This window comes from Rhinopithecus roxellana, chromosome 1 (assembly GCF_007565055.1).
Source record: "Rhinopithecus roxellana isolate Shanxi Qingling chromosome 1, ASM756505v1, whole genome shotgun sequence".
Classification (NCBI taxonomy): domain Eukaryota; kingdom Metazoa; phylum Chordata; class Mammalia; order Primates; family Cercopithecidae; genus Rhinopithecus; species Rhinopithecus roxellana.
Genome location: NC_044549.1, coordinates 92,653,271 through 92,941,628, shown reverse-complemented (window position 1 = coordinate 92,941,628; position 288,358 = coordinate 92,653,271). Strand labels below are relative to the sequence as shown.

The window sequence follows — 288,358 nt, the reverse complement described above, 5'->3', positions numbered from 1 at the left end:
AGTGGCACACCCCTGTAATCTCAGTTACTCGGGAGGCTGAGGCAGTAGAATCGCTTGAACCTGGGAGGCAGAGGTTACAAGCCAAGATTGTGCCACTGCACTTCAGCCTGGGCACCAGAGCAAGACTCCATCTCAAAAATAAATAAATAAATAAAACGTACAATTCAATGACGTTTTAGCTTATTGACAGAGTTGTGCCATCATCACCAAATCTACCCTTAGAACATTTTTATCACTCCAAAAAGGAACCTCCTCTCCATTAACAGTCATTCCACCAACTCTAGGTAGAGATATTCTTTCTCTATAGATTCACCTATTCTGGACAATTCATATAAATAGAATCATATCATATGAAGTCCCTTGTGACTTTTTTCTTTCACTTAGCATAGTATTTGTGAGGCTCATCCATGTTATAGCTCATATTAATATTTCATTCATTTTTATGGTCAATATTCCATTATACAGATATACCACATTTTGTTTATTCATCCCATGAATTGATGAATATAGCTTGTTTCTATTTTTATGGGCTATTATGAATAATGCTGTTGTGAGCATTCATGTACAAGGTTACTTGTAGACATATATTTTTATTTCTCGTGCGTATATACCTAGGGACAGAACTGCAGGATCATAAGGTAACTCAATGTTTTTGAGGAACTGCCAGTCTGTTTTGCAAAGTGGCCACACCATTTTACAGTCCCACCAGCAATGTGTCAGGGTTCTAGTTTTTCCACATCCTTGTCAACACTTGCTATAGTCTTTTTTTATTTTAGCCAACCTAAAGGGTATGAAGTGATAGCTCATGGGGTTTTGTTTGTTTGTTTTGAGAGAAGGTATTGGTTTGTCACCCAGGCTGGAGTGCAGTGGTGCAATCACAGTTCACTGCAGCCTCGAATTCCTGGGCTAAAGCAATCCTCCCACCTCAGCCTCCCAAGTGGCTGGGACTACAGGTGCATGCCACCACACCTAATTTTTGTATTCTTTTGTAGAGACAGAGTCTCACTCTGTTGCCCGAGCTGGTATCTCATAGTTTTGATTTGCATTGCCCTAGTGACTATCCTGTTGAGCGTCTTTTCATGTGTTCATTGGCCATTTATCTTCTTTGAAGAAAAGTCTACTTAAATCCTTTCCCTGTTTTTAAATTAGATTATTTTTCTTTCTATTGTTGAGTTGTAAGGGTTATTTATTTATATATTCTATATACAAGTCTCTCAGATACATGATTTGCCAATATATTCTTGCAGGCTGTAAGTTGTGTTCAGATACATGATTTGCCAATATATTCTTGCAGGCTGTAAGTTGTCTTTTTACATTTTTTAAAAATTATTTATTTATTTATTTAAAGCTGAGGTCTCGCTATGTTGCCTAGGTTAGTCTCAAACTTTAGGGCTCAAGTGATCTTCCTGCCTCAGCCTCCTGAATAGATGGAATTACAGGCAGATGCCACCATGTTTGGTTCTTTTTACTTTCTTGATGTTGTCATTTGAGTTTTTAATTTTGATGAAGTCTGGTTTACCTGTTTTTTCTTTTGGTATCGTATCAGTGACTAACCCAAAGTCATGAAATTTGCTCCTAATATTTATTTTAAGAGTTTTAAAGGTTTAGTTCTTACCTTTAGGTTTTAAATTCATGTTGAGTTAAATTTTGCATATGATGTGAGATGGGGGCCAATCTGTTTTTTGGTGGGAAAATTCCCATAATTCAGTAGCGGTGACTAAGGGGAACCCCACAACAGTGAACTCATAAGTGGTGCAAAACTTTAGAGTTGAGCTGAATATTTTCTAAATTCCCTCTGGATCAAAAATCTCGTGATTTTTTTTTTTTTTTAAGGAGACCTATGGGTAGTGAAGTGTATAAATGTAAGAAGTTAAGTAATGTAAATTGAAATAATATGTCTGTTTTTCAAATTGCAAATCTTGGTCCATTAGTAGGTTATAAAATCTATTTATTCAATCATAACCAGCATTTTTTAGTCAAGCAAAAAGGACAGAAATAATCAGAACACATTTAAAGAAAGTGCTGTTTCATAACTTGTGTTATGCATGTGTGTGTATCTGAGTGTACCAGGAGTTGGTATAAAATGTGATTTTTACTGTGGGCCATATCTTTTAAAGTTGGAAAAACACTGTATAAACTATAGCTGTAGAATTCTTTCTTTCCACAAGCATTTTATTGAGTGCTTATTTTGTGCCAGGCCCTCTGCTAAGTGCCGGGAATAAAATGATAAACAGCACATGGTCCCCACCCTGCAACTTTGCACACAGGCAGTGCAATCCATATGGGGTTCCTAGAGACAAAAGACTGTGCCTGTTTCAATTTTCCCAGACCACAAAGACTCCTTCCAAATATTGGTGTTTGGTCCCCTGGGCCTTTTTTTTTTTTTTTTTTTTTTTTTTGCAATTAATGCTTAGTTGTTTATCTCATTTGAGATTTGCAGACATATTTACTTTTCTTTCAATAAAGAGGACTTTGTTCCCAGGTTTATAATTGCATACTATGTTTATTATATTAAGAAGAGAGTGCAAGTCTAGAAATAGCATTTTATCATAACTGAATTGATTTCCATTTTACTACAACTATATTTAAACTAGTTTCACTGGACAGACCTCAAATATCTTATAGTAGTGTTATGCCACTTCTTAAGGGAAAGATTTAAAATCATAGCAAAAATTTTTCTTTATTATCCAAGTGTTCGGCAAAACTGGGCACTGGGAATAATGACACGTAACCATTTTGCAGATTGAGTTTAGGAAAATTAGTGTGCTGTATTTGCAGTCAAGCAATCAAGCCACTCATTTACAGCAGCTGTATATAATCATAGCGCTGACATTTGCTCCTTCTCTTTATCTGAGACACCATTTATCAATCTTTAAGCATTATAAATTCCCAGGAGATTTAGAAGATCTTAATTTAAAAACTTTCAAAAATCATAACCAGTTCAACATGCCAGGCAGGTTAAACATACACATAGGCATACACACACACTTCCACAAATGTATCTACTTTTTGAATGACTCTGACATGTTCCCACTTGTGATTTTTACATCTAGTTATGAAATTTTACCCACAACCTCCCAATTTTACTTTGAATTTTATTAAGGTCCTTTTCTCCTCCTCTGTTTGTTCTGCCTCCTCCAATGTTGCCCTTCACAAAATAACTTGCTCATCTCTTACAAGGTCTTAAGGACCAAAGCCAGGTTTACAGCCTTTTCTTCTAACTTAAAATTGCTTGATCTTCTCATATACTGTACCCCTCTGCTTCACTCAGCATTCTATTTCTATTTTGAATGGTTACCTATAAGTAAATAAAAATTTCTGGGACATTTTAGTGAAAGTATTGATCTTGATTATATTTAAATCAAAAATATAATATAGCTATATATTGGTTCAAAAACCCCACAGAGAGGCCAGGCACAGTGGCTCATGCCTGTAATCCCAGCACTTTGGTAGGCCAAGGTGGGCGGATCACTTGAGGTCAGGAGTTCATGAACAGCCTGGCCAACATGGTGAAACCCCATCTCTCTACTGAAAATACAAAAACTAGCTGGGTGTGGTGGCATGCACCTGTAATCCCAGCTATTTGTGAGGCTGAGGCAGGAGAATCGCTTGAACCTGGGAGGCAGAGAGTGCAGTGAGCCAAGATCATACCACTGCACTCCAGCCTGGGCAACAGAGGTGAGATAACACCAAAAAAAAAAAAAAAAAAAGAAAGAAAGAAAGAAAAAAAAAACCACGGAGAATATAGCCAAATTAGTCATTTTTCTCTTAGTACACCAACTTAGAGCTTTCCTCTAGGTAATTTTTTAAAATGGAAAGAAATATAACAACACTGTCGTAAAAGCACTGAATGAAATAACTCCTTATTTTTTTTTTACTCATCTATTTTTGAAAATGTTTTATTTTATTTTTCATAATTTGGAAATGCCTATGAAATTAATAATGACATTTAATTTCAGAGAGATTTCACTTGGTAATTTCAACAGTTTTGAGTTAGACTATTTACATTTTAAGATTTTAATGGCTTAAGACACATTTGAAACGTTCAAAAGTGATTTTGGTTTTCAGGGAATAAAAAAAGAGCCATTTGTCCTGCTTTCTCAATTTTTCTCCACTTTTCCCCCTAAAAATGGACCTACCTTGGGTATCAGGTTATCCTCTAAGTATCAAGAGGCAGGAAGCCAATTGAGTAGAAGTTAGGACGACGGGAACTCATGATTTTCTTGGAGGGGCAAGTCCTACTTTCTAGTTGTCTTCTCCTTTCTGAAGAAAGAATTCTGTTTTAATCAAGTACTGGTGTAAAGGAAAGAGCCCCGACCTTTATTTCTGCTCATTGTGACTTTGAACAGGAGATTCAACCTCTCTGAGGCTTAGTTTCCTCATCTGTAAAATGGCAATATAATATATTCTCAGGCCAGGACTCTGAGGCTACAGTGAGCTGTGATGGTGCCACTGTACTCCAGGCTGGGCAACAGATCAAGACCCTGTCTCTAAAATATACATACACATATATACACACACACACATATTTTTATATATGTATTTATATATATTCACAGATGTGTGTGTATGTATATATATTTTTTAGAGACAGGGTCTCTAAAATAGGAATATATATATATACACAATTAGAATACAAAGAATATACACATATATATTCTCTTAATCTCATCAGTGAGATAACAGGAGGAATTACCAAATCAGGCTCCCAGTAGGAACTCAATAAATGTTATTTACCATCTGGATGAAAGCATTGAGAATACTTTTACTACTAGTCACTCACTAATCTGAAATAGTCACTCATTAATATTAAAACACAGTTTGGATGTTAAAATCTTTAAAAATCTATGTTTCCTCTTTAGTTATCAGTCTGCATGGACATTCTACTCTCTTTCTGGCATATGAAAAAAATCATGACTCTAGTGGGTAGACTTTGAAACAGCTGTGAACCTGAGATTTCTGCATGAACATGGTTTTCTCAGGACACTTGTGTGAATTTATAGATTCTGCTTTGTCTTATAAAACTAAACACAAAACCAAAAACTTTTTATTATGGAAAACACTAGACTATATAAAAGTAGGTGGAATAGTCTAGTGAACCCCCGATGTACCCTAACCCGACGTCGTACCCTGGGCAATCTTATTTCATCTGTACCCTCACCCACATCCCTCCCTGCTCTACAGTTCTGGAGGAAATCCCAGACAATGCATTTCATCATAAAACCTTCAAACTCTGTTAAATGTTGTTTTTATAAGTCTTCTGTTTAAACGTTGGTCAGAATAATTTGCTCTGCGAGAGTTTGGATTTATCAGAAAAGTTTCTCTACTGAAATATTTTCAAACCTTAACGTCTATCATGGTTGAGTTGTAAAGTGTGTTAATTGCTAAGAGGACTCTTGTGTGCACGCTACAGCTTCCAGAGGACCTCAGGACATAAGCATGCTCAGGCTAAGAAATGCTCAAGGAATCTAGACCTGGGGAAAGATAGGGTAGTCTCAGTTACTGAAAAAAAACAAACAACAAAAAGGGTGTCTGTGCCAAGAACAGATTACAGCAGATCTGGGTCCCGTAAGCTTTGGGATAACTGGGTGGGGCCTGGGTTGGCAGATCCCTGGGGGGCAGTCATTTTCTTGCACCTTTCTTGACCCCTTGTTTGTTTATACTTTGGGAAGCAACACGTGGCCCTCATCTTCCACCTCTGCTGCATTTCTCTCTTCAGAATACCTTCCGGAAGATTTTACTGGGAAGTCACTTTATTCCTCTGTGCTTCTGCACTGGTCTATATAGATTGCTGTGGAAATGTCTATCTTCCCTTACTAAGATGTAAATGCCCTGACAGCAGAAGCCATGGTTGATTAATCTTTTTATGCCCAGGACTCACTGTACTACAGTGCCTGAAACCATATAAGCGAACAATCAATGTTTGTTGAATGGTTGATTGCTGAGTGACTAGCTTGTAAACCCAAGCCTACTCTCAAGGAAATAATTCAAATGTTGCCCCCTAAGAGTCTTCCATCACTGTCATTCTTCATACTCTTAATAGCTTTATATTTTGTCATATGAGTTATCATTGCCTGAAATTATATATTTGTTTAATTTTTACGTGTACATTGTCTGCCTTCCCACACTAGAAGGTAATTCCAAGAAGGCAGGGATTTTTAAATTCACTATTGTCACCTTAGCACCTAGCGCATGGCAAGTGACTAGCACCTAGCAAACAGCTCTCAATAAATTTGCATTATTGAAATAATGGTGATGTCATCAAGTCAATCACCATTAGAAGTTGTATTTTCGGCTGAACGTGGTGGCTCACATCTGTAAATTCCAGCACTTTGGGAGGCGGAGGCAGGCATATCACTTGAGGTCAGGAGTTCAAGACCAGACTGGCCAACATGGTGAAACCTCATCTTTACTAAAAAGACAAAAATTAGCTGTGCGTGGTGGTGCGCACTTTTAGTCCCAGCTACTCAGGAGGCTGGGGTACAGTAGTCCCAGCTACTCGGGAGGCTGAGGCTGAGGCTGAGGCTGTAGTCCCAGCTACTCTGGAGGGTGAGGCTGAGGCACAGGAATCGCTTGAACCTGAAAGGCGGGGGTTGCAGTGAGCTGAGATTGTGCCACTGCACTCCAGCCTAGGGGACAGAGACAGACTCCATCTGAAAAAATAAAAATTTAAAAAAAAAAAAAAAAAAACAGAGGCCAGGTGCGGTGGCTCACGCCTGTAATCCCAGCACTTTGGGAGGCCAAGGCGGGCAGATCACCTGAGGTCAGGATCTGAGACCAGCCTGACCAACATGGAGAAACCCCGTCTCTACTAAAAATACAAAAAATTTAGCCGGGTGAGGTGGCGCATGCCTGTAATTCCAGCTACTCAGGAGGCTGAGGCAGGAGAATCGCTTGAACCCAGGAGGCAGAGGTTATGGTGAGCCGAGATCGTGCCACTGCACTTCAGCCTGGGCAACAAGAGTGAGACTTCGTCTCAAAAAAAAAAAAAAAGTTGTATTTACAATTTTATATGCCTACAACATTGATTAATATTCCCTTAATTAAGTCCCTAGCTGCTAATTTTTGCATTACTTAGGTAGCCACATACTTTTCTGTTTTTATAAACAAAAAACTGTTTTGAACATTTGGACCCATGTGCCAGTTTTGAACATTCTGTTTTGAACATTTGAACCCATGTGCCAGTTTGGCTCTTGATACATTGAATACCTACTGTTGATACATAATTTATATTTTGAGCAGAGTCTGAGGACTGGGAATGCTCAAGACCAAGGCTTCCTAACACAGTGATTTCAGATAGGCTGTTCCCACTGTGATTGTTCAGTAATATAACTTCCCTTTCCCTGTGCCTATTTCTTAAATGCCCAAGGGTAAGGATGTGAGCCAAGCTGCCTGCAGACTTCTTGTTGCCAGGGCCTTCAGGAGAGCTCTCTTTCCAGTCTTTGGTTGGAGCCCCTCTCTGGGGGTGACGCTTTGGCATTGGCAGAGCTCTGTTTTGCATTTCTACTGGATTTTTTAATGTTTGGGTATCTGGTAGATAGGTCATGAATTGCATTTACAAGTTTAGACACTTTTGTACAATAGTAAGAGGAGGTAGAAGAGGGAGTTAAGGAGGTGTGAGGGCTTCACTGAAGAGTGATAGTTGGTTTACTGACATTGGGTTTTGGTAGCATCGCTTCCTACTATCACAATATGGACACATTTTTCCTTCTCAAAGTATTTTTCTGATTTTAATCTATAACATTCATTTATTCTCTTAGTAAAAATGCAGTAGGTAAATTTCTTTCCGATCAATTTCTACGCATCTTCTTAGTATGCAGAATTTTTATTAAAAAAATTATTTCTATAGTAGTAAGAAGTTAACTCTTCCTAGTTTTAAAAAGATAAATTTGATCGACCTCTTTAACTGTTCTTCCACCAAATGGACCTGCAGTGGTCTAGATGATTTGTATAATTTATTAATGATTGAAAGTAAATTGTTAGCCTTTAAGGCATTGTTTACTATGGCTCTATAAAACACAGTTATCACTGTGATTCTTCAGTAATGTAATCCAAGTATCTCCAGACGTTTCCAAAAACTTATTAAAAATCTGTCACATAGCATGCTTAAAGGAGGCAATGTTGCATAAAACGTATTTATAAACCACAAGATTATTAACGGTTTAATATATGGGCAACTCAACTCAGTACAACTAAATAATGAAAGGATATTTGAATCTCAGGGGAAAAACAAAACTAAAAAAAAGAAAAAGAAATTGCAATAGGGGAAAAACAAAACTAAAAAAAAAGAAAAAGAAATTACACCTTTAGCCTTTTATGAAAATAACAACTTTTTTCTTTTCTTTAAAACTATTTTAAAAATTACCGAACATAAGTTTCTTGTAAAAGGTCAAGCCACTTGTATGCAAATGTTTGTAGCAGCATTATTCATAATAGCCCCAAAGTGGAAACAACCCAAATGTCCATCAACATTGTGTGTATCCAATGTACATTCCACACTGGATACACAAAATGTGGTCGACATAGCCAATGGAATATTACTCAGACAAAAAAAGGAGTGAAGTACTGATACATCTACCACACGGATGAGCCTCAAAAACATTACACTAAGTGGGCTGGGTGTGGTGGCTCACACCTGTAATCCCAACACTTTCGGAGGCCGAGGCGGGTGGATCATGATATCAGGAGTTCAAGACCAGCCTGGCCCATGTTGTGAAACCCCGTCTCTACTAAAAGTACAAAAAATTAGCTAGGTGTGGTGGCGGGTGCCTGTAATCCCAGCTACTCAGGAGGCTGAGGCAGGAGAATTGCTTGAACCCAGGAGGCAGAGGTTTCAGTGAGCTGAGACCGTGCCACTGTATTCCAGCCTGGGCAACAAAGCAAGACTCTGTCTCAAAACAAAGAAAAAAAGTCAATTCTGTATGGTTCCTTTTATATGAAATGTCTGGTATAGGCAAATGCATAGAGGCAGAAAATAGATTAGTGGTTGCCAGGAGTGGGGGAGAGGAGAACATAGGGAATGACTGATAATGGGTGCAGTTTCTTTTTGGGGTGAAGTGTTTTGGAATTAGATAGTGGTGATGATTATACAATTTTTTTTTTTTTTTTTGAGACAGAGTTTTGCTCCTGTTGCCCAGGCTGGAGTGCAATGGCGCAATCTCAGCTCACCGCAACCTCTGCTTACTGGGTTCAAGCAATTCTCCTGCCTCAGCATCCCGAATAACTGGGATTACAGGCTCCCACCACCATGCCTGGCTAATTCTGTATTTTTTAGTAGAGATGGGGTTTCTCCATGTTGGCCAGGCTGGTCTCAAACTCCCGACCTGAAGTGATCCACTCGCCTGGGCCTCCCAAAGTGCTGGGATTACATGAGTGAGCCACCGTGCCAGCCACAACTTTATTAAATATACCAAAGCCCATTGAATTATACATTTTAAAGGATAATTTTATAGGATGTTAATTATATCTCAATTTTTAAAATGTTTTTAATTATACTGAGAAAAATGATTATTTCTATCCTCCCTTTACTAAATGAGAACTAGCATGTTTTTAGTTTCCCCTTTCCACCCACCTACCGTGTTTTGTCATTCTGTTATTCCAGGGCTGCAGCATATTGATGTGCAGTTTAACTCTGCTCGAAGGTAGCAAGCCAAGTGGATAAAGTGGTGCTGAAATCCTAGCAATGTGCTCATCCTACCTGAAAGAAGGGATATCTTTGCCTAATTCATTAAAAATCACCCATAACTTAGCAGTGGCCTTGATCTTTTTAAAAACACTTTCCTTCCTTCCTTCCTTCCTTCCTTCCTTCCTTCCTTCCTTCCTTCCTTCCTTCCTTCCTTCCTTCCTTCCTTCCTTCCTTCCTTCCTTCCTTCCTTCTTCCCTCCCTCCCTTCCTCCCTCCCTCTCCCTCTCTCTCTCTCTTTCTCTCTTTCTCAGCATTTCTCTTTGTTGCCCAGACTGGAGTACACAGCTCACTGCAACCTCAAACTTCCAGGCTCAAGTGATCCTCCTGCCTCAGCCTCCTGAGTAACTGGGACTACAGATGCGTGTCACCACGCCCAGTTGATTAAAAAAAAAAAAAAAGTTGTAGATACTGTGTCTTGCTATGCTGCCCAGGCTGGTCTTAAACTCCTGGCCTCAAGTGATCCTCTCACCTGGGACTCCCAAAGTGCTGGGATTACAGGTATGGGCCACCTCACCAGGCCAAGTGATCATTTAAGATGATCATTTTAATGGGGTTTTGGGACTATTTTTGGAGGGTAGGTAAATACATATACTTCTTCAGGTCTCCGCTCTTGAATTAGAAGTCAAGCACTTCATTTTATTGTCATACTATAATGAATACACTCTAACAGATTACTTTCCAGAATGGAACACCCTTTGGCACTTTCTTAGCAAATTGGGTTGGAAATTATCCGGTTAACGTTAAAAAGCACATTTTTAGTTTAAGTGTGTGTTCTATAGTCCCTTTAATTTTGCCTTTTGGGTTTTAAGAGGATTCGGTGTATTGTTCAACTTTATCTTATGATCCCTGAATATGTTTTTATGCTTGATATCACTAAAGTGCCACCACTACAAAGGGGATTTCCTGATACTTACTTGTTCTAACAATGCAACTTTTTCTGACAGCATTCTTGTATAGATTTCAAAAGAGCTCAAATAATAGTATTTTCTACACTAAATTTAATCAGTGACTCAACACACATTTATTGAATTACTATTATGTTCAAAATAACACTCTATTCCAAACAGGAAGAACTCCTCAGATCCCAGCACTTTACATACAAAGTGCTTGTGTACCTGATACATGGTAGGTACTCAGTGAATATTTGTAAATGGATCAATGCCTAAAGAACAATCTTCTTAATTTGTGATGCCTAAAGATTAGACACTGTCTAGTAACCACAGAATTTAATAGGCCCTTTATTCAATTGGCATTCTAGAAGGGAAATTATCTGATGTAAAAAATGTGATATAGGCCGGGAGCAGTGGCTCACGCCTGTAATCCCAGCACTTTGGGAGGCTGAGGCAGGCAAAAGGAAGTCAAGAGATCAAGATCATCTTGGCCAACATGGTGAAACCCCATCTCTACTAAAAATACAGAAATTAGCTGGGCGTGGTGACACGTGCCTATAGTCCCTGCTACGCAGGAGGCTGAGGCAGGAGAATTGCTTGAACCCGGGAGGCGGAGGTTGCAGTGAGCCAAGATCGAGCCAATGCACTCCAGCCTGGTGACAGAGTAAAGAAACAAACAAACAAACAAACAAAAAACTGATACAATTTGGACTATTTCTAAGATAAATCTAAGAATTCTGGCAAACTAAAAACTTTCAGTGTTAACTATTTGTAGTGTTTTAAACCGATAATTTTTTTCAGCAATTTTTTTTTTTTGCTACTCTGTCAGTTTGTTTAGAAGTATCTGTTCTTAAACTGAAAACTTTCAAGATCACTTAAAAGTGTTTCCACTTAAAAATCAATAATCAGCCAGAAAATGGCGTGAACCTGGAGGTGGAGCTTGCAGTGAGCAGAGATTGCACCACTGCACTCCAGCCTGGGCGACACAGCGAGACTCTGTCTCAAAAAAAAAAGAAAAGAAAAAAATCAATAATCAGCGGTTCTCATATCCATGTCAAACACTTAGTGTTTTGTAATTGTTATTGTTCTGTTTATTTGTTTGTTTGTTTCTAATCCCAGAAAGGTGGGATCTAGGGTTCCTGGACTAATTAGAATTACCATGAATCTGAAATTTAAGATGCATGTAGGGTGATATTTTACGTTTTCGGTGTTTTTTTTTTTTGAGATGGAGTCTTGCCCTTTTGCTCAGGCTGGAGTGCAGCGGCATGATCTCGGCTCACTGCAGCCTCTGCCTTCCAGGTTCAAGCGATTCTCCTGCCTCAGCCTCCCTAGTAGCTGGGATTACAGGTGCCTGTCACCACACCTGGCTAATTTTTATATTTTTAGTAGAGATGGGGTTTCCCCATATTGGCCAGGCTGATCTCGAACTCCTGACCTCAGGTGATCCTCCCACCTCGGCCTCCCAAAGTGCTGGGATTACAGGCGTGAGCCACCACACTTGGCCTAAGTTTTAACTACATAAATTTTCATAAACAATTTTTTCCTTGTAAACAACTGAAAGATTTCCAAAAAAGCCACCATATTTTCTTCCCCAATTCCATCTCTCCTTCTTTGACTCAAATGCTTCCCCAGTTCCATCTCTCCTTCTTTGACTCAAATGCTTCCCCAGTTCCATCTCTCCTTCTTTGACTCAAATGTATGTTAAAATTTGAGAACCATTGCCATAATGGGAAAGTCAGAATTAGCAAACTGAAAAATTTTGTTAGAGCTTAAAATACAAGGCTAGTTTTTTTTTTTTTTATGTTGTTCTTTATCACACAAATTAGAGTCTAAATCTCAGACTCTAAGACAGAGAAAAATTGCATTTTCAAGTATTTGAGAGCCATCATTTAAGATGATATCTTACCAAAAGAATCTCTTCCTTCTCACGAAAAAAAAAGTTTAATTCCAATTACCGTCAGTAAGAAATGCAAGCAATGGAAATAGTAAACATATTCAGCATGTGGGGAAACAGTTGGTATTCAGTAAACAGCAAGTAATTTATTGACTTGGCAAGGCTCCCTTGAACTCCAGTACACAGTTAACTCTTAATTATCTAGGAACAGATTTACTATTATGTAAATTCTTTAGAATGTTATTGAACTCTCTGTCCCTCATCTTGCTAAATTCTAGGCTGACATCAGTATGCCTGAGAAAGCAGTGGAGTTAATCAAGCTTGAAGGGTGAGCTAAGTACAGGTTCACTTTCAAATCCTTATTAAGCACATCCTCTTTGCCCTGCACTGTGTTAGGGTGAAAGACAAAAGATCCTGCTTTTAGGGAGCTCATAGTCCAGTAGAGGAGGCAGATAAGTTAAAAAAAAAAAAAAAAAAAAAAAAAAAAAGATTACAATGCAGAAAGTGCAATAAACATGGCAATAACATGGTGCCATGGAGGTACATAGGAAGGGGAGAAACCTAACCCAGGTCACCTAATGGGAAGGCTTCCCAGATAAGAAATACCTGAGTTTAATCTTGAAGGATGAGTGGGATGTAGCCATACAGAAATACTTGGGGTCCAAGGACGGTGGATCATGCCTGTAATCCCAACACTTTGGGAAGCAAGAGAATGGCTTGAGCCCAGGAGTTCAAGACCAGCCGTAACAACATAGTAAGACCTTGTCCCCACAAAAAATTTAAAAAGTTAGCTGGGTGTCATGGTGTGCACCTGTAGTCCCAGCTACTTGGGAGACTGAGGCAGGAGGATCACTTGAGCCCCAGTGGTCGAGGCTGCAGCAAGCTGTGATAGCGCTACTGCGCTCCAGCTTGGGCAACGGAGCGAGACTCTTTTTTTTTTTTTAAACAACTTAGAAGGTAGAGTCCAAGGCCTTTTAAAAAACAAACAAACAAACAAAATCATTTGCACTAGACAGCCTAAGTTGACCTCAGGTTTCCAACGTGAGCAATTAGGCTCAATTTGAGACACGTTAAGTTTTTGGTGTTGTGGGGAATAGCCAAGTGAAGATGTCCACAGACCATAGTTATCCATGCTTGCTGCTTCGGGAAGGGGTCTGGGATGGACACGCAATGTGGGGTCATCATTGTCTGCGTAGCAACGGAAGCCGTTGATGGGAAAGAGATCTCCAGGAAAGGCAAGCTGGGGTGGCCTCTGTGGGCAACGTGAGCTTTTAAGGGGTAGTGGAATCTGAGAAGGATCAGCTAGAAGGGCAGAAAAAAGAAAAATGAGAACAACCTGGGAGGATGAAGGTCAAAGGAAAAGAGCAGGTAACACTGTCATACGGCACAGAGAAGTCAAAGAAGATAGGCCTGGGAACTTTGAAGAGAACCAAGGCAGCAGCAGAAGTCACGCCAGTCAGAAACATTTATTAAGCACCTAATATGAACGTACCAGGCACTGTAAACTGTTGTGCTATTTAATCTTCACTATGGTCCTTTGAGGGAAGGCATTATTAATATTATCATTCTTAGATTACAGATGAGTAAATTGAGGCCCAGAAGATCTTGACCAGAGTGGTACAACTAGTTTGCAACAGTGCGAAGACTGTGACTCAGCTTAGCCTCACTTGTGAGTCCGGCTCTCTGTCATGTGCTGGTTACCGACAGTGGTGAAAAAGCACAGAGTGAGTGAGTGTTCCCTACTCTTTAGAAATCTTTGTCAGTGGAGCATAGTGGGTAGATTTCACAAAGAAGAGGCAGAGTCTAAGCAGGTGTTTTTTTGTTTTAATTTTTGTTTTTAAGATGACAGAGGCTTGCCCGCGATGATCAGGTGAAGAAAGAGAGCCACAGAAAAAAGAAAAAGGCTTCAGAATGAAGGGACTGATGCCTGTCTAGCCATACTTCCACTTCTGGGGTTGGATCACAAGAGATCTGAAAAAAAAAACCTGCTGGTGTGAACAACTGAAGCGTTTGGTACTGTGTGAGTGTGTTTTAGGAAAGAAATCACCTGCAAAAAATGTCCATCTCACCTTTTCTCATTTAGGAATTCATTAATACAATGAACATCATTCATAATGAAGTAGACTGAATTTCTTGTGTAACCACAATCCGGAACTATACTTGCCACATCAAACCAGGCCCTACCTATCTAGGTTCAGGGCAAATAGCAGCAGCTGGGGGAGGGGCTCCACGTACACTTTTCCTTCCTGTGTTCACACTGTAAAATCCAGTACCCTCTTTCTTTCCATCAGTTGCTGTTCTCAGTGGAGCATCCAGACCTCTTTTTTTTTTTCAATAAAAAAAAAAATGATGCCCATCGCAGAGCTCTTGGCTGGTCCTGCAGCAGAGCTAGAAGTTACCAGTTTCTGTTCTCCCAGATCTTATTTTTGAAAACTATGTGCCAAGTGTGGCTAAACTTTATTTAAACTGAACTTCTAACAACATACTAGAAAAGAAAATTAATCCCAGTTTTTGTTTGTAACTTTATTATAAGGACTTAATGAAATTCATACCCAGAGCTCTTTGTAGATTCCTCCACAAGATAATGGCTTTGCTGGTCTGTGGAGCAGTGGCTTCTAAATCACTCTCTAGGTAATTATTTTATAGGTTCAAGAAAGACATGGGCTACTGGGGACCTACTGAGCCAAGGCACTAATGCTAGGGCTGTGGGGAAAGTGCAAAGTGCAATGCAGACATCTTTTGTGGGAGTGCTCAACTTTCTTAGAGATGGGGACCAGAATTCAGAGTAGTGAAGCACCAATGTAAGTAGTAAAAGAATGTTTACTTTTTCCATTTAAAAGCAATGATGCCAGTAATGCATGAATATATTCTTGCAGAAAGGAATACAGAAATCTCTAGAATAAATTGTTTAAGTTCCCCCTCACGACCTCCCCACTTCCACTTCCCTTCCCAAATTGAGGTGTTTCTTGCTAGTCTCTTTTCTATGCATTTCCACACAAACAGAAGCAAATATGTATACTTCTACACGTATGTAATTTAACTTATGTACTTTTATTACTGTTCAGCATAAATTGTTCAAAATACATTTTTTCTGTGAACTTTTTCCTTAAGAAGGTCTATTCATGTCAGAACATATACATGTATTCTTTTAAAAGTCAGTGTAGTATTACTACAGAATAAATTAATAAATTTATTAAAACATTAGAATGTATCCCACACAAGAGAGTGAAACAAAAACTACTAAATTCTAAAACATTTGATTGGCAGACACTAGTGATTAATTCCATGTTTAATTCCATGTTTAATCACTTGTTTGAGTAGACTTAAGCTTCATGGAAATTTTCTCCACTTTAATCTTTTAAAAACATAGATTTAATATTAATACATTATTTTGACATATAAAAGCCCTTGTGTAAATGTTTTGCTTAAAACCAAGCATCTTAAAAGGAATGCTTAAGTGGAAAATACTGGAATGCTACCTAGTTAGCATATATGATTGAATGCTATGGATCCCACAAGGCAGGACTAGAATGAAATAAAAAAAAAGATTCTTAAATATCTCAGGAAAATGGGAATTCTTGTGGTACCTAAGGACAATGGTAGTTCTTTAAAAAATGTCAGTTCTGGCTGGGGGCAGTGGTTCATGTCTGTAATTCCAGCACTTTGGAAGGCCGAGGCAGGTGAATCACCTGAGGTCAGGAGTTCGAGACCAACCTGACCAACATGGCGAAACCCTGTCTGTACGAAAAATACAAAAATTAGCCAGACGTGGTGGCAGGCACCTGTAATCCGAGCTACTCAGGGGGCTGAGGCAGGAGAATCACTTGAACCCCGGAGGCAGATGTTGCAGTGAGCCGAGATGGTGCCACTGCACTCCAGCCTGGGCGACACAGCAAGACTCTGTTTCAAAAAAAGAAAAAAAAAGTCAGTTCTTTTCTGATCATTGTTAAACTGATAACGAAAATCTAAAAAAAAAAACCAAAATAACAAAAAACCACTACATCTTGTTTAAAGATATATTTGGCCAAGTGCAGTGGCTCACGCCTGTAATCTCAGCACTTTGGGAGGCTGAGGCGGGCAGATCACCTGAGGTCAGGAGTTTGAGACCAGCCTGACCAACATGGAGAAACCCTGTCTCTACTAAAAATACAAAAAAAATTAACAGGGCGTGGTGGCGCATGCCTGTAATCCCAGCTACTCGGGAAGCTGAGGCAGGAGAATTACTTGAACACGGGAGGCGAAGGTCACAGTGAGCCAAAGCCAAGGCAGGTGGGTCACGAGGTCAAGAGATCGAGACCACCCTGGCCAACATGGTGAAACCCCCATCTCTACTAAAAATACAAAAATTAGCTGGGTGTGGTGGCGCACACCAGCTACTCAAGAGGCTGAGGTAGAGAATCACTTGAACCCAGGAAGCAGAGGTTGCAGTGAGCTGAGATCATGCCACTGCACTCCAGCCTGGGCAACAGAGTGAGACTCCATCTAAAAAAAAAAGATATATTTGTACATGCACATGTATAGAGGAAAACCATAAGTTTATGTTTTCTTTATGTTTTAACAGTGGTTATCTCCGGGTGATGGTGCATATTCAAGTGATTCTCATTCTTTATCTTTTTCTGAACTTTCCAATTTAAAAAATAATACATAGTAGTTTTCTTAATTAGAGAAAAATGAAAAAAAATTAATAATAAATGAATGGAATGAGTATGTATCTTGGCTTGAGAACAGAAACTCTGCCTTCTCTATCTTTACATTTCCCCACATTACTTTTACTTAAGTGTAACATATACAATTATAACCTTGGGTCAAACAAACTTAAAAATAGGCTTGTAATGTATAAATAAACACAACATCTAAAGTAGTTTTTATTCTAGTACTACTAGGCCAGCACACAAAATACACCTTTTTTTTTTTTTTTTTACTAATGTGACATCTCCTCTGTTAAATAATTAATTTTTTAAATTTATAATTTCACAAAATTTAGTTTTTAAAAAAGCTTATTCTTGTCATTTCCAAAAAAAGAGAGGGGAAAGGAGAGATGAAGCTGTGCTTAGTGGGAAAGTTGCAACATTCGGTTCGTGAGTAGTTTTTGCTTTAGATATTTTTTTTCAAGGACTTCTCTTACATAAGAGTCCTGTGATATCTCCATAGGGAGAAATAACCCTCAGCTACATTATGTCTTTTTAATTTTTCCTCCAGATAGTGTTTACAAATCAACATGTAGGAATGACTCCATATTTAAAGTTATTAGCCAACTCTAGTGTCTATTTGCCATTAAGGACAATTAGTAATTTTAACAATCAATGAGAGTTTATTTTAGGAGAAAACTTACTGAAATTTTCAGGAAATAACCTTTTTGTTCCAAAACAGCTGTCATTGAACACCATTATATCTACAACAATTAAAATTATCTTTGGTGACTTTTAGCATCTGGCATTGCTCCATTATTGTTCAGTTAAATATTTTTCAAGTTTGCTAGGACTTTTGCCCACCATGTGCTTACGACTCTTTATTGTCAATATGTATCTTAGAATTCACCTTTGTGACATTACTTTTTTTGTATTGTGGGAGAGTGCATAATTTCTATAGTGAATTGCCTGAGAAATGAAGTAATATTTATTAGGAAATTGCAGTACGTATCTACAAGTTACCTACAAACATACAATTACAATTTATTCTGTTATATTTAACAACAAATATTCCCTTCTCTCTTTTACTAGATCCATGCAAAAAATAATTCCTAGTTTAAAGAATTAGCTAATGTGCAGTGGCCAAAAAACAAACAAAAAGCAAAGAGCAACATGTCATTTTGATCAATTTAACTGAAAAATATGAAGGACATTTCCACGTTGAATTCACCCAGACCATTAGTGCAGGGAATTGACTGTTAAAAACAAAACCAAAGAAAAACAAAAACATACTATTTTGCATCCCAATGGAAGTCATAAATATGTTAGTTCAAAACCCATCCAAAATGAGTCATGTGTCTTAGAAAAAAATAACAAACCTGAGATCCTGTAATACCTTACCCAATTTAAATCCTAATTAAGACTTCATGTTTGTTTCATTTTGCGACAAAGTGAATGCTTATCTTTAGAAATGACTAATTAAGCACTGAAATATAATAGCTTCAGGAGCCTAAATGCATCATATGATAAAAGAACAATACTTTTATAATATCTGAGGCCTTGATCACTATTATTGAGTTAGTATATTTTGAGGGAAAAGAATTTACATGCCATGATTTTATTCAAACCAAAAAGATATTTGGAAAATATTTAAGAATTATTACTGATTATTGAAATCTAAAACACTAATACCAGTGAGTATTTCTTATACTCTAATACTTCTCTGAACACTTACAAAGCCAATAATTAACCATTCAGACTGAAGGAAAAAAAAAAAACTGGAAAGGATTTATAAGGGTGAATAGGGTGAAATTTATTTAAGTAACTTCAAAAATCTGCAGAAACCCAAAGCAATTTGAGCTCTGTGTTATGGATTTGGGGGACTGTCATGTGCATCGATTGTCCTTAGACTGCCTCTCTTGGATCCTCTTCTCTCCTCTATACCACAACTAATATTTCTATTACTGGAATGTCCCCCATCCCCACAAGTTCACATAATCAAATCCTGGACTATTTTTGATGAGAAACCGTAGCTAACAAGATTGTTTTCCCACTCTAGGCAGTTGAAAATGGAGGACGTGCAAAATATTATTTAAAAAGCAGGTTGCAAAACTAACTTTCAGAAAAGTTAAAATGGACTAAAAACTTGAAGACAGATACTCCGAATCGTTAAAAAGTTCTTACCTCTGGGGGACAGAGTACTGGTGATTTTTCTTTTCTCACTTTTTTCTGCATTTTTCAGAGATTTATGTATTACATTAATAGTTAACAAAATAGTAAAAGTCAAATATGGGGAAAAGTATCTCATTGGTTATGAAAATGTAAATAAAATATGCAAAACACTGAATTGTTTCAAATAATTGTTTCAAAACTACTGTTGAAAAATGATCCAGGCCTCCAAGCTCTTCCTCTCATTTGCGGAACATAAAGTATATTTTGGATCAACACATGGAACATTCCAGACAATGTGAAACTAGAAAGGAACTGCACCTGTATCCCGACACGGCGCCAAAAAAACGTAGCTACTGAATAAATATTCATCTTAAATTGGGAAAAGGAATTAAAGTTCATTTTCCACTTACTCCTATGCAGAAAAGTGAAAGTTTTATTCTTGGCATGAATATGATAGAACTTGTGGGACAGTAACTATTATTAAGAAGGTACTTTTCAGAGTTTGATTCCACTGAGCAGTTTGAAGTGGAAGAGAAAGCATTGCAGAATATGAATGAACGCTATAACTGAAAACTTGATGGTTTTGAATTAAACTCTGGCTATTTACTTTGTGAATTTTGAGAACCACTTGATTAATTTTTTTTCAGATGATTACTTGTACCAAACAGAGAAAGAACATCGTGTATTTAAGGATTTGTTTACCTAAATGGATACGCTTGGTGGGGAGGAATTCAGCTTCAGCAGAATTTTCTGTAAGAAGAGTAACATTTACATAATGGCAATTCTAAAAAAGTCATCTTTTTCAGAGAAAAATGTGAAGCAATGTGTGTGGAAAGCTGCAAAATCTAGAGTTGCAGGCAGATTAGGCAAGAGGCACTTGGTGAAAAATAAAAAAAGAATTAAATCATGGCTAAAGATTTTTTCCAGCAAAAGTAGTTAATATGTGGAAGAAACTGTTAACACGGCTTTTAAAAAATAATCAGAAGCTGTGAAAGAATTCTGACAGGGGAGATGAGAGACATGAGATAAATGGGGAAGTAGAGAATAGAAGCATGAATATGTGATGGCACATGTGACTTTGCCATTAATTTTATTATCTTTGCAAAAGACCTTAGATCAATGAGGAAAGTGGATGGAAGACGGGGCAAGCTAAAATTTAGCTCTCTAGATGGAATCTTTTGCTTATGTTTTTTTCTTTTTATTTTCTTCCCCCACTGTGTTTGTTTCTGGGGATTATATTCTATAGCAGAAAGACTCCCCCCAAATATTCCACAGTTTACCAAAAAAAAAAAAAAAAAAAACGGAAAAGCATACTATGTGAAACTATTGTCAGACATAGATAGAAAAGAGACCAAAGAGAAATCTTCACCTTTGCATCTTCAATTTCAACAGGTGCGTTGTATGTTCCTTTAAAATCTGATGCTTTGGCTACACTCAGGCCTTTTTGCAGTAACCTTAGCAGATGCTTAAGGAACCTAAATTGCTGAAGCCAGTTCCAGTCTAATAAAATGGTCTATATTTCTTTCTTCAATGAACCTTTTTTTTTTTTTTTTTTTTTTTTTGAGACAGAGTCTCACTTGTTGCTCAGGCTAGAGTGCAGTGGCACAATCTCAGCTCAGTGCAACCTCTGCCTCCCGGGTTCAAGCAATTCTCCTGCCTCAGCCTCCTGAATAGCTGGGATTATGGGATTACAGGCACACACCACCAGGCCCGGCTAATTTTTGCATTTTTTTTTTTTTTTTTTTAGTAGAGATGGGGTTTCTCCATGTTGGCTAGGCTGGTCTCGAACCCCTGACCTCAGGTGATCCATCCGTCTCTGCCTCCCAAAGTGCTAGGATTACAGGCATGAGCCACTGCACCTAGCCTGAACCTTCTTTTTAATCTTACAGTTTCTCCATTTATCAGAATGTGCAACTGCTCTTAAATTCGCTCCCTTCTACTTAAATGTTGGATCCCACAATCCATATGCAAAAAATGAATTTCAGTAGAAATCCAACATTTCAGTAGAAAATCTCTATCTCAGGCATTGTGCTAGATACCAGAGACACAACACAGGATAATTCGGAACGTTTCCCATTCTGTGTACACCAAGTTCTTCCCCCGCACCCCGCCCCACAAAATTGTGTAAAGGTTCTAACAGTCTCTACAGTGGTATCAAAAATAATTTCTCCTTTCTAATTTGGAGAACATGAATATTAGCCATTATTTGCTTCTCAGTAATTTTCCACATGCCAGTCATCCTATCTTGGAACTCCTCCTTCATCTCAGACCAAACCTCTCTCCTGCTGCATGACTTTTCCCATGTGACCCTTTAAATAAATTCTAAGATTTTTCCCATAATTAATTAATCTCAGAAATCAAAATGAAACATGTCACCAAGGTCTTATTTAAAGCCAAGAAATCTGTTGGCTATTATCCATCCTTCTTTCTAAATTAAACAACCCCAAATACTATTCTCACCATCCTTGTTTGTTAATATTAGGCATTTTCTCCTCAGAGAACGAGGGCCTATACAGCAAAGACTTTTGATATGTGCACACCGTAACACGAAGCACACTTATATTTCATTTCAATGATATATAAGGACGTTTTCCTCTAAAATTTCCATATCCATGTGCTTTAAAAAGACTCACATAGTAGAAATGAATTTTCCTGAGTAAAATACTGCCATTTTTCATTTTCTGAATGATCCAAAGTATAACAGCTCAAAATCTTTTCTCAAAGTCTGACTCTTTGGGCCTGGTAACAATTTAACATACAACTAAATCTTTATGATTTACAGATGGATTGCTTGAATTATACTTTATCTTTGGTGACTCAGCTCTTCCCCACCTTTGCCACTTTGCCAGGTTCAAGTATGCTGGAAGGAAGCAGAACTGAGTCAGGGTCAAACATGCAGAGTCTAATCATGGGGGGTGTGTGTGTGTGTTTGAGAGAGAGAGAGAGAGAGAGATTTGTTTAATTCCCAAGCCAAACTCAAGATGGTCCATTGTATTGTTGGAGGAGATGGTTACCCCATTCTCCATGATGTTTTTATTTCACAGGGCCCATCCCTGTATCAAAATATCTCATGTGTGCCATAAATATATGCACCTACTGTGTACCCACAAAAATTAAAAATAAAAGAAAGAAAGCTGGAAGGCACATTAGAAAAAAGATTGTTATTTTTTAAAGTCCCTCCCGTTGAGTTAGATAAATTATTACATATAACTAAAGAGAAAGCTGGACACCTTTTCTTCCTGCCTTCCTTTTCCCCTTTTCCCTCCCTCACCCCTTCCTTTCTTCATTTCTAATATTCTCATTTCAGCTTAAAGCAAAAGGTTCTTTAGCAGCAGGGTGGGTAGGATACCTTACATCCAACCCTCAGCTTGATTTCTTCTAGTCCTTAGGGTGACATTGACCTGGCTCTGAGGACCAGTGCACTCCAGCTCCCCCGATGTGCGCTCCCAGCTGGTTGAGACCACAACCTCTGCACAGCCTCCTGTGTCTGGCTGCCTTTGTCCTTCTCTCTCCTCTGTTTGCTCCCCACTCATTCTCGTCTGCCTTTGTCTGTCTCTGTCTCATGCCTCCCTCCATCTCCACATCTGCTGCTCCTCTTCTCTGCTTCTCTTTCATTCACTAACATTTTCTCCTTTTTTTCTCTCTGAAATCTTGAAATTATAATATAAAATATTTTTATTCTTGAATTTAAATGGAAAAGGTGATTTGATAAATTAATTTATTTAAAGATATAATTGTTGCAACTTCTAACTTTTTTTCCAACAAGTTGGTGACCTTTGATGGAAACCCAGCAGCATCACTGCCGCTTACAGAATTACTGCTTAGCAAATGCATGAGACATTCAAAGGGACTTCTGATCAGTTTTCTAAGTTTCTCATGATTATCTTTTTTTGTTTTTTGAGGCAAGGTTTCACTCTGTCACCTGAGCTGGAGTGCAGTGGCTCACTGCAGCCTCTGCCTCCTGGGCTCAGATGATCTTCCCACCTCAGCCTCCCGAGTAGCTGGTACTTCAGGTACGTGCCACCACACACGGCTAATTTTTTTTTTTTTTTGTATTTTTTGTAGAGATGAGGTTTGACCATGTTGCCCAGGCTGGTCATGAACTCCTGGGCTTAAGCCATCTGCCCTCCTTGGCGTCTCAAAGTGCTGGGATTACAGGCGTGAGCCACCACACCCTGCCTCATGATTATCTGAGAAAGAAAACATAATAAACATTGAAATGCATAATGATCATTTGTATTTTTGTTTGTTTGAGACAGAGTCTCGTTCTATCCCAGGCTAGAATGCAGTGGCACAATCTTGGCTCACTGCAGCCTCTGCCTCCCGGGTTCAAGTGATTCTCGTACCTCAGGTTCCTCGATAGCTAGGATTACAGCCACCCACCACCACGTCCAGCTAATTTTTATATTTTTAGTAGAGATGGGGTTTTGCCATGTTGGCCAGGCTAGTCTCGAACTCCTGACCTCAAATGATCCGTCTGCCTCGGCCTCCCAAAGTGTTGGGATTATAGGCCTGAGCCACCGCAACACATCTGAAATGCATAATGCTCTTTCAGCAGGGTTGCCAACTTTAGCAAATGAAAATACAGGATGCCTAGTTACATTTGAATTTCAGATAAACAAATCATTGTTTAGTGTGTGACCCATGCGATATTCGAGACAAATTTATACTAAAAAAAGTACTTGCTGTTTATCTGAAATTCAAATTTAACCAGGCATTCTGTATTTTGTAATTGACTATATTCATAATATTTGTGTGTGTATATATATGTGTGTGTGATATTTGTGAGCTGGGTGTTTTTAATTTGGGGACTATTTACAGTTTCCTTGCTATTTCTCCTCCCTTATGCGGTATATAAAGTATTTCCTTTACATTTTACCCCTTGGGTATATATACTTTATTCCATTTCCTTCCAACTTTATCTTTTTTTTTTTTTTTTTTTTGAGATGGAGTCTCGCTCTGTCACCCGGGCTGGAGTGCAGTGGCCAGATCTCAGCTCACGGCAAGCTCCATCTCCCGGGTTTACGCCATTCTCCTGCCTCAGCTTCCCGTGTAGCTGGGACTATAGGCGCCCGCCACCTCGCCCGGCTAGTTTTTTGTATTTTTTTTTTAGTAGAGACGGGGTTTCACCGGATTAGCCAGGATGGTCTCGATCTCCTGAACTCGTCATCCACCCGTCTCGGCCTCCCAAACCAACTTTATCTTAAAAGTAGATGGGTTAAGAGAAAAAGGTACCAATGTATTCAATTCTCTATCACCTCCCTCTGAAAAAGGTGTTTACTTAATAAACATCAGGCAAGGGCAGCACTTTTGAACCTCTTTTAAAACAGTAGCTTTATAGTTGCACTAAGTAGATTTGTTCTTAACCTTTCTCTCTCATTTTAAAACAAAATGTCTGAAATTATGAATAACTATAGTAATAGTAGCTAACATGTATTAAGCACTTACTGTCAGGCACTGCTCAACACTATATAATGGCTTAAATCACTTACACCCCACAAACCATTGACGTAGGTACCATTAGTACCCCTACTTTGGAGATGAGGAAAGAGACACAAAGAAGTTAGGCAAATCCCAGTTTCCCATTATTAATATTTTACATTAGTACAATACATTAGTCACAATTAATGGATCCATGTTGGTGTAGGTTATTATTAGAGCCCATGTTTCATTCAGATGTCCCCAGTGTTTCCCTCGCGTCCTGTTTCTGTCCCAGGATCCCATCCAGGGTGCCACATTTCACTTAGCCGTCCTGTTGCCTTGGACTCCTCTCAGTTGTGAGTTTCTTAGGCTTTCTTGGTTCTTGATGACCTTGACAGTTTTGCACAGGACTGGTTGGGTATGTTGTAGAATGTCCTTCAGTTGGGGTTTGTCTTGTGTATCTCATGGTCAGACTGGGGTTGTGGGTTTGGGGGAGGGGGACCCACAGGAGTAAGTGCTGTCCTTGTCACATCACGTCAACCTTGACCACCTGGCTAAGGGGGTGTTTGTCAGCTTTCTTCATGATAAAGTTATTCTTTTTTTTCCTCTTTCCATACTGTACTCTTTGAAAGGAAGTCATATTCCTAACCCACACTTGAGTAAGGCATTATGATTGAGCTATTTTTTAAACATCAGCTTTATGGAGACACAATGCACATGTTATAAATGCACCTATTTAAAGTGTGCAATTCTGTGGCTTTCAGTATATTCAGAACTTGCAAGCATCACCTCAATCTATTTTAAAACATTTTCATCACCCCAAAAAGAAACCCCATACCCATTAACAGTCATTCCCCTTTTCCCTCCCCTCCTTGCCTCCCCCAGTCCATGGCTACCATGAATCTACTTTCTGTCTCTACAGATTTGCCTATTCTGGACATTTCACACAAAAGGAATCATGCAGTATGTGGTGTTTGGTGACTGGCTTCTCTCACTTAGCATAAAGTTTTTGAGGCTCATCCATGTTCTAATATGTTTTAGTATTTCATTCTTTTTTATTGCTGGATAATATTTTATTGTACGGATAGGCCGCATTTTGTTTACTGAGACATCCATTGCTGGACATTTGGGTTGCGTCCATTTTTTGGCTTCTATGAATAAGATTGGTATGCACATTCAGGTACAAGTTTTTACATGGACGTGTTTTCATTTATCTTGGCTAAACACCTAGAAGTGGAATTGTTGGATATACTTGAGTTATTATTAAAAATAATAAAAAATGGCCGGGCGTGGTGGCTCACGCCTGTAACCTCAGCACTTTGGGAGGCTGAGGTGGGTGGATCACTTGAGGCCAGGAGCTCAAGAACAGCCTGGCCAACATGGTGAAACCCTGTCTCTACTAAAAATACAAAAATAATTAGCCAGTTGTGGTGGCAGGCACCTGCAATCCCAGCCACTCAGGAGACTGAGGCAGGAAAATAGCTTGAACCCAGGAGGCGGAGGCTGCAGTAAGCTGAGTTCGCACCATTGCACCTCCAGCCTGGGCAAAGAGAGTGAAACTCTCTGTCAAAAAACCAAAAATCAAAAACGAAAACATAGCTGACTAGGCTGTGGGCTGTCCCTGCTTCAGTTCTCCATACTGGCTAGGAAAATTTAGCTGATTGTCCTATAAAATCAGAAAAGGCCCCTCTAATCTGTGGGCAAGTACCCAAATTGCAAGAATGTTGACTAAGATGAAAGAAAACAGCTTCTAAAAGCCTGTCTACATATCCCATCCTATAAACCTAAGGTGAATAACATAGCTTATCTGTACTGAAAAAAATACAGATCCCATATATTACTAGTTTCTGTTAAAAAGTTATGATAGGAAAGTTGTCTGTCCTAAGTCTAGATGTTCTTCAAGGCGCACAAAGAGTAAGTTGTTTGTGCCACATTTTCTTTATCCATTCCTCCATAGACAGATACTCAGGTCAGTCTTGGCTCCATATCTCAGTTATTATGAATAATGCTGCAATGAACATGAGAGTACAGACAGGACTTCAACCTACTAATTTCATTCCTGTTATATATGTACCCAGCAGTGGGAATGCTGGATCATAAGGCAGTTCCATTTTTAATTTTTAAAGGAATCTTAATACTATTTTCCATAATGGGTATACCAATTTACATTCCACCAACAGTGTACAACGGTTCCCTTTTCTCCACCCCTTTGCCAATACTTGTTATCTCTCGTCTTTGTGATAATAGCCAGCCTCACAGATGTGGTACATACATACAATGGAAAGTTATTCAGCCATAAAAAGCAAGGAAATCCTGCCATTTGGAACAACATGGATGAACCTGGAGGACATTATAATGAGTGAAATCAGCCAGGCACAGAAAGACACATATTGTATGATCTCATTTATACATTGATATGGTTTGGATTTGTGTCCCTGCCCAAATCTCATGTTGAATTGTAATCCCCAGTGTTGGGGGAGGGGCTGGCAGGAGATGATTGATCATGGGGGCGGATTTCCCCCTTGCTGTTCTCGTGATAGTGAGTGCGTTCTCATGAGATCTGGTTGCTTAAAAGTGCGTAGTACTGGTCTGCAGAATCTGCACCAACCAGCACCATGCCCATGACACTGGGGTACGGGGACATCCGCGGGCTGGCACACGTCATCCGCCTGCTCTTGGAATATACAGACTCAAGTTATGAGGAAAAGAAGTACACGATGGGGGACTCTCCTAACTACGACAGAAGCCAGTAGCTGAATGAAAAATTCCAGCTGGGCCTGGACTTTCCCAATCTGCCCTACTTGTTTGATGGGGCTCACAAGATCACCCAGAGCAATGCCATCCTGTGCCACATTGCCCGCAAGCACAACCTGTGAGGGGAGACAGAAGAGGAGAAGATTCGTGTGGACATTTCGGAGAACCAGACCATGGACAACCTGGTGCAGCTGGCCATGATTTGCTACGTCCCAGAATTTGAGAAATTGAAGCCAAAGTACTTGGAGGAACTCCCTGAAAAGCTAACGCTCTACTTGCAGTTTCTGGGGAAGCGGCCATAGTTTGCAGGAGACAAGATCACCTTTGTGGACTTCCTCGCCTATGACATCCTTGACCTGAACTGTATATTTCAGCCCAGCTGCCTGGATGTCTTCCCAAACCTGAAGGGCTTCATCTCCCGATTTGAGGGTTTGAAGAAGATCTCTGCCTACATGAAGTCCAGCCAATGCCTCCAAGGTCCTTTGTTTGGGAAGTCAGCTACGTGGAACAGCAAACGCCCCCCTACCCCGCCGCCATGGTGCCAGAAGATGGGAGGGAGGAGCCGACCCTGCTGCCTGAGAGCCTAGAGAACACTGGCGAACAGCCCGACTCCCTGGACCAGGCTTCTTCCTTTTTCCTTCTTTCCACTCTCTTCTTTTCCCCCAGGCCTCACTGGCTTCCTTTCTTCTAACATGACCCCTCCTGCATCGAGGCTCTTTAAAGCTTCAGCTCCCACTATCTTCCATCAAAGTCCCCCTCCTAACATCTCCCTTTTTCTGCACTAACACCAACCTGACTGCTTTTCCTATCAGTGCTTGTTTCTTCTTTGAAAAGCTGGACTGATCCCTGAGCTCCCCAGCACTGTTCTCAGAGACCATCTGCATGCCCTGCTCCCTTTGCTGGGTCCCTACCACAGCCCTGTGTGATACCCAGTAAAGCCTGAACCATGAAAAAAAAAAGTATGTAGTACCTCCCCCTTCACTCTCTTCCTCCTGCTCTGGCCATGTGAAGATGTGCTGTTTCCTCTTCACCTTCTGCCATGATTTTAAGGTTTTTAATGCCTCCCCAGCCGTGCTTCCTGTAGAGCAAGCTTGTCCAACCCATGGCCCACAGGCTGCATGTGACCCAGAATGGCTTTGAATGTGGCCCAACACAAATTCGTAAACTTTCTTAAAATACTATGAGATTTTGAACTCAAGATGGATCAAGGACTTAAATCTAAGACGTAAAACTATAAAAACTCTAAGAGATAACATCGGAAAAACTCTGTTAGACATTGGCTTAGGCAAAGACTTCATAACCAAGAACCCAAAAGCAAATGCAACAAAAACAAAGAAAAATAGATGGAACTTAATTATACTAAAAAGCTTCTGCACAGCAAAATAAACAATCAGCAGAGTAAACAGACAACCCACAGAGTGGGAGAAAATCTTTGCAATCTATACATCTGATAAAGAACTAATATCCAGAATCTACAAGGAGCTCAAACATATCAGCAAGAAAAGAAAAAAAATCTCATCAAAAAGTGGGCTAGGCTGGGCGCGGTGGCTCGTGCCTGTAATCCCAGCATTTGGAGGCGGGTGGATCTCAAGGTCAGGAGATAGAGACCATCCCGGCTAACACGGTGAAACCCCATCTCTACTAAAAATACAAAAAATTAGCCAGGCATGGTGGCACATGCCTGTAGTCCCAGCTACTCGGGAGGCTGAGGCAGGAGAATCGCTTGAACCCAGGAGGTGGAGGTTGCAGTGAGCTGAGATCACACCACTGCACTCCAGCCTGGGCAACAGAGCGAGACTCTGTCTCAAGAAAAAAAAAAAAAAGTGGGCTAAGGACACGAATAGACAATTCTCAAAAGAAGATATACAAATGGCCAACAAACATGAAAAATTGCTCAGTATCACTAATGATCAGGGAAATGCAAATAAAACCCACAATGTGATACCACCTTACTCCAGCAAGAACAAGTGGATAAAGAAATGGTACACACACACACATACACACACACACACACACACACCATGGACTACTACTCAGCCTTAAAAAGGAATGAAATAATGGCATTTGCAGTAACCTGGATGGAATTGGAAACCATTATTCTAAGTAAAGTAACTCAGGAATGGAAAAACAAACATCCTTTGTTCTCACTCACAAGTGAGAGCTAAGCTATGAGGATGCAAAAGCATAAGAATGATACAGTGGACTTTGGGGACTTGGGAGAAAGGGCGCACGGGATAAAAGACTACACATTGGGTACAGTGTACACTGCTCAGGTGATGGGTGCACCAAAATCTCAGAAATCACCACTGAAGAACGTATTCATGTAACCAAACACCATGCTATAAAGCCTTATATACTGAATTGAGGAGTTTGAACTTTATTCTCAGAGCTAGGAAACTACGCACATAATCTGAGTGTGCGATGGTGCTGAGAGGTGTTTCAGAATGTGACCTCTAGCATTTGGCACCTGGCTTCATGATGTAGTTACTGTGTGTGAATTTCGATCTCTGCATCTGCAAAATACACTAATACTTGTGTTTGCCTTTTAAGAATATTTTGAGAATTAAGATAATACACGCACACACACACACAAGTATTAGATTTTTTTGCAATTTTTTTTTTTTTTTTTTAGCTCATCAGCTATTGTTAGTTAGTGTTAATAGTGTATTTTATGTGTGGCCCAAGATAATAATTCTTCCGATGTGGCCCAGGGAAGCCAAAAGATTGGACACCCCCACTGTAGAGTCTGCGGAATCATGAGCCAATGAAACCTCTTTTCTTTACAAATGACCCAGTTTTAGGTATTTCTTTATAGCAGTGCAAGAATGGACTAATACATATGTGAAATCTGAAAAAGGCTGAACCCATAGAAGCAGAGAGGAGGACGGTGGTTGCCAGGGGCAGGGGTACGGGAACTGGAGAGATGTTGATCAAAATACAAACTTTCCGTGCTAAAATGAACAAGTTCTGGGGATCCACCGTGCAGGATGGGTAGTGATGGACGTATTCATTAATTTGATTGTGGTAATCATTATACAGTGTGTATGTGTATCAAATCATCATGTTGGACATGTTGAATATATTCAATCTTTATTTGACAAGTAAAACTTTTTTAAATGAAGAGTAGTTTCTGCCTAAGTCTTGTTGTTGAAACTCTTCTAAGGTTGCTGCTATCGCTATTAGAACTAAGTACTATTATTTATCAGGAAAATGGGAGCTAGAAAAAGGCACAGCAGCTACTACTTTCCAAAGCAAGGGATGCATGTGCCATTTTAAGGAAGCATTAGGTAGAAGGAAAATGTAAATGATTTCACAGTTTTATGCACCAACACTTCTACACTGGAGAAGTGGGAGGGACAGGAACAAAGAATGAATCTATATAGTCCAGAATACCACCTCTTCCCATTAGCTGCTCATGGTAGGAACTAGTTCAGCTAATCGGCAAGATTAACAAATCAAAAAATATTTGATTATTTTCCTATCTTTGGTGAAATGAAATTAAGCCTGAGCAATTTGCAATAGGTAGCATTTTAACTGTCACCTTAAAAAGGAACAGTTGATGGTACTTTTATAAAATTGCCTTTTTCCATATCTATTATTCCTTTGAAATACGATCACCAAAATTAAGCAGCACATTTTTAGGGATGGTATTTTAGCAGAGAATAAGAAAGGTGGAAATAAGTCTGTTTGTGGTGCATCATAAGACACCAGAAGACAGTGGTCAACAGAAACTCCTCACATCTTCTCTTTCTTTTGTTCCCTTTTCCTTCCTGAAGGATCTATTATAGGGCCCCTCACACAATCGGAATAAAAAAGCTGTTGGCTGATTGCTAACTGATTTACTTCTGTCTCCACTTACAGAATTTTGCTGACTCTTGATAGAAAAGATGCATATTAAGCAATCTATTGAAATGCAAGTCATGGTCTGGTCATCATATGTAAGGTACAGCATAACGTTAGGGTATTGTACAAAAGACAGTAACAGGAAATTGCTTCTTTAAAGAATGCAATCATGGGTGTACACTAAAATATTAAAAATGGTAGTGGTGCCTAGACAAGTGTGTGGTTTGAAAGGAGGATTCTCTGGTTGCTATTCAGATGGCAACATCTGAGGAAACAGCCAAAGGAGAAAAACTACCTAAGGAAGAGGGAGGAAATCTCTTTTCCTGGGGACATTTGCAAGCTGACTAGACTCAACTCAGCCTGGAATGATGTAGATCAGAGCTGGTGTGCAGGGAATGCGTCTCAGGTAGGTTGAGATAATGATCATTTTAGCCCTAAGGGGAGCTGGCCAGGACTGGGGCCCACAGAGAACCAAGGCTGATTATTTGTGTCCATGGGGGCCTCTTGTATTTACCCCTATGTGCCATAAAGATATCACTTCTATCAACTCTATGATGTGAAACAGGTTGAGAAGCTCGTATATAGAGGAAGCTTGACAGAAGCTGACCTAGATGATTATTCAGCAAGGGTTAAGGATAAAACAAATTCTCCCTCACTCCTTCTCATGAAGATGAACCATGGTACAATAATTGCAATTCATTTTTTATTTAGCTTTAGAATTTTATTTTGTTTTTAGATTAAAATATGGGTGTCGGTAATATCTTCAGGGAGTGGGAACCAAAGGGTTTTAGTCTAGCATTAGAGAACTTAGCATCAGGTTTTCTAGCACCTAATTTAATGTGTTTCTTGGTTACTCGATTCTCATAACTGGGGTTCCACCTTATTCCCCTCTGCCTGACATCCTGTCTTGATGTTTTGCCTTGTACCCCAGAACCCCTGGAACTGAGGCCCTTCTCTTGTTCTTACAAGTCTTTTCTCTAAAGGAATGAACTTCTCTGCTCCTGAAATCAAGCCCAGAGCATTCCAGGAAGAAAAAACAACAACATCTGTAGAGATGCTGAGACAAGAACAAACATGGCGTGTGCGGGGAGCTTGCAAGTCGTTCAGCATGACTTAAGTGAAATGGAAGGTTCTGAGAAGAGTAAGCAGTCGAACTACAAAGGTAGACAGCAAACATATCATGAAAGGCCTGACCTGTCTTCTTAAGGATGACATAAGGTCCTCATGCCCTCATCCTGCTGAGAGCATACTGTGGATACACAGATATTATGTATAGCATATGTAAACATAATACACATTTTAACATATTTTATTATAAAATAATGTACTTTATTATAAAATAACATACTTTATTATAAAATACTGCATGCTTATTATAAAAACACTTGGAAAATGTGGAGAGATTTTAAGAAAAATAAAAATATCACCTGTCATCCCATTAGCAAGATAGTATCATTGGTATTTTTGTGTATTTCTTTCCAGATTTATTTTGTGCACATGACACATCATTATTTAACTTATGTAGAGTGGTCTGCTTCTATCACTTAACAGTACAGCTTCTACTTTTCCCATGTTGCCAAAATTCTTCCAAAACACAATTTTAATGATTATATGACATTTCATCTTAAGTAGTACAATTTATTTAGATATTCCCTTAGTATTTGAAAATGGGTTGTTTTAAATTTTTTTCTTCTTATGAATAACAGTGCAATAAGTGCCCCTGTACATAATACTTATATTCTTCACTGATTATTACCTTGGATGGTTTCCTTGCAGTAGAATGTCTGGGTCAAAAAGCAAAAACCGGCTGGGCGCGGTGGCTCAAGCCTGTAATCTCAGCACTTTGGGAGGCCGAGACGGGCGGATCACGAGGTCAGGAGATCGAGACCATCCTGGCTAACACGGTGAAACCTCGTCTCTACTAAAAATACAAAAAACTAGCCGGGCGAGGTGGCGGGCGCCTGTAGTCCCAGCTACTTGGGAGGCTGAGGCAGGAGAATGGCGTAAACCCGGGAGGCGGAGCTTGCAGTGAGCTGAGATCCAGCCACTGCACTCCAGCCTAGGCGACAGAGCCAGACTCCCGTCTCAAAACAAACAAACAAACAAAAAACAAAAAGCAAAAACCTCAAAGCTTTCTAAGAATTTTCAAATTATATTTCATCAAGGTTATGTCAACGTTTATTTGTATCAGAGTATCTCGTTACACTCTTCTCAACATTTAAAATTAAATTTAAAAAAACTCTGCCAATTTGACAAGCAAATAATAATATCTAATTTTTTATTATTGACAAATAATTGTAGATATTTACGGGGTACAATGTGATGATATACATACATTGTAGAAAGATTAAATCAAGCTAATTAACATATCTATCACTTACCTTTTGTTTGTGGTGAGAACATTTAAAATATAATCTTTTAGCAATTTTGAAATATACAGTATGTTATTATTAACTATGGCTACCATGATGTAGAATAGATATCTAAAACTTACTCCCCCTGTTTGACTGAAACTTTGTACCATTTGACCAATGTCTAAACTTTCGCCGTTCACCCCTCACCGCCAGTCCTGGTAATCCATCTTTTTAAATGATAGTTTAATTAATTTATTTAATCTAATAACAAAATTGGACATAGGGTTAAGGCTTTGTGCAACATGTGAGAACAATGCGAAGAAGAATGGCTTTTATTCTATGATGAGACTCCTTAAAAAGGTCCAATTTCTAAATCCGTGACTCTATCATGGCAAAACAACTTACTAAAAATTAAATATTCACTCTAAAGAGCATCAAATAGTCAGTTAGATGAGATCTTTTTAAACGAGATTTCCTTTGTTATGTAAACACAACCTTACTTAATTTTACACATAGGTAAAATAAAATTTCTATTTATTTATTTTAAAGTATTTTCAACGTTTGTTTTAGATTCATTGGGTACATGTGCAGGTTTGTTACCTTGGTATATTGCGTGATGCTGAGGTTTGGGGTACAAATAATCCCCTCACCCAGGTACTAGGCATAGTACCCAATGGTTCACTTTTCCACTCCTAGTTTCCTCCCTCCCCCCAGCAGTCTCCAGTGTCTATTGTTGCCATCTTTATGTCCACAAGTACCCAATAGTTAGGTCCCACTTATAAGTGAGAACACGTGGTATTTGGTCTTTTGTTCCTGTGTTAATTTGCTTAGGATAATGGCCTCTTGCTGCATCCATGCTGCTGCAAAGGACACAATTTTTTTTTTTCCTGTGGCTGTGTAGTATTCCATGGTGTATGTGACTGCATTTTCTTTATCCAATCCATGGTTGAGGTAACCCACCATTCTACATTCTACTACTATGAGTTAGACTTTTTTAGATTCTACTTATAAGTGTAATCATGCAGTATTTATCTTTCTGTGTCTGGTTTATTTCACTTAGCAAAATGTCCTCCAGGTTCATCCGAGTTTTTATACAGAATTTCCTTCTTTATAAAGCCTAAATAGCATTCCATTGGGTATACATACCACATTTTACTTATTCATTCATTTGCTGATGGACACTTAGGTTGATTTCATATCTTGGCTATTGTGAATAATGCTGCAAAGAACATAGGGGTATAGATACTTCTTTGAAATAATTATTTCAATCCCCTATACCCAGAGTAGATTGATGTATCATATGGTAATTGTTTTTAATTTTCTGAGCAATCTCTATACTGTTTTTCACATGGCTATATGAATTTAGACTCCCACCAACAGTGTACCAGGGTTCCTATTTATTTATGTCCTCACCAACACTTACTTTTCATTTTTTTGATAACAGCCATTTTAGCAGGTTTGAAGTGATAGCTCATTGTGGTTTTAATCTGCATTTCCCCGACAATTAGTGATGTTGAGCATTTTTTAATGACCTGTTGGCCATTTGTATGTCTTCTTTTGAGAAATGTCTGTTCAGGTGTTTCTCCCATTTTCAAATTGGGTTATTTGTTTTCTAGCTATTGAGTTGTTTGAGTTACTTATATATTTTGGAGATTAGCCCCTTAAAGATGTATAGTTTGCAAATATTTTCTCCCATTCTGTGGACTGTATTTTCACTCTGTTATTTCTTTTGCTATGCACAAACTTGTTAGTTTGGTGCAATCCCATTTGTCTATTTTTGCTTTTGTTGCCTGTACTTTGGAGTCCTACCCAAGAAATTGTTGCTTAAACCAATATCATGGAGGCTTACCTCTATATTTTCTCCCAGTAGATTTACAGTTTCAGGTTTTACATTTAAGTTTTTAATCTATTTTGAATTGGTTTTTGTATATGGTGTGAGATAAGGGTCCATTTTCATCCTTTTGTATGTGGATATCCAGTTTTCCAAACCCCATTTACTGAAGAGACTGTCTTTTCCTTATTTTGTGTTTTTGGCACCCTTGTCAAAAACTGGTTGACCATATATGCATGCATTTATTTTTGGACTTTCTATCCTGTTCCATTGGTTCATGTATCTGTTTCTATGCCATTACCATGCTGTTTTGATTACTATAGTTTTGTAATATATTTTCAAATAAGGTAAAGTGATGCCTTCAGATTTGTTCTTTTTGTTCAAGGTGACTTTGGATATTAGGGGTCCTCTGCAGTTCCATACAAATTTTTGGATTGTTTTCCTATTTCTGTGAAAAATGACATTGGAATTTGACAGAAATTGCATTGAATCTGTAGATTGCTTTGGGTAGTGTGGATATTTTAAGAATATTAATTCTTCCAATTCACGAATACAGGATATCATCCCATTTATTTATCTCATCTTCAACTTCTTTCATCAATGTTTTATAATTTTTAGTGTACAGGTCTTTTGCCTCATTGTTAAATTTACTCTTAAGTATTTTATCCTATTTTTAAAAATGTTATTGTAAATAGAATTGTTTTCCTATTTTTTGAATAATTTGTTGTTTGTGTATAAAAATATTACTAATTTTTGTATGTTGGGTTTACATCTTGCAATTTGCAGAATTCATCAGTTGTAACAGTATTTTTTTGTAGAGTCTTTAGATTTTCTATATATCAGATTATGTCATCAACAAATAGATAATTTCCCTTTTTTTCTTCCTAATTTGGAGGTCCTTTATTTCTTTCTCTCGCCACATTGCTCTGGCTAGGACTTCCAGTACTATGTTGCATAGAGTGAGCATCCTTGTCTTGTTCTTAATCTTAGAACAGTTTTTGACTTTTCAGCATTGAGTATGATGTTAGCTATGGGCTTTTCATATATGGCCTTTACTATGTTGAGGTACATTCCTTCTATACATAACATCATGTAAGGATATTGAATTTTGTCAAATGCTTTTTTTTTTTTTTAAATTGAAACAGAGTCTCGCCCTGTCACCCAGGCTGGAGTGCAGTGGCATGATCTTGGCTCACTGCAACCTTTGTCTCCTGGGTTCAAGCAATTCTCCCACCTCAGCCTCCCAGGTAGCTGGGATTACAGATGCAAGACACCACACCTGGCTAATTTTTTTATTTTCAGAAGAGATGGGGTTTCACCATGTTGGTCTAAAACTCCTGACTTTGAGTGATCCACCCGCCTCAGCCTCCCAAATTGCTGGGATTACAGGAGTGAGCCACCACAGCCAGCCTGTCAAATGCTTTTCTGCATTTATTGAAATGATCTAATGAAAAGACTGTATTTATTCTGTTGATATCATATATCACATTTATTGATTTTCATATGTCAAACCACACTTGCATCCCAGGGATAAATCCCATTTTATCATGGTGAATAATCCTTTTAATGTGCTGTTGAATTGGGTTTTCTATTATTTTGTTGAAGATTTTTGCATCTATGTTCATCAGGGATATTGGTCTGTAATATTCTTGTCTTGAAGCATGCTTGTCTGGTTTTGCTATTAGGATAATGATGGTCTCATAACATGCATTTGGAAGTATTTCCTCCTCTTCAATTTTTTTGGAAGAGTTTGAGAACAATTAGAATCAGTTCTTCTTTAAATGTTTGGTAGAATTCAGTTGTGAAACCATCCAGTTCTGGACTTAATAGTTTTTTTCTTTTTAGATATAGGGTCTTGCTATATTGCTCAGGCTGGTGTTAAACTCCTGGGTTTACGCAATCCTCCTGCATCAGCCTCCGAGCACCTGGGATTACAAGTGTGCACCTCTACACCTGGCTTGGGCTTTTTTTTTTTTTTTAATGGAATGGTATTTTTTATTTAAATGTATTTGATAGCTAGTGAGGTAAACATTATTTTAAATGGCCATTTGTATTTTTTTCTTTAAATCATGTGTTAATGACCTTTTCTGATTTCCTTATTACAATTTTAGTGTTTGACTATTAATAAAAGTGCCCAATTTTTATTTATGGGCTTAAGGTGGGTATACCTAAGTAGATGATTAAAAAAGCACTCTGTTAAAACTTAAGAAGATCGGCTGGGCGCGGTGGCTCATGCCTGTAATCCCAGCACTTTGGGAGGCCAAGGTGGGTGGATCACGAGGTCAGGAGATTGAGACCATCCTGGCTAACATGGTGAAACCCCACCTCTACTAAAAATATAAAAAAATTAGCTGGGCGTGGTGGCAGACGCCTGTAGTCTCAGCTACTTGGGAGGCTGAGGCAGGAGAATGGCGTGAACCCGGGAGGCAGAGGTTGCAGTGAGCCGAGATTACGCCACTGCACTCCAGCCTGGGGGACAGAGCATGACTCCATCTCAAAAAAAAAAAAAACTTAATAAGATCATGGAAGTTATTACATTTCTTCACCTTTGTTCATACTCTACTTACCAAATCACACTTACACTAAAAATGGACAGATAGTCTGTGAGATAATGCTACTCATTAACCTGGGTAGAATTGTCTAAGTATGTTATTATTATATTTACTCTTTCCATAAGAGTTAAAACAACCAAGTGTATTTTGTTTAAAAGATCATATCTTCCATCTTCTTTGGGGCTGTGGGCTGCTGGTAGGGGTGAGTATATAGAAATAATGATGACCATGAAAGGTCTCTTTTAAGACCAGGTGAAAACATTCCAATAAAGATCTGAAGGCATGATTTGCCATAAAGAACTTCAATGCAAATAATCTCAACTAACCATATTCGCAACAGAGAAGATAAATACAATATGAATTTGGAAAGACCTTTAGACGGCAGCTAGAATGTAGGATCACAAAAGAATTTTCTTCCCCAAATGGAGCCAAATGTACCAAATGAAGTGAAAAGAACAACGAATATACAGTCAGTGTTGAAACCATGTGAAGGTCTCCATTTCATTCCATCAACTTCAGCAACTATTGTCAGATATGACACAAATTTTACCCAACTAAAAGAGCTACAAGGAATAGGCTCTTGACTTCCTCTCAAGAGAGAAATGCAGTGGAGCAATCAGTATTGAGGGAAAATTTCACTGAGGTTTTGGTATGAAGATTGGATATTTAGGTGACAAACAAAATGCAGAAAACTATCTTCAAGCCTCTCCCTCCTTAGATAAATAGATCATAAGCCTCATTTTGAACAACTCACAGAATTTACCTCTTTTTCCCTTGGGCCAGATGGAAAGTGAAAGAGAGTTTTTGTTTGTTTAAAGCAGCAAATGAAATCTCTGCATGGAGGGAGGGACACTAGACCACATCACACTAAAAGTTGAAACACCCAACGCTTTCACACTAAGTGCACCACACCAGCTCCATGGTTCACTCTGAAACAGGGGAACACTTTGAAACTCAAGAGGGCCTCATTGCCTCAACTGTTTGTCTACAGGGAGAGACCTTTTCCCCCTAACTCAATAGAATGCCCTTTTGATTCAGAGCTCATTACAAAGATAGGTGACAGGCTGGGCGCGGTGGCTCACGCCTGTAATCCCGGTACTTTGGGAGGCCAAGGCGGGTGGATCACCAGGTCAGAAAATCGAGACCGTCCTGGCTAACACGATGCAACTCCCTCTCTACTAAAAATACAAAAAAAAAAAATTAGCTGGGCGTGGTGGCGGGCGCCTGTAGTCCCAGCTACTCAGGAGGCTGAGGCAGGAGAATGGTGGGGACCCGGGAGGCGGAGCTTGCAGTAAGCCGAGATCGTGCCACTGCACTCCAGCCTGGGCGACAGAGTGAGACTCCGTCTCAAAAAAAAAAAAAAAAAAAAAAAAGATTGGTGACAAAGCTTCATTAACTCATCTGCAACAAGCCCCAATCCTCTCTTCTCATTCCTTCCTGCTCTCCACAGGCAGGTGAAGGATGGAGCAAAACCACGCCCCATTCACGTCCGCCCTTCAACACACGTTCTTAGGGGAGGATCCAATATTACCCAGGTAAGCTCCCTGGAGTCAAGGAGAATTTGCCTACACTATCTTGGGGGCAAATAGTCCAGGATAGGATTGCTTTGTCAAAGATGGGTAGGGAAAACAAGTTGAATGCAGGACCCGTGCAGAAATTTGTTACTCTCCCCTCCAAAGGCCCCCAAAAAGGAAAAAACAAAAACCAACTGTGCAGAACTCGTAAAGAATCCAAACTTACCCCGTAAAGAGAATAACTGCTTAGATTTCATATCCTTCACACTCTTGAGAGATTAAAGGGAAGACGAGATAACAAAACTAAAGAATAAGGCTCCCAAAGAACTGGAAACGCTGGGGAAAGAAACTGAGGAGAGAACAATACAGAACAAAAAAATGTGTGAGGAGTAAAAAAGCACAGAACATACATGGAAAACCAAGTCATAGACATATTCAGTGACAGGAGGAAGCATTACCGCAACGATTACTTCAATTTGCACATCAGAGAGTCTTGGGGAATACACAGAAAATAATCAGTATCAAGAAGAATACTAGGGAAGCTGCTGAAGATAGAGAAGATTCCTGCAAGTATCCCAAAAGAGAGGATCAAGCCACCTGCGCAGGGAAAAGGAATTCATTAGGTGGGCTGGAGATTTCTGCATGGGAACATTCGCCTAAAACAGCAAAGTGACGTCTAAACATTTTGAGTGAAAAGCACATGCCTGAAAAGTTCTATGCTCAATGTCATTCACTGGTACAGGCAACAACAGGCAGCCTCACAGAGGCAAGGATTCTGGACGCAGACCATTTCTGAGAAGTCTAACTGCTGCTCAAATGCTCCTTAGAGTGGTCATCTGGATTTCCACTGCATCGTTTCCACTTTCCCGCCTGCTTGTCAACACTTAGTATTCAAAGATTTTAAAATTGTTCCCAACCTGATGAACACACAATGGTATCTCCTCACTGTTTTAATTTGCATTATTCTGAGGTGAAGCTCCAAATGGCCCTCCAAAATGGTTGTACCAACTTTCACTGTCATGAGCAGTATTTCAGTTTTTGCTCCATATCATCGCCCTCTCTGATATTTGGTGGAATGAAGGTGGTTACCAAGTGGTCTAAGGTATTCTGCAAGTTTGCCATTACCTCTCTTAACCATTTGTGTAAGTACTACTGGACTCCCTCTACAAATACGTGACATTTCCCCCATTGCAAACACGGACTGGATCTTACCATACACACCACAATGTCCTTCATTTCTTCAATGATACATTGCGGAGGGCTCCGCAATCCGCTTTCCCTCTTACCTCCTACCATCAATGAACTCTGTGAAGGAGTTGTATTGAAAATATTCCTCTCTTCCTGTATCACAATACTGAACTGAAACTCCATCAAGATTTACTGGAGTACGGGGTGATATATGAATTATCTTCCCTTTAGTCTGGTGGATCCTCTAGTGGGTCTTCCTTTGGTACTACGTCACTGCTTGAGAAGAGAAATAAACTTTACCAGAACTCTGGCTGTGGGTGCACACACACAAAGTGAACAGTGATAAATAAACTGTTAATTTGGACAAATTGATTAATTTCCAGTTAGTTAAAGAATCATAAAATATAATTCTCTTACATATCTAAGTAATATTTTATCATGCAAACGTGGTAAAACTAGTAAATCCCCATGAGATAAGTCAATTACACCCTAGGTAGATTATACTTCACAGTCACCCTCCAGTTCTATTATTGTGGAAAGTCAACCACAGGTTCCCTACTTCATCATTGTAGCTTGGGTTTGTCTGCATTTCTGTCAAAAACACATTCTCCTGTTGAGGATGTCAATGATAACTTAGCAAGAAAAACCTAAGAAATAAGTGTTTAGAATGGTGCCTGGCACCTAATAGGTGTTGAACATGACTTGCTGAACACATGAAAACTAACTTCTGTTTTCTGACTGAATTTTCTGTTAAATCCATCCTTGTATCTTATGTTGTACTTGAATTATGATTTTCAGCGGTGAAATGGAGGTCATTTGTAGCCAATCCATATGGCAGTCTCTGCTACTGGGTCTACCTGAAGTTGTTCCATTTTTTTAGATCCATCTTGCAAAGGCATGTGGGGTGGTGCAGATGAGATATAATATTACATATTATATAAAGAAATAGGATGTGAATCGCTTCTCTTCACACCCTCCCCTGAGTAGCTACCTCACATTTTCCCATACACTGTTCCTTTAGGATCATGTCTTTCTCCCGATTACAAAACAAACTTAGGTGCACAGCACTCAGACCCAGGAGCTATTTACGTGTGGTTTGGAAAGGAATAAGGGCGGGCAGCTGGAATGCTAATTACAATCTTGACAATCTTGGACTTTGCTTCTCTCATCCAGATTCAAATTTTTGTTCACATTCCAGTTAAACAAAGTGGATCAATGCATATCTTTACTTCTGTTCCCCTTTGAAACATTATCAAAATAACAAAATAGGAATTTATCATGGCATGAACTCACCAGTACAAAGGGAATCAAAGAGCAGACAACAATGGATGGAAGATTCTCCACATTTTTAGAAGGTGGGAAGTAGAAGGACCGGTGGTAACTGACTTAGGTAGAGTGAAGAAAGCAAAAATCCAGGTCTACCGATGAAGACAGCAATGAGAAGAGGGTTGATTCATTCCACAGAACCCTAGAAAGTTTATTGGATGTATCAGGTGAACCTTGGATGAGGAAAATTGAAGACTGCCTGAAAAGCTGTATCAAGAACATTTCCATGTCTATTCCATTCCTTCATCCAGTGAAGTGACTATGCCTCCATTACCCTACAAAAGAATGGAGGTTTATTCCTTGGAGAAATTGAAAGAGGGAGAGAGGTTCTGGCACAAGAACTGTAGGCATAATGGAGAGTACAGGTGAGCATATGGAGGGTACAGGTGAGCACTGTGACAAGAGTCCCTCCTCTTTTCTCTGGCATCCAACCTTATAACCCTCACTTTCCCCAACCATCCCGCCAGCCCTCCTAATCCCCAGTACGCTTTCTCCCCACCAGAATATTGCATGATTCTCCCCTGGAGAAACTACTTTAGGAGAAAAAAATTTATAGTTAATGACATTTAGGGGCATCTCAATGAAATAAATGGGCCTTACTGAATCACATCACAGCAAAGTCCACCATTCAACAAACACTGATCATGCCTCACTCTTAAAAATAAACTGTCAAATACTGTCAAACTTTTGAGAAACACCTCCACAATGAAAGGGACACAAATAATTTAAAAATCAAAGCAAATAATCTGAAAAAAGAGAACTCAGTGAAAATAAACAACGCAAGAAGCAGAAAACAGGTGCAACAATATTCCAGGAGACAAAAGAGAATACATTGTACCCATCAAATAAGAACAATCACAAACAAGCAAGAGCTCTTGAAAACCAAAAAGATAAAAGTAGTCAATACATGTATTAGAAAATGAAGTTGAGAAACAGCCCCAGAAAGTAGAACTAAAAGACCAGCAGGTGAAAAACAGAGAGGAAAAATAAGACAACTGGAGGATTGTGCTAGCATTTTTAAAGTAGGAATTCTAGAAAGACAGAGTAGAGACAGGGAATGATAAACCATTGGAAAAAAAAAAAAAAAGAAATCTGAGCCCATACCAAGGAAAGGGAGATAATAGATGGATGGATGGATAGATAGATGGATATATGGATAAATAAATGGCTAGATGGATGGATAGGTGGATAAATAGATTGGATGAATAGATGAAGAGATGGATGGATGGACGGATGGATGGCTAGCTATTGAGTGGGAGGGTGGATGGATGCAGAGATGGATGGATGATTGGACAGATATTGGATGAGAGGGTGAATGAAAAGGTAGATGGATGGGTGGCTGGGAAGAGAAGGGAGGGCTCTTTCTTTCAGTAGAATGCTGAGGGCTTACTGGTGAATGTGAAGGGAGTGCGGGAATTAAATTGCCATTTGCAACCATCATAGCAAAGACTGGTTCAGGCAAGAATCATTAATGGATTCTGGTTCAGGGCAAGTTTTCAATAATTAAGAGGATAATAGCATGGTCTTAAAATGTCTTCCCACAGATTACTTATTGCAGGGGGAAAAACAACTATACATGGAGAAATTGAATATCACCTTGACCAGGTGACCAAAATGAACATCACCAGTGAGGGGCAAATGGGCAGTAGGTGTCTCTTACATGTGATGTCCTAAAAAGGGACACATCATTGAGGTGGTATTCTGACTAGAAAAATGCATAACCTGAATCATCAGGAAATAAAAATGAAGAGCATTCTATTTAAAATAAAATGGAGAGGGCTTTATTCTTTTAAAAAATGTGTAAAGAAAGAAAAAGACAGAAGTGGAAATTTCCAACTAAAGTAGGCTAAAGAGACATGATAACTAAAAACAATATCTGATACTAGACTGGATCCTGTTCTAGAGAGAAAAATATACACAAAAAACATTTTTGGATCAGTTGACAAAATTGGAATATGGATGGTAGATTAGATAAAACACTTGGCCCCAAAAAATATATACATAGACTCTCTCTCTCTCTCTCTCTCTCTCTCTCTCTCTCTCTCTCTCTCGTGTGTGTGTGTGTGTTTGTGTGTAAAGCAAACAGAATAGAAAAGAGAATCTGGGTGGAGATTATATGACTGTACTATGTGATGTTCTTGCAGTTCTTCTGTAATTTTGACATTATTCACAAACAAAAACGTTTTTTAAAAAATTGCCTCTCACTTACTTTTTCTTAGAAAGTTACTACAGAATGTGCTCCAACAAAACGGTGGAGTAAACTAATTACAAAGAAGTCAAGAATCCAGGAACCAGGGGAGCCAACACCAGAGAAAGGGAGGGTAATTCTCAGGATGACAGTAGAGGCAAGGTTGATGCCGGGTAGGAGGCCAAAAAGGGCAACTAGTCCTGCCTGGAGTGGGAGGATAGAAGGTTTCCCAGACAGATGTTGCCTCCAAAATTATATCTATAGGTTACCTATCTGATGTGTCTGTGTTAAACTGAGTTTTACCATTCTTTAGAGAATTTGGGAAGAATTGGTGGTAGTAAAAACAAATGAGCAAAGAGGGGGCAATTATTAACTTGAGAAAAATTAACTTGTACAGAAAAAGTAAGTGGGAGGCAATTATTAACTCGAGAAAAATTAACTTGTACAAATACACATATAATGTACTATGTGGCTTGCTCATCAGCAATATTTACATGGTAATAATAATGTAAAAACAGGGCCAGGCACAGTGAATCATGCCTGGAATCCCAGGGCTTTGGGAGGTTGAGGTGGGAGGATCGTTTGAGCCCAGGAGGTCAAGGTTGCAGCAAGCCATAGTTGTACTACTGCACTCCAGCCTGGGCAAGAGAGCAAGACCCTGTCTCTAAAATAATAATAATAATGTAAACACAGAACATTCATTTATCCAAAAAGTATGATAAAACTATACTGGGAGGCCCAGCATAATGGGTCATAACCTGTAATACCAGCACTTTAGGAGGCTGAGGCAGAAGGATTGCTTGAGTCCAGATATTCAAGATCAGCTTAGGCAACATAGTAGGACCCCATCTCTACACCACACACACACACACACACACACACACACACTAGCCAGGTATTGTGGGGTGTACCTGTAGTCCTAGCTACTCAGGAGGCTGAGGCGGGAGGATCATCTGAAACTAGGGGTTTGCAGTTGCAGTGAGCCGTAATTGTGCCACTACACTCCAGCCTGGGTGACAGTACAAGACCCTGTCTCAGACACACACACACACACACTATATTGAAAGAAAGAGAGGAATAAAGGAAAAGAAAGAAGATGGGGGGTGGAGAGTAAGTGTCCTAAATTAATAGCTTCCGTAGCTTCAAGTTGGGAGATTCCTGAGGCTATTAAAAAGGCAACACAGGCTGGGCGCGGTGGCTCACCGCCTGTAATTCCAGCACTTTGGGAGGCCGAGGTAGGCGGATCACCTGAAGTCAGGAGTTTGAGACCAGCCTGGCCAACATGGCGAAACCCCGTCTCTACTAAATATACACAAATTAGCCAGGATTGGCGGTGGGCACTTGTAATCCCAGCTACTTAGGAGGCTGAGGCTGGAGAATCGCTTGAACTAGGAGGTGGAGGTTGCAGTGAGCTGAGATCATGCTACTGTACTCCAGCCTGTGCGATAGAGGGAGACTTCAACTCAAAAAAAAAAAAAAAAAAAAAAAAAGGCAGCGTAAGCATTTAGAAATATGAAAGGAAATATCAGAAGAAACAGAAGATGTAGCAGAAGAAAGAGGTGAAAGTCATTAAGATGTGCCTGAGAAGCAGAACTCAGGGATGGTGGTTTGGGGGAAATTTAGTTTCTTATGCCAGTTTTTAAAAACTGTGAGTGTGGTATGTGGTGCATGTGTGTGTGTGTGTGTGCTGGTTTTGAGAGGGAGAGGGAAAGGCAGAGATTGGGGCTTGAATAACAGGAATTTGCAGAACTAAAGGAGGCTGTACTCATTACATGTGTTGCAATGTGCTTCTGCTTAAGAATATTTTTATGACCACAGTGGAGTGTGATGTCTAAAACTAAGAAGGAGAAGCACACGGAAAGGTGTTCTCCTTAAAGAGAGGTTGTTGTCTGTAGTTCTGGACACAGAACAGGATGGAAATGGGGAAGCATAGGAAAGATGTTTGATTGAAATAAATGAAGTGCTTAACCTCCTCGTGGGTTCAGCAGGGGAAGCGTTTCACCTGCAGGACAGCTGTAACACAGCAAGGCACAGAGGAGTGTGGACATGTCATTCGGGCTTCCAGCTGAGATTTCCCTGGGGACTTGGGAAAACCAAGGAGAAGGGTGTGGGTGGTACACAATCTCTCCGTCTGGTTGGTGGAAATTTCAAGGCTAAGCAGAAATAGGCTGAATTTTCTTTGGCAATTAAAAAACGTGTAAGAATACCAATGATTTCTTAATCCAGTTTTGCAAGTACAAACAATGACTGTGTATTATAAAAAGGGCTATTCAGATTCAGATTTCTTCATAGTTCCAATAAGGCAAAGATCAAATTTTAATGTTAAAAAAGAAAAGACAAGCAGACAATGAGTGACAATGTTCTAAATACTTTAGGGACAGTTTAATTGCTCTTTGGTTATGTTGTTTCAGACCGTAATTCTTGCAAATGTAAAGTCAATATACAAAATTGAGTTAAAATATAATAGTTATAAACATTTTTACTCTCCCATGTTAATCTAAAGTAAAATCAAGACTATGCTTTTTTGAAAGCTGATGATGTTCACATATTGGTTGGAAATGCTTCTTGATTATAATGTTAAATGGATCCCATCAAAACAAAAATTTTAAAGGCCATCATCTGGATATTTTCAAACATCTAGACACACAGTGCCATGCAGACAAAACATCCAAATGGCATAACCCAAAACACACGGACAGTTGGTAGAACCTGGCAGGTTGTGGCCAAATATTTGCAATGGTAAGGCTAGATGCGCACTGCACTTATCTCAGGCCTCAGGAAATGGGCTTTGTTTAAATATGCGTTAAGCTGGCTTGTCTTTTGCTGAGCTGGGTTATAATTTTGACTCTTTGCCTTCATAATTATATGCACAAGTTTGAAAGTTTCATTTACACATCATGAGGAAAAAAAAAAGTTTTGTACCCTTAGGTTTCCAAACTGGGATCAGGAATTTGTTAAATTTATTTTAATAGTCAACTTTGTCTCTAGTAGATACCTGTTAGCTACATTTTTAACATAATAGAAAGCAGCCAACCAGTGTGATCTAGCTGTCATTTTTTTAAAAACTGAGGACAATGCAAGAATGAGTATCCAGTACAAGAATGCATATACTTTATAACCACAGCATTCCCCTGGAGAGATCACAAGAGTGAGCCGAAAAGTGCAGCTTCCTCACCCACTCCATACCAGAGGAACATTCCCCTAAACTCACCTATTACCCCCATTTAAAAAATGTGTATAAATTTAAGGGGTACAAGTGCAGTTTTGTTACATGGATATATTGCCTAGTGGTGAAGTGCAACCATCACCCTAATAGTGTACATTGTACCTTTTAGGTAATTTCTCATCCCTCACCCTGAACATGCAGTATTTGACTTTCTGTTTCTGTTTCACTTAAGATAGTGGCCTCCAGTTCCATCCCTGTTGTTGCAAAAGATATGATTTCATTCTTTTTCATAGATGAATAGTATTCCATTGTGTGTGTGTGTCCCACATTTTCTTTATATCACCCCAAATTTGGAACTTAGGCAAGGAGGAAGAATTTAACCAAATGAGTGAAAAAAAAAGGAACACTCCCCTTATCAATAATGCCTAAAGTTATTAATATATATGTTTACATACATATATATGGACCTAGAAACCAACAACAAAAAACCTGGCTCTCATAGTTCTAATACGTAAGTGAATAAATACCAAACCCAAACCATCCTATACGGTAAAGAAGAAACTAAGACTGAAACAAACAAGAATACTTCCAAATTTTTTGTGTTGCTGTGGTCTTTAGTGAAAGAGATCATTTTTCCTGGCGCATGGCTACTAACTATATTTTCACACGTGGCCCTGTGGGAAGCTTACATGTTCTTCCATAACAACACAGGATTCTCTTTCCAGCCAGCACTACCCAATGTTTTGGTGCTCATCGAAGAATAGAATCATAACACGAGAAAGCAGGAAAAGATACCACAGAGTGAATTCAGTTCAACCCTTTATTTTATCCACGAAGGCATTAAGATACAGAGGTGTTAAGTAACTGATCCATTGTCCAGAGCCAATGAAAGGCGGAACCCAGGCATCCCGTTTCCTGGTGCGGTGTTCCCCACTGCTGTCCAGACATCTCACTACTCCTCCTTGGTAAGAGGGACTAAGTGTCGACTTGCAGCTCCTTCCTCTTCTCCACCTGCCTCTTCACCATGTCTTTCCTTCAGATGTGCTCTTCCCTTGCCTCTCATCTTTCCCTTTCCTCCTCTTAAATGAATCCTGCCATTTCTAACCTGAAAAAATTTAAGTATCTGCTGACACAGCATCTATACACAACTTACTAATGTGTTTTAGAAAACATCAAGGCAAAATTGTGCAATAGATATAATATTTAATTTGGATTTAGGAAACCTAGTTTGTAATCCTGAGTGGTTTGTTGCTGTTGTTGTTGTTTTGTTTTTTAGACAGAGTCTCACTCTGTTGCCAGGCTGGAGTACAGTGGTGCCATCTCTGCTCATTGCAAGCTCTGCCTCCCTGGTTCAAGCGATTTTCCTGCCTCAGCCTCCTGAGTAGCTGGGATTACAGGCATGTGCCACCATGCCCAGCTACTTTTTGTATTTTTAGTAGAGACAGGGTTTCACCACGTTGGCCAAGATGGTCTCGATCTCCTGACCTCGTGATCCACCTGCCTCGGCCTCCCGAAGTGCTGGGATTACAGGCGTGAGCCACCGCGGCCAGCCGAGTGTTTCTTTTAATTTTCTATAACTTTAGGCAACTCACTTTGCAGCTGTAGGATCAGTTTGCTAATCTATAAATTAGAGGCTTGGTCTGGGTGAGCCTTAAAGCCCTTCTATTTCTATAGTTGTAAGGTTATTTTGCTTTTTAACAAATTTAACTGTGAAAACAAACAAACCCCCCCATATGTTTCTTAATCTTCATAATTCCTCACCCACTGGAACAAATCTATAATCTTCATGGTGTGCCTCAGTCTTAGCTTCCCTTTTCCACCCATCAAAATGGGAATTATCTCTATGTAGTTCTCTTTATGCATTGCTTACCACAGCACCATGCAGACTTAATGGCTTAATAAGGACTTTTCAATCTGATGATGTCAACAATTACAAAATATAGTGCAAACGTAGACATTCTAATGCCTGGCATTTAAAAATCTTTACAGAAACCTCTTTATTTCATTTATTTATTTTGGTTTTGTTTTACTCTTCTTTCAAATACCAACAGTAAAGCATTGGTTCTGGCAGAAGAAAATAATTAAAGCTCTTTAGGGTCAATTCCTAACCAAAGAGTTAGTTAATTAATTTTAAGGGAAACCCAAGGAAGGCATCTTTCTTTCTTGGCCCCTAATATCCAGGTTTAACCTAGTCCATTCAAAAAAAAATTGAAATTCAAGTGGATAAAAGAAGAGTTGAAACAGAGGCTAAAATTTTAGCCCTTGGGAAGACTGTAGTATTTCTTCCTTTTAAAAGTGTATTTAAAAGAAAAAAATTTTAGGAGATAAAAGGAGATAACTTATTTGTAAATAAGACTTACTTAGGTTTGTGGTCTCTAGGATTTGCCATAACATGTTCAACTAGAAAAGGAATTCCATACTATTCAAAAGGGTGCAGCGTGCCTTATGTCTAAAACGAAAGTTGAGAGCCAAAGAACTGCCCAATAGCCAATATGAGTCATCATTCCAAACGATAAACAAAGGACAAAAATAAAATTACTGAGAGGAGAGAAAAAGCAGAATTACTGGACGCTTTCCTGGATTACCTAGGAGAGTTAGCTTAACTCCTCTTCTTATAGAATTGTGGATTTGCCTTTTGAAGAAATCCCAGCTATCAATCACCCTAACAGCTAGCCTGGCTAGGCAACTGCATCGGTTTGCTGGTTTGATAGCAGCCTGTGTGAGAGAGCTGATTTATTTGTACTGTTCTTCCTTGGAAAATACATTCTCATTTTGAACTTTCTCCTTCTTCATACTGGTGCTACAAAAATTGGGGGTGGCTTTAAATATGCCACAGCAGAGATTCTTGCTTTATTTGGCATGTCACTTCAAGGAGGGAGCAATAAAAGACATGATGAGGGCTGTAGAGATCCCGGATCAATTGCCAAGTGCAATTGAAAACAATTAACACTATCTGATCTTTCATTCTCACAATTCAAGGTGAGTGAGAACAGAAAGTCCATTCATTAGTACAGAGACTGACACTTAGATATTTGGGTGTCTTGCTTATGAACAAAAGATGAGCTATCACTAAAACGGCACATAGAGAGCGGCATATCTTTATATTATTGCATTCAGAATGACTAACAAATCTCCTTATCAACCATAAAGCCAGCTATGAACTGACCCCAGTGCTTGAACATTTTTGTTAACTTAGAAGGACATATGTGCCGTTCATTAAAATGTTTTTCAGTGAAGAATTTATTTTCAAGGGTTCGCCTCCATAATCCATATGTTCCTGGTCACATTAGAAACATATTTTTTTAAATCACTTCTGCCAAGTCAGCACTCAGTGAAATAAGGAGCTGATACTTTCATATGCTTCACACTCTCCGTTTCTCTCCCATCTTCCCTAGCAGTTTCTGACCATTTCATTGTTCATTAGCCTTTCCAACCAAGTAAAGAAGACATTTTAAAAGATGAAGCTCAGGCAAGAATTTGATGTTATCTAAAAGCAGCATGTTTGGGGAAAGCTTCCATCAGGAAGAGGATGAAACCTGATTTACCAGGAATTTAAGAAATATGCTTCAACTGGCCATTCTTTTGAAGTCTCCCAATGAGAATTTTTCAGAATCGGCCACCCAACTGAGGCAATAGATGTGGATTATTAACTACTCAAAAGTAGGGACTTTGGAATCTCTGCCTATGGAGCCAAGCACAATACTTCAAATTTTGTTTCCCTCTGTCCCAGAGACAGGGGCAGCCTTCTCAGGAGTTCAGGGTGATTAGGTGGACAAGCCATCAACACATACCAGGCTCGGGGAGCCAAAAAGAGAGAAAAGGAGGCAGAGCTACATGGCTTTTGGGTGAGTACCTCAAAGGTCTCACCACTCTAAGACGGTTCTCCCAAAGGCCTGCCTCTGATGGCTAACATTTTCCCATTCAGGAGATGGTCATGTGAGTTGTACCACCCACTACAAAGCAAATATTCCCTGAGAGATTAACACATGAAAAGAAATCATCATCTTTCCATACTGCTCCGGTATCACTTCTGTAGTCTCATTCTATTTTTAGCATGACCATCGTCTGAGAGCAAATTTGAATGTGTGTAGGAGAGGTGGTCATGTGATTGTGGGGTAGGGTGCGTGGAGATGGAGGGAGGGAAGGAGATGGTGCAGGAACCAAGTAGAGAAGACGGTGCAAACAAAGGGCAGCTGGCCTGAGAAGATGGAGAGCCTGTGGGCTGAGCACAGTGAGAGCTGCTTGCCTGCCCAGGAGCTGCACAAGGGATCCTGAAATAAATTTCTTCTTCACACTTGTGTTTAGTTCTGCTCCTTGGCTACCTAGAGAGTAGAAAGTATGGCAGGGCTGTTTGGCTTTGGTGATGGTCAGCCCTGGGGAGGAAGAGAATGAAGAACTAGAGGAAGGTTTTGGCCTCTCACCAGGTGTGTGAGTAGAAACTGGGATCAGGAATTTGACAGTAGAGGAGGGACTCCTGGTGTGAACAGCAGTGTGATTTGGTGAACAGATGGGTAGGTGCGGTGAGTGGAAGTGAGAATCAGAGCAGAAGTCTGGATGTGGGGAGGGGGCAGCAGTGGGAGCTCCATGGCTGCAAAAAGCTAGATGCATCTTTGCTCTTCCCTCTCTCTCTTTGGTATTCTGCCCCCTTTTTTCCTCTCATCATTTTGCGTTTTTTTGTTTGTTTGTTTTTGGTCCCCCATACTTTCTCTCTCTCTCTCTCTCTCTCTCTCTCTCTCTCTCTCTCTACCTACCTATCTCTTATTTATTTATTTATTTATTTGAGATGGAGTCTCGCTCTGTTGCCAAGGCTGGAGTGCAGTGGCCAGATCTCAGCTCACTGCAAGCTCTGCCTCCCGGGTTTATGCCATTCTCCTGCCTCAGCCTCCCGAGTAGCTGGGACTACAGGCGCCCGCCACCTCGCCTGGCTGGTTTTTTGTATTTTTTTTAGTAGAGACGGGGTTTCACCGTGTTAGCCAGGATGGTCTTGATCTCCTGACCTCGTGATCCGCCCGTCTCGGCCTCCCAAAGTGCTGGGATTACAGGCTTGAGCCACCGCGCCTGGCCTCTCTTATTTATTTTAGACATAGGGTCTCACTCTGTTGCCCATGCTAGAGTGCAATGGTGTGATCACAGCTCACTGTAGCCTCAAATTCCTGGGCTCAGGGGATCCTCCCACCTCAGTCTCCTGAGTAGCTGGGACTACAGGCACACATGACCACACCCGGCTAATTTTCTAATCTTTTGTAGAGACAGGGTCTATGTTGTCCAGGCTGGTCTCAAACTCCTGGGCTCAAGTGATCCTCCCACCTCGGTCTCTGGAGGATTATAGGTGTGAGCCACTGCACCCAGCCCTTATTTATTATTTCTTTGTTTGTTTAATTGTGGCAAAAAACTACCTAACATAAAATTTACCCTCTTAGCCATTTCTAAGTATACAGCTCAGTAATGTTAAGAATATTCCTACTGTTGTGTGACCATGCAAAACTCTTTTCATCTTGCAAAACTGAAACTTTGCTCCCATTAAACAACTCCCTATTTCTCACTCGTCCAGCCCCTGGCAGCCACCATTCTACTTTCTGTTTCTGTGAATGTGACTACATAAGGAACCTCATATAAGTGAATTCCTACAGTATTTGTTCCTTCGTGACAGGTTTATTTCATTTGACACAGTGTTCTCAAGGGCTACTGATGGTGTAGCATGTGTCAAACACTCACTACTTTTTAAGGCTGAATAACATCCCATTGTATGGAGAGACCACATCTTGCTTATCCATTCATCTGTCAATGAACAGGTGGGTTGCACCCACTTCTTAACTACTGTGTATGCTTTCTGAAATTGAAGCCTATTAAAAATTATTTATGTACTAAATAAATCACCAGGACAAAGGAGGAAGCATAGGATATGGGAATCAGGTTAGCAGCTTGGTATGCAGTATGATCTTGGACAAGTTAATTCATCTCTCTGAGTCTCTGTTGGGGGATTTGGTTTAAATGAACTAGGCAAATGTCCTTCTTCTATCATCTATGATTTTTTGTTTCTATTCTTATGTTTAAAGCAGGAGGGTTAAACTGTTATCTCTAAGTAGATTGTTCCTCTGTGTATGAGAATATTTTTGATATTTTTCCCGTTGAGTAAGTGGTCCTATACAAGAAAAGCCCTCTACTTTTGAGTCCCTTTTGAGTCATTTATATTTTCAAGCCCCCTTTGAGTCATTTACTTGGACTTTTACATATTAATGCATTTAATAAATTTTCTCCAGATAAGCCCTAAGACAGTCTCTTTTAAACTTTAGCCTCAATCAAATGCTTTTGATGCACAAATATTCATTGAGCACTTACATACGTTCAAAATTACATTAGTCACCATGGAGAATTAAAGAAACAAAAAATAAGAGTACTAGATAACAAAGAGTAAACTACTCTTATGAAGCTCAAAGCCTAATCCACTGTGTCTTCAGGTTTGGGGGGATTCTTGATTTTTTAAAAATTTCCTTTTCATTTTATTCTAACTTGCACTTGGATTTTATCTTCATTACTACTTCTAAAATTAACGACTCCTATGGTATTTCTTTGGGCTTCCTTCCCCATCAGAACAAGCCAGTTGCTCATAAGCTAACACTCTTGCACGTGTGGTGAGATACAGAGCATTCTGTTCCACCCATTAGGGCATGTCATGAAGAATTAGAAACAAAACTATCAAATTAGTTAAAAAACAGAACAGGTTGAGTCTGTGTGCAAGCAGTCTTAAAGAATCAAGATGCTTACTCTGGAAAGATGATTGATTGATGAGCAACATACTCAAAGTCTATCAAAGACAGATTTTAACAAAAGGACGCCGGGACTAGGGAGAATCCAATAGAGCTTGAAAATGAAAAACCTGACCAATTAAAGAAATGTGCTCCTAAAGTCCCCAGAAGAGGCCCAGCCTGTGAGTATAGTATAAAATAAGAGTTTGATGGATGAATAGACTAGGGCTGAAAGACGATTCATACTGATCAAAGAGCCTCCTTGTGTGTAGTTTGGTAGTTGCTATTACATGTCTACCTCAGCTCCACACAGTCCCCCTGGAGCCAGAGGAGCTCATGTTAAAAGTGTTGCTATGGGCTGAATTGCATTCCCCACCCCCCAAAATGCCTATGTTGAAGTCCTAACCCCTAGTACTTCAGAATGTAGCTGTATTTGGAGATAGGGCCTTTACAGGAGTGATTAAATGAAAATGAACTCATTCCAGCAGGGCCTAATGCAATGTTACTGGTGTCCTTCTACGAACACGAAATTTGGACACAGACGCTACAGAGGGAAGACCACGTGAGGACACAGGGAGAAGGTGGCCGTCTACAAGCCAAGGAGAAAGACCTCAGGAGAAACCAACCCCGCCAACACCTTGATCTCGAACTTCCAGCCTCCAGAACTGTGAGACAATCAATCAATTGTTGTTGTTTTAGCTGCCCAGCCTGTGGTACTTTCTTATAGCAGCCCTCACAAACTAATACAATTGCAACACACACCTTTATTTTATTTATTTAGCAAACACTTATATAGAGCTTATTATGTGTCAGGCACACTTTTAAGCACTTTACAAATATAATTTAATCCTCATAGCAACCCTGTGAGGTAGGGACTACTATTGTTCCCCTTTTAAGGATGAGGAAACCACAGTACAAAGAGGTTCAGTAATTTGTTGCTGTCTCCTACTTAGCATTAATAAGTGAAGGAGCTGGGATTGGAACCTGGGCGGTCTGACTCAAGTCCACTGAATCCCACCCTACACATTCTCTGTTGCTCTGTCTCCTGGGATTTAACTAGGGGTTCCAAGGTACAGGCTAAAACTTGTCTCCACGGTTGTATGGGTGTGTGTTTTTAAAAACCTAACACCACAGGGTCCCTTACTGCCAGGTGGATTGAAATCACATTTCATAATGTTTTTCTAGATGTTTAAGTCTCATATCAAGGGAAACAATCCAGGATTCCTGCTAAATATCTGCTGGTCCTTCATGAGAGGCCTCTCCAGGCCTGGATGAACAATTCTCATTTCTTCCCTAGCAACATTCCTCAGAGGTATGAGAGGGTGATATTGTCTCCTGTTAACAACACAGATAACTTCTTCTAGTTATGCAGACCTTGAGGAATGGCACTAGAGGCAGCGTTCTGCAGCCACACAACACGGCATGGAGTCCACGGACTTTTCTTTCTGCATCCTTGTCTGCAAACAGACTGCCAACCAACCCATGTGCAGATGCTTGATTTCAAAGTGTGGAAAAGAAAAATCTTTCTGCAAAATCAACCAGAGAAGCCAAACTTAATTAATAAACATTCGAGAACATGAGTAACTAGGGCCAGGTTCAGAGGGGTGGGACTCACTGCAGGGAAAGAGGGAACCCTTTATCCTTGGCCAGGCAATGCAAGGGCTTTGAAGCTTGGTGTAGTCTTAGTGGTATTTTCCACGAGGTGCACCAGAAGCTGGACCGCAGTGCAGTGGGTAGAGTTAATTCCTTTCTAATTATTAAATGGAAGGAAAGTACACATGTCCAACCTGCTGAACATGCCACTTCAATCTTGCCCGCGCCGGGCCGCAAACCTTCCCACACCCTGCCCTTTAGAGTTTCAGGTTTAAGGCTTTGTTTGCAGTTGTTCTCTGCTCAGAGTCATGTGTATGGGAGCCAGAAACACACCTCTTTCCTTTTTCCCATTGCAGCTGACTCACTTGTAGCTTTTTATGGAGGTGACAGAGAGAGACCAGGGAGGGCATGGAGGCCAAGATGGCGCCAGTGCAAGTTCGGACTTCAATGAATCAATATTCTTAGTGACTGAGAGATAAAGCGGAGGGAGGGGCTTGTTGTGGCGCATACACTCAGCAGCCTTTCCACTTCCCTCAAGAGCTGGTGCTGGACCCCACATGACCCAGGGACCATCTAGACAGAAGGTCAGCAACAAAACCTGCTGCAATCGCGGCCAAGGAAATAAAGCCCAAAGTACACTCAATAGGAGCGGGGCAGTGACGGGCCACCTTCCCTATGCCATTTCCCCTCATGTCCAGTCAAAAGCTCAGCTTCCTTAAAACGATCTACGTGGTTTTCTATCTTGTTCTAATAGGAAGCCTTGTACTTTTTTTTCTCCCCTGCATTATCTCGCGTATTTCTAAGCAGGCCCCAGTCCCAAGATTTCCACTGCAGAGAAATACTAAGCAAGCTTGTTGGCAGGGTTCTCTTGTTCTGGGAGCCAGCTCTGCCCCAGGTGTTCTAATGTTGACATGTGCTGCAGGGAGCCGACTTAGAACATCTGAGAACAAAAGGAGAAAAACATTATGAAACGTGATTTCTACCTGGATATGCCAGATAGGAAGGAAACATCTCTGTAAGAAAGCAGGTCTCAGCCTGAATCCCAGTGCCCTAGGGAAGAATGCCAGGAGGTTAGTGGTGGTGATGGTGGTGGTGGGGGCTAGTGCAGAATGAGGCTCAAGAATTTTTAAATGAGGCCACCTGGCTCTAGGCAGGAGCAGGACGCTAAAATGCCTGCAGTGCCTTAGGCATCAGCACCCACCAAACCCCTGGGAAGGATGTGGGTCATTTTGGCACAGTCCATTCACTTTTGGCAAATACAAGAAGCCAGGTAAGATTCACCCACACCAGACACAGGAGAACACTTCTTAAGGAGCCAGTTCAGAACATTCCATGAGAAGCCAGGGAAAGATTTTTATAACTCAGATCTTTGTAGATCTGTGATATCCTTGGAGATGTTGCTGCAGAATGAAGTTATGGTCAAGTCTGGGTCTGGCTTTTTCTCTGGGTAGTTTAACCCAAAGGGAAGGGTTTGGAGAATTCTGGTTCTTCTTGCTCCCTTCACTCCATCCCCAACTCCCTCCATTAAACTGAAGTTCTTTATCACTCCCTTTAGGAGATATGAAAACACAGCAGGTAGCTTTATGCTCCTTCAGGTCCTCCCAACTCGAATAGCAACATTGCTAGTTTATCATTTCCAGCTAAGTCAGGCGATACCTGCTATGCAGGATTTCCAGGCAAAATAATTTACTGCAAGAAACTGTCAATTGCTTGTCTGCCTTGGTGACTCCAAAGAGATTGACAAAGACCAGAGATATGAAAGGAAAATATTTGTGAAATAGAATCCCTCAGTGTGGCACCACTCTTATCTTTTTTGAGTAATTCTAAGACACTTATTCACGTTGAAAACTCACCCTGATGGCCCTCCCTGATGAATATTTGTATAATTGGATATTCATTTGTTACTCATGTAGTTAACCAATTTGTTTAGATGGAGCCCAGGTTTATGAGAAGTGAACCAATTTGCATGTACTTTTCGGTCAGAAAAAGGGGTTCATCCTACCACAAACAGAGTGAGGCTAAAATTCACACAAAGATATGTTATGTGAGATATTTTATAAAAGGAACGTGCACATGTCCTAACAATTATTTTAGAACATTGGGTTCACCTGGAGCCGATCAAATGGTCTCATCAAGTTTAAAACAAAATAAAAAACAAAAAAAAAAACTATTGATGAAAGTGCTTAAACATTTTCTCACCCAAGCTAAATTGTGTTGGCCAAATTTTGCTGATGGATTGCATAACTGAATTAGGAACTGGGAATGCCAGAAACCCACTTGAGGTTGACAAAGCAATGAAGTTAAAATAACTGTGGTCACCAAAGTACTGAGTCAAGAAAATTCTCTCGGTTCATGGAGTGATTTGGAGAGAAAGTAAAAGGAATTCAGTGGTTATGTGGCAGAGTATCAAGCTTTCTGAATCAAGAGACCTAACTTCAAGTTCCAGCTTTTGTCACTATTACCCAGCTCTGTGACACTGGGGAATTCACTTTTCCTCTCTGGGCTTCATTTGTGGTATGAGGGACTTAGATCAGGTGATCTCTAAGATCCCGTTGATGACAGATAGTCTGTGAAATGAGTTACATTAGTGTAGAGTATACTTGTTTTGATCAGTGATACTTTTTTTGTTCATAAGTGATTTAACTACATTAACATTTGCATTACACTGGAATACTAGAGTTTTTCCAATGCTTTTTGTAATCCCTGAATTCAACTTGGTTAACCAGGATACTTCAGTATTTTAGGACTAGAAACTTCCAGGTGGAACTCATGCAGTAGAGAGATTATCAGAGCAAACTGTCAAAATAGTAGGATGGAGACCTTACGTCAAAGCAAAGAATGAAGGTATACAACACTTGCCTAAATTTTTGCAGCAAGAATACCAGAGTGAAGGAATTTGAAGAAGGCCAAGACAGGAAAATTCGTGTTCATAAACATTCTTTTCTTTTGGAGCATAAACTTTGGTATAAAAGAATAAGAAAATAGAAGATGGTCAAAATAAACATTTCTAACATTTAAAAAATAAAATTATAAGAAAAATTCTTGACACTTCATACGCTAGAAGCAAAGATGTAAAACCTCTTCAATAAAGGTCATGCAGTACAGCCTGCATGGCAAAACCCCACCTCTGCAAAAAATGCAAAAATACATTAGCTGGGTGTGGTGGTGTGCACCTGTAGTCCTAGCTACTTGGGAGGCTGAGGTGGGAGGATCGCTTCAGCCAGGGGATCAAGTCTGCAGTGAGCTGAAATGGCACCACTGCACTCCAGCCTGGGCAACAGAGTGAGACCCTGTCTCAAAATAATAATAATGCTAATAATGCAGTAAATGCTAGTCTATAGTCTATAATCTATAATCTATGTTTGGAAACCTAATTTTTATGATCTCAACTAGTAAACTACAAAATCTCCACTCAAAGAAGGAATTCTCTTGAAAATACAGAAATCAAGAAGTGGAAGCAGAAGATCAAGACAGAAGTCCTCACTCAGTGTCTTCAATAGGTTCTTGGAATTCATTTTCTTTATTCATTCATCCATTGATTGGCACTTCGGTTGATTCCATATTTTGGCTATTGTGAATAGCACTGAAACAGACATGAGAGTGCAAGTATCTCTTCAATATATTTATTTTCTTTCTTTTGAATATATATCCAGTAGTGTAATTGCTGGATCATATGGAAGTTTTATTTTTAGTTTTTTGAGGAACCTCCAAACTTCTCCATAATGCTTATGCTAACTTACATTCCCACTAGCAGGGGATGAAGGTTCCCCTTCCTCCACATCCTCACCACCGCCTGTCAGTGCCTGTCTTTTTGATACAAGCCATTTTAACTGGGGTGAGATGACATTTCATTGTAGTTTTGATGTGCATTTCTCTGATGATTAGTGATGTTGAGCATTTTTTCATGTACCTGGTGGCCATTTGTATATCTTCTTTTGAGAAATGTCTGTTCAGATCTTTTGCCCATTTTCTTAATCGAATTATTTTATTTCTTGCTATTAAGCTGTTTGAGCTCCTTATATATTCTGGTTATTAATCCCTTGTCAGATGGATAGTTTGCAAATATTTTCTCCCATTCTGTGGGTTGTCTTTTCACTTTGTTGATTGTTTCCTTTGCTGGGCAGAAGCTTTTTAGCTTGATGTAATTCCGTTTGTCTATTTTTGCTTTGATTTGTCTGTGCTTTTGAGGTCTTACATAAAAAAATTTTCCCCAGACCGGGAGCATTTTCCCATGTTTTATTCTGGTACTTTCATGTTTCAGGCCTTAGAGTTAAGTCTTTAAGCCATTTTGATTTGATATTTGTGTATGATAAGGAATAGGGGTCTTGTTTAATTCTTCTGTTTATAGCTATCCAGTTTCCCAGCACCATTTATTAAAAAGACTGTCCTTTCCATAGCGTATATTCTTGGCATCTTTGTTGAAGATGGATTGGCTGTAATTGTGTGGAATTATATCTCAGTTCTCTGTTCTGTTCCATTGGTCTATGTGTCTGTTTTTATGCCAGTATCATGCTGTTTTGATCACTATAACTTTGTAGTAAATTTTGAAGTCAGGTAGTGTGACATCTCCAGCTTCGTCCTTTTTGCTTAGGATTGCTTTGGCTATTTGGTCTTTTGTGATTCCATATAAATTTTAGGATTTTTTTTTTCATTTTTGTGAAGAAAGTCATTGGTATTTTGATAGGGTTTTCATTGAAGAAACTAATTTTACCACAGACCTATGTAAACAAGAGTTAAGTTCCTATGGCACATTTCTGGTCACAAAAACCACCAAACTTCTAAATAAAGACCAAAATACTTCTAACAGTAAACACTGAAATAAATGTGAGCTACACATACATTTAAGAAAGATAAATAAAAACAAATAAGAAGGTTTACCCAATTATAACAATTCAGGGTTTCAGGTGGCCAAAGTCCAGCCAGGCAGCTTAGGGCACAAGCCAGCCCCAGCCAGGACGCACTCACACACACCCACACCAACCACACTCACTTCCCATGGCAGGGTGCACTCACACACACCCACACTTACTCACACTGGGATACGCCAAAGAACCTAATGTGCATATCTCTGGAATGTGGGAGGAAAGCGGAGTGCCCTGAGAGAACCCCTGCAGATATGGGAAGAACTCCACACAGACAGTGGCTCCGGCCAGGGACAGGTTTTTTTCTCATCGAACTTAGAATGAGCTGACAATGTGATTCAGGAACCTGCTGTATCACCATAAAGCAAAATGTTCCCATGATGGGAGTGTGAAGGACTGGCTGGCTAACATCAGCCTGGGAACTCCTTACTTACTGTGCTGCCGCGCTTAGGGCAAGTTCCTTGAGGAACAAACTCTGAGATGGAGATTTGCTGGTAGGAGGCTCGCTGGGACTGCTCTCAGTGAATAAAGGATTGTAAAGGAGTGAGGGAAGCAATACGGTTGCAACAGAGGCCTCCACTGGTCCCACAGAAAGTTCTGGAGCTGGAGGCAGCCTTTCAAAGTTATCTCCAATCGAGGCAGGGAGACTGGGCCTTTGAACACCCACACTGACTGGTCACTGGATATGAGCCGCACCCAGGGAGGGCACATAACCTTGGGGGAAGCAGCTCTCTGTGGCTGAGGGAGAATCCCATAGCGAAACTCAGCTGTGAGCTTTAAACAGTCAATACGTGCTGCTTGGGCAAAGAGGGCCTCAGTCCTGAAGGGGGAATTTGGGCCCCTGCACCACAGCATCTGCTATTCCACTTGGTAGTATGGGAATTAACTCTTCAGTGTATTTAAAACTATATAATATAGTAATGAAACCCAAGCAGCCCCATCTATTTGGAACACATCTTCCAAAAAAAAAAACAGTAAAACATGTCTTTGAGCAGATAGATATGTCACCAAGTCTATGCACCACAGTCAATGAAGTTTATGCATATGGGAGTCTCTGCACAAGAAACCAGGCAATAATAATTCCTGTGCCCATATCCAATTAAAAATAACAAATTAAAAGTGGTTCCAGATATGGTGGCTCACACCTATGATCCCAGCACTCTGGGAGGCTGAAGCGGGAGGACAGCTTGAACCCAGGAGTTCAAGACCAGCCTGGGCAACATCATGAGGCCCCATCTCTACACAAAATAGAAATAATTAGTCAGATGTGGCGGTGCACACCTGTAGTCCCAGCTACTAGGGAAGCTGAGGAGGGAGAATCATTTGAGCCCAGGAGATCAAGGCCGTAGTGAGCTATGATTGTACCACTGCACTCCAGCCTGGGTGACAGAGTGAGACCCCATATCTAAAAATAAATAAATAAACAAATAATAATGATTATGTCTTCAAGAAAATGGTACTCTATACATTTTGTTTATAAGGGAAAAACAAATTTCAGATGATTTCCTTCCAGAACAGTTGATTTTTTAAAAGCTTGACTGCTTATTTATAGTCATCCAGAAAACTTGGCTATCCAAACTGCACGCCATTCTCTGAAAGTTCTGTAGAGTCAAGTTTTGACAACTTGCATAGACACGGAAGTTAAAGGTTAATGGGCCTTCAACAAAGGGTTTATTAGGTACATGTTCACATTGCAGATTTGTGGCAGTGCCTTTATATCCTATTTCTATCCTTCCTTAATCAGGTCCCCTACGCACATGCCTGATAAGCAAGAGAAGAGGAGCAGGTTTCTCAGGTGAATTAGACAATTCAATTGCAAGCAGTTCAGAGCACGCTCTTAGCCCACCAGCCATCTTGCCCTTGCTAACCTGGTTTAGAAAAACTTTCTGCTTGCAGGTATGATAGAATCCTGCTCATTCATCCAGTCAAAAGTGAGTATTTGGGGAAAAGTGGAGATGAAGAAGGTGCAAAGAAAGCAAATCTCTGACCAGTTTTCAGAAACCATGACTGCTGCAGGCGCGAGCAGTTCTTATCTTTGGACTGACTCAACTAAATATGAGGAGAAAGTATTCCTGAAATTTTACTTAACTGGAGAGTCAACGGGAGTAAAATTTTTTTTGTGAAACACTGAATCATTCTAATGCATGCAGCCAGAAGGTTATGCAATTCCTCTTTTATCACCGGAAGATCTTTAGTAATTGTGGGCACTCCTCTTATTTCAATAACTTCAGAGAAGGATTGTTGACACCTTAGATTAAGCCAGTGGATACATGCTACCTTTTCCCATTCATAAAGCCAAAGAAGTAGGATGTGCTGAAAACCTGAAAGTCATTAAAGGACTGGACTTTTTCTTTCTTACCTTAAATTCTTTTTAACACTCCTGTAAGATTCTTATGCCATGAAAACAATTAGGAATCCTCTAATCTTAAATGCATACAAATCTGCCTCTCTCCTTCCCTCACCAAATATTTTTTGTCTCAGTCAAGCCTCCCGGCTTATGTGGCACTTTTGACATGCACACAGACTGCTGTATTTTCATAGTGTGGAAGGTGAAACCCACTCTATGGCTGGACAACCTCTCTGCTAACAAAATCCACCTGTTCTCCAGTTTTGCTTATATTGCATTTTCAGTGCAGCACCAGGAAGGCTGTGAGCACTTGAATAAACACTACATCATGAAAATAATTGTGTCTCCTTTACTTATCTTTTAGCATTTAGTTGCTTAATATCTTGTGTAGTGCACACCAGGCATAACACAAGTTAATATAAACCATAGATTTTTATACCTAAGAGATTTGACTTCATGTAATGATTGTCACTCATATAAATTATCTAATATGTTACAAACCTTGAAGAGTAGATTGTCTGTCAGAAAATATACATAAAAATATGTGAGAACCACTTTGATTCACCATGCCCCCCCACGATTAACAAAATCCAAACCCCAAACACAAATCGAGTGAGATTGGCCATCATCTCCATAGCAGAACTTATACTTTTATATTATATAAAGAGAACCTCATTTTCTCCATGAAAAGATAGACAAAAATTAGTGTGCCTGACCTTAAAAACATGGTTGGCTGACTTATTTCCAACATCACTGGAGCAAGCTGGAGATTACTATTTGTACCTAAGGGAAATAAGGCATATTTGGTGCTCCTACCCTTATGTTGCAGAGAATCACAGAAGATAGCTAATGTCATTAGAGGTGGCATTCCAGTGGGGTTAATGAGTAACTAAAGGCCCATTGTAAAGGGATAACATCTGGAATATGCATGGCCTAGGAGGAAGAATGGACCTTAAATTAAACTGGCAACATGGCAAAATAATCTTGTGTAAGGTGAGAAGTTAAAGTTTCTCCAAGCTATAGGAGATCTGATTACATAACCGGTAATTTATTTTACTATATTACATTCATATTCATTCATTCATCCCTATATTACCTAGAGTGGGAACACATAAACCATCATTGTTCCATGAAACCAGAGAGCAGATTCTAGCTCTTCTGCTTCCAGGCATGATGGAATAACTGGTACCAGAGTTTTTCTCCCCGCTGGAGACAACCAGAAAGCTGGACAAAATGTATGAAACAACAGTTTTCAGATATTAGGCAAAGCAGAGCACAGGACTGTGATCCTTAAGAGAAGAGAGAAACAAGGTTGCCCTCTGCTCACCCCAGCTTTCTGCTAGAGGCACTATCTGGACTACAGTCCAGGGAGGTGGAACTCAGGCAGTATATGGGGGTCTGGTGATTGAGGAGGCAGAGATTAGAGTTCTGGGAGGCTGAGGAGACAGTGTTTGGGATGGAGTAATGGTGAGAAAGGAGCAAAAGCTCCAGAAATTTGCATGAGTTCTCCTTCAGGCTGTGGCTGAGCACCCACAGAATGAGACTACACAAGGCAGGGCTAATAACCGGGGCAAACATAACTATCAGGATGCTATAAGCAATTCCTGGAGCTCACACAATGCTAGGAGGCATTCAAGGACAGGACTCTTTAAACACCTGGCACATTCAATAGAGGTCCCAGAAAGATCAAGCCTTAGAAGGAGAGCTGAACTAACTATAGTCTCAGGTTATTCTGTGTCTACATAGCAAACTTAAAAAGAAGCTTCAAAAGGACCAAACTGATCCCCAAGTATTTTAGCTGCCTGCCAAAAAGCCCACAATATCCTTTGAAAGAAGATAACAAAATACACCAACACAAAACATCACAATCTCTAGTATCCAATACAAAATTGTGAGACTTGTGAAGAAACAAACAAACAAAAAAGTGACCTATAGCTATTATAGGTGGCCCTAATATGACACAGATGGTGGAATTATCAGACAAGAACTTAAAAAGCTACCACAAATGTATTCAAGGATTTAAGTTAAAATGTGAATACAAATGGAAATGAAATTGAAGATATGTAAAATAGCTGAATGGACATTTGAGAGCTGAAAAATACAATATCTGAAATAAAAAAAATTCACCAGATGAGATTAATAGCACTTTAGACAATGCAAAAATGCAAAACAAGATCAGGGAACTTGAGGCCATAGCTATAGAAACTATGTAGTTTAAACAGAGAAGAAAAAAATTGGAAAAAAATAGAAAGAAACTTTGTAATTTGTGTGACCATTAAGCGGTCTAACATGAATATTAAGTGGTCTAATGCCCAAGAAGAAGAGACAGAAAAAAAAAATGTGAAGAAATCAAGTACAATTTCCCCCAGAATTTGAAAAAAAAAAAAAAAAACCTCCACCAACTTATAAACCTATAAATTCAAGAAGCTCAGTGAATCCCAGGCAAGATAAACACAAAGGAAACTATGTCAAAGTACATCATAATTGATTGGCTGAAAACAAATTATAAAGAGAGTCTCTTAAAAGCAGCTAGAGAAAAAAGATACATTATAATACTGTATAATTATACAGAAATACAGATAAGAATGATGTCTGCCCTCTTCAGAAACCATGCAAACCAGATGATTTTTAAATGATGAAAGAAAAAAATATCCAGTGAAAATATCTCTACAAAATTAAAAAAAAAAAAAAAACATTAACAGAAAACACTGGGAGAATTCATCAGCAGCCAACTAGCACTGCAAGAAATGCTACAGGAAGTTATTCAGGCTGAAGGACTAGGATATCAGATTGAAATTTGGATCTACTAAATTTTTCTTTTTAAAAGTAACTTTAAAAGATAATTTATAGGCGGGGTGCAGTGGCTTACGCCTGTAATCCCGACACTTTGGAAGGCCGAGGAGGGCGGATCACGAGGTCAGGCATGAGGTCAGGAGATTGAGATCATCCTGGACAACATGGTGAAACCCTGTCTCTACTAAAACACAAAAAATTAGCCGGGCGAAGTGGCGGGCGCCTGTAGTCCCAGCTACTCGGGAGGCTGAGGCAGGAGAATTGCTTGAACCCAGGAGGTGGAGGTTGCAGTGGGCCAGGATCACACCACTGCACTCTAGGCTGGCGACAGAGCGAGACTCCGTCTCAAAAAAAAAAGAAAAAAAAAAAAAGATGATTTATGGATAATCTTTAAAAGATAGTTTAAGGTTTGAAGCAAAAATAATAACAATGTATTGAGGGGTTTATAACATGCATACTTTTTTTTTTTTTTGAGACAGAGTCTTGCTTTGTCACCCGGGCTGGAGTGCAGTGGCGCCATCTCGGCTCACTGTAACCTCTCCCTCCCAGGTTCAAATGATTCCTGTGCCTCAGCCACCTGAGTGGCTGGGATTACAGGCGCGTGCCACCACGCCCAGCTAATTTTGGTATTTTTAGTAGAGACAGGGTTTTGCCATGTTGGCCAGCTGCTCTCGACCTCCTGGCCTCCCAAAGTGTTGGGATTACAGGCGTGAGCCACCGTGCCCTGCCAGACATGTATACAATTTAAAAGTATACAACAATAACAGAAACACGAGGGAGAAATAGGCTTTTTTTGCATTTTCATTTTACAATTAAAATGTGGCAAATATATAATAACACAAAATTTTCTAATTTAACCATTTTATGTGTGCAACTCAGTGGCATTAAGTAATCCACAGTGCTGTGCAACCATCAGTCATCTCTATTTCCTAATTTTGTTGTCATTCCAAACAGAAACTCTGCCCATTAACAATAACTCCCTGTCATTCATATCCATCCAGCCATGGTTACTTCTATTCTACTTTCTGTCTCTAAGAATTTGCCCATTCCAATTATTTCATATGAGTGGGATCACATAATATTTGTTCTTTTGTGTTAATTCACATAGTACACTGTTTTCAAGGTTCGTCCATGTTGTAGTGTATGTCAGAACTCCATTCCTTTTCGTGGCTGAATAATATTCCATTGTGTGGAAATACCACTTTGTGTTTATCCATTCATCTGTTGATGGATACTTGGATTATTTCCACCTTTTGGCTATTGTGAATAGCACTGCTATGAACAAGTATCTGTTGGAGTCTGTGTTTTTAATTCTTTTGGTTATATCTAGGAGTGGAATTACTGGGTCATATGCCAACATTATGCTTTGTTTTTGAAGAAACTGCCAAACCATTTTCCAAAGTGGCCACACCATTTTACATTTCTACCAACAGTGTACCCGGGTTCCAATGTCTCCACATCCTCACCAACACCTGTAATTTCTCTCTCTCTGTTTCTTGATAACAGCCATCAGTAAAGGAGGATCTCATCTGGTTTTGATTTGCATTTCCCTAATGACTAATGAAGTTGAACATCTTTTCATGTACTCTTTGCCACTTGTATATCTTCTTTGGAGAAATATCTATTCTAGTCCCTCACCCAGTTTTTCATTGGGTTGTCTTCTTGCTGTTGAGTTGTAGCGGTTCTTTATATATTCTGGATATTAAATGCTTATCATTTATGTGATTTACAATTTTTCGCCCCATTCTGTGGGTTCTTTAGATTTTCTAGATACAAGAGTCTTGTCAGATATACGTATTATGAATACTTTTTCCAGTCTGTGGCTTGCCTTTTCATTTCTCTAGTGGTATCCTTCTGAGAGCAGAAGATAATAATTTTGATGAAGTTAAATTTATCTTTATCTTTCGCTTGTGGTTAGTTCTTCTTTCATCTTAGCTAGGAAATGTTTGTTTGGCCATGTGTGGTGGCTCACAACTGTAATCCCAACAGTTTGGGAGGCTGAGGCGGGCAGATCATGAGGTCAGGGGATTGAGACCATCCTGGCTAACACAGTGAAACCCCATCTCTACGAAAAACACAAAAAATTAGCTGGGCGTCGTGGCATGCACCTGTAGTCCCAGCTACTCGGGAGGCTGAGGTAGGAGAATCACTTGAACCCAGGAGGCGGAGGTTGCAGTGAGCCGAGATTGCACCACTGCACTCCAGCCTAGGCAACAGAGCGAGACTCCATCTCAAAAAAAAGAAAGAAAAAAAAAGAAATGTTTGTTTAACCCAAGGTTGTAAAATTTTTCTGTTTTCTACTAGAAGCTTTACAATTTTTTATTTTATGTATGCGACTATGATCCATTTTGAGCTAGTTTTGTGAGGTGAAGATCAAGGCTCATGTTTTCCACATTTTTCCCATATGAACGTCCAGTTGTTCTAGCACCATTAGTTGAAAAGACTTTTCTATCCCCATTGAATTACCATGGAGGTTTTATTGAAAATAAATTCACAACATATGTATGTATGTATATGAGTTTATTTCTGGATTCACTTTTAGATTCCATTGATTTATAGGTATATCCATATGCCAATACCACACAGTATTGATTATTATAGTTTTATACTAAGTATTGAAGTCAGATAATATAACTTTTCCAATTCATTCTTCTTTTTCAGATTGGTTTTGGCTAGTCCAGATCCTTTTTGTTTCTATATAATTCTTAGATTTCACTGACAAGTTTCCTTTTTTAAAAGCCTGTTTTGATTTGTATTGTGTTGAAGCTATAGATCAATTTGAGAACAATGTCATCTTTTAATGCATAAACATGGCTTAGTTCTTCATCTGTTTTGGTCTTCTTTAGCTTCTTTTAGCCACGTTTGTAGTTCTTGCACATATTTTGTTAAATTTTTCCCTAGATAATTTATGTTTTGGAATGTTACTATAAATAAATTTTAACTTTCCAATTGCTCCTTGCTAATATGTAGAGATAAACTTGATTTTTGTACAGTAATTCCCTCTTATCCATGAGGATATCTTCCGAGATCCCCAGTGAATGCCTTGAAACCATATAGTACCAAACCCTATATATACTATTTTTTCTATACATACATACCTATGATAAAGTTTAATTTATCTTAATTTGACACAGTAAGAAACAAAAATAACTAATAATAAAGTAGAACAATATGACCATATACTGTAATACAAACTATGTTAATGTGCTGTCTCTCTAAATATCTTACTGTACTGCATTCACCTATTTGTGGACACTAGTTGACTGCGGGTAACTGAAAGTGCAGAAAGCAAAACTGTGAATAAGGGGACTACTGCACATTTACCTTCTAACTTGTGATCTTGCTAATTTCACTTAGCAGAATATGAGTTTCACTTTTTCCACATCTTTACCAACTGTTGTTATTATCTGTCTTTTTTGTTTATGACCACACTAGTGAGTATCAGGTAGTATCTCATTGTGATTTTGATTTGCATTTTCTGATGGCTAATGACTTTAAGCATCTTTTTATGTCCTTACTGACCATTTGTATATTTTATTTGGAGAAATGTCTATTCAGACACTTTGCCTATTTTTAAATTGGGTTGTCTTTTTATTACTTAGTTATTAGGATGCTTTACATATTTTAGGTGCGACACTTTTATTTTTAACTTATCTACATCTTTATATTTAAAATGTACTTTTTGGGCTGGGAGTGGTGGTTAACATCTGTAATCCTAGCACTTTGGGAGGCCAAGGCAGGCAGATCACTGGAGACCAAGAGTTCGAGACCAGACTGGCCGACACGGTGAAACGCCATCTCTACTAAAAATACAAAAATTAGCTGGCGTGGTGGCAAATGCCTGTAATCTCAGCTACTCAGGAGGAGGCTGAGGCAGGAGAATAGCTTGAACCCGTGAAACAGAGGCTGTAGCGAGCCAAGATCACGCCACTGCACTCCAACCTGGCTAACAGAGCATGACTTCATCTCAAAAAAATAATAAAATAAAATGTACTTTTTGGACTGGGTGCAGTGGCTCTCACACCTGTAATCCCAGCACTTTGGGAGGCCGAGGTGGGTGGAATACCTGAGGTAGGAAGATCGACACCAGCCTGACTAACATGGAGAAACCCCGTCTCTACTGAAAATACAAAAAAAGTAGCCAGGCCTGGTGGCGTATGCCTGTAATCCCAGCTACTTGGGAGCCTAGGGCAGGAGAATCACTTGAACCCAGGAGGCAGAGGTTATAGTGAGCTGAGATCACACCATTGCACTCCAGCCTGGGTGACAAGAGTGAAACTCCAACCCCCAAAAATTTTAATTTTAAAATTAAAATTAAAAATAAAAATACAAAATGTACTTTTTGTAAACAGCATATAGCTTAGATTAAAAAAAAATGGAACAAAATTGTTTTCACTTTAATTGGAGTGTTTAGACTATTTACATGTAATAATATTTACAGATATGGTCAAGTTCAGATCTATTGTCTTGCTACTTGTTTTTTATTTGTCCCTGCTGTTCTTTGTTGCTTTTTTGCTTTTTCCTGCATTCTGTGGATTAATTCAACATTTTTAGAATACATTTTGTATGCTTGATTGAAATACTGAGTATAAATCTTTGTGTTACTTTTTGTGACTGCTTTGAGTTTGCAGTATGTGTCTTTATATTGTTACAGCCATATAATATTACACCTTTAACATGTAATATTAGATCTTAAAATAACACACATGCTGGTCATAGAAAATGGTGGAGTAGAAAGCTCCAGGGGTTAGACCCTCACCAAAACAAACACAAAGCTGAAAAAACTATCAGAATCAACTATTTGAGAACTCTGAAAGCTGATCAAACATTTACAGCAGCCAAGGGAGCATTTAGTGAAGAGAGAGGCTACTCAACCTTGGTAAGACACTGGCATGTAGGAACCAGTTATTATCCCCCATTCCTCAGCCCCTCCTCTACTGTTGGGCCAATGCCTGCATTCCTAGAGTAGCTGGCTCAGGGTGGTAAGGATCTGTCTTCTAAATTTCTTGTCTTCTAAAATTTGAGGTGGTACATTTTGCTCAGTCTGGTGGTTCCCTGAGGAGCTTGCATAGACATTTGCATCTGTTTCAGCTACCACTGGCTATAGTGGCTTCCCTGGCATCTATTAGGTTTAAATCGCAATTACTTTTACACCAACCTAATAGATGCCAGGGAAGTCACTATAGCCAGTGGGAGCTGAAAGGTTTGGTGCAATTACTTTTGCACCAACCTAATATCATCTATCTGAAGGTTTTAAAAGGTAAAACACTTTAAAAAATTGAGACTTTATCAGGTCACAGGCTGACCTCAGAGACAACAGAACAGAAACTTTAGTGATCACACACAACAAGGAATATAGACGTTGCCAAAATAGTTTGGAAAAGTCGCCATACAGACAACTGCATTCCTCAATAGCAATTCCTGAGTAAGGAGACAATTTGATTTACAGAATTATCATATTACAATATTCAAAATGTTGGCCAGGCATGGTGGCTTATGCCTGTAATCCCAGCACTTTGGGAGGCCAAGGTGGGTGGATCACTTGAGGCCAGTTCACGACTAGCCTGGCCAGCATGGTGAAACACCATCTCTACTAAAAATACAAAAATTAGCCAGGTGTGGTGGCACGCATCTATAGCTCCAGCTACTCGGGAGGCTGAGGCACAAGAATTGCTTGAGCCTGCAAGGCAGAGGTTGCAGTCAGCCAAGATTGTGCCACTGTGCTCCAACCTGGGTGACAGAGCAAGACTCTGTCTCAAAAAAATATTCAAAGTGTTCATGTATCAACAAAAGGCAAAAAGCACACAAAGATATGGGGAAATATGGCTCCCTCACAAGAAAAAAAATGTGACAGAAACTATTCCCAGGTAAGTGCAGAAATTTGAATTAATACCCAGATACATTGATTCAACTGTCTTAAATATGCTTGATGAGCTAAAGGAAACCATGGACCAAGAAATAAAGGAAATTCGGAGAATGATGTATTAGTAAATAGGGAGTGTCAATAAAACAATAGAAATTATTAAAAGGAAACAAATAGTAATTCTGGAGTTGAAAAGTACAATAGTTAAAATTTTTTTAAAATTAAAATAGGTTGACTAACATATTTAAGCAAGCAAAAGACAGAATGAGCAAATATGAAGATAAAGCAATTGAAATAATCAGTTTGCAGAGCAGAAAGAAAGAGAATAAAGAAAACTGAGCAAAACTTGACAGAGCTGTGGAATTCACCAACATATGCATCTTAGGAGTCCCAGATGGAGAAGAGAGACAAAAAGGCAAAAAAAAATTTGAAGAAATTATAGCCAAAACTTTGCAAATTTGATGAGACATGAATCTAATTATCATACACAAAGCAGGATAAACCCAAAGAGATGTGTACCAAGACACACTGTAGTCAAATTTTTGAAAAATAAAGACAGAGAATCTTGAGAGCAGCAAGAGAGAAGCAGCTCATCCACATACAAGGGATTCTCAATAAGATCAATAATGGACCACCACTCAGCAGTAAAAAGGAAGTAACTACTGATACATGACACACGGATGATTCCCAAAATCATTAGGTTGAGCAAAAGAAGCCAGAGAAGGGTACATGCTGTGTGATTCCATTTAAATGAAATTCTAGAACAAGGAAAACTAATCTATAGTGACAGAAATCAGATTAGTAGTTGGCTAAAGTCTAGGACAGGTGGGTGAGTGGAGAAGTGCAGGAATTGATTGCAAATGGCATGAGGGAACTTATCCTGTTGAGAGAAATGTCCTTTATCTTGATAGGAGGGTGGTTACATGGGTATATACATTTGCCCCAACTCACCATGTTCCTCTTAAAAATGGGTACATTTTATTGCATTTAAATTATACTTCCAGAAGTTCATTTTGAAAAGTTTTTAAAAGTAGATTATAGTAACTAATTCAGTTAACAGTACATATTGATTTAATGCAATACCACTTTTTACTAGATGCCAGGTAGGAAATACAAAGCTATGTGTCCTTTGGCAAGTAATTTAAGGTCTTTGAGCTTTATATTTCTTGTAGATAAGGCCAGAATTATTTATGGAGCACTGTTATAAAGATTACATGAGAATATTTTAGTTAAATCACTTAGCATAGTATTTGGAAGCAATACAATAAATCTTAGCTTTTTAGATTTTGTTTATAACATGTATAAAATAGGACTTTGTGAGGATCATATGAGAGAATTAATAAAAGCCCTTTGCATACAATAAAACACTAAGTAGGTTCTTCTTTTTTTTTTTTTTTTAATAGAGACAGAGTCTTGCTATGTTACCCATATGTCAACCTATGTTGAACTCCTGGCCTCAAGCCATCCTCCCACCTTGGTGTCCCAAAGTGTGGGATTACAGGCTTGAGCCTCTGCACCTAGCCAATCAATTCTGATTATTATTATAAATATACAGAAACATAAGTAGAAACTTGCTGTAGCTTTTAAAAATTCAGCATGTAAAATTCAGACTCCTAGGACTGGCCTAAATCAGTAGTTCCCAAACTTTGCCTAGCAAAATCACTAGAGAAGTGTTTGCAAATACCAGATCCTAGGTCACATTGTATCTAGATAGAACTACTGAATCTAAAATCTCTGATATTGAGGCCCTAGAATCTAGATGATTCTAATGTACCACCAAGTTTGCAGATGTCTGCCCTACGAAAATATATTCCTGTTTATCAGTCATTTATATTTATCAATTCATTACATAATTAATGTATTTCAGTTATGTCAAAGCACTGTGCTGAGTCCTAAGATTAATGATTTGCAGTCAGTAATATCAATTATTTATAACTGGATACTTCTGAAGTGTATGATGGTATTCTCTATAGTATCTTATTCTCTTTATCAACCATTTCTTGATAAAACTGTTGTATATTAGTCAGTGTTCTCCAGAGAAACAGAATCAACAGAATTTGCACACACACACACACACACACACACACACACATTTTAAGGATTATATATATATATATGTTATATGTTCCTTATAATATGGATTTATTATAAGGAATTAGCTCATAGAATTACAGAGGCTAAGGAGTCCTATGATCTGCAGTTGATAAGCTGGTGACCTGGGAGAGCTGATAGTGTAGTCTTGTCTGAGTCTGAAGTTCTGAGAACAAGGAGAGTTAATGGTGCAGGGTCCAGTCTGAAATCCAGCAGGCTTGAGACCCAAGAAGAGTCTCAGTTTGAGTCCAAAGGCAGGAAAAGACTAATGTTCCAGCTCAAGCAGTCAGTCGGGAGAAGTACCCTATTATGAAAAAGTTTAGCCTTTTTGTTCTATTCAGGCCTTCAACTAGTGGGGTGAAGGTCACCCACACTGGGGAGGTGCAATCTGCTTTACTCAGTGGACCAATTCAAATGATAATCTCCTCCAAAAGCACCTTCACAGACACACCTAAAATAACGTTTGACCAAATATCTGGGCATCTCATGGTTCAGTCAAGTTCACACATAAAACTAGCCATCATACCATGTTATTATTGAAATGTGTGGATTAAATTAAGATAGTGAAATAAATATGAAATAAATCCTTAAATTTTTCCCATCCAAAATCATATGTGATTATAAAAAGACATAAGTGTATAAAGAATAAATAGCAATAAAGCAAGAAAAAAACATGACCAGACCAGAATTTTGTGGAATATTTAAAAAACAGATCTGACCAAATGCATAGAAAAAAAATCAGAGGAAACCATAATCAAAGCATGTACAAGAGAAAATTGCTGAAAAAGCATAAGCAGTTTGGAGTGGTTCTAAGCACAGAACCAGGAAATTCAAGTTGGGGATGGCGAGGAGGGGGTTGGAGCATTCATCAGGGTTACTAATTGGGGGGCTGCATTTGGAGCCATTAGGCCAGCTGGGTCTTCCCCATTCCCACTTGTTCTCAGCATGGTTAACAACAACTACATCCAGATTAAAGCACTGAACGTTGGAGTAAGAAAAATGGGCCAATACTTTAGTAAGAGCCAAACATAAGAAGGGTTGTCTCCACAGAGTCTTCACAGCCCAAAAATGAGATCACTGACAACCCCATTTAGCATAATATCTGTTCTCCCCTGATTTAGCACCTGAATTAGATAACGGCAAACAGAAAAAAGCACTCAAATAAGGAATCTCAAGCATAGATGAGCACACAAAAAAGAATAACAAATATTTGAGAAAAATCAACAGCATGATATGGAAGCATCAGACTCAGCAAAGAGATTAATTCCTGAGCTAACAGAAGAGTGTGAAGTAATACCTTTCCATTAAGATGTCAACACAAGTTCACACTTTCATGTACCCTCTCTGTAGAAATATAGAGAAATGACTGTAAAATGTAAAAAGCAAAACCCCAAAAGGTCCTTATATCTATACTCAGCTGAGTTTTGACAACTGTGCCAAAATAATTCAATGGAAAAAGAATAGTGCTTTCAATAAATCATGCTGGGACAACTGAATAACCACATGCGAAGAATGACATTCAATCCTTACCTCACACCATATACAACAATGAACCCAAAATAGATCAAAGACCTAATTTTAAGAACTAAAATTATAAAACTCTTTCTTATTCTCAAGAGGAATGAAACAGGCCTGGTGTGGTGGCTCATGCCTGTAATTCCAGTACTTTGGGAGGCTGAGGCTGGAGGACTGCTTGAGACCAGGAGTTTGAGACCAGCCTGGGTAACATAGTGAAACCCTGCCTGTATAAAACAAACTTTTTTTAATAAAATTAGCTGGGCGTGGTGGTGCACACCTGTAGTCCCAGCTGCTTAGGAGGCTGAGGTGGGAGGATCGCCTGGGCCTGGGAGGTAAAGGTTGCAGTGAGCTGTGATCACACCACTGCAGTCCAACCTGGGCAACAGAGTGAGATCGTGTCTCAAAAAAAACAAAAGAAGTAATGAAACAGTGGTTACCACAGGTAGAGGTGGGGGAGAGGAAATGAGGAGATAGGGGTCAAAAGGTACAAAATAGTGGACATGTAGAATGAACTAGCCTAGAGATCCAATGTACAACATGAGAACTAAAGTTAATAAAATTGTATTGCATTAGGAATTTCGTTAAATAAGTAGATTTTAGCTGCTCTTGTCACAAAAAACAGTAACAATATGAGATAATAGATAATGTTAATCTGCTTCACAACTATTTTATTTTCTCTATATACCTTGTAGCATCATGTTATAAACCTGAAATATATATACAATACAATTTATTTTTTTAAAAACAGGTGAATTTAGCAAGATTGCTAGATATCAGGACAATATACAAAAACATCAACTGGATTTCCACATGCCAGAAATAAACAAAACAATACACATTTTTAAATGATAGTATTTACAATAGAAAAAAATTAACTACCCAAGAAAAAAAATCTAGCAAAAGATGTAGGAGATCTCTGCACAGAAAACTACAAACATTGCTTAAATGAATTTAAAAAGACCCAAATAAATGGTATAGGCCATATTCATGGATTGATAAGCTCAATATTGCAAAGATGCCAATTCTTCCCAAACTGATCTTCAGATTAAATGCAATCCTAGTCAAGAATGATAAGCTGGTGAATAGCAAAGATAATCCTGATAAAGACAAATGTTGACAGGCAAAACTATTTGATAAAAAGGCTCATTTTAAAGCTACAATAATTCAGGCAACATGGTATGTAGATATAGAATATACAGAACACAATAGAGATAGAACTCAATAGAACATAATAGAGAGTTCAGAAACAGACTAACAGATTTTGATGACAAAGTTGTCACTGTAATTTCATAGGTAATAAATGGTCTTTTCAGTTAATGGTGCTGGATCAGTTTGATATCTATAATGAAGAATAAATAAATCCCAACTCTTAACCTCCCACCATACACACCAATCAATTCCAGATGATTTGTAGATCTCAATATGTAAGGAAAAGCAAAAATGCTTTTAGAAGATAACATAGGGAAATAAGTAAAAATTTCTTGAACAGTAAGAGAAAGCTGTAACAATGAAGGAAAAGATAGACAATTAGGACTTAGTTAAAATTAAGAACTTCTGTTCACCAGCAAAGAAGAAAACGAGAAGCTAAAGAATTGTAAAAGAAGATACAAAGCAATCCTTCTTTCAAAGCAAGCAATATGAATGTCTACATAGAAACTCCCCAAATTTCTAAACAGAGAGCTAATTCAGTGAGGTTCCTGAAGAGATCAACATTAAAAAAAAAAATCAAGAGCATTCCTACGCACCATTAATATATCAATTAGAAAATAAAAGGATCTCTATCACAATAACAAAAACTATAAGCTATGTAGGAATAAATCTAAAAAAAACCCAAGTAAGATAATTGTGTGAAGATAATTTTAAAAGCATCATTAAGCCAGGCACGGTGGTCCATGCCTGCAGTCTCAACTACTTGGGAGGCTGAGGTGGGAGGATCACTTGAGCCCAGGAGTTTGAGTCCAGCCTGGGCAACATAGTGAATCCCCATCTCTCACAAAAAAAGGGCAGGGAGTGGAGGAAGCATCACTGAATAACATAAAAGAAGTCCCAAATAAATTGAGAGATATATTACATTTATGGACCAAAAAGCTAAGTATTATGAAAATGGCAATTCTCCCCCAAATTAATATATACATTTAATACAGTTACAATAAAAACTCTAAAATTCTTTGGAGGGGCTGAGAGTCAAGAGTCACAGAGACAATTTTGAAGGAGAACTTGGTGAGGGACTTTCCCAGTCAGATATGAAGATGTATTATATAACAATTGTGAGAAAGTACAGTATTTGTGCGAGGAGAGACGACTAGATTAATGGAACAAATCTGAGAAGCCAGAAACAGACCCAAGCAATGATGTAGGACGAAAATACCCCTGCAGGTCACTGAGGCAAAAAGAAACTCTTCCAGAAGCTATGTGGAGATCACCGGTGGTCCACATAGGAAGAAATGAAACTGTATTCCTTTTTCACAATCACAATGATCAATTCCAGGTACATTAGAGTCCTAAATAGTAGTGGCAAATTTATAGAAGAAAGTTATCTTTATGACCTTGTGGTAAGAAAGTCTTCTTCAAACAAAACAAAAAATATATAAACCCTAGAGAAAAATATTAATAATTCGAGGACATTAACATTTAAAACTTTTGTGCTTCTTATTTTCTAAGGACAAAAGGAAATATCCTTAACCTGATAATAGGTATCTACTGTATTTAGTAATAGTTAATAATTCAGTATGACAAGCATTTCCCAAAAGTTAGAAGGAAAACAAGGATGCTTCTTCATGTAATTTTCAACATTTTGCTGGAGGTTCCAGCCAATGAAAATTCAAGATAAGGAAAGATTTTAGCTATAAATATTGAAAGAAAAAGACAATATTTACAAATTATGTAATTGTCTATCTAGAAAAATCCAAGAAAATTGGCTGGGCACAGTGGCTCACACCTGTAATCTCAGCACTTTGGGAGGTCGAGGCAGGCGGATCACGAGGTCAGAAGATCAAGACCATCCTGGCTAACATGGTGAGACCCCATCTCTACTAAAACACAAAAAAGTAGCTGGCATGGTGGCGGGCGCCTATAGTCCCAGCTACTTGGGAGGCTGAGGCAGGAGAATCGCTTGAACCCGGGAGGCGGAGACTGCAGTGAGTGGAGATCGCACCACTACACTCCAGCCTGGGCAACAGAGCGAGACATCTCGGTGGGAGCGGGGAGAAATTAGCAAAGCTTAGGCCTGGCGCAGTGGCTCACACCTGTAATCCCAGCACTCTGGGAGGCCTAGGTGAGTAGATCACCTGAGGTCAGAAGTTCAAGAACAACCTGGCTAACATGGTGAAACCCCGTCTCTACTAAAAATACAAAAAGTAGCTGGGCACGGTTGCAGGCGCCTGTAATCCTAATTACTCAGGACGCTGAGGTGGGAGAACCACTTGAACCTGGGAGGCGGAGGTTGCAGTGAGTCGAGATTGTGCCGTTGCACTCCAGTCTCCTCCACAGAGCGAGACTATCTCAAAATAAATAAATAAATAAATGATTAAGAAAAAGAAATTAGCCAATCTTATATTAAATAAATCATCAAATGTTATTTAAAGAATGAAAGAAGACCCAAATATATTAATAGCTCATCAGTAAATATTTGTTGAGCACCTATTAAGTCTCAGGCACTGTCCTAGGTTTTGGGGCTATTTATAGTGATAAACAAAACAGACAAAGGTCCTCATTGCTGATAAAGAGAGGCAGACAGTAAACAAAATAAATAAGTAATATACAAAGTGTGTTAGATGGAGACAAGTGCTGTGGAGAAAAATAAAGCCAGGAGGGGAAGAGGGAGTGCTGGAGAGGATGCAGTTTAAAATAGGTGGTTGGGGAAGGCCTTGACTAGGGGGACAATGTATGCTACACAATGGGCATTATTAAATTGCAGAGAGGTCAATTCTCCTGGCAGATAAATATGTAAATTAATGTCTTCTTAATCAAAATGTCAAAAGGTTTTTATTAAAGGAACTTGACAATTTAGTCATAAGCTTTATATGGAAGAGAAAATGTGCAAGAGAAAATAATCCACAACTTTGAAAAGGAAGAAAATTTTCCTAACACAATTAAAACATATTGTAAAGTTATAGTAATTAAAACCGTGATACTGTCTACAAATAGAAAAATGGACTGAGATAAAAAGCAAACAGAAATGTAGCAGGCTAAATAAGTGGCGAGAAAATACCTAATTTCCTGCTTCTTAAATTCTCTAATTATTTGTTTTCCCACCAATTCTATTCGATTTTCCCACCAATTCTATTTGATTTTCCCAAATAGAGATAGTTCTATCTCTGTTTCAATTCTTATGCATCTAGTGGCTTTCTCTTGTCTAATAGCGTTGACTAACTCCTCTGATATCACGTTAAATGATAATGGTAATTGTGGTCACCCTTGTCTTACATCTTATTTTAGTTTAGCACTTTAGTGTTCTCACTAAATAAGATGCTGGTCTAGGGGCTAAGATATATCTATACATGATATATAAAATGTATGTACATAAATTCATGTGAAGGAAATAACATGGTAATTTTTGTACGGTATTATTTTAAGAAAGTATCAATTGATTCCTATTTTATTTGGTGTTTCTATCAGGAATGGGTTTTTATTTTGTCAAATGCTTAGGTCTATTAATATGATGAAATACATTAATAGATTTCCTAATATTGAAGGATTCTTGCATTCTGGAATGAGTCTTCATCATGTTGTTTGCTTAATATGCTATTGGGCATTTTATTGAAAATTTTTGCATTCATATTCATAAGTAAAATTGGTCTGAAGTTTTTTGTTAACAAATTATATATTTTTTTTAAATTGTATTTTCCTAGAACATCAAGTCTAAGTGTGGTCCTAGGATCCCCTCTTCCTGAGATCTTCTTAAGGGGTTAAGATTAAATTTATTTTCATCATAATGTTGAGCTGTTACTTACTTCTTTCACTCAGATGCCTTCACAAATATACAGGGGCAGCTGGGTGCAGTAGCTCACACCTGTAATATCAACACTTTGGGAGACCGGGGCAGGCAGATCGCTTGGGCCCAGTAGTTCAAAACCAGCTCAGCCAACGTGGTGAAACCCCATCTCTACTAAAAATACAAAAATTAGCTGGACATGGTGGTACGTGCCTGTGGTCCCAGCTACTTGGGAGGCTGAGGCATGAGAATCACTTCAGCCTTGGAGGCGGAGGTTGCAGTGAGCCAAGATGGCACCACTGCATTCCAGCCTGGGCAACAGAGCAAGACTCTCAAAAAAGAAAAAAAAAAAACTACAGGGGAGTGATCCTGCAGTATGTGAGACATCACAACAAATTGAATGCAGAAGCAGGTGAGAATCCATCTGTCTCCTATTAAGCCAGAGACATTCAAGAGATCTTCCTAATAAGCCACTCCCCTCTGCATTTTTTTTTTTAGGAAAATATAAGTATTTTTCATAAAATTGTTATTTATGTCAACATGTAATGAATTTATTATCTAACATGGTAAATACTAGCAGATATAATCCACGCACATGAAAGCTCTTTTGAGTCTCCAGTAATGTTCAAGAGCCCCAAAAGCTTGAGAGACACTATCCTCCCAAATTATTTACTGTATGTAGGTTTTTACACGTATTTGTACAGAGTTGTGGTTTTTTAAATTGGTTCTCTTTTGATAATGACTTTCCCCTTGACATTTCTTATTTGATATGTTTGGGCTTTCTCCCTCCTAAAAAACTAAGTTGGTTATTGAATTGTTTATTTTTGTTAACTTTTTCAACAAACAAGTTTTTGATTTATTGTCAGTTTTAAAATCTCATTAATGTCTGCTTTTATCCTTATCATTTTTTTATTTCTCCCATTTATGTTATTTCCCTACTTTTTAGTTGCACATTTAATTCATTTATGTTAGTATTTCTTAACATAGATATTTAATACTCTTAATTTCCTTTTTAATACTCTTAATTTCCTTTGAGCACTGTTTACCCGAGAGTCTGACACGTCTGTTTTCAATATTGGAATTTTCTAGGAATTCTGCAATATCATTTTGCATTCCTCCTTTGATCCCAGAGCTCTTTGATAATATACTTTTAATATAATAAATAACATTGGCTTATTGTTCTTTTTGTCCTTCTGTGCCTCTTATGCAATATTATAAAATTTGAAAGAACAGGATTTGAAGGCATGAAGTTTTACTGTTTAATCTGAAGTTACCTTGCAAGCCTCATGCACAGCTCCATGCCAAGTTTGTGATAGGTGGGTTTGGGCTAGATGCCGTCTGAAATTCCTTCCAGTTCTATGATTTTATTATTCTAAATATACATGCAGATTAGAAAAAAAATTTAATAGTTGTTTCTCTCTTAGGAAAGATTTTACAGCTCTCAGAGGAAGCACACGTCTTCACTCCGTGCCTTGCACCTGGACTGACTGCAGGGCGGATTGGAGTGACTTTAGCCAATTGGGTAGAAAACTTCTTAAAGGACGTGAGTTTGGGATAAAGTGGAGGTGGCAAAAGTGAGGGAGACTGAATACAGTTCTGGCTGTCACCAACCAGAGCCCCCTGCTTTCAGGGCCATCACCTGGTGTCCCTTCATCTCCCTCGAGGCACATTACATTGTGTTCTGTTGGGGGCAGAAGTCATACACTGCTGATGTCCAGCGAGGGTAACTGTGCAGCAAGGAGCACAAATGACTCGGATTCATACACTGACAACATGAAACCACCTAGGCGAGCACCTTGCTGCTGTCCATTAAATAACAAACGATCTATATTCGGAATAGCGCTACACTTTCAGCATAATTCAGAGGAAGCAAAGTGGTCTTGTGTTGATGCGTTTGTTTCATGGTTCGGTTTGATCAGCAGGATTCTGTGTTGTGAGGGTCTGCAGGGGTTTTCTCAGGAGTACTCTTTTCTGTGCTTAGCTCTAACATGCCCGCTCCCATCAGGCACCTTTGGTGTTTCACCCACGGGCTGGTACATGCGTATAAAAAACAATTTTAGTTGTTTTGTTTTTTCCTAATTTGGCTACAGCAGCCACACCCTTACTCACAATAGACTGTAAAGTCTTATGCTTCCTTTCATATTGTATTTAAATACAAACTGTTTTTTAATGAATCCCTTTCTTTCATGTAGGATTGTGCCTTCCTCTCTACCCCTCTATCTCACAGCCCTGGGGTCTTGGTGGCTTGTCGGAAGGCAATAATACTTAATTCAATAATACCTATCCTAGGTTAAGGGGTTCCTTTAGCCCTACCTGTGCTTACACCAACAGGCTCTGGAAAACCACTAGCAGGAAATTACGTTTTCCTGCTAGGTTCATCCATGATTATCTGTCATACAGTACTTATCCTCAGTTCATTTGGATGTGGAACCTGGCATGAGGAATCTTTCATCCCACATTGCCATTCAAATGCTTATTCACTTCTAAGCTCTCTTTTCTTTCCTTTTAAAAATTTCAACTTTTATTTTAGATACAGGGGGTACATGTCCAGGTTTGTTATGTGGATATATTGTGTGATACCGAGGTTTGTATGAATCCTATCACTTAAGTAGTGGGCATAGTACCTGATGGGTACTTTTTCAACCCATGCCCCTCTTCCTCACTCCCCTGTCTAGTAGTCCACAGCGTTTATTGTTCCCATATTTATGTCCATGTGTGCTCCCACTTATAAGCGAGTACATGTAGTATTTGGTTTTCTGTTCCTATGTTCATTCACTGAGGATAATGGCCTCAAACTTTATCCAAGTTGCTGCAAAGGACATGATTTCATTCTTTTTTATGGCTGCATAGTATTCCATGGTGTATATGCACCGCATTTTCCTTATCCAGTCCACTAATGATGGGCACCTTGGTTGGTTCCATGTCTTTGCTATTGCAAATAGCACAGCAATGAACATGCAAGTGCATGTGTCTTTTTGATAGAATGATTGATAGTCCTTTGGGTATATATCCAATAATAGGATTGCTGGGTTGAATGGTAGTTCTGTTTTATGTTCTCTGAGAATTTTCCAAACTGCTTTCCACAGTGGCTGAACTAATTTACATCCCTACCAACAGTGCATAAGCATTTCCTTTGTTCTGTAGCCTCACCAGAATCTGTTATTTCTTGACTTTTTAATAATAGCCATTCTGACTGGTATGAGACGGTATTTTACTGTGATTTCTAAGCTCCTTTTTCCATGCAAGGAACAATACATGTATTTTGTGATCCTAGATGATCTCATGTATTGAAGTCTTGGACTTCATGGTAGAAGAGAGACCTAGAAGGCGTGCTGGTGACTATAAAATGGCAACATATGAAACACATTTCTTTTTATTTGAGGGAGTCTCTGTTACTCAGGCTGTAGTGCAATGGCACAATCTTGGCTCACTGCAACCTCCCCCTCCTGGGTTCAAGCGATTCTCCTGCCTCAGCCTCCCGAGTAGCTGGGACTACAGGCAGCAACCACCACGCCCAGCTAATTTTTGTATTTTTAGTAGAGACAGGGTTTCACCATGTTGGCCAGGCTGGTCTTGAACTTCTGACCTTAGGTGATCCACCCACCTCGACCTCCCAAAGTGCTGGGATTACAGGCATGAGCCACGGTGCCCAGCCATGAAACACATTCTTAATATTCTCTACTGTTAGTCTTTGTAACCTTCCATTAACTTGATCCTATCACTTAGGGTAAATGTTTTAATTAAAATGATAACTCAAGCAGCCAGCAGCCCTGAGGCTTGAAGCAATTGTAGGGAATAAAGATACTGCCAAGGAGCCCAATCCCACTTCCAAGGTGCTCTCTGTGGAACTCCTCCGGCCTGCCATCACTGGGCTGCAGGCAGTGGGCTCTGATCCAGAGGCTGACACGGAGCCTCTCCCCTCTTTGCTGGGAACTTAGGCATGCATGGCACATACTCCTATCTGTTCAGAGTTTCTACCCTGTGTATCCCAGGTGAGCCTGAGCAGTGTCTATTTCTCCATTTTGGTAATGGCTATAATGCAACCTTAGCTTAGATTCAACTAAGCAGGAAGTCTGAAAGGTTCCATTTAAAGACAGCCTGGGTAAACAATCATCAGAGATGTAGACTGAGTAGGAGCTTTGGAGTAGTCCAGCAATAAATTGTTTTTGAGAGACTCAGCTTCCCTTTCAAGGGATGCAAGGATCAGGTGTGGTAGAGGGACCATAGAGACTAACCTAGTGGTGTGCCTGACCTGTTGCCCCGATTTAACCAGAACAAATTGACTACAACCTGCATTTCATGTTAAGGTTCCATGTAAAAATATATATTTTTTAAAAAAAATAGTGTTTCATTACAAAAAACATGCCTGTAATCCCACCACTTTGGGAGGCTGAGGAGGACAGATCACGAGGTCAAGAGATCGAGACCATCCTGGCCAACATAGTAGGGTGAAACCCCAACTCTACTAAAAATGCAAAAATTAGCTGGGTGTGGTGGCGTGCACCTATAGACTCAGATACTCGGGAGGCTGAGACAGGAGAATCACTTGAACCCAGGAGGCCGAGACTGCAGTGAACCGAGATCGCCCTACTGCACTCCAGCCTGGCAACAGAGTGAGGGTCCATCTCAAAAAATAAAATAAAATAAAAAAATAAAGTTTTAAAACGATTGGGCTAAAACTAATATTTATGGTTTATAGATTTCCTAGAATGCACGGATTCCCCTGCCTTTCAAGATTTACTCTCCATATGTTTTGAGACCCCCAAAATCTTTAATGGGTCTCCAGGTTCTGAAAGAAATGCTTCAGCAATGGCCATTACTTTAGAAAGGCGATTTTGGTGTTTGTATTTGTCCCTAGATTCTAATGAATGACCGTTTAGCACTTTAGAAGCAGAATCTGGCTTCATAGAATACTTGAGTGTGGTGTTTTAGTTTCTGCCTTCTGCTCAATCTATTTAGCCCCTAAGAAGTTATAATAAATTATGGTTCTTTGACTTCTTTAAAATGCATTTTTTTGGTGGGGGAGAGACAGGGTCTTGCTATGTTGCCTAGGCTGGCCTCAAAATCCTGGCCTCAAGGGGTCCTCCTGCTTCAACCTACCAAAGGTGCTTGGACTACAGATGTGAGCCAGTATACCCAGCTAGTTCTTTGATTTCTTTAAGTCAGGCAGTATTGGGTTCCAAAAAGCCTGTGCCATCCCACATTCATTATGGTAGCAATGGGACCCTAATCCCTTGTACTTTTGTGGGCAGAGAAAGCTTCACAGGTGAAACTTGGGAGTGGGGGCTTAAAAGGTGGGAAATTTGGACAAGCTCTTAGAAGAGAAAGAAAGAACACATCTCTAACCTCATGAGCAGAGGCAAGTAGGCAGGAAAGTACAAGTTATATATGGGAAATAGTGAGTAGATCACTAGTCTGGAGAAGAGAATTGATGCGGTAGGCAGCTAAGACCATTGGTTTTTGTTTGCAGATGCCTTGACAATAAGCTATAGATTGGCTTTTAGGCTCTAGGCAGCAGGAGCTCTTCTGGGTATGCGAGTTAGAGATGTGCCATGATGAAAGTGTCTTTAGGCTTTATCTGGCCTAACTTTTGGGAAATAATTGGGGATGCAAATCTGGGAGCAGCAAGAACATTATGAGGATATAGTTAAGGGATGCAAACAAACGCAATATTTGCTTTTGAAAATAACAGCATTAAAGGGTCTGAAGTAGTGACTCAGTTTACAAGAAGTTAGAAATACAGGTTTTGGGATTTTGTTTGTTTTAAAATACTCTCATGTCCATTCCTATTACATTTTAGTTACCCCCCTAAAGGTTCAGTAGGTCTTGTAAAAAAACAAAACAAAACAAAACAAAAAAACACTGCTGGGCTATGCTATCATTCATAGGCAGATGTTCTTCTGTGGCCACTCTTTATGAAGTTTTATTGTATAAGAATCTATCTATAGCCACATTTTCAGATATAATCAGGAAAGCCTAGTGGTTTCCATGTCACTAGACTGTTTTTTGACAGAAAGGTTTATTTTCAAGTAAGGTGCTTGACAGAACTTTATCAATTATTAGAAGCAATCTCATCTTCCAATAATACTGGAAATCAGTTCATAGGTTGTGCCTTTTCTGGGAGAAATCAAACTCCAAGGTTTAAAAAGATAGTCTAGGAAGCCTGAGAAGAATGTAACAAACAAATACAAAAGATTTTAAAGTCAAAGAAACACCATTTCCTCTTCCCAGTACAGACTTTACACCTCTCTTCATACTACCCTCATTCATTTGAATGTCTCCTTTAATTTTCAACCATCTTCCTGCAGTGTTGCAATAGCCAGTTTAAAAATTAGTTTTTTGACTCACTCACTCTAGGCAAAACTCCAGGAAGGGCCTATTCTTAACACATTTTTTGTTGATATGTATCAGTCAGCTGCACTATGAAAACAACTCCAAAATGCCAATTTCTTACAACGTAAACATGTATTTATCGCTCACATTAAGATGCCGGCAGCTGCAACTGCCTGCAGTTCTGTTGTTCTTGTCTCCATTCTGAGACTCAGTTTAACCATTTTGAGGTCAATGGGAGAACCAAATGAGGTGGCATTCATGGAGTAAATTCTGTTGGTTTCCATGCCATTGGCCAAAGCAGGTTCTATAACTAAGCCCAGTATTTTGGAACAGAGAAGCAGGTCACTTTGCAATGGTTGGGGTGATATCATCCGCTTATGAGAATGGAGGAGAGTAAGGAATTAGGAACAATAATATAACTATTTGCAATCTTTCCTGTTGATGACATCCTTTCATTCAACAAGTTTTAAGGCTTATCTACTAATGGTCTATTGACTAAATGTAAAATAAATTTAAAAAAAGAAATAAGAAATCTAGTCTCTCTAGATATAGTTACGCCCTTTGAAATGGCAGACTTAGGGAAACAGATCCTGTTGGGTATATGCTCAGTAGATCCATTAACTTAGTTTAATGGCCAAACTCCAGTTTCAGAAGCCTAAAAATCAGGCCTAGAACCTTGATAAAGCTCTCAGTTACTTCCTCTTCTTGAGACTAGCTGTGGACCCATTTCCTCACCTTAGAATGGTAAAACGGATCCCAACAGAACAAACTTGGAAATGAAACTATGAAATCATTAAACCATTCAAAGGAGAGAAACTGAGGTTTAGAGTTTAGTCATTTGCCAAGGTCACACAGTTAGCAAGTGATAGAACCGGTACGGAAACTAGCCCAAAGCCTTTACGCTTAACCAGTCCATACGCTGCCTTCCTGGTAAATTGAGTCTTGACTCTAGAGGACCTTAAATACCAAGTTAAGGAGTTTAGGTTTGACTTGTTAAGCCTGGGGATCCCCTGGAAGATTGTGACCAGGAGAATGATGTGATCAGAGATTTTAAAAGCGTACCTGGCAGAAACAAGCAAGGGAATGAGGCCAGGGAGCCCAGTTAGGAGGCTATCACAATAAAAGGTGTGAATAAAGGCCCTAATCCAGAATAATAGCTATGGGGATAGAATAAAGGAATAGTTCTTGAGAAGAAATAATCTACTGGCCTTGTCTACTAATCTTAAATTGAAATGTATCACTGCTTTGATGTGAAATATGCAAACCAAAGTGTCTTTAGAGCCCAAGGGAAACTCCGAAGGTAAATGAGCATCCCAAATTCATTCTAGTCCATTCCCTACAGCACTCAGGTCCCAGGGCTGGTTTGAGGTCTTCAGGGTATATACAGGTCAGGATTTGCTGAGCCCCTCTGGGCCTAGTCTTACAGTTTTCTATCATTACCAGTGAGTTCCAGAGTGGATCCAAGAAGTCTAAACCTGTGTTGTCCCCTCACTAATCCAATAGAGCTAATGTCTCCCTTCCCTAGGACCGAGAATCTAAAACAAGTAGGGTTAGGCGGTTGCTGAACTTAACCTGATCCACCCAGGTGGCTCTAGCTTTCTGCTTTCTGCTGTGAACTGCCTGGAGGAGTTAGCTGAAGGGTGGAGATTCTTATCAGAAGAGATGTATGTGGATATGGAGGTGGCTGAAAATGACCAAGGGGTGGGGTTCCCTGGGGAGCATTCATTTACACATGAGGTGGGGCCAGGTAACAGCTCTCCTCCCTCTCAGGTTTTATCTCCGGTGTTCCCTCTTCCCCTTTCTGGAAGGTTATCTCCTCGATAAAGGTAGCAGGCTGGGGAGTAGGGCCCATGAAACAAGAGTCCTGAAAATATAGACCAGTGGGCAAGCACAAGTGTGTGTGTCTAACTGTATCAATATCCAAGCAAGATAGAAAGCAAGTTCTCAGAGTAATCGGGTGTTGAATAAGAGGTGGATAAATCAGAGAGAATGACTCGTTGCATTATTTTTCTACATGTTTACAATCAACAGGCTTAAAGTCCAAGGAAACTTGTACCACAGGAGGAAAAGTACCATTCAAGTGTGAGCCCACAGTTCAGACACTCAGAAGTCACCTACGATGAGGGATAGCTTCATGGGGCTATTGTGAGAATTTCACAAAATGACAGCTGAATCAGTGTTTATAAACTGTAAAGTGCCTTTAAACTGCAAGGTCCTACATAAACTGTAAAATACAAATGTAAGTAATAATGTTATGATTATTTGAGGAGAAAACATTATTCTGAATATAGCCTGTAACCTGCAAATCAGACAGTAATAAACTGTTTATTTTCCACAAACAACAGAATTTGCCTGTTGGAATGCATCTTCTCTTTCAAACCTGATAACCTTGATGGGTCTATACATTTATTTCAGAGAGAAACTATTCAAAATAGATCTGAGACCCCTTTCTGGGATTTACTTCAGAACTAGTTTGTAAGCCACAGAACATTGTCTCATTAACTTATAGTCACATTGCATTTTGGACCGTATATATTATCTAGCTTAATCAATGGATTTGACTCCAAAAGAATTAATTTTTTTTTAAATCAAAATTTACTCCCTAAAGCAACAATTCTTAAACTTTTGTGTGTGTGTTGGGGGCCTGCCAAATGCACAATACACAGTACAGTATGCATGGAAATACCTGGATTTCAGGTAAAGAATTTCTGATCTTCCAAGAGTTACAGGAATTCAAATAATGTACTACAGATCTGAAGGCAATTATGTTCTGAACATAAGCAGCAGCCTTGTAGGAATAAATAATCCCCCACAGGAATTGCTTTGAAAGAAACCATACCACTGTAGGAATGATGGTATGGTATCAGTGTTTCAAAAAGCATCCATTGTGGTCACCTGGGGTTTGCGTTGTCATTTCTGTAGCTACAGTTTTTATTGTGTGTGCATGTGTGTACGTGTGTATGTGTCTGTTGTGTGTTTATTGCTAGTGGAATGGCTTGGCACAGCACAGGCCTTCCCAGATGTCCACCCTCAACTCAGTTTAGCTAATACAACTAAAAGGAGCCATAACCCTAGGAAAAGGCATCGGATGGGCTGAAATTGCCCTAGAGGCTCCCCTGGTTGCAGGAGCAGGATTAAGGCATGTTTGGCATTTGTTTGGCTGCTCCTGGAGGAGTCCTGAGAAAAGGGGGTTTGGGACTTACACAGGTTTTCTATGTGACAGAGAGGGTTTCTTGTGATCTCACATGCCAACCACTGTTAGGAACAGACTCTATCAGCTTGTTTAATTCTTAAGACAACCTCCTTGGAAAGGAAGCATTGTTCTCATTTTACAGATGAGAAAATTGAGACACAGAAAAGTTAAACTACATAATCAATTAGCCAATAACTAGCAGAGCCTGGATTTAAACTCAGTTTGATTCCAAAACCCAGACTCTTTCCACTAAACAACACTGTCTCTTCCCTTTGTCTCCTGGCCTCTGTGAAATGATTCCTTAACTCTCTCCCTCCCTGGAGGACCCCCGAATATGAAACCCATTTCATTTATTTCAGGAAAGGCGATGTTCCCAATGGCCCACCTGACACTTAGGGTTGAGACTCATTTGCTTCTATTACTAACTCCCTTTTTGACCTTGGCAAACTCCTTACGTTGCCTGGGCCTTGATGCAGCTAGATGCAACTTCCAGCTGTAAAACTCAGTGACTGAATTCTGTGCACAAAGCCCAGTCCCAGCAGGTGGCGTGCCTCCTGTCCTGTGGGCTGTGCACAGCTCACCTCCAGGGTGCAGTCTTCTCTGAGCACCTGAGCTAGAAGCTTGCCCCACTGCAACAGCATATGCTGCTTGTGGTCCATTTTACATCTTATTCATTCTCCTTCCATATCTTACCTGAACTCATCTGCATTCCTCATATATTTTATTTAACTCCTACACAGTATTCCAATTTATGAGTAAACCACAACATGTTTTAATTCCCCACGAGAGGTGGTTATTTCCATTCTTTGTACAAACAGTGCTGCGACCAATATTCTTTTACTTGGTTTCTTATGTACATGTGCAAGAGGTTCTCTAGAGTAAATGTCCAGAAATGGAATTGCTGAGTCACAGGGTTTATGCATGATTGCCAAACTGTTCCCTGAAATGGCAGTACCAACACACCCCCATTAGCAACGTGTAAGACTTCCTTCTGCTTCTCATATCCTCACCAATACCTATCAAGCTTTTTTTTTTTTTTCCAAACTAACATTTTGACTGCATTTCACTTAATGCATTACACTTTCTTCTTTATATTTACACATCTTCCCTACTGGGCAATAAACTTGGTGAGGGCCAAATCCTTGCTTAATTCATTTTTATATTCCTCTCATAAAATTTATGGAGCTAAGTAAAATAAGGGGTTGTGAACAAATCAATAAAGGACAGAATTAATTTATCTTGGCCCGAGAAGATGACGAGTTCCATGTGGGCAGGGATGAGGCTTTCTACCTTTACTAATGTGGGGTGAAGACAGAGGTAGGCAGTCCCCATAAACTGCAGAGGTAGTTGCACAGTGGTCAAAGCTGGCCTACAGACAAGGCTTCAAGATTTGTAGAAGACTGCAACCAACCTTTCAGAGATCTTAGCTGCAGATAATTTTTATCACAGTATTCACTGAATATTTATTGATGGTTGTGAATAGCCAATTTCCCAGTCTCTGGGGCTTTTTTTAAGTAGCAAGAAGGCTGTTTCTGAATGGAACTTCCCCACCCCCAGCCCCACCCCATTACTAAGGGCTGGAGAGAATCCATATGTCCTTCAGACCAGGGTGCTGCCTGACCTATGGTAAATGCCTCTCCTTTTTGTCACTGCAGCATTTCCAGGCTGACTCATTTTCTAAATAAGCCACTTGTGGTTTTTGGTCTGACATCACATGAAGAAGAATGAGTAATTTTTTAAGAACCAGAATTATATTCTATCAGAATAAGAAACATTGTGTATGTTACTCATAGTTTTAGGACAAGGGGTCAACACTGGTCACAGATTTCCTAACTTTCTCCCACTCCTTCTTTCCCTGGGGCCAGGGGATGAAGAGAGAAGGTAAAGAAAAAAGGTGGATATGCAGTAAATTGTTGTGTGCACCTCTTATCACACTATGTAAAATTTAATACAATTGTCTTGTTGACTCTGCTAGATTAAATAAAAGTAATATGGCAAAGTAGCCCAGGCCATGAGTTCTGATGCTGCACTGCTTAGGTTCAAATCCCAGCTCTACCACCTGTCCAGCTGAGTGACCCTGAGTGAGTTATTGACCTTGATGTGCCTCCATTTCTCATTTATAAAATAATAACAGCACCTACCATATAGGCTTATTATAAGGAATACATAAGTTGATGTGCATTAAGTATTTAGAATAGTACCTGACTATGGAAGTGTCAGCAAATATTCCTATGAATCCATCACAATGTTTATGTTTATCATAAGTGCTCAAGAAATGTTTTGACTAAACAAATGACTTCTCTTAAAACATATTTGGAATCAGGGGATACAAGCAATGGCTAGTGGCAGACTCTTGGTTTGTGAAGGCGGTCAGAGTATGCCACCTCAAAATATGCCACTTTATTGTTTATTCAGCTCAACAGTTTACATTGAGCTGAAGGCAAGAGAACAACAGATGCAGGAAAGATTTTCTGACCTCCCCGTTCCTGTCTGAAGCAGGACTAAAACTTCTTGTCGGAAGGGTGCCTCTTCCCCAAAAGGAAGAAGGGAACAAACATTCTTATCACCAGAGACAGGGAATTGACACTGAGATGAATCTCCACAGACAAAACCTTACTAAAATTTGTAACCCTTCTCTCCCATTAGTTTCTCCCATATATTTCCTACTTTCCCACAATTTACTGGCTGACTAGCTCAGACCCCTTTGTTTTGTCATATCGTCACAATTTATCATTCTTTATTTAAAATGGTATACAAGTTGTGGGCTTAACAGCTTGGGCCTTCATTTTCCTTATAAAGATTACACGTGAAAATAGTAAATAAAATGTGTATACGTTTGTCCTGTTCATCTGTCTTATGCATGCTTAACTTTCAGGCCCAGCCACAGAAAGTAACAGGACATCTGCCTCCCCTACATCTGGAAATAGAAGGAACTCTAAAGGTCAATTGCCTTGCACCCAGGTACCCCATGCTTGTTTGGTTTGTTCTTTAGTTATGTGTGTTGTGGGAGGAGGGCTGTCACCTCCCAGGTGTCACTCAATGGGAAGTTCTACTTTGTTTTCTAAGTGTAAGAAGAGGGTACGGTTCTCAATCCTTGAACAGAGAATGAGTAAGAAAGGAGACCCTGGTATCGGAGAAATTCATTCTCTGACCTTGCAGCATCTACTGTCCATGAGGAGAAGTTAACAAGATAGTGGCATTTGGAGGAGTGTTATCTTGTTGAGTTAGTAGGATGGGTGTCACGTGTAGGAAATTATCTAGATACTTATTAACATTCAGATATTAACATTTTAACATGTTTTTTTTTTTATCAGTGCAGATGTAGTGTTTATCTTCACAGCATCCGTGGTCTTTGGGAAAATATACTTGAATATCAGGGAGTCATGAAGCAGCCAGAGTGAAATCCCTCAGAGCCCACCCTCAATTGCAGGCCTCTTTAGGATGGCTTCGTTGGGATCCATGGGAGCCTGGTTATCAGAGCAGGTTGGTCCGGCCTCATTGGGACCACCATGTAGGCCTCAGCTGAGGAGCTTGATGACAGACCAGGCAAGTGAGTCTAAATTGACTCCTCCGAGAGCAAGGGTTCTGTGCTTATTTGAAAGGTTACAAAGTGCATAATATAGGTAGAAATGCTGAGTTGCTGAAGGAAGGCTAGGTGTCTTGGAGGAGACAGATTCACTGGGGAGGTGTCAGGAGGCCCAGAAGTGGCATGTAAAGGACAGACACATTCTCAAACACTTGCAAACATATGTACACCTGCAATCACACACACAAACTGACACAAACAGCTTCACACACCTAGATTTTTCACTCCCTACACTCAAGCACACACACACCTCATGGACGCTCTCTCAGCCTAAAGGGTGGCCAACGGGTCAAGACCTCATGGCTGAATCAAATGTTGGTGAATGCTGCCGCTTTTATTACACCAAAGGTCTTAACATTTATTAGGAGATGAACACAAAGCTTGGCATACTGCTGTCATAGTGGCATGCATTCTCCTCTATAGTGCAGCTCTGGAGTTCAAGGTTACTGCAGATTGCACATAAGAACCACTCTTCAGAGGGAAGAAAAGGGAAAACTGCAGATCCTTGTTCTCCCGAATATCAGCAGACTCAAGGTGCTTCACCACCACAGCAGCCTAAGATCTTTTAAGTTGGGTGGGTGTGCTTTACATAGTAACACAGGTATGACAAGGGATCCAGGATGGGGAAAGTTCCCAAAACTTAGGGCCAAGAGTACTTTTGGGGAAGTATACACTTCCCAAACAGGTATCACTGAATGGGGGCAGGGCATGCTTAGCACTGCAACTGAGCTACGTTAAGCTGTCAGGAGTTCACGATTAATCCTAGTTTCACAGGGAAGAATAAGACATGATGGCACTGTCACAATAAGGCCACTAAACTTATAGCAAACGATGACTTCAGAAGGAAGCTCTCATGACTACAGGGAAGCAGCTCTTTCCTCTCTGATGCCAGGTACCCCTTGCTGGGTAGGCACCTGCCCTGAGACTGTCACATGGTCCTTTCTGGGCTGCACAACATCACTTAGCACACCAGAGCAGAGGAAGGGACCACACACATCAAGGTCATGGGACATCACCACCAAGCTGGCTGACTGTTGTTGGTGAATGTCTTAGATGCCTTTCCCGGTTGGGCCGGGGGTTCCCCGTGTGTCTGAAGAGCTAATCTGAAAAGAGGCTGGCAAAGGACTTCCTCAAGCTCCGGATGGTCTCCGCTTTGGCTTCATCCTCATTGGCTGAAGACCGGAAGAAGGAGGACTCAGAGAAGCTGAAGGCATTTGTCAGGGACTGCGACTTGCTTGAAGATAAAAACCAGAGAGAATGTGAGAGGGTGGTGTTCCCAGCAAGGCAGGGAAGGACGATGACGTGAGGATACACAACTAGAACCCCCACTCCCTCCCCGGGAAGACCAGGGTGATGGAGGATAAAGCCAGAAGTGGCCATGCTACCAAGACCCTGGGAGATCCCTAGGCTACTTCCTCATCTTCAGTGCTACTAGAATAGAAAGGGTGGGGACAGTATGGGAACAAGGGAGAAGGGAAAAAAAGAAATAAGGGAAAGAGGAGGAAGAGGTGACTCAAAGACTGCTTCTTTAATTTAATCCAAAATGCCCGAGGGCTAAATTTCAGAGATCCCAACTTGGTAAAAACTAACCTAGGAATCTCACATTACTTCTCTGATGAAAAGAAGTCACAATGGGCCTGTGACTCTGGCACTCTCTTCTCTATCAGCTGTCAACTGGTGGAGCCAGATCAGAAGACCTGGGCCAAAGTCTCATTCTGCCACTCAATCCCTCCTAACTGGAGGCAAGCCATGTGCCTCTCTGTGCCTTGGGTTCTCATCTGTGAAGTTTGGTAAAATGAAGATCTCTACACACTTTTGGCTCTTTCTATTCTGATCCCTTCTCTGATTCCAAAAGAATATACTGGCTTGGCCCAAAACACCAATGCTTCAATTTCCCTGTTCTTTGTTTGTTTGTTTGTTTGTTTGTTTTGAGACAGAATCTCTCTCTGTTGCAAAGGCTGGAGTGCAGTAGTGCGATCTTGGCTCACTGCAACCTCCGCCTCCTGGGTTCAAGCAATTCTACTGCCTCAGCCTCCTGAGTAGCTGGGATTACAGACGCTCGCCACTATGCCCAGCTAATTTTTGTATTTTTAGTAAAGACGGGGTTTCACTTGGCCAGGCTGGTCTTGAACTCCTGACCTCGTGATCCACCAGCCTCTGCCTCCCAAAGTGCTGGGATTACAGGCGTGAGCCACCACACCCGGCAATTTACCTGTTCTTCAAATGGATGTAGTAACCACCCTTGCAACCCTCCTCAGAGGAGCGCTAATATGAGGTCTGTGGGGTTCAGGGTGTTCAGTGGCAAAAAAGATATATATCAGGCCTTTACAAGTTTCTTAGGGAGATTTCTAATGAGAAAATCCAAACTACACACTTTTTAGGGGCCTGTTTTCCCCTTGAGAAACTAGAGGTTCACAGAGAAAAACCATGAAGCACAAGGCCATGGGGAGGCCCAGCCTGCACTCCAGGAGAGGACATGAGGTCTGGCTTCTCCACCGGCCCAGCTTTTCTCCTTCTTGACTCCCACTGGCTCTCGTTCCAGCTGCTTTCTGACTCCAGAACTCTTCTCCTGGTGTCTTGGGACTCTCTGCCCTCCCTTAAATGCTGGGTGCAGCTCAGGAGAAACTCCCTTCTACAGAACTATGAGCAGTCTCTCTTCACCTGCAGTGATGGTGAACAGACACCCTGCCTTTCATTAGGGCTGGGAACGAGACCCAACACGCTGGCCTCTGGGAGTGGGGGCACTCCTCAGCCCACACAGGCAGAGAGTACAGGGGAAGAGCCTCCAGCTTGTCATCAGAGGCTGGCTCTATTCAACAGCTTCAGCCCAGAGGCAGTGACAATCCAAGGATCTGCCTTCACGCAGAGGCTAGAGTTGGCTAGTGAGAAGGCAGGAGGGATTAAAAAAAAGTCGGCAGGCAGTAAATAGCTGGGCTGAAGGGACATTATGGGGCAGGCAAGAGGTGCCACTGGCCAGAGCTGGGGAGGAAGAGTGGGTGATGCCCCTTCCATCACGCCAGACTGAAGACCCAGAGAAAGTGACTATCTGGGCACCCGAGCCCCACAACCTTGGCTCTGCCACTAATTAGAGGAGTAGCTTGGCTTTGAGAACAACAACAAAAAAAAATCAAATTTCTTTGAGCAAAGTTTTCTAATCTGCAATGACTACATGATCTCCTAGTGGCTCATTTCAACTCCAGAATTCTCCAGCCTCCTTTTCTCCCTCCCTGAACAGTCATTTGTTGCCCATCACCTCACTCTGAGAAGCAGGGGTGTGTCACTACCATCCCCTTACCAAACCCTTAAGGCTACAGCTGTCTGTGCTGAAGGTGGTGACAGAAGTCTGCTGGGGACACTGCAAGCAATCAGAGACCTCTGTGGGAGAGAGGGCAGAACTGACCATCGTCTACATTCAGGTGCTGTTCCTTCCAAGGACAGCTCTGCTGCTTCCAGGGGTCCTGTGCAGCAGGGCAGTGTGGAGGGGCTTCTAGGGTGACTGCTGGGTGTGAGGGAACCCAAGAGGATGGAGGTCCTCAGCGTCTCTGCCTGGGAACTCCTCTGCTGCCCACACCAGAAACTGACCTCCTTTGGACAGAGCTGAAGGTAAAATGTTGAAATGGATTTAACTAATTCCCTCTTTTCATTCTGGGCAGGCTTACTGATTGCATACTCTGAACTGTGAGTCAGAGGCAGAAAGATTAAAAAAATTTTTTTTACAAGGAAAGAAACACACAAAGAAAAGGAATGGAAAAAAAGAGTGGGAGACAGGGTTTAAAATAAACCAACACCTTAAGCTAGTACAAGACTAGAGAAGGGACAGTGACTCTGCCATATTGCCACTTCCCAGGAAGAAAGGGAAGGGGGTTGAATTTCTAGTTAAACTTTAGACTTTCACTTCCCTCTTTTCTCCCTTCTCCAGTGAACGCTAACCATTCCTCTAACCAAACACACACACACACACACAAACCAAAAACAAACAAACAAAAAAAAAAAGCCAAAAAAATCCCACCACAAAATATCTGTAGGAGGAAACCTCGTTGAAAGTGATTTCTAGCAGCTCTGAGGCCCAAGGCCCACAAGGAGGGCGGGAGGGGGGGAGGGAGGAGCTGCTGAGTTGTCTCTTACTTGAGCTGTGGGTGAGGCTGGGGCTTCTGTGGTGTAGCAGCCAGGGGTGGCTGGGCCTCTGCCAGGGAGCTGCTGCTGGAGGGTGCATCTCCGTGGGTGGTGGGGCCGCCCGGCCGCTGAGGAGCCGAGGAGAAGGAAGAGGAGGAGGAAGAGGAGGAAGGTGGCAGTGATGGTCCAGGGGGGAGCCGGCGTGGAGGCAGCACCTTGCCTGGGGGCTGCATTCCTTGGGGTTGCCCAGGGCCCCCTAGGTTCAGTACAAGAAAAACTTCATAATTTAACCATATAAAAATGTTTCCTTATTAGAATCTACATCTCAAAGGGTGTGGTTAGTTAATTACCAAAAGGATAAGCTCTATGCCAAGAAGCCAGAGTCTCTGAAGGGCCCCAAAGGGGGTCCTTGGTTAGCTATCCTTGTACATAGCTACTAAGTGCTCCTCCTCAGAAACGCAGCGACTCAGCCACAGCAGAAGTCAGCAGGACAAGGAGGAACCAGGGGCGAGTGACCCTGTCAGAGGTACACGCTCTCACAGAAGGCCCTAGAATGCAGGGTCCTCACCCTTCCTCCCTAGAGGTGCCTCAGGCACACACCACCCTGCTCCAGGGTTTACTGGGAAGTCTCAAGTTCCACATGGCAGATACAGGAGAGGGCGGTGGAGAGAGCACTGGATCTCAGAAATAGTCTACCAGTGACTCCCTGAGCAAGTTACCAAACTTCCCTGGGCCTTGGTTTTCCCAACAATAAAACTTTAAAAAGTGTAAACCCCGGTCTTAGTTGTCTTTTGAGAGGTAGTGGTTCAAAGATAACAGGGTCGAGCAAGTTCTTCAAAAAGCATTCCATACCTTAAGATCACCTTGATGGTCCCTGACTTATGTTGTTTTATGGAGCTGCCCTTGGTCCTGCTCCAAGCCTGCGTGGGTCTGATTACCAGGCCCACCATGCCCCACCAGGGCTTAATTTTAGCATTAACTCATGCCCACAACCGGGAGAAATCCATTCTTCCAGGCACTGTTTTGCCTCTCAGTACTATCCTCAGGGGCTCTAGCAGGATGAACCTCTCAGGCATGTGTGGTAGAATTCTCCAGACATCCAAACCCCACTCTCCCCTGGGGATGTTGTGGGTGCTATTTGGCAAATAAAGCCCCTCTAAAAAGGAACAGCACACCCTCCTCCCAGCATGAAACACAAAACCATCTGGTGGCCTGGAGAGGAAAAAGGTCCTCCTTCCTCTGGGAGTTGATAGGCATTAAGGTGGTACCGGACTGCCTAGAGTTTGCTGAGGAGGGTCCCAACACTTAGAAATCAAAAGCCATCCCCATTAGCACCTACTGACTAGTGGAAATGATGCCCAACTGCCCTAGGAGGTCCAGTCTCTCAGCCTCAATCCCACAGTTCACATCCAGGGGCCTGCTGGAGGGAGTGGACTTACAGAAACTCAGCACCAGCTAGTTGTATTATCACTTAGTTTTTAAGAAATACCAGAATATCTGCGCCCTCTGGAGAGGCAGAACTGTATGTCTATGCCACTGTGCACCCATGCCTATCTGCTCAGTTCCCCACTACAGGGCACAGAATACCCTTTATCATCTAACCAAATAATACCAGAGTTAGTTACAGATAAATAAACACATACATAAGTAAATGGAGTTCTGCAGGTTTAAGAAGCTCCAAATTCAAATCAACTAACTAGTGAAGACGATAGATTAGCAGATTATTTCACATTAACCAGCTTTTGCCATTTCCAAAGTTTGGCATCACTTGTATTAGCATTTTCCTGTAAAGTAATACAGGTTAATAGCTCAGTCTCTTGCACCAGAAACCTGAGTGCTTTCCCATTTGTGCAGATACTTGGATAGCCAGAAACTTTACAACTTAACACTGAAGACAGATATAACTTTTCCTTTATTGCACATTAAGCTGTACAAGAGTCACAAAAGAGAGGTACTTCAATCACACTTCCAGCATTGGCTGAGGTTCTCCCAGTTGGATCAGTACAAAAAAAGGGGACAACGTCAGGAAAGAAATAGGTACAAAACACCTGAACGGCAATCCTATACTGTGACACAGATGTCCCCCAGGCCACAGAGTTGTCCCTAAGCATGCTGCCTGAGGGCACATAACAGTCAGGTTATGCTATCTGCTTGCATTTGGCAGTGGGAGCCCTAACCAATTTATCCCCCACCTGAAAGACCTTGGCTGACACCACCCTGTAGCCTGACTGAATTCATATGGCAACTTTGCATTTGTGGCTCACAAATGACACATGAAAAGCACCGGATGTACACACTGATAACATGCAGAGAAGCAATACCACCATCAGCTCATTACTTGGACAAAAATATAAGATAAAATAAAATAATGTATTCCTCCATTCTGGGAAATGTTACTTTATTCTTTTCTATCATTTCATAAGATTGGGAGGTATTTAAGGACTTGATTCTTATGCAACCCATCTGGAAGTGCAAATATGCATATATGTGTATATTTACAACAGATGAACTACCATCATCAGCTGAGGGAGGGATTACAGATGACAACATTCACACTCAATGCATTTCTCTGTGGCCTCAATTTACCAGCAATCAAAGGAAAACCAAGGCACAAGCCCCCAGACATGTAACTCTTGTTACAAACCACCAACACTAGTTCCTTCTCAGATCTGGGAGTACAGAACGGTGACATGTCAATATAGAGGTGGAAGGGAATGTAAAAGTAGGGCCAGTAGCATTTCTTCTCAAAGGCAAGCCGCTGGCATGAACTCCCACGGACCATGGTGTTAGAGGCGGCTGCTTGGTGCCCGTTCCCAGCCTGGCCAGGAGATGGCAAGATGAGGCACTGAAGCTGAGACCTGATTTAATGAACTGTCTCAGCATCTGCTCAGGTGCTGCTTGTCAGAGGGAAAAGAACAAACTGGTGAGGGTTCCTCAAGAGCCACCACTATGGAGCCTCTGTCCAAAACACACACAAGCTAAATCTGAGACAGTTCCTCCCAGGAAAGAGAAAGCTCCTCAATCTCTGAACCCTGGAGGGCTCTGGTAAACAGCTGAGAACTGAAGCAGGAGTCAACCTCAGGGTTCTGGAGGCAGTGTACCCACTGAAGTAACATGGGACATTTTTGATTTGGTCTCCCATTACGATGCCTCAGGAGAGGCCAAGAGCAGAATGGACAAATCCTTGACAGACCTTAAGTAGCTCCCTGCATTCTATGTCCAACATTGCCAAGGAATTATCTCTGTACACAGGTCAAGCTTTGGGAACACAAAGCAGCCTCAGGGCCACACAAGCGCACACATGGCTGATCCAGAAACAGCAACAATGAAGACACAATTGAGATCAACACGCACAAAATACTCACAGGTTCACTTTGATATTGCACATCAGCGGCCCCATTTTATAAAAATCTCATAGCTAATTAGTTAATAATAAAATGAAGGGTACACTGGGATGTAAAATACAGAACACATTCCTGGAAATTTCTTTGTATTTCATGTCATCACTAAAAACACAAGAGCTCTACAGGCACAGCCAGCCTATTCACATAAACTCAAACTGCACCAAATTTTAGCAAATGGAGAAAAAGGTGGATGTCTTCAAATTCAGTGGATGAAGCTATGGCAGTTTGATCTTGAAAATCTCTTAATGTTCTATCTAAGTTACAATAGTCATGCAGAAAGAAAGCGAAAAGCACATTTCATTGAAGATCCCAAGCACACTGGTGGAGGTAAAGTTGGGGGTGGGGGATTTTATCTGAGCTTGGGGGAAGAAGGAGAGGAGCTAGGTTTTCTTTTTGTGGTTTCCATTTCTCCCCTGTCCACCCCCCTACTCCCATTTCACCCCACATTATATATTACTTTTAAAAACACTATTAAACCACCCAGAAGATAGAGTCACACTGGACTTGGGAGAGGCACAATTCTTTTGTACACTGTTGACAAACAGCCCTGGAATCACAAGTTATACAGAGAAAACATAAGTGAGCATTACAAGCACGAACAGGAACAGGTAAACAACCAGACAGAGGAGCTGACACTGCATAGGAAAAACACAGTCCAGTCAGCATTGAAAGAACGCAGCAACGGCACCAGTGGGAGGGTCTGTTTTCCCCGCCCCGCTTTCCTTTCTTTTGTTTTTGGCTTAAAATTTCTGCTTTGAAAAATTAACTACCAATCATTTTAAGAAGCTTGGACTTGTTTTGGCCCTACTGCAATGCCATTACAGTCGAGAATATACTGTAAACAACCTTGAGGGGGTGGCCGCTGAGGTGGGGTCTTGCTTGAGTCCGGATCCTTAAGTGTTCCGCTCTGGAAGACAAAAATGCAAGAGATAAAAACAAAACTCCAAGCCACTGAATTCCAAAGAGAAACCACGTGGCTCCATGGCAAGGCCAGAGTGGAATCCAGTGGGACCTGGTGGGATCCAGTGGGATCTGGCCATAGGCTTCTGCTGCTCCAGAAACACCTTAAAGGGGATCCTCGGCCTCAGGTATTGCTGGGACAGTGTGGGGAGTCTGGAGCTTGGAGCCATTCTGGTAACAATGCCTGAGACCTCTTCAACCCCTTTTTCATTTTCCTCCATTTAGACTCATTCTTTCTAGAAGCTTTGCATCCTCTAACACCACCTGGTTTCTTTTCTGGTTTTATGGTGCCTGCCCATGTCCAGCTCCCACTCCTACGTACAGGCCTGGCTTTCTAAAGGAAAGGGAGGGCCAATGCCAAACCCCAGAGACAGGGTTGGACTATAGGTGGCTGTAGGGGCAGGTGAGCAGGAAGGCAGGGGGAGGAGTGTATGTGTGCGCATGCCCGCGCCCAGCTGGACCTAGTGACTAGCCTAGGCTTGGCTCACTTCTCATCTGGAGTTAACTCCGGAGTGGGATCAGTTCTCGGGCTGACTCAGGGAATCAGATCCACTCTTTGGACTCGGCTGAGAACTCCTGAAGGGAGGAACTTGAAGAAAGGGGTTGTCATTTGTTTCCCAGGCCCCTCCTTACTTTAGAGGGAAGGAATAAGACATTAATGTTTGTAACAGCGCTCAAGGCCAGGCTGTTTTTCCTCCCAAACAGCATGATTACACTTTACCTAACAGCATGGCTCCGATCCCATGCTCCCTCTCCCAGCCGTGATTCTGATTATGCCCTGACGGGATCAAAGACCTGTGCGACTTAGTTTGTCTAACGTTTGTATTAGAGGCAGTGAACGTTTGGAGTCTGAGTTCAGCACAAGGGAAATGCTCTGTGAAGCCTAAAGCCTGCCAAGTGTGCTGATGGTGATATCAATGAGGGGCTTCCAAGGCAAGGCGGTGGCTGAACACAGGCATGTCCTCAGTGAGCACCCACTTCCCCTTTAGTGCTCCTCTCCCCTTTTGACGTGCCCTTCAGCCCTACTCCCACATTAAAGCTGCTTCTCCTCCTGTTCCCCATTTCCCTTGGGCATCCCATTCTGGCTATTTATCTCCCTGCCTATTACGGCCTGTTTTCAGCTCCACTGCCAGGGAAGTGTTACCTTCTCAGTATCACAGTCTTTTAACCACATTACTCGGAACTGTTCTACTGAGAGGATTTGGGATTGTAACCAGGAGGGGGCCTTTGAAATGTCCTCAGTGCCACCACATCAGAGAGTGCCCCATTCTACCATAACCCCCAATCCCCCACAAGTCACAGTGAGAACACTACTTCCTTTCTCCTCTTCTGGGGACCTTCTTGGGATCCATAAGGCACAGTCTGAGCCTGACACTGCAATACCCACACCTGGGAACCCAGCTGGAAACCACTCCATCCCATCAGCCTTCAGGACTCCTCCACTTTTCCCTCCTGGTGTCTGAGTCACCATCTTCCCTCGACTAACTTTAGTCAGGCCTTTATCATTTCTTGCTAGATGAGTCTCCTAATTCTTTCATCTCTTTCTTTCCAATCTGTCTTCTCTGGGGCTACCTATTATCCTCCTAAACCTTTTTTCTAGTTGTGTCTCTTTAACTTCTCTAAATCATCTAGAGCTGACATTTATGGAGTGCTTACTGTGTTCCAAGTAACATGGGTGCACTATTGTGCACTCTCTCTCTGTACCTCACTGTATGAGGTAGACACTATTTCATCAGCACTCCTGATTGCTTCAGCATGGCTGGGCTCACCCTTTCTAGCCTTCTCCCTCCTTTATGTCATAAACAGCTGCTCAGTCCAGGCCTGATTCTCTACTGTTCATTCGCTAGTCTGGCCCATGCCTTCAATATCACAGCCTCTCATGGTCAGATACAGATACTTAGGTGAAGGACAGAAAAAGTCACAGTTTGTGAAGCTGCTGGACTGGCTCTCACTGGTCCCTCCCCTCGGGCCTCACGTCCGGTGCCACTGAAGGGTCCCAGTGCATCATCTCAAATGCTGGCCAAGAGCAGCTGACGATGTTCTCCTCCCAGAGAGGGTTACAGAAAACTATGTGGCATGAGAGCAGAACCAGGGCCAGTGGGCAAAAAAGGTCTAGGCAGACTTTCACTTACGAGAAGAACTTTCTTTTGCAAAAACAGTGAGATAGGCTGTTTTGGGAGGTAGATGTATGTGTTCACATAGTGGGTAGTGAATGACCTGACAAAGACATCATAGATAATATTCCTTCTTTAAATATGAGATTGACTGGATGAATGCTAAGGTTCCTTCCAATCCTGTGAAACTGTGATTCCAAGAAAACATTTCAAATCCCATAGATTAAGCTTTAATGGTAGAACTCCAGACACAGGATGAGCTCACAGGGGTGATCATACCATGCGGGCTAGCCTTGTCTTTCCTCAGCCATGGAAATATATATGTAAGACACCCACGAATGAACTAAGCCCAGAAGTGCCCTTCTCCAGGCTTCAGAGGAAGAGCTCCCAGAGGCAGTCCTTTGGGCTGGAGCCTGAGAATATGCTTTGGCCACCCTTGATGGTGCCTAGGAAGCTTCTCTTGGCCCCGGCTCCACTGAGATTGTGTATGGAAGACTTCTCAGGGGCTGCAGGAGGTGGGGAGGAGAGTTCCCAAGGACTGTCCCTTGCCAGGCTGAGACTCCCTGGCTCCACCCACAAGCCTGCTGTCAGCTAGGGTCTCCGGGCCTATTCCCTGTGGGGCTTGGCTACTATGGGATCTGTTTCCAGTCACCCAGAGCATCCTGGGATGCCGAATTCCACAGAAGTCTGGCCACTCTGGCGTCACTGCCAAAGTCTGGCATGGAGCCAGCCCACAGCAGCAGGAACTCATGGCCAGACTGAGAGGCAGAGTTTTGCTCAGAAAGTTGGATTGATTCAAACAGGTAAGAATGTGAAGTTCAGTGCTTGTGCCTAGCTGTACACAAAATGGAAGGGGAATAAATGACCTTATAGTAGCATAAGAAAAAACCCAGCTGGGCGCAGCTCACGCCTGTAATACCAACACTGTGGGAGGCTGAGATGTGCGGATCACTGAGCCCGGGAGCTCGAGACCAGCCCGGATAACATGATGAAACGCTGTCTCTGCAAAAAATACAAAAATTAGGTGGGTATGGTGGCATGTGCTTATAGTCCCAGCTATCCAGAAGGCTGAGGCAAGAGGATAGCTTGAGCCTGGGAGGTGGATGCTGCAGTGAGCCAGGATCACGCCACCGCATTCCAGCCTAGGCAACAGAGTGAGACCCCGTCTCAAAAAAATATATAAATAAATAAACCGCAGACAACCTTGGGTTTACAGAGTGACAACAGGCTGAGAGGGTGTCAGACTGTAATGATGCTGCCAAAAATCGGATGCAGCTGGAGGTATGTCTGTGTCTTGACAAGGGAAAGTGATAGGACCACTGTTCTTTTGGCTGATCAAGCCTCATGAGAGCGTACTGCAACCAGTTCTGGTCACCTCTTAAGGGGGATGCTAGCAGAAAAACGTGGGTAGATGGAGCAGATAGGATGGTGAGCAGTCTCAAAATGACATCTTTATGCATGTGACTTTGGGCAAGTTACCCTGAGTCACAGTTTCCCAAATGGTATAAATGAGGTAACCATGGAAGCACCTAGGGCTTAGTAGAAGACTGAAATTAGTCAAATGTATATCTGAATAGTGTCAAGGGCTGGCTTGGGTACTAGTGAGCTTCCTGGCATGAGAGGTATTTCAGCAGTGCTTGGACAAACTCTGGTCAGAGGGGCTCACGTAGCTGCAGGCACATGACTTCTACAGGCCCTTCTGGCTCTGGGCTTCCATGAATTCGTTTATGCATTTTTTCCCCCAGTTCTTCAGGTGTGTGAGAACTGAGACAAGCCTTTCTTAGCTACAGAGTTCAAGACCAGCCTGGACCAGCTACAGAGTCTTGAACTCAGCAAGACCTAGGGCTATTGGGCCTGTGCAGAGATGTCTTGCAGGTATAGGCTTTCAGGGGCTTGGCAAGGAGAGTGTGCTGCTTCTATCAAAGCTAATTGGGCTGGTATCCTGCTATGCTCAATCCACTGGGCTTAGTGATCAGAGAAGCCAGGGAGGAAGGAGAGAGCTGGCGAAGCTCAGAGACTTCTCCAAGTTGGTAGGTCCACCACTTGTTAAGGGAGGAATGCAAGGGTTTTCCTTACATAGAGATATAGAGTCACAAATGCCCAGCTCACTCCATTCTTACCTTCCCCTCTGTTGATGTCGGAGCACCAAAAGGGCAGGGTGCACGGTATTGTGGAGAACTCCCTGAACTGGGGCCCAGAAGATCCAGCTCTCCTGCTTAGCAGCTGTGTGACCTTGGGCAAGTCAGTTGCCTTCTCTTTGCTGATATGTGAAACAAAGATACACTTGCCAGCCCAAGACATCTTAAATAAGCATTGTTAGGCTTAAACTAAAGAGTGTGCTTTGTAAACTGTAAAGTGTTAGACAATGTAACTGAGCATCCTACTATTATTAAATAATAAATATAAATCCAAAGGAAGGGAGGTCTAATGTTAGAATCAGTGAAGAAGATATTGTTGTGTGGTTTCCTGTCACCTGATGCATAGTTTCATGAATAGGGAATTCTGGTCTGGGTTATACCATGCCTTCTGTATACTGCTTAGTTCCTGCAAGGTCCCTGCAAAAATGGTAAATATTAGCTCTTGAGATGACTGGAAAGGAAATCACTGGCCTGCAACAGAAACCAAGCCCATGGATGAGGGTTTGTAGGTTTTTGTCAAAGGCAACTTTAAAATGCCATCCCGTGGCTTTCGGCAGACAAGCTGGAGAAAGGAGCTCCTGAAGTCCCAGCAGGATGGAAAGCTGAGGAAGGAAAGACATTGAGTGACTCAACACTTGTGAGCTGTTGGCCTGAGACCAGCTGCTCCAACCAAGGAGGAAGGCCTGTGCTTGCTCAGCATATCTGAGACAGGAAATTGGGAAAGGGTCCCAGGGTCTGGCCCCAGGAAAGAGGCCAGGCCAAGCTCCTTGCCGGACACGCCACAGAACTATTCTGATCAGCTCCCCCAGGCCCCGCTCCCCCGGTCTAGGACCCCAGGGAGAATGAGGCAGCGGGAAAGAATGTGGTCGGGAGGTTGTAGGTTTAGTCAGTGCAAAGGGGACCGCATGTTTTGAGGCACCTTGGGATCTTTCTGGGCTTGCCCCTGCAGTCACCAGCACCCACCTTCCTTCCTCCTTCTAAAAGGTGCCCAGGGATGAGCCGCTTCTCTTTCCCTCCTGGGGGGAGTTGCTTCTCTGTGTGCAGAGCTCATCTCTGGGAGGGGGGCCCTCTCATAACCTAGGACCCAAGAAATATCCCATGGGGGCAGTCCCTGAGTCTTCTGGGGGCACTGAGGGGCAGGTCACCCAGGTCAGAATGTCAGCTTCAAATGATTAAACATGTCCCTGAAAAGTTAAGACAGTCCCAGAATAGTTAGCTTCTCTTAATAGTCTGTTAAGGGATCTAGTCACTAGTGGCTTTATCTGAACCTGCCCCAAATCTCCTCACGTTCTCAGCTTATACTCACTGGGGAAGAAATTCACTAAAGCCATTCCTGCTGTGGGAAGCAGGAAGGCCTTTCATTTGTCCTAAATTTACCTCTTCTAAGCTGAAGTGAAGCCCTGTTAGTCCCATGTTGGGGATCGGAGAGACCTTTGGACCCCTCCCTAACTGGAGAGCCCTTTAGATTCCACTTTTCAGAGTGAAGAACTCCCTTCTTAGGCTTGGTCTTCTTGCACTTAGGAGACCTCATATTTTTTAGAACGGGGCGGCTAATCTTTTGGCTTTCATGGGCCACATACACTAACACTAACGATGGCTGATGAGCTAAAAAAAAAAAAACTGCAAAATATCTCATAATGTTTTAAGGAAGATTATGAATTTGTGTTGGGCCACATTCAAAGCCATCCTGGGCTGCAGGTTAGACAAGCTTGTTGCAGAGCCTTTGTGGCTGGAAAAACCTCGCTGAAAATGTTTTGTTTCTTTTTATACCAGAGAACCCATATAAAAAAGGCCTGGTAGAATGTCCCACCAGAGAAGAGAGGTTATTCAGCCTCAGTCCTTCAATTCTGAATTCTCATCACAGCCTTTCCCAGGTCCCGTGGCTGTACAGAGTCTGGATCCCAGCATGTCAGGCTTGGAAGGAGATTGTATAAGTTACCTGTTCCAACAGCCCCAGTCCCCAGTCCTTGCCTTTCACCATATGCCTTACAAGCTGCTCATCCTGCTCAACGTCAGCAACAATGTGGCAGCCGCATACCATTTCTGAGTGTTAGAGAGTTTACTCCCTACACTGGTTCAAAACCAAGCAGATTTGCCTTTTGGAATCAGTTCTACCCCATGACAGCATCAGAGAGCTAAAGATATTAATTAATGCACTCCTGGAGATGTCTGCTATTCAACTGCAATTCCTTTAACTTTTACTCATAGCACAGATTTGCCAATTGCCTCAACCTCCTGGTTTCTCTCCTCTGAGCACATTCTGATTGGAGTTAGAGTTTGTCCTTGTTATACTGCAACCCTCAGACTAGAAACATTTCGGATGTGCTCTGATCAGCTCAGGGTAGGAGAAGAGGCTCATCTTCATTCTGGACACCAAATGTATATTAATGCTTCCAAAGGCTGAATCTTAGAATCATTCCCCATGGGTCTAATCCACCAGTCAAATGGGAAGCCAGCTCTGTGGCATAACTGAGGGACACTGAAGAGAGAACAGTTCCCATCTCAGTCCGTCAGTGTCTGAAATTCCTGCATGAGCAATTCAGCCTTCTGGCTCTGGAGAATTTTACAGGAAAATAAAAATAGTGGAACCAGTATAATGAGAAATGAAAAAAACATTAGCCACATGAAGGAGAAGACCAGATGCCATCTCTACTGGCATGGCCTGAAAGCTCTGTCCCCCTGAAGTTCTCTCCCTGGTTCCTGGGAGTCTGAAGAGCAGCCCACACCTCACCAGAGCCCTAGGACACAAGGCCCAGCTCAGATCCTAGACAAGAGACCCCCAAAGTCAGTGAATGTGTAGGAGGGGTGGTGGGAAGGCAGTGGTACAGGGAAGAGCCTCTGTAGGTATAGAGCCTAGAGGCTTTGGCCATCAATGGCCACCAGGTGTCACTGCCACCTCGAGAACAGTCTCTCTCAAGCATTTCAGAATCCATGTACAGAGACAGAGAGTCAGTAGCTGCCGCTGACCATCACAGCAGCCCACAAGCTGGCAGTCCGGCCATGCTGAGGCCAAGCTGTCATCAACCAGATCAGGCTTTGCCACTCACCTCCCTGCTCTTGGTGACATGGCCAGTGCTTCTTATGCCCCTTCCCCTATTCCTTTGAAATGTGTGCAGCAGCTGGTTCAGGCCCACCCCCACGTCTTTGCTCTTTGCTTTCTATAATTAATCCATCCCAGGCTAGGGAGCTGGCTGGTAACAAGGTAAGGTGTGCCCTCTAATCACCATCCTCACCCCTAAGTCCCAGCTCCCTGTCCCCACTTTAGGGGACTGATCTGGAATCAAATAAATGAAAGCACTAACGGTAGAGCTAAGGGCAAGGATAGAGAAGGAGAAAGAGAGAAGGGTAGACAAGCAGCTAGCCACAAGTCTGTCCTGGTCTTGGTCTAGAATTCTGGGCAGGAGCAGCTCCTAGGGCTTATGACTCAGACCAGAGGCTCTTTCAGTCCGAGCTTCCACAGCCACAGAAGAAAGAGGCCAGCAAGAGGCGCCTATGAGGAATGGTGACAATGCCTGTGAGCAAGTTAGTGACAACACCTAAGGGCTCAGCTGGCCATGTAAAGTCCTGGCTGGGATGCAGGTAATGTTCCTTGGTTCACATCCTTTCCACTTGCACACTACCAAGATCATCCATAGGACCTGACATCAATCCAATAGGCTGATAGGGCTGTTAAAGATGCCTATTCCAAATGATGAACTCACTCAACAAATATGTATTACAATGGCACATCAAAGGGAGTGGGGTAGGAGTGGTTTGCTTGGTGGGAAGAGTATTTTATCAACGTCATTTGTATAGAATTGCTACCATATGTTGATAATAAAAAGCAGGCCAACTTAGTTATTTTAAAAATTTTCTATAGTCAACTGCTTGCACCTGGGCAAACCACTCTCACCTGCCTCCCCTTGGTACACCCTTGATGTATTAAATGGCTACTAGGTGCTAGATACTGTTGCCCTAGAGATATAGCCATAAACAAGTCTGTACTCTTGAGAACCTAACATTTTAGTAGAAGAGACAATGAAATAGACAAGAATAATCTCAACTGGTAGTAAGCACTATGCAGAAAAGTAAAGAAGGGAGAGGTGGTAGCCAGTGATTAGGTGGCAGCTTTGGATTGGATAGTTGAGGAAGTATCAGTTATACTGTTAAGGAAAAGCCAGTTATCGCCGGGCACAGTGGCTCATGCCTGTAATCCCAGCACTTTGGGAGGCCAAGGCAGGTGGATCATGAGGTCAGGAGATCGATACCATCTTGGCCAACATGGTGAAATCCCATCTCTACTAAAATACAAAAAATTAGCCGGGCGTGGTGGCACGTGCCTGTAGTCCCAACTACTTGGGAGGCTGAGGCAGGGGAATCGCTTGAACCCGGGAGGCGAAGGTTGCACTGAGCTGAGATGTGCCACCACACTCCAGCCTGGCGACAGAGTGAGACTCCATCTCAAAAAAATGCAAAACTAAGAGAGAAGAGCATTTCAGGGAGAGAGCACAGTCTAATACAAAGGTCCTTACCAGTGTGGCTAGGGCACAGTGAGCAATAGTTAGGATAGTACAAGGGCAAAGAGGCAGGTAGGGGCCTACATAAATTGCTTGGGAAAAACAGTGTTGTGGGAACAAGATTAAGAGGAAAAACTAGAGTTCTGTGTTATGTTTAGGGTGCCCTTAAGATATGCAAGTAAGGATGTCAACCAAGAATTAGAAATGTGAGTCTGGAGTTTGAAGGGGTGGTCAGGGCAGGAGATAGATAGGGGCTGGCCAAGACCACCAACAAATATATACATTGACCAAGTTCTGGGGCACTGATGTTTAGACACTCAACAGAAGTGGAAGAATCAGCAAAGGTGGCCAAGAAGGGGAAGCCAATGATGTAGAATGAAAACCAAGCAAGGGTGGGGTCTCAGGGGCCTAGAAAATAGTGTTTAGAGGAGGGAATAGTCAACTGCATCAAATGCTACTGAAAAGTCTGAAAGATTAGAACAAAAGTGACCACTGGACTCAGTGACATGGAGATGACTCTTTTTTTTTTTTGAGACAGAGTCTCGCCTCTGTCACCCAGGTGCAGTGGCGTGATCTCGGCTCACTGCAATCTTCACTTCCCGGGTTCAAGTGATTCTCCTGCCTCAGCCTCCCAAGTAGCTGGGATTACAGGCACCCGCCACCACACCCAGCTAATTTTTGTACTTTTAGTAGAGATGGGGTTTCACCATGTTGGCCAGGCTAGTCTCGAACTCCTGACCTTGTGATCCGCCTGCCTTGGCCTCCCAAAGTGCTGGGATTACAGGCGTGAGTCATGGCACCTGGCCTCATGGAGGTGACTTTGACAAGGGCAATTTCAGTGGGATGGTGGGAGTGGGATGCTGACTGAGAGGACAGGAGAGAAAATGTGGTAAAAGAGAGACGGTGGCTAAAACAACTTTCCAATAATCTTTTGGAAAAAGAGAAATTGATGGTGGAGAAGAGAGAAGATACTTGAAAACAAAAAGGAGATAGAATTTAGGTCACAAGTGGAGGGTGAGCCTTAGAGCAGATTCATGTGGGTGGAGGTGCATATAAGTGGGTGGATGTGATAGCAGGCACACGAAGGTAATCTAGTTTGACAGTTCCATAGTCCTGGACTTATGATGGCTGAAATGTCTGCTCAAATGTAGCCAATGAAAATGTGCTATTATCTAGAGGAAATTGGAGGTGGGAATATGACCAGTACAGTCATGGCTTTAAGCTCAAGTTGTGGAGTTTTGACAACTGTGGCTGACTGTTGGATGTCTTCTGCCTTCTGGGTGGCCTGAGGTCAAGGCACAAGGCTCAGGAGGAAGTCGAAGCTCATAGAGGTTACCAGAAGATACTATCGGAGAAATGATGACCTCTGAATTCACTCATTATTTTAATTTAGAATATAAACGTTTTGGACAGCAACTTTAAGTCCTAAGGCTATTAACTAATTTTAAGCGCAAACTCTGCATTTCCATGTTAGTCAACAGAAATGCAGATCAATAAGGCATAGTTCTTGCCCACAGGGGCTGAAAGTATTTGAGAAACATTTGCTATATTAACTTAATCATGTGTATAGTAAAGAATTTGGCTTTGCCCTAAGAGAATTCTGGCCTTTGTCTTTGGCTCCTCAGAAGTAACCTCTACACTCCTGGAGTTTCTGGAGTGATAGGAGTGTCTCTTGTCACTCACAGTAGGTCCCTCAGGCCACATGGTATTATCCTGACCTCCAAGGAGGGAGGAGCCAGAGGCTGAGTTCAACCAGGTGATCAATCAGTCATACCTACATGATGAAGCCCCAATAAAAACTGTGAACACTGAAGCTCAGAGGAGCTTTCTCAGTTGTTAATACTCTATGCATATTATCACATATCAAAGCCAGGAGGGGAATGAGTCCTAACTAATGTAAGTTTTGTGTTTGAAACCCTCCCAAATTCTGCTCTACACGTCTTCCTTTGGCTTAGTTTTGACCTGTATCCTTTCTCCATAATATACTGTAACTGTGAGTATAATAGCTTTCAGTGAGTTCTGAGTTCTTCCAGAGAACTGTCAAACCTGAGAGTGGTTTTAGGAACTTCCTGAACTTTCAGGTGATGTTAGGAGTGAGGGTCTTATGGAGACTTTGCAGGTTGGCTAACTTCAGACTTTGCAGTTTGGCTAACTCCAGGTATTATGTGGCGTTAGAACTGAAAGGGATCTAGACATCATCTAATTCAACTCCATTTTATAGGTGAGGAAACAGAGGTCTAGAGACGGGAAGTGACTTGCCCAAGGTCACATAATGTTATAGCAGAGTGAGGATTAGCCCTTGTGTGTCCTGACTCCCAGCATGGTATGCATTCCACAATATCCTTTGGATATGAATATAAGGCTGAGCAAAAAAAGCTTATCCTTGAGTCAAACTGACTTTGCTACAAGGAATTTCTGAAAGAGATGCTATATTTAGGGAGCTTATTCCTTGCTATGTTTTCTGCCTTGACGCTGACATATTGTAGATTTCTCTTACAAAATGTTCAAGCTACAACATTTAATGTTTATAAAATAAGGGGCTTATACCAAAGAAGGGCTAATGCTTTTTGTGGGGTAGAGAATTTTGTTCTGTAAATTATCTCTTTGCTTCTTAACTTTTATACTTTAGATACCCTTTTGTATAATATGGATTGTCTTGCTACAAGGGATCTTAGTGTGTTCAACCTTTAATTTTAGACACAAAGGTGCTGAGGCACAGAAATGGGAAGAAACCTACCCTAGGTCACCTGGTAAGCAGTGGCAAGGACAGGGCTACATGCAGGTCTCCTGACTCTTATCATGGCCTTCATTTTAGTTCAGAATGACTTTCCTTGTAGAGGGTCATGAAAGTTTACACATTTTGTAAGTACTTAAGGGCCCTTCACAGAATCCCAGAGCAGCCCATTCTGTCTGGGTAATGTCAGGTTCTCTTACCCTGTCATAAATTCTTTAAGATACTACCAGATGTTCTCTGTTTTTCTCAGTATTAAAGGGAAGAAGGGACTACTTGTCACTCTTTTGCTACAGCAGGGAGAAGCAGTAATCTGGTTTGCAGATTCTCTCTCATTATCTAGTGTGGACTAAAGGGCAGAACTAGGATTCACATATCTTGATTCCATCACATTTACAAAATCATAAAATCTCACCATAGGCCTGATTTTTTTTAACCATAAAAAACTTTTTATCATCTCTAGTTAAATATAGTAATTAAATAGTGGGTTTGTAGCTCTAACAGGCAATTAACTTTTGTTTTCCTAGTTACCCTACTGTGATTCTCTAGTAACTAAAACACTTATAAGAGCTAATATATAATAACATACCATCACACAGGGCTATTCTCAACTCAGATACCCAGAAAGAGTCAGGGTCCACATTTATTAGCCCAGAAGTTCCCATTTATCAGGATTAGTGAAGATGGAAGTATTCTACTCAAAGAAATTTTCAGAGCATAAAAGGTCTCTAGATATCAATGGGGAAACTTGAGATCCAGAGAGGGAACTGACTTATCAATTGTTACACTGCTTTATGTGCTGGTCACAAAGCTAATAAATGAAGAGTCTAGGATTCAAATTTGGGTAGTTCTCACTTCAAAGCCCACACTCTGAATCACTATTCTATTCTACCTCCCTAACTGTTTAAAGTTGGATTTTGAAGGAAAGCTATCTGAGAGAATTCTCATTTATAAATAATAAAACTTGAGCCCAAGAAAGGCTAGTCATTTCCCCACAAACTTACACAGCTATTTAGAGGAAGAGCTAGACTTAAGATTCAGTTTTTGATTCATTGTCCCAAGTTCTTAACATTTCATAGTATAAACATTTAGTGGAGTTGGGGATACTTTTGAAAGATGAGATCCCTCTTGCTTGGGAATAAAGACCTTTCCCTACCATAGGGTCTGATGTTCCACAAAACTTCAGTGTGGATTTCCCACTAGACCCACAGCTCGAATGCTGTTGCCATGAGTGTGATTGGCCGACTGAAGAAGGCCACTTGTCTCTTAGGAAAGAAAGATTTCTAATTTGAGTTTTGCTTTGTCACTCTCTCCTAGAATGAGGGACCTGATTCTCCCCTCTCCAGACCAGCTATTTCTCAGAAAGAACCTTCCTTATTTACAAAGATAGCAGGCTCGACACAGTGAAGCAGTGAACAGACAGTAAGTGATGTGACCCAGCTCTTCCTCAAATACCTCTCAGTTTAAAAATGGGAGCATCCTGAGTCCCAGGTGAAACTGGCTCTGGTTCCCTGGAGACTTCAGGTTCAGAGGAAAGAGATCCAGTGCTCCTCTGGTTAATTATATAATTGATATTGCAGATTGCTGAGAAGGCCCCTATAAAGGGTGGTGAAAAATAATCAGGCCTCCAGGGGAAAGGGAAGGGAAGGAAGAGGGAGATGTCTTCTTAGATCCCATTTAGGCCTGTGGGCATCTGGCCTGTACTCCATTCTTTAGGCCACCAACATCTAGAGCAGTGGGCTCTGCTATGTCTCTTCCTAGCTGCTTACCTGTGGCTGCTGGGTTGTTAGGGGTCTCTGAGGAGACAGGGCAGGAGTCCTGGACAGTAGCTGGTTCATCTTGCTGATGACTAGTTCGGTGATGAGTTGCCTGTCCTCCACCTGATGTTCCCCAATCAGTGGCATGCTACAGTCCATGACCTGGTGGGAGACGTGTCCCAAGTGAGGAAAGGGGTCTGGAAACATAAAAGGCCTGGTACAATCTTTCAGAATGGGTAGGAATTAAGCCAGCAGAGATGGACTGGAGATGAAGCAGGAGTTCTTGTCTTCAGCTGGAAGTATGATCATTTGCAGAAATAGGATCTTTGTCACTTCCTTCTACAAACCTTTGCCTCAGGTCTTTTTCCCAGGCTTTACCCGTGCCAGGGCTCAGTGAGACCACAAATTGCTGAATGAAGGTAGCCAGAAAAGGTAGAAAGCAAGGAGAGGGTAGAGCCTCAGGGTGCAAAAGTTTGCAGGCAGGGAGCAGGTAGATGTGAAAGGCATCCCCTTAAATCTCTGATTAGGAGCATGCGCTTTTCATCTCTGTTACTTTTCACCCACAGAATCTCTGTCTCCAAGCATGCTCTGCTCACTAAATGACCAGGTTCATCCCTCTGTACCTGAACTGGGATGCCCTCCCTTCTCACCACCAATCCTGGTTCTTCCTGTACCTCAAGGCTCAGATCAGTGTTTTCATCCTTTAGGAAGTGTCTGCCTCACAGACTCCATAGTCCAACTTTCTCAATTATGGGTGAGAAAACAGAGGCCACCTAGCAAGGAGAGGTGTGACCATTCAGAAGGTTACAGACCATGCAGGAAATGAGAGAGATTCAGAATTTGAAGCCTACTTTGGGCTCCTGACACCAATATCCTGGAAATACCACCAAACTCTTAGCAAGGAGTCTTTCCTGCTCCCAGCCAGATTGGGTAGGAATGTGTGGAAGGATTCATACTGCCACTGGCTTTCCTTTAAAACAGGAAAAGGGAGTCAGCAAAGTTGTGTTAGAGGACCAGGCAGAGTAGTGTCTCCAAGGCTCAGAGAGATGCCAAGAAGAACGTCCTGCATCTGGTGCCCGGCTGAGACACTGATTCACTCTGTGGTCTTGGGAACATGTTCATGGTGTTAGGCCTCAGTTTCCTCACCTGTAAAATGAGCAGGTTGGACAGAATGACTCCCAAGGGTGGCTTTCTGAGACAGAGAATGGTAACATCACTACAGCCTTCCCAGAGGAATGGCTAGTATCCCAGGAACCCATATCCAACATCTTTTACTCCTGGTGTGGATCAGCCTAGCAGGTTGGAAACAATAGCTACCCACTGATCTTGCTGGAACATTTCCATGGTTCAGGAGACCCTAAATTAAAGGCAGTCTGAGCTGCCCACATAGTTCTTAAGCCTTGGGAGTTATCTCTTACTGCTTGGTCTAGACTTACCTCAAAAATGTAGTCTTTCCCATCTTTGCCATGTACAGCTTTGACGGCACAGATGTCCAGGCCGCCAAACATCTCAGAGCAGGTGTCCACCCACAGTTTGTACCTGGAGGTGATGGGGAGGTGTCCTGAAGCTGGGGCAATTCGCTCACCACAAAGCTTGCTTGCTGGTCAGGCTCTCCTTGCTGCCTCCATCTCTCCCACCTCCCATCCCCACTGCTTCCTCCATCTACGTGCATCAAGCACATACCCTTATTTACAGTGCCCTCCTCCATCTGCTTTCCAGATCCTACCCATTTTTGCAGACCCAAAGCAGTTCTCACCACCTCTAGAAGGCCTCCTTGGCTATTCCAGCCCATGCCAATTACTCCTTCCTTGGAGCTTCTATGGTATGTACAGTCATCTTTTCCCATAGGCTGTTAGAAGAAGCCATGCTACCTCTTGCCCACTTGCTGCTTAGAAACTTCCTCCACCAGATACTCAAGGTCATCATCCCTAAATTCAGCCTTCTATAAATCCCTAGGGCATGGACACAATGCGGCCAAATTCTTTGCTATGGAGTGGCAAGTGTGACCTTTGCTTCAGTTCCCAGCAAGTTTCTTATTTCCATCTGAGACCTGTTAGCCTGGCCTTCACTGTCCATATTTTTATGAGCATTTTGGTCACAACCACTTAACCAGTCTCTAAGAAGTTCTGAACTTTCCCTCAGCTTCCTATCTTCTTCTGAGCCCTTCAACTCTTCCAACCTCTGCCCGTTACCCAGTTCCAAAGCCAATTCCACATTTTCAGGTATCTTTATAGCAACACCTCACTCCTTGATTAGTCTGTTTTGTGTTGCTATAAAGGAATACTTGAGGCTAGGTAATTACAAAAAAAAAAAAAAAAGGTTTATTTTGGCTCATGGTTCTGCAGACTGTACAAAAAGCATGGTGCCAACATCTGCTTCTGGTGAGGCCTCAGGAGGCTTTTACCTATGGTATGGCAGTCTTTGTCTTTATCTCTATCATCTGTCTTTATCATCAGTCCTGCCTGATCTTGTTAAATGGGATACTTGGGCCTTTTGTAAAACGTTTTATCTGTCCTGTTTGTTTCATGATTCCCTTTGGACAGAGCTTAATTCCTAAACTTCTTCATCTAAGGAAGTCTCCCTCTCACTGGGTTGGAAACTGGACTCCTTCTCTCACTCACCTGTCTGACATGGCGATCTGCTCCAGCATTGCAGAGCCAGTGTTCGTCTTCCAGTTCCCTGAGATCGATGTCCTCCTGCAACAACATCCCACCAGGATAGGACAGGCAGTGAGCCACACCAGCAAGAGGAGGGCATGAAACTTTCCAGAATTTTAGTTCTCTGTTGCTTTCCACATCTGCTTCTCCCACAAATAGCCCAGAGGTCTGTCTGCTGAGCCCAGAGCCTGGGTGCCTCTGCCAAATCCCCACCTGCAATACCGTCCCCCTCTCTACAAGGGTCTTGCCCAGACAGCTCTGGCTCCACAGAGCCTTCCCTGATCTCTCAACTGGATGACCTCTTACTGTCCTTAGAACTCCTACAGGACTTTGCTTCTGCCTGATTTTCAAACTTAAATCTACTTTTTATTTGAGTTATTTGATCTGAGTCTTAAGTTCAGATTTTTCCACAAGCCTGAAAACCACTTGAAGGTATATATCATGTCTTGTGTTCCCAGAAGCCTACCCATTCAGTATCTATACTGACTCAATACATACAAACTGAATTCCATTGATCCTGAGAACTCCTGCAGGGTTCTTTATCAATATCTCTGAATGTCTTCCTTACTGGCTCACTCATTCATTCATTCAGTGTTAATTTCTGAAGGCCACTATAATACTAGCAGTGTGACTCTGGGCAAGGGTTAAGTTGCCTTGTCAGGGTTAAGTTGCCTTGTCTGTCAAATGGAGCCGATGGCATCAAGCCATCAGCCTCTTCTCTGCTGTGCCCATGGCACCCTCCATCCATGAATATGTGTCAGTGTCAACTAGTCTTAGACTAAACAGGAGGTGGATTACTTGGTTTCTGGTTCTGGATTTGCTCTTGATGGGCTGGATGACCTTCATAGAGTCATTTCGCCCCTCTGAGCCTGTTATCTGTTAACACAGGGCTGTCAGAAAGACGAACTGATACAGGTTTAAATTAACTATGAACACCCAAAATATGTCTTTTTAATTATTAGCCTTCACCCGGACACAGTCAAGAGGAAGGAGATGGCCTAAGGGACAGAAGAGTCCTGCTTACATTGTTGACAGAGCCCTTCCTGTGCTGCCCTTATCATTCAGTACTGTTAGAGAGTGGTCTCCCCAGAGATCTGATTTCAGACACTGAAGAACCTAGATATATGGCTCATTTTTCAGAACCACGAGGTGGCCCCATGAGTTAACGAACAGGGTCACAACAGTCCTTAAGCTTGAACAGTACTGACTGCTTTCCAAGGTGACACCTCACCAAACCCCATTTCAAACCCCCTATTTTGTGAGTAGGCTGAAATTCTTGCCCCTGCTTGAGAGATAAGAAAAATAAGACTCAGAAAGGTTAGAGGACTTGTCTGAGATTATATATAGTCCAAATAGGTATGAGATAAAAGTCCAGGAATCTTGGTTTCCTCACATGACGTGCTTTTCCCTACACTCCACTACCTAATTAAGGAAAGGCAAAGAAACAAACTCCTGAGTGGCTGGCAAAACCTGAGTACAAACACAAAGACAGAATCGTAATAAAAATAACTCTGTCTTCTTAACATTTGCAGTTTACAAATGTGTCCCTGTGACCAGACTGCTCAAGGCAGGGGCAGAGAGTCACTCACTTCCATGTCCCCAGCCAGAGCCATGGCACATAAGAAGAGTCTCACAAACTTTGGATTTGTACACTGACTCCCACGATTTTCAGGTTGCATATCCAACTCAACCTGAGCCAAAATTCATTTTACCATTCTATCTGTAGGTGTTAACTTTCTTCCCACGATGTTTCCTTGGTTTATCAGGATATTCCTACTGCCCTGATGCATAACACCATGTGAAACACTGTTTCATCTATAGGCTTATTTATTTCATTAGTAGTAATATTAATAGTTTTCATAATCTGAGAAGGCTTCACTTCAAAATGAGAAGTCTCAGTAGCAGAACCTTTCAATCACAAATTTTGAATGACTTCATGGCTGCCCATCACCATACCATATATTTGAAGGACTCATTTACATAAACGTTTAAAATAAGAAAGTTAGGGCCAGATGTGATGGTTCCTGCCTGTAATCCCAGCACTTTGGGAGGCCAAGGCAGGCAGATTATGAGGTCAGGAGATCAAGACCATCCTGGTCAACATGGTGAAACCCCGTCTCTATTAAAATACAAAAAATCAGCCAGGTGTGGTGGCGGGTGCCTGTAGTCCCAGCTACTCAGGAGGCTGAGGCAGGGAAATCGCTTGAACCAGGGAGGCAGAGGCTGCAGTGAGCTGAGATCGTACCACTGCATTCCAGCCTGGTGACAGAACGAGACTCTGTCTCAAAAAAAAGGAAGACACTGAACCCTATATAATTGGTTTCAAGCCAGTCCTATAACCTCTATGACTTTTTCAACATTTAAGATACCAGAAAAAACATTATATAACCCTGTTGAAGTTAATTTATAGGTTAAAATCCTTTTTGAGTGGATAATAACAACATCCTTACATTTGCATGGCACTTTAAACTTTGCAAAGCTCCCCAACACTTCACACTGTTCTCTAACAATGGGATGCAAGGCATAGATCCATACAGGCTACCTGAGGCATGTGGGAGCAGAGGGGACACTGAGAGGCCATTCTCTAGACCCAAAAAATCATCTGACCTCCACAGCTGACCCACATTATTGCCTACCGCAGATGGAGGCAGGAATGGTACCTTCTTCACACCAAAGTGGCTGTCTCTGGATCTCCACGGAGATTGCTAGGGTAGACGAAAAGAATCCCAAGCCTGATCTTGGCTACTGCTAAGTCAATTCCTTCTTCTGAGAGCAGGAATATAGCCACAAGTTTGGGGAAGAAGTGTGGTGAAGAGAAGCTAAGAGGGCCTAAACATTTCTCGTTGCACACAAAAAAGTAAGTAAATGTTATCTAAAGTTTCTCTGGTCACCCACCCTTCATCAATGTTTTGGAATTCTCTTTTTTTATGCTTCATTTTAAGTTGTTTCTTGAAACCCTAACCCTTAAAAATTAGGTGTCTTCTTTTAAGGATCAAGATACTTTTACTCCACTTGTTGTCATTAATGTTTTGTGTTTATTTAGGGGATTTTAAAATTATAGGATAGATAATCTGCTTTCCTAGGTGCCTGAACATATATATGTATTTTTTGCTTCTTTTAGCAAGTTTTTATAATGGTTTTTAAAGTATTCTGTCTTAGATTGTGCATATTTCTTTTCCTTTTTTGAGACAGGGTCCTGCGTCACTCAGGCCGGAGTGGTGCAATCACAGCTCACTGCAGCCTTGACCTCCCAGGCTCAAGTGATCCTTCCACCTCAGACTCCCAAGTAGGTGGGACTACAGGCAAGCACCACCACACCCAGCTAATTTTTGTATCTTTTGTAGATAATGGGGTCTTACCATGTTGCCCATGTTGGTCTTGAACTCCTAAGCTCAAGCAATCTGCCTGCCTTGGCCTCCCAAAGTGCTGGGATTATAGATGTGACCCACCACACCTGGCCACATTGTGCATCTTTCTAAAGCAATCCTAAATCTTTTCTGGAAGCAAGAAGACTATAAATATAAAGTTGTAAACTAAAAAAGTATAAATCTTGACAATAAAGGTAAAATAAATTCTATGCCTCAGTTTTCCACAAGGGTTCTTCCCTGAATACTTATTGGTGCTTATTAATGTTCCTGCTGCTATACAAGGTAGTGGAGATGCAGAGATGATTCTATCATTCTTGCCCACAAGGAGCTCAGAGTCTGGAGGAGGAGGGTGACACAAAACACATGTGTGGCAAGGGCTAACCAGGAGGTGTGTGAAGAAGGGTGGTATGGGACAGGAGTGCAGGGAGGGGGCCTAAGTCACTCTAGGGGTGGGGAGTGTAAGTAGTGAAAAGGTGGGTAAGAGAAGAAAAACAGACACAGGTGGGGAAGGGAAAGGGAACGCTGCTCAACCTTGAAGTCTGCTAAAGTCCCAAGTGACCAAGATCAAATCTATATATTAATAATGTTCTTTCTTTGTAAAGAAAACACCACTGTAAACTTTTTTAGTGGGGGATTAATATTTCCAAAATTGTAATTATAAGCCACTTGCATTTTATGCATATTATGGAAAGTCAGGTAGTTTTGAAATCTTTTCCTTTACTAAATTCTAATGAAGGAAATTTTTAACTTTCCATCCTGGCAAATGGACAGTTATAGAGAAGTCATGCACTGGGCTTTTAATGCCTGTAGCATTTTTAGTGTTGGGTATTTACATCAGGAACTTTTTAACTTCGAGCTGTGGCAGTCTGGGGAAGCCTATGGATTCCTTCCAATGAACACAATATATAAGATGTGTAACCATATAAGACAGAGTACATGGGATCCCAGAGCTACCCAATTAGAGTTATCAAAAATATTAAACAAATCTGTGATTAGTAAAATATGTGTTTCTTTCTAAATAACAGGAGGCAGTGGCAAGTCTAACAACTACCATGATTTTAAAGTAGGAATGAGAATAATCCATAGAGATATCTGTCTCAATTATAGTAAGATATAAGAATATCAGTAATCGCCTTTAGTGACAAACTCCTATGTACAGATAACTACTGCAGTCTGTTGTCTCTGTTCAAAATGAAGAGAAAGCTAAATTTCCCTTAGAGGCAAGTGAAAATGAATATCAATGTATTTTCTCATCTTAGTTCACAGACCCCTCCTCTGACTTAACAGGAACCCAGGTAAAAAATCTCTGACTTAAGTGGCACCCTCTCTCTGTTATCTGCCTATGGGCCATAAGAGGTTAAACTGAGAGCTGGTTGCAATGTGGAGGCTCAGATTTTCCACTGTGGTTGAGAAGAAAGCATACCCCACTCTTACTTACATGTAAGCCTTGTAGTTGTTGCCGATCTTCTGGACCCGGATGTCATACTTGGAGTCAATGAAAGGCTCTGCAGTGGCATAGGTCTGGGTAAGAGCCACCACACTGGCAATGTCCTGGAAGTCGTAGTGGTTTTCCACTTTGACCTAATGTTGGAGCAAGGCAGAAAGGGGGAAAGGGAGACACACACATACACACACTGAGAAGTCACAAGGGCCCTGAGCCTCCAAACCCACGAATATGTATCTGATCCAGACACTAATCTGGGTGCCACATCTTCCCAGGAGGCCCCTTTTCCCTAGCTTCCCTTCCCAGAACTCAGGGGCCACACTTGCTGCAAAGGACCCAGAGGACCAAGCAGGTGGCTTGCATTCTGCTTACTGAAAGAGGTCTGGTTGGGTGACACTCATGGCTTTAGAGGTGGCAAATCATCTTCTCTTTGGAAAGAATTCATCAGTGACAGAGGGAGAAGAGCAGTTCACAAATGGGCGCTCTGAAAACTGCCCTTCTTGGTTCAACCCTGAAGCATAGCAGGCCTCTCTGCCTCACCTTGCCCATGCCTGAGTGAGCGTGGCCAATCTTCACCACCACAGGGAACGTGGGCAGTGTCAGCTGAAATCAGAAAAGAAAGGAATAAACTGTCAGAGTGTGCCCATCTCTCTGTGGAATCCTACAAATACTTTTCTTGGGAATGCCCTTGGGAGGGTTCTTTAAAGAAAGAACTAGTCCAATCTACTTGCTTTACTGATTAAAAAACTGAGATCCATGGAATGACAGTGACTTTCCAGGGTCACACAGCATATTACTGGCAGTGCTACAGGAACCCTGTTCTCTTATTTGGTATACCCTACATCTTTAAAACGTATCCTTTGAAGGAAATAATGTTCACCCTGATGAAAAGTCAGACTCCTGTGGGAACTAAGATTTGAACAGATATTGGGGGTATCTGGTCTGATGATTTCAGCATTCCTGGTTGAGGCCAGTCAAGGCTGGAAAACAGAACGTCAAAGGGCTTTAGAAATCACATAGTTCAACTCTACTTTATGGAGAAAAAACTGACACCCAGAGAGGCAAAAGTCACAAAGCTATAGTGACAGTCAGAATTGGAATCCAGCCTCCCACTATTCAGTCCAGCACCACGTAAAAACATCCCACAGCAATAATCCCACAGAGATTTGGGATTTGGATGCTTGGAACACTACGCTCAAACAGCAGACAAGGCTCTGGTCACAGTCACCCCCAAGTCCCCTGCTTCTTTGTTTTCTCTTTTTCTTTTTTTTTTTTTTTGAGATGGAGTCTCACTCTGTCGCCCAGACTGGAGTGCAGTGGCACAATCTCAGCTCACTGCAACCTTCGCCTCCTGGGTTCAAGCCATTCTCTTGCCTCAGCCTCCTGAGTACCTGGGACTACAGGTGTAGGCCACCATGCCTGGCTAATTTTTGTATTTTTAGTAGAGATGGAGTTTCACCATGTTGGCCAGGGTGATCTCCAACTCCTGACCTCAGGTGATCAACCCTCCTTGGCCTCCCAAAGTGCTGGGATTACAGGTGTGAGCCACTGCGCCCAGTCTGCTTCTTTGTTTTCTAAGCTATCCCACCTTCTAGAACATGACAATAGTCTCCAGTGAGAAGGGACATGCAATAAAAATCAGCACAGCCTAGGGCCTCGAGAGGGCTTTGAGGTCCAAGGTTTGCCCTAAGTGATGGGACACCTTGTGTTTTGTACCCACACCAAGAGCGCTGTCTCCAGCTATCTGGAGAGTCTGAGGCTCTGGGAGTGAGAAAGGGTTTCTAAAGCACTGACTGCTTCTTTGACATCTCTCCCCACCCCCCAGGCAACAGAGCCAAGACACACACACCCCAACTTTCTCTGTCCTGTTCTATTACTGTTTGCTGTTGCTTTGGAGCCTCATAAATAGGGCATTGAAAGCACTTCCTGCAGCTGAAAGAAGCCCTGAGTAGCTCGTCTCATTCCCAGCGTGCAGCTCAGCAAGGGGTCCGTCCTTCTCTGTCACTGTCTCTTTTGCCTGTTGTAATTCTGTCTGCCTCTCTGGGACTCTGCCTGTCTCACTCTTTCTGTCTGTGCCTCTCCTCACTCTTGTTCTTTCTGCCTGAATCACAGCCCTCAGTCTTTCTGTCCTCATGCATTTGTCTTTGTGGCTCTTTCCGTTTTTCTGCCCTTGACACCATCCCCTCTCCCAGTGCTTTCCCTTTACTTCCAGACCGCTTCGTGACTTAGGCAGGGACACAGAGGCCAGGGCCTCTTTCCTGGCTTCCCTCTGCATCTTACTGAGTATGCAGGTCGGAAGAGCCTCGGGTCCTGCCGCTGCGGGTGGCCTAGAGCCAAAGGAAGGCGGAGCCCATCGGGGCGGGATTGGCCCTTAGGGCAACCTCATAAAGCCTGGGGCGAGGGGCACGACGGCCTTTGGAAGGAGCCCTGTTGGGGCTGTTCGGTCTGACAGACCTCACAGACTCAGTCGGGCTCTGCAGTGTCATGCCTGGGAGCCCCCGGCCCGCACCAAGCTGGGCGCTGTTGCTGCGGCTGCTGGCGTTGCTGCGGCCCCCGGGGCTGGGCGAGGCATGCAGCTGCGCCCCAGCGCACCCTCAGCAGCACATCTGCCACTCGGCACTTGGTGAGTCCGAGGTCCGCGAGGTCCGCAGCAGGGGGTGGTTGTGGGGGATTAGTATCTGGCCAGCAGTAGACCAGGAGTCCAGAGGAAAAGGGAGGAGCTCAAATTCCGACCGGTTGCCTCTTGCTGAGGCTGATGGGTCGGGAAGGACCAGGCGCCATAGCAACCTTGCAAGCGCAGAACCTGACTGATTCATAAGGAAATGAAGATTGCGTCAGGGACTTCCATAGCGACGTCCCTCACTCTGGCCATACTGCAATTATGGAGTGTCACTGAACAAGGTGTCACCGAAGCTATCTGATGATTATTCTGAACTACTGGACTGGGGACAGAAAGGGGAGGGCAGAGGGCTTGCATTATAACTACCCGTGTCTGTCCAGGCCTATAACTGAGGTTGCCACCAAGCCCCTACCGCAACACACACGTTCTGTTCTTTCTTTTCCCTCTGCCTGGAATGCCCTCCCTCACACCCTTAAATTCCTGGCAGACTCCTACTCATCCTTCAAGGTCTAACTTAGGTCTCTCCCCTTCTCTGCAGGCTCCCTGGCTCCTTGGTGCCGCCTCAGCATCTAACTGTCTTAACGCTCCTACTATGCTGTGCTATTGTTCTTTACAAGTATGCCCTGTACTAGATCAAGAGCTCTGCAGGATGGGGATCCTGTCTTAATCACATCTATGGGCCTAGTGCCTAGTGCAAGGCCAGGCACAGAGGAAGAACGTCATCAAGAGTTTTTGGTTATTAATGATCAAATGGCAAGAGATGCAATACCTCAGTGCAGGGTCAGAACATTTATGAATTCAATAAACATTTACTAATGGCAACTGTAGGCAGGCTGAGAGGCCTTAACCACAGCAATAAACTTCACACCAGCTGCCCTGAAGGGGCTCCTCCTCCCTTCTGTACTCTGACTCCTACCCTGTGCCCCACTGCACAAATGGCTATGGAGAACTAGAGCTCTCCAGACTAACTGGTTCAAAAAGGCAGAAAGAGCTTAGCGGTTATAGAACCTAATAAGCCTGAGGGGTTTGGAACTTCCAGTGACTGCAGAGGAGGCGTTTCCAGGTCCCCCTTCTCACACATCACGTTGCTCACAACCCAGTCACACCAAAACCAAGAATTGCCCTATAGACTTCTTCAGGGACCCTGGATCATCCAGACTTCAGGTGTATTGCCCCCACCAGCTGCTAAAGGTTCCCTCTTTTCTCTTCCTATGCAGTGATTCGGGCCAAAATCTCCAGTGAGAAGGTAGTTCCTGCCAGTGCAGACCCTGCTGACACTGAAAAAATGCTCCGGTATGAAATCAAACAGATAAAGGTACATAGGGGCAGGCTGGGATGTGTAGCCCCTCAGACTGATGGAGGAAGTGGGGTCTGTGTTCTGGGAGGGCTGGTAGCTTTCAGGTGGCCTGGCTCAGTGATCCTTGGGTCTAGATGCTGAAGTGGAACTGGATGAGATTTGGAGGCAAAGCCCATAGAATCCCAGGGATATTGCAGGGGAGGGCCTCCGCGTCCATCTGGTCCCACAGCTGCTGGTGTATGGCGCCACTACAGGTACCTACTGGAATAAACCAAGGTTTAGGTGTTTGTTTTTTTAAGAGAGAAAATAACCCAGTAGGGACATCTGAGGACACAAAATCCTGAACTGGACTTCTGCTTAAATATTTAGGCTGAGAAATGAGAAACTTTTGCCTGTTAATATATGCAGTACACTCACTGACTCAATATTGCTTTTTTTTTTGTAACTGCCTGTCAGATGTTCAAAGGGTTTGAGAAAGTCAAGGATGTTCAGTATATCTATACACCTTTTGACTCTTCCCTCTGTGGTGTGAAACTAGAAGCCAACAGCCAGAAGCAGTACCTCTTGACTGGTAAGTTAAAGACCAGCAATTGGCCTTAATATAATAGATTCTGCCCTAGGGGAGGTAGTGAGAAAGGAGCCAGGGTCTTCCTTGGGCAGCAGGCTGAGCCAGGTGGCATTTTCTTGGGCATAAAACAGAGCTGTGTTAGTGACAGACAACCTCTGAATTGAGAGGAGCCTTGTAACCTCCCCTTTTTTTTTTTTTTTTTTTTGAGACGGAGTCTTGCTCTGCCGCCCAGGCTGGAGTGCAGTGGCCGGATCTCAGCTCACTGCAAGCTCCGCCTCCCAGGTTCACGCCATTCCCCTGTCTCAGCCTCCCGAGTAGCTGGGACTACAGGCGCCCGCCTCGTCGCCCGGCTAGTTTTTTGTATTTTTTAGTAGAGACGGGGTTTCACCGTATTAGCCAGGATGGTCTCGATCTCCTGACCTCATGATCCGCCCGTCTCGGCCTCCCAAAGTGCTGGGATTACAGGCTTGAGCCACCGCGCCCGGCCTCCCTTTAAATGTAAGAGTTCTCATTACAGTGATCCTGGCTACTGTTTCACTATTTTAAGGACAGGTTGCTCACCAAATAGTTTAAATCAGTATCAGATTTTTGGCAAAGTCAAAATCTCCTCTCTAAAACTGCTCCTTGCAGGTCAACTCTGCCTTTTCCACAGGGCCTAACAGGAGCTTGAGTCTAACAATAGTTCTGTCTCTGTGAACTTGGGCCCAGGCAGGATTCCTCCATACTGAATTGGTTTGGATGGAACAGTTAAAGAATCACACAAGAATATGACTCCATAAATGAATGCAACATTAAATTATTTTGGAGTTCAGGGAACAGAACTATTTGGTAGCTGTGAACTATCAGGGAAGCTTCATTGTGTAGGTGGGATCTAAACTGGCCCGAAAACACAAAACAATATTTAGAAAGAAAGCAAGGGAAAGAAAAAGCACAGCTGTGGGGGAGGGAACAGGTGAAGGGATTCCACTATCTATCCACACATTCAGCAATGAATGACCACTTAGTCACTGCCATGCCTTGGCCAGGAGAGTGGAGATTCAGTAACAAGGCACAGTCCTCAAAAGAGTTCACTGTCCAGACATGGCTCTTGAGTCATAGGCACTGGAGGCTATAATGATAAGGGCTTCCCAGCTCTGAAGATGTGAAATTGTGCAGAACTGAGGAGCTCCTGGATGGGAGAGGCAGAGGCAGGACACACTACTGAGCCCTGCAGTTCCCAGGTCTGGCAGACCAGGCCCTTTCAAACTCTGTTATCCCACCTCCTTCCTAAGCTCCTATCCTCTGTGTGTCTAGCCTGCTGCCAGGCATGGAGGTAAATCAGGGGAAATGAGGAAACATGTTCTCTGCCTTCAGGGAGGTCAAGTCTAACTGAGGGTGGGATAAATGACAAAAAACTAGTCTACGGAAAAGTTATCAATGGCACCCACGTCCTACAGGAGAAGGCACAAGCTCCTCTGCCTGGTGTTGAAAGCTCTTTGTGACCAGAACACTGCTGCCCTCTCTAGCTTTGTGTTCTGTCATTTGTCAGTGTCAGTTCCCAGCCCCTCACTTTCCCAAGAGCTGAACTCAGCTACCTGCAGTTGCAGAAGGTATGCTGCCAGGCTGTGTCCCCCTGCCTCTGCACAGGATAGATGCAATGACAGGAAGCCCTTCCCCCAACCCGTCTGGCAGGTGAACTCCCACTCATCCCTTCAAGGCCCAATGCAAGCAGAGTCTCCTCTGATATACCTTCCTTGTCCCACACCCCTTCCATAGATGGAAGTAATTGTATATTCCTTTGTTGTTATACTGCATTTTGTATAGAACTGTACAATAGTGTAATTTCCCTTACTTATCTATCTACCCTACTCATTTGTAACCTCGTTGGGAGATCCTGTCATTTTTGTATCTGTATTTCTGGTACTAGATCACAGTAGTCACTCAGTGAGTAAATGATTGAGCGACTGAGGTTCTAAAAGGGGTATGGGCTAGGTGGTCAGAGACGGCTTTGGGGTGGCACTGAAAGGGTCTTTGAAAGGTGAAAAGGAATTTCATAGGTAAAAAGGGGGAAATTTCCTATGGGGAAGGGGAAAGACTCACTAACCTAGAGCAGGAGACTGGCCTGTGCAGATACTGGGAAGGACTGGAAAGGGGGAAGGGGCCTATTATTTACTGAATATCTTCTGTGGGACCACAACTGAGCTGGGAACTTTATAGACATTCTCTCATTTAATCTGACAACTTTATAATTTTCATTTTCCAGCTGAGAGGTTATACAACTTCCTTAAGATCATTCAGCTAGTAAAAGAAAAGAAAGAGGGGGGTCCTACACAGACTCTGACTTTAAAGATCACATTCTTCTCTCTGTACCATGCTAAACGAAAAGGCCTTCACCAGATCCCACAACTCTGCCTCATACAAATATAATCTGTTTATCTTTTTGCTAGAAAGATTATAGTAGTTTTATTTTTTGGTCCCTTTACTGAGTCTCATGCCACCACTGCCACCAAAAAGTCACTGGGGAGGCTGCAATTCTGGGCTCAAGAACCTGGGCCCCTGAAGCTCCAGGAGAAGAATCTTCATGCTTGACTCTCCTCCATCTCCCCTTGAAGGTCAGGTCCTCAGTGATGGAAAAGTCTTCATCCATCTGTGCAACTACATCGAGCCCTGGGAGGACCTGTCCTTGGTGCAGAGGGAAAGTCTGAATCATCACTACCATCTGAACTGTGGCTGCCAAGTAAGGGAATGTCCATTTCCTAAGTCTTTAGGGATGGGGGAAGGGTTCTGAGCCTTCATCCATGCATGAATTTATTCACTTACTAGACTATACTTGAGATCTGCCATGGATCAGGCACTGTATGAAGTTGGGGATGAGAAAGCAATATAGTCTATAGGCCCTGATCTCAAAGTACTTACACTTTGGCTGGGAAGGTGGCCATCATAGGAGGCAGAACGAGATAACTGTAATACAGCCACCCTTTAAAGAGAGTCTATTCTTTGCCAGCCACTGTAATAGTAAATTTACTGTAAATGTTTAATTTAGTCTCCAAAACATATTTATGAAGAATTAAGATTTCCATTTTAAGGTGAAGAAATGAAAGCTCTGGGAAGTGAAGTGACTTGCTCAAGGTCAGTGGTAGAGTAAGGACCCTCGGAGCTGTCTGACTCCAGAGATGCCACTAAGTGGCAATATTGAATACGGGGAACCTTGGGGAAGGAGAATCCAGGGGAAGATTGGGGACTAGGAAAGGCTTGATAAGACAAGGGCATTTGAGATGGGCTGGAAGGGTATGTAGGAATCTGAAAGGCAGCAATGGAAAAAGAAGGACACCATACTCACTTTAATGTTGTGTGGCCATGACTCTAGATCACTACCTGCTATACAGTACCCTGTATCATCTCGGCCCCTAATGAGTGCCTCTGGACAGACTGGCTGTTGGAACGAAAGCTCTATGGTTACCAGGCTCAGCATTATGTCTGTATGAAGCATGTTGACGGCACCTGCAGCTGGTACCGGGGCCACCTGCCTCTCAGGAAGGAGTTTCTTGACATCATCCAGCCCTAGCAGGGACCAGTGACCATCACATCCCTTCAAGAGTCCTGAAGATCAAGCTGGTTCTCCTCCCCTGCAGAGCTTTGGCCATTACCACTTGACTTCTTGCTGCCAGCTAATAAGAAGTGCCAAGTGGACGGTCTGGCCACTGTCAGGGCAGGGAAGGGGCCATGACTTTTCTGCCCTGCCCTCAGCCTGTCGCCCCTGCCTCCCAAACCCCATTAGTCTAGCCTTGTAGCTGTTACTGCAAGTGTTTCTTTTGGCTTAGTTTGTTTTCTAAAGCCAGGATTATTCTCTTTCCTCCCCAGGAAAACGTGTTTTCCTTTGTCTTAATCGATCTGGTAGGGGAGAAATGGTGAATGTCATACATATGAGATGGTATATCCTTGTGATGTACAATACCAGAAGGTGGGTTGACAGCATCATAAACAGACTGACTGGCGGGAATGAAAACAACAACATACTGTGGCTGTGTATCCTCTACTTCCCCTGTCTCACCTCATCCTAATCCTCTGATACACTTTCATCTGTTTGGGGGATTCATTTGGGGGACACAGAATCCCTCAATGTGAAAGTTAGAATGGCCTAACCTGCCTCCCAATGCTGTTATCCCCTCTACACCATTTCTGGCAGAGGGTCCCGCCTGGTTAGCACCTCTTTGAATAAGAATGCACTTATTGTCTCAGAATAGGTGCTACCTCTCCAGGTTAACTCTCCTTAACTGATGTTCATAAGGCTTCTCTTCTGTCTCTTTTAAATTACTAACATCTTCATTCCTATTTCAGAACCTTTTAAAAGCCACAAAGCCTTTTACTTATAGAGTTGAAATCCCCCTTTGTTGGCTTCTTACCCCACAGAGAGGTGGTCCTCTCTTGAGGGCAAATTTCAGGATAGAGCACCAGAGAGAAACAGCACAAAGGCCCTTGAGGGGAAAGGACGGTAGGTAGGGAATATACCTGGCAATGGAGGCAATTTTTTTCCAGCGGCCAGCCCTGCTAGATTTTACAGCAGGAAAAAGCCAGTTTTGATCCCCAGAGAGCCCCCTGAACCCTTCAGCTGAGTACTCTCACCATTGTGTCTTGAGCTCCCTGAGATTCCCCAACCAAAGGACCCTTAGGGCTCCTCAGCCTCTGCAAGGCTTCCTGGTTTGCCCTGAAAGGAAAAGTCCTGATATTGGCCTCTAGGATTTATTAAGGACAAGAGCTTAAAGTTTCAGAGCTTCTCCCTGGGGAAGCTCTGGCAAAGATCACAGAGATGGTTCTTTTCAAGGCCCAAGGTTGTTTTTTGATATGTGGTCTGCTGCTAAGCAGGGTCATACACATGTGTCAGAAGAAGGCTCTTGATTTGCAGAAATGGTGTAAATGGAGACCCCTTTTGGCCAAGGAAGTGGGGAGGCGGGAACAAACATAATCTCTGTTCCACTTGGAATGCTTTGCAGGGAGTCTCCATTGGTGGGTTAAGCAAGATCAGCAATTGATCACACCAGCCTGGGGCAGAGGGTGTGGGGACAGGGAAGAAGGGAGTTTGAGCTCCAGGTCCCTGCACAGGAAAAACATTGGCAATAGCCTCCTTACCAACCAATCGTCCCATCTCTCTGCTCCTTCTGACTTACTAGGATGGCAGAAGGCACAGTATTAATCCAGCCTTATCACAGTTGTGGAAGTGCCAGGGGAATGGGAAAGTCAGGGGATTAATAATAGTAGGAGCAATGCCCTACATCTAGTAGAGTGCTTCACACTTTCCCAGATGCTATTACTTAATGAATGTCACTTAAATTGTGTATGTACCCTATTAGAGTATCCTGTGCAAGGATAATTATGCCCACTTGACCATCTTATTGGAAACTGCACACAGTGAGGAAATGTAGCTTGTTCAACAAGTGGCACAGTCAGGGCTGGGACTCAAAAGCAGTAAGATCTGATAGTTGGTCCAGAAGTTTGTTATTCTCTCAGCTTGATTAAACTGCCCTTACTCCTGTTCTTCCCTATTCTATCTCCAGAATTTGACAAGAGGCTGTCAGCTAAAATCTAGCTATTCCAGCCACACAAGTTCTGTAGTTCAACCCCAGTGGAGTCTTTGGGGTTGAGACGCTGAGGCCCTTGTCTGAGACCCACAGTCACCAGGTGGCTAAGTGCAAAATGAAAACAGCAGAAAGACTAATGTCCCCACTGAGCCACTTACCATCTCTTTGTGGTTGGGGTAGTATGTCTGCTCAATGAGAGGGAACTTTTCTCCTCCCAGTGTCTTGTAGATGGTGACCAGCTGGGCAAACTGCAAAGGAAAGCAAATGTTACGCTTATCTTAGAAAACTTCTGAAACAGGCAAAACATCAACTCATCAAATATTTATTGAGCATTTGCTCTGTGGAGGACTTTATGCTAAGCATTGTGAGGATATAAAAGAAGTGTACAATTCCTATTCCCAAGGATATGATATGCATTAGTTGGGGAAGGGAAAGTGAGTGAGCTAAAATTCAATTACCTTTCTCAATTGTAATGGTGTTTCAAATCAAACTGATGAACTAGGTATTTTATCATCTTCATTTTACATATGGGACCCAGAGAGGTTACAAAACTTTCCTAAAGTCACAGAACTGCAAGGTGAAGTTGGGAGTAAAACTTGGGTCTCTAACTTTCTACATCTGCATCTCCGAGTGATGGCAAGGCATGAAGCTGGATAGGTAACATGGGCCAACTCTTGGAAGTTCAAATGTCAGGCAAAAGAATGATGGAGTTTTCCAGTAAGCAGTATGGAGCCACCAAGAGCTTCAGCAGGAGGTGTCATAAAACGAAGTTCTTCAGGAAGATAGAATGGTCATGGTATGTGGGATAGACAGGCCCCGTCTTTCTGAGACTTACTACCCAACCAGGGACTGAACTTACTGAACCCTTTGCCTACGTATGAGAAACTGGAAAAGCTCCATGGGGAAGCGGCAAAGTACACATATTTACAGTGTCAGGGTTGAAAGGTTTTCTTAGTGCACAGCTGGGCTTCCCCACCCTGCTCCATTTTATAAATGAAGAAGCTGAGGCCCAGAGAGGTCACTTGCCCAAGGTCGCACAGTAGTTAAGCCAGGTTCATAGCAAGGCCCCTTCATTTCCAATCCATAACTCTCCTTATTCCTGCAAGTAGCTGCCTTTCAGGCTCTGCAGAAACTATGCCCTTTCCACAGGAAACACAGGACTTTCCTGCTCAATCCAGTCACATACACACCTATACTCCCATCCCCAGTGCATCAGCAGCAGAGGAAACACATCTCTCTAGGGCTACTGGATTAGTTCACACTCAGTCACTGGTATCTGGAATGGCTAGAAGGGAAAGTTGTTAGATGAAATCTACTTATCAGAGAAAGGAAAACTAGAACATTTTTCAAAAGCTCAGGTCCTGTTCTCTGCAAGCGATGCTGGCACATAAGCCAGGGAGGGAAGAGGTGGTTGGGGCAGTAAAAGCTTGGAACTGGGTTGTTAGAAACTGAAATCTTCTGATTCTTGTTCTGTTAACTTCCTAGGTGTCCTTGGGCAAACGAGTTTTCCTCTCTGGATTTCATTTTCTTCATATATAAAATGAGAGGGTTAAATTTGATCAGTTCCTCAAACTTTGTACAATAAATAATATCTCTTTATTGTATTTCCCCCAAACTCTGCTATCAAACTACAGTTTAAGTGATCATCTGTTGTGGTCCTTTTGTGGGTATAGATATAATTTTTGAAATGTTGGAAAACACTGGAATTCCTGGGTCCCTCCCTTTAGTGACAAACAATTGGTGACTCTAGAGCTCTAGAGCCTCCTCCAGGACTGAAAGGATGATTCATGGACCCTCAAGCCCCTAAGATATCACTGTCAAAAGGGACTTTATAGAGTCTCTAGACCAGCCCTCTCATTTGACAAATTGAGATTGAGGCTGGAGAGCAAAGGAAAGTGCAGGCTCCTGGATCACATCCTGGAGTCAGGGCTGCACTGCAAGAGCACTCAGGTCTCTTTTCCTTGCTGGGTGCATTCACCATTGTAACCTGCTGTCCTCGCTGTCTTTGGTCCTTCAATTTGCTTTAACCGTCAAGAACCAACCCTCAGACCTTTCCTGCCTCCTCTGATTCTCCCCACCTGCTCATCTGACCTTTATGTCCTACCTGCCCATCTGGGCCTGGACTCCTGCTCTGCCTCTGGATACCTGCCTGGGCTCCCAAGGCTCTCCAACATCCCTGGGGAGCTAATGCCAGCTCTGCCAAATGACCTCTGTCCTGCTGCAGCCCACGCTCTGGCATGGCACCAAGGCATGTGGGGCCCTACCTTTCCAGCATGTGGGGGAGTTACACAGACACCACACGGATGCCAGGACAGCCTGTGGCAGACTCCCAGAGCCCTGCAACAGCCAACACAATAATGACAGCCAGTTCCCAGGCTCTCGCTGGGTCTCAGGGAGCTCACCCCACCCTCCTCTCCAGCAGTCCCTGTCTGCTCAAGGTAGTGAGCTTGGCATCTAACCCATACCTCCCTGGAAACTTAGATTAAATCACAGCCATACAGTCACCAATTAAACAAATGTAACATCTGATAAGGGCTGTTTACACATAGACAAAAGAATGAATTTGGGAGCTGGGGGTGCTGTTGGCAATTAATAGGAAGATATGTCCATTATAACCACTCATTGAATGAATCAAGAAAAATTTCTTGGAAAAAATGGGATTCCAGATCCATTTGAGTAATGTGTCCCCATGCCTATCACTCCTGGAAATTAAATGATTTAATTTAACTCTGGTACACTTGTCTCCAAAAACCCAGAAAAACTGACAGAATTTCAGATAGATTGGCAGCAATAAAGGGTGGTGCCATTCTTGATTTGTCTGGAATGCTGCTTTCACTGACCGGTCCCCAAATCCCAGTGGCCTGCCCCGACCAACTTCAGAGACAGCAATGTGCTCAGAGACAGAGTCGTGCAAGGTAGAGCCTTTTCCAACCCAATCAAAGTATCTCCTCACACCAACAGCAGTCACAGTAAAGATATTGAGAAACACAACTCAAAGTCATCAGCTGAGAGGGACCCTCCCCTCACAGTCACCAAATCTGTCCACTCCCATGAACAAGCAGAGAACAATATGTAAAATGTCATTCATGTGGCAGCTGCTTAGTGAAACTGAAGGGAGAACTTGGGGTCTGGCCAGGGTGCCCTGCTGTTCTCATGCAGTGCCCAAGGCAATGTGTTCAGCTTGTGAATGGGTAAGAGTGTGACCCCTCACCAGATCCCAGATCCCGGAAGGAACAAAGCCCTAGCCACAGGCTCTCCCCATTCTTCCTGCCCTGGCCTCTGGCACGGTTTAGGAAAAGAAAACAGGGAACAAATTTTTTTTTTCTTTTTTATTTTTCAGACTGAGTCTTGCTCTGTCGCCTAGGCTGGAGTGCGGTGGCGCAATCTTGGCTCATTGCAAGCTCTGCTTCTGGGGTTCATGCCATTCTCCTGCTTCAGCCTCCCGAGTAGCTGGGACTACAGGTGCCCGCCACCACACCCGGCTAATTTTTTTGTATTTTTAGTAGAGACAGAGTCTGGATGGTCCCAATCTCCTGACCTTGTGATCCACCTGCCTTGGCCTCCCAAAGTGCTGGGATTACAGGCATGAGTCACCACGCCCAGCCACAAATTTCTTTAAGAGAACCCATATACTAGGAGCCCGTAACAACCAGGCCGTCAAAGTGGTGGCAGCTACTACTACTATTCCCAGTTTGTAGATGAAGAAACTGGGGCACAGGTTCAGTCAGAGGGTTGATAAGTAGTGAAATCACCCAGAAAAAGCTGCTAATAGCAGGATCACCCTGTGTGGCTACGAGAGTCAAATTCTGACAAGTGCCGGGGGTACATGTGGGTTAGGACATGCGTGCAGTAGGAAAGACGTGTGACTGAGGAGAAAAGAGAGGTCCACAAAAAAGACACTTGGTGAAGGTCTCACATATGCTCTTCTGTGATTAGCAACATACTAAAATCACACACTCTGTTAGTGTGTTTCTGAAGAATCTAGGATTCCAGATGCCTCAGGCCATGCAGAGGGAAAGGTTGAACAAGTGGAGCTTGGGAACCCAACCCCCTCCTTAACCATGGCAGCTCCCAGCCCTCCTGACTCCTTGTCCATTGATCTTTCTCTTACACTCCAAGCTCTCCCTGGCTTCCAAAGGAGAAAGAAAGCTGTTAGTTCCAGGGTGAAAAAAAAGATCAAGAGCAGAGGTGACAGATGTGTTTGGTTAACACACACACGCACACACACACACACACACACACACACACACACACACCCTTCAGCTCTCTGAGTGGTGTAAAGGCGTGGAGTTCAGAAACTTCACAATTAGCCATAAGTGCCAGGAACCTTGGCAATCCAGGGTGTATGACAGCTGAAATTCCACTTTTACAAAACAAGAAAGGCATACTGCATCTTGAGGTCCAGAAGTCCCTCCTAGGGGCCTGGAAGATGCAGGGCCTGGATCCCACCCTTTTACCTGGGGGAAGGGGGCCTCACTTGCCACCCATGGCTTGCTACCAAAGTTATAAACGGATTCCAATGAGTTGATGCTGGGGAGGCCTGCATACTGCAAGCCAATGAGGATGTGATTAGGGGCAGGTGTTACCTTCTGAGAGGGTCAGCCTGGAGTAGCAGAGCCAGCAGAGGCGCTGGGTCCCCTCAGTGGTTGGAGGGGAAGCCAGAGTGCCCCCAAAGCCATCATAAGTCACTCTCCCTCCTAGCCCCACTTTTTCTATCTGCCTAAAAGTTTCCACTGCCTTCCTAGATTTCCAAGTTGGCCAAGAAAAAGAAAACCAGATCAGTTTCTTCCTTATATAGGAGCCTCAATTAATGGGAGAGTCAGTGGGATGTAGAGAAATCCTGGCACTATAACTTTGGCAAGTTACTTAATCCTTTTTGGGTCTTGTTTCTCTGTAAAAAGTGATAACAACGATAATAATATCTTCCTTGTAAGGTGAGGATTAAATGAAATTAACGTAGAAAAATCTCAGAAACTGGCATCCTATAGTAAGTAGTTTTCTACACCTTACTTTCCTTCTTTAATTTTCATATCTCTATCATGAAAGGTTAAGGTCAGAGTTAGGGTTAGGCTTTGATGATCTCCAAGGACACTTCTAGTTCATAAGTATTTCATTCACATGCATGTGGATAAATTTCATTTTCAGGTTGCTTAACCACTTGGTATGACTCCGTCACTACCTCTGAGTTGGACTATTCCCTTGGTTGTCACTGGGCTCAGGCCATTCTAAAAGTTTGATCATTCTAGGAGGCAAGAAACAGACATTTTTATCATTGCAACCTATGGCCAAGGGCAGAGCCTACAGACCTATAAGGGCTTCTTCATGGTATCTTTGTACGACTTTGTTGTGAGGCCAAAGGTCCGCTCTGCAGCAAAGGTGCCCAGCCTGTGACAGGTGATGTTGTGCTATTGTGATGACCTGCCCTCCCCCATGTCCCAGGGGAAGCTCCTCTCACATCCTCGTAGCTGGGGCCTACTGCATCTTAAGGACCCTCCTAGGGGCCTGGGAGATGTAGGGACCCTCCTGGGGCTGGGGCCTACTGCATTTTGAGTCCCTCCTAGGGACCTGGGAGATGTAGGGCCTGGATCCAACCCTTTTACTTGGGGGAAGGGGGCCTCACTCACCACCCATGGCTTGTCACAGAAGTTGTATATGGATTCCAGTGAGTTGATGCTGGGGAGGCCTGCATACTGCATGCCAATGATCAGGTGGCGGAAGTCCTCATTCTCCGCCATGCCAAATGCATGCTGCCGGATGAGCACGAAGTCTGGCCGGAAGGACCTGGCAAGAAGGTAGAGGCAGGTTTGCTATTAACCAGCACTTCAGGCCATATATCATTTTGGTTCCCATTTCCAAAACCCAAGATAGGGAAGAGGGCTTAGGAACCACCTAGTCCAAGCCCCTCATTTTACTGTTGTTATTTTAGAGACAGGTCTTACTCTGTCACCCAGGCTGGAGTGCAGTGGCACAACCATAGCTCACTATAACCTCAAACTCCTGGGTTCAAGTGATCCTCCTGCCTTAGCCTGCTAAGTAACTAGTACTACAGGCACAAACCACCATGCCCAGCTAATTCTTTGTTTTTGGAGAGAGAGGGTCTTACTATGTTGCCCAGGCTGTTCTCGAACTCCTGGGCTCAAGTGATCCTCCTGGCTCAGCCTCTCAAGTAGCTAGGACTATAGGCACGTGCCACGACCCCTGGCTAATTTTTTCATTTTTTGGAGAGATGAGTTCTCATTATGTTGCTCAGGCTGGTCTCAAACTCCTGGGCTCAAGTCATTCTTCTACCTCAGTCACCCAAAGCGCTGGGAGTGCACACATGAGCAATGGTTGTAATTTTATTATTATTATTCCTTTCTGGACTGGGAAATGGGATATTACGGTACTTTCCTTTTTTGTTTGTTTTTTTTTTTTTGTTTTTGTTTTTTTGAGACAAGGTCTTGCTCTGTCACCCAGGCTAGAGTGCAGTGGCGTGATCTCAGCTCATTGCAACCTCCGCCTCCTGGGTGCAAGCAATTCTTGTGCCTCAGCCTCCCAAGTAGCTGGAATTACAGGCACACACCAATACATTCAGACAATTTTTTATAGTTTTAGTAGAGATGGGGTTTTGCTATGTTTGCCACGTTGGACAAGCTGGTCTTGAACTCCTGGCTTCAAGTGATCTGCCCACCTTGGCCTCCCAAAGTGCTGGGATTACAGGTGCAAGCCACCACGCCTGGCCAATATTATGGTACTTTCCAAAGGAGATTTGAGGAACAGAATTCTGACATTCCCTCTCTCCTCTGGGCTAAGCATTGCCTTTTTCTAAGGAACAAATATCCTTAGGAGCGAAGAAACACTTTTAGACTCTCACACCTTAAGTAAAAAAGATTTTCCTTGACTTCTTGAGGCAGTTAAGAGCCTGAAGGTCCTTGTGGCTTTCGATTTGGAGCTCAAAGCAGGTCCTGGAAAACTGAAGAGAACAGTACTTGGCTGCCTTCACCACACTGCCACAGAGGTCCCTGATCTCAGTGTTCTTTTCTAACTCCTTAAAGCTGCTCCTTAAAATAGGCAATGCCCTCATCAGGCCCCCAGGAGAGCAAGGGGCCAGGCTGGCTGAGGACAGATGCCAGAGTTCCCAATGTTATTCTTCCAAAGCGGACGCTAGGGAGGGGTACAAATATTTTTCGCAGAACTGAGGTTGAGCAACGGCTACAGGAAGCCCTGAGAGTACAGAATGTTCCCATGCATGGGAAAGCTCCTGCATTTCCCCTCCAGCCAGCAAAGCTTCTAGCCACGGCTATTCCAGAGGACCAAGGCCCCTGTTTTCACGCCTGAGCTTCAGAGAAACCCCACCTTCCCAGAGAGTCAGTTCTGTGGCAGCATCTATTCCCAAGGCGCTAAGCCTCAGTAGATTCATATAATATACAATGACCTACTTGGTTCTCTGCCCAGGCAGCCATTACCCACCACCTCCAGCCCAAGCCCCACCCAGGCTCAGAGATTAATCTTTTAAAGTGAGGGTGGAAGGAGCCTTCCTTGGCCACTCAGAGGACTTAAGCTTTCACACCGTTGGTGGGAAATGTAAATTAGTACAACTTGTACAGAAAACAATATAGAGATTTCTCAAAGAACTAAAAGTAGAACTACCAGATGACCCAGCAATACCATTACTGGGTATTTACCCAAAGGAAAAGAAATCATCATATTAAAAGACACACTCATATGTTTATTGTAGCACTATTCACAATAGCAAAGTCATGGAATCAACCTAAAGTGTCCATCAGTGGATGACTGGATGAAGAAAATATATATAGTACACACCATGGAATACAATGTAGCCATTAAAAAAATAAAATCATGTATTTTGCAGCAACAAAGGTGGAGCTGGACGCCATTATCCTAAGTGAAATAACTCAGAAACAGAAAATCAAATACTGCATTTCTCACTTATAAGTAGGAGCCAAATAATGGGTACACATAGACATATAGATGGAAAAAACAGACACTGGGGACTCCAAAAGAGGGGAGGATGAAAGGAGGATGAGGGCTGAAAAATTATCTATTGGATATGATGTCATTTGGGTGATGGAACACTAGAACCCCAAACTTCACCATTACATAATATACCCGTGTAACAAATCTGTATAAGAATCCCCTCAATCTATTAAATAAACAAACAAACAAACAGACAGACAGAAACATGGCATCTGTTAGAGCTGCTCTGACCTTCTTGTGTCCCAGTTCTGGGAAGTTGGCACCAGCTGTATGCCTGAGATACAACTCCAATCCTGCACCCCAGTTGCAGGAATTGAGCTGTACACTGTGGTCAGCCCCTGAGTTCCTACCCTGGTACCCAGAAGGGCCTGCCTTTATTCTTGTCCTGCTACTGGGCCTGTCACCACCTGCTTATGTTCAAGCATCCCCATTACTCTCTCTACCTACAGCTGGAGGAGCCCATCCATTTTCTCTTGTAGGAGCTACGTGAGCTCACTCCCCACCCGGATGGACATCTCTTTTTCTGTCTTCTTCCTTGATCTTCAGAATGGATAAGCTCATATTTCCTGTTGTTAGGTCCCAGACACCTCCAGTCTGGCCTTTCCTGTCACCAACCCAGTTCCTGTTGGACACTGGAAGCCTGTCAGGTTACTGTAGATTGAGGTAGGGAAGAGAGTGAGGTGAAATCTCTTCTTGGAACAAGACTGATGTCTGAAAACCTGAAGCCATACTGAGCTCCTGGGAAGAATAACACTTGTTGAAACCATTTCCCACTGCCCCCTCTCCCTGCTTGACCACCTTCCAACCTGGAATTCTCATTACCTCCCTCACAAAATTCTGTGAGTATGACAACATCACATCTATAAGGCATCCAGCATACCACCTGGCATGTAAGTGCTCAATAATTGCTTATTTTCTTCTACCCACCATGTCTCTTCCAGCCCTAGGTTTTTCTATCAGACTTAGGAGTTCCCAGGAATAAGGAATATAGAAAGAATACAGGATGGAGAGTCAAGGGATCTCACATAGAAGACACGGCTCTGCCATAACTCACTAGGGGAACCTAAGCAAATCAATGTAAAATGGAAGGCTGAACTACATCAGACATTTTCAGGTTTGTTTGTTTGTTTTAAAGCAATGGAACCCTGTTTTCCAACGGAAATGTATGCAGGATAAAAGCACGGAGCTGCACTGGCTGAAGGGGTAGGGGGAAATAATCCTATAAGGAATCCAGTTGTCTCTAAGTGAGCTCTGAGTCTGTGAAGCTTAAGTTGCTTTCTGTACCACTGGACTAAGCTCAGCGAGAAGCTGGTTTTCTCTGCCTTTTCTACTACTTTTGCAGAACACACATCATTAAGTTCTGTATACCATACATAACACTGCTATCTCACTCCAACACCTGACTTAGAAACCACCTCTTTGAGCCAGAGGTAGTAACACTGGAGACAGTCACAATGACCCTGAGTTCAGAAAGACCCTTACCGGACAACCTTTGTGCCATTCCGGAGAACCTGCATATCCACAGCATAGGTGCCATCTGCATGGGCCACCAGGTTAAGCTCTGAAAATTCTGCCTGGAAAATAATAACAGGGGAATAAGTTCACAATCCTGACTTTGGCAAGTCCTCTACATAGCAGCAGCAACATCCCCACCACCGAATATTTATATACAGTTTTCAAAACATGTTCACATACTGAGTTAGTCTAATTCTCACAGCAACACTGTGATGAAGGTGGGACAGAGATAATTATCCCCATTTACCAAAGGAGGAAATTGAGCCTCAGAGCAGTTAAGTAACTTTTCAGGACAAACAAAACTTATCATTGGCAGAGAAAGGAGCAAAAATCCAGTCCCCTAACTCCCAGCCCAGCATCTTTTGTGCTGGCTCTTTACAGAGCGAAAATGTGGACTGAGACAAGTGTCCTTTTATCAGTTTCAATATAAAAGCACTAGGTTTAAATTTAGCCAACTAGGTTTTAGTTCTGCTTCCCCCTACACAGCTGTATAAAACATTAAGCAAGTTACTTGTCCTCTCTGTGTTTCAGTTTTCCCAATCTATAAAATGGGAATAATTTTTATCAATCTTGCCTATCTAACAAGTTGTTTGAAGACAGTCAGTAAATAATAACACACTGTATAATGAATGATGAGTAACTTCTTTTATCACATAGGAAATACATGCATTGTTGAAACTGAACATCCTCCTCTTCCCCAAATGGACCCAATCACTATTTACTATGAAGCAAAGGATGAAGGAAGGTAAAAAAAGAAGAAAGAAAAGAAAAGAAAAGAAAAGAAAAAAAGAAAAAAGGGCTTTCAGTGCTTCACTGTATTAAGGAAGTGTTCTTTTCTACGTTTCCTCTAAAGTATAGCCTCAGGCCCAGAGGCACCATCACTGGGGGCAGCATACCTGAATGGCAGACATGTGCCTACCAAGAAGTATCTTGCCACCAACAATACGGAGGTAAAGTGCAATGTCCTGGGAAGACATTCCTCTAAGGTTTTCCTCACTCTGGGAAACTTACACTGCAAGAGCATCCTAAGAACCAAACTGTTTGCTCATCTACAGTCACCAGAGCCATAAAAAGGAATCAGAGAAATGAAAAGATGCAGACCCCAGGACCATCCTTACAGAGAGAAAGGTCCTGGGGAAAGGACAGGAGAGAGAGGAAATGCAGAGTCCAGAACCCAATGATGGACACAGTATTCCACTCAGCAGAATGACATGGTTCACTCTGGCATGCCAAGAAGAAACCGTGATGATGCAGATGCAGCTCTGGGCTTCAGGCTGATTACCTGTTCCACCTTGATATCATAATCTCCAAGGACTTTTTTGCCCCGAAAGCACTTGGCCCTGGAGAAAGGAATAAACCCACACAAATTAGTTTTGTGCAAGTATTTAAAGTCAGACATTTACTATTACAAAGAAGAGGACCACAGCAGACAGATCTCCAGAACGAGGGTCAAGAGACCTGGGTTCTGAACCTCATTCTGCTATGAGATCACCCCAAGACAAACCATTCCCTCTCTTTTAGCCTCAATTTACCCATCTGTAAAATAATCCAAAACATCCTTTCATTATTGGGTTTTGTCATAACATCTCTGGTCTTTTGGCTATAAAATGCATCTAGAAATAAGCATTTCCCCAATTTTATTCTTAGTAAAGGCTAGGTCAGCTTTATACATCTCTATAATTTTCTTTTTTCCTTGATCTTTCATTTTACTATGGTTTTCTATTTGGTATCCACCTTTGGATTTCTAGTTTTTAAAGAAACTGTTATCACTTTACTTCTTCATACCCACGCAAAGAGGACCCGAGGCAATTATCAATTTAAAAATATAGGCCGGGCGCAGTGGCTCAAGCCTGTAATCCCAGCACTTTGGGAGGCCGAGATGGGCGGATCACGAGGTCAGGAGATCGAGACCATCCTGGCGAACACGCTGAAACCCCGTCTCTACTAAAAAAATACAAAAAACTAGCCGGGAGAGGTGGCAAGTGCCTGTAGTCCCAGCTACTCGGGAGGCTGAGGCAGGAGAATGGCATAAACCCAGGAGGCGGAGCTTGCAGTGAGCTGAGATCCGGCCACTGCACTCCAGCCTGGGCGACAGAGCGAGACTCCGTCTCAAAAAAAAAATAAAAATAAAAATAAAAAATAAAAAATATAACCAACAAAATAAGGATTAAGGAACAATCAATGAATGTGAGAAAATTAATTAGATCAAAATAGAAAGCAGCGGGAAAAGACTGAGGAAAGCTACTGCATTTGAACACAAAACTTAGCCCATATTTCTGAGCAGTCAAGAAAATGGGTCAAGGTGAGTTACACAGTACACAGTATCTTCCCAGTTTGTCACAGATCTAGAGGACCCTCACATTAATGCATTAACTAATCCCCTGTAATAAGTAATTAATCCCTTATAAGCAGATATTTTTATACTTACATTAATTCCTACTTTGCTTCTAACCTGCCCCCCCTACATTAGATTTCCTTATCTGTCCATTTCAGCTGGTTCTCCATTTGTCAAAAGGGCCTTTCCACTCTCTACCTGTTAGGTAGGCTGAGCTTGCTTTTCCAGTGTTTGAAATTTCCAACTGTAATATTTCACTGGAGATTTTTTGGGAGTCTCTCCCCAAAATAAAGGAATAAACCAATATTTATTGGGCATCATGTTCTAGGAATTACACGCGAGTTGTTTTCAAGAACATCTCATTTAGTCCTAACAACGTGTAAGATATGGAGAAAGATCTTCATTTCAGAAACAAGGAAACCAAGATTCAGAATTGAAAATGGTGTATTCAAGGCCCTATAGCAAGTTATTGGCAGAGCCAGTGTTCACAGCCAAGTCTGTGGCACTCTGAGCCCACTGCCCTACACATTGCAGGCACTGTCTCCCTCTATTGATCTAGTCTCTCCTTCTCTGCTCACATCACCACAAAAACGGACTTGCCCTGTGTGTGCTGCATTGCATTTGTTCCCATTTTCCTTCTTCCACTCACAAGGGACTTCATGATGTGAGCACTAGTCCCACTACAAATACTTCCTACCCTGGTTCCTGTCAACTACCCGGGATAAGGCCAGGCTGTTTCCTTTTCTTTATGGGTTCTGGAACGCCCCGTTCTAGGAAGTTGTCATTTGTCCTATCCAAGTCCCTGGCCACCCTCAAATTGCTCCTCTGAGGCACTCAGCCATCCTGGAGCTGGACCACTTAAGTCCATCCCCCACCTCTGCCCCAATTTCTTATTAAGCTTCACACCAGCTTGTTTCCAGGACCCTGATCAACATTCACAGCTCAGCGAGCCCCTCAGGCAGGGGCCCTGTAGTATATTCTTGTAGTATATATATTTCTTTGGCTACTATTGCATTTTATTTACAGGTTTAACTAATAGAGTCTAGTATGGCACTATCACTTCTCTACAGACCTTAGACTCTGCAGGTTTGTGTCCATGACTATAAAAAGGAGGAACTGGAGTGAATGACCCATGAGATCCCTTTCTTTCATTGGTGAGGTATGTCTACCTTGTTATCAGCAATGCTTTTCTGATGCTTCCTCCTATTTTCCTGTCTCAAAATAGCTCTCCTTCTGTGAGTTAAATCTTAGAGACATTAACAATAACCTCTCATTTGGTACGATGCCGTGCATTTGCAAAGCATGTTCCTCGCCCTAGTTGTTCCTCACAACTCTCTGAAGGAGCCAGGAGAGATAGTGTGGTCCATTTGGCTGATGGGGAAACTGGAGCCCAGGACAATTAAATAACATGCCCAAATCAGAAAAGTTCATGGAAGTTAAGGCTAGAACTAAGAGTTTACATCTAGGTGCTTAAATGCTGCCAAGTTTCTTAATTCACTCATTTATTTTGTGGGTTTTGAACACTGATACTGAAGTATATTTATAGATTCTGGCTGGGTTTTTCTGCCACTTCCTGCACCTGCCCATTGACCAAGTTGGCTAATGAACTGTTTTCATGCCTTTCCTCCTCCCCCACCTCTCTAGCTATCCTAATGCCTTTTCCTTAAGGTAATCTGTCCTGTTGGAAATCTTAGTGTGTGTTTCCTGGCCCAGGGTCACTGACCTCTCTTGGCTGAGCCACAACCTTATAGAAAAGGAGCCAAGATGGCTGGCAGATGAGATACAGAGCCCTCTTCTGGAGAATGAGCACATTCTTGCAGCTCCAGGCTCTTGGACATTTTGATTCTAGGTATTTTCATGAAAAATTGTGTAATTTGCTAGCAAATGACAGAAGTATTTCCTAATACTAAGAGAACACTAGTACACGGCAGTGTGCTAGAATCCAGAGGATGGGCTCTGGAATCACAATCTAGGGTGTGAATTCTAGCTGTACCCTTTCCTGGTTGTGTGACCTTAGGGAGGCTTAAATTTTTTTAAAAAATAGTATATCATGTGGTTAAACTAATCAATCTATCTATAAAATTATATAAGAGGATAAAACAAAAAGTAAAATGTCCTTTTTTCCCATTCCTCTCTTATCACATATACTTCCGATTATCAATTATAAGCATATACTTCCAGTGGAGGGGGAAAAATGTGTGGATACACCTGCACACATATATGCTTCAAACATATACATATGGCATGCTACATAAATTTAAAAAAATTTTTTGTTTTTTGCACTTAAAAATATATCTTAGTGATATGCTTTCAGCACATATTGATGGGCCTCTTCCTTTTTAATAGTTGCATGAAATTCCATTTGAAGGACATACAGTATTTATTGGTAAGCATTTATTGGTATTGGCATTATATATTGGTGAGCACATTAGATTTCTAGTTTCTTGTTTTTGCTATTACAAACAGTGCTACAAAGTCTTACATTTAAAAATATAGCCATAGGATAAATATTTTATGACGGAAACACTGGTGCAAGGAACAAACACAGTTATGGTTTTTGCTGATACTCCCAAACTGTCCCCCACCCCAGAAAAAAATGATACCACTCTTACCAGCAATTGAAACCCGCTTCCCTTAGTTTTCCCACATAGTCCCCTGCATACGATAGGAACAGATAAGATGCCCAGTATGGACTTTTTTTTTTTTTTTTTTTTTGAGACAGGATCTTGCTCTGTTGCGCAGGCTGGAGTGCAGTGGTGCAATCATGGCTCACTGTAGCCTCGACTGCCTGAGCTCCAGTGATCCTCCTGCCTCAGCCTCCCGAGTAGCTGGAACTACAGGCACATGCCACCATGCCAGGCTAATTTTTAAACTTTGTTTTGTACAGACACGGTCTCATTATGTTGCCCAGGCTGTTCTTGAACCCCTGGGCTCAAGCAATCCTACCTTGGAATCTGAAAGTGCTGGGATATAGGAGTGAGCCACCATGCCCCGCCAATATGAACTTTCTGATTGGCAGTCTTGTCACATAAATCTAAATTCATCCCCTTGTGCTCAATCCTAAACAAAACCCAAGATGTACATCCTTGAAACACAGACTAAAAATATCTTTAGTGCCTGTGTTGTCAATTTCCCCCTATTGTAACATTTTTCTTAACAAGCCTAGCAGCTGAGGATCTATGTAAGTTTAATGGCTTGCAGCTTCCTTGATGGACCAGGTAATGAACCATCTCCCCTTATTGCTAAAATGAGCAAAAGCTTCTAGATTTAACTCGTTAATCAAGGAAGTGAATACCTTCATCAATTCCCATCCACCTACCAACTAGGGCTTGTGAGGCTGAGCAATACGATTCAGAGACTTCTCTCCTAACTCCCCCACAAAACTTGGCCCAAACCAGGCAAGCCTAGCTTAAATACACCCTCTTTTATGCATGGGATAATGGAGAAAGAGTTCTAGAAATAGGAGCCAAGGAAGCCAAGTTCAGGCCTACTTCTACCATTTTTCAGCTGTGTGACTTTGGGCAAGTAATGCCTCTCTTGAGTCTTAGTTGTGTCATTTATAAAACAGGGCTAATAGTGATCTTAATAGTGAACACCTGTGATGTACTAACTACTATTCTAAGTGTTTTATGTATTTTACCTCATTTAATAATATTTGGCTCACAGGTGGTTGTGAAGATTTAATGAAATCAGATGACATGAAAGTTTTGGAAATGCTGAAATTTATGCAAATATGAGGCACTGCTAGCAAAAAGCAGCAAACATATGCTGTTTTAATACGACTACGGCCAACATGGCTTCTTCCTTTTCTGAACTTTCATCACATTTATTGTCTGCTCATGATATTTGGCTCACAGCATCATCATCTGATACTACCTTTCAAGGTCGGTTGTCTGATAATCAGACACTGCTCCCCCACCTATGCCTCAGACCACTACATTATATAACAATGCTTCACAGCAGGGATGATCCATATGTGAATCTTGGATTTTTCAGAAAATTTTTTATTTTAAATACTGATTATGTCTTATTGTTTGATTAGACGCTCTAGGCCTGTACAAATATAATAATTATATCCATAAATTTCCAAATCCTTCACAGAGCTGTGACTTAGTAGCCTCACAATCAGGACTTGCTTATTAACTGGGATGTTAGGAGTGGTGGTTTGGGCTGGACCACTAGAGAAAACCAGAAGAGAGCACCCTCAGGACGGAGCCTATTTCTGCAGGCCCTGCCATCTTCTTCTCACATGTGTCAATCCTGACGGTCAAGTTCTTTCCTTCTTCTCCTTCCCCAAATGAAAATCTGTTTTCAATCTTTGTCTATATTGGAGCTAATGGACCTGAAACAGCCTAGAGTATAAATCCTCCCAAGATGACTAGAATTTGCATAAGTATCAAATCTCAGACTAGAAGATGACAGCACTAAAGATGGATTCACATACTCCAGAAAGCATTTAGGGAAGAAAAGACTTTGCCAGAGCTCTGGAAATAGTCCAGCACCTAGTAAATACCTAGCACTGTCTAGACATTTACCTTTAACAAGATGCTAGTTTCTGGCTCTTACTGACTCTGACTCAGGCCTTGTTCTTTCAACCAAACATCTGAAGACTTCAAGAAGTTAGAAAATAAACTAGAAATAGTAGGAGATTCCTATTTCCCCACCTACACTGTTAGGGTAAAATCAAGCCTGCCTGTCCTGGTGCAAGTTTGTTAGCACCTGCCGCCACCCACTGGCAAGATGAGTACTGCAGCTAATTGCAGTCAGCTCACCACTCACTGCACTGGCTGAATAGCCACAGACTCTACCGGCACAGGAGTATCCCTCCAGCTGCTTATTTGTTACTCTGAAAAACCATATCCGAAGATTAACTGTCTCTTCTAAAAAGTATGCATCCACTTCCCTCCCTCAAAGAAGCTGGATAGCTAGCTTTTGCAATCTATAGAAAGAAACGCTGTGATTTGTCAGTAAATTCAGCAAAAATTTACTGAGCACCCAGTGGTATAGGTGCTGGAACTATAAAAATTGGCAACCATAAGTGGTCACAAAGTACAGAAATTTCGCACAGTCTACAAAAGGACACCAGTATCTATATGGTGGTTATTGCTAAATTCCCGCTCAACTCTTCAGATTCACATCTAGCATTCACATTTCCACCTTTCAATCTTTTCCTTTAAAAACAATTTCAAGCACACAACTAAAACAACAATGAAAGTTTCATATAGTCCAGGAGTATGTACAGTGGAAAGAAAGTTTCCTCTACCTTATATGTCAGTGGAGAGACAGAAACAAAAATAAAAGATTGTAATTCAGGGTATCAACTGTAGCAGACATACAAGTACAGCATTATGGGAACCCAAAGGAGGGAGCCATTCTCCCTGCCTGGAGAAATTTAGGAATGCTTCAGAAAGACTGTACTGAGTCTTAAAGAATGAGTAGGAATTAGCCACATAGGAAGGAGGATGTAGAATTGAAATGTAAGGGCAAAGGCACAGAAGCTTGGGTGGGGCTCTGAGCACTACAGAGGCCCAGCACACTGCTGGCTGAGCAGTGAAGACCGGAGATTCCTGAGGCAGGGAAGAGGCAGAACAAGGGCTTTAAATGTCAGGTGGAGTCTCTGGGAATGAGGGCTAGTCTCCAAATGATTTTTTACAAGTTTTTGTTGCAGAAATATCCTCAATAGTCATCAACATTTTACCAATCTTTTTCATCTATTACCCTCACTGTTTTTGTTGTTGAGACTATGGTTTGAGTATTTTAAAGCAAATCCCAAACATCATGTCATTTATCCTGTCAATTTTTAAGCATTCTCTCTGTTAATGATTCTTACTTGTATGATTTACAGTGGCAAAACAGACATAACATTTTCCATTTTAACCACTTTTACGTATACACTTCAGTGGTATTCACAATGTCGTGCAACCACCACCACTATCTATTTTTCTTTTTATTTATTTATTTATTTATTTATTTATTTTTTGTATTGTATTTTTTATTTTGTTTTTTTTTTTAAGGAAGCATATTCTTTTTTTATTATTATTATACTTTAAGTTCCAGGGTACATGTGCATAACCTGCAGGTTTGTTACATATGTATACTTGTGCCATGTTGGTGTGCTGCACCCATCAACTCGTCAGACTATCTATTTTTCAAAACTTTTTCATCATCCCAAACAAAAGCTCTGTAGCCAATAAGCAATAAGTGCCCATTCCCTTCTCCCCTCAGTCCCAGGTAATCTCTAATCTACTTTGTCTGTATTAATTTGCCTATTCTGGGATAATGACTTTTAAAATATAAGTACCATGCCATTGTCTCACCAAACAAAATTAACAATTTTTATTAACATCTTTACTGATCTGTATTCAAGTTTTCCCAACTGTCTCTGAATATACTCAAAGATTTTAAGCAGAGAGATCATACGGTCAGATATGCCTAAGATCTGAGAGACTGCTTTCTCTGGAATGTGGAGAAGACTGAAGGGAATGAATCAGTGCTTAAGATCATTTCAGAAGCCAGTGTAGTAACCAGACTTCAGGATTTTCTATTTTACTGGCACTTGGCACCTATTGCACAGCACTCACCTGACAATTCAATTAATCACTTGATTGATTAGGCCTGGGAGGTTAGTAGCTAGCTGGGAAATGACAGCAACATTTAAAAAATCAGATTTAATGAAATGGCATAACACTTTATAGAACTCCCCCTGTAGATGTTCTGGAACAGAGACATAAATAAGGCCTCAAATAGTCAGGCCTTACATTGAAGGGGTTCTCAACTCAAATTTGGATTTGTTATATAATTTATGGACCATAAAACTTTCAGTACCTGGAGAAACTTCTGTTATGGATAATTGGTTTGGTTCAGAATAAGAAACAAAGAATAGGAAGACATGAGTACTTTTCCAGATAAAGGCAACATTCTGTGGCTGGTCCTTGATATTATTAATTCACTGATTAAATTGTTATATCAAATGCTCTGCAAGTAAGGCACTTCTTACATAAAGAGCAAGCTGCATGGTGTCTTAGTTAACATTCATATAAATGATCTGGAAAACAGTGCATGGGGAAATTGCCAAGGTTGCCGATGGCATTCAGCTCTTCCAGGGATTAAAATGCCAAGATGATTAGGGGTAAACTGAAAGAAGATGTGGACGTGGGCAGAAAAGTGGCAGAGGAGTTTTAATGTGACTAAGTGTAAGAAAACACATTCAGGGGAAATAATCTTATCAGAGGATCATGAACTGGAATGCTCAACTACAATCCGGTAAAGAAACCTCGAATGACAGAAAATTGTTTCCTGAAGACAGTCCTGTGAGCTGTAACAGGCAAAAACCAAAAAGACAGAGAGAGTGAAAGGTGAAAAAATGTTAGTTATCACTAGAAAGCTTATGGAAATCCAACATAAAGGGCTACTCATGCCTTAACCCCATCTTGTACAAGCTGTAATGCTTTCCTGTTTGTGATACAGCGTATTAGGTCCACTCACCTGGACACAAGTGACATGATGAAAGTAGAAATGGTCCAGAGAAAAACAGAACAAAATGAAACGGCTCTGATTTTAGTAAAGCTAAAATAATGAGTCTTCTTCAGTCTATAAAGGTAAAGATACAAAGGCAACACACGGGTGTGTAGGAGGAGGGAAAGAAAAACCAAACAAACACTGAGTGACCCTATACAAATCAAATCACTCAGCTCAGACCACCAAAATTAATCCTCACAATATGCCTCTTACAAGAATGTCGTCTTCATGTTACTGGTTTTATAGAAAAATGAGGCTCAGAAGAATTAACTGACTTGCTTAAAGGTAGCAGTTAGTAGGTGGCAGAGCTAGTAAAATTAAATTCCAACTCTTTTTTTTTTTTTTTTTTTTTTTTTTGAGACGGAGTCTTGCTCTGCCACCCAGGCTGGAGTGCAGTGGCCGGATCTCAGCTCACTGCAAGCTCCGCCTCCCGGGTTTACGCCATTCTCCTGCCTCAGCCTCCTGAGTAGCTGGGACTACAGGCGCCCGCCTCGTCGCCCGGCTAGTTTTTTTGTATTTTTTTTTTTTTTTTAAGTAGAGACGGGGTTTCACCGTATTAGCCAGGATGGTCTCGATCTCCTGACCTCGTGATCCGCCCGTCTCGGCCTCCCAAAGTGCTGGGATTACAGGCTTGAGCCACCGCGCCCGGCCTCCAACTCTTTTGATGAGCAAGCTTAGAGACCATATACTTCCTTAGGTGAGGATTCTGCTCTATTCATTTTGTGTTACCAAAGCCTGTCCTACTGTTTGACACATGAAATGTTTATAGAGTTACTGAACACAGCTAGATATTTGGAGGTTAGTATCAGAGAGCAGCTGAGTGCTATGGCATGTGCCTGCAGTCCAAACCACCTGGGAGGCTGAGGCTGGAGGATCACTTGAGCCCAGGAGTTCAAGTCCAGCCTGGCCAACATGGTGAAACCCTGTCTCAAAAAAGAAAAAGGAAAAAAAATCAAAGAGAACAACCAGGCTCAATCTGATACAGAGTCCTAGGCTTGAAGACCTTTGTGAATGCCCACTTAGTCCTTCTCTGGAGTTTATGAAATTTCATCAGGTGACCTGTGGGAGGCTTCAACAGCCTTATGTGGCAGATGAGATCCCTTAAGAAAAGCAGCAATTCCAAAGATCTGAAAATAACTAATTTCTGTGTAAACATCCCAGCTGTGATTTCAGTTGGGAACAGCAAATCACTTTTTCTGAACAGATTTTCTGAAGATCTCTATTTTGGGGAATAATTAAATGATGCAGTATCACAAGATAACGAGATTATCAAATACAGAAAAAAAAAAAAAAAAAAAAGAATCCTGTAACTCAGGAGAACACATGACGGGAAGATTAGATGCATTTGTCCGTAATTATAGCGGAGCTACAGAACAGAATGCTTTGGAGTCATGGGACAGATTTTCTTTCCATGACTGGCTTATAAAATTAAATCACGCTGATTTGATATTGGAGCAAAGTGGGTCAGTTACCAAGTTTGCTTTGAAGAAAGAGCAGGCAAATATAATTTTGAAGATTTGGCTTTATTTTATGCCAGATATGTAAGGCTCCTAGCATCGTGAATAGTGCAGCTCTACCTCCACTGTGCGGTCACGAATCACACCCACAGTCACAGCTATCACCAGAGCTGCATGTTCCCATCCTTTGGTAGCAGTCTAGATACAAGGAAATGCCCTCCATGATCTGGCCTCACCCTTCTGTTTGAAACTAATCTCTCTAAGTTTGCTTCAGAGTCTCCATAGGAATTAGAAAAAGGCACCTCTTCCTCAGGATGCCTGCAGGACACCCTCCTGCACTAGGGCACTTGGATTGGTGAGCAGAATGTGGGGCTGCATCCCAGCCCCTACTTGTCTCCTCAGATAGATGTCCTTGTACAGTGAACAACCTGTATAAGCATATGCAGGAGCCCTGCCCTACTCCTTCTATAATTCAGACAGTTTCCCAACCCCTGTGCCTTGGACCACAGTGAAATCACCCCTGCCATCGTTCTTCAAGGTCCAAAAGTAGTTCTGCCTCCTTAGGAAATCTTCCCTGACCTCCCCTCCTGCAGTAGTTTCTCCTCCTACTGGAAGCCTAGTCTGAAACCTGCTGATTTGTCACTTTAAACAGATAGTCTAGTATCATCAGCTGATTTTTAATTTGTGTTTCTTTTCTCCACTGTATCAGAAGCCCCCTGATAGTGCATACTGTCTTATACTTCCTTCCTATTCTCCAACAACTCAACCTCACACTCACCACTGCCTTACACAAAGCACACCTATGACAGTTAATTTTATGTGTTAACTTGATTAGGTCACAGGTCCCCAGATATTTGTTTAAACATTCTTTCTAAAAGTGTTTGTGAGGGTGTTGCTGGATGAGATTAACATTTGAATGAGTAGACTGAGTCAAGCAGATTGCCCTCCCCACTGAGGATGGACATCATTTAACCCACTGAAGGTCTGATTAGAACAAAAATGTGGAGTACAGGAGAATTTGCTCTTTCTGCCTGTCTTCAAGCAAGCACTGTTTTACAGAAAAATAAGGCTCAGATGAATTAACTGACTTGCTTAAAGGCAGCAGTTACTAGGTGGCAGAGCTAGTAAAATTTCTTTTCTTCTGCCTTTGGACTCAGATCAAAACTTACACCATTGGCTTTCCCAGTTCTCAGACCTTCAGACTTGGATCCCAACTATCATTAGCTCCCCGAGGTTTCCCGTTTGCCCACTGCAGATCTTGGGACTTCTCAGCCTCATAACTGTGAAAGCCAATTCTTTATAATACACACATACACACACACACACACACACACACACACAGATGCATACACATCTCTCTGTGTATGTATGTACAGACACACATATACCTATGTATACTCACACACACACACGTATACACACACACTTGGGCTGCTATATCAAAATGCCATAGACTGGCTGGCTTAAACATTTATTTCTCATAGATCTGGAGGCTAGAAAGTCCAGATCAAGGTGCCAGCAGATTTAGTTCCTGGTGAGGGCACTCTTCCTGGCTTGCAGCTGCCTTCTCTGTGTCCTCACATGTGAAGGAGAGTGAGTAAGCTCTGGTCTCTCTTCTTATGAGGACACTAACACCATCGTGAGGGCCCCACTCTCATGACCTCATCTCAACCTAATCACCTCCCAAAGGCCCCACCTCCAAATACCATATTAGGGGTTAGGGCTTCAACATACAAATTTAGCGGACACAAACATTCAGCCCATAACAACACTCTTAGTAAAGACCTATTTCTTGATTCCCAGCAGAGGACACCTGCCCACCTGGGACTTAAGGGAACAAGGAACCAATACACAAAACAATATCACACAAAAATACATGATACATCCAATGACAAAAACGAATAGCCATTTACATGTTCTGGTTGGGGTATACACACTCCCTGAATCAAAATGAAGGAAGAGTGCCCTCCCCACCGTGTTACACAGAAACAAGTTCTTCATGCCCACTCAGAAACGTTGCATTTTCATCAACTGCTGAGTGGCACAGTGGAAAGAGTGTGAATGTTAGAGCCAGACTAATCTGGGTTTACATCTCAGGTCCTCTACTTGCTCTCTGACCTTGGGCTTTTTTACTTCCTTGTTTCTTCATCTATAAGGTAAGGACAATACCCATTTCCAAAGTTTGTTAGAATTAAATGACTCTGCCTTTAATGTATTCCTGAAACATTATCTGTCCTCTTGGGCTTTTGTACTTCTTTCCCTCAGATTTTTGCATGTCCTGCATCTTTTTTAATGTGTAAGTCTCAGCTCACATATTCCATCCTATGTTTCTTTTTTTTTTTTTACTTCATGTGCTTTTACTTACTTACTTACTTATTTATTTATTTATTTATTTATTTATTTATTTATTTATTTTACTTTAAGTTCTAGGGTACATGTGCACAACATGCAGGTTTGTTACATATGTATACATATGCCATGCTGGTGTGCTGCACCCATTAACTCGTCATTTACATTAGGTATATTTCCTAATGCTAACCATCCCCCCTCTCCCCACCCCACAACAGGTCCCGGAGTGTGATGTTCCCCTTCCTGTGTCCAAGTGTTCTCATTGTTCAATTCCCCCCTATGAGTGAGAACATGCAGTGTTTGGTTTTCTGTCCTTGCGAAAGTCTGCTGAGAATGATGGTTTCCAGCTTCATCCATGTCCCTACAAAGGACATGAACTCATCCTTTTTTACGGCTGCATAGTATTCCATGGTGTATATGTGCCACATTTTCTTAATCCAGTCTATCATTGATGGACATTTGGGTTGGTTCCAAGTCTTTGCTATTGTGAATAGTGCCACAATAAACATATGTGTGTATGTGTCTTTATAGTAGCATGACTTATAATCCTTTGGGTATATGCCCAGTAATGGGACCTCTGGGTCAAATGGTATTTCTAGTTCTAGATCCTTGAGGAATCACCACACTGTCTTCCACAATGGTTGAACTAGTTTACAGTCCCACTAACAGTGTAAAAGTGTTTCTATTTCTCCACATCCTCACCAGCACCTGTTGTTTCCTGATTTTTTAATGATCGCCATTCTAACTGGTGTGAGATGGTATCTCATTGTGGTTTTGATTTGCATTTCTCTGATGGCCAGTGATGATGAGCATTTTTTCATGTGTCTGTTGGCTGCATAAGTGTCTTCTTTTGAGAAGTGCCTGTTTATATCCTTTGCCCACTTTTGGATGGGGTTGTTTGATTTTTTTTCTTGTAAATCTGTTTAAGTTCTTTGTAGATTCTGGATATTAGCCCTTTGTCAGGTGGGTAGATTTTGTAAAAATTTTCTCCCATTCTGTAGGTTGCCTGTTCACTCTGATGATAGTTTCTCTTGCTGTGCAGAAGCTCTTTAGTTTAATTAGATCCCATTTGTCTAGTTTGGCTTTTGTTGCCATTGCTTTTGGTGTTTTAGTCATGAAGTCCTTGCCCATGCCTATGTCCTGAATGGTATTGCCTAGGTTTTCTTCTAGGGCTTTTATGGGTTTTAGGTCTAACATTTAAGACTTTAATCCAACTTGAATTAATTTTTGTATAAGGTGTATATGGAAGGGATCCAGTTTCAGCTTTCTACATATGGCTAGCCAGTTTTCCCAGCACCATTTATTAAATAGGTGATCCTTTCCCCATTTCTTGTTGTTGTCAAGTTTGTCAAAGATGAGATGGTTGTAGATGTGTGGTATTATTTCTGAGGGCTCTGTTCAGTTCCATTGATCTACATCTCTGTTTTGGTATCAGTACCATGCTATTTTGGTTACTGTTGCCTTGTAGTACAGTTTGAAGTCAGGTAGCGTGATGCCTCCAGGTTTGTTCTTTTGGCTTAGGATTGTCTTGGCAATGGGGGCTCTTTTTTGGTTCCATATGAACTTTAAAGTAGTTTTTTCCAATTCTTTGAAGAAAGTCATTGGTAGCTCGATGGGGATGACATTGAATATATAAAGTACCTTGGGCAGTATGGCCATTTTCACGATGTTGATTCTTCCTATCCATGAGCATGGAATGTTCTTCCATTTGTTTGTGTCCTCTTTTATTTCGTTGAGCAGTGGTTTGTAGTTCTCCTCGCAGAGGTTCTTCGCATCCCTTGTAAGTTGGATTCCTAGGTGTATTATCCCTGATGAACATCAATGCAAGAATCCTCAATAAAATACTGGCAAACTGAATCCAGCAGCACATCAAAAAGCTTATCCACCATCAGTGGGCTTCATCCCCGGGATGCAAGGCTGGTTCAACATATGCAAATCAATAAACGTAATCCAGCATGTAAACAGAACCAAAGACAAAAAGCACACGATTTTGACATGCAGAAAAGGCCTTTGACAAAATTCAACAGCCCTTCATGCTAAAAACTCTCAATAAATTAGGTATTGATGGGACGTATCTCAAAATAATAAGAGCTATTTATGACAAACCCACAGCCAATATCATACTGAATGGGCAAAAACTGGAAGCATTCTTTTTGAAAACTGGCACAAGACAGGGATGCCCTCTCTCACCACTCCTAGTCAACATAGTGTTGGAAGTTCTGGCCAGGGCAATCAGGCAGGAGAACAAAACAAAGGGTATTCAGTTAGGAAAAGAGGAAGTCAAATTGTCCTGGTTTGCAGATGACATGACTGTGTATCTAGAAAACCCCACTGTCTCAGCCCAAACTCTCCTTAAGCTGATAAGCAACTTCAGCAAAGTCTCAGGATACAAAATCAATGTGCAAAAATCACAAGCATTCCTATACATCAATAACAAACAGAGAGCCAAATCATGCATGAAATCCCATTCCCTCCGATGTTTCTACTGACTATCTGAACAAAAGTAGTTTCCTCTGCGCCCCCCTCCATCATTCTCTATATTATCTTCATAATATTCATTATTTCTATTTTGAAATTTTTTATTATTCTTCATTTTATTATTCTTCATTATTTCAAAAGAGAAATTTTTTCAACTACTTATTATCCATCTGCCCAACGAAAATGTAAGCTCCATGAGAACAGCGACCTTGTGGTGGTAGCCACTGTATCAATCCCATGCCCAGCTCTGTTACAATGCCTGGTACATGTTAGTGCCCTAAAGTGTGTTGAATGAGTAAATGAGAATGTAAAGTATCAAGTGCACCACAGCCACACATTTTAGGTTTTTTTTTTTTTCTCCTCTTTTTATGTAAAAACCACTGGGTTAAAAAAAAACTTTCCTGTGTGAGTTCTTTGAAATGGAGGGCATTTCAACAAAATGAATTCATTCTTTTAATGCTGATCAGGCAGTTATAAATATAGACAAATAATGTTTTTTCCAATGTATGATGAGACCATCCTCCATCTTAATGTTCTATTTTACGTATAAGTCAACAATTACTGAAGAATTTATACATTATTCACATCATAATATGAAAAATTAACAAGATAATATTCCCTCAGCCTTCTGAGAGGGAAAATTTTGCTTAGAGATCTTCTACTTATTTTACTTGTGAAGAAACAGAAGCCTGAAGACAGGAAAATTTGACAAGTTCAAGATCAAACAACAGTTTGAGGCAGGCCATGTTCCCTTTCCATTCCACCATGCTGCCTCCTTAGAGCAGGAAAGGTAACTCTCCTCCAAATTGAAGAAGACTGGAATTCAACACATAGAAATCCCTAAGTGATATAACAGGATGTAGAAACTGAGGACCTGATTTCCACTAAGAGTGCTTGTGAGATCAAGTATCATAAAGAATGTAAATAATTGGCTGGGCGCTGTAGCTCACACCTGTAATCCTAGCACTTGGGGAGACTGAGGCGGGAGGATTACTTGAGTCCAAGAGTTTGAAACCAGCCTGGGCAACATAAAGAGATTCTGTCTCTACAGAAAAATAAAAAATTAGTCGGGCATGGTGGCTAGTGTCTGTAGTCCCAGCTACTTAGGAGTCTGAGATGGGAGGATCGCTTGAGCCTGGGAGGTTGAGGCTGCAGTGAGCCATGTTCACACCACTGCACTCCAGCCTGGGCAACAGAGTGAGATGCTGTCTGAAAACAAAAAATGTTAACAGCTTAGTATTATAGAAGCACAAGGGAGTTTTATTTTTATCATTTTGCTGATGCATTGATTCTGTTTGTAATACCACATCATCAGTACACAGTTCGTAGAGCAAATTGCTGCAAGGAAATGAAAGAGATCTCACATTCTGCTTTTGTTAGCAAAGCAGACTTGATCCTCTTTTCCTGGTCCAAGTGCAAACTGACATGGCTGGCATTATCAGCCTACTCACCACCATGGCTCAGCAGAAACATCCTCATACCTCAAGGCAACAATACTTTGGATTTCCAAATCCAAACCCAGGTGGCACATTCCATTCTACAATTTTCCAACTGGTGCCAATTCAGGGGGATATTATTCACTAGAATAGGCACTAACAACTGAATTTTGGCAGGCTGGGAGGAGAACTGGCACTGTTCTGGAAGAGTCATGCCACAGGTTCCCAGATGCACTTGAGTTTAGCAACATGGAACCACACAGGTTCTGAATGGAGAAATGGACCTTAGATGCTATCCTCTCACAGGCAAAGAAACAGAGGCTTAAAGAGAGAAAGTTGACCAAGATCACACGGTGGGAAAGCTGATGTCTTCTCAATCATGTCCTTTCTGTTAGACCAAGGTTAGCCCAGAGTATAAGCTCATGCCTTAATAGAGAAGTATAAAGATAGATAGTGCTGTTCTTGCTCTTTTCTCGTGAATTTGTCCATCCTTTCAGCCACCTCTAATGATCCACTGAAATACACTTCACATTCAAAAGCTCTAAAAAGTAGTTTTAAAAACCAACTCAAACTGGTTAGCCTGAAAACCTAGTTCATTTTTACCCCTAGTGTTTGGATACATTCCTTGGAAAAGATGTCCATTATGTAGTGCTGTTGTAATGAAATATATTCTATAAACCTTTCAGTATAGTGTAATTCTAATTAATTTACTCATGCAACAAAGATTAGAGTAGGCACCTATTATTTGTTCACCTATATGAAACGCACTTGGTAGGGGGGAGGGGAAGGAAAGACTTTACCCTGCTTTAAAACAAAGAAGAATAAAAATAAATTAGCGTTGGACAAAAATACCGTACATTGTTATCTAAAGTACAGGCGCCAAAATTATAATTGCAATAAAATGAATATCAACTAATATCTATTAAGCACTAGTACCTGTGCTAACCACTTTATACACCTTACGAATTAATCCTCATAATCAGTTATATAAGGTAGATAGCATTATCTCCCAAATTTACAGATAACTAAGGCACAAAGAGATTAAGTAACTTGTTCAAGGTCATACAACTACTGGGTGGCAGATTCAGGATTTGAAACTAGGCAAACTGACTCCAGAGCAGATCTTATTAACCACTTCATACTACACCTAAAATATGGCATTATTCAAAAATTTGTGTACATTAGGAATTTATCTGAATTGTTTTTTCTTCATTTGGGAGGGGATTTACCCACATGACTTCTAATATTTTCAGGCTCTGACAGTGTAGAAATTAAACAGTAGGATTTCAATATGTGATGTGGAAAGGGTGTTTCAAGTGACTTTAACAAAGGTAGTGCAGCATGAAAGTGAAATTCACAAATCATTGCCAAATGGTGTTGCAGTTACTATATAATACAGAATATACATACGGCAGAGAGGAAGTGACAGGGCAACAGGGATAAGATAGGATAAAGCCAGTTCCTTGCTCTTGGTTTGCCAAGGGCCAGGAGAGGGACTTCTGCAGATCTATGAAGCAAATAATTTGGAATTTGGGGAATGATGAAGCAGAAACCTTGATAGTGCTTTCTAGAAGCGAGATTTCTACTTGAATATTGTTTCCCCAGTTTCCAGATTCTGTGCTTTAGAGAGTTTCCTAAAATACAGCTAAAATCTTGAGGCCAGGAGTAGCTTTCCCCTTATGTGTAAACAAGTTTGGTATATGACTATCTTCACTTGAGTGACTTAAAGACGCTAGTCTGTCTCTATCATTCATGTGCAGGAAACTTAAAACGAGATCATCATATCCCACCTCATACCCCAATGCAAAAATCTCCTCTGTAATGTTTATAACAAGGGGATATCAGAGAAATTTCTCAGTTTTTTGTATGTGTGTTTTGTGGGGTTTTTTTACTTTTGGACAATTGACTTTTTCAAACTGGGCTGATATTTGCCATTTTGAAGCTTGCTGTTTGATTCTGGCTCTGTCCACATAAAACTGGTCTGCTTCTTTCTCGTCCATGTCCATCCTGTCTGCGACAGTGAACAGGGCCCCTTGAGACCACTTCTTTAGGCTACACGATCCCTATTCTCTCAAACATTCCTCCTATGATAAGGTTTTCAGTTTCAGCATGATGGCTCCTCTTTGAAAATGCTCTGCTTATGTTCTTAGTGCATGATAATTAAAACTTAATGAAATTCTTCCAGATGGTCAGATCAGACCTGAATAAAGCAGCAAGTATTGGAAGTTGGACAACTCTGAGATTTTACTCAGTGTGGCTTTCTCTTGACAAACTACCACTTAGGGAAAACAGAATCTTGGAGAAATGCAAGTCTGTTTATTTCTTCAAAGTTATAAATTTTAATCAGACCCAGCAGTATTAAATTTGTTCCATCACTTTATATTATGCCTTACTGTGGAAAAAATAAACTTAGAATCCTCAGCAGCTGGCTGGGCGTGGTGGCTTACGCCTGTAGTCTCAGCACTTCGGGAGGCTAAGGTAGGCGGATCACGAGGTCAGGAGCTCGAGACTACCCTGGCCAATATGGTGAAAAAGATACAAAAAATTAGCCAAGCATGGTGGCACATGCCTGTAATCCCAACTACTTGGGAGGCAGGAGAGTCACTTGAACCCGGGAGGCAGAGGTTGCAGTGAGCCAAGATCGTGCTGCTACACTCCAGCCTGGGTGACAGGGTGAGACTCCATCTCAAAAAGAAAAAAAAATCTTCAGCAGCTGTATACATTACTCCAAACTTAAGTTCATTATTTGTCATACAGCTATATTTAAAGAATATAACAAACACTTGTTTATTTGCTACTTGATCTTAATTTTTTTCTATATTAATATACACAGTTGAAATCGCTTGCATATTCCTCCCCAATCCTATTCCTCTACATCCCTTCCCTAGGGATAACTATTCTTAATTAACATTCTTTGTTTCTGTATGTGTTTTTATATAGTTTTACTACATGTGTATATATCCATAGACTGAATATAGTACTCTTTTGCTTGTTTGGGGCTTAATATAAGTGATGCTATTTTATATCTATCTGCCTACGACCTGCATTTTTCCCACTCAGTGTTATATTTCTGACATGTATTCATGGTAATATACAAAACCCTGGCCTATTTATTTTTATTATTTGAATACATCACAATTTATCTGTTATGACGAACATTTAGTTTACTCTGTAATTTCTTATTGCAAATAATGCTGAGTTCATCTTTCTTGTACAGGGGTCCCTTGCACAAGTCATTTCCCTTTAATTTTCTAGTAATTACACATTTTATTTCTGTTCTTTTTGTGGTTAGCCTTAATTTCTTTTTTAAAAAAGTACATACTGGCCGGGCGCGGTGGCTCAAGCCTGTAATCCCAGCACTTTGGGAGGCCGAGACGGGCGGATCACGAGGTCAGGAGATCGAGACCATCCTGGCGAACACGGTGAAACCCTGTCTCTACTAAAAAATACAAAAACTAGCCGGGCGAGGTGGCGGGCGCCTGTAGTCCCAGCTACTTGGGAGGCTGAGGCGGGAGAATGGCGTAAACCCGGGAGGCGGAGCTTGCAGTGAGCTGAGATCCGGCCACTGCACTCCAGCCTGGGCGACAGAGCGAGACTCCGTCTCAAAAAAAAAAAAAAAAAAAGTACATACTTTACTTACCTAAATATAACTTTAATCAATAGCTCTACTCTCCTCCCTAGTTTTAGTATACTTTAGGACTGGTCATTCCCCTTCTCTCTTTACTCTCCTCCTATGTGACATATTATTAGGCAATGTTTTAATTTCACCTCATTTTTATATGCCCCAAATTAGTCATTGTTTTTATCACTTTGTACAGTCAAGTTTTTTTTCTATTTTTGTTTTGTTTTGCTTTAGATTTACCCACATGTTTACCAATATTTTTTGCTCAATTTTGATTTTTTCACGTCACTACTTCCTTTTGGATTCAATGTCCTGCTTCCTGAAGAATATCTACTTTTTGTAGTCCTTTCAGAAGCGATCTTTGAGATGTAAACTTGACGCCTTTTTTTCTTTTTTTCTTTGAGACAGGGTCTTGCTCTGTCTCCCAGGCTGGAGTGTAGTGGTGTGATCATGGCTCACTGTAGCCTCAACTTCCCCGGCTCAGGCGATCCTCCCACCTTAGCCTACTGAGTAGCTGGGACTACAGGCACACACCATCACACCAGGCTAATTTTTTGTATTTTTCACAGAGACGGGGTTTTGCCATGTTGCCCATGCTGGTCTTGAACTCGTGAGATCAAGATCCATTTGCCTTGACCTCCCAAAGTGCTGAAATTACACGCGTCAAACTCCTAAGCTCAAGCTATCCACTCACCTTGAACTCCCAAAGTGCTAGTATTACAGGCATGAGCCACTGTGCCTGGCCTAAACTTGTCTATAATTGTCTCCATCTTATCCTCGTGTGTGTGTGTGTGTGTGTGTGTGTGTGTGTGTGTGTGTGTGTGTGTATGTGTGTGTGTCTTCAGACACAGGGTCTCACTACATTGCCTAGGTTGGCCTTGAACTCCCAAGCTCAAGTGATCTTCTTGCCACAGCCTCTCAAGTGGCTAGGACTACAGTTGCAAGCCACCATATCCAGCTTTACTGTCAGTCTTGAATAAAGGCTTAACTAAGTAGAAAAATCTAGATTGTTTTGTTCTTTCCTCTCAGCTTTTGAGGACAATATTCCTTTGTCTATTTCGCCTGCTCTCAGTCCAGCTGTGATTCCTTGTAGGATATCTCTTTTATCTTTGGATGCTCTTAAGACCTACTTTTTGTCTTTGATGCTCTGCAACTTCACTACGACATGTCTAGATCTGGCTTTATTTTTTGGAACTTTGATGTGCTTCCCAATTGATGTCTTTTATTAAGTTTGGAAAAACTTCAACCATTACCTCTGTATATTATCTCTTTTCCATCCTCTCTATTCCCTCCTTCTATAAATATTACTAGACATATATTGAATCTTCTCATTGTATCCTCCATGTCTCTTAACCTTGCTTGCATGTTCTTCTCTCTGTCTCTTTGAGAAGCATCATGGGTAATTTCAGCTTTACCTTCCAGTTCACTGGCTTTCTCTTTGGCAATGTCTAATCTACTGTTTATATGGCTATTGGCAATGACTTTATTTTTTATTTCTAGAAATTCTATTTGTCATATCTGCCTTATTTTGTTCACAGTATCTTGGTCTTTCTTCATTTTTTAAAGTCTTTCTTGTTCTTAACAATTTTAAATCTATTAATTTTACAGTAAAGATCTTTTTACCATTTTAGATTTAGATTTTTTAACATCTTAAGAAGGTTTATGTTTTCTTCTGATAAGCACGCCAAGGTATCAATGGCTGGGCATAATTTTATATTAACTGACTTATGGGGCCTCAGATTACCCATGCAGTATAAGTCCAAGTGAAGACAGGTCTGTGATTATGAATTCTCAAAGGCAGCATTTTTTTCTGTCCAGCACATAGGCTGAGATGGACAACTTTCTTGTTGTCCTCCATGTACAGATGAGATTTTTTTCCTATCTGCCACTTTACTGAGGGTCCCAGCCTCACTTGTGGGTCTCAGCTTTAACTCTATCTTGTGAAGACTCAAATTATCATCTCCTTTTGCTGTGTTGGTATTACAATCCAAGCCCCAACATTATCAAGACAGATATCCCAAAAGGCCTGACACAACATCTTACAGGCTTACTACTCAGTCTGTTTTTATTTTCAGCCTCCAGAGATTCTCTTAATTCTTGAAAATTCAGTGTATTTCAAAGAATGTTGTTATTTTTTTGTTCAGAGTTGAGGATTTTAAGGTTATTGAGTTCAAATTATTGCTGGGAAAAAAAGAAAATTGTTCTCTTTTTTCTGAGCTTTAGACAAGAAATTCAAAAGCATACTTCAATTCAGCAAATGTTTACTGGTCACCTACTGTGATGATTAAATTTTATGTGCAAACTTGGCTAGGCTATGGTACCCAGTTGTTTGGTCAAACATTCATCTAGATGTTGCTATGAAGATACTGTGTAGATGTGATAACATCTATAATCAGTTGACTTTAAATGAAGGAGGTTACCCTAGAAAATGTATGTGAGTCTTGGCTAATCAGTTTAAGGCCTGAAGAGTAAAAACTGAGGTTTTGCAGAGAAAAAGGAATTCTGCCTCAAGACTATAACACAGAAACCCAGCCTGCTGCCCTGTCTTACAGATTTCAGACTCAAGTCTGCAGTATCAGCTCTTTCCCAAGTTTCCAGCCTGTAGCCTGCCCTACAGATTTTAGACCTGCCAGCCCCCACAACCATCTGAGCCAATTCTTTAAAATAAGTCTCTATTTTTCTATCTCTTTCTCCTCCCTCCCTCCCTTCCTTCCTTCTTTCCTTCCTCCCTTCCTTTCTCCTTCCCTGCCTTTTTCCTTCCTTTCCTTTCTCCTTTCCTTCCCTTCCTTTCTTTCCTCCTTTCCTGCTTACCTCCCTTCCTTCCTTTTCTTTCTTTCCCTCCTATTGTTTCTGTTTCACTGGAGAACACTGACTGATACATTTACTATGAATAAGGCCTTTATGTACAGCAAAAAAACCAAAACAAAAAACAAGTAAAGAGCAATCGCTTTCCCTGTCCTCACAGAGTCTGTAGTCTAGTGGTAGACAAATAACTATAAAAAATGCAGAAATAACTCAAAACATTACAATAGCATAACAATTATTTACCCATTCATTCCACAAATATTTATTAAACATCCACTATAAGTGAGATGCTGCTAGATGCTAGAACTAGGAAGAGGCATAGATGCTCTAGGAATGCTGTAAGTATGAGACTCGGCTACAAACAGATAAAATATAACGTGTAAGCAGAAAGAGACAGGTATACTCTAGGATGAGAAGAACCTAACCCAAGTTGGAGGGGTCAGAGAAGACATCTTAAAAGAAGTGATGCCTGAGCTTATCCTAAATTTAAGTAGGAGCTAGCCAGGCAAAAATGAAGTAAAGGTTAGGGGAGGGAATTCTGGGCAAATAGCATAAGCAAAGCCATGATAGTGAGAAACACTTATGGTATGTGCAAAGTTACTGTACCTAAAATATGAGGCAAGGAAGGATGGCCGATGAGACTAAAAAGTTATGATACCACAACAGAGGATGATTGCGCAAGGTTGGAAATTCAGAAAGGTTTCTTGAAGAAGATGTCATTTAAACTTGATCTGGAAAGATAAATAATATTTTAATAGGTGAAGATGAGAAGGAAGGGGGAGAAAACATAGCATTCTGGGAGAAAATATAGGACACATGAAGGAGACACTGGGAAATAAAATGCAGAGGTAGGTCATGGCCAGACCACAAAGAGCTCTGAATGACTGATGATTCCTAGGATAGAGGTTGAGATGTATTCCCTCAGGTAGTGGCTAGAGGCCCGTGAAAAACAGAAGCTAATGAGGAAATTGTGGTTATAAACAACTACCACCTCCAAGGGCTTGGAAGGCCCCAAAATCACACCTGGCCATGGCATTTGGCTTCCTCTGAAAGACACAGCCAGACTGGCTAAGGGACAGGAAACATCTGTGCCACCATGACCTGCCTGAATCCGCTCTCTCCCTATCCTTCTTGGCACCACAAAAACTGGGAACAGAACAAAGGCTAAGACAAGCCCCAGCCTGGGTCCTAGAGGAAAAACAATAACAAGAGGGGGCCAACCTGACTTACTAGTGGGGAAGGAGAGGTGGACTCTGTCAGATCTCATCAAGGGCAATAAAATAAAGACTCATTGTTACTGTTTCCTCCCCTTGGGAAATAAAGCTCTAAAAGAAAATTGTGGTTAAAAAAGCACTGACCTGGAAAGGAAACCTGGGTTCTAGTCCAGATCCTGTCACTAGCTTGCTGTGTGAATTAAGCAAGGCGTTTAGCTTCTCTAGGTCTCTGTTTCCCCATTTGTGTTGTCGGGGATTTGAACTAGACTGGTGGTTCTCAAACCATGTTCTATGGAGCCCTGGTATCTCTGGGAACCTCCAACCTTGTTTCAACCAAAGGAGCTCCATTTTTTTAAACCAGTTTTATATATAGGGTTCTGCCTAAATCTTTGTTAGAAAAAAAAAATTCAGATGTTTTTTAAACTGTGAAAACCTTTGGACTTGAGTCTCTAAGATACTTTCTAACTTCAGTGGTCTATGATTTTGTGGTTTCGTAAGTTGCTATTGAAAGCTTCCACCTTGAGATCATTGGGGTTGACACTGCATAAAAAACTCAAGGTGAAGGGAAAGTCCAGATAGAGACAGCAAAGGCAGGTATGAAAGAGAAAGGAGGTAATGAACCCAGGAAAGACATCAGGAATCAAGAAATAGGCAGCTAAGGAGCAAAGCTTCCAAATAGATCCCAAAGGCTTTCCTGACATAGGTAAAATAAGACAACCTGAAAGATGACTGAAAGAAAGGGCTTCTGGAAAGAATTATGGAATATGGTTACATGTTTTCTTGTAAATAATTAAAACCACAAATAACAAAAGTTGCCTGTATGTGCCAAACCATAGCACTGATGCAAAAACTGTTATTAGAGAGTAAAGAGAGAAAAATAGCTCTTGAGGGGGAAAAAAGAGCTGGCAAGGTATCCAGGAGCATCTTATTTCTTTGTTCACGTATTAAAAATTCAGCAAATTTCTACCAGGGGCCAAAAGCTGTGTTAGGTTGCTACGACTGCAGGAATGAATAAAACACTATCTTTGTCCTTAGGGAGCACAAAATTTAGCAGAAGAGGCAGACACATAAATAAAGTGAGACGGGGAAGCTCAGTTCAAAAGACTTGCATGTTCACAGGGAAGGAAAGGCATATTTTAGGCAGCACTGGCTGATTTCAAATAGTGGCCAGAAGAGTTGGTTTTTTGTTGTTGTTGTTGTTGTTGTTGTTGTTTTAACCTAACCAAGGAAGGATAGCTGACACTTAGGCAGAAAAGAAGCCTGCTTCTCTAGGGACCAAAGAAAAAGAAGATAGGCAGATCTATTAAAATAATATAGTGAGGACAGGAATGAAGGTTAGAAAGCCAGAACTGAAAAGCAGGAAAAATGGAGCTTGTAAAAGGCTGGGCTTTCCAATACTGTGCATCAGCCACAAGTACAAATGAGATGTGAGATGTGAGGGGAAACACATGCTCAATTTCAAAGATTTGGTATGAAAAAAGAATGTAAAATATTTCATTAACAATTTGTTTTATATTGATTACATGTTGAAATGAGAATATTATGGATACAGTGTGTTAAATAAAGTACATTATTAATTTTATCTGTATCCTTTCACCTTTTTTTTTTTTTTTTTTTTTTTGCTGTGGCTACTACAAAACTTAAAATTTCACATTTGCAATTTGCATTATATTTTTATCAGATAGTACTATGTTAAACTTTTGCCAAGCCCAATAAATAAGGTGATGGTATAATGCTATAACGAATATCCTTAAGATAAAATATGGACCCCTAAACTTCCTCATACTCTACCAAAATACAACTTATATGGGGTCAACAGCATTCTGGGCTACTTCACAGTCCTGCGGCAGACAAAGTCTATGAAGGAGGAAGAAAAAGAAAAGTTATTCTACTTTATGCTTAAAATATAAATAGCTGTTTCATCACAAAACAGGGTACTTTCAGCAAGCTTTTCCATCTCTCTGGGCCTGTTTCCTCATCTGTAAAATGGAATAAGACTCCTTTCCACACATGTTCATAATTTATTCATTCATTCACGTATTTTTAGAGACAGGGTCTCGCGATGTTACCCAGGCTGGTTTCAAACTCTGGGCTCTAGCAACCCTCCTGCCTCAGCCTCTCGAAGTGCTGGCATTATAGGCGTAAGTCACTGCACCAAGCCTGTATTTGTATTTTAATTTGCATTTCTCAAAGTTTCTCATATATTATCTCAATTGAGTCTCACTTCAGCCCTGAAAGTTAGGCAGGGTCAAAATGATTATCCCCATTTTATAGGTGAGTAAACTAAGCCAAAAGAGGTACATTTGCTCATGAACATAAAACTTAAGACTTTGAACCTGGATCTTCTAACTAAAAGGTCACTGCTGTTTCTATTGTCATGCTACCTCGCACTGCACAAACATCACTCATCTTGCTTTTAGTTTTTTACTGTATATATTCCATCACCCTAACCTCACTAAATTCTATGAGTGCAACATGCCTATCACATGCATCTCTGTAATTGCTCTATCATCTAACACCCTCCATGCAGTAAGAACTCAGACTCAAGACTAAGTGAAGTGTGGCAGAGAGGGCGAAGATAGGAAGATATGGGAATCTCTGTTTCCAAATTTGCTCCAGGAAGGCTGACTCCTGTCTATGGGGAAGATGCCACTAACTTCAGGGCAGGAAGCTCTATCCTTTCCCAGAAGGGCAAAAGCAGAAAACAGACACAGAGGAGAAGATTTAAAACTTGACAATTCTAACTGCAACCCCAAGGCAGAATTTTTCACAGGTTATGTAACAGATTCTGGCACTTCCCAATTATATCATCCAGAATGCTGTTGGTTCCATTTCCTGATGTTATTTGGGAGGGGGAGTTGGGATAGAGCTAGTTCTCTGTCTCCTGGTTCCTCTGTAAACAATGAATGATGAGATCTTACACGGGCACAAAAATCAGAGCAATATATCTGAAGTAATTTCCAGCACTTGATTTAAAGAACAGATTTAAACAAGATAGGATATTTCTTCTCCTAAGGATTGTACACTGGTAAGGTACAACCAGGGACTAAATCTGTCTATCTCAACATTGAATCCCAAGTACCTAAGAAAGCTGTCACTCAAAACATACATGCTGAATGATTCAGTAGTCATCACTGGAAGAAAGTGCCTTGTAGTGTTCTCTAAGAATAATAACTGGATCTAGTTATCCTATATTTAAGCTCATGTGAACAAGGAGAGATCACAGTGATGGTACATCTTAAGTGAATCTTTTTATAAATCCATGAAGGTGGGGAAAAGGACATGGGGTTGTAACCAACTGCACTGATTTTATGTAACTTCCACCCAACATACCTATAGAAAATTCTTAGGTAATATTGACACTGCAATGACCTTTGTTTCTTCCTGAGGTTAGACTCCACTCAAGAATGCCCTAGATGGGCTGGGTGTGGTGGTTAATGCCTATAATCTCCACACTTTGAGAGACTAAGGCAGGAAGATTGCTTAAGCCGAGGAGTTTGAGACCAGCCTGGGCAACATAGTGAGACCCTGTCTTTACAAAAAAAAAAAAAATTAGCTGGGCATGCTACACGTGCCTGTAGTTCCACCTACTCATGATGCTGAGGCAGGCAGATCACTTCAGCCCAGGAGGGTAAGGCTCCAGGAGCCATGCTCCTGACACTATACTCTAGCTTAGGCAACAGAATGGAGAACCTGTCTCAAAAAATATATATATATATAAATACATAAAGTATGCCCTAGATTTTAGAGCTCACAGCCACATCTGTAATCAACAAGGGGGAACCCTCTCTAAAACGTGATAAATGCCTCTGAGAATCTTTACCGTAGAGGAGGAGACTGTTTAATGCCTCTTCCCCTCTTCTCCACAAAACATATAAAGGTCACTTTGGATCCCATCTCATATGACTACAAAAGAGTTGTGAGAATGACAACTACTGAAGTCAAACCTAAGACAGTGGATATTCTGGCCACTCTGAGGATATAGCTCTCTAGCCAAAAGTTCGTTTGCCACCAGCTCATTGACCAATCACAAAACTAAGGTGAGACCATGGTCACTCTTGTTTCAGGTCATCTTTCTCTCTGCTTTCCGGGCAACCTTTTCCCTTTTCTTTCTTCCAGCTAAGTCCCTATTATCTTCCCCTCTTCTTCCAACCTTTCTCTGATGATAGTGCTCCCCAATTCCATGTTGGCAGTCTGAAATACACCATCCTTACAAAAATCCCTAGTTTCAAGTCCAGAAATCTGATTAAAGAGTTTTTCATTTCCTTTGCAGGAGTTCAGAAAGGTCCATAATTTTTGTTGTCTGCAGGCTATGGGTTCATTATTGCCAGACTTTGATTTATCTAGGCCACCTCCCCTAAAAGAGCTGACATTAGCCCCATGAATCAGCTAATAAGCGGTGCCTATCTTTTCTGGGCTATCATTAACCCTCTAATCCTGACTCAATGACTCATTCAGGGCACTGACAGCCTTGACTGGAGAAACGCCTAGTTAAAAGGACAGGCACTCACCTAAAAGTGAAGCAACAACATCAATGCAATTAATTTTTAAAAACCTTATTGAAAACCTATTATATGCTAGGAGGTGCTGTACTAGGAGATGGGTGTACGGAGACGAGCAATTCCAGACCCTGCTGTGAGGAAGCCAACAATTCATCAGAAGTTCACAGAATGCCTACTATATGCTACCTACTGTACTGAATGCTAGGGGAAAATATAGTTATATTCTGGGGAGCAAGACAGCACTCCCAAAACACAATCTTTTACCCTAATGTAAATTTAGGGAGGCAGGAAACAAAGACCATCAGCCAGAACCCTTTGGGATTTAAGGTCCTACGTAAATTGGAATTCTGGGTCCCCTGCACACCTTTTCTAGGGAACTGGTTTAAGAAGGACCCTATAATAGCTTATTAAAAATACAGAATGAATAAAAGTTTAAAGGGGAATCCTGAATCCTAGAAGGTTTCATCTGATATATGGCATAAAAATTCATCTTTCACAGCCAACGTTCTTGGTGCTTTTTTGTAGGTAAAGTAGAAGATAAGAGGGTTGAAACTGTTCTTATGCACCACTGAAAACCGGCTGTGGACTCCCTTCCCTCGAAAGTTGATTTTACTTACAGAGCCAGATTTTAAAGTAGGTAGTTGTCCATGCAGCAGAATTTGAGTGATGAAATATATCCTTGCTTTCTGAAACTCCACCATACATTCCTTTAGGTTCTAAAGAGCAGTAGTATGATAAACTAGAAAAAGGTGCTCTGGATCCAAACTCTGTTTCTACCATTTATCAATTATTTGACCGTGGACGAGTCACTTACCTGACTGAGTCTACTCTAGAATACAAGTTTCCGGATTCTCAATTGAGTTTTCTTTCCGCAAAAATGCCTTTGTTCAGATGAAAATTAGATCGTTCTTTAGAATGACAAAGGTGAAGTCATTTCAGGGTAATAAGACATTTATCTAACAGAAACAGCAACTGGGGATAACATTGGGGATGGAAAGGCAAGTTTCTTGGGGGCATATTGTGGAGGAAAGATTCGGGGTGACAGAACAGAAAGTTACAGGCTAACAGACGAGTTGGGGTTAACAGAAAGCTTTTATGTTAGCTTGGAGCCTGGTGAGTGAACTCCTGCTATGTTCTCCTTACCCAGCAATTGCCTTTAACCTACATTATGATTCTCTTCTGAAGCTGTGGAGAAGGTGGGGAAGAGGGGATGCTCAAAGAAGAAATAGTACATTTCTAAACACTAAGTTTCTAAATTTGGTTTCCTTCTCCCTTCAATATTTTGTTAAGAAAAATTTCAAACATATGGTGAAGTTGAGAGTTGAAAGGATTTTACAGAGAACCCACCACCTAGATTCTACCATTAACATTATAACACTACACAAAAATTAACTCAAATGGGTCAAAGTCCAAAGGATAAAACTATAAAACTGTTAGAAGAAAACATAGACATAAATCTTCATGACCTTAGACGAAGCAAGGATTTTTAGGATTTTTAAGATATACACCAAAAGCACAAGTAACCAAAGAAAAAACAAATTGGCTTTCATCAAGACTAAAACCTTTGTGTATCAAGGGACACTGCCAAAAAGATGAAAATAATTTACATAATGGGAGAAAATATTTGCAAATCACATATCTCATAAGAGTTTATTTACCCAGAATATATAAACAGCCCTTACAACTCAACAATAAAATACGACAGGATTAAAAATTGGGCAAAGGACTTGAATAGATATTTCTCCAAAGAACACATACAAATAGCCAAGAAGCACATAAAAAGATGCTCAACATCATTAGTCATTAAGGGAATGCAAATCAAAACCACAATGAGATATCACTTCACACCCACTAGGATAGCTACAATTTAAAAAAGGATGGACTGTTGTCTATTGCCAACAAGTGTTGGCAAGCTTGTGGAGAAATGGAAACTTTCATACATTCTTGATGGGAATATAAAATGGTGCAGCATTGTAGAGAACAGTCTGGTAGTTTCTCAGAAATAGAGTTATCATGATCCAACAATTCCATTCTGGGAACTGAAAACAGGTGTTCAAGTGAAAACCTGTACATGAATGTTCATAGCAACACTATTTACAATAGGGAAAACGTGGAAATAGCCCAAAATGTCCATCAACTGATGAATGGATAAACATGAAATATTATTCAGCCATAAAGAGGAATGAAGTACTGACACCACAACATGAATTATTAAATTATTAAACTTGAAAACATTATACTAAGTCAAAGAAATCAATCACACCATTGTGTGATTTCATTTTTATTAAATATTAAAATAAGTTAATCCATAAAACAGAAAGTAGATTAGTAGTTACCAGGGTTGAGGGAAAGGGAAATGAAGAATGGGCACAGGGTTTCCTTTTGGGGTGATGAGAAATTTCTGGATTAGATAGTGGTGAGGGTTATACAACACTGTGAATGCACTTAATGGCACCGAATTGTACATCTTAAAATGGTTAAAATGATGAATCTTATATTTTGTGAACTGTACCTCAATTTTTTAAATGGGGAGGGGTAAATATAGCTCATTTTCTTGAAGTATAACTTTTACTCAGAGTTTTTTTCCCCTTCTTTTTTAAGGGCTTTTACATTAAATAATTTAAAATATTATGGAAAAAATGTAAATCTTGTATATATATATATATTAGAATCAAAACATAAGACTTCAAAATATTTCAAGTGAAGGGCAGCAACTATTGGGTTACATATGTACACTCTTCTCCTTAGGAATACTTTGGTGGAAAAAAATACTGCATGAAGATATCGGTACACGAACTAGGATGCTGATGTGGACCACAGATATTCCTAGAGCACAGAACAGAGAAGAGAATGAAATGCTTCTTTAGGATGATAACAGACAGAGTAAGATTACCATCATGGAGCCTAGAACTTGCACAAAGTCCTCTGCACAAGAAAACTCTGTCACTCAAAAGAACAGGCACTAAATACCTTCTTGACAGTTCCTTCATTCATGTAAGGTCCAACTCAAGTCTTATCTGCTCGTCAAAGCATTCCCTGGTCTTTACAGCCCACGATGATCATTCCTTTCTGGACTACCACAGAATTTACTACTTGTACCACAATTATATATCATAAGCTAACTGGATATGACTTAACTCTTAGGGTATTTTTTTTTAAGTGCACTTCAAGATATCCATGGAAGCAGCTGAGGTATAGTATAATGAACTTTCACATGGAGGCAGAAGAAATAGGTTCATGTTTTAGTCTGCCATTCACTATTGATTTGCTATGACCTTGGTTGAATACTTTCTCCTCTTTTGGTTTTAGAGCCCTATACAGAAAAATCTGTATAATAATTAACAAAGTTTATGGGGGTCACTGTGATAACCTAAAGAGAATTATGTGCAATATTTTGCACACTGTCAAATACTACACAATGTGAGAGATTCTTAGTACTTTTATATTTTAATGGGTTAACGGAATTGTAACTCCACTGTAAAACTTTTGAAACCACACCCTATAACTGTGGAGGTCTTTGTCTTCCACAGCTATAAGCTAGGTTTGAGCACAGGATAGTCACCCCAAATAGGGAACCAAATCTAAGTGGCCCATGTCACAGTTCATTTGACAGGGGCAATTAAACAATGCTGAATTAAAAAATAAAATGAATTCATTGAATCTAACTGTGAAGTTGCCAGGAATGCCCTCAAAGAGAATAGCACTGATCCAAGAAGTGGAACAATGGGGTGGGGGACAGCAGATAGTGAAACTGCAGCATGATATTTTACTTGTACACCGGTGCTTTGCTTTCAGATCCCAAGCAGAAGGCTCTTCTAGACTCACAGCGCTTCTGATAAGCCTCTCCTTAGGTTATACTACACTCATGTTTTTCAGCAATAAACATTGCTCCCCCTCTTAGCAGAGATTCTAGGAAAACAAACCATACCAATTCACCCAGGGGTCTCACCTCAGAGTTTCTGCCAATGTCCTAAGAAGTTTCTGAAAGTTGCCTTCCCAGAAGCCTGCTGGATACAACAATGATGCCATGACCCAGATTCTATTTCATTTTATCAGACACCAGGATTCCTTCTCTCAGTCCCTTAATGCATGGGCATCCCAAAATAATATATCACACTACACTAGCCGAGGATTCTCTAATTTGTCAACATGGAACAGTAGTCAATATCCCTAGCAATGAATGGCCCAAAGCAGTGAACTGATGAGCAAGGAGTTTGGATCTGGTTTTGTTAAAAAACAGCCTACTAACCAGAACCACTGGGTAAGCCAGTAGAGTGGGTAATATATTGGCACTAAAAGTAAATTCAAAGCTTTTGAGTTAGAAGTCTCACTTAAGATAAAGAGGAAGGTCTAAAAAGGAAGATCTGCTAAAAGATGGAAACCACTTCCTCCAAACCATGGAATAGGAGAGTGCTTAGGAATTTCTAGTTCTTTAGGGTTGCCGAAGGACCTGAAAAGGATCTGAATAGGATGAGATGATGATAATCCTGATGATGAAAATAATAACAGCTACCTTTATTGAGGGTCAAAATGACAGATACCATGCTAAGTATATACAGACCACAACCCCATTAGGTAAGTGTATTAGTCCGTTTTCATACTGCTAATAAAGACATACCTGAGACTGGGTAATTTATACAGGAGAAAGGCATAATGGACTTACAGCTCCATGTGGCTGGGGAGGCCTCACAATCACGGCAGAAGGCAAGGAGGAAGAAGTCATGTCTTACATGGATGACGGCAGGCAAAGAGCTTGTGCAGGGAAACACCGTTTTAAAACCATCAGATCTCATGAGACTTATTTACTATCACGAGAACAGCACAGGAAAGATCTGCCCCCAGAATTCAGTTACTTCCTACTGGGTCCCTCCCACAACACATGGGAATTCAAGATGAGATTGGGGTGGGGACACAGCCAAACCATATCATTCCACCCCTGGCTCCTCCCAAATCTCATGACCTCACATTTCAAAACCAATCACGCCTTCCCAACAGTCCCCTGAAGTCTTAACTCATTTCAGCATTAACTCAAAAGTCCAGTCCAAAGTCTCTCCAAGACAAGGCAAGTCCCTTCTGCCTAGGAGCCTGTAAAATCAAAAGCAAGTTAGTTACTTCCCAGATACAATGGGGGTACAGGCACTGGGTAAATACAGTCTTTCCAAATGGGAGAAATTGGCCAAAACAAAGGGACTACAGGCCCCATGCAAGTCTGAAATACAGCAGGGTAATCAGAGGTCTTCACAGCAGCTCCCCCTATCACAGACCCAAAGGCCTAGGAGGAAAAAATAGTTTCATGGGCCAAGCCAGAGTCCCTGTGCTGTGCAAGTACACAGAAGTCAACAATTGGGGTTTGGGAACCTCCACCTAGATTTCAGAGGATGTATGGAAATGCCTAGATGTCCAGGACAAAGTTTGCTGCAGGGGCAGGGCTCTCACGGAGAACCTCTGCTAGGGCAGTGCAGAAGGGAAATGTGGGATCAGAGCTCTCCCACAGAGTCCCTACTGGGGCATCACCTAGTGGAGCTGTGAGAAGAGGGCCACTGTCCTCCGACCCCGGAATGGTAGATCCACCAACAGCTTGCACCATGTACCCAGAAAAGCTTCACACACTCAATGCCAGCCAGTGAAAGCAGCCAGGAAGGAGGCTATACCCTGCAAAGCCACAGGTGCAGAGCTGCCCAAGACCATGGCAACCCACCTTTTGCCTCAGTGTGACCAGGATGTGAGACATGGAGTCAAAGGATCATTTTGGAGTTTTAAGAGTAAGTATTACAATTATTACCATTTTATTTTATTTTTTTATAGACAGGGTCTCCCTCTGTTGCCCAGGATGGAATATAGTGGTGCAGTCACAGCTCACTGTACACTTGAACCCTGGGCTCAAGCGACCCTCTGGCCTCAGCCTCCCCAGAAGCTAGGACTACAGGCACACATCACTACACTCAGCTAATCTTTTAAATTTTTGTAGAGATGGGGTCTTGCTATGTTACCTAGGTTGGTCTCAAACTCCCAGGCTCAAGTGATCCTCCCGTCTTGGCCTTGCAGAGTTGGGATTACAGGCATGAGCCTCTATGCCCAGTATATCACTATTTTAAAAAAGAAAAAACAGAGGTTTTGTTTAAAAACTTTTCTTAGGTTACTTAGCTTTTAAATGGTAGGGGTCAGAATACAAACTTAGGTCTGAATTTCTCCCTAGTCTGAGTTTTTATATACTCTATCGCCTTTTGCACAGGCAGACTTCCCTCCACTCATCCTGTATCTACCCCAAACCCAGAAGAGTTATAGATACAGCTGGGTCTTATTCCCTTCCTTACAGAGGAAAAAGCTGGTGTCAAGAAAAAATCAAGGACATTTGGAGGTGGAAGGTGTCACTAACTAAATGGCAGGCCATTCACATATTCCCTTTTTATATTAAATAAAAAATATGTTTTACTGGTTTTCTGATACTATATAACCATTTCAAACAAAAAAGGAGAAGGTTAAAAAAAACTTTCTCAATTTCACATCCTAAAGGCAAACTCTAACTGGCTGGATGAATACAATATTATAATAAACACCCATACTTTGACTTTTGTAATCTTCATAATCCTGAAGATGGAGGTATTATTCTCATTTTAGAGACCAGATAATGAGCACAGCGAGATTAAATATCTTGTCCAATATGACATAGCTCAAAATCAGGAAGTCTGGTGACTTTAGAGTTCCAGTGATCTCCACTACTGTGCCTTTAGCACTGTGTCATCTGTGTCTTTCTGTTTCTGTTTCTTGCACACCTCTCCATGTCCCTAGGACCCTGACTGTGTTCCTATCTTAAGTCCACCCTATTCCAATTTTCTATAAAATACTCCCTTAAAATGATTCATGATAATGGTACTTTCTGGTAAGAGAAAGCAGGAATGAAAAAACTTCAAAATGTAAAGGAACAGTTATTTAGGAATCAAATTAGAGGGTGTCAGTCAGGGCAACCTGCAAACTTCAGTCTTTATGATCACATTTTTTAAAAATTGGACATTCAGAATGGATATTTGAGTTTTTCATCTATTTCCTTCCCTCTCTTGTAAGCAGATGATGATCAAGAAAAACTGAAAAAAACTGGCTCCTAAACCGATTATATGTTTGTTTGTTTTAAAAAAACCCAACCAATAAACAAAAAGACTAAATAATTTATGGAAGATTTAGGACCCCACTGCAATGCCCATTCCGGGTGCGGTGGCTCAAGTCTGTAATCCCAGCACTTTGGGAGGCCGAGACGGGCGGATCACAAGGTCAGGAGATCGAGACCATCCTGGCTAACCCGGTGAAACCCCGTCTCTACTAAAAAATACAAAAAACTAGCCGGGCGAGGTGGCGGGCGCCTATAGTCCCAGCTACTCGGGAGGCTGAGGCAGGAGAATGGCGTGAACCCGAAAGGCGGAGCTTTCAGTTGATCTGAGATCCGGCCACTGCACTCCAGTTTGGGTGACAGAGCGAGACTCCATCTCAAAAAAAAAAAAAAAAAAAAAAAAAAAGAAGAAGAAGATGTCTGAATTAGTTCACAGTGGAATCTGATGACTTAGTAACAGCTGTATTCTGAGGGTAAATAATTAAAGGTGTTTACAAAAAAGAAGGACTCTGTATTTTAAAAGAATGAACTGGAGTTGGAAAAAGCAACTATCTCATGACATTCATTAAACAAAGAACCAGTATACACCTTAAGTCAAAGCCCTCTTCCCAATCCTATCTCCAAACTGAAACCTAGTCAATATAAAAGTTATGGCCACCTTCTACAAAAAAGGGTTTATGGCTTATAGCAGCCAGAAGACTTTTTATCAGAAGAACCGTATTATAGTGAGAAAAGCACCGAAGTGAGGGACAGGTGCATTATTTTCATCCACGCTTTGCCACCAACTCACTCTACTGGGCAACTCTTCAATCCCCAAGGGCCTCAGATTCTCCAATTGTCATAAGCTACTTCTACTAAAAACATTCTGATGCTCCTAAGAGTTGGTCTTACTTCTGTTTATTCTTTTTTTATTTTTTATTTTTGAGACAGGCTCAAGTGCAGTGATCATGGCTCACTGCAGCCTGGACCTCCTGGGCTCAAGCAATTCACCCACCTCAGCCTCCCGAGTAATTGGGACCACAGGCACGTGCTACCATGCCCAGCTAATGTTTTGTTTTTTTTGTAGAGACAAGGTCTCACCATGTTTCCCAGGTTGATCTCTAACTCCTGAGCACAAGTGATCCTCCCACCTCAACCTCCCAAAGTGCTGGGATTAAAGGCATAAACCACCACGCATGGCTGGTCTTACTTTCTTAAATCAGAAGAAATCAGTCCTTCCCAAACTGTGTTCTAGGAGATTTGTTGAATGTTCCATAGGACTTCTATAGTCACATGATTTTAGGAAATGTTGAGTTAAAACCCCATCCTGTGCTGAAAAGTCAGAGATGATGAATAAGTCATATTGCTCCTCTTATATAGCATTTTAAAAATACAGATGGGATCTCACTATGTTGCCTAGGCTGGTTTTGAAATCCTGAGCTCAAGAGATCTGCCCACCTTCACTTCCCAAAGTCCTAGAATTACAGGCGTGAGCCACCGCACTCACTGGCCAGCATTCTTTAAAGTACAGTACCATATTCCAGAAGCCTCCACATGAGTCATCTCAGATGGGAATGACCTCTCCGGATGACCATTAGCAACGGAACTAAGCAGAGAATTACATTACTTGGCCTGATTACAGTGACATTATTACACCAACAAGCTCTCTGATGGGTTAAGTATCTACTAATCTATTTTTTGAGCAGATCATCAATAAGGACCAAGCAAATGTTATTATACTGCAACAACATCCATCACTCATAGCTACAAGTTAAAAATCTACTCAAACAGGAAGAAAAACATTAGCATTAGATAGTCTCCGGGTAACAGACTTTCAATTCCAAAGATAAATTTGTCTTGGCAGCTACTGTTGGTATCCATCTGGATATCTGGAGGAAATGGCTAATCTCTCTGATGCCCAATTTCGAGTATTTTTTCCTTTAGCTGGAATATTTCTGCTGGATATCTGAAATTAAAATGTATAAGGCACATGATTATATGAAATAGTATGCTTGAACAGTTGAATAGTATAGGAAATAGCAGCACAGGACATTGGAATGTAAAAGATTAATCCAACTAGTCCTCACTCCTCACACACACACACACACACACACACACACACACACACACATACAGACCCCTCTGCCAAGATCTGAATCCAACTTTTATCTCCTATTCCAGTGATCCTTTCTTTATACGAGGAAAAAATACTGAAGATATTGATGTAAATCGGCAATTTGCAAAATTTCACTTTTAAAGCAGCGGTTAAAAAAAAAAAAAAACACTAGAAGACCCTATCTGTACTCTATCATTTTATTAAAACTACAAAAAAATTGCAAAGTAAATTACACATGATTTTTGAAAAGCATATGCTATATAATAATCAGAATAGTAGCCACAGCCCTGAATTATATAATTATTCTCTCATTTATTTAGCTAAATGTTTTCTAAAACCCCCTCAATTGATACATACCATCAATGATATACTATGCTAGAGACTAAGGATTTAAACATGAGTAAGATTATAATCCTCATACATAACTCCCAACACATTAATTTTTAGTCACAGATAATGTAAATGTCGGTATTTACTAAATGTTATGATGTGGCAGGCACTAACCTGTTCTCAAGACTCTTAGGATCCAGTAAATGAGATAAAACTTATAAACAAAGGTGACAGGCAGAGTTCCAAAATGGTCCCAGATTCCCGCACCCCCCACAATCCCAGGATTGTTGAATAGAATGAATTTTATTCTCATGAATAAGTCATTACACAACAGATTTGACTATAAAATAAGGAGATTATCCAGGTGGACCTAATCTAATTATACAGCCCTTTAAAAGCAGAGAGTTTTCTCCAGCTGGAGACAGAAGAGGAAGAGATCTGAAGCATGAGAAGGATTTGATGTACTATTGCTGCTGGGTTGAAGACTGAGAAGGCCACATGTCAGAGAATGCAGGCAGCCTGGAGGAACTGGGAGTGGTCCCTGGCTAATAGCTATCAAGGAAACAGGGATCTTAGACCTATAACCACAAGAAACTCAATTCTGCCAACAAGAATGAGCTTGGAAACAGATTTTTCCCCCCAGTGTTTCCAGATGAGAACTCAGTCCAGCTTACACCTTGATTCCTACCTTGTGAGACTCTAAGCAGATCCCTGTGTAGATTACTGACCTATGGAACTTGAGCTAACAAATAGGTGTTGTTATGTAGCAATAGAAAACTAATACAACAAACCATTTCCAGTGTTACAATCTAGGAGTTGTATGAGTTTATAGTGCCTACTAAGGTGGCAAGGTGGGTCTGGGATAACATGTGGCCTCCCTTCAGGCCAGGCTAGAAAATCTTCCCTCAAGTACAACAGAGTCTATGTGTTCTCCTGCAGACTTTGCTGTGAATTGAGACGGAACTGCCTATGTCTCCTGAAACTGTGTTCTCCTGAAATCTTAAGAGAGAAGATCTTCAAGTGATGCCATATGAATTCTGCAGCTAAGGGTCTTTGAGAATATTATAGATTGTTTCACTGGAAGCTTCTGATGTTCTCCTTCCTTACAAAGCACCAGAGTTGCCCTAGAGCATGGTTGTCTTCTGATGTCAGGTTTTCTTTCCTTTTCAGGGGCTGTCCAGGACAAACACCACTAGAAGGTATGGATTTACAAGGAAGGAAGGTATGGATCTTCTAGTGGTGTTTGTCCTAGGTAGCCCCTGAAAAGGAAAGGAAATCTGAAAGAAAATCTTTTCTTCCTATTCCATCATTCAAACATCTGCTAGATGTCCACTATGTGCCAAACATGGTGCACAGACAAAAGACTATAGTGACTTAGAGGAGATCAAGGTTACTTCTGGCCATGTAAGGGTAAGATATATTTGGAAAGACCAAAAATGACTTCACCAGGCTCAAAAATGCTGAAGAAAAGGTTCTGCCCAGAATTCAAAAATCTGTATTCCTCTTACTCCAGTGACCAGATGCAAAGTCCTTGTCTAATATTGTAGCCACTGAATGAGTTGGCATTCTTCTAATTTAGAGTTGATGAACAGGTGAAATCAGATTGCTCATATATTCAATTATATTGTCGAAGACACCGGCAGTTCCCTCTCAATTCATAGCAAGGTCTGCAAGTGGAAAAAATGGATGGGTTTGAAAGGGATGATTAAGGCTTCAGAAACAGTGATTACATGTATTACGCTCACTTAGTGCTACTAATGCTCAACAAAAGATTTTCAAAAAGAATCAAGTTAACGCTCATCTAACCACCACCATCTCTTCCCTCTTAGATAAGCTTTGTTATTTTGTTTTGAAAAATGTTTCACATGGGCTGGGTGCAGTGGCTCACACCTGTAATCCCAGCACTTTGGGAGGCCAAGGCGGGTGGATCACCTGAGGTCAGGAGCTCAAGATCAACCTACTGAACATGGTGAAACCCCATCTCTACTAAAAATACAACAATAATTCGCTGGGCATGGTGGCAGGTGCCTGTAATTCCAGCTACTTGAGAGGCTGCGGCAGGAGAATCACTTGAACCTGGAAGGTGGAGGTTGCAATGAGTCAATATCGCTCCATTGCACTCCAGCCTGAGCAACAGAGACTCAGTCTCAAAAAAAAAAAAAAAGAAAAGAAAAGAAAAATGTTTCACATGTACTTAAAATGGATGTATGTTCTCTAACTGTCGGGTACAGCATCTGTATATGTGACCACTAGATCATACATATTAATCACGTTGCTCAAATGTCCTATAGCTTTACTGATTTTTTGATGCTTGGCCTTCAAATAAGAACGTACTGACATGTAGCAAATATACAGCATTTGCAAATTTCTCCCTGTAGGCCTATCAATTTTGCTTTATTTATTTTGAGGCTATTTTAAAATTAAGCCTAAGTTTAACCTTTTTGCCTTACACATATTTTGTTTAGTCCCAGCTAGACAGCTGAGTCGGGGGGATTGCTTGAACCCAGGATTTTGAGGCTGCAGTGATCGATGATCATGCCACTGTACTCCAGCCTGGGTGACAGTGTAAGACTCTGTCTCTAAAATATAAATAAATAAATAAAATTAAAAAAAATTATCTATAGTCTGATATTAATATGGCTACTGTAGCATTCTTTTTTCCCCCAAGATTTATTGAAATATTATTGTTACCCCAACATTCTTATGTTTGGTGTTTGCCTGATATATCATTTTGATATTTTCACATTCATGCTGTGTTTTACATGTTATTTGTAAAAATTATATAGTTAGATTATTTTAAAATTCTATTTGACAATCTCTTTTAACTGGCAAATTTTAGCTACTCATATTTATCGGAATTTTGTTATGCCTGAACTTGACCGTGCTTTTTTCATTTGCCCTGAACATCTTTCTTTTCCTGGCCACTTCTTTTTTTATTTGTTAATATTTTGAGTCCAGTTTCGCCTTGGGCTGATTCGGAAGTTTTATACATGCTATTTCTTTTCTTTCAGGGGTTATTCTTGAAATTATATTGTTGCCTTTGACCAAGCTTGAAGTTAATTGATATCACAATTCTCATCCCAAACAATTCCAGGACCTTGAAAGAGGGCTTCTCAATCTTTAATGTAAATATGAATCACCTGGGAAATGTGTTCAAATGACGATTTCAATTAGTAAGCATGAGGTGACCCTGACATTTTGCATCGTTAAGCTCTCAAGTAATACCATGTTACTGAGATGCAAGGCTTTGAAATACTTTACTGCAATCATCCCCCTTTAGACTGACATCTATTGCTAAAATCCAGAATTTTAATTGCCCTTTTAAATTCCATAATTATGTATTATTATTTAAAACAATGTTCATCTTGACATACAGAAAAGTTTACTCACTTCTTTGCTTGCCTTTCTTTTTTACATCTTAGATTTTCCTTCTGGGATTATTTTCCTTATTCCTGAAGTTCCTTAAACAAAGCTTTGCTACATGGTAAATTTTATTTCATCCTTATTCTTGAAAGACTGTTTTACATTAGTGGTCTGGGTAGACTGCCTGAGTTTGAATTCCAGTTTTGCCAGGTACTAACTGTGGACCTTAGGAAGTTCACAGAACTTCTCTAGTCTTCTGTTTTTTCATCTATAAAATGAGAACAATTATAGTACCTATCTTAGAGGGTTGCTGTGGAGATTAACCAAATACATAGGTAAAGCTTGTAAAACTGTATCTGGCACACTGTAAATTCTAAATAAGTGTTCATAATTACTATGATATAATTGTGGGTTGTCAGTTATTTTCTCTCATCACTTTGGAAATACCATTTCAGTCCTTCTGGCTCCCACTATTGTTATTGAGTAGTTCATTGTATGTCCACATCAATCAGAATAGGCTGTTATGATTCAGTAACAAACGATCCTCTAAATCTCTGTGATTTAACAAAGAACTAAGCATAAAGCCATCTGAGTTCCATGACTTGCTCATTTAAAAACATCTCAAAGAAAACAACTCTCAGTCATCTACTTTAGGAGAAGAAACAATAAAGTGAAGGAATATGACCTGATTATATCACATTATTCTCAAGACCATGCGTTAAGATATAGCAAAACAATGATTCAGGGCCTAATCTGGAAAAGAAATAGAGGTTGGGAGGCTAACAATGAGGAATAAATGACAGAAATGAAGATCAGTTTTAGTTGGGGGTAATCAAAAGAGAATGAGATTTATTGCTATTCTCTTTTTCTTCCATGTTTTAATAGCCAATGCACAAAACTGGATCATAATAATTCTTGTTTCATGACACACTGTCACCATTTATCCACATATTCATTCAGTTATTCTGTTATTGCCTGACTTTGAAAACATAGTAAAGTGTCCATGGAATTTCTAGATCCTTGCAAAAACTTCATTGAACAAAACTGACATATCTGAATGATATTTACTATTCTTTTTTTTTTCTTTCTTTTTTTCTTTCATTTTTTAATTAAACTTTAAGTTCTAGGGTACATGTGCATAACGTGCAGGTTTGTTACATATGTATATTTGTGCCATGTTGGTGTGCTGCACCCATCAACTCGTCAGCACCCATCAATTCATCATTTATATCATGTATAACTCCCCAATGCAATCCCTCCCCCCTCCCCCCTCCCCATGATAGGCCCCAGTGTGTGATGTTCCCCTTCCCGAGTCCAAGTGATCTCATTGTTCAGTTCCCACCTATGAGTGAGAACATGCGGTGTTTGGTTTTCTCTTCTTGTGACAGTTTGCTAAGAATGATGGTTTCCAGCTGCATCCATGTCCCTACAAAGGACACAAACTCATCCTTTTTTATGGCTCCATAGTATTCCATGGTGTATATGTGCCACATTTTCTTAATCCAGTCTGTCACAGATGGACATTTGGGTTGATTCCAAGTCTTTGCTATTGTGAATAGTGCTGCAATAAACATACGTGTGCATGTGTCTTTGTAGTAGAATAATTTATAATCCTTTGGGTATATACCCAGTAGTGGGATGGCTGGGTCATATGGTACATCTAGTTCTAGATCCTTGAGGAATTGCCATACTGTTTTCCATAATGGTTGAATTAGTTTACAACCCCACCAACAGTGTAAAAGTGTTCCTATTTCTCCACATCCTCTCCAACAACTGTTGTTTCCTGATTTTTTAATGACTGCCATTCTAACTGGTGTTTCCTGATTTTTTAATGATTGTCATTCTAACTGGTGTGAGATGGTATCTCATTGTGGTTTTGATTTGCATTTCTCTGATGGCGAGTGATGATGAGCATTTTTTAATGTCTCTGTTGGCTGTATGAATGTCTTCTTTTGAGAAATATCTGTTCATACACTTTCCCCACTTTTTGATGGGGTTGTTTGTTTTTTTCTTGTATATTTGTTTGAGTTCTTTGTAGATTCTGGATATTAGCCCTTTGTCAGATGAGTAGGTTGCAAAAATTTTCTCCCATTCTGTAGGTTGCCTGTTCACTCTGATGGTAGTTTCTTTTGCTGTGCAGAAGCTCTTTAGTTTAATGAGATCCAATTTGTCAATTTTGGCTTTTGCTGCCGTTGCTTTTGGTGTTTTAGACATGAAGTCCTTGCCCATGCCTATGTCCTGAATGGTACTACCTAGATTTTCTTCTAGGGTTTTTATGGTATTAGGTCTAACATTTAAGTCTCTAATCCATCTTGAATTAATCTTCATATAAGGAGTAAGGAAAGGATCCAGTTTCAGCTTTCTACTTATGGCTAGCCAATTTTCCCAGCACCATTTATTAAATAGGGAATCCTTTCCCCATTTCTTGTTTCTCTCAGGTTTGTCAAAGATCAGATGGCTGTAGATGTGTGGTATTATTTCTGAGGACTCTGTTCTGTTCCATTGGTCTATATCTCTGTTTTGGTACCAGTACCATGCTGTTTTGGTTACTGTAGCCTTGTAGTATAGTTTGAAGTCAGGTAGCGTGACGCCTCCAGCTTTGTCCTTTTGACTTAGGATTGTCTTGGCAATGCGGGCTCTTTTTTGGTTCCATATGAACTTTAAAGCAGTTTTTTCCAATTCTGTGAAGAAACTCATTGGTAGCTTGATGGGGATGGCATTGAATCTATAAATAACCTTGGGCAGTATGGCCATTTTCACAATATTGATTCTTCCTATCCATGAGCATGGTATGTTCTTCCATTTGTTTGTGTCCTCTTTGATTTCACTGAGCAGTGGTTTGTAGTTCTCCTTGAAGAGGTCCTTTACATCCCTTGTAAGTTGGATTCCTAGGTATTTTATTCTCTTTGAAGCAATTGTGAATGGAAGTTCATTCCTGATTTGGCTCTCTGCTTGTCTGTTACTGGTGTATAAGAATGCTTGTGATTTTTGCACATTAATTTTGTATCCTGAGACTTTCCTGAAGTTGCTTATCAGCTTAAGGAGATTTTGGGCTGAGACAATGGGGTTTTCTAAATATACAATCATGTCATCTGCAAACAGGGACAATTTGACTTCTTCTTTTCCTAACTGAATACCCTTGATTTCTTTCTCTTGCCTGATTGCCCTAGCCAGAACTTCCAACACTATGTTGAATAGGAGTGGTGAGAGAGGGCATCCCTGTCTTGTGCCAGTTTTCAAAGGGAATTTTTCCAGTTTTTGCCCATTCAGTATGATATTAGCTGTGGGTCTGTCATAAATAGCTCTTATTATTTTGAGGTACGTTCCATCAATACCGAATTTACTGAGCGTTTTTAGCATGAAGGGCTGTTGAATTTTGTCAAAAGCCTTTTCTGCATCTATTGAGATAATCATGTGGTTCTTGACTTTGGTTCTGTTTATATGTTGGATTATGTTTATTGATTTGCAAATGTTGAACCAGCCTTGCATCCCAGGGATGAAGCCCACTTGATCATGGTGGATAAGCTTTTTGATGTGCTGCTGAATCCGGTTTGCCAGTATTTTCTTGAGGATTTTTGCATCGATGTTCATCAGGGATATTGGTCTAAAATTCTCTTTTTTTGTTGTGTCTCTGCCAGGCTTTGGTATCAGGATGATGTTGGCCTCATAAAATGAGTTAGGGAGGATTCCCTCTTTTTCTATTGATTGGAATAGTTTCAGAAGGAATGGTACCAGCTCCTCCTTGTACCTCTGGTAGAATTCAGCTGTGAATCCGTCTGGTCCTGGACTTTTTCTGGTGGGTAGGCTATTAATTGTTGCCTCAATTTCAGAGCCTGCTATTGGTCTATTCAGGGATTCACTTTCTTCCTGGTTTAGTCTTGGGAGAGTGTAAGTGTCCAGGAAATTATCCATTTCTTCCAGATTTTCTAGTTGATTTGTGTAGAGGCGTTTATAGTATTCTCTGATGGTAGTTTGTATTTCTGTGGGGTCGGTGGTGATATCCCCTTTATCATTTTTTATTGCATCTATTTGATTCCTCTCTCTTTTCTTCTTTATTAGTCTTGCTAGCGGTCTGTCAATTTTGTTGATCTTTTCAAAAAACCAACTCCTGGATTCATTGATTTTTTGGAGGGTTTTTTGTGTCTCTGTCTCCTTCAGTTCTGCTCTGATCTTAGTTATTTCTTGCCTTCTGCTAGCTTTTGAATGTGTTTGCTCTTGCCTCTCTAGTTCTTTTCATTGTGATGTTAGAGTGTCAATTTTAGATCTTTCCTGCTTTCTCTTGTGGGCATTTAGTGCTATAAATTTCCCTCTACACACTGCTTTAAATGTGTCCCAGAGATTCTGGTATGTCGTATCTTTGTTCTCATTGGTTTCAAAGAACATCTTTATTTCTGCCTTCATTGCATTATGTACCCAGTAGTCATTCAGGAGCAGGTTGTTCAGTTTCCATGTAGTTGAGCGGTTTTGATTGCGTTTCTTAGTCCTGAGTTCTAGTTTGATTGCACTGTGGTCTGAGAGACAGTTTGTTATAATTTCTGTTCTTTTACATTTGCTGAGGAGTGCTTTACTTCCAATTATGTGGTCAATTTTGGAATAAGTGCGATGTGGTGCTGAGAAGAATGTATATTCTGTTGATTTGGGGTGGAGAGTTCTATAGATGTCTATTAGGTCCGCTTGGTGCAGAGATGAGTTCAATTCCTGGATATCCTTGTTAACTTTCTGTCTCGTTGATCTGTCTAATGTTGACAGTGGAGTGTTGAAGTCTCCCATTATTATTGTATGGGAGTCTAAGTCTCTTTGTACGTCTCTAAGGACTTGCTTTATGAATCTGGGTGCTCCTGTATTGGGTGCATATATATTTAGGATAGTTAGCTCTTCCTGTTGAATTGATCCCTTTACCATTATGTAATGGCCTTCTTTGTCTCTTTTGATCTTTGATGGTTTAAAGTCTGTTTTATCAGAGACTAGGATTGCAACCCCTGCTTTTTTTTGTTCTCCATTTGCTTGGTAGATCTTCCTCCATCCCTTTATTTTGAGCCTATGTATGTCTCTGCATGTGAGATGGGTCTCCTGAATGCAGCAGACTGATGGGTCTTGACTCTTTATCCAGTTTGCCAGTCTGTGTCTTTTAATTGGAGCATTTAGTCCATTAACATTTAAGGTTAATATTGTTATGTGTGAACTTGATCCTGTCATTATGATATTAACTGGTTATTTTGCTCGTTAGTTGATGCAGTTTCTTCCTAGCCTCGATGGTCTTTACATTTTGGCATGTTTTTGCAATGGCTGGTACCGGTTGTTCCTTTCCATGTTTAGGGCTTCCTTCAGGGTCTCTTGTAAGGCAGGCCTGGTGGTGACAAAATCTCTAAGCATTTGCTTATCTGTAAAGGATTTTATTTCTCCTTCACTGATGAAACTTAGTTTGGCTGGATATGAAATTCTGGGTTTAAAATTCTTTTCTTTAAGAACGTTGAATATTGGCCCCCACTCTCTTCTGGCTTGTAGAGTTTCTGCCGAGAGATCTGCTGTTAGTCTGATGGGCTTCCCTTTGTGGGTAACCCGACCTTTCTCTCTGGCTGCCCTTAAGATTTTTTCCTTCATTTCAACTTTGGTGAATCTGGCAATTATGTGTCTTGGAGTTGCTCTTCTGGAGGAGTATCTTTGTGACGTTCTCTGTATTTCCTGAATTTGAATGTTGGCCTGCCCTACTAGGTTGGGGAAGTTCTCCTGGATGATATCCTGAAGAGTGTTTTCCAACTTGGTTCCATTCTCCCCCTCACTTTCAGGCACCCCAATCAGACATAGATTTGGTCTTTTTACATAATCCCATACTTCTTGTAGGCTTTGTTCATTTCTTTTTCTTCTTTTTTCTTTGGTTTCTCTTCTCGCTTCATTTCATTCATTTGATCCTCAATCGCTGATACTCTTTCTTCCAGTTGATCGAGTCGGTTACTGAAGCTTGTGCATTTGTCACGTATTTCTCGTGTCATGGTTTTCATCTCTGTCATTTCGTTTATGACCTTCTCTGCATTAATTAGTCTAGCTGTCAATTCTTCCACTCTTTTTTCAAGATTTTTAGTTTCTTTGCGCTGGGTACGTAATTCCTCCTTTAGCTCTGAGAAGTTTGATGGACTGAAGCCTTCTCATCTCGTCAAAGTCATTCTCTGACCAGCTTTGATCCGTTGCTGGCGATAGGCTGCGCTCCTTTGCAGGGGGAGATGCGCTCTTATTTTTTGAATTTCCAGCTTTTCTGCCCTGCTTTTTCCCCATCTTTGTGGTTTTATCTGTCTCTGGTCTTTGATGATGGTGACGTACTGATGGGGTTTTGGTATAGGTGTCCTTCCTGTTTGATAGTTTTCCTTCTGACAGTCAGGACCCTCAGCTATAGGTCTGTTGGAGATTGCTTGAGGTCCACTCCAGACCCTGTTTGCCTGGGTATCAGCAGCAGAGGTTGCAGAAGACAGAATATTGCTGAACAGCGAGTGTACCTGTCTGATTCTTACTTTGGAAGCTTCCTCTCAGGGGTGTACTCCACCCTGTGAGGTGTGGGGTGTCAGACTGCCCCTAGTGGGGGATGTCTCCCAGCTAGGCTACTCAGGGGTCAGTGACCCACTTGAGCAGGCAGTCTGTCCATTCTCAGATCTCAACCTCCGCAATGGGAAATCCACGGCTCTCCCCAAAGCTGTCAGACAGAGTCGTTCGTGTCTGCACCGGCCCCCGCTGCTTCCCCTGTTGGTCTTCAGCTGTGCGCTGTCCCCAGAAGTGGAGACTACAGAGACAGGCAGGCTTCCTTGAGCTGCTGTGAGCTCCACCCAGTTCGAGCTTCCCAGCGGCTTTGTTTACCTACTTAAGCCTCAGCAATGGCGGGCGCCCCTCCCCCAGCCTCGCTGCTGCCTTGCGGTTAGATTGCCGCAGACTGCTGTGTTAACAATGAGGGAGGCTCCGTGGGCGTGGGACCCTCCCAGCCAGGTGAGGGATATATTCTTCTGGTGTGCCCGTTTGCTTAAAGTGCGGTATTGGGGTGGGAGTTACCCGATTTTCCAGGTGTTGTGTGTCTCAGTTCCCCTGGCTAGGAAAAGGGATTCCCTTCCCCCTTGTGCTTCCCAGGTGAGGCGATGCCTCGCCCTGCTTCAGCTCTCACTGGTCAGGCTGCAGCAGCTGACCAGCACCGATTGTCCGGCACTCCCTAGTGAGATGATCCCAGTACCTCAGTTGAAAATGCAGAAATCACCGGTCTTCTGTGTCGCTCGCGCTGGGAGTTGGAGACTGGAGCTGTTCCTATTTGGCCATCTTGCTCCGCCCCTGATCTCTTCCTTCTTTTTCAATATACACAAGTATAGCTAAAAATTTCCCTCTAGCCAATGGTTTTACCTACAGCATAGATTTCAATATAGTATGTTTGTTTTCATTAATTTCAGAGTATTTTCTAACTTCTCTGCTTTGACTCATTGGTTGTGTAACAAGGTGTTGTTTAATTTCCATATATTTGTGAATTTCTCAAATTTCCTTCTGTTCCTGATTTCTAATTTCATTTTATTGCAGTTGGAGAACATATTTTGTATGATTTCAATCCTTTAAAATCTACTGAGATTTGCTTTACGGACCAACATATGATCTATCTTAAAGAATGTTCCATGTGCCCTTGAGAAGAATAAGCATTCTATTATTGTTGGGTGTTCTATACGTATTTCTTAGGTCTAGTTGGCTTCGGTGTTGTTCGAATCCTCTATTTCCTTGTTGATATTCTGTCTAGACAATCTATCCATAATTAAAAGCGAAATACTGAAGGCTTAAAGTGTTATTGTTGAATTGTCAATTTTTCCCTTCAATTCTGTCCGTTTTTACTTCATGTATTTTGAGGCTCTGTTATTAGGTGCATATATGATCATAATTGTTGCATCTTCTTGATAGAGTGATCTTTTATCAATATGCTCTTCTTTGTCTCTGGTAGCAATTTTTATCTAATGTCTATTTTATCTAATATTAGTACAGTCATTCCAACTCTCTTTTGGTTACTATTTGCATGATATATATATATATATAGATATATAGATTTATGCTTTTGCTTTTAATCTATTTGTGACTTTAATGACTTTATAAATCTAATGTGTAACTCTTGTAGACAGCATATAGTTGAATCATATTCTTTTAAAATACATTCTGCCATTCTGTTTTTTGATTGAAGTGTTTAATCTAGTTTCATTTAATGTAATTATTGTTAAGGTAGGATTTACATCTGCCATTTTGTTGCTTGTTTTCCCTATATCTTAATTTTTTATTACCCTATTCCTCCATTAATCTCTTCTTTTGTACTAAATTTGTGTTTTCTACTGTACCATTTAAATACTTTTGTCATTTATTTACTTTTTTTAAAAAGTTACTTTCTTAATGATTGTCTAGGGAATTACAATTAACATATTAATTTGTAACAAACTTGTTTGGATTGATACCAAGTTAATTACAATGGTTTACAAAAATTTTCTTCCTATATAGTTCCATTCCCTCCTCACTGTACATCCTTTTTGCTATTATCACATAAATATTTTTATATATCGCATGCCCATTGACACAAATTTATAACTACTGCTAGCAAACAATCTCTTATTTTTTTTGTCCATCTAGGAATGTTTTAATTTCTCCTTCACTTTTGAAGAAAAATGTTGTTAGAAGTAGAATTCTTTGCTGATAGTCTTTTTCTCTTAGCATTTTGAGTGTGTCATCCCACTGCCTCTGGTCTGCATGGTTTCTGATGAGAATAAGCTGTTAATCTTTTTAAAGATCTCTTCTACATGATGCGTCACTTCTCTTTTGCTACTTTCAAGCCTGTCTTTGGGTTTGGCTTTCAACAGTTTGATTATGGTGTGTCCAAACTTTCAAAAATTTATCCTACTTAAAGTTTACTGATCTTCTTGGATGAATAAATTCTTTTTTTATTACTATACTTCCTAAGTTCTAGGGTACATGTGTACAACGTGCAGGTTACATATGTATACATGTGCCATGTTGGTGTGCTGCACCCATTAACTAGTCATTTACATTAAGTATATCTCCTAATGCTATCCCTCCCCGCTCCCCACTCCCTGCACCCCACGACACGCCCTGGTATGTGATGTTCCCCACCCTGTGTCCAAGTGTTCTCATTGTTCAACTCCCACCTACGAGAACGTGTGGTGTTTGATTTTCTGTCCTTGGAATAGTTTGCTCAGAATGATGGTTTCCAGCTTCATTCATGTCCCTACAAAGGACATGAACTCATCCTTTTTTATGGTTGCACAGTATTCCATGGTGCATATGTGCCACATTTTCTTAATCCAGTCTATCACTGATGGACATTTGGGTTGGTTCCAAGTCTTTGCTATTGTGAATAGTGCCACAATAAACATACGTGTGCATGTGTCTTTATAGCAGCATGATTTATAATCCTTTGTGTATATACCCAGTAATGGGATGGTTGGGTCAAATGGTATTTCTAGTTCTAGATCCTTGAGGAATCACCACACTGTCTTCCACAATGGTTGAACTAGTTTACAGTCCCACCAACAGTGTAAAAGTGTTCCTATTTCTCCACATCTGGATGAATAAATTCTTGTATTTCATCAAATGTGGGGAGATTCCTGTCATTGTTTCTTCAAATATTCTCTCTGCTCCTATTTTCCTTTCTTCTTCTGGGACTCTCAGTATGTTTATGTTGGTATACTTGATGGTGCTCTATAGGTCCTTGGGGCTCTGTACATTTTTTTCTTTCTGTTCCCCAGATTGTATAATCTCAACTGACCTATCTTCAAGTTCATTATTTTATCCTGCTGAAATCTATTTAATCTCTCTAGTAAATTTTTCGTTTGTTATTAACTTTTGTTTTTTTGTTTTTTTGTTTTTTTTTTTTTTTTGAGACGGAGTCTCGCTCTGTCACCCAGACTGGAGTGCAGTGGCCAGATCTCAGCTCACTGCAAGCTCCGCCTCCCGGGTTCACGCCATTCTCCTGCCTCAGCCTCCCGAGTAGCTGGGACTACAGGCGCCGCCACCTCGCCCGGCTAGATTTTGTCTTTTTAGTAGAGACGGGGTTTCACCGTGTTAGCCAGGATGGTCTCGATCTCCTGACCTCGTGATCCGCCCGTCTCAGCCTCCCAAAGTGCTGGGATTACAGGCTTGAGCCACCGCGCCCGGCCTGTTATTAACTTTTAAACTGCAAAACTTCTACTATATATGGAGAGAGTTACACACACACACACGCTCACTCTCTCTCATTCACTCTTTCTCCTTATTTGGGGAGACATCATTCTCATACTCCCTTTAGTTCTTTAGATATAGTTTCCTTTAGTTATATGAATGTATTTTACATAGTGAATTAAAATCACACACATAAACAGAAGCTGATGATCACAAATGAATTTTATAATATAATCTAGTACCAAAAGTCTTATAACTAACAGAATAACAGAAAAGTCATGGGCTTTAGTCTCATTTAACTTTGAGAAAATGTCACTTGGAATCCTATTAGTGAGGATGTCCTCTGGAGCTCTGGACTGGTTCTCAGAACACCTGGGTTCTCTCCTAAGCGACCCCCTGACCTGCTGTAATATTCTGAAGGAGCCAACAAGAACCTTTTAATAGGAAAATGCTTAATTAGGAGATCTCTTTTCCTGCTGTACAGAGAAAGATTTATAGGAAAGCAAGGCTGAAAGCTTTAGGATAGGAAGTAATTTCAAGACTCTAGGTGACATTGATGGTGACTTGGACTAGAGGAAGATTTATAGGAAAGCAAGGCTGAAAGCTTAAGATAGGAAGTAATTTCAAGACTCTAGGTGATACTGATGGCGACCTGGACTAGGAGAAATGGGATGATATGAGATAGATTCTAAAGATGTAACAGATTTGACATAGTGTCAAATTAGATGTCATGAATGGCAGGGGAAGGTGTCAAAAGTGACCCTAAGGTTCTAGCTTGATTGGGTGGATGTTGGTACTATTTATTGAGATGGAAAAGAAGTGCTGGGAAGGAGATGAGTTTGAAGGAGGAAAAATTCAAGAGTTCAGTTTTGGATGTGTACGTAAGAACTGCAAGTGGGGATGTCATGCAGATAACTGAAGTTCAAGGATAGGTCTTACTGGAGATAAAAAACTGAGAAGTCATTAAGACCAAGATGGTAGGAAATCTATGGTGATGGCTGAGATCACCCAAGAAAAGAATGTACAGAAAGAGAACAACTAAGGGCTCTGTTTTGAGCCTTGAGAAATCCCAACACTTAGAGATCAGGTACTGGGGGAATTAATGAGGAAAGGATACTAAAAAACAGCAGCCACTAAGGTGGGGGAAAGAAGAAGGAATGGTCAACTTTGTTGAATGATGGTGAAAGAACAAGTTCAATGAAGATAGATAAATACCCACCAAATCTGTCCAATTGGCGGATGATGGTCCTTTAAAAAAGAGCTATTTTAGTGTAATTGAGGGTAATGGTACAGAATCCAGACTGTAGTGAGTTGAAGAGTAAGTGGAAGGTGAGAACAAATAATGTGCAGATAATTCTGTCTTGAAATGTTTTCTTCCATTGGCTTTTGTGAAACTAGTTTCCTGGTTCTTCAACCTGTCTGCTGCTACTGAAGTTCTTCAGAACTTAGACCATCTTACTCTGCCTTTTCTCTCTTTTCTATCTACGAACATTAGTCACCACATGTAGGCCAACAACTCCAAGATTTACACTGTATCTTTGTCTCAGATCTCTCCTGTGAGCTCCAGACTTATAAATTCAATTGCCTATTCAACATATCATCATTAAACTCAGTATCTCCCTGCCACACCTGTTTTTCTTCTAGCATTCCATATTCTCTGTGAATTACATACTCTTCTCAAATGTTCAAGATGACACCTGGGAGTCATGCTTTACTTTTCTCTCCTTGTGCACCATGACCAATCCAGTAGCAAATTCTGTTCATTCTACTGTCAAATATGTATTGTTTAGAGATACTCTATGTGCTAGGCACTCAAAGGTTCCTTAAATACCTTATCTTTCTTATTAAGGTTCACAAGAGCGCAACAGAGTAGGTATTACCCTCACCCCTCATCTTGAAACTGAGGCTCAGAACGGCTAAGTTACCTACTGTGGTTACACAAAAAGTAAATGGCATAGATGGAGGTGACTTAACACCAAATATGCCTGAATCCACACTGCCTCTGGCACCCTGCCTAGACTCTCTGAGGCCAAGTCTCCTCAGGACTAAAATGGAACTGATATTTCCTATTTTTAGGCTGTTATAAATTTTTTATAAAACATAAGGTACATATCACAGTGCCTAGTAAAGGGTATGAATTCAACAAATGTTGTCTTTTACACTCTCTCACTCCTTCCTCCATCCTGTTTCTGGGGCCAACTCAATGACAATAGGATTACAGAAATGAACAAAGATTACTCCTTGCCCTCAAGAAGCAAATAATCTATTTAAGGAGACAAAATGAACACATATAAAACAGATTAATAATATTAGACAGTAGAGAACTAAATATTATATTGCAGGGGCCAGGCATGGTGGCTCATGCCTATAATCCTAGCACTTTGGGAGATCAAGGTGGGCGGATCACCTGAGGTCAGGAGTTCGAGACCAGCCTGGCCAACGTGGTGAAACCCCATCTCTATTAAAAATACAAAAAATCAGCTGGGCGTGGTGGCATGCACCTGTAGTCCCAGCTACTTGGGAGGCTGAGGCAGAAGAATCACTTGAACCCAGGAGGCACAGGTTGCAGTGAACTGAGATTATACCACTGCACTCTAGCCTGGGTAACAGAGCAAGACTCCATCTCAAAAAAAAAAAAAAAAAAAAAAAAAATTGCAGGCCAGAGGCTTCTTCTAAGACTTTCAGAGAAAGGAGAAAGGGCAGTCAGGGGATAGAGATGTACTTTTGAAAAGTACCCATTAAAACAGTTAGGATATAGAGTAAGGATATCAGCAAAGAACAGCAGGACACTCAGAAAAAAGATGCTAATGTGGAAAGGAAAATAACATGCTCAGAGTCAGTGATGAGAGCAACTGATTTCAGCAAAAGGTGCTTACTTTTTCCCACATCAAAGTATTGTTACTACTAAGTCTCCTTGTTACAGTTGAAGTTCCAACAGAACCAAGAAAAATTTAAGACCATTATTAAGACCAAATGTCCTTCAGTGATGGCAGAGCCATCGTTAAACCAGCTATCTTACCAGGGGAGGAGAACAAGCCCCAGACTCTGACCCACAGGAGACAAAAATAACTCAGATGCTGGGGAGCACCCTGAGAATAGTATCACACTTGTCAAAGTGGGTCTAATGATGTCAATCATTTTTTCTACCTTGCATTTCTTCATTGCAGCTTACACTGACAAATGCTACCATTCCTATGTCCACAGTTTTCTTTGATTAAACACCCACAGAGATCACCAATACTAATAATGCCCACTAAGGCTGAGGCTTGAATGGTTTATTCTTCAGAATCTATTCAATAAACTAATTTGATTTTTATAACAAAAAGTGTGATACATAATTTGCTTCACCATTCAGTAGAGATTTTGGACAATGGCATCACAGAATATTGGAGCTGGAAAGAAACTTAAAGATTACTTTGATGTTATTTTACTAATGAGGACACAGACGCCCAAAGAGGAGAAATAATAACTTTAAGGCCAAAGGCACCCTGTAGGAGAGGAAAAGTAATTAGGATGGCTAACAGGCCCTGGGAGAAGAGAAATCACAGAGGACCCCCAGTGAGGGTAGTAATGAAAATGGGGAAAAAGAAAAAATGTTATAAATAGAGCTATTCTCAGAGATCCAATGGGTCTTTAATACTGATCAAGAAACCTAAAAGATTATGCCAAAGTCACCTCGAACTCCGGCTCAACAATCCCTTCTTCCACCTCCCAAATGTTCAGCGTGGTCAATCAACAAACATTAATTGTGTACCAACTACACAAAACATTTCGAAACACTTCAGAGTCAGTGCTGAAACAATGCAATGACATACGAAACACAGTCTTTGACCCCCAGGAAGCCTAGAATCTGGCTGAGGATGTAAGACATAAGGCATGAGAAATGAAATAATATGAGTGGTCCAGCGATGCCAAATACATGGTATAGCTAATAGGTGTTTTGAATTCACAGGAGCTCAGAAAGATCTGCTTGGAATAATAGTTCTTTATCTAGAGAAATTTTACTCACTCTTCACTTTACTTTACTCATTCAGATATGACCCCTCCAGGTAAACTAACTAACTTCTTCCTCTTTGCTCCCCATACCTCTCTATATAAGCCTTTCTCTCACAGATGAGAGGTTAATTGCTCTCATTTGTATTCCCTACTAGAATGAGCTCTTGGAAAGCAATGATTGTATCTTAACCACCTCTTAAGGAAAGAGCAACATAGTTTTTTCTATACTTAAATCTAAATCCTAATTATCTTTAGAAATTATGCTTAAAAGTATAGTGAGGAAAGTCTGAACATTTGGTGCTCCATTTAATAGAGAAGGAATTAAAATATTTTCCATTATTCCCTCACATACAGTCTAAAAAAGTTCAGATTCCAAGTATCCTCTGATAATCGACCTTAAATGTGCAAGAAGAGCTAAAGACAGCAAATTTGGGTGAAAAACACACCTTTAAAAAAAAAAAGATTTTTTTTTGGCAAAAAGAAGAATGGACTGATCTGTAGTAATCTGCCTGAATTACCTGTTTTAGTGACATCTTCCTCCATTGACAGTTTATCTACATTTTGTGCAATTATTTTGTAAGTTGGTCAAAGTAGTTCTGAACTCAAATCCAGAAGTTATTAGAAGACTTAACATTCATTTTGCAATAAACACACCTGCTCTCAATATCCAAGTAAGTCTTTATAGAAAACAGTTGTACATAGGCTGCTTACATTTATTTGGTGGTCAAACCCTCTATTCCAATAGACAGCCTGCAGAGATGTTGAGTGTGGAACAAAATACAGGGGGTAGACCACTGTTGGTGTTCCCACTAAGTCTTGAGCTTAACTATTTTGACAGAAGCAAATTCCTAGCATAAATAATACCCATAATCCATTCAAATTTTTAAAATACCCCCAAATTAAGTAAATGCTAACAGCTCTGAGACAAGGCAAAATACCTGGCTTCAAATCCTAGCTCTTCTGCTAATATTGGATGTGATTTCAAATAAGTCACTTTCCGTCTCTGGGTCTCACTTATAAGAATTACTTGAGTTGTGAGGATCTGTTACCTTGTAAAAAGGCTATAATAATCAGTCTACTTCTCCATCTCTCCATAGCTAATTAATCAAATTTTCCCATATGGATCACAGCAAACAGTTTGGGAAACGCTAACATTACAAGCTATCATTTAGCGTATAAACTATCAAAATATTTCTGAGAAAATATTAGAGCAAGGTTATCTTCTTGTAGCTCCATGCTCCTTAAATAAGACTAATGAGGAAAAAAATACATAGTCCTACAGAATACCCATAGAGATTCTTCTTGCAGTACCAATTTTACACAATGATTTCTCTTAGTATATAGTTGTAATGAGACCAAGGAATGTAAAAACATAAAGTTCTCTACAATCCCATCTTGGAAAACAAACTATTATAAACAGTTTAGTGTTGACCATTCTTCTAGACTTAAGCCCTTTATCTACCAAGATTATGAGGGGAAGAGATAGAGGAAGGAAGTTTTGAATTTCCATTTCCCTAAAAGCAATTTAAAACACGCTGATATTAAAACAAACTAACTACATTATGGGCACAATATTATGGAATAGAATGTCAAATGTACATGAGTTTGTCTTATAACATTTTAAATATATCTATCACTCAAAGCAAACCATTCAGTGCTATGCTGTCCTCTCCTGCAAAAACTTGGGATTCACTTTTCTCTATCATTTGGGGTAACTGTAGAGGAAAAGTTAGAAAAACATTCCCTAGCCAGTCTGTCAGTGGCACAATCAGATAAAGCATCACAACATCAATTAGGCCAAGGAACAATAGGAAGTAAAGTTTCATGTCAGGCTCTTGGCCAGGAATAACCTGCTATCCTTGATGTCATTACAGATGACTTCCTGTTCATGGGCTTCTAGCTCCATTCTCTTACTTCTAAGTTGCCAAGCCTCAGTTACTAAAACTTGAAAGTTAGTCCAACTGTCTTATTTTATAGCTGAAGACCCTGAAGCACAGAGGAGTGAACTCATTAGCTCAAGATCTTACTGGTAAGAAAGTGGCAGAGCCAGAAATTTAAACTTGGGTCTTCAGACTCTTCAGCTTAGTATTCCTTCTACTACATTGTGTCATCTCTTTTTGGTAACTGCTCTAACTTACATGAACTTATTGCTTGTGTCTGATGCTCCCATGGGATCCTAGGTATGACCTGTTTCATTTATACATTCATAAAGTCAGAGGCTAGAGTTTCCTCACAGTCATTTATAAATAACACATTTGCAGAAAATGGCTTAAGCTTTCTGAAGACCACAGCCCTAGAGACCTCCTCTCTTCATCAGCTCTGGGTGCGGATTTCTTAAGGAGCTGCTGATTTAATAATTCATAAGGGCCAAGTAGCTATCAAAAGAAAAAAAAGTTCAAAATTAAATTTGCTAGTCTCAGAGAAATGTGTCTCCTGGAGGCCAAGTCAGATATCTAGGCAGAAATTATCTTAAAATGCTTTTAGTCTATTTCTTGGTAATCACAGCCTAGAGGGCTTTCAGGAGTACCTAGTGCTCACTGAATTCTATCTAATCTAACTCCTTCATGTTGTAGATAAGAAAATGAAGCACTACAAGTGACTGTCCAGAATTACAGAACTCTTTGGGAATAAGGGCAAGACTAAATCTCAACAGTCTTGAATCCAGCTCAGAATTTCCCCCTACACCCACTAACCTTGGGTAACAGCCAACCTCTATGACATGCCGACTTTTCTGTACTCTCTATGACTCCTCAATTATCTTCCCTTGACTCCCCCTAGACACTTAATGCCTTCAGGCTCCCTAGAGCCTGCTATAACACAAATAACCCAGGATTCCTCCAAATTAACCATTCCTGCTAGATTCTTGTCTTTAAAAAGAAAAAATTTAAACATAGTATCTCACTATGTTGCCGAGGCTAGCATCAAACTCCTGGGCTCAAGAAATCCTCCTGCCTTGGCTTCCCAAGTAGCTAGGACTACAGGCACATGCTGCTGTACCCAGCTTTTTTCTTTAAAATGTTTAATTGACAAATAATGATTGCATATTGATATGGTTTGGTTCTGTCCCCACCCAAATCTCATATTGAACTGTAGCTCCCACAATTCCCATGTGTCCTGGCAGGGAACCAGTGGGAAGTGAAGAGACAACCATGGACTGGGAGAAAATATTTGCAAACCATACATCTGATAAGGGGTTAATATCTAAAATATATAAGGAACTCAACTCAATAGCAAGAAAACAACCCCATTTTTTTAAGTGGGCAAAGGACCTGAACAGACATTTTTAGAAAGAATGCACATGAATGGCCAATAGATACATAAATAAATGCTCAATATCTCTAATCATCAGGGAAATGCAAATAAAAATCACAGTGAGATAACATCTCTGATAACATCTCATACCTGTTAGAATCACTATTATCAAAAAGACAAAAGATAAGTGTTGGTGAGGATGTGAAGAAAAGGGTGCACTATTGGTGGGAAAGTAATTTAGTATAGCCATTTTGGAAAACACTATGAAGGTTCCTCAAAAAACTAAAAATATAATTACTGTACAATTCAGCTATCCCACTTCTGGGTATATATCCAAAGGATTTGAAATCAGTATGTCGAAGAGATATTTGCACTATGGTCATTTCGGCATTACTCACGGTAACCAAGATATGGAAACAATCTAAGTGTTTGTCAACCGATGTTGTGCAGTAGCTGTTTCGTTAGACTCAATCCCATTATGTATTTTTGCTTTTGTTGCCTGTGCTTTTGGGGTCCTATCCAAGAAGTCATTACTCAACCTATGTCATGCTTTTCTCTTATGCTTTCTTTTAGGAGTTTTACAGTTTCAGATCTTATGTTTAAGTCTTTAATTCATTTTGAGGGGTTTTTTTATATATGATGTGAGATAACGGTCCAATTTCATTCTTTTGCATGTAGATATCCATTTTTCCCAACACCATTTATTGAAGAGACTGTCCTTTCCCCGACGTGTGTTCTTAGCACCTTTGTTAAAATCAATTGATCATAAATGCATGGGTTACTTTTTGGAATTTTTTTGAGACAGGGTCTGTGTCACCTAGGCAGAAGTGCAGTGGCATGAACATAGCTCACTGCAACCTCAACCTCCTGGGCTCAAGTGATCCTTCCACCTCAACCTCCCCAAGCAGCTGGGGCTACAGGTGTGCACCACCAGCTATTTTTTTTTTTTTTTTTTTCCTTTTTTGTAGAGGCAGGGTCTCACCACGTTGCCCAGGCTGGTATTTCTGGGATTTCTATTCTGTTCCATTGGTTGACGTGTCTGTATTTATGCAGGTACCATGCTGTTTTCATTAAGATAACTTTAAAATGTATTTTGAAGTCAAGGAGTGTGATGCCTCCAGCACTGTTCTTCTTGCTCAGGATTGCTTTAGATATTTGTAGTCTTTTATGGCTTCTTACAAATTTAAGGATTTTTTTGCTATTTCTATGAAAAATGACATTGGAATTTCAATCGGGATGACACTGAATCTGTACAACGCTTTGGGTAATATGGATACTTTAACAACGTTAATTTTTCCAATCCATGAACACAAGATATCTTTCCATTTATTGTGTCATCTTCAATTTCTTTTAGCAATATGTTATAATTTTTGATATACAGATCTTTCACCTCTTTGGTTAAATTTACTATGAGGTATTTTATTTATTTTTTGATGCTATTGTAAGTGGGATTGTTTTCTTAATTTCTTTTTCAGATAGTTAATTGTTAGTATATGGAAATGCTATTTTTGTATGCTGATTTTGTATCCTACAGCTTTAAAGTTTACTAAATTCATTTATCAGTTCGAATAGTTTTTTGGTGGAGTTTAGGGTTTTTAAAATATATATAATATCATCAGCAGAAACAATTTCCCTTCCTCCTTTTCTATTTAGATATCTTTTATTTCTATTTCTTGCCTAATTGCTCTGGTTAGGAATTCTAGTATTATGATAAATAGAAGTGGCAAGAGTAGGCATCTTGGTCTTGTTCCTGATCTCAGAGAAAAAGCTTTCAACTTTTCACCATTGAGTATGTTAGCTGTGGGCTTGTCATATATGGCATTCATTGTATTGAACTACATTCTTTCTATAGCTACTTTGTTCAAAGTTTTTATCGTGAAAGGAAGTTGAATTTTGTCAAGTGTTTTTTTGCATCTATCAAGATGATGATGTGGGTTTTGTCCCTCATTTTGTTAATATGCTGTATCACGTTTATTGATCTACGTATGTCAAAATACCCTTGCATCCCAGAGATAAACCCCACTTGATCATGGTGAATGATCTTTTAAATATGTTGTTGAGTTTGGTCCACTAGTATTTTGTTGAGGATTTTTGCATCTGTGTTCATCAAAGATACTGTCCTATAGTTTTCTTTCCTTATAGTGTCCTTGTCTGTATTTGGCATCAGGGTAATGCTGGTCTTGTAAAACAAGTTTGGAAGTATTCCCTCCTCTTCCATTTTCTGGAAGACTTTTAGAAGGATTGGTATTAGTTCTTTAAATATCTGGTAGAGTCAGCAGTGAAACCATCAGGTCCTGGGCTTTTCATTGAAGGGAGACTTTTTATTACTTATTCAGTCTCCTTACTCATTACTGACTGTTCAGATTTCCTATTTCTTCTTGATTCACCTTAATAGGTTCTAGGTTTTTAGGAATTTATTTCTTCTGGTTATCCAATTTGTTACTATATAATGGTTCATAGACATCTCTTGTGCTACTTTGTATTTCTGTGGTATCAGGTATAATGTCCACTCTTTCATTTCTGGTTTTGTTTATCTGCATCTTCTCTTTTTCTTTGCTAGTCTAGCTAAAATATCATCAATATTGTTTATCTTTTTAAAAAACCCAACTTTTAGTTTTATTGATATTTTCTATTGTTTTTCCAGTCTCTATTTTATTTCTGCTCTGATTTTTGTTATTTCCTTCCTTCTGCTAAATTTGGGATTATTCCATTCTTTTTCCAGTTCCTTTGAGGTATAATGTAAGGTTGTTTATTTGAGATTTTTCTTTTTTGATATAGGCATTTATTGCTATAATTTCCCCTCTCAGGACTGCTTTTGCTGTATCCCGTAAGTTTTGGTATCTGTGTTTCCATTTTTGTTTGTCTTAAAATATTTTTTATTTTCCCTTTTAATTTCTTCTTTGATCCATTGGTTGTTCCAGGGCATACTGTTTAATTTCCACATATGTGTTAATTTTCCAAGATGCCCTGTTATTAATTTCTAGTTTCATACCACTGTAGTTGGAAAAGATACACAATATGACTTCTGTTTCTTTATTGATTTTCTGTCTAGATAATCTGTCCATTGTTGAAAATGGGGTATTGAAGTACCTTACTATTACTGTATTGCAGTCTATCTCTCCCTTCAGATCTTATAATATTCACCATACATATTTAGGTGCTCTGACATTGAGTGTATGTATGTGTGTGTGTGTGTATATTTATTCCATAACAATCATATATATATATGGAACAATCAATGGATCAAAGAATAAATTAAAAGGGAAAACAAATATACACATGATTCTTATGTCTTCTTGATGAGTTGACCTCTTTATAATTATATAATGACCTTCTTTGTCTCTTTTTACAGTTTTTGACTTAAAGTCTATTTTGTCTGATGTAAGTATAGCTATTCCTGCTCCTTTGCATGGCATATCTTTTCCCATTCCTTCATTTTGAGTCTACATGTGTCCTTAACAGTGAAGTGAGTCTCTTGTAGGCAATATGTATTTTTTTACCCAGTCAGCCACTCAATGTCTTTTGATTAGAAACTTTAATCCATTTAAATTCAAAATTATTATTATTATTAGGTAGGGACTTACTACAGCCAATTTGTTGATTTTTTTTTTCTAGTTAATTTGTAGACCCTTTGTTCCTCTCTTCTCTTGCTGTCCTCCTTTGTGATTAAATGATTTCCTGTAGTGGTATACCTTGAATCCTTTCTTTTTATCTTTTGTGTATCTACTATGAGTTTTAGATTTGTGGTTACCATAAGGCTTACATAAAACATCTTATAACAGGTGATTTTAAGTTGATAACAGCTTTGATCACTTACACAAACTCTACACTCTCACTCCCTCCTCCATTTTGTGTATAAGACAATACCAATTAATAAAAAGAGAACAAAACTCTCTAATATTTTAAAGGGCTCCTCAGGAAAAAAAGATGGAGTAGTCTGAATGATATCAAAAGATATAATTAAGAAAATTAGAAATGGTTAGGTATTATAGGGAGGTAGTTTTCATCTCAACATTATAAAAAACATATTCAAAGTGATTAAATGGCTTAGGGACAGAAATAAAATCCTGATCAACGAAGAGTTTTAATTAAACCTTATATGGCTACCTAACAGAGATGCCATAAACAGGATTTCTAAATTGTAAGAATGAGGAGAGATGTGTATGAACAAGGGGACTATTCCAGCATTCTCCTCTTCCTATCCCAACCCATGAAACACATTATATGGTCTCTAAGGATTTCTCTGTTCCTAACTTTGGTCATTTCTTACTTGATAGGGTGTTGGCAGCATATGGGATTGAATGGAGATACTGTGGTAATTCTGCTAGGCAGATGGAGAAACTAGGTTTTCCTCAATCTCAGAGGGCTCCTGTCTCCAGACAGATTAAAACTAGCAGATGGTTAGGCTCCATCATTCTCACCAGAGACCACTGGGTAGAACAGATGATGAAGTGCCATCTTCAGTGGGAGCAGCAGCCCACACATAGGCTCTTTATACTCGGAGAATCATGACAGTCCACAAAAACAGAAGTTACAATGACATAAGAATTTCAGGAACATTAAAAAAAAATAAAAAATTTCATGAACATTATCACTTCTGGTGTTTTCTAAGGATTTTCCTAACCCTGAAGACTTTCCAAGTTTAAGGAGAAACTTTGGGAGGAAGGAATAAACTTTCCTGTTGTCCTTAGCTCTCTCCTTGAGTTTTCCCATTCCTCACCACTGCAGTTCCACCAACCCTAGGTAGGAAGCTAAACTCAAATTTTAGTCTGCAAGATTTGTTACCACCAATGCAAAGAGAGACAGAAATATTATTCACAAACATCCTAGGTAAAAAATAGAGATGTCTCCAAAAGATCTAATTAAAAACAACAGGCTGGGGACAGTGGCTCATGCCTGTAATCCCAACACTTTGGGAGGCTGAAGTGGGCAGATCACCTGAGGTCAGGAGTTCTAGACCAGCCTAGCCAACATAGTGAAACCCTGTCTCTACTAAAAATACAAAAATTAGCCAGGTATGATGGTATACACCTGTAATCCCAGCTACTCAGAAGGCTGAGGCAGGAGAATCGCTTGAACCCAGGAGGCAGAGGTTGCAGTGAGCTGAGATCGCACCAGTGTACTCCAGCCTGGACAACAGAGTGAGACTCAGTCTCGAGGAAAAAAAAAATAAGAAGAATGGTTAAATATTATAGGAAAGTAGGTTTTTCTACTTGGTATAATTAAGAACTTTTTAAAAATCAAAGAAATCCAATGGACTCTGTCAAGGGGCAGAAATATGAGAGCTAGGAAGAAAACTCTGAAATAAAAAAGTTCAACTCCTTTATAAATAGATAAGAGGTATTAAGGAGACAGGTGAAGAGTGACAATACTACATCAAAACTCAGGTATCCTGACTTCTAACTCAAAGCCATTCTTCTGTATAATAAAGGAGTAACATGGTTTTTAAAAAAAGAAACTATAATATATATCAGCGGATTATAAAAGCCCCAGATTTGAATAACAGTGAGTTTTCAGTGAGCAATGGATATACATCCTCTAAAACTTCTCACACAATTTATTCGTAAATGCCTTTCAGTAAAAAGGTAATATTTACTTCTTAAGTCAGCCTATTTCTGAAGTTAGCACTTTGGAAAGGCCTTCCTAATATCAAACTTTGCAGAAAAGAGTTAATATAGCAAGCTTGAGACTGCTATCCTTACAAAAGCCTATTTGCAAATTTGGCCTTTGGCTGGCATCTGAGAACTTGGATTTCAGGAGGGATAATACAATTATCAGGACTCATAAGAATGATTCACTGTGCCTAAACTGTTTATGCAATATGCTTTATGCTGAATACCTGCTTTCCTCCTGCTCTCCTCCTGTCTGGAATTTTGGTATGTGCTAGGGTGTCTATGACAGAGGCAGAGGGTATTTATGTGACCAGGCCCAAGTAAAAAGTTTGGGCTCTGAGTCAAATGAACTTCCCCGGTAGACATTTCACCCTTGTCGCAACTTAGGAGGAATTAAATACATCCTATGTGACTTCACCAGAGGAAGACCCTTGAAAGTTCATGTTTGATTTCCTCTAGACTTTGCCAAATGTTCCTTTTTCCTTTGCTGATTTTGCTTTGTATCCTTTCACAGTAATATATCTTAGAGGTGACTATAAGCTGAGCCCTAGGTGTTCCTCTAGTGAATCATCAAAAATGGGGGTGGTTCTGGGGATCCCCAACACACATGCTGATCCTAATTCTGTCTTCCTTAGTTTCTGTCCATTGGTCTTTCAGTTGTACACCTTAGAGCAAATACTAAAGTTAATGACAAACCAATAAGCACACAAAGAACGAACAACGTGAGCTATAGGAAAGCTCACTAGAGGAAATAATACTTGAGTTGGGCCTTGAAGTAAGAGTGACATACAGACAAGTGGGAAAAGAGATTACAAATCAATATAGATATTCAAGTAAGCAGTGTGAACACAGGGAAAACCTGGGGATTGGTGGAAGAGGGGCTTATGTGGTAGAAGAATGATGGATTAGATGGCTACTGACAAAAATACTTCTGGGATTCTAATTCTCTAATTTTCAAGCACTGTTAGAAATCATCATTTCACTTACAGAACTTTCCTAACCCCAGAAATGTACAAAACATATTATTTGGGTCTATTACAAAGGACTGATCACTGTCTGAATTGCCTTCTCAAATATTCTTTCAGAACATTTGCAATTTGCATTGGTAACAAAAATAAATAAATTAAGGAAAGGAGCTGAAAGCTCAAATATCTAAAATGAACAATCTAATAATGTGCACAAAAATAAGGAATGCCAAAAAAGCAAATTGTCTTTCAGTTACCTTTTTATTATGGAAATACAAAATATCTGGAATAATAGCTCATTCCTTCAGAAGTCAACAGAAGGTAATATTAGGTATTTCATTTTCCTTTTAAGTTGCTCTTTTTGTGACTTGATAGTATGGACATTCTTATAGCAATGCATTAGGAAAGGCAATTAATTGTGCATGCATAAATAAAAGGCAGATTTTCACTTGTTTATTCAATGAGCATTTTTCATGCATTTATATGCCCAGCACCATATGAGGTTAAAAGTGCAGATAGCCCTTTGACTAAACATTGTTGTTTATTGTCTTTAAAAAGCACTAAAATCTGAAATTCAGATGTGATAAAATCTTCTCATCAGTGAAAATACATTAGCAGGTGATGCTGTTAAAAAAAGATAACTAATTAATCGTATTGTTTTCTAAACTATCGGCCTTCAGATTGTTAACATTTTTCTTCCACCACAATTGGAACAGCAAGTACCCTAAAAAATTCTAGTGGGATCTATCAATATTAGATCATTGAGACAGAAAATTAACAAAGATATTTAGGACTTGGACTCAGCTCCAGATCAAGGGGACCTGATAGATATCTACAGAACTCTCCACCCCAAAACAACAGAATATACATTCTTCTCAGTGCCACATGGCACTTACTCTAAAACTGATCACATAATTAGAAGCAAATCAGTCCTCAGCAAATGCAAAAGAACTGAAATCATAACAAAAAGTCTCTCAGACCACAGCACAAATTAGAACTCAAGATTAAGAAACTCACTCAAAACCACACAACTACATGCAAATTGAGCAACCTGCTCCTGAATGACTCCTGAGTAAATAATAAAATTAAGGCAGAAATCAAGAAGTTCTTTGAAGCCCATGAGAACAAAGTGATAATGTACCAGAATCTCTGGGACACAGTTAAAGCAGGGTTAAAAGGCGTATTTATAGCACTAATGCCCATATCAAAAAGCTAGAAAGATCTCAAATCGACACCCTAACATCACAACTAACAGAACTAGAGAACCAAGAGCAAACAAACCCCAAAGCTAGCAGAAGACAAGAAATAACCAAGCTCAGAGTGGAACTGAAGAAGACAGAGACACAAAAAACCCTTCAAAAAAAAAAAAAAATCAATGAATCCAGGAGTTGTTGTTTTGAAAAAATTAATAAAATAGACTGCTAGCTAGACTAATAAACAAGAGAGAAGAATCAAATAGACAATAAAAAATGATAATGAGGATATCACCACTGACCCCACAGAAATACAAACAACCATCAGAGAATGCTATAAATACCTCTATGCAAATAAATTAGAAAATCTAGAAGAAATTGATAAATTCCTGGACACATACACCCTCCCAAGACTAGGAAGAAGTTGAATCCCTGAACAGACCAATAACAAGTTCTGAAACTGAGACATTAATAAATAGCCTACCAACCAAAAAAAGCCCAGGACCAGATGGATTTACAGCTGAATTCTACCAGAGCTAAAAAACAAGCTGATACCCTTTCTTCTGATACTATTCCAAACAATTGAAAAGGAGGGACTCTTCCCTAACTCATTTTATAAGGCCATTATCACCTTATATCAAAACCTGGCACAGAAACAATAAAAAAAGAAAACTTCAGGCCAATATCCCTGATAAACATCGATGCAAAAGTTCTCAATAAAATACTAGCAAACTGAATACAGCAGCACACCAAAAAGTTTATTCACCACAATCAAATTGGCTTCATTCTTGGGATGCATGGTTTGTTCAACATACTCAAATCAGTAAGTGTAATTGATGACATAAACAGAACTAAAGACAAAAACCACAGGATTATCTCAATAGATGCAGAAAAGTCCTTTGATAACATTCAACATACCTTCATGTTAAAAACTCTCAATAAACTAGGTACTGGGAACATACCTCAAAATAATAAGAGCGGTTTATGACAAACCCACAGTCGGTATCATACTGAATGGGCAAAAGCTACAAGCATTCCCCTTGAAAACCAGCACAAGACAAGGATGACCTCTCTCACCACTCCTATTCAACATAATACTGAAAGTTCTGGCCAGGGCAGTCAGGCGAGAGAAAGAAAAAAAGGATATTCAAATAGGAAGAGAGGAAGTCAAATTGTCTTTGTTTACGGATGACATGATCCTATATCTTGAAAACCCCATTGTCTCAGCCCAAAAGCTTCTTAAGCTGATAACCAACTTCAGCAAGGTCTCAGGATACAAAATAAATGTGCAAAAGTCTCAAGCTTTCCTATACACCAACAACAGGCAAGCAGAGAGCCAAATCATGAATAAACTCCCATTCGCAATTGCTAAAAAGAATAAAATACCTAGGAATACAGCTAACAAGGCAAGTGAAGGACCTCTTCAAGAAGAACTACAAACCACTGCTCAAGGAAATCAGAGAGGACACAAACAAATGGAAAAACATTCCATGTTCACGGACAGGAAGAATCAATATGGTGAAAATAGCCATACTCCCCAAAGTAATTTATAGATTCAATGCTATTCCCATTAAACTACCATTGACATTCTTCACAGAATTAGAAGAAACTATTTTAAAATTCATATGAAACCAAAGAAGAGCTTGTATAGCCAAGACGATCCTAAGCAAAAAGAACAAAGTTGGAGGCATCACACTATTGGACTTCAAACTACATTAAAAGGCTACAGTAACCAAAACATATGGTAATGGCACAAAAACAGACACATACGCCAATGGAACAGAATAGAGAACTCAGAAATAAGACTGCACAACTATAACCACCTGATCTTCAACAAACCTGACAAAAACAAGCAATGGGGAAAGGATTCCCTATTTAATAAATGGTGCTGGGAGAACTGGCTAGCCATATGCAGAAAATTGAACTGGACCCCTTCCTTAAACCTTATACAAAAATTAACTCAAGATGGACTAAATAGTTAAATGTAAAATCCAAAACTATAAAAACCCTAGAAGAAAATGTAGGCAATATCATTTAGGACATAGGCACAGGCAAAGATGTCATGATGAAAGCAACTGCAACAAAAGTAAAAATTGACAAATGGGATATAATTAAACTAAAGAGCTTCTGCACAGCAAAAGAAACTATGATCCCTGTGAACAGCCAACCTACAGAGTGGGAGAAAATTTTTGTAATCTATCCATCTGACAAAGGTCTAATATCCAGAATCTACAACGAGTTTAAACAAATTTACAAGAAAAAAAAACAACCCCATTAAAAAGTGGGCAAAAGACATGAACAGACACTTCTCAAAAGAAGACATTCATACAGCCAGCAAACATATGAAAAAAATCTCAACATCACTGATCATTAGAGAAATGCAAATCACAACCACAATGAGATACCATCTCACACCAGTCAGAATGGCGATTATTAAAAAGACAAGAAACAACAGATGCTGGCAAGGTTGCGGAGAAATAAAAACACTTTTACACTGTTGGTGAGAATGTAAATTAGTTCAACCATTGTAGAAGATGGTGTGGCAATTCCACAAAGACCTAGAACCAGAAATACCATTTGACTCAGCAATCCCATTACTGGGTATATACCCAAAGGAATATAGATCATTCTATTACAAAGATACATGCACATATATGTTCACTGCAGCACTATTCACAATAGCAAAGACATGGGATCAACCCAAATGCCCCTCAATGACAGACCAGATAAAGAAAATGTGGTACATATATACCATGGAATACTATGCCATCATAGAAAGGAATGAAATCATGCCCTTTCCAGGGACATGGATGGAGCTGGAAGCCATTATCCTCAGCAAACTAACACAGGAACAGAAAACCAAATACCGCATATTCTCACTTGTAAGTAGAAGCTGAACAATGAGAACATATGGACACAGGGAGGGGAACAACACACTGGGGCCTGCCAGGGGTTGGGGTGGGGGAGGGAGAGCTTTAGGAAAAACAGCTAATGCATGCTGGGCTTAACACCTACGGAATGGGTTGATAGGTGCGGCAAACTAGCATGGCACACATTTACCTATGTAACAAACCTGTACATCCTGCACATGTGCCCTGGAACTTCAAAGAAAAATAATGTTTTAAAAAAAGAAAAAAATTCTATGCAAGGTTTGATTAAAATCTATGGCCATGCTTAGAGTTATTCTTATATGAATTTTCTTGGGAGTGAAACCATCTTAATTGGGTCACTGATATCAAGCTCAATGCTTAACTTTACATATTAACCTAACTAGGTATGGAGACTAGATCACAGAGGAGATACTAAAGCAAGATTGCCCTGTTGCAAACTTGCACTGAGTAGTAAAGTTAATAAGGAAATAATCAGGGAGGAAACTGTAACTACACTTCCAACACTTCTCCCTCTCAAATTCTATCCCATTGGTCAGCAGCTGGCTCAGTCTTCCTTCAACACCTCTTCTTCCATCTAAAACCACACAATTTCTCAGGTCAAAGTTAACTTTAATCAATCTTGTTATCCAAACCATTTGTCACTACAGAGGCATTTGACATGTTGTAATCCGAGCAACACGGGCTATTCGAGTGACATCAAATTTGTTTCCAGAAGCAGTTTCAAATAGCTCTGTAATGGGATAGACCTGTGTTCAAAACACAGTTCTATCACTAATGAGCCATGTGAGATTGGACAACTTACTTAACCTTTCTTAGCTTTGGTTAGTAATAATACTTACCTAACAGAATTGTTGTGAGGTTAAATTAAAACAGGTAAAACACTTAGCATAGTGTCTAACACCTAGTAATGACTGATAAAAAGGTATGTATTATTAGTATGATTCCCTTGAAATCATTTTTTTCTCCATTCTCACTTCCCACGGTGATCATGTTACCTAGTAATGACTGATAAAAAGGTGAATATGTATTATTAGTATGATTCCCTTGAAATCTTTTTTTTCTCCATTCTCACTTCCCATGGTGATCATGTTAGTGTAATCAAAAATTTGTACACACAGTCTGAGAAAAGAAATATAATTACTTCTAGGTTCAAAAAGCAATTACTCTATGTACTAAAACACAAGATTTTGCCTAACATTTTCATGGCTCATAGAGATAAGCAGAGTATCTGAAATCACTACTGAGAAAATTCAAGAAATGTGGTAATATGACTGCCCTTACTCCAGGAACTTACCGCCTCACACTGGTTTATTTCATTAGCCTCCCCACTAGACTGTTTTCCCCAACTCTAAAGGCAGCATGGCATAAGAAGAAAAAGCATGAACTTTGCAGCGAGTCAGGCATATATTCTAGTCCCGGCTTTACAACTTACTAGCTATGTGACTTGAGCTTGTTACTCTACCTTCTCTGTAAAGGTACCTCAATACTCTTATCTATAAAATGGTGATAATAATAGTATATACCTCACAAGATTGTTGTGAAGATTAAGTGAATTAACATATGATCTAAAATGTTTACAACAATGACTGGCGAATAGTAAGCATTCAAAGAATATTGGCTGGTAATATTATCAGCTATATGCTCTTTAAAGGCAGTGACTAACTCATTGTTTTAAAAATCTCACATGTGGCCTAGTGTTGCAAATAGGTATCATACTTGCTTTACTGAATAAATAATTTTTAAAAAGCATTTATGTACTCCTAATGCAATTTCAGAAATGGAAAGCATCCTTTAAATCACTGGCCATATACAGGATAAAATATTGCTCCAGTAATTCTTAATATATAAGGAATTTGTTATCAGGGAAGAGGAAGAATAGAATATCTTTTAAAATAATGACCCTGAAGATTTAATTTTCTAATTTAAAGAAAACTGCAAGGCTACAAAGAAAGAAAATTGAGTAGCATTCACAGATAAATGTGGACTGCAGGTTATTTCATTCTTCTACTATAATAACAAGGCACCCTTTTATTATAAGCCTCCACCTGTGTTGATTATTAAAAACCATATATCATAGTAACTGATATCATATAAATTGTACCCAAAGTAATTTTCCTCCAAATAGAATAACAGATTTCTCATTATATTATCTAAACATTTAATATAAAAGATTTTCCCTATAATCTCAATTCTATTTCTTTGGAGAAGATGAAGCTCTATGTTATGAAAACAACCTTTGTGACAACCTTAGGCTAATTTAGAATGCAATGACGCATAGGAAGCCATTGGGCTAAAAATAACACCTGGGTTTTCATATAAGCTGATCAACCACATCTTTAAGAACTTGGGCCAATCATTTTATGAGTCTGGGCCTCAGTTTCCTCATTTATCTAGTTGAAAAACCATTAATATTCACATTGTTGTGATGAATATAATTAATGACAGTACATATTCAGTAAGCTATGAAGTACTAAACAGATGTGCAATGATACAATTAATTTAAAATTAGTAATTCTAGGAAGGAGAATGGCATTTTCAAGTTCCTTTGATAACAAGAAAGAAACCCACTATAAATTACTTTAACAAAAAAGGAGAATTTATTGCAAGGATACAGGAATATGTCAGAGAACTCCAAAGCTGCACCTCTTGAGAAACTGGAATCAGAAACTGCAAAGTCATCAGGAATCAAATTTTCCCTCTCTCTCATCTCTGGCTTCTCGCTAGGTCCAACTAGTGCCTCTTGGGTCCAGTTTCAGGTTTCCAGGGGTTAGCCTGACTTAGATCCAGTGTCTACCCCTGGTCCAATCAACTAAATATAGGGAGGAGGAGGAGTCTGCATAAGGCAGAATTAAGACTCCTGTATAAATCCAAGCCACAGAACAACAAAAAAGAACAAATTTGAATATAAAAACAAGTATAAAAACTGGACAATAAGAACACATAATCAGAACAAGACTGTGGAGTTGTTCTGGAGAAGAATAAAGAATTTGACTGAATTTGGACTTTAAGTCAACTGCAACTTTAAAATTTTAAGAGTATTCACTAACATAATACAAACAGAATATATAACTTCCAAATTAATGGACTAAAAAAAGAGTGGGAGGGCTTGTAATCTGGTAGAAGGCAGGAAAGAAAAAGAAAATGATAAATAGTAAAAACACAGTAGTGAGCATTATACAAACAACAGAAATAAATCTAACATATCAGTAATTATAATAAATGTAAAATTTCAAGTTAAGACAAATATTGTCAGATTGACTCTAAAAATTCATTTATAGGCTATTTTGCAAGAGATACACATAAAATAGATAAACATAGAAAGGTTGAAAGTAAAGGGATAGAAAAAGATATACCAGGCTAAAATTAAACAAAACTATATGATAGATAAAACAGAACTAATGGCAAAAAGCATTGATAGAGAAATAAAGAGGCCTATTATATATGATTAATAGGAGTAATCTACCAAGAAGATAGAACTACTCTGTAACATGTATGGCCCTAATTCATAGCTTCTAAATATATAATATAAGCAAAAGTTGACAGATTTACAAGGAGAAACTGACAAGTCTACAATTGAAGTGGTAGATTTTAACAAACTTCTCTAGATAATTGATAGATTAAGAATAAGAAAATTACCAAGTATATGAATAGTTATATAATAATTAGCAAGTTTGATCCAACAAATGATTTAGATACCAACAATTATACAGTACATTCTTCTTAAGCACATATGAAACATTTATAAAAATCAATCAATCCAAGGCTTATAAAGCAAGCCTCAACAAATTTCAAAGATTTTATCCTTGGCTCCAATGCACATATAACATAAATCACAAACCAATAGCAAAAATATTGTTTAATATTCTGTCTTTTGGTTAAAGATGACAGAATGAACACAAATAGTTAACTTTTTACCTCCAGAAATCCAGCTACAATAAATGTAAAGGGTTGCTTTATTTTTGGTTTTCTTTTTAGTCATAAATCCACAAGGATGAAGAGAATGGAAGAAGAAATTGCAGCAACAAAATTATGGATATTGGAGAATGGAGGGAGTGGTAACTGACTGCAGATTTGAGAAAGCTGAGTTCTAAGCCAGCAGTGGGAAAAAGCAGCCTGGTTTATACCATGGAACCTCCAAAAGTCTCTGGAAATGGTGTTATACATACAGGTGAGCTGATTTTTAAAAAGCACTTAGGCCTCTATGTCATATCCACTGTTGTACTTCACTGGGTGACTCATCACCTTGGCGCCCCTTAATCCATCCAGGAAACCATAATTTATTCTCTGAAGAAGTTAAAAAGCAGGGTTTTTGGCCTAGGGACCCCTAGACACTTTTGAAGATGCAGATGCTTTACTGAAAACATGTAGAACTAAGGGAAAACTTACTTTCTAACAGTTGAAAAACCCCAGTCCACTCCACACTGAAACTGCAGAATGCTGGGAGCCATGATTATACCCTTCCATGAAGAGTAATAGAGAGCTTTCTAAGTTGCTTAAGAAAAACAATTTAGATATTGCCATATTGATAAGGTCTACTAGATCATCTGACAGTGAGGCCCACAGCTGGTAAACTCTACTTAAACACAGAGAGCTTTCAATTAGCCTTTAGTGCTCTGTCTTTAAACTTGAACAGACAATTGAGAATAATACATATTTTAATAGACACTATGGAATAAAACACAGAGATCACAATCATGAACAGGGAAAAAGGTAACCTGGAGAAATAGAGACTATGCAGAGAAATGAAAGCTTTAAAAGCCATTATTAATATCTTCACAAAGATAATGACCCATGATAGAAAAACATGACGAATAAGGGAGCAATTGAAGAAAAACAAAGAGCTCTTGGAAGCTAAAAACATAAATAGGAGAAACCCAGAAATAAACCTTCACATTTATGGTCAATTGACTTTTGATGAGGGTACCAAAACAAGTCAATGGAGAAAAAAGAATATTTTCAACAAATGGTGCTTGGACAACCATATATCCATATCCAAAATAATGAATTTAGCCCACTATTTCATACTACACACAGAAATTAACTCAAAATGGATGAAGGGCCTAAATGTAAGAGCTAAATCTATAAAATTATTAAAGGAAAATATAGCCATAAATCTTTGTGACCTCAGACTACATAACAGATATGACCTCAAAACCACAATCAACAAAGGAAAAAATAAACACATTTGGACTTTAACAAAATTTCTTGTGTTTCAAAAGATACTATCAATAGAGTAAAAATTCAACTCATAGAACAGGAGAAAATATTTGCTAATCATATATCTGATAAGGGTTTGGTATCCAGAATATACAAAGTACTCTTATATATATTTCAATAATAAAAAGACAACCCAATTCTAAAATAGTCAAAAGATTTGAATAGATATTTCTGCAAAGAACATATACAAATAGCCAAAATCACATAAAAAGATTTTTTTTTTTTTTTTTACGGCAACAATGAAGGAATTCAAGAAAATATCTCAGAATTGAAGGGCTTGTTACCCAGACTGAAAGGGCTCCAGAGAGTCAAGCAAAACAAATGAAAATAGATTCTCACCAAGATTTACCATCATAAATTTCAGAAAAGCAAGCCAAAGAGAAAATTCCAAATGCTTTCAGGGAAGAAAGTGGGAACAGATCAACATCCAAAAGATTAGGAATCAAAGTGGCTGCAAACTTCCCAGGAGCAATATTGGAAGCCGGAAGATAACTGAGCAATGCCTTCAACATTCTAAGGAAAAATGACTTCCAACCTAAAATTCTAAAGCCAGCAAACTATCAATTAAGTACAAGGATAGTATAAAGATATTTTCAGACATGAAAGGTTGAGCTTTAAATGTTTCTATAAAAAGAGAGCGATATCAAGTGGTAGATACATATCAAATACACTTATTACATTTAAGTTCAAATTTTTATTTATTGATTCACTCATTCATTCGAGACAAGGTCTCACTCTGTCACCAAGACTGGAGTGCAGTGGCATAACCACAGCTCACTGCATCCTTTACCTCCCACTGATCAGGTGATCCTCCCACCTCAGCCTCCCAAGTAGCTGGGACTATAGGCATGCGCCACCACACCTGCCTAATTTTTCTTTTTGTAGAGACAGGGTTTTGCCACATTGGCCATGCTGGTATCAAATTCCTAGGTGCAAGTGGTCCTATCACCTCAGCCTTCCAAAGTGCTGCCATTACAGGCATGAGCCCACCATGCCTGGCCTGAGTTCAAATTTTAATTTTAAAAATTTATAGAATGCTTGAAAGGTGAGGATCCGAAGACAGACAGACAGAATTTGAGAAATATTTCTAGGAAATGAACTAGGAAAGTTCAGAAAGTGTCAAGGAAGCTTTCCCTTTCTTTCCTTTTTTTTCTGGTTAAGGTAAGGGAGTCTGGAGCTTGTAATATGCAGATGAAAATGATTTAGTAGAGAAGGAGAAACTGTACATGGCGTGAGCCACCACACCCGGCCAATTAATAAACATTCTAACAGTCTCTTATTCATGAATTGATGTTGTGATGCCATGCATATTAATTAGAGGAGTTCAACAAAGGAATATAGTATGGATCAGGGAGAAAGTGAAGTTTCATAGAAGACTTGGCCTTGAAGGATGAAAATGAAAATAATTTTACAATGAAAGGAAAAGTTTACCTCTCATATAGAGTTGAAACAATAAGGGAAAAAACATCCCTTTTTTTCTTTCTTTTTTTTTAAATCACTGAATGACTTGGATTAAAACCTTGACATGACTCATTCTGTTTCTTTTCCCATGCTAGAATCTGCATTTGTCTTTTCTCCGCTAGGGAGATTTGAAATATAATTTAACAAATCTTTTTGATACAGTTTGGCTGTATCCCCAACCCAATCTCATCTTGAATTGTAGTTCCCACAATCCCCACATGTCGTGGGAGGGACCCAGTGAAAGGTAGTTGCATCATGGGGGCAGTTACCCCCATGCTGTTCCTGTGAGAGTGAGTGAGTTCTCATGAGATCTGATGGTTTTTACAAGGGGCTTTGCCCTCCTTGCTCGGAACTCACTCTCTCCTGCCACCATGTGAAGAAGGACATGTTTGCTTTCACTTTTGCCATGATTCTACACTTCATCTTAGTCAAAAGGCCAAGAAGCGATACACTTCTGCCATGATTGTAAGTTTCCTGAGGCCTCCCCAGCCATGTGAAATTGTGTCAATTAAACCTCTTTCCTTTATCACTCAGTCTGGGGTAGTTCTTTATAGCAGTGTGAGAATGGACTAATACAGTTGTAAAGAGGTTCTTGAACAGAACTGCCCTCTGTTCTGAATGTGAGTACCATGCCACCTTCTGTGATGTGGGGACTCCAGCGTATTTATTTTCACAACCTACATGATAAATACTCTGATACAAGTACATAAATGTAAGGGTAGAGAAGGTGAATCATTTGGGCTGAAAAACTTAGTAGCCATGCAAATATTCAGTTTGCATAAGAGTCAGCCAGATTTTCTACCAATGCCGCCAAGAGTTTTGGTGAATATATTCAATTCTTGCCTTACAGTTCAATAAGATTCCCCCCCACTGACCCCGAGTCTTTTTTCTAAAACAACTGGCTCCAATTATCCTTCTGTTTTCATAAGTAGGATTCTGTTTTCACTTCTGACACTGAAACAGCTGCTTTTGTTTTTTTGAATTAAATTTTATTTTTCAGAATGGTTTTAGATTTACAGAAAAACTATAAAGATAGCCCAGAGTTCCCACAATCCCCAAACCTAGCTTTCCATACCATCATCTTACATAGGTACGGTATATTTCTTATAATTAATGAGCCAATATTGATTCATTATTATTAACTAAAGTGCATACTTTATCCAGATTTCCTTAGTTTTTTAAATCTCTACCGGGATATCATTCACATACCATATCGTTCATCCTTTTTAAGTGTGCAATTCAGTAGGGTTTAGTATATTTACCACTATCTAATTCTAGAATATTTTTGTTACCCAAAACAGAAACCATGTACCCATTACCAGTCACCTCCCAATGCCTCATCCCCACTTGTAGCCCTAGGTAACCACTAATCTGATTTTTGTCTCTATAGAGTTGCCTATTCTGGACGCTTCATATAAATGGAATCATAAAACATGTGGTCTCTTGTTACTGGCTTTTTAATTAATTTCAACTTTTATTTTAGATTCAGGAGGTACATGCACAGTTTTGTTACATGGGTATATTGCATGATGCTGAAGTTTGGTTTATGATTGATTCCGTCACCCAGGTAGTGAGCGTAGTACTCAACAGTTAGTTTTTCTAACCCTTGCCCCCCACCCTCCTTCCCACCTCAAGCAGTCCCCAGTGTCTATTGTTGCCATCTTTATGTCCACAAGCACCCAATGTTTAGCTCCCACTTATAAGTGAGAACATGTGGTATTTGGTTTTCTGCTCCTGTTATTAATTCATTTAGGATAATGGCCTCCAGCTGAACCTATTTTGCTGAAAAGGACATAATTTCATTCCTTTTTATGGCTGTATCGTATTCCATAGTATATATGTATCACCTTTTCTTTATCCAATCCACTGTTGAGCACCTACGTTGATTTCATGTCTTTACTATTGTGAATGGTGCTGCGATGACTATATAAGTACATGTGTTTTTTTGGTAGAACAATTTATTTTCTTTTGAGTATATACCCAGTAATGGGATTGCTGGGTTGAATAGTCATTCTGTTTTAAGTTCTTTGAGAACTCTCCAAACTGCTTTCCACAGTGACTAATTTACATTCCCACAAGCAGTGTGTAGGTGTGTAGGTGTGTAGGTGCTCCCTCTGCAGCCTCACCAGCATCTGTTGCTTTTTGACTTTTCTTAATAGCCATTCTGAATGGTGTGAAATGGTATCTTATTGTAGTTTTTATTTGCATTTATCTGATGATTGTTACTGGCATCTTTCACTTAGCGTAACGTTTCCAAGGTGCATCCATGTTGTAGCATGTATAAGTACTTAATTTCATTTTATTGCTGAACAACATTCCATTGTAGAGCTATACCACATTTTTGTTTACCCATTTATCAGTTGATGGGCATTTGGGTTTTCACTTTTTGGCTATATGAATAACGCTATGAATATTTGTGTACAAGTTGTTGGGTGAACATGTGTTTTAAATTCTCTCAGGTATACCTATGAGTGAAATTGATGGCTCACACGGTAACTCTATGTTTAATTTCTGAGGAAGTGACAAACTTTTTCCGAGTGCACCATGTCACATTTCAATCATCAGTGTATAAGGTTTCCAGTATCTCCACATCCTCACCAATACTTTTATTTTCTTTTTATTATAGTTGTCCTATGGGTATGAAGTTATATCTCATTGTGGCTTTGGGTCATGTTTCCCTTAGGACTAATGAGGTTGAGCATCTTTTCATGTACTATTGACCTTTTGTATATGTTATTTGGAGAAATGTCTATTCAAATCCTTTACCCCTTTAAAATATGGGTTATCTCTTTATTGTTGAATTATAAGAACTCTATATATTCTGGATACTAGAACTCTCTTAGCTATATGATTTATTTTTCCCTTCTATGCTGTGAATTCATTGTATTTATAGTATCATTTGAAGCACAAGTTTTAAATTTTGATGAAGTTCAATTTATCTATATTTTCTTCAGCTGTTTGTGTTTAAGTGTAGATTTCCTTAGTTTCTAACCTAATGACATTTTCTGGTCCAGGATCCCATATAGGATACCACATTAATCATCATGTCTCCTTAAATTATCCTCTTGACAGTTTCTCAGACTTTCCATGTTTTTGATAATTTTGACACTTTTAATAAGTAGTGGCTAAGTGTTTTGTAGACTGCCCCTAAATTGGTCTTTATCTAATGTTTTTCTCAAGGTTAAAGTTATGGGTTTGAGGAAAAAAGACCACAGAGATAAAGTACCATTTTAGTCACATGTCAAGGGTATACACTACCAACCTGACTTATCACTGTTGATGATGACTTTGATCACCTGAGGGAGTGTTTGTCAGGTTTCTTCACCGTAATCTTTTTCCCCACTTTTCATACTGTACCCTTTGTAAGGATGTCATTATGCACAGCTCACACTTAAGGGGTGGGAAGTTATATTCCACCTTCTTGATGCAGAATATCTATATAAATTGGAAATTATCCTGAATGGTAGATTTTTTTCCCTCTTCTCCCTTTAATCATTTATTTGCATCAGTATGGACCTATGGATATTTATTATTTTAGATTATAACCCAATACTGTATTTTCTTGCTCAAACCATTCCAGCTTTAGCCATTGGTAACCCTTTCAACCCCTCAGGCTCTTTTGACACAGCCCTTCCATGTGTTTTTAAAAATATCTCTAAATATTTCCATATGAAACTATATGTGCCTACATTAAACTAAACACGAGTTCATAATGATGTCTCCAACTTTAATCCATTATTACATGGGTTATTCTAGCCTCTTCCCACGTTTATCTGTGAACTTCCACTCCAACAGTGAGTAACCTGGTTCACTCCGTCTGCCATCCATTTACTTAATTGTTCAATTTCAGTATACATGTATAGCATTATCAGAATTGTTAATCCACACACTCATGGGATACATTATCAACTACAGTTCTTATGTTTAGATTCTTTTACCTTTAATCTTACAGACTCTACTCATTTCCATAGTCAATTAAATCAGCACCTTTTTCCCTCATTCATTTCAGTGAGGTTATTTTATACATTTGTAATTTTATCACATTCTGCATTCTATCCTGGGATCACCCAATCCCCTAAGTGATTTCTTAAAACTTTGCAAACATTATGGTTCACTTTTTGTGCTGTTGAATGCCACAGATTTTGCACAGTGTCATGTATTCCCCCATTTCAGTATCACATAGAATAGTTTTACCATCCCCCAAATCTCCTGTGTTTCACTGTATTTAAGTCCTCCCCTCCCATCTTCCCCTGGCAAACACCAATCTTTTTGCTGTCACTATAGTTTTGTCTTCTCCAAAATGTCATATAATTGGACTCATGTAGCCTGTAGCCTTTTGAAATTGGCTTCTTTACCTTAGCAATATACATTTAAGATTCATCCATGTCTTTTTGTAGCTTGATAGCTCATTTATTTTTATCACTGAAGAATAGTCTACTGTCTGGATGTTCCATAGTTTATCCATTCACCTACTGAAGGACATCTTGGTTGCTTCCAGTTTTTGCTGATTATGAATAAAGTTGTTATAAACATCTGCATGCAGGTTTTTGTCTTGGCATATAGTTTTCAAATCATTTGGGCAAATACCTAGGAGCATGAATGCTGGATCGTATGGTAAGATTATGTTTAGCTTTGTAAGAAACTGCCAAACTGTCTTCCAAAGTCTATGCTTCTTACTGAGTCTTACAGTTATTGGTATATTTGGATACAATTCCTTTATTAGGTATATATTTTGCAAATATTTTCTCCCAGTCTGTAGCTTGTCTTTCAATTCTCTTAACAGTGTCTTCTATAGAGCAGAAATTTTCAACTTTAATAAAGTCCAACTTGCCAGTTTTTTTTCTTTCATGGATTCTGTTTTTTGTGCTGTATCTAAAAACTCACAGCCAAACCCAAGGTCACCTAGAGTTCCTCCTGTGTTTTCTTCCAGAAGATTTCTGGTTTTACATTTGAGATTTTGGTTTATGGCCCATTTTGAGGTAATTCTTGTCAAAGGTGTAATATTTGTGCTCACTACTCTGCATATAAATGTAAATTTGTTGAAAAGACTGTCCTTTCACCATTTAATCCTTTGCTCCTTTGTCAAAGATTATTTGATTATTAGCTGTGTAAGTCTATTTCCGGGCTCTGTATTCTGTTGCATTGATTGAAATAGATATCTTCTTTCACCAATATCATACTGCATGGATAACTATAATGTAATAAAAAGTCTTGAAATCAAGTTGTGTGAATCCTTCAACTTTATTCTTCTTCAGTATTATGTTGGCTATTCTGGGTTTCTAGGCTTTCCATATAAACTTAAGAATCAACTTGTTAATCTCTACAAAAATAGCTTTCTAGGATTTTGACTGGGATTCCACTGCATCTATAGATCAACTTGGAAAGACTTGACATCTTAACAATATTGAGTCTTCCGATCTATAAATATAGAATCTGTTTATTTAGATCTTAGATTTCTTTCATCAGAGTTTTGCAGTGTTCTGCTTATACGTCTTGAATATATTCTGTTAGATTTATGCCTAAGTACTACTTTCTTTTTTTGTGGCGCTGTTGTAAATGGTAGTGTTTTTTAAATTTTTCATTGTGGTATACAGGAAAATAACTAATTATATATACTCACCTTGTATCCTGGAACCTTGCTCTACTTCTTTATGTTCCAGGAGGTTTATCGTTTCCTAGCAATTTTCTACATAGACAATCATGTCACCTGTGAACAAAGACAGTTTTATTTCTTCCTTCACAATATATATAGCTTTAATTTCATTTTCTTGTCTTATTTCACTAAGTTATCCAATATGATGTTGACTAATAGTGGTGAGAGAAGACATCTTTACCTCATTCCCAATCTTGGGGAGAAAGTATGGTTTCTTACCATCAAGTATAATGTAGGCTTTTTTGTAAGATGTTCTTTAATAAGTTGACGAAATTTACCTCTATTCCTAGTTTGCTGAGAGTGCTTATCACGAATCAATGTTGCATTTTGTCAGAGGCTTTTTAAGCATCAATTCCTAGCCTTCAAATATCTTACTATATATTTCTTCTGTTCTTTCTTTGCCTTCTCATATGATTGCACATCTTACATCCATTGAAAATATCTCACATTCTTGGATGTTCTGTTGCTGTTTTAAACTCTATTTTTCTCTTTGCCTTTCTGTCTGAGAAGTTTCACTGACATATGTATTTTCAAGCTTCTTTCCTTGGCTGTGTCCAGAAGAGTCCATCAAAGGCATTCTTCATTTCTGTTGCAGTTTTTACTTCTAGCATTTGCTTTTCATTCATTCCTACAGTTTCCATCTCTCTGCTTACATTATCCATCTGTTCCTTCATGTTATCTACTTTTTTCATCAGAGCATTTACCATATTAATCATAGTTACTTTAAATTTCCTGCTTGTTAATTCCAAGACATGTGTCATATCTGAGGCTGGTTCTGATGCTTGCTTTGAAGACACTTCAGGCTGTGTTATTTATTCCTTTTAGCATGACTTGTAATTTTTTTGTAAGCCAGACATGATGTATTGGGAATAGGAACTGTTCTAAATAGGCCTTTAGTGTGAGGTCTTATGTTAATCCAGTTAGGAGTTTGGCTGTGTTTAATACATGCTGCAGTAGTAAGTGCCAGAGGCTTCAAATTCCTCCAGTGTCCCTGTTTGTATGTCCTCTGTTGTCTTTGGGCTTCCCTGAGAACTCCCCCTCAGATAGAGTCTGTGAGTTATAACTCATTTGGCTGTAACCCAGTAGTTACACTGTAGCCCTGTTAGTGTGGTGGTAAGATGTTGAGAGAAAGGAAGCATTCTGCTATCTTCCGATTAAATCTGTCATTCAGTGGGCCTGTGACCTTCACGAGCATTTATCAGTTTATTTCCCTTCCCCCTTAGGTGAGACAATAAAACTAGAGGGGCTGGAGTCAGAGAAATGCCCTTCTCCCAGGTGGGATAAGACTGATAGTCTTTTCCTCTGGAGAGTAGGTCTTTGTTATGGAGAAGGCTCTGGGTATATTCCACAATGGTTACTCTCCCTTTCTTCCTGCCAGATCTTTCTTGGCTCTTCACAGTACAAACTGTGGGGTTCCTAAAAGTAAAATCCATAAAAATGTGAGGCTGCTGGCCGGGCGCGGTGGCTCACGCCTGTAATCCCAGCACTTTGGGAGGCCGAGGCGGGCGGATCACAATGTCAGGAGATCGAGACCACGGTGAAACCCCGTCTCTATTAAAAATACAAAAAATTAGCCGGGCGTGGTGGTGGATGCCTGTAGTCCCAGCTACTCAGGAGGCTGAGGCAGGAGAATGGTGTGAACCCGGGAAGCAGAGCTTGCAGTGAGCCGAGATCGCGCCACTGCACTCCAGCCTGGGGGACAGAGCGAGACTCCGTCTCAAAAAAAAAAAAAAAAAAAAAAAAAATATGAGGCTGCCCTTAAGACTACAGACCCAGGAGTTTCTCAATCTCTAGCTAGCCCATAAACAACCTTCAGCAATTTGTCAAAATTATCATTTAAGTGTTCCTACCAGTTTAAGACTCCAGCAGCTTCTGCTCCAGGTATGTAGATCTCTTCCAAATCTCTTTTAATCCACAGGTTTCCCTCTGCATCCCTTTATTTTCCTTAGAGTTGACCTGTTGAAGAACCTGGAGCATCTTGACCCATATGTAGAATTTCCCATAGTAGCAGTTTTGCTGATTACATTCTCACCAGGAAGATTGTATTTCTCCATCCTTTATGTTTCCCACAAATTGGCAGCTGGATGCAGAGGCTTGAGCAGACTCATGTTAGATTCCTTTTATCAGAAGCTCATAATGTCTGACTTTCTGTGATATTAACAGCTGTTGATGTTCAATACCTGGATGCATTAATTCCCTGAGAGTTGCAAAATGGTAATACTCTAATTTTATCATTTTTATGCAAAAATTCATTTTATTCCCATGTGCCAGCAGCCAATAAACAGAAAATGAAATTCAAAGAGTAAAACCATTTACAATAGCATCAAAAGAATCACCAAATACCCAGAGAAAAAGGTAAAAAAAATATGTAAAAGACTTCCACCTTTAAAAACCACAACGCATAACTGAGAGAAGTTTTTAAAGCATCAAAGAGTTGGTAGGATATACCATCTTCATGTTCTAAAAATTCATAACTGCAAATATAATTTCTCCAAAAATTGAATCACAGAATCAACGCAATTCCAAAATCCCAGCAGGTCTTTCCTGTATGCAAGGAAATTCATTCTTTCATGTATTTCTTTTCTCCTTTAAGTTTATTCTCTTCATATGATAACTTCACAAAATGGAGCTCATTCATTTTTAAAGCTTTCTTGTCTAATATATTTAAAATAAAAATTTTCTTCAAAATACTGCCTTTGCTGCATCTCTTAAATATTGTTATGTAGTGTTTTCATCGTCATTACCTTCTAGGTATTTTTAAATTACATTAATTATTTAGTGGTGTTTTCAAATTTTCAAAATACATGGGAAATTTTTAAGATTTTCGTCTTTTTATATTAACTTCTAATTTCACTATGTTATAGTCAAAGATCATTCTATCTCTCTTTGAAATGTGTCGATGTGTTATCTGATTTATTCATATTAATTTTTATAAATGTTCCATGGATATTTGAGAAACTGTGTGTTCTTAAATTGTTAACTATAAAAATCTATATGTCCAAAAGGTCAAGTATCAAGCTTTTTAATTTTGGCATTCAGATCTCCTATACTGTTCATTTTCTGTCTTCTTGACCAATCAATATTAAATTTCTCAATAGTAATAAAGGATGCTAGAAAACATAAGCAATACTTTTCTAAATTTTGAAGAAAAATTATTTTCGACCCAGAATTCTATATTCTACTAAACTGTCAATCAAATGTATGGGTTAATAATTTCATTTTTGAATATCTAATTTCTCAGAAGATTCATCTCTTACGCACCCTTTCTTTAAAAACTCCTGGAAAAGATGTTCCTATAGAATCAAGAAGTAAAGCTAAGCAAAAAAGAAGAAGTGGGATCCAAGTGTTAAAAAAAAAAGCCCCAGGATGCAATAATCCTAGATAGCAAATTGTTCAGATTAAAATAGGATAGAGGGTTCCAAAGGGAGACCTCTGGGCAGGGGATGGGAGAGGGGAGAACTGGTAGGTTTTTCAGATAATGTAAGTAATTGGTTGAATTAGACAAATATTTTGCACCTCCCCAGATTCTCTTGGTTTTACTCACTCTGCCTTCAGAGGCCACCACAGTGATTCTATATGGACTCATGTAGTTAAACCTTCTAAGCCAACCAGCTATATACCCCAAGTCTCTGGCTCCTCCTACAACTCCCAGATTCAGATGAAGTGCCACTATGTATGATCTTGCTTCTCCCAAAATTGCAAAGGATAAATCTGATGATGCAACCAGGAAGCATGGGGAGGAGGGTTATTCTTCATGGGCAAATTTTAACCAATGGGAGACAGAATATAAGGGGGAATCAACAGATAGAGCCCCTTTCCCTCTTTCTCATAGACTACTCTAACAGATTTCAGGATAGCCCACATGGAAATGTCCTGAGTGGGTAGACAGGTGTACCTGTCAAATGACCAGCTGTCATCTCTTCACTGCCTGTTGTAAAGCAGTGGCAAGTGTGATAAGGCATCACCTTGCATTCGCTTCCTATCCTTCCTGCCTCACTCCCCCTGCTATCATTCTTATTGCCCTGGGATTGCACCTCCCAGTAAAGGATTAGTATCTAATGTTTGCCTCAAGCTCTGTTATCTAAGGAATATGGACCAAGTCACACGTATATGATGGATTCTGATAAAATAATATGAAAAATTTTAACTGAGGTTTGCAAAAATTACTATTTTAATTATATTTTTAATTATTTGAGGTTTAAAATATTTTAATTTTTGAATTTAACTTATTTTAAGTTAATTACTTGAGGCATACAAAAATTTTAATTGAGGTTTATAAAAATTATTTTCAATTTGAAAGTTATAAAAACTTTCATTTAAAAAACATGAGAATACTATCAACTCCAGGGGGAAAAAGTTCTGTATGGTAAACATTGTAATCATGCCACCTAGTAAGTATGCCATCTAGCTCTGCAGAAAGAAACATACATGATAATAATGTAAACATTGATGTAAGTACAAATTGTAGAATAATTATGTTGATAGATGGAGTGTAGACGGGGGCTGTGAGACCTAAGTGTACATTTATTGGATAATGAGAAAGAAGGATCAATCAGAATCTTATTTCCGGCTCTAAAGTAATTCACTGTATGATCTTGGATGAGTTGTTTAATTTACCTTTGTTTCAGTTTCTTCATTTATCAAATGGGAATAATATCTACCATGCCTTTTGCTGTAGGGTTGTTGTAAAGGTAAAATGAAACAACATGTATGGAAATATATCAAAAACCAAAAAGGTCATCTTTCAGAAGAGATGTGGGAACCAGTAGCAAGCTCAAAGCTGCATGTTTGGGTCAAAGGAAGATAAGTAGGATGTGAGTTCAAATCTCTTAACTTAGCATTTCTCTGATAGCTAAACTGCAAGGGCAATGCTAAGAGTTTCAAGAATGTTATGATGCTTTGGCCTAAAAAAAAAAAACACACACACACACACAGTTTTTCTCTTTTTGGAAAGGAAGGAGACATGACCAAAGCTGGCTCCTATGGGTAATCTTGATTAGAACAACCTTCTGACTTGTTTTCTTGCCTCTAATCTCTCCTACCAATCCATCCAGATAGCTTAACACTCCAAACCTAACTCTTTATCATGTTAGCCACAGATCAGGGATCTACAATGGTGCCAGATTCTTCAATTTAGATTCTATCCCTTCTCTGTAAATTCATATTTATTTCCCCGGTCCACACAAATTTTGATTCCTCTTGCCCAATTCTAACAGTCAATTTAATTTTTTTCTTGAAAGTATAGCCAACAATTAAATCTTAGCACTTGATTAAATTCTACTCTAACTTTATAAATCTTGAGTTCCTCAGGCATTGCATTAATTCTGGAGAACAGCAATCATGTCTTTTACTTCTCCTAAGTGCTAAGCACAGCTTCAATCAGGCAGTAGGTGCAAATAATAATAATAAATATAAAAAGAAATGAATAGAACAGAGGTTACTTACTTAACTTCTTTAAAATTCTAGTTTCTCTTCTGCAAAATCTGAATAATACTTTACAGATACTGTGAGACTTTAAAAATGATATGTAGCATAGAGTCTAGCACAACGCCTAGCATGTAGCTAGCATTCAATAAATGTTTCCTGAATATAAATACTAAAACGTGAATAATATTGATCCCATATGATTGCTGTAAGGGCTAAATAAGGATGTGTCAAAAATGCTCTAAAACCAAAACATTTGTTAAAGGTGAATAATTATTATCATTAAAAAGTACAAAATAAAGAAATTGAATGAAAAAGAAAACTAGCAGGGAGCCAACTAAGAGGCAACAGTCCACATGAGAAATACATGGTGAATTTAATAAGATTTCTAGCCTCTGAAAAGCTTCCTTCTTGGAGAAGCTGAATAAATACCTGAGAAACCTTCTGTCTGAAGGAATGAGATCCTAACACCTCAAGCACACACAAGGCCTTGAAGCAGATGTTGTTATACAGTGTGTTCCAAACAACAATCTTGACAACTGACCCATTTAAGGAATATTTCCTGTGGTCCAGAGAAGATCTCTGATAAGCTATTTCCAAGTGGACTGATACAGAAATAAGCCTGCGTGTTCAGTTTCAGAGACCTGAGATCTACTTGAAATTTGGAGATTAGCACAGAACTAAAAGAAATTCATAAAATGAAGGGGGCAGACTATAGGATCTCTAAGACCTTTCAGTTCTGACATTTGAGGATTCATATGTACTAAAAAAAAAAATAAAAACTTTAGGGGCAGCACTGGGGCAGCAGCAATTTGAGAAACAGACCACTACTATCCAAAACTAGAAGACCAGCAGTAGCTCTGGAGGACAAATTATTAGTCCCTATGCCTCTGCCAGAGATGTAGAATAATGTAGCAGCTCAGATCTAAGCAAAATATTATCTACTTTACCTTTAAAAAAAAAAAAAAGCCACCAGGGAACTTACAGAAATTGACACCATATATTCCCTTGCCACAGTTTTATAAGGTCATCTCAAAATCCTGTTCATTTAGAAAGCTATAATTTTTTGATAAAAATATTGTACAGAATTTATTACGTATTTTATCCTCATAATAGGTCCACTGTTACATACTAAGCATCTGTCTGGAAGTCAAAAAACTAGGATTCTTATCCAGAATTTTCTAATGACTTTCTGTCAACAAGGCATTAATCCTTTTGCTATTCTATTTTTGGGTCTCTGTTTTCTCTATAGAGAAATAAAGAAGAGAAGAGAAGAGAAGAGAAGAGAAGAGAAGAGAAGAGAAGAGAAGAGAAGAGAAGAGAGGAGAGAAGGGGGAGGGGAGGGGAGGGGAGGGGAGGGGAGGGGAGGGGAGGGGAGGGGAGAGGAGGGATGAGATTATTCCAAAGATCTTTACAAGTCTACAAACCTAAAAAAATCACACCATGCTGGGCGCGGTGGCTCACGCCTGTAATCCCAGCACTTTAGGAGGCCAAGGTGGGCAGATCACGAGGTCAGGAGTTCAAGACCAGCCTGGTTAATATGCTGAAACCCCATGTCTACTAATAATACAAAAATTAGCTGGGCATGGTGGCACACACCTATAGTCCCAGCTACTCGAGAGGTGGAGGCAGAAGAATCACTTGAACCTGGGAGGCGAAGATTGCAGTGAGCTAAGATCACACCACTGCACTCCAGCCTGGGGGACAGAGTGAAACTCTATCTCAAAAAAAAACACAAAAAACAAAAAACAAAAAAAAAGCAAAAAACTTTCCAAACCAGAAGCATCCCTGGGTCAAAGAATCAACACTAAATGAAAGATGTAACTTATGGATTTACTCTGATAAACTCTAACATTCCAAGAACCTTGCAGAGAATTATAACCATTAACAGTCTAAGAACTGTCGAGGCTGGGTGTGGTGGCTCATGTCTGTAATCCCAGTACTTTGGGAAGCCAAGGCGGGTGAATCACCTGAGGTCAGGAGTTCGAGACCAGCCTGACCTAAATAGTGAAACCCTGTCTTTACTAAAAACACAAAAAATTAGCCAGGCGTGGTGGCAGGTGCCTGTAATCCCAGCTATTTGGGATGCTGGGGCAGAAGAATCGCTTGAACCCGGGAGGCGGAGGTTGCAGTGAGCCTCCTCAAAAACAAAACAAACAAACAAACAAAAACCAAACAAAACAAAAAAGAAACTGTAGAGATTGCTTTGTGTCGCACAGTTCTGGTGCCTGCTTAGAGCTCTCCAGGGTACTGATTTTATCTCTGGAAGGTTTCTGCTCTTCCACTCTTCTAAATATAAGCCATGTTTCCAAATCTGTCAACCACCCAGGCAGATGTGGCACAAATATAATGTATCGTTCAATGAATATATAAATGAATAAAAGAGAAGAATGTCATAGCAGAAAACATCACAAGACTGCAAAACAAAATGAGTTCCATACCCTGTTTTTCATTCAATATGTACCAGCCACTTTATAGGAATTTACTGTATCATTTCCTATATAACTCCCAAGCCATCGACAACACTCTGATACTAAACTAGTACTCAGTTCCCTCATATTTTAATCTGATGTTTTCTTTTGTTTTTGTTTTGAGACGAAGTCTCACTCTGTCACCCAGGCTGCAGTGCAGTGGCACAATGTTGGCTCACTGCAGCCTCCGCCTCCCAGGTTCCAGTGATTCTCCTGCCTCAGCCTTCCCAGGTAGCTGAGATTACAGGGACACACCACCATGCCAGGCTAAATTTTGTATTTTTAGTAGAGACAGGTTTCACCATGTTGACCAGGCTGGTCTTGAACTCCTGACCTCAGGTGATCCACCCGCCTCGGCCTCCCAAAGTACTGGGATTACAGGCATGAGCCACCGAGCCAGGGCTCTAATGTTCTCTCTACAACTCCTCTCAGCTGCTCTTTTGGGCCCAATGTTAACTTTCCCAAAGTTATGCTAAACTAGTAAGCATTCAGACTATCTTACCACACATAGCACAATGGCCTGGCATACCCTAAATGTTCAATAAGCGGTGTTAAATGAATGAGAAAGATGGGTCCATGTACATTCCCAAACTTCAAGGGCTTCTAATTTCACCACATCTCACCTACATATTCACAAAACTCTGAAAATCTCATCTTACACAGAACTGAAAAGACTGACATGTAGGTTCCCAGGGTTTAGGTCTGCAAGTGATTGTAAAATCTGTAAACCAATGATACAATGAATAAAGTAGTCACTACTCTACCAACTGCTGCAATTCCAGTACAGTGATTATCAGCAGGGGTCTGGAATTGGAAAAACTTAGATTTGAACCCAAGCTATCATTTACTGCTGCATGATTTGGGCATATTATCTTTCCTATGCCTCAATTCACACTTTTTAAGTGGGGGAAATATAGTATATACCCTACTAAAACTGCTGAGAGGATTAAATGAGATACTATATTAAAACACTTAACTAAATAGGCACTCCTTAGATTGTCTTATCCACTATCTACCTGGCATAATACCTGGCAAACAGTAAGTGTTCAATGAATGTTAGCTATCATCATCATCTTTATAATAAATCACTGGGTTCTACAACTAAAATGTAGACTTTTTATATGGCAAACAGTCTTAAAAGAGTTTTGTAGTTAAAGAAAATAAAATCTCAGCCTGGCACAGTGGGTCTCCCCTAGAATCCCACTACTCCAGGAGGCCTTTGGGAGGCCAAAGCAGGTGGATCACTTGAGCTCACGAGTTCAAGACCAGCCTGGCTAACATGGCAAAATCCTGTCTCTACAAAAGATACAAAAATTAGCTGAGCATGGTGGTGTACACCTGTAGTCCCAGCTACTTGGGAGGCTGAGGTGGGAGGATCGCTTGAGTCCGATGGCTGCAGTGAGCCATGATCATACCGCTGCACTCCAGCCTGGGTGATAGAGCAAGACCCTGTCTCAAAAAATAATAAAATAAAACAAAATCTCATAATACCCCCGTGGGAAAGTAAAATGTAGCAAACGTGAATTGTCTCATCTTAAAAAGGCATAAAAAGGCTAAATCCCTCACTTAAGGTTACAGAAAATGCCCAATACCCTAGAAACATATAATGGGCATTTTGTCTGTAAGTCAGAAGTGAAAGGTTGGAATACACAACGTATGTAACTTGTAGAGGGTGTCACAATCAGGTGCCAAGGAAACCAAAGTACTCTCATACGCAGAGTTAATTGCTGATTTATTGAACCATCTTAAATCTGAATGGTTTACAGCAAAAAACAGGTTAAATGCTTTCTTCAAATTAAACATAACATTCACATGCTGCCACCTTACACCTCCAACAACTAATGAGAAAAGCATCAGAACATTGTTTCCTGTTTTACAAATGAAAGTGATCTCTGTTTTAACAAACCATTCAGATAATGCTAATACACACTAAAGTTTGAGAATCACTGTCCCAATCCATCACTTGCCTCTCTACCTAACTCAGATGCCATGATCTAGTATTTCAATAACCTAAACTTCCTTTCCCTTTCATCCTCTCCATCTGACAAAAACCTCAAAAACCCTTAATGAGCTCAAGTATCCACTTTCTGTGTCCCCAAGCTGCTGAAGAATGCCAGAAAGAAATAACACAATAGAACAGATTGTCACCTCAACAAGGCCTTCAACTCTCACTAAATCATGAGTTTGTCTGGTCAAAATATGATTCTTATTCACTCCTTCAAATAGTACCCCTTCCATCATCCTTCCTTCTTCTCAGTAGATGACCTAGCCTCCCACTTAACAGAGAAAATAGAAGCCACCAGATGGATACATCCTCAACTTCCCACCATCCAATCTACACACCCTTCTGTATCTTCACCCATATTTTCCTCCATCCCTTCTGTTAAAATAATAGATCAGGTGTCTCTCCTCTTATCCAAGACCAGAAACACCTGTGAGCTAGACCGCATTTCCTCCTTCTCTTAAAGGAAACTCACACTATTAAGTATTCTCTTTCCATACAATTTGCCTTTCCCTTAAGTTAATTATGGCACACAATTGGAACATTAGTATATACAATGAAATATCATTCAGTCATGAAAAAAACAAGGTAGTGCTTTCCACCTTGATATGGAACAGTCATGGCGTACAGTATGTTTTCCTGAAGTTCAAACCCATATACTCAACTTCCCATAATCATTCTCTACTTTGTTGTCTCATAGGCACTTCAATTACAACATATCTTAAACAACACTCATCATCTCCCCCTGAAATCTGTCCTTGAGGTTCCTTCAATGTTCCTCGTATCAGTAAACGGCAACCTCCATCCACCTGGCTGTGCAGTCAGAAACCTAGTGGTCATACTTTTACCTCTCCTTCATTTCTTATCTAATCAATCATCAGGTCTTGACGATCTATTAAATATTTCTTATATTATTCCAACTCTCTTCATCTCCACGTTCGCTACTTTTGTCCAAGCCACCATCATCTCTCGCCTAGTTTTTTGCAATAGCCTTTTAATAATTTCCAAACATCTACTCTTCCCTTCCTCCAATCCAGTCTCCACTAGATGGCAGCCACAGCAGTCATTTCAAAATATCAAAAGGAACATCTAATCATGGCTCTCTTCCATCAAAACTGTTAGATAGCTTCCTATTTCTACAGTATGAGAATAAAGTGCAAAATCCTTAGCAAAGCCTATAAGCCTCTGCATGAACCTCTGTTTACTCTAGCCTCATCTCACACATTCTCCCCCTCTCTACATTCCAGTCACAAAGAAACGTCTTTCTTTAAACTAACTATGCTCTTTCCCTTTCACAAGCTTCATGTTCTTTCTCCCAGGATGTTGTTCTCCTTATTTACCTAGCCAACTCCTATTCATCCTTCAGGTCTCATTTTAAATGTAGTATATTCACCAAAACCTTTCCCAACTCCTCAGATTTGGTCAGTTTCACCCACCCAATTTACCATTCATTCATTTTATTCAGTCAACAAATGTTGACTGAACAACTAAACCATACTAGTTGCTGTACTAGGTACAGAGAATAAAACTGAACAATACTGACAGTCTCTTTCCTAATTAAACTTACATCCTAGTAGAAAATATAATCGTTAAACAAATATTTAGTTAGAGTTGTAATAAGTACTATAAAGGAGAAATATGGGTTCCTTTGAGAATTAATAAATATCCGGTAAATGAAAGAATGAAGTTATTCAAATTCAGGTTTGCTGACACCAAATCCCATGCTTTTAATCCACTACACTATGCTGTAAATGCAAGCCTCATTTTTTTAAAGCATAACTGATTTTAAATTTTTTCTTCTTAACTCTGCCAGATTCAAATTCTATATAGTATTCTCCTGTGCTTCTGGGAAGTATTCCTGAGCCCCCCACCACTCAACGTTGCAGTACTCCAACTCCACAGGGCACGCAAATCAGCTCGCCATGAGCACTGAGGTGGAGATTGTAGGGGCAAAGGGATTCAGTACAATGCAGGGTATGTGCAAAGGACTACGGGAATGCAAGGTATGGGAAGATTAATTGTCTAGGGGCTACAACATAGTGAAAGTACTTTGCAAAATGTAAAGCACTACTCAAATGATCGTTATTAGTGATAGCAATAGTGGTGGTAGTCTCTCTAAGTAATGGAATCCCCCATCCTCCAAGGGGGGAAAAACACCTATTCAAATTGGAAAACAGTAGAGCCATTTACTTATTTAACCTAGAAAAAAACTGAAATGCATTTCTTCTCATTCATTCATACCATCTCATTTTAACTCTTTCTACATTTTACAAACAAAACTCCATTTGCAGCAAAGAACAATCCATTTCACTTTTTATCTACTCCCTTTTACTGCATCAGAAAAACTTCAAAAGTCTGACAGTTCTCAGGTATTAAAATCACATCTCACTCATTAAGCAGTTGCTGAAGTTAAAAAAAAAAAAACCCCACTAAAAACTAAATGCAGTAACCCCCCCTTTAAACATCATTTTTATGATATACCACATGTACAGCCCCCTGGTGGTGGTACAGTAGAATGAGACTGGGTTGGAACTTAACTAGATTATTCGATGCCTGGAGGGCCCAGGATAGGAACCTCTGGATCACATCATCTTTAAGGCATATAATCAGATTTTCTAATGATTCCAGCTCCACCACTTCTTAGCTGCATGACCTTGGGTATATTTCCCAACCTCTCTAATCTTCAATTTTCTCATTCATAAAATAGAGATGTGTACCTATTTTTTCAGGTAATTGTGAAATTTAAATATATACAAAGAGATTAGCACAGCATATAGCATACAATTAGTACTCAATAAATATTTGATATCTTATTCTTCTCTCTCGGTCCTGAAGTCCTATGATTCTATAAACCCAATGCCATAGAGCACAATAAAAAAACCTGTACTATAGGTATTTTTCTTATTCCCCAATAGCAAGAATGTACTATAGTTCACAGCACATGTAGACTTACATGTAAACTTATAATGAAGAGGGATGCTAACTGCTTGCCTAAAAATAGTGCCTACACACACTCCTATAAAAGTAAATGACCAAGACTCAACATAAAAGGAGTCCTCCTATTTTCAGGGGTTCTAATTGTTTAATCAAATGCCTTCATCAGATTCTAAATATCTTATACCCATTATCCTGGTTCTTTCCTCTAAAAGAATGGTTGCTCAGAATCATTTTGATCACAGAGCAAAATAATTTTAGATAGTTACTAAGTTTTCAGTCATATTTCTGGAACCCTTTGCTTTTTCAGAAGGATCTTATTTCAAATCTTTCAATATCCTGATTACTCATGAAATGGGAAAGAAAAAATGAAATATGATATTCTACCAGTTTGACTACTTACTATGGAAGAATTTCATTCTTTTTTGCTTTTGGTCATGCTATTCATGTTCATGTCTTACTACCCTCTCCTCACTTGAATCCTCCTCACACCTGTGTGTGGGATGTGTGTGTGTGTGTGCGTGTGTGTGTGTGTGTGAGAGAGAGAGAGAGAGAGACAGAGAGAGAGACACAGAGAGACAGAGAAAGGAATGAAGCAGGGCAATCACTTCAGAATAGAATCAAGTGACAGAGGACAAGGCCCAGAGAGGGTGTAGGATACACCATGAAGGCTAATGACATCACTTAGAAAGGAAAGTAGGATGAAACCAAAGATGAACTTTGCCTTCTAAAGGTTGACACTGGAACCTGGAAAGTGGGGAAGAAGGAGAAGAGGAAAACAGAAATTCAGCAATTAATTAACAGATGTTATGGGTAAGAATTTCTGGTAGGTAATATGGAAGATATAAAAATGAACAAGACAAGATCTCCATCCTCAGGAGAACTACAATATACCTGGGCAAATGGGACAAGGCAGAAATCACTTAATACAAGGTAGACTGCCATAAGTACAATAAAATTGAAGTAGATAAACTGCTATGGAGGTTCAGATGAGAGAGAGAAACAGATAAAATACTAGGTAGAGAAATCTAGGAAAGTTTCCTGAAGGAGATTTGACTATATAGTAGGTGAGAAATAGGTACAGACAGGAAAGTTTCATGAAGGAGATTTGACTATATAGTAGGTGAGAAATAGGTACAGACATGGGGGAAGACAGATGCTGAGACTCTTCCAGAGGAAAGGTCCTGTGATACGTCTGGCCCTCCTTTGACTAATCCACAGTGCATTTCTTTAACCAATCCAGTAGAATGGACATCACAGTTTAATGCCCAGTAATTCGGATGGCCACATAATAAATTCCTCAGGCAATCAACAGAAGAAAGTAGACAGCTGAAAACAAAATCAGAGAATATTCCTAAAACACAAGCTTACCTTTCTGAGCCTTATTTTTCTGATCTGTAAAATATGGATAAATAATGCCTACCACATAAAGTTGTTGGGAGACAAAATAACACATTAAAGTGCCTAAAATATGCCTGGTTATATAAGAGACCCTGCAATAAATGTTTATTTTTCTTCCCTTCTATATTGGTATCCTAAGGTTGTCATAACAAATTACCACTAATTTGGTGGCTTTAAAAAAGTGAAATTATGAGGGGGAAAAAAAGCAGGCTGGACACCAGTAGCTCACACCTGTAAATCCAGTGCTTTGAGAGGTTTGTTTCACAGGAGGACTGCTTGAGGTCAGGAGCTTGAGACGAGCCTGGGCAACACAGTGAGACTCCATCTCTATGAAATTTTTAAAAAATAAGCTGGGCATGGTGATGCTCACTAGTAGTCCCAACTACTTGGGAGGCTGAGGTGGGATGATCGCCTGAGTTCAGGAATTTAAGGGTGCAATGAGCTGTGATCATGCCATTGCACTCCAGCCTGGGTGACAGAGCAAAATGTTGTCTCAAAAAAAAAAAAAAAAAAAAAAGGTACGGGGGGATATATTCTCACAGTTTTGGAAGCCAGAAGTCTAAAATGAAGGTGTGTTGGTCGGGCTATGTTCCCTCCGAAGGTTGTAGGATCCATCCAATCCTTACCTCTTCTAGCTTTTAGTGGTTACAAGAGGCTGCCATTCCCTAGCTTGTAGTTGCCTAGCTGCAATCTCTGCCTCCATCTTCACACAGCTTTCTCTCTATACTGCTCTCTGTGTCCTCTCTTCTTCTTATAAGGACACCAGCCATTGGATTTAGGATCTGTCTTATATCTGGAATGATTTCATCTCAAGATCCTTAGGTAATTATAGCTGCAAAGACACTGTTTCCAAATAAGTCACATTCTGAGGTGGACCTGAATTGGGAGACAGGGAGGGCCAGGGAGAAAGGAACACCATTCAACCCACTACACCCTCCTTCTTTAGATCCACTTGCAGCTGAAACATTCTCAGGTCTATAACTGTCTAGTTCACAGGAAGACATTACCTTTCCATTGAGCTCCCAGGATATTTCCATAGTATTGAACAACAATATCTACAAATCCCTTAAAGAAAACTGGGATTTCAAGAAAACCCAAGGCAAGTCAACATTTTCAACAGACCTGAAATGTGGGCTTTAGTCCTATCTAGAGCAGTTATCAACTGTGAGACCTTGGGCAAATTATTTCAGCTCTTTAAGATGCAATTTCTTCATCTTTAAATAGAAGCATCACAAAATTTGGGGGAGAATTAAGAAACAGAATAAATGTGAGAGCATTTTGTGAACTTTAACATGATATACAAATACTAGTTGTTATTTACAAAACTTTCAATGTTTAATTATTTAACGAAATATACTGATACGTGCCAGGCACCACCTTAAATTCCATGGGGAAATAAGAGAAGGAAGCATGTTTCAAGACTTCAGAAGGCTTACAGACCAACACTAATATCCAAAAAATAGAAAATAATTTGTCACTAAATTATTTGGAAACTACTATATATGTCTGATAGAGCAGAGGAGACTGTGACCAATGCTAGCACTGAAGGAAGAAGAAATGAGCTGTCTCACAAGGACAGGCAGGATTTAGCTAGAGAAGAAAGGAATGTTTTGAGCAAGGGATGTAAGTGGAAATGAATATTATATCTGAGGGACTGGGAGAAAATCAGCCTATCAGGTGAAGATGGTGAATGCTGGGGAGGAAGATCAGACATAAGGCCAGATACAACAAACGTAAAAGCTAAACAGTATGCCTAGACCTGATGCACAGGAGTGGCAATTAGAGGCACCTGAATGGAGAGTGCCATGATGAAAGCAGGGCTTTAGGGGAAAAAAGCCTGGCAGCATTTACACCTTAGACTGGCAAGAGGGAGACTAAAGGCAAGGACACGAACTAAAAGGCTGTGGCTCTAATCCAAAACAGGCTCATCTTCACTGGTTGCTAAAATCGTGACTGGCAGAGAAATCTGAAATTTCTGGAAAGCTGCTTACTTCTTAAACAAGAATTCTACGTCTTTCTTAGGGTTTTTTCCTGTGTTGACCTCACTAAACCAATCACCCAATTGTGTAGAATCTTCCAGTTAATACTTCCCATGGCAGAAAAACAGCTTGGAGGACACACAGGCAAGCTCTATTCCAATGTAAAAATCCTCTCTAAAGCAACACAGACTGGGGGAGTTATACAGTCTCTGAAAAAACACTTCAGTCTAAGAAATGTCCATTTCACCAAAGCCACCATTCCAGCAAGTGATCAAGGTCAAACACATCAGCTCCTTATAAGAACACTTGGACAGCTCTTCCTCTGGGAAAGTTGGAGTTCACCATTGCTAGAGTAGAAGTAGGGATACCATGATCCTGCAGCTTCCAACAGAGATTCAAGCCATACCCAGTAGTGGCTGGTTGCAGGGAGGCAGGTCTGAGTCAGTCTGTCAAGCAATGAAATCCTCACTCCATCTGCTCTGAGGGAATTGTCTGCCAAGTTTGATGCCTGGACACACAAGCTCTCACTCCTACACCCACCCCTTTATTCTCTGAGAAGTAGAAACAAAATCTGTTTCAAAGCTTCATCTTTTCTCCTCTTCCCAAGCTCCAGCTCTAACAAAGTACCTCTCAGTTATAGGTTATAGAGAGAACAGAGAAGCACATATTCCTCTAATAACTCCAAACAGGCAAGAAGACTATAATACAATCTACGTTAAGCAAAGGCTGCTTGGCTTTTCTATCATTAACACATTAGTTCCTCCCTGAGACTTGGTCCTCTTCCACTATCCTTCCATCTTTGTTTTATCCTCTTTTTTGAATCAAATATTAGATGTATTTTTAAAATGTGATATATATGAAAGTTATAATGCCTAGTATTAAAAAGAACACTCATGGCCCTACTACTCATTTTAAGAAATAGAACTTGCCAATACCACTGACGCTGTCTACCAATACCCTCCTGCCTCACCCTGGCTTCCATTAGAAGCAATCGCTATGCAGGATTTTGCGTTTACCATTCTCTCCTGTTCATCAGAGGTAGATTAATCCAAAGACCTCCTGCCTCCTATTACCACTCTGAAATCCACTTTTGCTGCCTTTTCTGTCTGCAACTACACAGTTGCCAGTCCATCTTCCACCAGATTACAATCATCTTTGGGAAGACGAATCCTCACCAAATCCTAGTTAATGTAAATGCAACAACTGCTGAAAATCCATGGAGTCTCTCCTCCTCAAACATGGACACAAATCTCCCAAATCACCAATTTACGTCACAAATCGGCATACTTTGTATTTTAATCATTCTATACTTTATAGTTACTAAGTAAATGAGTATTCTAGGCTCCCCTAACACCAATGCCTACATGACTAAAGTGGGCCATTGGTAGAGGCCCAGAACCTCACTGTACAACTTGCATTTCATTCATACTAGACCATCAACTATTTAAAGGCAGGAAAGATGTCTTAAAAGGATTCTGATTTAGGAATTAAGGCCTGATCTTATCTGATCTCAGAAAAAGGGTGGCAATATCCTTCTTTTAGGAAAAAGTTGAGTTTCTTCCTCCCTAACCTTAATCCCTGACCTGATATAAGATCTCTAGTCTATGATCATATCCATGAGAGGACCAATTCTGTTACTACATGAAGCTACCTTTATCAGAAATAACTCATGGGACACCTTCAAAAAAATCCATTGCTTTATTTGGCTCTGTCTCACTTCTTGCAGCATTAATCCCTATATAAGACATGATAAATGCCTAATGACAAAAAAAAAAAAAAATCTTTACTTCTTTGTTTTCTCATCTGCAGGATAGGAACATCACCATCTAGTATATAGTGAAAAATGAAGTTACCACTACCTAGCACAAAAGTAGAGTTTAAACAAGATAACGTATGTAAGGCCTGTGGAACGGTGGTAGCACACAGCAGCTGGTGAAATAATATGAGACACCTTGCATTTCCCTCTGCACAATGTCAGAAAATCTACTAAACACACTTTGCAGAAAGCCCCAGCTAAAAACAAAATGCTAGCAAACCAAACCTAGCAATAGATACAGGATTATATAACACGACTAAGTGAGATTTATTCCAGGTATACAATGTTGGTTCAACATACGAACATTAGCCAATGTAATATATCATATTAATACCATAAAAAACAGAAACTACATAATCATCTCAATAGACACAGAAAAAGCATTTTATAAAATCCAACACCCTTTCATCATAAAAACACTCAACAACCTAGAAATCAAAGGAAACTTCCTCAACTTAATAAAGAGCATCTATTAAAAAACCACAATTAACATTACAATAGTGAAAGGCTGAAAGTTTTCCCCAAAAATGAGGAATAAAACAAGGATATCCATTCTCTCAACTTCTACTCAACATTATACTGAAAGTCATAGCGAGGACAATTAGGCAGGAGAAAGAAATTAAAGGCATCCAAATTGAAAAAGAAGAAGTAAATTTTTTATTTGCGGATGACATGATCTTATATACAGAAAAATCTAAGGAATACACACAAACATGAACACACACTCTTAGAGCTAATAAATGAGTTCAGCAAGGTTGCAGGGCACACAATCAATATACAAAATCAATTGTATTTCTATATACTAGCAATAAACAATCCAAAAGTGAAATAAAGGGAACAATTCAATATACAATAGCATCCAAAAGAATAAAATTGTTGGGAATAAGAATTTTAAAGTAAGGACAAGACTTATACACCAAAAATTAGAAAACATTGTTGAAAGAAATTAAAGGAGAAAATAAATGAAAAAAATCTGTGTTCATAGATTGTAAAATTTAACAAATGCCAATATCTCCAAATTAATCTATCAATGAAATCCCTATCAAAATTTCAGTTGCCTGTTTTTGCAGGAATTGACAAGTTGATCCTAAAATCCATATGGCAATTCTAAGGACTCAAAGTGTAGCCAAAAAAAAGGGTTTTTTTTTCTTGAAAAACAACAAAGTTGGATGACTCACACTTTCCAATTTCAAAACTTGCTACAAAGCTACAGTAATGAAGATAATATGATATTGACATAAGAACAAATAATGTATCACTGCAATCTACTGCATCAATGGAATAGAACTTAGAATTCAAAAATGAACCCACAATTCTATGGTGAGTTGATTCTGACAAGGGTGTCAAGACAATTCAATAGGGGAAAGAGTCTTTTCAACAAATGGTGCTGGGAAAAGTAGGTATCCACATGCTAAAGAATGAATTTGGACTCTTACTTCATAGCATATACAAAAATTAAGGCAAAATGGATCAAAGACCTAAGTGTAAGAGATAAAACTATAAAACTCTTAGAAGAAAATATAGGTGTAAGTCTTTGTGATCTTGGATTAGGCAATGGTTTCTTTAGATATACACAAAAAACACAAGCAACAAAAGAAAAAAACAGAAAAATTAGCCTTCATCAAAATTAAAAACATGTGCTCCAAAGAACATTACCAAAGTGAAAAGATAAGCCACAGAATAGGAGAAAATATTTGCAAATCATATATCTGGTAAGGTATTTGCTATGGTTTGAGTGTGTCTCCCAAAGTTCATATGTTGGAAACTTAATCCCCATTGCAACAGTGTTATGAGGTGGGACCTTTAAGAGCTAATTAGGTCATGAGGGCTCTACCCTCATGAATGGGTTAACGCTGTTATCATGGGAGCAGGTTAGTTATTTCAGGAGTACGTTTTTGATTAAAGGGTGAGTTTGACCCCCTTCCACTTCAGCCTGCTCACTCTCTTGCTCTCACTCGCTCTCATGCTCACACTCTCTCTCACACACCATGTGATGTTTTACTCCATGTTATGATGTAGCAAGGAGGCCCTCACCAGATACAGCCCCTTGATCTTGGACTTCCTAGCCTTCAGAACTATAAGAAATAAATGTTTGTATCTATTATCCAGTCTGTGGTATTCTGTTACAGCAATACAAAACAGACTAACATAAAAATTGGTGCGAAGAAGTGGGGCTGTTGCTATAACAAATACCAGAATATGTGGATGTGGCTTTAAAAATGGGTAATAGGTAGAGACTAGAAGAATCTGGAGAAGCAGGCTAGAAAAAGGCTAAATTGCCATTAATAGAGTCTTAAGGGCAATTCTGGTGAGGAGTCAGAAACTAAGATGAGGGCTGTAGGAAGAGCCTAAATCCTTTTAGGGATTACTCAAGTGGCCATAATCAGAATGTAGGCAGAAATATGGACAGTAAAGACAATTCTGATGATGAGGTCTCAGATGGAAACGAGGAACAAGGTATTAGAAACTGGAGTAAAGTCTATTCTTGTTACACAGTTGCAAAGAACTTATTGGAACTGTGTTCATGTCCTAGGACTTTATGGAATGCAGAATTTAAGAGCAATGAACTAGGATATCTGGCAGGAGGAACATCTAAGCAGTAAAGTGTTCAAGATGCTCATGACTTCATCTGGCCACTTACAGTAAAGTGAAGGAAAAGAGAAATGACTTAGACATAATTTATAATAAAAAGGGAAGGAGAAGGAAAGATGTGGAAAACTCTCAGCCTGGAAGGGCAAAGAATAAAAAAGTGTATTCAGGCGAGAATACTAAGGATGTAGCCAATTGACAGTCTGTTAAAGAGAGTAGTGCAGCTAGAAGGAAGCCAGATGCTATTCATCAAGACAATGAGAGAATGACCCTGAAGGCATTTCAGAGATCTTCGAGATTTTGACCCTCCCAACACAGGCCCAGAGCTCTAGGAGGGCAGAATGGTTTCCTCAATATGCCTGGCGCACCCTCAGTGGACTTACTGCCTAGGGTTTCATCAGGACACTGCTCCCTGCATGCCAGTATAGTGTTCCTCAGACACTCCAACTGTGGTTCAAATGGTCCTGGGTGTGGCTCAGGCTGTAGCTCCAGAGGGCATAAATGGTAAACCTTGGTGGTATCCACATGGTGCTGACTCTGCTAATATGCAGAATACAAGAACTGTGGAGCCATGGTAATCTCCTAGATTTCAAAGGATGTTCCAAACATCCTAGAAGCCAACACAGAGACTTGTCACAGGAACAGAGCCAGAGCCACCACAGCTAGTGTGCCACACCCCTTGCCCCCAATTAGGGCAATGCCTAGCAAAGCCATAGGAATGAGGCCACCACAGACAGTCTCCACTACAGCAATGCCTGGTGGAGCCACATGAGTGGGTCAGCCTAAGATGGAGCAGGTACCCCTCTTAGGGGTCTGCTGGGCCCCACTCCAAGCATGGAAATAAAGCAAAAGCTTTAGTTCCTTCAAGAAAACTTCCAGTCACCTAGATAGCTTTAAAAACTAAAGAACCATCTGATAAACAAGAAGGTAATAGCTTAAAACAACAGCAAGGAAGTTACAGCCACAAAATGTTTGGTTCCCTATTGAAACTAAAGATAATATCTTAACATATGTCCCTTAGTTGTTTTCAAAAACCTGAATCCTCACCAATAGAAAATGCCATCCTCTTGCATGCAGACCTCAGACAAAGAGGAACTGAGGACTGAACTCTGTCTGCCACCATTCTTTGTTCTAAATTTCTTCCTGAGAGGCCTGGAGGAAGTCCACACTCACAAGCCAGAGGTTAGCATTCCTTTCTACTGACCCCAAGTTTTCAGACAAAGCTTTATTTTCTTATCCGATTACAAATCAGAACATCTTTGAATCTATCTATGACTTGCAGGCCCCCACTCCTGAGATGCCCCACCTTTTTAGGTCAAATCAACTTATGATAACCTCCGTATATCAATGTATGACTTTGCCTGTAACCTCTGCCTCCCCACCTTTAAAAACCTTTACATGTAAGCCATTGGGGAGTTCAGGTATTAAGCATTAGCTGTCAATTCTCATTGCTTGGTGCCCTGCAATAAATGCCTCACTGTCTCTCGCTGCAAATCCCAATGCCAGTGTTTGGCTTTGCTATGCCAGGTTGATGGACCCAAGTTTGGTTCAGTAATAAGCCCCCTAAAAACCACAGAACTGTAGAACTACCAGTATGTAACTCTGGCCTGAGAGAGCTGCAGGCACGAGACTCAAACCTATGAGAGCTGCTGCATGGACTGAGCCCAGCAAAGGCATGGGGGACAGGCTGCTTGAGGCCTTGTGGGCCCAGTCCCTGACCCAGAGTGCCCAGAAGATGGGGACATGGAATCAAGGAAGATTCTGGAGCTTTAAGATTTAATGTTGTTTATCATGTTGGGTTTTGGACTTACTTGGGACCAGGCACCCCTTTTTCTTGCCTATTTCTCCCTTTCGTAATAGGAACGTCTATCCTATGCCTGTTCCACCATTATATTCTGGAAATAACTTGTTTTGATTTCACAGGCTCATGGCTGGAAGAAACTTATCTCGGGATGAGTTGTGCCTGAGTCTCACCCATATCTGATTTATATGAGACTCCGGGCTTCGGACTTTTGAGTTGATGTGGAACAAGTTAAAACTTTGAGGCCACTAGCATTGAATGAATATATTTTGCATGTGAGAAGGGGGCTGATGCTGGGGTGGGATGCTGTGGTTTGAGTGTGTCTTCCAAAATTCATGTGTTGGAAACTTAATCCCCAATGCAACAGTGTTATGAGGTAGGACCTAATGAAAGCTCTGCTTTGTGAATGGACAAATGCTGTTATCCTGGGAGTGAGTGAGTTATTGTAGCAGCAGGTTCCTGATCATGGATAAGTTTGGCCCTCTAACCCTCACTCTTGTGCAATGTAATGCCATGTCATGCCTTGTACCATGTTACGATGCAGCCAAAAGGCCCTCATCAGATACGGTCCCTTGATCTTAGACTTCCTAGCCTCCAGAACTGTGAGAAACATGTTTTTTTCTTTATAAATTCCTCAGTCTGTAATATTCTGTTATAGTAACACAAAACAGACTAAGATAGCATTTGTATCTAGAACATATGAAGAACTCTTACAACTCAACAACAGAAAGACTCAATTAAATTAACCCCATCAAAAAATGGGAAAGGGAATTGCATAGACATTTCTCCAAAGAAAATACACAAATAGCTAATAAGCACATGGAAAGATGGTTGATTAGGGAAATGCAAACCAAAACCACAATGAGATACTACTTCACAAAGAGCAGAATGACTATAATAACAATAAAAGAAAACAGACAATAACTACTGTCACTGAGGATGTGAAGAAAGTGCAACTATAAATTGCTGGTGGGAATGTAAAATGGTGCAGCCACTTTGGAAAACAGTTTGGCAGTACCTCAAAAAGTTAAAAATAGAATTACTATATGACCCAGCACTTCCACTCCTAGGTAGATACCTAAGAGAACTGAAAGCGTATGTTCACACAACAACTTGTCCACAAATATTCATAACAGTTTTATTTATAATTAGAAGTGAAAACAACCCAAATGTCCATCAACTGATAAGTAAATAGATAAGTAAAATGCAGTATTTCTATAAAGGAAATAGTGTGTGTAGGAATAAAAATTCCATAAAAAGGAATAAAGTACTGACACATGCTACAATGTAGATGAATCCTGAAAACATCATGCTAAGATGAAAAAAGCTGGACACAAAAGGCCACATATTGTATCGTTCCATTTATATGAAATGCTTATAATCAGCAAAGGCACAGAAACAGAAGGTACATTAGCGGTTGCCTGGGGCTGCTTAAGGGAGGAATGGGAAATACTGCTAACATGTATAAGATGTTCTGGAATAAGTGGTGGTGGTTATATAATCTTGTGAATATACTAAAACCAATGAATTGTATATTTTAAAGGAGTGAATTTTATGGTATCTCAATTTGGAAAAAAAAATAGTCCCAGCTACATATTGTATTAGTCTCCTGTACCCTAGTCTGCCTCACACCTGGAAATTATCTAAGCTTATCACTGGTCACAGCACAGTATGTTTCATTCCCAAAGTAAAGAAAGTACAAGAATTATTTATAACCTCTTTCCTCTATATAAGTCATGAAGGTTACTCTTCTGATTAAGTGTTGATTCTCCAAAACCCCTTTCCTGACATTGATGCCTAAGGTCCTCCCTCTAAACTTTTTTCCACGGGGCTATGAAATATTAATAGCACAATCATTCTGCTCTCAGAGGCATGAATTGAAAGAAACATGGGTTTTGAATTCAGACAAAAATTCAAATCCTCATTCACCACTTTCTAGCTGTATGCATCTTTGAGGAAATTACTTAACCATCTGCTCATATGCTAAACAGAGATAATATCTCTTTGAAGGCATAAGGATTCAATGCGATAATATATGTAAAGTGCCTAGTCACAGCAATATTTCAACCAATGTCAATATACTCACTCTTCTCAGTGTTTTGTAAAATGGATGAAGCTGACATTAGCCCCAACTGATCAGGTACTGTGCTCCTATCCGAAATCTTTCATAAACCAGGACAGGAATCTCATAGGATCTAGGGACATCTCAAGATTACAAATGATAAAAAGGGGGCCAATGGGTGCAACATCTTTCATATGTGTTTAATTAGAAACCTGATTTCCAACCTAATGTAATTCACAGGTTCATTATATCACGCTCCGAAGCGCTCTAGGCAGGGAGATGGGTGTTTGACAGGACAATGAAAAGGCACGCTGCTCCAATTACCACAAATGAAATGCATTACAAATAAACATATGTTTCCAGAGACAGAATGAGGAGATCCTTTATGGAGAAGAGCTGGGAAGGCTGAGCCATGAAGCTGACTCTAATTTTTCACACAGGAGGCAAAATTACAATCTTGCCACATTCACCTCTGATGATGAGTTTAAAATGGCAAGGACACCACTGAGTTTAACTGCAGTCTGAGACTTGCTGCCTATCGGCAGAGCCTCCCCCCCTCTCCCCCCCCCCCCCGCTCTCCTACCCTTTTATTTTATACAAGCATTACACGTATATCCAATACACTGAGACAATTAAGAAGAAGAAATTAGTGTAAACCCCAAGTCACCAAGGCTCTAACTGGAATCACTTCTGAGTTTGTGGGCACTGCCACTGGGTTACTTAACATCCAAACGCTGCTGTGTGGATCAGCGTCCTGAGTCGAGAGGAGCTTAACATGCAGTTGCAGATTAGCAACTATGCAGTGCTAACCCAAACGACATTTAACATTTTTCATTAGTCCCCACGACTGTACTATTCAAGTCTCTTTACAAAGTGGCTCAGTGATCCTCGCAGCCTCATCTCCTAGCATTCCTCATTCTTCCCCTTTTCATCACACACAATATACATACCAAGAACACAATGTTTCCAAAATAGCAATGTCTTTTCATACATTCCTGCCTCATTCATCTGAGAGGCCTTACTCCCCCAATCTCCTACTCCACCTAGTGAACTTCTATTCTTCCTTTAAAAAGTCCAACTCAGATGCCGCCTTTGTTGTTAATCCTTCCCCAGCCTCCTATTCTAGGCAAATTAATTATAGCCCCTTCTATTTTCTCATAGTGATCAGAGGGTAGCATGAAGACCTTGTACATATATTTTTTAAAAAGGTTAAGGGTACAAATTTTGCTCATTTCAGTTTTGCCACTCATGATCTTTCACAAAGTTGACAGGACCCTTAGTAGAGATCATCTAGTATCATCTATTATAGTGGATTCCAAGCATATATTTGTCATATAATTATTTGCTTTAACCAAAATCTCAGGAGAAAGCTCAGTGCATATTCAACAAATGAAACCAGAGCTACACTGGTTGTAACAATATCCAGAGGATCCAAAGTATTTCCCACTTGGCTCTTCCCACTGTAGGCCATGAGGAGGGTCCATGGAACCACTGACTCCAACCCAACACTCTCTTATAAATTAGGAAATCTGAGCCAATTCAAGGAACATGTGGTATTCAAGGTCATGCAACAATTTAATAACAGCACCTATAAGTTCTTTCTATCACACGTCATTCCTGCCTTTCCATTCTTAGGGGGAAAAAAGTTACATGAAAAAAACTGGTGAAAGAAACAAGAGGCTTGGCTAGTCTTTAAAATTCTGCCAGCTGGAGGAGAGGATGCGTCAGTATAATATCTACCTTGAGACAGTCTTAATGACTGACTGCTAAGAGATTCAGTGAGGCGGCAGAGAGGGCACAGGGTAGGGGGAGGTGCTTGGTTGGGTGGCTGCTATTTGCAGGGCCAGCTAGGCACTATGTCTCAGAAGGGGACCGCTTATTTGACGGACTTTCAGGGTCATCAGGAAGAGCCCCCCATCCACCAAAACAAACAAACAAACAAAAAAACCACACACCTCACTGACAACTGTAGTTTCTATGTAACATGATTGGTTTAGACTCCAGCAGATCTAGACTGGATTCTGGACGGCAATCACAAGCTGACTAACCTGTAGCCTCAGTTTTCTGGCTTGTAAAATCAACACAACACTGATCTCAAAATTTACATGAGATTACCTTGATTAAATGAGACAATATTAGGAAAAGCACTTAGGCACTATCTCATACACCGCAGGCATTCAATAACCAATAATCCCTTTCTTCCTTTACGTTAGGTACAGCCTTCTCTAGTCAAGTTTCCTATGACATAAAAGCCTTTGAAATTTAAAATACTGACAATACCACATTGCTATGGACTGAATGTTTGTGTCACTCCTAAATACATATGTTAAAGCCCTAATCCCCAATTGTGATGACATTTGGAGGTAGAACTTTTAGGGAGTAATTAGTATAGATGAAGTCAAGAGAAGAAAGACCCCGTGATGGGAATGGTGCCCTTATAAACGATGAAGAGACCAGGGCTCTCTCCCTTCACCATGTGAGGGCATAGCAAGAAAGTGCTGTCTACAAGCCAGAAAGAAGGCCCTCGCCAGAACCCAATCACACTGGCACCCTGATCTCAGACATCCAGCCTCCAGAACTGTGAGAAATAAATTTCTGTTGTTTAAGCCTCCCGGTCTAAGGTCTTTGTTACAGCAGCCTGGGCTGACAAGACACAGTTTTGGTGAGGAACTCTCATATACTGCTGGTGGGAGTATAAACTGGTACAATCATTCTGTAAAACTGTAAAACTACTAAAAGCTGAATATACATATGCCCTATAACCCAGCAAATGCCACTTCTGGGTATATACCCAGCAGGAATAAGAGCTTATTAAATCATGTACAAAAATTGTTCATATCACCATTATTCATAATAGCCCCAAACTGGGAACAACTTAATATCCATTACAGCAGAATGCATAAACTGTGGTATATTCAGAGAATGAAATACATATCAGCAATGAAAAAGAATGAACTAATGCTATCTACAAGAAAACAAATGAATCTCATGAACATTACGTCAAACAAAAGAAGCTAGACACAAAACTAGTTTCTACTGTAGGATTTCATTTATATAAAGCTCAAAAGCAGGCAAAATTAACATATGCTGAAGGAAGCAAAATAGTGGTTACCTGTTCAGGGAGGAGAAGTCAAGATTGAAAGAAGTAATGCACTTTGGAAGGCCGAGATGGGTGGATCACGAAGTCAGGAGTTCGAGACCAGCCTGGCCAACATGATGAAACTCCACCTCTACTAAAAATACAAAAAAATTAGCTGGGCGTGTTGGTGCGCACCTGTAATCCCAGCTACTTAGGAGACTGAGGCAGGAAAATTGCTTGAACCCTGGAGGCGGAGGTTGCAGTGAGCCGAGATCACGCCACTGTACTCCAGCCTGGGCGACAGAGAGAGACTCCATCTCAAAAATAAAAAAAGAAGAAGTAATATTGGAAAGAAGCTTAGCAGGTGCTGGTAATGTTGCATGCATATCTCTACTTGGGTCATACTTTATAATTTTATACTAAAAACTCAATGAGTTACAAAAACTATTTCTGCACTTTTACGTATATCAGTTTTATACTTAAATTTTTAAAAAGTCTACAGAGTAAACAAACCTTTGGAAGCAATAACAGATTGAGGATCATAAGGTCCCCAAAGCTCCTTTACCCCAGGACTACACTCTCAGACACCCTTGTATCCGTTCTTTCTTTTCCACTGCTATCGTTCTAGTTCAAACAGGCAGTACCTCACAGACGGACAACTAAAACATGCTCCTAGCTGGTCTCCAGGACTGCACAAGTTCTCCACCCACGACCCCCACTGCCCATTTTCTACACTGTCTTCAGGTAAACCTTCCTAAATACAGCACTGATCAACTCACTCCCCTGAACAAAAGCTTCACAAATTTCTGACTATGAGATAAGGAAAAAATACCTGAGCTTTGTATTCAAGGTTCTCCTTAGCAGATTCCACCCTACTATTCAAGGATTAACTCAAGATTCATCTTCATCTTGTCCCACTGCTTCAATCAAATAAAACACTGACTCTGAACATGGTCCACACGTGCCTTCCTCTTTTCACCATCCTCTCGGAAAAAGACTTGGGCAGAAAGAAGCTATTCATTTAACATGACAAAAGCTAACAAAGTCTTACACTCCCCAAAGCTACTTCCCCATCCAGTATCCTTCTTCACTGTTTCCTTGGGGAGGGAAATACTACTTTAGAAACTTCAATTTCACCTTCAAATTATAAAGATTAGCTAAGAATATTAAGAATAAATCTAGCTCCTGAAAAAATAATAAAAAGAAATTTTACCCCTGTATTCCCTAGCTTCCTGCATGATGGTGATGACAACATTTTTTTTTTTTTAATTTATAAAGCACTTTTGAGTTTACAGAGCACTTTCATAACCTGCTTTAAGTCTCACAGTAATCCTGGAAAATAGGCATTCTCATCCACATTTAACACATAAGGACACTAAGGCTCAGGTGAACACTAAGATTACTTGCCAGTTCTCATATTCCTGGGATTCCGGTCAATAAATGAAGCTGTTATTTCTGACAACTTCCTACTACTCTCATGAGCATTTCTCTACTCCTCCACCACCAGGTGTGCACTCTACATTCTACCCCTGCAGGGTGTTGCTCTCATATTGCAGCTATAATCTCCAGCATGTTACCTGAGACCACCATATTCATCCTCCTATAGTTATTAATAATTTCCTTGGCCAGGCACGGTGGCTTACATCTGTCATCCCAGCACTTTGGGAGGCTGAGGCAGGAGGACTACTTGAGACCAGGAGTTTGAGAGTAGCCTGAGCAATACAGCAAGGCTCTGTCTCTACAAAAAAAATTAAAGAATAGACCAGGCACGGTGGCTCTCGCCCGTAATCCCAGCACTTTGGGAGGCCGAGGCAGGTAGATCATGAGGTCAAGAGATCGAGACCATCCTGGCAAACATGGTGAAACCCTGTCTCTACTAAAAAAATACAAAAATCAGCTGGGCATGGTGGCGCGTGCCTGTAGTCCCAGCTACTTGGGAGGCTGAGGCAAGAGAATCGCTTGAACCCAAGGCGAAGGCTGCAGTGAGCCGAGATCGCGCCACTGCACTCCAGCCTGGTGACAGAGCAAGACTCTGAAAAAAAAAAAAAAAAGAAAAGAAAAAGAAGAAGAATAATTTCCTAGAGGTCTCCAAGATTAGAAAGATTTTCACTCTTTAAAATCCAAAGAATGAAATGCAACTTAAATGGTGAAACTTTAGGCCATATAAGAAGATGTGGAAGTGATATTTGGAGGAGACTATCCAGTGTGCCAAGAACTTAAAATTTCTTCAACCTTTTTTTTGAGGCCTACCATCAGCCAGGCTGCTAAAAGCTGAGGCAAAGAATAAAACGTGACCTTTGCCCTGATGGAACTCACAGCCTAGTATAGACTCCACAGGTGTCAGTCCTGTATGTAGTACTGATTTTAGCTTAAAGAATCTCTTTTTTTTTTTTTTTTTTTTTTGACACAGAGCCTTGCAATCTTGCTCTGTCAACCAGGCTGGAGTGAGGTGGTGTGATCTCAGCTCACTACAACCTTTTCCTCCCGGGCTCCAGGGATTCACATGCCTCAACCTCCCGAGTAGCTGGGATTATAGGCGCATACCACCACGCTCGGCTGATTTTTTAAAAATATTTTTAGTAGAAATGGCATTTCACTACGCTGGCCAGGCTGGTCTCGAGCTCCTGAGCTTGGGTGATCTGCCCACCTCAGCCTCCCAAAGTGCTGAGATTACAGGCATGAGCTACCGTGCCCAGCCAAGAATCTGATTCTTACCTTCACAATCACTGATGTTTTTTTGCCAAGTTGGAACAAAGACACAAGAAGCCATTCTAGCTGCTGCTACCCATTCCTCATCCCATTCCTCATCTTTAACAATGAATAGCCCATTTAAAATCAAACCACCAAGCAAACAAATAAACTGCCAAAAGACAAGAACTGATGTTTCACATTTTAAAAAATTAATTTAGTTCTAGAAACAAGATGCTGCCATGTTGCCCAGGCTGGTCACAGGGCTCAAGTGGTCCACCCACCTCAGCCTCCAAAGTAGCATGACGTTTCACATATTTTTTTTCTTTTCTTTTCTTTTTTATTTTTTCATTATACTTTAAGTTCTGGGATACATGTGCAGAATGTGCAGTTTTGTTATAGACGTTATACAATTTCTACATAAGTTATACAATATCTAATATGTTACACAATTAACTTATTTCTTATATTTCTAACTTACCATTGATCCAGAATGGAAGCTAGAGTAGAAATATTTTTGTCAGCTTTCTTTCTTTTTTTATTATTATTATACTTTAAGTTCTAGGGTACATATGCACAATGTGCAGGTTTGTTATGTATGTATACATGTGCCATGTTGGTGTGCTGCACCCGTTAACTCGTCATTTACATTAGGTATATCTCCTAATGCTGTCCCTCCTCCCTCCCCCTACCCCACGACAGGCCCCAATGTGTGATGTTCCCCTTTCTGTATCCAAGTGTTCTCATTGTTCAATCCCCACCTATGAGTGAGAACATGCAGCGTTTGGTTTTCTGTCCTTGAGACAGTTTGCTGAGAATGATAGTTTCCAGCTTCATCCATGTCCCTACAAAGGACATGAACTCACCCTTTTTTAATGGCTGCATAGTATTCCATGGTGTATATGTGCCACATTTTCTTAACCCAGTCTATTATTGATGGGCATTTGGGTTGGTTCCAAGTCTTTGCTATTGGACATTTCACATATTTTTAAACAAACATTGGGGAAAACATTTAATCTTACCTAGTATACTCACAGAAATACATGTTAAAATAGTCAAATACTGCTTTACAGATATTATATTAACACTAAAAAAGATCATACCACGTGCTGGAAAGTGAGGTAAAAATGGTTGATAGACTGCAAATATAACAGAAAAAAAAACTTTCATAGAATCTTTTTAGATATTGCAATATAGTAACATTACCAAAAGCTACAGACATCATCACCTGTGATCAAGTAGTTGGTCTCCTGAAAATTGAGAGTGCCTATGGGTTGTACTATGTAACGGTGAAAAACTGGAAGTCAATACAGTTCGTTAACAGAAATATGAATTGAAGAAATTATGGTACACCAGTTATGAAAAAATACAATTTTTAAGATTATGTAAAAATATGTCGAAATTATAAGTGGAAAAAATATGAAGTTGTAGCTAGAGTACAACTACAATTATGTAAAAATATGTGTGTGTATGAACAAATATTAGAAGACAATACAAAAAATGTGAAAGCAGCTCCTCTATTGCTATGGTAAAATTATGAGATAAATGTTTTCTATTTAAAACATCCTTTAATCATGCAGATATAACAATAAATCACACTTTATTACATTGCTTGTTTAATAGCCTGTCTCCTCCACTAAACTATAAGCTTTGTGAAGACAGGGCAATGTTTCTTGTGCTCGCATGACAGCACCAATTCCTATTGACTAATTCATGAAAGAATAACTGAAATACATGGGAAACCTCAAAGTAAATACCCCCAAGAAGGGGAGAGGAGGTGAATCATTAAAATCAAACAAACAGTTTATCTCTAGGTGCCTATTTCTAAGATCTATCTAGGGGAAAAACTAAATCAGCATTGAAGAATCTCCGGAGAGTTCGTCTTCCCTCAAAGCTGCTACCCAGATCTCTCTCCTAAGGGTCTGGGGGAAAGCACAGGGTCCTGGGAAGTAGGCAAAGCAGCAGGGAACTCCCAAGACTTTCAGAGGGTACCCCGAGTCAGAGGGCCAGACGCTTCATATTCTTTCCCTACTCCAAAACCCACTGCCCATCAACCCCAGGAACCTTCCATATAACTACAGCTGGAATCAACTAGGAGGACAGGAGAAAAGGAGGATGTTGCAAGAGGGACTAACAATGTGGGGAGAAAAAAAGAGGACAGGAGAAAAAAACAGACCAGCAGAGAACAGTCTTTTTAGTAGGAACTTAAGTTTAAGTCTGATGCCACTCTGAGTTCTGACTAAGAAATAAATTTCCAGGTACAAAGAAAAATAAGAAGCTTTAAAAGAACTGAGCTTTGGAGTGAAAATCCTCTTTCCTGACAACTCAAAATCAGTCTGAAATATACCAGAAGGACTCTAAGTCATAGAAGTATTATAAGCATTAACAAAAACACATAGGGAAAAGAGACAATCTTTAAGTTATTTTCAACCAACCTACGCAACACCTGTCACAAACCATACAGGCTCTTGCCATCTTAAGCAAATTTTTTATCTATCCCTGGTGCTTCTAAGCAAAAGCATCATCAATTGATTAATGCAGAGATCAGAAAGGAGCTTAGCTGCATAGAGAAAGGGGTACAGAGTGAGAAGAGTATTGATTTTAGACACAGCTTTATTTCGGTGTTATAACTTTAAGCAAAACTGCAAGCTCTCTGAGCCTTGGATTCCTAATCTAAGCAGGAAATTATACCAATTTACCTCACAAGGTCAAGGTGACAATTAAGTGCAATGGCACATACAAGTCAAAGTACATACATTGTAAAGTTTTACTTAAATATATCCCCTTAATATGGAATCATAAATACTACAATTTCCTTCCAAGAGTCACAGTTGAGTGCTTTTTTTTTTTTTTTTTTTTTTCAAATAAACCTGACTGCGTAAGTTATGTGGAAGCTACAGGAAAATTAGTCTAATCCCATTTTGCCAAGTTAACTGATGTTTTATTCTTTCAAAGAGTAGACTTTTCATGTAGGTGGGTGGCAATAAAGAATACTTTTCCTTTTCCCCTGATCTTAGTGCTGAAATTCCACTACTCATGACTTAGTGTCAGAGTTTTTCTATTTCCCAGCTCCTTCTATGAAAATGCAAAAACCTGAAAAAGGGTTGCCAGTAACCATTAACAACTCGTAGTTGAGCTAACGTGGGCTCAGCCTACTGAATACTAAGGGCTAGGAAATAGGGATGCTAACAACAATTTGCCCTAAATGTCCCAAGAACCTGCTGATTTCACATTTTCAGTCTTGTAGTCTCCAACCACAAAAATTCCTCCCAAATTCCCACATTTCAGCATCTAAAAATCTCCCAGACGATTTCTTGCACTGGAAAATAAGACTTCATGTCCCAATTTTGATTCAGAAAATACATTCACATCTGGAATGAGTCCCAGGTCAGAAGATATATGTCCACGGATGGAGAATAAGAGGCATCACTGGAGAGAGAAGGCACCAAAAAGTTAAGAAAACAAAATTCACTACCTACACAGACTAGACTCAGCACCTCTGATACTTGAGAAAACCTATTTCCTCCCCTAAGTTCTTACTCTCATAATTAGAAAAAGTGCCCATGACAATACCTAAAAGGAAACTAAGTGGGGAGCTCTTCCTCATATTTACCTACTCTCAATCCCACCTGTGGCTAGAGTTTCAGATAATACATATTGAAATCTGTTGTTTTTTGTTACAGTTTGCAAAGTCCTCCATAGACATTATCTCATGAAGAAAGTAGGATAAGTAAAATTATTCCAATTTTAAGGATGAGGAAATTGAGATTCAGAGAAGAATAGCAAATTGTTATGGCATGAATTAAACTAGTCTCAATCCTCCCATCACTACTCTTCATGGCACTGGCCTTTTGTGTCAGAATCTAGATGTTTCTGCAAGAGAATTCCAAGCTAGCACCAAAGGGAAATCATTTAGCTAAATGCCCTTGGAAAACAAGTCTATTAAATGGCTGGAAGAACTGATATTTTTGCCCACAAAATTTCCAACCAGATTAGCTAACCACCTGGCTCTATGGCACCTGGCACTCAGTCTAGGAAGCCTCAAGAAAAAAGTACAGGATCCAAAGTCACTCTCCTTATCCAAACTTCTCCCTTTCCCTGCCCTGAAACCTTTATGCCAACTAGCCTACATCTGCTCTACATGCTTCCTTCCCATTACTGTTATTTTACTTTTACTATCTCTTTCTTTTTACTGAAATGCCTCTTTCCTTCCTCACTAATCTAAATCCCACTCATCTTTCAAAGCTCAGCTCAGATTTGTCCCTTCTGTAGAACATTCTCTTTTTCAGGCCACAGAACCTATAGAACCCACAAATCTGGGTTCTAGTCCTGACTCTATCACTTCCTGGCTAGTTGAGCTTGGGTAATCATCTTAACCTACTTAGACCTAATTCCTTCATATGTAAAATGAGAATAATATTAAATACTGCACCACAGATTCTATTGTGTAGAGGATTAAATGAGACATGAATGTGATAGTGCTCAAACTATGAAGTTTCCACATATAGGTCAGCTTAAAAACATCTTCCCCGGAGACTGTTTCAAAACAGTGCTAATCAATGTTTTCCAAACTATGTACAACAAATTACTCCAACCAAAAGGAAGGAATATTCATCTAGGCTTGTTCTATTTTCCCAAATCATTTTTTAGTGTCATGAAAACCTGTTCACAAATGACAGGCTCCTATACTCACTTGAAGGCTCCTATAAATACTCCTGTAGTAAGTTGTTGTCTTAAAGCTGCTATGAAAATCTGCTTGTCATGGTGGAACATTTACTGAACATCTGTCAAGTGTCAATCATATTGCTAGACATTTTCAAAGTTTATTTCAATTAGTTTGAGATATACTTTATCCCCTCTTTTTAGATGAATAAAGTAAAGTTCAGAGAGAATAAGAAATCGTTCAAGGTCAAACACGTATCTGTCACTGAGAAAAAGAAATACCAAGGTGTTCAGTGGAAAAGAGAAATTTGGAACATTGTTATCCATTAATCACAGAGCATGATGGTTAGGAGCATGGAAGCATGAACTCTGGAGCTGGACTCCCTGGGTTCAAATTCTGAATTCACTGTGAGTTATAGTTTCCTCATTTGTAAAATTAGGTAAATAGTAGTAATCTATTTGATACCCTAGTAAATGAGTTAATACATCTACTTAGAACAGTGCCTGCCTGTCACAAAATACATGCCCAATACATTACATATTATCATTTCTCCCACCTTGCTTATCCAAGCCTTTCCCTCTTTTCCCTGCCCTGAAACCTTTATGCCAACTAGCCTACATCTCCAGTACACACAACTTACTCACTGCTGATGCTATGCTTTTGTTCTTTCTCTTACTCTTAACTAAAATGCCTCTCTCCCGCCTCACTAATCTAAATCCCATTCTTCCATCACAACCCAGCTCAGATCTGTGACCTCTGTGAAACATTTTGACTTCTACAGTCCACTCTGAGACTGTTATATTGTTTGACAATATAAAAAGTTCTTTATATAGTTGATCACTTGATTTCATAAGGGCCTCTGAAGATAGATGATTTAGCCTATATCCCTGATTTTGTTGTTGTTGTTGAGATAGAGTCTCTGTCACCCAGGCTGGAGGACAGTGGCACAATCTCGGCTCACAGCAACCTCCATCTTCTGAGTTCAAGCAATTCTCCTGTCTCGCCCTCCTGAGTAGCTGGGATTACAGATGCCCGCCCCCATGCCCGGCTAATTTTTGTATTTTTAGTAGAGATGGGGTTTCACCATGTTGGCCAGGCTGGTCTCAAACTCCTGACCTTAAGTGATCTGCCTGCCTCAGCCTCCCAAAGTGCTGAGATTACAGGCGTGAACCACCGTGCCCAGCCTATATCCATAATTTTTGAAACAGAAATTGAGACTTGAATAAACTGCCTATGGTGACACAAAAAGTTAGCTGGCAGAGTACAGACTTGAATCCAGGTGTTTTAAATGTTTGTAATGCTCTTTCCATTACACTGTCCTAATTTTGTCTTCCTTGAGATTCTATATGAGTTCTCAAGACTGAAGGCATATATTCTATAATTATTTGATTTCAAGTATTTCACTGGTTTCGTAGCCTTCATGGCAACTAGCACATTCAAGTTAGTAGCTGTTTGCTGATTATTTCATCAATCTTTCATTGGTGCCCTTCTACCTAACAGTTAAAATGTTAGTGAACACAGGATTCTAGAACTTAAATTCTCACCATTAGCTATTCATCAGGGGAAGAGAGGGACAAAAGAGGGAAACATATATTCATATGTATTGCTATAGTTGCATTACAAGGTACCACAAAAAAGGATTCACACTATATCACTGGAATCTAGAAATATAAAAGACAGTTTTCAGCTGTGTTATTATTATTAATGTTGAGGGCCTCCAAAGACTCAGGCCATGATAGAGAAATGGGATCTCAATTTCCTCTCACGAAGCCCAAGCCTCTTTGTACAGGATTAAATCAGGCTGAAATTATTGTATGAAGTTGTTAGGCCCCTTGAATAGAGAAAGAGATAAGAGGTATATATCCTGGAAAAGGGATTATAATTGTGCTTGGGAGGACAGGAATGGAAGAATGGTCCTAGATAGGAAGAAGAAAAGAACGAACAAACCCTAGAACTTGAGAAAAGCTCAAGGAAACAAAGGCAGCTTAGTGCCTAGTCTGAGAGAGGAGTAGAGAGCACAACAGCTGTTCTTCAGAAAAAAACAAGCATGGGGTTTTTAGGCACCTCAGAGAAGGGTGAATGAGGGAGAGGCACGAGCAGGTACATAATCAGCCTTATGTAAGGGAAGGTGTATGAAATTCTAATCCAGTAACAATAATTAATGCTTCTATAGCACTTTACACTTTTTTATAAAAAGAGTTTATATATACCACCACTTGCTGACTAGTCACTTCGGTTAATGCAGCTGTCATTTGTTTATATTTACAGGGAACCAACGAGTTGCTTTTGCTCATCATTGATATTTTCATAATTTTTTCATAAGTCATTGATTAGTTCAACAAATAATTACTGAAAACTTTCTTTGTCCTGGAGATACAGAAATAAAAGTCATAGTCATTGCCTCCAAGGGGATCTCAGTGTTGTCAAAAGTGAGGTGTTAGGGAAGACAGACAAACCCTGATTATAATGCAGCAGGCTAATTGCTATGACAGGTAATCAATGGCATTATGGTTTCTAACACAAATGGAAAGAATTTAAGGAAGGATTAATTCCTGATGCTAGATGAGGCAACAACTGAGTTGAGTCTTGAAGATTATCCAGGTAAACACACAGGAGAAGAAAGCCTTTCAAGAAGCAGGAGTAGTACAAATAAAGACACAGGGGCATGGCACATTCAATTACCTCTATGTAGTGTCTCATGGTTATATCAAAGTATGTGGCAAATCAAAGAAAGGCAAGGCAGAAGAAGTAAGCAGAGTCACATCATGAAAGCTTGTTATGTACTTTCAACATTTTCCAATCACAATGATGTTTTGGTTCTCCAAATCTCTATTCTACCATCAGTATACTGTTTACAATTAAAGCTGTTTTCTTTTCAAGAAAACAAATATATTGTTTGTGATAATTTTGAAGAGCCCTTAGAATGGGGAAGTTAAACCATTCCCACACTCCTACTTTGCAGTTGAGAAAACAAGAAGCCCAAAAAAGCTGTGGAGAAGAAGGCACACAAAACTCTCATAAAGGTATAGACAAAGTAATAGCCCAGAGGAACTTTTTCACTAAAGAAACAGAAATGCACAACTTGGGTGGCCTGAGGTTGGAGTCTCACACTGAGGAAAACAGGCAGCAGAATTTTCAGAAAAATGGTTCCTTGAGAGCCAAGTGTCAATATATGGTAAGAGAAACTTGGTCCTCAATTTTATTCCATTTGCCTTTGCTCTGCTCAGAGCTGCCATGGACTAGATAATACTTTCCGGTATTGTGGGCTATGGCTGTCTTTCAGAGCTAAATCTCTAAAGATGTATGATGTAGTATGGTTGAAAATTACTAATTAATTTATACTTCACAGGATATGAGTGAAAGCATTCTAAAGCTTATATTTGAAGAAAGTAAGGATGACTTCCAACATATTAACATATATTTCTAATCCTAGGATACTTCCCTGTCTTCATTGTTACCTTCTATCCCTTATCTCATCCTTTGACTCTCTTGCTGCTCTCAATATGGCAAAGATTTACTGAACTCAATCTACGTGTCAGACCCTATGCTGGATGCTAAGGATGCAAAAAGGAATTAAACATTCAGCCTGTTCTCAGAGAACTCACTATCTAGTGGGGAAGCAGACACATAAACAGACCACTGTGTTGTGTCCAGAGATAAAGATACTTGCAGTATTGAAAGAGGGCATGGAAGGGGCATAGATGCTCAATACAATCTAGAGATTTAGAGAAGAGTTTCCGGAAAAGGAAATACTCAGTCTCAAAAGATGAATATGAATTTAATCAAGAAAAGGAAAGAGGAGGAAGGGCAATTGTAATAGCAGACAGCAAAGATAAGGAGGAGGAATGCAACAATGTGTGTACAGAACTGCAAACAGTTCAGTATTGCTGGAAAAGGAAGTTTGGACATGGAAATAATTAGCGGCGGCAGGAGAAGAAAGCAGGGGTCAAATCACAGGAGGGCCATAAACTACCTATAGGATATGAGAAGCCCCTGAAAAACTTTAAGCAAAGGAGTAAAAAGGTAAAATTTGCATTTTAAATAGTTCATTCAGGCTACTAAGTGGAAATCATGAAGAGACTTGCAGAAGTTCTAGGTGAAAGTTAATGAGAACTTGAAATAGGCAACCACTGGTGTCCCACTTAAAATACAGAATAGAAGAGCTGGAATAGGAAGGAAAACATGGATTTTAATATTGGATCAAATGACCCTTAACCACCCAGATAGAGATGTCCAGCAGGCAGCTGAACGTATGTCTAAAGATGAGGACAAAGTTTTGGACTAAAGGTAATGATTAGGGAACTGATGGTATTTAGGAGGTAACTGACACCTTGAGAGTAGAGGGACCAGGGAGAATATGCAGTATAAAAAAGGGAGTGGGCAGGAAAAGGGGGCCCAGAGGAACATCTACATTTAATGAGGTAGACAAAGGGAAAGAACAAGAAGAGTGAAAAGACACTTCAATAAAACAAGTATGAAAAGAACCAAGAGGCTGGGGGTGGTGGCTCATGCCTGTAATCCTGATACTTTGGGAGGCTGAGGCAGGAGGATCACTTGGGACCAAGACTTCGCGACTAGCCTAGGCAACAGAGCAAGATCTTGTCTTTACAAAACTATTTAAAAATTTTAAAAAGGAACAAAGAATGCAGTGTCCTGAAGCCAAGGAACTTCCAAAGGGAAGATATACAGTGTCAAACACATCAGTGAAGGTTTGACACCTTCCTCTGGATTTAGCAATTAGGTTCCCTAGCAAGAACAGTATCAATATTACAAAGAAGGCAGAAGGCCAGTGGTGGAAAAGGGCAAATAACTGGATAAGTAATAAGTGAGATTTATCTTTCATGTTTGGAAGAGTGATTAGGAAAGTGAGAATCAGTTTTTCATTTGTTACTTTATTTACAAGAATGGAGCAACCCATAGAAGAAGCAATCAGTAGAAAATGAGAGTATGAACAGGAGGAAAAAGAGAGATGAAATCTGAAGCAAGATCATGCAGAAGACAAGAGAGGTTGCGTCTTTTTCAACAATGGGCAATGCCTTTATCCTCGGAGAATGAAATAAAGAAAATCAACGTTAAGGTAAGAGAACCAGGACAAGAGCATTCCAAACAAAGGCAGCTGTGCAATAATAGCACCAGGTCTTGAAAGTCCAGTATGTGTCAGGGAGAGGGTAATCCAGAGTACAGCAAAATTCAGGATTGAGGGGACGGTGAGAAATTAGTCTGAAAAGCTGGAGGCAAACTGTGAATAAGCATAATAAGCAACTACATGTTAGGGAAGAATGTTAAGAAAGAAGCTAACTTTCTAAGACCTGTGAATGCTTTTGTTTTGCCTAAAAATATCCTGAAAGCAATGTTCTAGGCTTTGATTAGACAGGGAAACAAATACAGGCACCACCTTTTAAAGGCTTTCTGTGTATTTCTCTCTTCCTTCATTTTCCTCTGTAGCCATCCTTCCTTAATTAGTCACAAGTAAAACTGAAGGAGAGCTATTTTAGAATTCACTTATTAAATAAAGGTTTATGTGGCCCTGTCCCTAATTATTAAATATAGCTGAGTTAATGCGTAATGTTTTTGTCATTAAAAAAAAAACTAAGTTATATTGCCTTTTGAAAAACACAAAAGAAAGCCTTTGATGATACTGTCTTTGAGCCAGTAGCCCTCAATTAAAAAACAACAGAAAGAAGATTCCTCATCCCAGAAGTGTGCAAAATAAACAATCACTTGCATAACAAAATTTTAAGAACTCAAAAAAGGAACCAAGGTAGATTAGATACCTGCAGCTGGAAACAGGGAAAGATGCAACAGTAACTACTAGTATGGCTCTTTAGCTTTTACAAAATACTTTTATGATACCTTATTTTATTTAATTATCACAATAGTGGTATCAGAAATACATAATGTTATCTCCACTTTACAGGTAAGGAAACTAATTTTTGTCTGTTATTCTAGAACCTTGAACAGTGCCTGATATATATAGTAGACCCTCAGTGGAAATTTGTCAAATAGATGGAAGAAAGGCTCAAGGAGATTATGTAACTCTGATAAGGCCGTATGGTTAACAGTGGAGTCAGATCTCAATTCAAAGTCTTTTGACCCTCAATCCTGTATCTTCACATTGTTTCATGCTGCTGAAAAGGAAAGAAGGGCAGGGTGACTGAATCTAACCTATTTTACAATCTTACATGAACCGGTTAAAACTTCTGAAATGCCTGCTGTCAAGCAACAAACACCTAGGCCCATATACATCCTCCTATTCTTAGTCATGCAGCACGGACATCCTTAGAGTTCAGGGACCTGTGGTATATGCTCACTTTATTCTCTCCATAGGTCACTGCCCTTTTAAAAACTACATCTTCCTGCAGTATTGAAGCAATGTCTGCAGAACAGAAAAGGCTTCTAGATCATCCTCTCCTTTCTCTAAAGAGATATTGTAGCCTTCTGATACCCAATTGCTTCTATGTGGGAAGCTAAAAAAATTAGGTAACAATTATTTTCTTATAAAAAAGGCAATTTCTCTTGCAAAAGATTTTCCACAATTCATTTAAATAGTGAGTGCCCCACTGCTTTTGAAATTATTCAATTTACAAAAACTCAATATACACAGCTTTTTCAGGATCATATCCACCACCTAGAGTGAAGTCATGGTTAAATGCCGTAGCCTCAAGACAGAGTTGCATCTGGTTTTTCTGTGTGTTTAGTGGCACTCCCACTATGTGTACACCTGTAAATCTTGTAGGACCTTCTGCAAGCTTATCAGGTGGCATTGTCATCTTTTGTTTTAGATTCCCACATAGATTTAGCCACAAGTCCCAATTCCCATCATTGATGAGGAAATACACACAGCAGGCATCACAGGATTAGCCTCTTTTTCCACGATAACATATGCTAGCAATACTGTAACAAAGAGGTACTGAATGAAGACCATTCAAAGGTGAGCTTTTCATTCCAGGAAATGTTTAGTCATTTATTGACATATGTCTCTGCTTCCAAAGGTTTACAGGCATTACCATATAGAAAAAAATTAGAGCTAATGCTTTCAAAAGAAAATGGCACAAAAACTGAACCATGGAAGTAATATAGTGCTGGAAAGGATCTTGGAGAATATATTTCAATCCTCTCATTTGACAAATTTTAGAAAATCAAAGTCCAAAGATGCAAAGTGGTTTATTTAAGAAGACATGGTGGCACTTTTTTTTTTTTTTGAGACAGAGTCTTGCTCTGTTGCCCAGGCTAGAGTGCAGTGGCCGGATCTCAATGCAAGCTCCACCTCCCGGGTTTACGCCATTCTCCTGCCTCAGCCTCCTGAGTAGCTGGGACTACAGGCGCCCGCCACCTCACCCAGCTAGTTTTTTGTATTTTTTAGTAGAGACACGGTTTCACCATGTTAGCCAGGATGGTCTCGATCTCCCGACCTTGTGATCCGCCCGTCTCGGCCTCCCAAAGTGCTGGGATTACAGGCTTGAGCTACCGCGCCCGGCCTGTGGCACATTTTAATGGAACATTTCTAACTACAACATCTTCATTCCCCAGGATAACCTATCTCTGTGTTCCCATAGCACCCTATGCATACTAATTACCATACAATATTAAAATCCTCTTTAAATGCCTGTCTTCCCCCATTGGACTGGAAGATTCCAATAGACAAGGCCAGTGTTTAAGTCATCCTTATATCCTTTGTAAATTTGAGGCAAAGGTATGCACATCCGGAAAACTTCCTATTAAGGCCTCCATTCCTTTTTGCTTAGCAAGATATTAAAAAGAACAAGGTTATTATAGATCTGAACTTGGGTACAGAAAGACAGTAAGCAAGCAACCTTACGTAGACAGGAACGCTAACGTAAAAATGGGTTCCTGAAAGGAAGGTCAGCATTACAGCACAGTCCTACCAACTTTATTAGACTGTTGGATTTTGATGATGAGGTCTCCAAGAGTCTTCTTCAACCATTTTATTTTATTTATTTTTTTGGAGATGGAGTCTTGCTCTGTCGCTCAGGTGGGAGTGCAGTGGTGCGATCTCGGCTCACCACCACCTCTATCTCTCCGGTTCTCCTGCCTCAGTCTCCCGAATAGCTGGGACTACAGGCACACACTGCAACAACCAACTAATTTTTTGTATTTTAGTAGAGACGCAGTTTCACTGTGTTGCTGGTCTTGAACTCCTGAGCTCAGGCAACCCGCCTGCTTCAGCCTCCCAAAGTGCTAGGATTACAGGTGTGAACCACCTGGCCCAGACTTCTTCAACCATTTTAGAATGAACGTTGCTGAAACAACAATAACACAAATGAACACAAACAAGGAATAGTGTAATTGCTGGTGTGGCTAATAGTGTGAGCGTGCTTACATGGTCTTTTTAAGCACTTACAGCTCCATGATGAGTCTTCAAAAGAAGCCAACACAAACAGTATTTTTCAGGAGAAAAAGAATTTGAGAAATCTCCTAAAAGAGCGACTTAAGAATAAAAAGAAACTTGAGTTGGAGTCAGATGTGAGTTTTAGTTCCCATTCTTTCACTAACTTCTTATTTGACCTTGGGCAAAGCATTCCATTTCTCCAGGCTAGATGATGATTCAGGATCCTTCAAGTTTAAATGCTATCATTATGAGATTAAAAGTCCCCACCAGTCCTTGAGATAGTAAGGGATGGAAAAATATAAAAGGTAAAGGTAGAAAATAGTAAAAATGGAGGGATACTGTAGTAGAGTGGGGAAAAAAAAAAAAAACCATGGTAGAGAGATTAAAGTTCTAGATTCTAGTTCTGGTTCTGCCATTAGCTAACTGAGTAACCTTGAACAAGCCATGTCCCCTCTCGAGATCAAGATTTCCCCATTTATAAAGTAACTCAGATGATCTTTCAGCTCTAATATCTGAGAATTCTAAAGTACAAGCAACTGCTGCTATGAACAATCAAATTCTGTGCAATCAGTATATTTAGGTTAGAAATAAGACGCTTAAGGTATTAAACAAAGAAGCCCCAAACCTTATTTGAGTGTTCGTTCAAGTTCAAATTCAAGTATTTTTTAGAGCCACTCACAAGCACTAGTTCAAGCAGACTGCTGTAATTTGAATTCCTCTATTCTTGATGAAATGCTCAAAGGCTGGCTAGAAAATAATGGAGACAGGTACACCTAGATAATCCAGCATTAATTCAGTCTCTTCATTGTCCCCTTCTTTTCTGCTGTTGTACTTTCCTTATGCTATCCACTGCCTGGACTGAGACAAACCTATCTCTTTTGATTCCAATTCTTCAGAGCTCAGTTAAAACCTCACTTCTTCTGAGAAACTTTCCATTCCCACTCTAGCCCAGATCCATCACTTAACTCTCAAACTTCTGCAGTATTACATTGCTATGTAAAGAGTAAATGAGATTGGTACAGAGCTTATTACATCTGGCATATGTTGTTCAATAAATGACAGTAGTTGGTGTTACTGCCACACCCTTAGCACTAATGGTATATCCTTTAGCTAAGTGCATCTAACATTTAATGTGATTATGAATCACCTAGGGATCTTATTCAAATGCAAATTCTGACTTAGTAGGTATGAGGTGGGACCTGAGATTCTGCAGTTCAAAATGCTCCTGGTTGATGCCAATGCTGTTGATCCAAAGGCCCAAGGGTTACTTTTTAGTAAAATTTTTTTAAAAAGTATTTATCTTATCTACCTATCTGGACAGTAAGCTCTTAGATGGCAGATACTGTGTCTCATTTTTCTTAGCAAATATCCCCTGGACAGAAAAGGTGCTTCATATATATCTGTTGACTTACATCTGCAGTCTAGACACTCAAGAGTACCTGTGCTATACTGAATCAAACACTGAAACATCGTGCCAGGATGAAAAGCTCACTTGATCACTGGGGTCAGAATCTCCGGAACAGAGGCAGGACAGAATCTGAGAGAAAACTTACCTCTTCACTAATAAGAGTATAACACACAGAAGACACAACATAAACACCTGTTTCTTGCTTAAGCACAATCATCACAGTGCAATCTTAATTGCATTTCAAATTTAGCCATGAACCTTAAAAGAGGACATTCATTTTCTGGCAATATTTTAAAAACACTAATAATAAATAATAAGGTATATAAAGAGCTTGATTTCATTTTTTTAAAAGCATAAATTTTTCAATAATTTTTTAGTGTGCAATTAATCTAAAGATCTCAAAAACAACCAATGAAAACATTTCCAGCAAAAGAAAAACATCTTCCAATTTTCCATCAACCTGGTCAGTGGTGGGGTCTCCAATTGCCCACAATAACAATGATAGAAATTCAAAGGAAACTGCGGTGTATTAAGGATGCTGAGAGGCTGCTTATTTTAAGCCCTTCTTTTACATCCCTTGTTATTTAAATGCTGTTCAAACCCTTTTTATTTTAGCATTCTATAACTCAGAGGGGACCAGTATTCTTAAGTTCTACTGAGACTACACTCTGACTTCCTATTTCAGCACCAGGAAAATAATATAGGGCATATACGATATCACTCATTGAATACTATCTAGGTAGATTAAACTGTGAGACAATTTTACTAAAATAAGCCTTCAGTGCAAAAATCACCTGTGTAAGTCACTGCGTTTGTCATGGCAAGCACCTGCTCCTTAACTCATACAGACTTTTCAATAAAATCACTCATCAATATTTAACTGAGATGTTTTTGACAAATTTAGGCCCATGTTAGAAGAGCAATTCTGAGAATTGTTATTAAGCACAGAAACACAGGAACACAGAACTACTGTCGAGAACTAGACTTGAACTGGGCTTATGAGTTTTAATAAATCAATGTTATTACTTCAGAGAAAATAGGAAAACAGTTGGGAGTCAGCCCATAGGAAAGTGGCTTCTATGACTTCCATCAGGACTTCTAGTCTCCAGGGCAAGACAAATTCTCTAGTTTATGCCAAATAGTCTTCCTAGAGAATACTATCCAAAGAGAGTTTCAAATCTTAAGCTACAGAAGCATTTATAACTAAACAGATCGCAGCAGCTTCATCATACCCATACAAATGAGTATCAGTACCTATCTATAGATACCTAACCGGCAATAAGACTCAAAACAAGTGCCTTTAATAGGATAAGAAATCAGGACAAGGTACAGAACAGTCAGATTCCTGCATAGAAAAATAAAGCACGAATGTCATTCTCATTTCTCCTCCTCCTTTTCTTGGCCTTTCTTAAAGACTCATCTTTTGTGAAGCTTTCTCCAATAACTCTGGCTCTCACTAACCACTCCATTTGTTGACTGCCTGAAACACCAGTCTCAACCAATAATTCTAGATTTCTTTTTAACTGTTTCATGTATCCATTTTGTGTCCCAAATTTGAGTGAGTTCTCTTAAAAGGCCCCCACACTGCCTAGAGGGAGCTTGTTATTAATATTGCTAATAATAATAGTGAGGCAACATAACACAGTGGAATGAAAGCATTGGAGTCAAACAGGCCTAAGTTCAAATCCTGCTTCTACCACTTGCTGGCTATATGATTGTAAACATACTACTTACCTTTCCTAAGCCTCAGCTTTGTGGAGAAAATGCAATGAGATACCATGCTGAGAGTACAGCATTTGGCATATAATGGATGCTCTGAATGAGCACCTTTACTAGCTTGGTTACCTTCCCTTCCTCCTTAATAAGCACTTGTTGATATGAACTCAGTCAGAGTAATTCTCCTAAGGAGAGCTGCCAGTGGCACTATCATATGCATTTACACTTTCCCCATTACCCTCTTCCATGTACCTTTGTCATTTCCTGGCAAAAGTCCTTTCCGATTTTCTACTCCACTCACTTGAAAAGGCCAACCACATAAGTCACCCAAGCATCTCCACATCTGCATCTCATTTCCACCACACCCACACGCCAGCACTCCCTCCCTCTGGATCTCCCAGAGAATGCTAGAGAGAGAAAGCAGTGAAGCAGCCAAAAGAGGAAATGGAGAGAAATAGCTCTGTGATCTCTCTGTGCACCCCTCCTGGGAAGAACACTCAGGTCCAGTCTCCAACCTCAACCCCTGTGAGAAAAAAACAAACAAAACCCTTGCTCATATTCCTGGAGAAAAGGCAACCCCAGATTTTTGGCCTCTTCATTTCTCAAAGCCCTTCACCTGTCAATTTCACCATCCCACCATTCCCTAGGTTAACTATAAAATAGAGCCGCTTTTAACTAATTTGTCTTAAGTGGACCTCATTCGTACTTTTACCAAACAGCAGCCTTCACCATTCTAAGTTGGAAACATGCTACCTATCCCTTTAAAAGAAAAAAAAAATTCTTGAAGTTTCCCATCTACTACATTAAGGCAGGTCTCCTTTTATTTGTGCCTCTTTAATGGTCCATAATATTTTACCAAGGTCTTCATCTTTCTGCTAGAAAAAGCCACCATTCACTTCCACACACCCCCCAGCACCACGCACATTTCAGAAAAACAAGCAATCAAAAAAAAACAAAAACAAAAACAAAACCACATGTCCCCTCCCTGCTGCACAAAATACAACAATTTTATTATTCATAAAGAGACTTCAGCCATGCTCTGGGGAACAAGCCCGTGTACACCTGGGCCACCACATCTGTGATTTCATCAACCTGATGTCAATACTTGATATCAGCCTTCATGGGTCCAGGTTAAAAAAAACCACGACCACCCTCTCCCTCCAAAATACCAATTTCCACTCCAAATTCACTCCGTGCTTCATGAAGTTAAACCTTTTACTTTAAACCCTTTTTACTGGCCCTAAATGTTCCTTCGGCCACCTGGGACTATTTCACCTCAGATTTTATGTGTCTAAGCTGACAGAGAAGTCTGTCCCCTCCTCTCCCCCCTAAAAAACTATTTCCTAAGAGCCTTTCCTGTTGCATAAAGTAGCTCCTTCTTGTATGTGACCCGGGGGACCCGGGGCAATTGCCTTTAATAGGCAATTTTAGCTTAGGGTTCGCCTTTCCGGGCTGATGGATGCCCTCCCTCATCCCGCAAATGCGCGCGCGCTCAGCCCCCACCTCCTCCCAGCGGGATCTCAGGGACCCTCCTTTTTATTGGTCTGAAACGTTTCCTCGGCGACCTGGGACCGTCCTCTCCTGGCCTGCGGCTGCCGGCGGATCCCGACCGCCGAGGGCGGCAGCGCTCGGCACCTACCAGTCGGCGTGCGGCTCGTCGACCACCAGCAGCACCTTGGCCTTCCTCGCGGCGGCGGGCGCGGGCGCGGGCGCGTCCACCAGGCCAGCCGAGGCGGCCGTCTGCTTCACAGCTTGGGACAGCGAGCTGAAGAAGCTGCTGCCCACCGACGGCGTCGGCGCGGGCTGCGGCACGGGCGCCGAGACGGGCGGCGGCCTTCGCTCCGGGCCCGGCGAAGCGGTCGGGGGCGCAGCCGAGGCCGAGGCCGCGCCCGGGCCGGGGGGCGGCGGCGGCTGCTGGGGCTCGGGCCGCTGCAGGTCGGTCATGTAGCCGTTGGGCAGGTTGGCGATGAAGCTGCTGTCCGACAGCCGGCGCCGCAGGAAGTTCATCATCTGGCTTGAAGGGCTGGGGGCGCGCGGGGCTACGGGGTCGGACGGCGCGGAGGGAGAGCGAGGGCGGAGGGCGAGGCTGAGGCGGCTGAGGCGGCGGCTGAGGCAGCAGAGACTCTGCCCCCGGCACCAGACCCCGCAGACAGCCGCGGCCGACTGGGCCAGGAAAGCCGGGCGGCGCGAGGCTCGCTGAGAGGGAGCGGGCGGGGCAGGGGCGGGGCCAGAGATAGCCCCCGCCCCGCGCCGCAGAGGCGGCCCCGCCCCCCTCACGGAGGGCACCTAACCGCATGTCTGGCGACTCTCGGGGCTTGCAGGAGGGGGCGACCCAGGCCTCCTGCAAGCTGAGCGTGACTATGCGGGGAGGGTGTGGGAGCCAGGCCTTCTCCCCAGAGGAAGGCAAAGGAACCAGAGTCCCCACCATCTTTTTGGTTGGAGAGAAAAAGAGCCGTGTCCCAGCTGAGATGGAGGCGAAGGAAACCGACCCCACTCCCTTTGGAAAGATAAGAGGTGTCAGCCTCCCTACGCGGAGGTGAGAACGAAAGGAGTCATCTCAGTCACGCGTGCGCACACGCACACATGCACGAACACCCTGTAGTGAGGAAGAAAAGAACCACCTCCTTTCCCAACGCTGGGGAGAAAGGTGTCATCTCCCCAGCCCCCAGAAGAGGGGGAAGGGAATAATCCGCTCTTACTAACACACACACACACCCCCTATGGTGAGACAAAAAAAGAAATACCTCTTCTAGGGAGGAAGACAGCCTCCTTACTCCAAGGAAAGGGGAGAAACAGATCCTCTCTACTCTGTCATGGAAGGAGGGGGATCCCCCAACCCCGCTGTTTCTTTCCTAGCATGCATTGGTGCATCCAGTGCTATACCAAGAAGAACATGTCTTCAAGATCTTTCTTTTGTTTTTTCCGTTTTATTCGTTGCCTTGACCTCTGTGAAGCCATTTCTGATGGCCACCTTCCTATGGGCACTCTCTAAATCTTGCGTGACTCTTGGACCTTTGGTTTTCATCTCTTATTGGATATACTTTCCCTTGTGTTGTAATGGAGCAGGACACAGCAGATGCACTTTGCAGCAGACCACCCTAGGTGATATGTGACCCTGGATCAGTAACCCCTGTGAGCCTCCCTCCTTGGCTGATAAAAGGGAATAGGTAACCCTTTTCAGAGTTGTTACCTGGAGTAAATAAGGTCATGTATGTAAAGCATCTGGTACACAGCAGTAGGTATTCCAGTAGTGGTGCCTGAATTCTTTTTTGAATTGGTTCAAAGTAAATATGTACTGGGCTGAATGGAGTCAGGGAATGGCTTGTCACTAATATTGGCGGGCAGTTCTTGCTTCCTACATCCCAGCTGGCACTCAACTCATGGCCTAGAGATACACAATTCAGCTCTGAGCCAGTGCTATCAGAGAGGTCTCCCAGTCAACTACAATGACACAGTGGTCTTCCTATCTACTATGTGCCTGGCACAGTGGTAAGAGCTGGAAAGGCTGAAATGAGTGGGAAGCGGCTCTTGTCTATTGCAAGTTCACGATCTAATTGGGCTGGGGGGTGGGGGAAGGATAGACGCAGGAACCACATAAGATGTGAGAAATGCTATCATACAGTTGGGCAAAGAGGTTTAGGAGGACTAAGGAGGGAGGGACTCGTTCTGCCTCTGAGGCTTAGGAAGGTCTCTCAGAGGAGGTAACATTTGAGGTGGATCTTGAGGCAGCTGTGTTTACCAGTAGAAAGTGAAGAAGGCAGGCAGGCAGGCAGACAGAGAAGGCATGGAGAAGGTATGCAAGTTGATGGCTCCTCCAGGAAGCCTTTCCTGAATCCTCCAGGGCAGGTTAAGTGTTCCATATCCTGTGCTTGGCTTTGTCATAGACCCCAAAGAAACTATCATACAATATTCTGGTGACTAGAATGTAAGCTTTTCTAGGACAGGATTATGTATCAGTTATCTCTGGGCTCCACACCAAACACAGGACCTGGCATGTAATAAGGACTCGGTTGTTTGAGAATTGAACTATAATCTTACCCAACTCGGTTTTTGTGTCTATTGGAGAATAAAACTGATAAGTCACTAATAACATAATTACATGAACTTAATTATTGCCCTTCTTTAAAAAAATTTTTGCTGAGATGGAGTTTCGCTCTTATTGCCCAGGTTGGAGTGCAATGGCGCGATCTCGGCTCACCACAACCTCCGCCTCCCAGGTTCAAGCGTTTCTCCTGCCTCAGTCTCCTGAGTAGCTGGGATTACATGCATGCGCCACCATGCCCGGTTAATTTTGTATTTTTAGTAGAGATGGGGTTTCTGCATGTTGGTCAGGCTGGTCTCAAACTCCCTACCTCAGGTGATCCGCCCACCTCAGCCTCCCAAAGTGCTGGGATTACAGGTATGAGCCACCATGTCCAGCCATCAAAGGCATGTATGTCTAATGGAGGGTTTCAGACACTGTGTCACTTCAATTTTGGGGGTGATAGGTTTCTTAAAACAATATTTCGCTAAGTCATTTCCCCAACCATTAAACTTACAGTATATGTATATGTTTTTAAAATCAACCAATTAACAGACGTGTTTTCATGCCTAATACATACAAGGCATTATGCTAGGGACGGGAAGGTAAAGGAGATTCAAGGATGAATAAAACCCAAGTTCTTAAGCAGACAGCTCATAAACATGTGAACACATAACTAGGAATAGCAGAGAAGCCTGTGAGTGACCTGAAAGTGGAGCAGGCAGTAAGTGTTAAAGAAGCCAGAGGAAGAAGAGATCTCAAGGAAAGGAATTTTCACAGAGAAAGAAAGGCTCAGGCCTTATAAAATGGGCAGAATTCTGACAGGCAGGAAAGAGTGAATGGAGAAGGCAACCAAGATAAAAGGGATAGCCAGAGCAAAAGCTATCCCTTTAAACTTCTTCAGTCTCCTCCTTGAAGGCAAAAACCTTGTCTGTGTTGTTTCTCACTGTCTTCCTTGAGCCTTCTGTGGCACTGCCGTATGCATTCTAGTGTTCGCAGGGGTGGCTCTGAGAGGCTGTACTTATGCATATGTTGATGTTGCTAGTGTCTATCCAGCTTCTCTTTTTAGATTGCAAGCCCCTCAAGGTGAGGGATTCTGTCTTCTGATTTTCTCAGAATGATCTACAAAGCCTCTAATACGTAGTAAGTGACCCAGTTGTGGGAGCTAGATCAGAATGTTCTCTAAAATGTTATTTTAGAGCCCTTCATAGAAACCATGGAGGCCTACAAGATCATTTAAAAATGTTTATCAAATATTCTACTAATTTATTACATTGTTTTCTGGTAGGTTTTAATAAGAATATTATTCTTGTGGAAGAACAGACTGTTTTCTTATAATTGGGCATAAATGGTCATTGATTAGTTGTGTCTGATCAGAAGTTTTCATTAGTTAGTACAACTGTAAATCACATTTGCTTAAATCAGTATCTTCCGGCTTGCAGTGAGTCCTTGCCAAGAAGTGTATTTGCATGCTGCAGAAACATGCAGTGCATCGTGTCTTATGATAAATGGGCTATAATGGCAACCTTTCCCTTATCCTTACTTGTGGATCTGGGTTCCCGATGCAGGTAGAACATAGCACTATTACTCTATCTATGCTCTACCTTTTACCTGGAATATGAAGGGAGAACTGGATTTGAACTCAAGAATGTCTACAAAATATGAAAATTTCTACCTATCTCCCTCTTGAGACCAAGCAGCATTTTCCCATCATCTCCAGGTAGAAGGCATTTCTCCCAGAGCAATCTGTGAAGGGGGTCTCTCTCACCTTTCTTCGTCCCTCGGTGACTGACTTAGCCAACTGTGAGAATCTCAGCAGTCTTCTCCAGTTCTAGAAGCCCAGGATTCTTTGAGGTCCTTCCTTTGTAATCTTTATCTTGCCACTGAATTTTGAACACAATTAAGCATCTGGCAACTGCAGATGAAAGAATCCGGCTAAAATCGAGAACCAATTTAAATGCTTTATCACCTGATTTTTCTCTTCCCTTGAGCAACAGTACAGCTGAGATAGCTCACAAAGAGAGAGGCTGGGTACGTGACTGAGGAGCAATTTTGTCTCTGTAGGCAGAGCTCAGAAACCTAGCTTAAAGGAAAGCCTGGTGCCTGGAGCCACTTGGCAAAATGCTTGTTGTCTGGGTTTCCTCCCAAACAAGAAAGGAAACCATGACATCCTTGGCTCCTGCTCACTACCCAGGGTCAGGGAGCCCGTTTAGACTCACCTACTCTAGAGGAAAGCAGAAATAATCTGAAAATCAGAAATTGTACATCCTAGTCCTGCTCCATCACTAATTGGCATTGCAATTTTCCACAAGTTGCTCTGGTCTCTGGGCCTCATATGCAAATGGAGAGTGAAAGTGTCTGCCTGACTTGCGCCTCTCATAAAACAATCTGGCAAGCACTTTGAAAGGGACAAAGGTGTACCAGAAGAGACATCATTATTGCCTTCTACACCATCTTGTTACCTGTCATTTTGGAGACCCCGATGATGAGAGTTTGTCATCTCCATTTAGATGGTCCTTCTTGACAATGCTGATAGCAGCCTGTAGATACCTTCTTCTACCTCTGTATAGAGTCAGCAGAGGACGACTATGCCCTCACATTAACTCTCAAAAGGTGGTCTTGTCAGCTGGGCCAGTTTGCTAAAATTAGAAATCAAACAAATATAAGTTCAATTCCCCATAACTATGCTTCATGTTAACTGTGTGACTTTGAGCGAGTCATTTTTAGTCTTAGTTTCCTCATTTGTAAAAGAATGATGATAATTATCATAACTATCTTGAAGGACTATTGGACTAAAGAAGATCAATTATATGAGTGTATTTTATAAGCTGTAAAGGCCTGTGCAAATGTTAGCTATTAATATTTCTGCCTCCCAGGGAACCACAGAGCTCACTACCACTACAACTAAAGTACAAAAAAGGATTCTCCCCACACACACTTATCCCAACACTAAACACCCAAGAGAATTCAGACAGGCGTGAGTTTGACCCTCTTGCAGGGACTGTCAGGCTTAGCCATACTTGCTAAAATAAATGCAACAACCACTTCAATGAATGGCTTCTACCTTCCTGAGTGACCTTGAACAAGGCATTTTACTTTTCTCTCCCAGCTTCCATTATCTGGCCTGGAAAATGAAGCAGAGGGAGATGAGCTAGGTGATCCCCAAGGTCTAGTGTTACCAGATTCTCTGGGCAGAGCCCCCCAGGGGGAAATGAGCACCTGATATCACCAGGCTGAACCAGGGAATACAGGAGCAACCTCTGTGGAACAAACACTGAACACTGGCAGATGGTTTTGGAGAGAGAGAGAGAGAAACAGGGGTGCCCAAGAGAAGCATGGGTGACGTGAATTCTAATTCCAAGTCTACCGTGACTTAAGGGAGTCAGAAATGGTCCCTTTGCCAAGTCACTATTTTTCCGACATTGTTGAGACACAGTAAGAACTGCAACTGATTAGATGCTGACCACATGCCAGAAACTGCCCATGTGCTGAGTTAATCCCCCACGAGGGAGATGTTACATATCCCCTTTTTACCAGTGAAGCAATTTAGACTCAGAGAGGTGACACTAACTAACGTAAGATCTTAGAACTAAAAAGTTGCAGAGCTAAAAGGCAGGTCTGGCTGTCTGCAAAACCCATGAGATTTTGTATTAGGAGGTACTGACGGACCCCTAAGAAAGTTGCCATTCTTCATCAGCTTGCTTAATAAACACATTTATCAGAAGCTGTAGGATAAATAACACGCCCTCCTTGTAAGCGTTCCGGCTACCTCCCTCTGCCCAGAGTCCATCAGAGGCTTGATACAGCAAGGACCTTGTACACACATTTCTGCCCAAGAAACAAGCTAACCTCTAGCAAAAAGAATCTAGCTAATGAGACACCACTCCCCCGCAGTACACCCCACTCCTACTCCCACCCAGCTAGGACCACAGCTCCCCACAGAGAAGCTCTGGCCTCTTGTGGGATGCGGGTGTATTGGTTGTTGCCATGGTGATGGAGGAGCATCTCTGTTATGCACACGTGAGCAGCAGAGTGGGTTTCCCCCGCCTGGGAAACTCAGAAGACTCATCAGAGGTTGTTTTTCAGCAGAGGTTGTTCTTCAAACCGCTTCAAGGGTGAATGAAAGAGCAGCCCTTTCACTTAGTATTCAGTCCACCCCAGAGACAGTGCTGGGCCTCTGTACAAAGTCTATGCAGAAGGCAACCCCTTCCCTCTACTCCCAGTACAGTTTCTGTTCAATGGAGGTGTCTTCCAGGTGGTAGGAAGAGATACTTAAAGGATATCAATAAATGAGCTGCTGTATTTACAGGCAATGTGCAGTCCCTGACCCCTCAGTCCTGCCTGGCCACTCCTAGATTGTGGAACAATTAGATTTTTAGAGTCAGACCCATGTGAGTTTATATCTTGCCTCAGCCACTTAGCAATCTCATGCAATTTATTTAATGAGAGTCAGTTTATTTATCTGTTAATTGGGATTAGTCGTTCTTTGCAGAGTTGTTGAAGAAAATTAAATGAGATAATATATAAATAGTGCCCAATACGGAATCTGGCAGTATGCTTCTGGTACATATTCATGAGAGCAGTTACTTTAAAGAAAGAAAGATAATGAAACATGTTCTGATTTGGAAACAGATATGTCTGAATCACTGGTCCATCACTTAATAGCCTAATGTGTAACATTCTGGATAATATTTTCTTTTGAGTGTGTTTCCTCAGATATAAAATGAAGAGGTTAGTCCCAGCTACTCAGGAGGCTGAGGTGGGAGGATCATTTGAGCCTGAGAGGTCAAGGCTGGAGTGAGCTATGATCATGCCACTGCACTCCAACCTGGGTGACAAAAGTGAGACCTCTTCCCAGAAAAAAAAAAAAAAAAAAAGAGGTTAAGATGACCTACGAGATTCTATGTGAAGATTTTGCTGTGAAGGTATAGGTGAAGGTATAGGTATAGCATCTCTCCTAGGAATCTGAGGATTTGTTTTAAAAAGAAAAGAAAGAGGTGCCCTCCTCTTTACTGGTGAGATGGCATAAGATCATGGCAATAGCCACTTTTATTGAGCATCCTCTGTGTGCTTACCACTGACACATGCTCCACATTCGCTCTCTCATCTAATCCTGCTAACAGCCCTATGATGTGGGCATCATTTTCCCAAATTTGCAGTAGAGAAGGATGGGCAACTTGTTAGTAAGTTGAGAAATAAAAATGAACAAATCCTAACCTTGCACTTACCGTATCTGTACATTGAGAAGAAATTTGCCTCACCACCACCCCCATGACACCACATTGTATGAGTTCCTGCATGAGTGTCCCCAGAGAAAGGTTCCTTAGTACCAGGGCTAGCTCTGAGCAGATGGCCCCATTTCTTCTCTTGAAAACAGCCAGCTCCAGGAATCTCAGAAAACAGAGTCATAGTCCAAGGTCTCACACTTGACTGTTGTCTCAATTAGCAGGATTCTGCCAGGGAGCCTGTGAGCACTTTCTTCCCATCCTTCCCCTTCACATGCATGTTTGCAGGATCTGCCAGCATGCAGGAGTGCTGGAGATACCTGGCTGGCTTGCCTGCCCTCTGTTCCTGCCCTCTCATCAGAAGTGAGTCAGGATTCCTACATCCTGATTTTTATCTTCTCCCTGCACTGCCAGTGTCAAGAGAAAGTCTTTTTTCATCTCCAAAATAGCATCTGGTCCATTTGAAGCAGGCTGGCTGTAGGCTGTCTGCCAGCACCCTCATTTCTTGGCGGATAGAAGGCATCCCCCATCCAATTATCTAAAAGTCTCCTTGCCTAATGATTCAGCCAACCCCTCCATCATGAACCTGTCCTGGGAATCCTAAAGTCACCTTGAACAGATCAATAATAATGATGAATGCATATATTGCCTTGAATTCTTACATCATTTATACAAGGTAGGGATCACACTGCTATTTAAACAAATGAGGAAACAGAAGCTCAAAGAGAGGAAGAGGCTCCCCCAAGGCCACAGAGTCAATGACAGAAGAACTGAGATTCAAACTCTGATTCTCAAGTTTAAGAGGAAGAGTTGAACACTCACTAGCCACTTGCTTTTCCAACAGGCCATAGTGAGCACTTGGAACATGCTTGGGATTAGAGAGCATGGCAGCCAAGGGTTCCAGAAAATCAGCCCCTGTGTCATATCTAATGCACCTCCACACCTTTGCCCAGTCTCTTCCTTCTGCTTGGGGTAACCTTCCCCTGCCTTGCAGCACGGTGCAATGGAACAACCACAGAGCTGTTTTGGAATCCTAATTGTACCAACCACAGCTTTATAATCTCAGGCAATTCATCTCATTTCCCTGAGTTTTTTTTTTTTTTTCCTCCTCTGTAAAACAGGGTTATCCACTTCACAGTGTTGTCGTGAGGATTTGAGCTCAAAGAGCCTAGCATGGTGCCTGACAATTAGCAGGTGCTCATGATTTTAACCCATCCTCCCAAATGCAGCTCAGACACCATTGCCTCTGGGAAGCCCTCCTGACTGCCTCCCTCCTCTGTGCCCTGACATTCATTCATTTTTTTTCTCTCTTAATTCAACATAAATAACTCAATCATAGTACTCAGCGTGCAATATTGTGTCTGTTGGGTCATGTTCCATTTCCCCCATTAGACTGGGCTCTTTCTCAGGGCAGAGATTTTGTCTGAGTCATCCCTGAATCTTGACTGCCTAGTCCAGGGTATGGCAGGAGGAAGAAAGAGAGAAAGAAAAGAAAAGGGAAGAAAGAATAAAATTTAAAAGAAAAAAGGAGGAAGGAAAAGAAAACAAAACACAGGAAAACCCCCTCCAAAAAAAAAATCACCTCTCTGTATCTAGGCAGACAGAAAAGCACCTGGTCTTGCCCATCTTCCTCTGCAAATACCTCCCAATTTCTCCAATGACAGGAGCCGGCAAGACAGGAATATCAATGACCGCCTGAATAGGAAGCCTTAGATGAGCCCCACACCCCGCGTGGGGACAGGCAAGTGATGAGTGGTAAGGCACAGCTGCAGAAAGGAAAATTCCGGTCTGTGCAGCTGATGGGGATACAGTGCAGACCCAGGGCTTGTAACAGTGTATACAGGCAGTTGGCTGAACAAGCTCCGCCCACCTCCAGCAACTGCAACTGCAGCCCCAGCAACAGCTGAGCCTGGCAGGTGACAAGACAGCTGCAGACACAGCAGGAAGGCAGGTAGCTCGCCAATGTGGGGGCCTGAGCCCCAGAGCTCCACAGAGCTGGAACTTGGAGCTCCAAGCCTTGGTCAAAAGCAGCAGGGGAAAGAAGGTCTTCTTTCTCCTGGCTCTCCAGACAGTGCTCCTGCCACTACTGAACCATGTGAGGGACTTCTTAAAAAGTCCATTCTAATCCCACCAACCTCCACAGAGAACAATGCCACTTCTTAACAAGGGAGTCATGATTCTCCATACTACCTTTCTAGCTCATCCCCTGGCCTTCCTTGAACTGCTCTTCAGCCATACTCGATATATTTCTATCCCCCAAACAAGGCATCCTCTGTGAGACGTCTGTGCCTTTGCGGATGCTGTTCCCTTTTCCTGGCATGCACTCTGTCCATGCCCTGCTGTGTCAGATTCAGTTTCCCAGAAGCAGATTCTGAGACCAGGATTTGAGTGCAAACACAGACATACCTTGTTTTATGCACTTCACTGTATTGTGCTTTGCAGATACCGCATTTTTTATGAATTGAAGGTTTTATGGCAACCCTGTGTTGACCAAATCTATTGGTGCCATTTTTCCAACAGCATGTGCTCACTTCATGTCTCTGTGTCACATTTTGGTAATTCTCACAATATTTCAGAATTTTTCATGGTTATTATATCTGTTATGGTGATCTGTGATCAGTGATTTTTTTTTTTTTTTTTTTTTTTTTTGAGGCGGAGTCTCGCTCTGTCGCCCGGACTGGAGTGCAGTGGCCAGATCTCAGCTCACTGCAAGCTCCGCCTCCCGGGTTTACGCCATTCTCCTGCCTCAGGCTCCCGAGGAGCTGGGACTACAGGCGCCCGCCACCTCGCCCGGCTAGTTTTTGTATTTTTAGTAGAGACGGGGTTTCACCGTGTTAGCCAGGATGGTCTTGATCTCCTGACCTCGTGATCCGCCCGTCTCGGCCTCCCAAAGTGCTGGGATTACAGGCTTGAGCCACCGCGCCCGGCCAGTGATTTTTTTTTATATACATTACACAGTTCGGAAGCTCCTGAGAACATGTGCCCCCATCAGTGATCTTTGATATTACTATTGCAGTTGTTTTGGGGCACCACAAACCACACCCATATAAGATGATGAATTTAATTGATAAATGTTGTATGTCTTCTGACTGCTCCACTAACCGCTCCTTCTTAGCCCATCTCTCTCCCTCTCCTCGGGCCTCTCTATTCCCTGAGACACAGCAATATTGAAATTAGGCTGACAACCCTACAGTAGTCTCTAAGTGTTTAAGTGAAAGAAGGAGCATAAATCTCTCACTTTAAATCAAAAGCTAGAAATGATTAGGTTTAGTGAGGATGGCATGCCAAAAGCCGAGACATGTCAAAAGCTAGATTTCTTGTGCCAAACAGCTAAGTTATTCATGCAAAGGAAAAGTTCTAGAAGGAAATTAAAGTGCTACTCCCATGAACACAAGAATGATAAGAAAGTGAGACGGCTTTATTGTTGATATGAAGAAAGTTTAAGTGATCTGGATAGAAGATCAAGTCAGCCATAACATTTCCTTCAGCCAAAGCCTAGTCCAGACTAAAATCCTATCTTCAATTCTATGAAGGCTGAGAGAGGTGAGGAAGCAGTAGAAGATAAGTTGGAACCTAGCACAGGTTGGTTCATGAGATTTAAGGAAAGAAGCCAACTCCAGGATATAAAAGTGCAAAGTGAAGTGGCAAATTTTGATGTAGAAGCTACAGCAAGTTATCCAAACACTCCAGCTAAGGTAACTGATAGAGTTGGCCACACTAAATAAAAGATTTTTAATGTAGACAAAACAGCCTTCTACTGGAAGCAGATGCCATCTAGCACTTTCATAGTTAGAGAGAAGTCCACGCCTGGCTCCATAGTTTCAAAGGACAGGTTGACTCTGGTGTCCAGGACAAATGCAGCTGGTGACATTAAGTTTAAGCCAATGTTCATTGACCATTCCAAAAATCCCTGGCCTTTAATAATTATGCTGAATATACTGTCTGTCTGTGCTCTACAAATGGAACAACAAAGCCTGGATGATAGCACATTTGTTTACAGCATGAGGTGCTGAATATTTTAAGCCCACTGTTGAGACCTACCACTCAGAAAAATAAAAATATGATTTCTTTCAAAATACTGCTGCTCATTGACAATGCACCTGGCCACACAAGGGCTATGATAGAGATGTACAAGGAGATTAATGTTGTTTTCATACCTGTTAACACAATATCCATTCTGCAGTCCATGGATCAAGGAGTAATTTTGACTTTCAAGCCCTATTATTTAAGAAACACATTTTGTAAGACTATACCTGCCATACATAGTGACTACTCTGATGGACCTGGGCAAAGTAAATTGAACACCTTCTGGAAAGTATTCACCATTCTGGATGTCATTAAAAACATTCATGATCAACGGGAGGTCAAAATGTCAACATTAATAGGAGTTTGGAAGAAGTTGATTCCAGTCTTCATGGATGACTTTGAGGGGTTCAAGGCTTCAGTGGAGGAAGTAACTGCAGATGTGGTGGAAATAGCAAGAGAGCTAGAATTAGAAGTAGAGCCTGAAGATGTGAGTGAATTGCTGCAATCTCATGATCAAACTTGAATGGATGGGGAGTTGCTTTTTATGGATGAGCAAAGAGAGTGGTTTCTTGAAATGGAATCTACTGGTGAAAAGGCTGTGAACATTGTTGAAATTACCACAAAGGATTTAGATTATATAAACTTAGTTGATAAAGCAGCAGCAGGGTTTGAGAAGATTCTTTCCAGTTTTGAAAGAAGTTCTACTGTGGGTAAAATGCTATCAAACAGCATCACATGCTACAGAGAAATCTTTTGTGAAAGAAGAGTCAATTGATGTGCCAAACATCATTGTTGCCTTATTTTTAGTAATTGCCACAGCCACCTCAACCTTCAGGAACCACCACCCTGATTAGTCAGCAGCCATCAACATGGAGGCAAGACCCTCCACCCCAGAAAGATTACAACTTGCTGAAGGCTCAGATAATTATTAACATTTTTTAGCAATATTTTAAAATGAAAGTATATACATTGATTTTTAGACATAATTCTATTACACCTTAATAGACTACAGTATAATGTAAACATAACTTTTATATACACTGGGAAACCAAAAAATTCATGTGACTCACTTTATTGCAGTGGTCTGGAACAGAACCCACAATATCTCAGAGATATGCCTATTGTTTACTTAAGAGGCGATCCCAAAAAGTGCTACTGGGAGCATGGACAGGTGAGACAGGGAAGGGAAGGAAGCCAAAAAAAGGTGTCTTAGTGAGCTGGTGACCACGCTGGGCAATTGGGGTCCAATCCCACTGAGAACCTTGGTAGATATTGTAGGACACATCTTGGAGCTAGCCCACCAAGGGATGAGAAAGCGCAGCATTTATCCACCAAATCCCATTCCAAATTGCTTGAGAAGCGCTCTTAGGAGCATTAACTCCCCCAGCAGCTGCCCTGTGCAAGAGCCAGGCACATCCCTGCACCACATCAAGTTCTCAGCTAGAGAGTAACAGGACATTAGTACCATCTGCTACTCTTGCTAATCTAGCTAATTCTCCCCCGCCATCATTTAAGAGCCAGCTCAAAAGTCATTACTTCTAATCCCAAACAAATTACACAGCCCCCTTCTCTGCATCCCCAGAGCATGTGGAACACAATGCCATCCTAGTACATTATAGTGACTTTCTTTTTTTTTTTTTTTTTTTTTTTTTTTTTTGAGACGGAGTCTTGCTCTGTCGCCCAGGCTGGAGTGCAGTGGCCGGATCTCAGCTCACTGCAATCTCCGCCTCCCGGGTTCACGCCATTCTCCTGCCTCAGCCTCCCGAGTAGCTGGGACTACAGGCACCCGCCAGGTCACCCGGCTAGTTTTTTGTATTTTTAGTAGAGACGGGGTTTCACCATGTTAGCCAGGATGGTCTTGATCTCCTGACCTCGTGATCCACCCATCTCGGCCTCCCAAAGTGCTGGGATTACAGGCTTGAGCCACCGCGCCCGGCCATTATAGTGACTTTCTATCTGCCTCACTGGACCATGAGCTCCTCTAAGGCAGGAAGTATGACTTATCATTTTTGCATCCTAGCTCCTAGCACAGGGTGGCACATAGATAGCAGGTGCTCATTAAATTTAAGTGATGGTTGAGAATGCTAACAAACATTAACTAATCCCAGTACTAGCTGTAGAAGCAGTTAGAGGGGTTTTCTTGGGGGGGCAAGATCCCATTTTTCTGGGAAGACATTGTATATCTCATTATCTTTCATGAATTGAGGAGAAAATAGTGTGACATCTTTAGAAAGTATAATACTGAATGCTACCTGAATTTCCTCAAGGTGATCAATTATCAGGACATCAAAGATAAGTCTATCCAAAGAGTCTCAGATTGAAGCAACATAAGCTTTAACATGCCATCTTCTGCCCTGCTATGGACATCTCACAGTGGATGAAAAGGCATTAGATGCATACAGATTTGTAGTTGTTTATAATATACATAACATCAGCAACCTGTCTTAGTATCCATGGCACCATCCTAGAGGTGCCCTGGTATACTGGTATAATGGATAGGGCATCTCTGTCCCAAAGGATCTGGTCTTTGCATGCAAGCTAGAGACAGAAACTGAAACCCAAGTCAAATCAGATGTGAAGTTTCCCAAGACAGCCCGAGGCAACAGAGCCAGAATGAAGACTGTAAATTTGTTGCCAAAACAACATCAAATTAGGAAATATGAGGGAGAGAAAAAAATTATTTATAATAGCAATTTTAAAAGATGAATTATCCATCAATAAACTTAACAAGATGTGTGCAAATTCTTTTTGGGAAAAATATTAACATTACTAAAGGACACCAAGGAAAATGAACCAAAAAAAGTATATCATGTTCTTGGATATGAAGACAATATCATAAAGATGTCATTTCTCTCCAAATTAATCTGGAAATGTAAAGCAATTTAGATAGAAAAAAAAAAACAGATTTTTTGTTGGGGCAGGGATTGGGGGAAACTAGACTCTGAAATCCATACAGAAAACTAAACTGGAAATACCAGGGAGAATCTGAAAAAGAACAGTAGAAAGAGAGGAACTGACTACATCAGTATTAAAACTGGTATTAAGCTGCAGTAATTTAAAGTGTACTTGTGCATCAAGAAACAGATCAATAAGTGAAAAGCTCAGAAATAAAATTAAATGTATCCAGAAATCTACTATACATTAATGTGGCATTTCAAATCAGTGGGGAACAAAATTATTCAATAAACTTTGGAATAATCAATAGTTAACTTGGGAAAAACTTGTTAGGTCCATATCTCACACATTACATTAAAAAAAATCCAGATGGATCCCAAAATAATGGAGGAAAATAATAGAAGAAAATAGAGGAATTTTGTTTTATAATCTCAGAATAAGGAATAGCTGTCTAAGAATGACCTTTCACAGAAGTCATGAAATTTAAAAATTTATCAATTTGACTACCATGTTTCTCCATGGAAAAAACCTTCACAAATCCAAACGGCAAAAGACAAAATGAGAAAAATACTAGCAATTCCTACCATAGGCATAGGACAAATGATATATTTTAAAATATTTCTTCAATATATTAAAAGCATCTACATTTCAATAAAAACGAAAAACAACGTTAAAAGAAAACAAAATGAAAGACAAGTTAACTTTAGCAGAGTTAAATGAAAAGTTAACAAATTAAAGTTAGACAAATTAAACAAGAGTTTAATTGAACAAAGAATGATTGGCAAATTGGGTAGCACCTAGAACCAGAATAGGTTCAG

At 40.5% G+C, this 288,358-nt stretch overlaps 2 protein-coding genes and 1 pseudogene across 2 annotated transcripts; 2 read left to right on the top strand and 1 right to left on the bottom strand.

Moving 5' to 3' along the window:
• The first annotated feature begins 27,282 nt into the window (after positions 1-27,282).
• On the top strand, positions 27,283-28,030 carry LOC104673305 (annotated as a pseudogene).
• Positions 28,031-93,595: 65,565 nt separating this feature from the next.
• SYN2 (synapsin II) lies at positions 93,596-273,532 on the bottom strand. The gene is made up of 13 exons (XM_010377290.2): positions 273,013-273,532; positions 143,260-143,317; positions 141,945-142,036; positions 138,110-138,266; positions 132,644-132,733; positions 122,986-123,048; positions 122,440-122,582; positions 117,598-117,672; positions 116,413-116,515; positions 114,989-115,138; positions 101,627-101,687; positions 97,389-97,632; positions 93,596-94,497 (listed from the first exon to the last, which is right to left on the bottom strand). Exons 1-13 carry the CDS (start codon positions 273,381-273,383, stop codon positions 94,362-94,364), a joined length of 1,743 nt encoding a protein of 580 aa, XP_010375592.2. The 5' UTR covers positions 273,384-273,532; the 3' UTR covers positions 93,596-94,361.
• TIMP4 (TIMP metallopeptidase inhibitor 4) lies at positions 124,420-135,296 on the top strand. Its single transcript, XM_010377289.2, has 5 exons — positions 124,420-125,068; positions 126,283-126,380; positions 126,819-126,933; positions 129,522-129,646; positions 130,277-135,296. The coding sequence occupies exons 1-5, from the start codon at positions 124,930-124,932 to the stop codon at positions 130,472-130,474; spliced, it is 675 nt and encodes a 224-aa protein (XP_010375591.1). The 5' UTR covers positions 124,420-124,929; the 3' UTR covers positions 130,475-135,296.
• Positions 273,533-288,358: the final 14,826 nt, after the last annotated feature.

Bases quoted from the DNA above. Each gene is read 5' to 3' on its own strand.
- TIMP4 (XM_010377289.2), top strand. From the start codon at position 124,930: ATGCCTGGGAGCCCCCGGCCCGCACCAAGCTGGGCGCTGTTGCTGCGG. The intron at 126,934-129,521 runs GTAAGTTAAAGA...CTCCCCTTGAAG, and splicing joins GAAGCAGTACCTCTTGACTG to GTCAGGTCCTCAGTGATGGA. The intron at 129,647-130,276 runs GTAAGGGAATGT...CCATGACTCTAG, and splicing joins ATCTGAACTGTGGCTGCCAA to ATCACTACCTGCTATACAGT.
- SYN2 (XM_010377290.2), bottom strand. From the start codon at position 273,383: ATGATGAACTTCCTGCGGCGCCGGCTGTCGGACAGCAGCTTCATCGCC. The intron at 143,318-273,012 runs GTAGGTGCCGAG...TCCTTTCTCCAG, and splicing joins GACGAGCCGCACGCCGACTG to GGCCAAGTGCTTTCGGGGCA. The intron at 132,734-138,109 runs GTGAGTGAGGCC...TTTCCTTTGCAG, and splicing joins TCTGTGACAAGCCATGGGTG to TTTGCCCAGCTGGTCACCAT.